Source organism: Capra hircus, chromosome 13 (genome assembly GCF_001704415.2).
Source record: "Capra hircus breed San Clemente chromosome 13, ASM170441v1, whole genome shotgun sequence".
NCBI lineage: Eukaryota > Metazoa > Chordata > Mammalia > Artiodactyla > Bovidae > Capra > Capra hircus.
In genome coordinates this window covers 23022138-23310495 of record NC_030820.1, presented here as the reverse complement: position 1 = coordinate 23310495, position 288358 = coordinate 23022138, and the positions used below count along the sequence as shown (strand labels likewise).

Sequence of the window (288358 nt, the reverse complement as noted above, 5' to 3'; positions counted from 1 at the left end):
AATCTGACTCTTTGTGACCCCATGGACTATAGCCCGGCAGGTTCCCCTGTCCATGGGAATTCTCCAGGCAACAATACTGGAGTGAGATGCCATGCCTCACCCAGGGGACCTTCCCAACCCAGGGATCGAACCCAGGTCTCCCGCATTGTGGGCAGATTCTTTACCATCTGAGCCACCAGAGAAGCCCCAATCCACCTTTGTTAAATATAAAATCTTATTAATCTAGCACATGAGTGTGTTATCTTGTGCCCTAAGCAGAGCACACGCTCAAGCCTTTCCTTTCATCTACGTGTTCAATGATGTGTCAACTTCACTGTCCAGAAACTCTCATTCTGCTTCACAGGAGCAATCTGTATACTGCCCATGCTGTCCCTTTGTCTTTTTCTACAATAAATTCTTCCAGTGAAGCCAAAGAAAGAAAGAAAACCCCTGACCTTTCCCATACACCACTTGAACAAAAGTTCAGGACAAACTATTAGGAGACATATTCAATTCAGTTTAAGGCACACATACAAGCATTGGTTCAACTTCCTTTAAAAAATAATTTATTTATGGGCCTGTACTATCTATTTGCTTTGGGTGTAGACAAAATAAGTGGAATGTGTGTATACAAAAAATAATAAACAGAAAACATTAATAAAACACTACCAAATATACTGTGCAATACATTTTGGGTTTTCATTTAAAGAATCAAAAAGGTCCTGTTTTCACAGAAGACATAGAACCATCAGAATATATTTATCCTGTTTCTAGCATGTCATTTTCCAGACAGCAAACACAAAAATAAGGGTTCTTTCAGCCTAGACTATCACAATTCATCTGCATCCTAAGGCAAGGGGCCTTTTCCAAACAATCGTTACATTGTCCTTCCAGCAATAATACACTGCAACACTTTTCAATTGTTTCCACAGAGTCCAGGGGATTCATCCAACAGTAACAGCCGCGGGCAAAGCAGGCAGCCACACCAGTGTAAACACATCTTTTATAGCTCCTGTATGGGCAAATGCCAAAATAGATAACACAGGCACAAGGCGACAAATTAGTATAGGCTATTCTGACGTTGCTCCAGATGGAGGTGGTACTTTCTGGAAAATTAGGATCAAATAAAATAGGTCGTTTTCTCTCAAGAACCTAACATCTATGCCACTAAAGCAGGTGTTCATTAAGTCTAACTCTAAACTGCCCGTTTATAGTTTGCATTTTAAGACATCCACGAATACCAAGAGTCCTCCATGCCTGAGGAGAGACAGAGTGGCCGGTTCTGGAACCCTCTGTGGCTTGATAGCGGTTCAGATACCACTTAGCTTCACCTTGCTTTCTAATTCTCGTCCGCCTCCTACTCCTTCATTAAGAGGATGGAGGTGGCATTTAACATCCTTTCTCCTTCAGCAATGCACCTGATTAGACCAATGTGGAAAAGAGATGCTCTAAGGGTGGCAGGGGCGGGGGTGGGGTGGGGCGGGAAGACCATTCACAGGGATTTCCCTGGTGGTCCAGAGGTGAAGACTTCACCTTCCAATGCAGGAGGTGCCGGTCTATCCCTGGTCAGGGAGCTAAGATCCCACATGCCTTGAGGCTAAAGAAAGGGAAAAACATAACACAGAAGCAATATTGTAACAAATTCAATAAACAACTTTAAAATGGTCCACATTAAAAAAAAAACACACACACACACACACACAGACTTCGCATCTATCTACAGTCACAGTCATGGAATCAACGCAGTCTGACCTGGCTGACTGAAATGAAATTGTCTCTCAAGTCTTCATTAGGGCATAGAATCCATGTACATCAAATGCTGAGATCATTATCTTTCTATACAGTCAATCATATTTAGGTCTCGGCCCCTGATACCCATCTCCCCTCTTCCTGCCTACCCAAAAATCATGAAAAAGAACCACAGGTTGATTGGGGGCATTCTTTACCTGTGGGGTTCTAAGCTGAGGCGACACCTGCCCTCCTCCCATTCACCCACAGAGTGTGGCCAGCACGATTAGACCCAAGGGCAAGGCCTAGGCCAAGCCAGACATAGATAATGATGTTGTGGCAAAGGTAAGAACAATTGCATTCACTTTGGGTTTTTTTTTTTTTCCCCAGTTATTAAATCATTTTTTTTCCTGATTGTTAGAACAATATATGCTCACTTTAGAAAATCCAGAAAGGATAGACAATTATAAAGGAGACAATCTATTGATTCACCTTCTAGAATGTTTTTTCTTGGTTCAACAGTTTATTGACAATCGGAATAGCCAATAAATCTTCACAAAGCTATGCTGTTATTTCTCTGCCTTCCTGGTGGCTCAGAGGTTAAAGCATCTGCCTGCAATGCGGGAGACCTGGGTTTGATCCCTGGGTCAGGAAGGTCCCCTGGAGAAGGAAATGGCAACCCACTCCAGTATTCTTGCCTGGAGAATCCCGTGGATGGAAGAGCTTGATGGGCTACAGTCCACGGGGTCACAAAGAGTCAGACACAACTGAGCGACTTCACTTCACATCAACAACCCTGGAATTTAGTGGTATTTCTTACATTTCATTGTAGCTATCTATGTACATGGTTGTTCATGCCTTGTCCTTAAGGAAGTGTCTATCACATAGTAATTGGTCAATAAACATTTTTTTAATTGAGGTAACATTGGGTGATAACACTCTTTAAGAGTCATGTTTACCACATTATTTTCTATTTCTGTATACCCTACAGTGCACATCACCCCAAATTTAGTTTCCATTCATTACCATACGAGCTTCCCTGAGAGTTCGGTGGTAAAGAACCTACCTGCAATTAACGAGCTGCAGGAGATGCAGGTTCAATCCCTGGGTCGGGAAGATCCTTGGAGGAGGGTATGGCAACCCATTCCAATATTCTTGCCTGAAGAATCCCGTGGACAGAGAAGCCTGGTGGGCTACAGTCCATAGCGTTTCAAAGAGTTGGATGTGACTGAAGCGACTTAGCACACGCACACACCACCATCCAGTCAATCCCCTTTACCCATTTCTCCCTCCCCCGCCACCACACTCCTAAGGTTCTGTTCTCTGAATCTACATGTTTGTTTCTGTTTGGTTTGTTCATTTATTTGGTTTTCATTGTTGTTGGTTGCTTCTTATATTCAACATACGAGTGAAATCATATGGCATTTGTAACTTACTTCACTTAGCATAACACTCTCAAGGTCCATCCATGTTGCCACAAATGGCAAGATTTCATCTTTTTTATAACTGAGTAGTATTCTATTGCATGTGATATATATCTTACATCTTATTTATCCATTTATCTATTGATGGACACTTAGATTGTTTCCTTATCTTGGCAGTTATAAAAATGCCATGATGAATATAGGGGTGTATGTGTGCTGACTCGCTCAGTTGTGTCCAACTCTTTGCGGCTCCACGTGCCTGCTGGTTCCTCTGCCCATCAAATTTTCCAGGCAAGAATACGGGAGTGGGTGCCATTTCCTACACCGTAGGATCTTCCTGATCCAGGGATTGAACCCATGTCTTCCACACTGACAGGCAAATTCTTTACCACTAGCACCACCTGGGAAGCCCTTATGAGGGCTCCTGCTGCATGGTTTTGTAGCTATGCAAGGCTGCTTTTTGTGGTTAAGCCAACATGCTTTCTTGAGTAGTCATTAAATTATAGGGGTCTCCCATATTTTTTCCACAATCCCCTAGTGGGATTAACTATTTGATCATTTATTTTGTCCCTTCACTCTGTCCCTATCATTAGTATTTTAACTAGGGACCACACCTTAACATAAAAGAGCACTTTTCAGTTATTGGAATTCCAGGCACTGGGCAAGCAGTGAGAGGAGTGAAGAATCAAATCACACCACTTAGTGATATAACATGATGGAGCCAAGTACAAGCTTTCAATTCAGCTCACATCCACACTGAGTCCTGTCTCTGGATCTTTCTAACTCTGTGACCCTGGGCAAGTAAATCGCCTAATCTATTTCAGGTTCCGTTTTCTTACCAATACAATGTAGATAATAGCTTTATGGTCTTCATAAAATTGTCAATGGAAATTAAATGAAATAATCCATAGAAAGTGCCTAATTTAGGGCCGGGCATATGAATTGGTCACATGACACCTGAAGACACATGAAGCTGTTGGTTAAAAGTTATCCATCTATCCTACAATGACAAATGTCTGGTGTTACAAAAAGCTTCCACATTCCTGCCACCCACTTACAGTTAAGAAATATTCCACAAACGTTCTAAGTGTACAAATCTAACACTCTTGCATTTATGGAAGAAGTAGACTGTTATTTATCTTTTGAAGAGCTAGTTAACCCTGTTTACCAACTTGTATGTTTATAGGATCTAGTTTCTATTTATCTAAATGTACTTATGTGCAACCACTGAAGGAAAGATCCCACATGATGCAATGAAGATCCTGCATGCCACAGCTAAGATCTGATGCAGTCAAAGTAAAATGAATGAATTAATTACTTAATTAAATGTACTTATGGAGAGAGCTAGAAACATGTTGAACCCTCAGACTCTCTCCTTTGGCAAAATACAATGCTTGATGTTAACAGGAACTTATAATTCAAAGACTGGGACAAAGGAGAAAATGGAAATCTGAGGACATTAGAAAAAAACATCAGGGAAGCATCTTTTAAGACAAAAGAAATGGTCAGTTTCATAAACTCGATGGGTGGGGGAATCCTTTCACAATGTACATGGATATCAAATCATCAGTTGTGCAGTTTAAATATCTTACAGTTTTATTTGTCAATCATACCTCAGTGGAGAAGGAAATGGCAACCCACTCCAGCGTTCTTGCCTGGAGAATCCCAGGGACAGAGGACCCTGGTGGGCTGCCGTCTGTGGGGTCACACAGAGTCGGACATGACTGAAGCGACTTAGTAGCAGCAGCAGCAAATTATCCTTGGTGTAAGCTCAGTGCTAAGGCTTAGCTCCTGTTTTTTGATTACTGTTAAGTCTCCATTGTTTTATCATTTGTTGAAGTGGGTTGACCCACCAAGGGAAAGCCTGGTGCAAATTAAATAGGAGAATAAAAATTTTTTAAAGAGTCAAACACTTGAGGGATTTGTTTTCATAAGTTTGAAGGCTACTTATTTTGTTTATATCTATGACGCTGTGATGAAGGAAATGGCAACCCACTCCAGTATTCTTGCCTGGAGAATCCCAGGGACGGGGGAGCCTGGTGGGCTGCCTTCTATGAGGTCGCACAGAGTCAGACACGACTGAAGTGACTTAGCAGCATACCTCAGTAAAGCTGAAAACAAATAAGACTGCATCTTCCATCCAAAAAAGGAAGGAAAATAAATAATTAAGACATAGCTGAATTTGTTTTTTATTTTAAATTTTTCTTGGCTTTATCCCAATTTTATAAGTAATAGAATAACTGCAGAAAGAGGAGGGCACTTTATAGGTTACAAGATGTGTGGGGGAAAGCAGGATAGGCAGTGCAAACTGGCCTTGAATGAATTTGCAAAATGAGTTGTTTATTATTATTATTATTAATTCTGGCTGCACTGGGTTTTCGTTGCAATGCAAGGGGGCTTCTCTTGTTGTGGAGCACAGGCTCTGGAGGCCATGGGCTCTTTAGTTGCAGCACAGCATGAGGGCTCTTAGTTCCCCAACCAGGGATCTAACCCAAGTCCCCTGTGTTAGAAGGTTTGATTCTTAACCACTGGACCAAAGGGAAGCCCCTGAAAAATGACTTTCAATCTTCATGAGTCCTGGAGGGCGCCTCCATAGAGTTATAATTGTAGAAGTATATATATGCTCTGCTTTTGTGGTAAAAATCTGATGATCCAAGTTATAAGCATATTATAATCAGAAAGAAGCTGCAAGGAACTTAGGAAAAGGAAGATTCACTTTACCAGGATTTGTAATTGTAATCACCATCAGGGAAGAACTTTTTCCTCTGACTCTCTAGGTTCTCATGGCTGGGCTAAGGATTAAATTGACCTGAGACATATTAACAGGAAAAAAATTCAAACAAAATTTTAATAGCATATATACGTGAAAGAGACCCTGGAAAACTGAGTAACCCCCCAAAATGGCTGAAACCCTCACCTTGAATACCATCTTCAGCTGATAAAAGAGGATGTTGGGGTAATGGTTTGCAACCTGAAAGGGGAGGAGGGCAACTCACATAAGACAGAAAAGCAAATCTTGGTAAACAAATGATTGCTGAACCTGCAGAGACAAGAGGACATACAGAGGAGCTTAGAGCTTGCTAGTTCCTCCCTGTCTTCATGCCTAGTTCATACTATAGCGTCTATGGTAATAATTCCCTTCTGGGAGCAGGTCCTTCATTTGCATTTTAACAGGTAGTTAGGGGGGAAGTCAGAGTTTCTTCCTGAGTCTTCTGGGCCTTTATAATAATAAATATTTTCAGCTCAAAATAATCTATATGCCAAAGAGACATCTTGGGGTGGCAAATTTTGCTCCCTTATACCACCATCTGTGTATTAAACTTCTGATACTTTGTACCAAACAACTAACAAGTTTCCTTTCCCCAAATTTATCTAAGTACTTTCTGTATGTCCAAATCAACTGGGAAATTCAACCTCTCCTTTCAAGTGTTAAACTAAAATTGTCTTCTAAACTAGAAGGAGATTTGGTTCTCTATGGTTAAAAAAAAAAAAAAGTTAAAAATGTCATCATTCAGCTAAAAAGATGAATCGGGCAGTAACCTCCCTAAAAATAAAATTCAATGACAGGATCCTATTTGTCCTCAAACCTAATGAGATTTAACTCTCTGGTAACAAAATATGAGACATATTGTTATACAACAATTATTAGAATTAAATGAAGCAAAAGGCTTCAAGCTATTCCTCACTTTGATCTATTAATTAAAAGGATATGAAGCATCTATAAAGTACTACAATGTGGTCCCTACTGCATTTAAAATAAAGGCTATGACCTTTTCCATTAGACACAAATGTGTATACCTTGAAATACTCTCTGACCCTTATAAAACTATCACCTTCCATCTCACGAACACCAAACATTTTCTGAATTTATTTATCATTTTGAAACTGATGGTGGCTCAGACGGTAAAGAATCTGCTGGCAATGTGGGAGACCTGGGTTTGATCCCTGGGTTGGGAAGATCCCCTGGAGAAGGGCATGGTAACCCACTCCAGTATTCTTGCCTGGAGAATCCCCAAGGATAGAGGCAGGCTACAGTTCATGGGGTCACAAAGAGTCGGACACGACTGAGTGACTAAGCACAGCACAGCAAAGCTAAATGAGTTATAGGTGGTGCTAGTGGTAAAGAACCCACCTGTCAATGCAGGAGACATTAGAGACACAGGGTCGATCCCTGGGTCAGGAAGATCTGCTGGAGGAGGGCATGGCAACCCACTCCAGTATTCTTGCCTAAAGAATCCCATGGACAGAGGAGCCTAGTGGGCTACAGTCCATAGGGTCGCAAAGAGCTGGACACAACTGAAGTGACTTAGCATGCATGCACGAAATGGGAATCCTAGGGAACCTCACCTCAGTGTCTGGAATTCAGAGCTTCGTTGGACAAAAAGGGAGAGATTTCTGAAAGGATCCCCTGCAGCTCCCTTCCTCATGAAGCTTTTGATAAGGGAGGACCACCAATCACTCTGTGTTTGAGATACAAAGATGATAAGAGTCCCTCCTTCAAGAGGTTCCAAGTCAAGGGAGGCAGGTGGACAGGTACTGACATATCTGTCTGTCAAATCTGTACACGGTGCAATGTCTCAGCTGTGTCATGGAAATCAAGTCCCTTGGGTTTCCCCCAAACTTGAACCAGAGTAGGAAAGTGAAACCTTAGGGTGTCATTTTGGGGGCTCCAAAGGGCTCTGGTACTATAGTCCTTTATGTCTCATCACAGAAAGAATCAGTGAGAAGCAAAGTGATAGCTAAGAAGTGATTTACTAGAATAGGATATTTGTGAGGCTTACAAATGGGCAGGCCAGGGGGTTCTGCAATCCAAGAACTTAGTGGGCTACAGTTTTACAATCAAAGGAAACGTGGGGAGGGGGAAAAGAGCTTGTTCTTGAGTAGATGTTGTGCTTCCATCAGCAGCCCCTCCTCCAGGTTGAGCAGGGCCTTTTTTCTTGTCCCTACATAGTCAGAGAGGTTGTCCCGGGGATCATTAACGTACTGAGCTCACTGGGAAAGATGTGGGTCTCATGCCACCATTGTTTATGAGCATATCTAGTGCCTCTGTTGCATGGTTTTGTTGCTAAGCAAGCCTGCTTTATTTATTTATTTAGTGTGTGTGTGGTTAAGCACTTGCTCTCTTGAGTAATCATTAACTTACAGGGGTTTCCCTTATTTCTTCCATTTACAATCCCCACTCACTCACTAGTGGGATTAACTAATCACCTGTTTTGTCCCTTTACTCTGTCCATATCAAAAGAAGCCATATGTCTCTGAGGTCAGCATGGTGGAGCCTGGGGAGGGAAACTCAGGGTCTGGAATTCTGGGTCAGACATTCCTGTTCAGCAGCTATTCCCCTCCAGCATGCGCCTCGGGGATGACAGGGTATTTATTGTCTTTTGAAAAACAGTGACATTTCCCTATAAAGCCTCTGCCTCTTTGCTTCAGGAGTTGCTGCCCTGCCCTGAATGTCTAAGAGCAGATTCTGATGGAAGGAATTTGGAGCCAGATGAGAGAGGAAGAGCTGGGCTTCCTAGGTCTCCTAGTGGTAAAGAATCAGCCAGCCAGTGTCAGAGACATAAGGGACACGGGTTCAATCCCTGGGTGGGGAAGATCCCCTGGAGGAGGAAATGGCAACCCACTCCAGTATTCTTGCCTGGGAAATTCCATGGTCAGAGGAGCCAGGCGGGCTACAGTCCACGGGTTCACAAAAAGTCAGACCAGACTGAGCGCTGAGCATGCATGGGAGAGAGGAAGAAAGTGATCCATCATCTATCTGCAGCCTCCGGATATTTCCACGTCTGAAGGTCTATCCATTGGCTCAGTTCTTGTCAAGCTTGTTTAGGTGTTAATGGTAGGTCCCACACAGTGTGGATTCCACAAGGTAGAGTCCCCCTCCATTTGCCCACTTCCTTCAAAAATCAGTGAGTTAAAAAAAAAAAAAAATTAGTGAGTTTTTAATCACCTATTTTTGGGAGTATCATTGTTGATCTGTTTCTCCCAACAGAAGAGATTTAGGGCAGAAGTGTGATAATAACAAATATTTGATTTTTCTCCCTGGTTCCTGATATCAGGTTCTAAAACCCTTGGAATTTCCTGAGTGATAGGAGCCTCTTTCGTTATTCATTTTTCAACCACACCTGGGCTTTTTCAACCACACCTGGGCTTATGTTAATAAAGTAACACTTGATGGTACCCTAAATAGGGATTGGTTGCCAGAAGAACAAGCCTTGTGATTAGAGAATTGGAACCTTCTCCTCCCAGATGCCTTGGAAGGGGAGAGGGGCTGGAGATTGAGTTAAGTCACCACTGACCAGTGATTTAAACCACCAAGCCTATTCACTAGAACCTCCATAAAAATCCCTAAATAATGAAGAGCTTCGAGGTTGGAGGAATGCCGGAAGGGAGACACACCCAGAGAAGGCATGGAAACTCCAGTTCTCTCCCCCATATCTTGCCGTAGGCATCGTTTCCCTTCGGTTGTTCTTGAGTTATATCCTTTACGATAAGCCAGTAAATGTAGATAAAGTGCTTTCCTGAGTTTTGTGAGTTGTTCTAGCAAATTCGGAGAAGGCAATGGCACCCCACTCCAGTACTCTTGCCTGGAAAATCCCATGGACGGAGGAGCCTGGAAGGCTGCAGTCCATGGGATCGCTGAAGGTCGGACACGACTGAGCAACTTCACTTTCATTTTTCACTTTCATGCATTGGAGAAGGAAATGGCAACCCACTCCAGTGTTCTTGCCTGGAGAATCCCAGGGACGGGGGAGCCTGGTGGGCTGCCGTCTATGGGGTCGCACAGGGTCAGACACGACTGAAGCGACTTAGCAACAACAGCAGCAGCAGCTAGCAAACTATTAAACCAGGGGGTGGGGAGTTTGTGGAATTTCTGGCAGACTGGTCAGCATAAAAGATGATAACCTGGACTTGCAAATGGTGTCTGAAGTTGGGGCAGACTTGTGGGACTGAGCCCCAAGCCTGTGGTCTTTCTAACTCTGGGCAATTTGTATCAGAATTAAATTGCATTGTAATACACCCAATTTGTGTGCAGAAAGATGAAGCATTAACTGGTGTGAGGAAACCCCAAGTATTTGTTGTAAGAGTGTTGTGAGTAAAAATGGTGCAGAAGAAGGAACCATAAAAATTCCTCTTCCCTAACTATCCCGTTTCTCACAAAATCCAACCTTGGAGGAAATAGAGCACAATCATGAACCAGACATGAGCAAAGAAAAAGATAAACTCTTGAACCATCTGACAACAGAAGGGTTACGGTAACTAACTAATTAGGCAGAGGCTAATGCAGAAGAAACTATTTATAATAATGTATATAGTAATATGTATTTTAGAGCAAAGCACCAACTGTTGTAATACTTTTATAATTATAAAATACTTCAATACATATTTGCAGGTTTTCTTCTAGCTATGTCATTGTTATCTAATAATGCTTATTAACAAACTCCTTTTCTTCTTGGGATTTTCTTCTTATTTAACTACTGGTTATGAAATTTCTTTGCTATTCAGTTAATGGATGCCTGTTACAATGTAGATTTCAATTCAGTCCTTTAAGAATGTGTTTTGAATTTCTCCCAGAAAAAGCTACATTCGGTAATATCTTGTCTCCCAGCTCCCTGGAAAGGTAATAGAAAGCCTCCAAATGGGCAGTGCTTTGTATTGGAGGCCTGACTCATGTTCAATGATCCTCAAACATATGCATTAGAATCACCTGGGAAGCTTTTAAAAGTCCATATTTCCAGGCAGCACCCCTGACCAATTAAATCCGAATCTCAGTATGAGATCCAGACAGAGACATTTTTTTTTAAACCAGTCGAATTTAGCAGTAGTGGGGTTGTATACCAACTTTAGTGACACTAATGTTAATAAGTTCTGGTAAACCACTACCATCAGACCAGCCAGGTACAGTCTTTTTAAAAACTCTTCAGGTGATTCTGGAGTGAAGCCAAGGTTATAAACCACTGCTCTAGACAGAGGTCTTACCTGAATTTTACAACCTGGCCTCCATGGAATTCTCTGATATAAAACGTGATTTAATGAGATAATTCTTCCTTGCTCATCTTCCTATTTAATTCAATTTTTAATGTGCTGTGCTCAGCTGTGTCTGACTCTTTGCAACCCCATGAACTGTAGCTCCAGGCCTCTCTGTCCTTGGGATTATCCCAACAAGGATACTGGAATGGGCTGCCATTTCCCACTCCAGGGGGATCTGCCTGACCCAGGAATCGAACCCGAGTCTCTTTTTGTCTCCTCCAATCGCAGGTGGATTCATTACCACTGTGCAAGAAGTCTAAAAAACCTAAATAAATAGAACAAAGCAGCTATTAAGGTGGAGTTCACGTGATTTCCTTCTGCTCATTCCCAACATTTTTCTCTCATGAGCCATCTCTCCAAGCTTAGAATAAAGACCAAAGTAGGTAAAAATAGCAATGAATGGTCCCCACTATCTCATTTCATGACCTTTATTGTTAGTTCCTCTTTTTTTGAATTTATATTTATCTCTTTACTTGCTATAGAATTCTTCTACCTATATGGATACAATACTGAATTTATTTTATGATTTGGGACAGTTCAGTAACAGTTGGTGAAGTCCATGTTAACTCTATAAGCAAAAATAAAAATTAGTCATTTTAGCATAATATGACCATCCTCGGGATTTAAATTTTTGTGTATGTGGTTTACATCCTTTATTCTATAAATGTGGTATATCACATTCATTTAAAAAAAATTTTTATTGGAGTACAGTTGACTTACAATGTTGAGTTAGTTTCCAGTATATAGCAAAGTGATTCAGTTAAATATATGCATGTATCATTCTTTCCCCATACAGGTAATTACTGAATATTGACTAGAGTTCCCCCTGGGCTATACAGCAGGTCCTTGTTGGTTATCTATTTTATATATAGTAGCAGTCCATGGGGTCGCTAAGAGTAGGGCACAACTGAGCGACTTCACTTTCACTTTTCACTTTCCTGCACTGGAGAAAGAAATGGCAACCCACTCCAGTGTTCTTGCCTGGAGAATCCCAGGGACGGTGGAGCCTGGTGGGCTGCTGTCTATGGGGTCGCACAGAGTCGGACACGACTGAAGCGACTTAGCAGCAGCAGCAGCAGCAGCAGTATGTGTATGTTAGTCCCAAGCTCCTAATTTATCACTCCCTATTACTTCCTGATGTTGGCTCTGCATATTTAGTGACCAAGAATGTTTTCAAGGTCCTTGGCAAATTTTTCTAGAGAATTAGTTAATACTATGTATCTGTGGCTCTTTATTCAACTTTGTTCAAACTTAGCTATCAATTCTAAGTATTATCCAAAATCTGAATCAACACTTTTGTTGTCCCTTGATCTGAGTCAGTGTGGACTGTAAAGGTCTCATGAACATGGTGACCTCTCATTCACTCGTGTATCCCAGTGTCAGTAGAGACCTGACCCAGTCATGGCCCTTAAATGAATCAAGTAAGGGTTAAACAATGAATACACAAGTAGACAATGCTTGGATGCAAACAGCTAAGCACTTAGAGAAGTCCAGTCAGAGAGAAGATCACAGATAAGGCCAATGGTGTATGCCTACAACCAGTGCATGGTTTTCAGGGGAAAAAGTCAAAGTTCAGGCAAAATGTCCACAATTTCTAGTCAGTTGTCAATGGAGGTTATTATGCAGACGCAAATGAACATCGCTGAGTAACCATACATGCTGAGAGTTGTAGAAAGTCAAAGTGAGTAGCATGCATAAATCAAATTGGATCATTTCATGGAAGATGGAGATGACTGTGATTTAAGTCACTGAGAAAAGCTCCGTGGACTCAAGACAAGCCTTTAAACACAGGCAGGATTTAGAGATGGTAGGAGAAGGAAGAGCAGTCCAAGCTGGAAGACGGCAGAGGTGAAAGACTGGAGTTGGGGGCGATCTGGGAGAGCATGGAGAGGCAACCAGGAGATGAAGCAAGCTAGATCGGAAGTTTCCTGGCAGGGAAAATAGAGTAACTATGTGTGTGTCTGTGTGTCTATCTGTGTATCCATGTGTGTTTAATGTATTCTGATATTTGAGTTTCACAATAATTTATCTGGTAGAGAATATGGAGGTGAGGAACCAGAAACAGTTTATTTTTCGGTTTATTACTATGATAATAATAAGTTTATCACTATAATAACCTACAGGTGATACGCATCTGTAAATGAGTATAGGTAATAAGAACTAGAAAGAAAAGGTATTAAGATGAGAGTCTAGGGCTTCAGCACTGGTGTTCCATGAAACAAGGAGAGGGAAGAGACCAAGATGATTCTAACGTTAAAAAAATCTAAGTGATACTCACCAAATTAATAAGAAGATGAGAGGAAAACACAAATCTCTCAACATTTTAAGACTGCATCTAAAATCCTCTTGTTAGGAATATGAAGACAATCTCAGGTAAACAAACTGGAAGCAAAGATCTGTACATTTCAGTGATCAGCTCTTGAGAAGATGTATCAATTACTAAGGTAATTTTAAGCAGACGTTTGATATAATTTATTTTCAGAGGCATAGATGTACATTATCATCAATGCAATTAACTTCTAACTGAAAATATTCATCCCAATGTCTGACAAGCTTTCTAATACTATCAGAGAAAAAAAGGTCTTCAGTAGGGCAGTCATGTATATAACATGTTCTGAAGATTTATATGATCCTTGAATTTATAGGCCAAGGTACATCTTTAAGTAATCCAAATAAAACACAACCAGAAGGGGAAAGAATAGTAATACATTTCTGTATCAAACACACATTCTGAATAAATTTTATTTGTTTTAACTCTTTCAGATAGTAAAATAGATGGAAACATCAGTACAGTATTCTTCAATGGGGCAATAATAGATATCCTTTTTAAATACTCCTAGTGTTCTTACCTGGAGAATCCCAGGGATGGAGGAGCCTGGTGGGCTGCTGTCTATGGGGTCACACAGAGTCGGACACGACTGAAGTGATTTAGCAGCAGCAGCAGCAATACTGGAGTGACTTAGTAGCAGCAGCACCAATGTTTCCAGTTACTTATCACAGCAATCATGAATAGCAACTACTTATATTATTCAGTACTTGTGGTAAACAGTGCCAGTGTTTTCTGAATGAAAAGAATGGAGTCATTAGATCAGATTCTTCTATTTTCCCTTATCTGGTTCTTTACTCTTAAGCCATCTCACTAAAATCATCCTCCAAATGTTTAACTATCTATTCTGTACCCATATTCAAAGATCTGGTCAAATATAATTTCCCTTTCTGAAATTCAATTGCATTTGCTGTCTTTTACATCTTGTCTTTGTTCAGCCTGCTAAAACCCAACAGTCATATACAGGGCAGCTTATAAACAACAGAAATTTATTTCTCACAGTTCTGGAGGCTAGGAGTCAGAGATCAGGGTGTCACCGTGATCATCTGAGGGTACCCTCTGGGTTCCAGACTTCTCACTCTCCTCTCATAGCAGAAGGGGGAGAGAGCTTTCCTGGGTCTCTTTCATAAGGGCACTAATTGCTTATGGGGACCTAATTACATCCCAAAGCTTCTGCCACCTAATAACATCATCTTGGGGATTAGGTTTCAATTTATAAATTTTAGAGGATCATATTCATCCTTTGTTGTTGTTGTTTCATCGCTCAGTTGTGTCTGACATTTGTGACCCCATGGACTGTAGCACGCCAGGCTCCCTGTCCATCACCAACTCCTGGAGCTTGCTCCCACTCATGTCCATCGAGTCAGTGATGCCATCTAGCCATCTCATCCTCTGTCATCCCCTTCTCCTCCCACCTTCAATCTTTCCCAGCATCAGGGTCTTTTCTAATGAGTCAGTTCTTCGAATCAGGTGGCCAAAGAATTGGAGTTTCAGCTTCAGCATCAGTCCTTCCAATGAATATTCAGACTAATTTCCTAGGATGGACTGGTTGGATCTCCTTGCAGTCCAAGGGACTCTCAAGAGTCTTCTCCAGCACCACAGTTCAAAAGCATCAATTCTTCAGCACTCAGCTTTCTTTATGGTCCAGTTCTCACATCCCTACATGACTACTGGAAAAACCATAGCTTTGACTATATGGACCTTTGTTGGTAAAGTAATGACTCTGCTTTTTAATATGCCTAGGTTGGTCATAGCTTTTCTTCCAAGGAGCAAGTATCTTTTAATTTCAAGGCTGCAGTCATCATCTGCAGTGATTTTGGAGCCCAAGAAAATAGTCTGTCACTGTTTCCATTGTTTCCCCATCTATTTGCCATGAAGTGATGGTACTGGATGCCATGATCTTAGTTTTCTGAATGTTGAGCTTTAAGCCAACTTTTTCACTCTCCTCTTTCACTTTCCTCTTTGCTTTCTGCTATAAGGGTGATATCATCTGCATATCTGAGGTTATTGCTATTTCTCCCAGCACTCTTGATTTCAGCTTGTGCTTCATCCAGCCTGACATTTCACATGATGTACTCTGCATATAAGTTAAATAAGCAAGGTGACAATATATAGCCCTGACATATTCCTTTCCCAATCTGGAACCAGTCCGTTGTTCCATGTCAAGTTCTAACTATTGCCTCTTGACCTGCATACAGATTTCTTAGGAGACAGGTAAGGTGGTCTGGTATTCCCATCTCTTGAAGAATTTTCCACAGTTTGTTGTGATCCACACAGTGAAAGGCTTTAGTGTAGTCAGTGAAGTGGAAGGAGATGTTTTTCTAGAATGCTCTTGTTTTTACTATGATCCAATGAATGTTGGCAATTTGATCTCTGGTTCCTTTGCCTTTTCTACACACAGCTTGAACATCTGGAAGTTAATGGTTCATGTACTATTGAAGCCTGGCTTGGAGGATTTTGAGCATTACTTTGCTAGCATGTGAGATGAGTGCAATTGTGCTGTAGTTTGAATATTCTTTGGCATTGTCTTTCTTTGGGATTAGAAGGTAGTGATGCTTCCTAAGGCCCACTCAAGGACGTCTGGCTCTAGCTGACATCCTGGCTCCATCATGGTTATCTGGGTCATTTTTTCCCTTGTAAGGAAAATTACAGCCAACCTAGACAGCATATTAAAAAGAAGATACATTACTTTGCCAACAAAGATCCATCTAGTCAAGGCTATGGTTTTTCCAGTAGTCATGTATGGATGTGAGAGTTGGACTGTGAAGAAAGCTGAGCACCGAAGAATTGATGCTTTTGAACTGTAATGTTGGAGAAGTCTCTTGAGAGTCCCTTGGACTGCAAAGAGATCCAACAAGTCCATTCTAAAGGAGATCAGTCCTGGGTGTTCTTTGGAAGAACTGATGTTGAAGCTGAAACTCCAATACTTTGGCCACCTGATGTGAAGAGTTAAAAGACCCTGATGCTGGAAAAGATTGAAGGTGGGAGGAGAATGGTGTGACATAGAATGAGATGGTTGGATAGCATCACCGACTCAATGGACATGAGTTTGGGCAGACTCCGGCAGTTAGTGATGGACAGGGAGGCCTGGCGTGCTGCGGTCCATGGGGTCGCAAAGAGTATGACATGATTGAATGACTGAAATGCACTGAACTGAAGATCTTTTTTGTGTAGTTCTGCATATTCTTGCCACTTCTTCTTTTTATCTTCTGCTTCTGTTTGGTCCATACTGTTTCTGTCCTTTATTGTGCCCATCTTTGCATGAAATGTTTCCTTGGTAACTCTAATTTTCTTGAAGAGATCTCTAGTCTTTCCCATTCTATTGTATTTTTCTATTTCTTTGTACTGATCACTTAGGAAGGCTTTCTTATCTCTCCTTGCTATTCTTTGGGACTCTGCATTCAGATGGGCATATCTTTCTTTTTCTTCTTTGCCTTTAGCTTCTCTTCTTTCTCAGTTCAGTAATACCTCTCACAGCAGTTTCTGGAAATTCTCTCCTTTATGAATACACAGCTAGAAGGGTGAGAGAAGAGCCTCAGAGCTTTCATGCCTTTCCACCCTTCTCCAAGGCTTCCAAGTACCCTTGTTGTGGCTCCTAAAATCCCTAAGTAACATTAGTTCCTCTGAGCCAGTGTTCTCAAGATGTGCATGGGCATAAGGGGCTTTGTTTTTCAAAGAAAATAAAATGTAAAAAAGCTTCCTTAGGTCTCTAGAGAAAATGTGGCTTTGGTTCTCTTCCAGTAGGCGTCCCTGGTGGCTCAGTGGTAAAGAATCTCCCTGCCAAGACAGGCAACACGGGTTTCAATCCCTGGGTTGGGAAGATCCCCTGGAAAAGGAAATGGTAACCCGCTCCAGTATTCTTGCCCGGCAAATCCCATGGACGGAGGGGCCTGGTGGGCTATAATCCATGGAATCTCGAAGAGTCAAACAGGACTTAGCCACTAAACAACAACAGTGTATTCTTAACAAACAATGGAACAATTAATTTTTAGAGTTGCACCTTAGGAGTTACCACAATTAGGAAAGGCTTGTTAAAAGCCTGATTCTTCTCTTCTAAACTCACCCTCATCCTCCTCCTGCCCCTGCCTCCTTTCTTGTTTCTTAAACCAAACACTTGCTGGGTTTTGCACTCCACTCCAGGCCTGACAATGAGATGTTCCCTTGCAGAACAGGGACCATGTTAGAAAGCAGTTTTGTGTTGCCCATAATCTTCAGGGCTGCCTTTCCCTCAGTGACTGTTCAGGACAGTTGTTCAGTTACATTTAATTGGGCTGGAATAACCCTTTGTGAAAAGGGGTGTCGGGTGATGGGGATGCAGAAGCCTCTCAATACACCTTCAAATGTAGGTGGAAAGGGAGAAAAATGAATGTATTAGGGGATCATTCCAGAAAGTGGGAGGGAACAAAGGACTCAAAGAACAAACAGGCTCTGAGAGAGTCCTATGAAAGCAGCATCCGCGGATGACTACAGAAAGGAAGAGACGGTGATTATCCGAACACTCAGAAAGGCTGGCATATTGTCCTGGCCCGGTGCCAGGTGCACATGACACTCTGGCGAGGATTATCAGAGCTTTTCTGCTGAAGCAGGGCTCGCATGTGTGCTGAGAATGTGTTCTTTCTCTGGGCTTGAGGTGACAGACAGCCACATCACACACCATCCCTTTTTCCATCTCGGTTCCAGCCAAGCAATAAACCCAATCATCACCCAGTCTGTCTCAACCGTGTGGTTTCCCCAGCCAGCTGAACAAAATATTTTCAGAATGTGGAATGTAAACAAGGTTCCCACTGTTAGCAATTCTGTGTCATTTACTTGTGGTTATCTTATTTTACTTTAAGTCACATTTAAATTCAAAAGATTGCCAGCCTGCATGATGCATGTAAACAAATCAGAAATATAGATTAGAATGGCAACTGATTAGTTAGCAGTGAAAGTGTCTGTGTAAATGGAAGAAGAGGGGAGAAAATCTATTATGCTCCTGGGATATTGCTTCTCCACAGGAAATTCAATTGTGAAAAGGGCTTTAAAAGCAATGACTTTAGTCATCTGGGTTTTCTACACACTGGTTACAGTAAATGCTAATAGAATACCTAGGCAGAATCTCTGCTGGTACTCACGTGACGCAGCTTCACAAAGGAAAACAGGGAGCTGTTCTGAGATGGGGAAAAAAAAAAAAAAAAGTCCGGGGAATCTGCCTTCCCAGACGGTGATTGCAAAGTGTGTATTTCTCATGCTATCAAAGAGGTTTTTCAAGAAAACACAATTTCCCAGGTCCATTATTTCCTGTTTGAAAGTATATGTCTACCATGTTTGCTGCTAAGTGATAAAGGTGGCGAGAACCTTCTGCTATTTACAGAGAATCCAAGACTTGCCTTCATTTATACATTTGCTCTGAAACATACTCTGTCTTCCGAATCAATAGGGAGCTTAAATGAGGCATAACAATTGTGTTATTTATCCATAACCTATAGGATCAATGTTTTCCTGGTACAATGCCATGAATTATACATTTTCTAAAGGTCAACAGACTTTTAGACCCAACAGACTTTTAGACTGTTGACCCATTACAGTTACCACCTTTCTGATATTATTTGGGAGCTGATAAGTTAACATACAGAGAAGGCAATGGCACCCCACTCTAGTGCTCTTGCCTGGAAAATCCCATGGATGGAGGAGCTTCGTAGGCTGCAGTCCATGGGGTCGCTAAGAGTCGGACACAACTGAGCGACTTCACTTTCACTTTCCACTTTCATGCATTGGAGAAGGAAATGGCAACCCACTCCAGTGTTCTTGCCTGGAGAATCCCAGGGACGGGAGAGCCTGGTAGGCTGCCGTCTATGGGGTCACACAGAGTCGGACACGACTGAAGCGGCTTAGCAGCAGTAGCAGCAGCAATACTGGGGTCACAGAAAAGTTGGGCAGATGTACCCCTGTGAATTCACCACATTCCATCTTCTCTGGCTTCTTCCTCCTTTAACTAAAAGTAATCAGTTTCCAGCTCACCCCATCAGTCACATCACACTTTCTCAAGTGACGTCAGCTGTATCAAGACTCATAGAATAATATTCCTCAGAATACAGAATAAAGCCCCGTGGAATGAGGTTGTATGCCTTACAAGATTAGGCACCTGGAGAATTAGAGGAACAATCACCTTGAACCACAGATTATTTGGATCATTTGGCAAAAGGGAAAGCAACTTCCTCTACCAGGCAAGTTTTGAAGAAGTTTTCATCTGAGAAGACGGGGATAGCTACTTAGGTGTGCTAGGAGATGTAGAGAGAGGATAATCCATGCTTTGGGTTGAATGGCTGTACGGATAGGTTTTGGCCCCACACCTGAGTACTCTGACAAAGAAGTAAGAGTTCATTGTCATCAAATAAAGCCCAGAAAACAAATAGAACCTTCATGAGACAGACGGAAGTTTAATATTCCCACACCTTTCTGATTCCTTTTATTTGATTTTTAAAAGTTTTTTTATTGTTGGCCGTGCTGGTCTTTGCTGCAGCACACACACAGGCTTTCTTTAGTTGCAACATGTAGTGGCTTCTCTTGTTGCAGCACAGGCAGGCTTCAGAAGTTGTGGTGCATGGGCTCTCTAGTTGTGGCATGCTTAGTCCGAACTTAGTTGCCCTGCAGCTGTGGGATCTTAATTTTCCGCCAGGAACAGAACCCACGTCCCCTGAATTGGAAGGTGGATTCTTAACCACTGGACCACCAAGGAAGTCCCTGGTTCCTATTAGAAACTTAGATTCAACTCAATCTCTTGTTCATTTGCTCTGAAAATAAATCATTTATGATCAGTTATGGAATAATGATTGTCAATCTCATGGGAATATTTTGCTACACTGTTCTACGTTCTCTGTGTCTGCAGTCTCCTATTTTTCCTTTGCACGGACCTCTTCTAATTCCTTTTAGTGCATGCGCAGACAATGTGGAAGCCAGACTTTAATTAGGCATCTGCTTTGAAAAGCCACATCTTGAGCATTTTTGTGAGAACTGTTTTCATTGTGAATAATTCTTTCTGAGAGAAGAGTCTTTCTTGATCTAACTTGAATTTCCTTGATCTAAATTAAAACCATGCTTGCCCATTTTACTATGAGGAGAAACATTTATTTCTCCCACTCAAAATTCCATATTGGCCCATGAAGGAAGAGGTATCTACCTACACCCCTAAAGAGATATTGGAGGAAATGTTGAAAGGCTTGACATTCATCAGGCCATGTTGCACTCTTATGAAGGGTCACCATGTTCTGTCTGGCCTCAATTCTACCTTCCTGGATGGAGAAGAAGGGCCAGTGCTCTCCTCTGCTTTCTGTTCTCCAAAGGTCACAACATGCACTAAATCCCACCCCATGCCTCTCTCCCCAAGGGAACTCTGGGGCCTGAAAATCTTCACTGAAAGGAGTGAGGATCTCCACGTCAGGCCCAGATTATAATCACTTTCTTTAACACACTACTCCTGGGTTGGTGGGTGGGAATATATACACAGGAGGAGAGTCTTTCATCATGTTTAAAAAATGTGCCTCTTGGTCCCTGTGTGGTCATGTATGCTAAGTCACTTCAGTCATGTCTGACTCTTTGCAACTCTGGATTGTAGCCTGCCAAGCTCCTCTGTCCATGGGATTCTCCAGGCAAGAATACTGGAGTGAGTTGCCATGCCCTCCTCCAGGGTATCTTCCCCACCCAGGGATCAAACTTGCATCTCTTATGTCTCCTGCATTGGCAGGTGGATTCTTTACCTCTAGGGCCACCTGGGAAGCCCACTGGTCCCCATAAGATAGGTCTTATTCTTAAAGAATATATTTACTTATTGGCTATGTCAGGTCTTGGTTCTGGTGCACAGGCTTCTCTTTCAATGTGGGGTTCAGGTTCCAGAGCATTCAGGCTTAGTAATTGGGGCACCCATGCTAAGTTGCTCTGTAGCATGTGGGATCTTAGTTCCCCTGCCAGGAATTGAACCTACATCCCCTGAATTGGAAGGTGGATTCTTCACCACTGGACTGCCAAGAGAGTCCCTAAGATAGGTCTTAATTGAGTGTGTCTGCCAGAGGCTGGAGGAGGGAGTGGTCTTAGGCCCTGCTGTGGTCTGAATGTTTCTGTCCTTGCCAAAAATTCATATGTTGAAATCCTAATGGCCAATGCAATGATATTAGGAGGTGAGGTCTTTGGAAGGTCTGGAGAGTGAAGCCCGCATCAATGGCCTTAGTACTCTTATTTTTAAAAAGACCCAAGTAGCCCTTTCCGACATGTTCAGACACAACAAGAAATCTGCAGCTTAGAAGAGGACCCTCACCCAACCATCAGTTCAGTTCAGTTCAGTCACTCAGTCATGTCCGACTCTTTGGGACCCCATGAATCGCAGCACGCCAGGCCTCCCTGTCCATCACCAACTCCTGGAGTTTACTCAAACTCATGTCCATCAAGTCAGTGATGCCATCCAGCCATCTCATCCTCTGTCATCCCCTTCTCCTCCTGCCCCCAATCCCTCCCAGCATCAGAGTCTTTTCCAATGAGTCAACTCTTCTCATGAGGTGGCCAAAGTATTGGAGTTTCAGCTTCAGCATCAGTCCTTCCAATGAACACCCAGGACTGATCTCCTTTAGAATGGACTGGTTGGATCTCCTTGCAGTCCAAGGGACTCTCAAGAGCCTTCTCCAACACCACAGTTCAAAAGCATCAATTCTTTGGTGTTCAGCTTTCTTCACAGTCCAACTCTCACATCCATACATGACCACTGGAAAAACCATAGCCTTGGCTAGACGGACCTTAGTTGGCAAAGTAATGTCTCTGCTTTTTAACATGCTGTCTGGGTTGGTCATAACTTTCCTTCCTTACTGGCAGCCTAATCTCACACTGACAGCCTTCAGAACTGTGAGAAATAAATATCTGTTGTTTTTAAGTCACCTAATATGTGGTATTTTTGTTTTGGCATCCTGCATGGACAAAGACAGAACCCAACACCTAATATCTGTGTATTCTCCTTAGAGATTACTGTTCTTATAATTGAATTACATGCAAAATAAGACACTTGGAGTGATCCAAAAAGGAACATGCCCTGATCTCCATCCTGAAGAAGTTTTTAGATTTCTCTCTGTTGGTTGAATGATTCCAGGAACCTTCCTATTTCCTGCAGCGCTTGCTTTATAAGATGGTAATAATTTTATAGCTTCCTTTCTGGACAGCTGAACTGTTTCTAAACTGTGATTCTGAGAGTGCATGGAGTATGCTACTAAGGTTCCATCAAAATGAAATACTATTCTGTGATCTTACAGAGTCAAAGCTGTGCATTTGTGTTAAGCTTTAAAAATAAATATCCTACAAGATACAGGATGCTTGCGGCTGGTGCACGGGGATGATCCAGAGAGATGATATGGGGTGGGAGGTGGGAGGGGGATTCAGGATTGGGAGCTTGTATACACCCATGGCGGATTCATGTCAATGTATGACAAAACCAATACAGTATTGTAAAGTAAAATAAAGTAAAAATAAAATTTAAAAAAATAAATAAATAAATACGTATCCTTGTCTAAACAATGGGTACCACTTTGGCTGTTCCGGGAGCATCTGCAAGTGGGTCACACTCTCTGCCAGGCTCACGCCTCTGGTGTCATTAGCTGGGAGCAGCTCTCCCGGCCTCAAACACACACACACGGCACGAATCTCAGCACTCAGCCATCCCCTCTTGCTGTTCAGTTCAAGGACAGCACAGGCCAGGGAGCCAAATTACCCAAGAAGTTAGATGAAATGTCGTTGTCAGTTCAAAATGTGTTGACCCGTGTTGTGAAACACAGCAGTGGTTCTGACTGAACCAGAGTCCTCCCGCATCCCTTTACTGCCCCGATACTCCCTCACTTCCCCGAAACACAGGGTACATGTTTAATCATTTTAAGTGAACCTTTTGTAAGTGTGGGGCTAAATTCAAGCCCAACAAAATGATGTATGCCTAGGCACTTGGGGTGGGACAAGAAAGATAAGGAGTACCAGAAGCAGAGAGAAAATCTTTGGAAAAGGATGGGAAGAGTTGTTTTTGCTTTTTTTTTTTTAAGGCAACTTTTGATTACTTTAAAAATTTAGCTCAAGTTAACTTTAACATTAACTAAACATTCTGTCAACTGATATAGGTTTTCCTGGGGTATAACTTGAAGCCTGCGGCATTCCCAAGATGCCCTGTGGGTGATACCCTACATGGGAGCTGCCATAAAGCACGCTTTGGTTTTCAAGAGGCTGCAGTTTTATCTAGTTGTGTTCTACAGCATTGCATGGGCATTGTGTTCTGGTCCAGGTGTGTTTTAGAGCATTGCAAGTTCTGGCTTTTATCCAGCTCACAAAAGAAGCACTGAATCAAGCAGCTGCAGTTCTTATTTCTAGGATCACCTCTTTGCAATGACCAGGGCCCTCTTTTCAAAATGAAAATAACAACTTGGGAACTATACTATGTTTTCTTCTTTTTTAAAATCTTGAGATTCTTGAGGTCTCTTCTGGTTTCTCAAAATTTGAAGTTAATGAGCCTGCTTTAGTCAATATTCCAAGTATCTGTCATTTAAACTCTATCACCTCAAACTCCTCTTCCCAGGAGTAGGTCAATATTAACAGTTTTGTATGTACATTAGATGGGGAAACAGTCGAAACAGTGTCAGACTTTATTTTTGGGGGTTCCAAAATCACTGCAGATGGTGATTGCAGCCATGAAATTAAAAGACACTTACTCCTTGGAAGGAAAGTTATGACCAACCTAGATAGCATATTCAAAAGCAGAGACATTACTTTGCCAACTAAGGTCCATCTAGTCAAGGCTATGGTTTTTCCAGTAGTCACGTATGGATGTGAGAGTTGGACTGTGAAGAAAGCTGAGCGCCAAAGAATTGATGCTTTTGAACTGTGGTGTTGGAGAAGACTCTTGAGAGTCCCTTGGACTGCAAGGAGATCCAACCAGTCCATTCTAAAGGAGATCAGTCATGGGAATTCTTTGGAAGGAATGATGCTAAAGCTGAAACTCCAATACTTTGGCCACCTCATGAGAAGAGTTGACTCATTGGAAAAGACTCTGATGCTGGGAGGGATTGGGGGCAGAAGGAGAAGGGGACGACAGAGGATGAGATGGCTGGATGGCATCACTGACTTGATGGACGTGAGTCTGAGTGAACTCCGGGAGTTGGTGATGGACAGGGAGGCCTGGCGTGCTGCGATTCATGGGGTCGCAAAGAGTCAGACACGACTGAGCAACTGAACTGAACTGAACTGATGTATATTTCTAGATCCATTTCTATGCATTTTTTATTGTGATAAAATATACATAACATAAAATTTGCTATGTTAACCACTTTGAAGTATATAGTTCAGTGCATTATGTACAAAAAAGTTGCTTGCTTCTGGATTTCTGTGTCATCCTCGTGCAGCGACCATGCCAATCTTCTCTATGTGGTTCCAATTTTAGTCCATGTGCAGCTGAAGCAAGCACTCTATGCAATTTTAAATGTGCATGTTCCAATGTTATAAATGTAATCATACCATACTAAGGAAGAAAAAAGGAAAAAAGGTGAAAGACAGACATTCCTGGTAAAACAAAAAATTTGTGACCAGCAGAAATGTGAAAAGGACTCTTCAGGAAGGAGGAAAATGATAACAGTTGGAAATTTTAATCCACAAAATGGAGTGAATAATGCCAGAAATGGTAAGTTCAGTTCAGTTCAGTCGCTCAGTCTTGTCTGACTCTTTTCCGACCCCATGAATGTGAAATGACATGCCACACTGAAACTGGGATTTGTTCTTGTTCTGTCACTGCCTCCCCACCTCACACACACACTCACACACACACACTCACACACACACACACACACTCACACACACTCACACACCCCTCTGCCACTACATACCCACTGAGATCAGGAACTGTTTCCTCTTCCTTCTCATTCCCAGTGCCTAGCACAGAGCCTGACCTACAGTGATTGCCCAGAAATTATTTATCTATTGCTTTTCAATGTTCATAATGTTCTTTTTTTAAAAAAAGATATTGGATTTAATGGGCTTTTTCAAACTTATTTATTTGGCTGCATCAAGCCTTAGTTGCGGTTTGTGGGCTCTTCATTCCGTCATGCAGGGTTCTCTCTAGTAGTGACGCAGGGGCTCGGTAGTTGTGGCACACAGGTTTAGCTGCCCCGAGGCATGTGGGATCTTAGTTCCCCAACCAGGGATCAAACCCGGATCCCCTGCATTGGAGGGTGGAGCCTTAGCCACTAGGCCACCAGGGAAGTCCATTAATAATGTTCTTACTAATGCCAAGTCAGCTTGCATATTTCTGAGGGCTTTGGGCTCTTTTCTCGGGAATTCTGTTTGATGAAGCACACACTCCACTTTGACTTCCAGATGCCTGGTCGGCCGAGTTGACAAGGGCAGGAATGGAAGCTGCTGCACTCCTGCTCCAGCCTTGCCTCTTGATCCTCAAAGGGCTAGAGCCAAGCTTTCTTCCATCCCTCCTTTGGGTTCAGGCACAGCGCCAGCCTCAGCCCCAGCATTTGAATCATACGCTCCTTTGGCCAAGTTTTAAGAGCCAACTTGCACTTTGGCTGTAGCAATATGTTCTGATTCCTTCGCATGTGGTTTGGGCTCATTGATATTCATGAACTTGCAAACAGGAGACCTGTCTCACCGGGAGGCTGGGCAGTGGGTGAAGGGCCATTTCCTGGTCTCCCTGCGGTGTTGGCCAGGCTGCTGTGCCCACTAAAAATAGCCCAGATGCTCCCAGAGGAATTCTTTAAGCCCCTGTCCAGATGGAACAGATCTTTCTTCATTGAGCTTTGGGTATTTTGGCCTCCAGAGAGGAGTACCCAGAAGCCCATGTCACCCTGGAAGGTACTAACTGCGTTTTCACTTCTTGGGGCCCCTGATGTGTATTTGATTCAGTTAAAACTGTGTTCCCAGGTCCAGTGTTATACAACAGCTAAGAAGGAACACCAGAGCAGAGAGTAATGTCCACGGTGGCAGAGGTTGCTGCAGTTCCATGGGCCAGCAGCCAAGGAGATTGCTTTTTCTTGGAATAGGTTAATATTTCTGCTTTTTATTTTCCTGGTTAGGTCATAGACTCATAGTACAAGCATGTCTTTGCTTCCCTTAGTTTAGCTAAGCCATTTTCCAGAATAAGCACTCTAGCTCCTCAGTTGTATACTGGTGTGTACACATGTGTGTGTATATGTGTATGTATATGTGTATGTATATGTGTGTGCAAATAATGTAGGGGTCTCACCTAGACCAGCCACACTTTCAGGGAGTTCCAACACGTGAGGGCCTCCTGCTATTTACAGTAAAATAGCAGTACTGAAATTATTATCTTCAGATTTATAGTACATGTTATGTACTAGGCACTTTGTTACATACTTTTCAAGGTTTATCTGCTTAAATCCTTATGAGGACCATGTGAGATAGGCCAGTCTTAGCCCCACTTCACAGATAAGGAAACTAAGGTTAATCAAGGGAAGTAATTTTCCCAAAGTCACACCTGCAGAAGTGATGGAGCTGATTTTCTTTCTTTCTTTTTTTAAAATGTATATTTATCTACTTATTTGGCTGTGTTGGGTCTTAGTTGTGGCACGTGAGATCTTCCTTGCATCATGCAGGATCTTTCGTTATGGTGCACAGACTCTCTAGTTGTGGCCTTTGGGCTTAGTTCCTCTGAAGCACGTGGGATCTTAGTTTCCTGACAAGGGATTGGAAGAACATCCTTTGCAATCCACAGTGGGGTCCTAACCATTAGACCACCAGGGAAGTCCCCTGAGAAGCTGATTTTCAACCTCAGCCATCTGGCTTCAGAACCACGCTTTTTATTGCCACATGCAGAGACTGATGGGTCAGCTCTCGGAATAACACCATCAAATAAAGAGTGTGGACAGCAGCCAACTCTAATTTTATATTGTTGGGCATAGATGAACTCCCTTCTGCTCAAAGCTAAGTGCCCAAATGTCTGGACTCTGACTTACAGCACTGGTTAATTTTTTGCTGATGGAACAGTTTGGTGTTTCTCCAACATCCTCCAACCTAGACGCACAGGAACTTGACCAAGGTTCCCTGATGTGGGAAGGTGGTAATGTTTTTTATAGGAGATTGTGAAGAACTGTAACTCTGGTGGGAAGATAGACCTCCTGACTTCTGAGAAAGCAGTGGTGGCGGCCATTCCTTTATTTGGTCATCAGATATTTTTAAGCACCTCTTTTGCTGGGGAGAGAAAGGCAGCAACAGACCCTGCCTTCATAGAGCTTACCATCTGGCAGAGAAGAGAGCGGTTCAACGAGCAATTACAGTGACATGCCTTAAGAGCAAAGCTATAGACAGGGCTGGGAACTATGGGTGTGTGAGCCTGGAGGACACTGTCTCCCACTGAGAATTCACATCAAAGTCAAGGTCGGGAGACTGGAAAGGTACAAAGGCAAACTCCAGGATCAGCCCAATGACGAAGAGAGGTAGATTAAGAACACAAGGGTGCTGAGAAGTGCCTCATCTGTCCTCCTGCCAGGACATTTTAAGTGACCACCAAAATATGTTGTGAGCTCTTGTGGGCACCAGAGCAAAAGGCCCCGGGGAGTTTCAGGGTTCTGGTGTTCCTGCTGGTAAGCATGAAGAGCCAAGACATTTCTTATTCTCATTGCTAACATCCACCACCCTGCTAATTGGCTTTGATCTATAGAAACTTGATTACGTCAAGCCATTGCTAAAAGAAGTTTCCTTTTTTTCCTAAATATCAAAGTTTGTGTTTTTTTCATATATTGGATCTGCCATCCTCCCAGGGAGAGTAATTCATTTTCCAGAGTTGACTTGTTCTAAGAAGTAAATTTTCATCCATTTTGAAAGCCTACCACAAAGTGACTTGGCAAAACCCAGAGAACAATTGCAGTAATTAAAGACAGCATCTCAGATTTTCTCCCAACTTTTCATCAAGTGCTCCCACAACAGAGGAAGAGTCAAACCCTTGCCCCTGGGAAGTTTGGAACATCCTTACAGCTCTCATAAATTTCTTCGAAGTTTTTTGTTTTATTTTGAAATACCAACATTAATGAATTTTGCAATTAACTCTGTAACATATGCAATTATTTTAATATGAAAACAGAATATTGCAGATGAAATGTTGCCATTTGCAACAACATGAATAGACCTTAAAGGTAATATGCTAAGTAAGTGAAATAAGTCAGACAAAGGAAGACAAATACCATGTGATTTCGCTCACATGGGGAATATTAAAAACTAGTACCTAAGTGAGCAAACCCAAACAAACATAGATACAGAGGACAGAGGAGCAGTGGTGACCAGAAGGAAAGAGGAAAAGGGGAGTGAGAAATAGGTTAAAAGGATTAACTATACGGTGACGGGTAGAAAGGAAAACTTTGGGTGGTGAGCGTGCTGCAGTGTATACAGAAGTGGAAAAATAATGTCAGATACACGAAACTTACATAATGTAATAAATCAACCTTACCTCGATAAAAGATAAGGAAGACAAGCTGTATTTGCCTCCAAATCTTTGAGCAGTTGATGCTCCAGAAAAATGAGCAGGCTGAATGCTCCAGGGCAAAAAAAATCCTCACTTATTTTCATTGCACGGTGCTCTTTTCTATTTATTTATTTTTTTGACCATAAAAACCACCAGTAAGTATAAAAAATTTATAGTGAAATTTGAAAACATTCCACAACACTTAATAATGGTTTCCTCACTACTTTGGGCTGGGGATCACAAATTTAACCCAGAAGCCTGAAATTCATCCTAGATCTCTTTGAATCTGTTTTTATTTATTTATTTGGCTGTGCTGGGTCTTGGTTGTGGCGTGTGAAATCTTCGATCTTCCTTTCGGCATGCTAAATATTAAATTTTGGCATGCAAACTCTTAGTTGTAGCATGTGGGATCTAGTTCCCCAACCAGGGATCAAACCTGGGCCCTGTACATTGGGAGCGTGGAGTCCAGTGTACCCACTGGACTGGTTCAGCATAGCCACAGGACCACCCGGAAAGTCCCCTGTTTTTGTTTTTAATCTTTACCATGGGGGACAAAAGTGTTTGCCCCAAAAGATTTTTATAAGGACTAAATTGAACTAGCATATGTAAAGTATTGGGAGGTCAATCCAAAAGGAAATCAGTCCTGAATATTCATTGGAGGGACTAATGCTGAAGCTGAAGCGCCAATACTTTGGCCACAGGATGTGAAGAACTGACTCATTGGAAAAGACCCTGATGCAGGGAAAGATTGAAGGCCGGAGAAGAAGGGGATGACAGAGGATGAGATGGCTGGATGGCATCACTGACTCAATTTTGAGTTTGAGCAAGCTCCAGGAGTTGGAGATGGACAGGGAGGCCTGGCATGCTGCATTCCATGGGGTCGCAAAGAGTCGGACATGACTGAGCAACTGAGTGGAACCGAACTGAAAGTATCAGGCAATGGACTTCCCTCGTGGCTCAGACAGGAAAGAATTTGCCTGCAATGCAGTAGACCTGGATTCGATCGCTGGGTTGGAAAGATCCCCTGGAGAAGAGAATGGCTACCCACTCCAATATTCTTGCCTAGAGAATTCCATGGACAGAGGAGCCTGGTGGGCTACAGTCCATGGGGTCACAAAGAGTTGGACAGGACTGAGTAACTACCACTTTTAACTTTTTTCCAAAATATTAGGCAATAATGGATACCCCATAGAAATCTGTTTCTTTCTCATAGGTACATCTCAGTGCAATTTAGACAAACTGCAAAGAAAAAAACCAGTCTTGCTAAGTCCAAGAAAGTCAAAATACTTAACATTTAAAACAGATGATCAAGATTTGGGAAATTTCATTTCTGTTTTCAGCTCCTCTGCTGACAATAAAAATTTATTCATTCTTCCTGTGCTGTGGTCTTACCATCCAAAAGTCACAGTAGGAATGCTGACTCCTTATGGAAATAAACGGATGAAAGAAAGACACTTTACACATACATCAGTGACTGCCCTGTGTATCATCCTTGACCATGGTTTTCTAAGTTTGATGGGCTCCATCCTGATAGAATGAGAATTACTCTCCTTCTAGGAACAGAAGAGAAATACAGGGAAAGGGGTTAGCAAACCTGCCCCAGGTAATTAAGTGACCCCTGAGCTGGCCATGATGGGAACGTTAACAGCCCTGACTTCCACATGTCACAGAGACCAGTCCATCTATATAGGCTGATGCCAAGCTGGCAACTTGGAACAGATAGTCAAAGACTCCATGAGCAACTTTTTTTTTTTAAATTATTGAACAAGAAGACTGAAAAAGTGAGGAAAAATGTCGTTAGACCTCCAATCTCTAACTTATAAATTCTGTATCATCAAATGAGATTTAAAAGAAGAATCAATGATCATATACGATTGAAATAAATGTACATGTTCTGTTTTTTAAAAGTGCTATGAGGCCTAAAATGAGTTATGTAATGCAATAAATGAATTCAATAGGACTGTGAATGAGATAAACCTTCCTATTACCATTTTTGCACAGTAACTTGTAATATGTTATTATTTTCTTATAAACAATCAGAGAATTTTTAATTATGTAGGTATAAGTCACTGAGAATTATTTTGAAAACCATATTCCCTTAAAATAAATGTGCTAACTTTAACCATATATAATAAAGGACTGTTGCAAAAGATTCATTAGACAGTACTACAAAAAAAAAAAAATCCTCTTACTAAGGCACATTCCTCTTCTTACCTTGGTAAAGAGAGGAAAATATTGCGTAAATTACTATGATGCCCTGAACAATGATTACATTTCTTTGATAAATATGATAGATGGAAATGGTCTAGAAAACAATAAGCTGAATATACAGAGTGACATTTTATTGTGCACATAGAATTCTCATTAGTTATGGGTTAGATGTATTTAGACCATACAACAGTCGTTGGCATTTTCCTTAATCTATTCTGTTCGCTTACTGCCTTCATAATGACCACAGCGCCCTGCAAGTAGAGTCTCACAAATTTAATCTTTTGCTATTCGATTGCATTTTCATATTTACAAGGCTATTTGGAAAAAAGAAGACCACAGGAAAATGTGGATGCCAGATTGTCACGTGAAATTAAATCTGTGTCCTTAAAAATGAAATGGTGGAGTCAGCGCGGGGCTGTGCTCTTTGCAGAATTAGATCTAGCTTTGTTTCTGGTTGTTCATGTTGCTACAAACTATTTCTTGCTGTCTGGAAACTTCCTTTCTCAAATGATCTGTGCCATATTTCATTTAAATTGCAAGATAGGATAATCGTCTGCAGCGCACTAACATTTCTAGAAGAATTATGTATATAGCTACGTCGGCTTAAAGACAGAACGCTAGCTCATATCAGTAGTAAGAGACATAGATAGAAAATGCACTATATTTCTGCATAGCCATCTAAGGCTGGTGTTAATTATCGAGTACAGTCTTTTGTCTTGAGTTGAGCTGTTAACACTTGAAAATCTATTTCCTGAAATTGGCTTCTTGTTATGAATATCAAGGCAAGTGAATCGCAAATAAACATAGAGGAGACAGAATCATTTTAATTTCCTAAGAGTCACAATCAGATGGCTATTTTTCCCCATTTGGCTGCACCGGCTCTTCATTGCAGCTTGAAGGATCTTCCAGTTGCAGCATTTGAATTCAGTTCTGGCATGTGAGCTCTAGTTCCCTGACGAGGGATTGAACCCAATGCTTCATGCATTGGGAGCATGAAGTCTTAGCCGCTGGACCACCAGGAGAGTCCCCAAATGTTTCATATAATGTTGGGAACGATGTGAATTTGTTGAATGCTCCCTATGTGCCAGGCATTGTGCTCAAGATTTTTCATGATTTCTCTCCTTTAACTGGCAAAATTGTACAAAGTAAACACTCTTCTCCCCATTTCACAGATGAGGAAATGGAGGTTTTGTGTCATTGAACAACTTGCCCAAGGTTATACAGTCAATAAATGTTGAAACAAGGATTCAAAATGAGACATTTTGACTTTAGCTCTCACACTCTTAAACTGCTATTCTACCTCAAAAATGTTTTTTTCTGGGTAACTTTGAAAGATACATCCCATGTATTAAAAGAAGATAAATTTAGAGCACATGAGAAAGAGAACAGCAAATAGAGAACAGGAATGTCAGTGGAGCCAAGAATTAGGCCAATACATGAAGTGGACAGGATTCGTTTAGCTTGAACCACAGTTTTATTCTACACCTTCTAGCCTTCTTTGCAGAGACCAAACCCAGTGATGGGGCCTATATTATCAAACCAAACCAATTGATCAAGAGAAGCACAAGTGTTCTTAATAGTCAGATGATAAGGACAGGCTCTTAAAGATCCTCATAAACAGAACTCCATGTAATGAAATGAAGCCTATTTTCAACAGCGTCCTTATAGTAAATGTGATGGTGCCTTTTGCAGGACTCTCTCTCACTGGTCTGCCAACACGGGCAAATAGCACAATTCGTTTAAAGCAGTTCTCCAGAAGAGCAGCACCACATGGTCCAGATATACCAGGGCCATCAGCAAGACTGATGGGCACTCATGAACCAAGCAATTTGCTTTTGAAATAGAAAGCTAAACCGAAACTCAAATAATAACTTTGCTGCTTAGTTTTCCCTCATTAAGGATAACAGCTTTTTCTCCGCAGTTGTGATATATGTGCAGTATTTTTCAAGAAGTACCAGTGATGAAGCATAGAATTGATATTTTAAGCAAGGGGGAGTTAAAAATAGTGTGTGGTTACTGTGTTGTTCGATCCCTCGGTCAGCAAGGCCTCCTGGAGAAGGAAATGGCAACCCATTCCAGTATTCTTGCCCGGGAAATCTCACGGACAGAGGAGCCTGGCGGGCTACAGTCCATGGGGTCGCAAAAGATTTGGATACAACTTAGTGACCAAACAGCAACAACAACCTTTACAGGTGTTCATGACTTCTGTTGTTGTTCCCTAGTCACTAAGTCATGTCCGACTCTTCGGCAACTCTTTCCTTTTCCAGGGGGTCTTCTAGGACCAGGGATCGAACCCAAGTCTCCTGCACTGGCACGAAGTTTCTTTACTGCTGAGACCCCAGGGAAGCCCTTTACTGCTGCTACTGCTGCTGCTAAGTCGCTTCAGTCGTGTCCGACTCTGTGTGACCGCGTAGACGGCAGCCCACCAGGCTCCCCCGTCCCTGGGATTCTCCAGGCAAGAACACTGGAGTGGGTTGCCATTTCCTTCTCCAATGCATGGAAGTGAAAAGTGAAAGTGAAGTTGCTCAGTCGTGTCCAACTCTTCACAACCCCATGGACTGCAGCCCACCAGGCTCCTCCGTCCATGGGATTTTCCAGGCAAGAGTACTGGAGTGGGGTGCCATTGCCTTCTCTGGGGAAGCTCTTTAGAAACACCTAATTTTTACACCTGCTGCTACACATGCCTCTCTCCGTTTGTCCATCTCTTCCATGTGACCGTGACAGGAAACACTGTGGGAAATCATATGGAGTTTCTAGAAACCTGAAGATACAGAAGGAGACAAGAAAGAAGGTATAAAGATCAGTTGAGGGTACTTCCCTGGTTGCCTAGTGGTTAAGAATTCAACTTTCACTGCAGGGGGTGTGGGTTCCATCCCTGGTTGGGGAGCAAAGAGCCTACGTGCCTCATGGCCAAAAAAACCAAACCCTAAATCAGAACTAATATTAGAACGAATTCAATAAACACTTTGAAAATGGTCCCCATCAAGAAAATCTTTTTAAAACGCAGTCAGTTGAAAAAAACCTACTTAGAAGATTGTATCATAAGGTCAAATTTCAAGACAAAGCTGACCTTTCTAGTAATCTTTGTTCCCAGATTATTTTGCCCCACACTATCTGAATTGTTTCATGTTACCTTGTTAGACTACCAAAAAAAAAAGAAAAAAAAACAGGAGAAATGGCTTGAGGCTAGCAAGAATCCTCTTCTTAAAACTACGGTTTCTTCTAACTGAGTTAATGATTTTTGAGCTGTTCCTATGTAAATATGAATTAGTTTAATCAACACCAGTTCTATCACTTAACAGAGGAGACTTTTCTGGGGGAAATACAAATACACAAGGTATTTCAAGTCCTCCAAAAGGGAAGAAGGCAGACGCCTGATTGTTCTAGGATTTTTCCCAAGGTAAACTTCTCTTTCACCCAAGGAAAAGAGAAACAAATATTTTCTTCTATCATCCTCCTTTTTATCTGCTAAGCAGGAAACACAAAAATAATCTAAGTAAAGGTAACATAAGGCTTCGGTCCCTCACTTTTTGGAACCAGGGACCAGTTTTGTGGAAGACAATTCTTCCAGGGATGGGGGTGAGTGGGTGGTCTCGGGATGGTTCAAGCACATTACATTTATGGTGCACTTTATTTCTATTATTATTACATCAGCTCCACCTCGGACCATCAGGCATTAGATCCCAGAGGTTGGGGACCCCTGCCATAAGCGACAGTTTTGTAGTGACAGAACAAATCTGTATCTTGACTGTGGTGGGTGTTACATGAATATATACATGAGATAAAATGGCATAAAATGAATGCACACACACAAGTGCGTGCAACACTAGTGAAATCTGAATAAGATGGGTGCATTGTGCCAGTGTGAATTCTCTGGTTGTGACACTGTAGTCTCACAAGACTACTACTACTACTACTATCTACTACTATTATCTACTACTACTTCCCTTGAGGAAAGAAGTGGGGTGATGTATAAGAGATCTCGCTGTATTCTTTCTTTTAATTGCATGAATCTACAATTATCTCAAATATAAAGGTTTTTAAGAGAGAAAATAAGATTAAATCTTCGAAAAGGATTTTCTTCTCTTTCTTTTATTTTGTATCTTTACAAGATGATGGATGTTCACTAAACTGTGGTCATCATCTCATGATATAGGTAAGTCAAATCGTTATGCTATCCACCCTAAACTTATACAGTGCTGCGTGTCAATTACATATCAATAAAACTAGAAGAAAATAAATCTTACAAATGGATCTTTTAAAATTCCTGGTGCAGTTGTTGACCAAACTCACCCTGTGATTTCACATTGCCTTTGTTTATCTAGTTTGTCTTCAATTTGTCTTCAATTCTCTTATATACCTTTTTATTTTTTCTCTACCTGAAAAAAAATCTTACCCTTTATGATGCAGCTTTGAAAACTCTTCTACAAAGTTTTCTCTGACTCTGCTCACCTAACAGAATTGAATCAGTCTTCTCTTTGCTTCCTTAGTACCTGGAATAGATTAATAAACGCTGGTAGATATTGAGCCCTTACTCTACACCAGGCACTTTAATCTTGACAACTCAGTGAGCGAGACATCGTACTCTTGCCGTTTGACTGATGGAGGAATTGAGGCATTGAACTTGCCCAGTGTTACACAGAGAGCAGGTGGCAGAGTCAGCTTACGTAGCTAACCAGTCTAACTCCAGAGCCCACAGGGCAACTGGTATACATCTTGCCTCTTCTATGAACTACTGGTTGTCTCTTAGCACATGGTATTGAGGTGTTTATATTCTCACCTCTCTCCCTTCTTCCAAAGGAAGAGTCGCCCACACTAGCTTTCTCCCCTTCTTCATCTCCCACTCATTAGGATCTGGCTTCTGCTCCCACCACTTCCTTGAAACTAGAATTTGGTTCTCTGTATCCACAAGATTCAACCAACCACGGATCAAAAATATTTGAGGGACTTCCCTGGTGGTCCAGTGGTTAAAAATCCACCTTGCAATGCAGGAGACATGGGTTCAATCCCTATCTGGGGAACAAAGATCCCACATGTGGTGGAGAAACTAACTCCGTGCACCGCAACTAGAGAGTCCCTTGCACCGCAAGGAAAGATCCCACATAATGCAAGGAAGAGCTCCTGTGCCACAACTAAGACCCAACACAGCCAAATAAATAAATACTTTAAAAATATCTTTATATTTGAAAAAAAAAAAAAAAAGAAGGTTCCAAAAAGTAAGACTTGAATTTGCCACTCGCCTGTCAACTGTTCCCATAGTATTTACACTGCATTCGTGAAGTCGCTCAGTCGTGTCCGACTCTTTGTGACCCCATGGACCGTAGCCCACCAGGCTCCTCCATCCATGGAATTTTCTAGACAAGAGTACTGGAGTGGGTTGCCATTTCCTTCTCCAGGGGATCTTCCCAACCCAGGGATCAAACCCAGGTCTCCCATTGCAGGCAGACGCTTTACCGTCTGAGCCACCAGGGAATCTTACACTGCATTAGGTATTCTAAATAATCTAAGGGCTTCCCTGATAGCTCAGTTGGTAAAGAATCCACCTGCATTGCAGGAGACCCCGGTTCGATTCCTGGGTCAGGAAGATCCGCTGGAGGAGGGACAGGTACCCACGCAAGTATTCTGGCCTGGAGAATTGCATGGACTGTATAGTCTAATTGAATAGATTAATAAACTAATCTAAATAGTCTAAGGATGATTTAAAGTATATGATAGGGTATGCCTAGGTTGTATACGAGCACAGTACCACTTTATATAAGAGACTTGAGCATCTGTGGACTTTGGTATCCTGGGGGTGGGGAGTGGAGGCAGGGCTGGCCCTGGAGCCAATGGCGCAGGGAGGCTAAGGAACAATTATACACTCACCATGGTCACCAGTGACCTGAAGGTTCTCAACACTTTTCTGCTTTCCCCTGAATTCTCAGTTGTGTCAGGCGCTTCTGAGCCCATCTCTTCCCCTGGTTCCCCGGAGCCCCTGCGTTCTGTTTCTTCCACTGTTGGCTGCTCCCCCATCTCCTTAGCCTCCTTGGCTGCCAACCCTTAAACTTTCCTCCCTTCCTTTCCCCACCCCAGTTCATTCTTAATGTTCATCCCTTTTCCCTCTATATCCTCTTCCTAGGTAGTCTCCTCCACTCCCAATTATTTCTTCCAACCCAGTTATTTCTTTTGACCTTAACATCCATAAAGCCAGGTGTTCCTACCCCCAATTCTATGTTTTCCTATGTAGACCTTTACCACAGCACCTCTTTTTTTAAATTTATTTTTTCTTAGCACCTGGCATAGAGCAGGTGTTCAATAAATATATTTTTTAATAAGAGAACTTAGGTAAAAACAGATTAGAGGGTGTTTTGGTAAATCAGGCCAAAATGATGATGCTATAAACTATAAAACTCTGCTGAGGAAGAAACTGGATTTAAAGACAGAACAGGCTGGCCTTTGGGGACTGATTAAACGCAGAGCTGGAAGCGAGAGACAAACATTAACTCACATGTGTCTGGCTGTGAAGTGTGCAAAAAGAGAAGGCTGGCCCTCTTCTTTGGTCAGCTTTCCAGATAATTGCCAGTATTTCATTTAATTTTGTTTTGTGCTGAATAAGATAAATGCAGAGCTTCCCAGGTGGCGCTAAGTGGTAAAAAACCTGCTTGCCAATGCAAGAAACACAAGAGATATGGGTTCGATCCCTGGATAGGAAAGATCCCCAGGAGAAGGAAATGGCAACCACTCCAGTATCCTTGCCTGAAAAATTCTATGGACAGAGGAGCCTGGCAGGCTACAGTCCATGGAGTTGCAAAAGGAGGAAGATCTTCTCCCTAACCCATTAGTTAACTGTACCAGCTCCACTGGCCTATAAGCTCCATGAGAACAGAGATCCTGCCTGTGTTGTCCTGGGCCTTTCCCGAGGACCAGGATATCCCAGACACGCAACAAATATGTAGCATCTTCTGCTGAGTATCTTCTATGTACCAGGAACTACACTATGTGCTTTACATCTATTTTCTTTTTATTAAATATTTATCTATTTATTTGGTTGTGCCAGGTCTTAACTATGGCACTCAGGATCTTTGATCTTCACTGAGGCATGTGGGGCCTTTAGTTTCATCATTTGGGATCTTGTTCCCCAACCAGGATCAAACCCAGGCTCCCTGCATTGGGATTAGGGAGTCTTAGCCACTGGACCACCAGGGAAGTCCTTATATTTTATTTTCTTCTTTAATACTCACTACAATTCTGACACCAAATTCTGATGTGTGGGGTTTTCATCCCACACCAAGCAATTCCTGGACACCAACTGAATGTCCTGTAATTCAACTCAGTTCTGACACTGTCTCCTTGAAGACAGATAGTGTCAGACCCAATGGGTTAAAGGCTCAGTCTTACAAGACTGCCACTCACTTAAAACGCCCATGTCAAGCCCAAGTTGTCACCTATGCTTCACACTTGGGCTATAGGTCCTACAACCTGCTGCTTGGTCCTATTGATTTGTAGAGCAGCTTCCAGAACTTAGAGAAATATTTCACTCTGAGTTCAGTTTGTTACAAGAGGATGTGACGCAGGAAGAACCCTATGGTACAGACGCTTGGGGCAGGGTACAGGCTAAGGGCGCAGAGCTCCCAAGGCCTCTGGGTAGACTGCTCTCCCTGAATCCCAATGTGTCCACCCACCTGGAAGCTTTCTTAACTCCATCCTTTTAGGTTTTTACTGAAGACTCATTAGCTGCTTTCCTGGTGGCTCAGTGGTAAGGAATCCACCTGTCAAGCAGACCCGGGTTCCATCCCTGTGTTGGGAAGATCCTCTGGAGTAAGAAATGGCAACTTGCTCCAGTATTCTTACCTGGAGAATCCCATGAACAGAGAAACCTGGTGGGCTATAGTCCATGAGGTCACAAAAGAGTTGGACATGACTTAGCAACTAAACAACAACAAGAGGCTTCATTACTCAGCATGATTGATTAAATCATTGGCCACTAGGAATTAATTTGACTTCCAGCCCCACTGCCCCTCCCCAGAGGTCAGGGACTGGGACTGAAAGTTCTAACTCTCCGGTCATGTGGTTGCTTCTCCTGGCAACCCGCCCGCATCCTCAGGTACAATTCAAAAGTCACCTCCTTCACGTTACAGAAAACATTGTGCTTGTTCTCTCATCCTGGGAAATTCCGAGTGTTTTAGGAGTTCTGTGCCAGAAACTGTACACAAATCAAATGTATATTTTTTACTATGCATCACAGAATCACACTCATCAAAAAAAAATAAAAAGACTCATTTCAGGAGTGAAGATGGTTTGGAAAGTTTAGTTGGCTTGTTCCAGTTTGTACTACAAGTAAAGTAGCAAAGGCAGGAGTTAAACCTAAATGGGCCTGTAAATCAACTATACCTCAGTTTTTTTAATTTTTTTCTTAAGTGGGGGGAAAAATAGCTAAATGGGTCTGATTCCAAAGGCTGCCCTTTAATGGAATGCTATATATCCTTCCTGTGTATGTGTTAGTCGCTCAGTCGTGTCCAACTCTTTGCGACCCCCTGAACTATAGCCTGACACTCTCCTCTGTCCATGGGATTCTCCAGGCAAGAATACTGGAGTGGGTTGCCATTCCCTTCTCCAGGGGATCTTCCCGACCCATGGATCGAACCCAGGTCTCCTGCATTGCAGGCAGATTCTTCCAGGGAGATAAATTTGTGTAATAGGGAAGAAACTTTGTCTACTATTACAAGTTAATTACTAAAAGGACGTTGCCTATAAGCTTAAATTGTACATAGAAGCCCATCTCTGGGAACCCTGCCTCCCAGGTCATGATCTTTAAGCCAATTACCTCTGTTTACTTCATAGGAAGATCCTGAGCAGGCCCACCTGTGAACGACTGCGCAGAGGAAGAAACTAACAGATCCCCTTCAGCGCGTGGCTGAACCAGGACTTTATCCCTCCTCTTCTAGTGTAAAAGAAGCCTGAATTCTAACTTGGGCAAGATGCTCCTTTAGAACATGAGTTTGCCATTTTCTGTCTGCTGACTTTCCGAATAAAATCGCTGTTCCTTGCCCAACACCTCGTATCCTGATAGACTGACGCGTCCTGCGGTGAGTGGGATGAGCTTGAACTTAGTAACACATTTTGGTAAAACCAGCCAGGAGTCTTTCTGCTTGTGACCAGCTGGCCTGGCAATGAGGAATTCTCAAGTAAGGCCATAGCAGCTGCTGGTACCACTTATCCTAAGTATCTTCCCTTCAGAATTACCCAAAGCGACCCTGGCTGCCCCAGCACTTGGCAACTGGAGCAAGGAATTGACATCTGGGAGCTGCGGGGCTCCATACAGTAGGGTACGTGCTCTGGTATGTATAGACAGAACTTTAATTTCCTTCTTTTGGGGTGTTTTCCCCTCCGGAATAAGCTGATTTGTTTTATATCAGAGTGAGGTACCCTGTTGGAGAGAGAAAATAATCGCTGGACTTTTACCCAGTTTGTGGACTGGTTTATTTGGATGCTAGCGTTTGTGTGTGCCATTTCTGTTTTGTTTGTCTTGTATTTAGCAATGTTGGCCTTGGTACCTGATGGGATCTCTGCAAGAAGGTTTAGGCAGGCTTATCTTGAGACCTTGTGTGCCAGGTAGCATCATCCTTGCTGTGTTAATTATGTCATTGGTGGTCCGCTGTGTTGCTGGCCCGGTTCCAACAGCTCTCCAAGGAGTCATGTTGCAAGAGGGGTTGAGTTGATGGTTCTTGAGATATATAAAGCCCTCAGACCAAACTTGAGAGTTTATTCAGGATATTCTATTTTGTTCTTTGGGGTTTTTTTTTTTATATCATTTTGTTTTGGTACCATTTCTCCATTTACAGACTGATGTCAAGTGGAGGAAAGGAACAGCAACCAAAAAAACCTGTCTGTTCTTGTCTGAATGTGGGACATTTTCAGGGCGAAGACAAAGGTTCCACCTGGTTCCTAAAATCACCAAAAGGCCCATCCAAGAATTCAGCCTGGTTGGTTGATGCCAAAGCAAAAGGGCTTCCATTTAATAGTTAGAGATGATTGATTGCTCTTTGTGGCTTTATGGTGGCCTTTGGATGGCTCTATAGCTATTCTGTGAAGAATGATGAAATCAGTCCTCTAATGTGCAAGCATTTGAGCTATTGCATTAGTGTAAGAAGAGGTCAGACAGTCGTCACCTCATAGTAAAAGGAACCCAAGGGAAAATCTTCACACAGGAAGGAAGAAAAAGGAGTGCATGTGGGCTAAGTTGCTTTGGTGGTGTCCCACTCTTTGCGCCCGCATGGACTGTAGCCCGCCAGGCTCCTTGGTCTATGGGATTCTCCAGGCAAGAATACTAGAATGGATTGGCATGCCCTCCTCCAAGGGTTCTTCCCAAACCAGGGTTGAACCTGCAGCTCTTACATCTCCTGCATTGGCAGGTGGATTCTTTACCACTAGTGCCCCAAAAAGGAAGCCCAAAAAGGTGGGTGAGGCTATATTGCTGCAACCTCCTGCTGAGCTGGCCGTCCCAGCTGCTCCAGGGGTTATGCCATCCAGCCCCAGTTCCCAGCACTGGGGCTTGGGAAGTGCTTGGACTGGCTCTCTCTCCTTATCGGGATCAGCTGGAAAATCCTTTCTTAGCTCCTGGGGCACAGGGGCCTGGTCTGGAATCCCCGTGTAAGACCCAACAGAGCACACAGTTTGGGCCAGGAGCCATTCCCAGCGCAAGGCAATTTCCCTTATGTTGTATCCCAGATGGCAGCCGTCCCCAGTCTTTTTGGCACCAGGGACTAGTTTCACGGAAGGCAGTTTTTCCATGGACCAGGAAGAGGGCAGTGGTTTGAGGATGATTCAAGCACAGTACATGTATTGTCCACTCTATTTCTGTCGTTATTACATCATCTCCACCTCAGCTCATCGGGCATCAGATCCCAGAGGTTGGTGAGCCCTGCCATAGGGGACCTAAATACACACAACCAGCTGGCTGGGTGTTTATGCAGAGTCCTTTCTCCACCAATGTTTAATTGGACAATCCTTCTTATGGGGAGGAGGCTCTCCAAATGACAGAATTGCTCTCTTCTATTTGTTTAATTGTTCTTTTAAAACTGTATATTTTGTATTGGGGTATCACCAATTAACAATGTCGTGATAGTTTCAGATGGACAGCAGAGTGACTCAGGCATACATGTACATGTATCCATTCTCCCCCAAGTTCCCCTCCCATCCAGGCTGCCACATAACACTGAGCAGAGTTTCCTGTGCTAGGTAGAAGGTCCTTGTTGGTTGTCCATTTTAAAATATAGCAGTGTATATACATCAATCCCAAACTCCCTAATTATCCTTTCCCCTCATCTTTCCCTCCTGGCAATCACAAGTTCATTCTCTAAGTCTGTGCTTATTTATGTTTTTGCTACCCACCACCCTTCATGGACAGACATACACATTCTTCTCAATGTAATGCTTACAGGAGATGAAAAGAGAATGGTCATTGATAAGGCCAGGGAGTCAGCATACCAGCTCCGCCTAACACACCCAAATGGTGCGCCTGAAGCCCACTTGACAGTACCTACTACTGAACCAAACTGGGGCCCCATGAGGGAAGGATGTCCTTATTAGAGCACTACTGTGTCTCACCAGGCTTTGAAAGAGTTTGAACAAGATTCAAGAAATTGAACAGAAACCAAAATGAAGACCCCTCTGAATCTTTGAAAAAGATTTATCAGGCCTACAGATGTTACACTGATGCAGATCCCAAGGTCCCTGAAAATACTGGAATGATAACTTCAGAGAAGCTCAGATGTCAGGAGAAAGCTGCAAAGATTAGACGGCACATTCGGAAGGAACGATTCTCAATCAGAGATGTTGCTTTTAAAGTGTTCCAAAGGGAAGGACAGAAAAAAGAAGATGCAAAATGGAGCACCATTTTTCTGGCAATGGATCCCCAGAAGGTGAGTAAACTCCATAAAGGCAACCAGGAGACCTCACCGAGAAGCATAGTTTCTTGTATTTGCTGAGTGTCCTATCCCGCTTTTGAGCTGAGACTTCCTTTGTAGAAAAAGACAAAGAAAGATCCAAGGAGTGGAGTTTCACTCTTGATCACACCTCGACTGGCTGAAAATGTAGGGCGCAAGGAATTGTTTGGATTCTTGCAACATTCTTGGCACTGTGGTACAGCACATTCACACTAAAACTCACTACAGGAGAGGTGCCACCTTATAGTGGATTCAAAAGTATATAATGGGGTCTAACCTACAGAAGACTATCCAGCAAGGCACTCGGAAGTACATGATTTGTGCTAGAAATAACCCAAAGTCTGCTATCGAACCTCCTAGGTGGGACTTAACACAGAGAAACCCAACCCACCAAGGACTGGCAGGCACACTTTACTCAAATGCCTGGAGTCACAGGGAATCTCAGATACCTGCTAATGTTTGTGGACACTTTTCCAGGATGGATAGAAGCATATCTTGCCTGGACAGAAAAGCCTCTGAAGTTCCTATAATCCTCCTTAAGGAAATTAGCCTCCGATTTGAATGAAAGCATTATAAATTACCCAGTTTTGATGTTTTTTATTGCAAGAGTAATGTCTAAAAATGAGCCCACGAGATAAAAAAGAATCTTTTTCTCCTAAAAGAGTGAAATTGGAGAGCCTACTAGGTCATTTCCTATTTATATGATCTCCCCTTCTTTAAAAAAAAAAAAAAAAAAAGGGAAAAAGAAACCTGTTGTTTAATGTCCCAGAAAGTTTTTAAAAACAAGCAGTTTGTCCCTTCTTTTCTAAGCACTAGGCCAAAAATAGGAATTATTTGGCTTTCTCTTCTGAGGCAGATCTGTGTAAACCTAGCCTGAGAAAATCCTCCTTGCCCATTAACTAAGAGAGCTGTCACAATGGAATTCTGGGAATCATGATATGCATTTATACACAGACCATCTGAACAGGAAACAAAGCTTGACCTGGTTTTCTTCAGAACCAGAACACACTTCTTTTCCTCTGCTTCCTTTGAAGATGAGAGAGGAAACAGCTTCAAACCAACACTGCTATCTTCTCCTAAATGCTGTCAACTTGAGTCACCAAAGGGAAGATGGTCAGCTATCTAGTAAAATCTGATAGTATAGATATTTGGCCTCTTGATTGAATGAAAACATGTTGCTTATCAAAAAAGCGCATTTACTAATAATAGCTCATCTTTGCTGTGGGCTTCCAAGGCTCCTGCCCTCCCCCCATCCTAAGCACTGTATATGCTATTTCATTTAATTTTCACAATCCTATAAGGAAGTGCCATTTTACAGATGGCTAAACTGAGGCTCAGAGAGGTTGAATAAGGTAGTTACAGTTAGTGGCAAAGCCCAGTTTTAAACCCAGGCAATAGAACTAGAGCCATCACTCTTGAGCACTGGGCTCTAAACTTACAACTCAGCTATGAAGCCAGAACAAGGACCTACAAATATTTTAAAAATATCTTTATTGAAGTACAGTTGATAAATAATAGTTTGTAAGTTACAAGTGTACAATAGAGTGATTCACAACTTTTAAAGGTTATACTTCATTTATAATTATTATAAAATATTGGGTTTATACCCCATGTTGTACAATATATCCTTGTAGCTTATTTTATACCTAGTAGTTTGTGCCTCTTAATCCCCTACCCATATACGGCCCCTCCCCACCACTGGTAACCACTGGCTTGTTCTCTATATCTGTGAGCCTGCTTCTTTCTTGCTGTATTCACTAGTTTGTTGTCGGCTTCCCTGGCGGCTCAGCTGGTAGAGAGTCTGCCTGCAATGTGGGAGACCTGGTTTTGTTCCCTGGGTTGGAAGGATCCCCTGCAGAAGGTAAAGGCTACCCACTCCAGTATTCTGGCCTGGAGAATTCCACGCACTGTGTAGTCCATGGCGTTGCAAAGAGTTGGACACAACTGAGCGACTCTCCTTCACTTTAGTTTGTTGAATTTTCTTAGATTCCACATATAAATGGTATCTTACAGTATTTGTCTTTTTCTGTCTGACATAACACCACTTAGCATATCCTTTATGCCAAATCAATGGGATGAACAGAGCTATCTATACAGAGCCCAGAAAGAGGATGCTTTCCCAAAGTCCCTAATTATCCCTTCCCCCTGGCAACTGTAAATTTGTTTTGTAAGTCTGTGAATCTCTTTCTGTTTTGTAAGTAAGTTCTTTTGTATCATTTCTTTTTAGATTTCACATATAAGGAATGTCAAATGATATTTCTTCTCTGGCTTACTTCATTCAGTATGACACTGTCTAGGTCCATCCATGTTGCTGCAAATGGCCTTATTTTATTCTTTTTAAGGCTGAGTAATATAAAGAAAGCTGAGCACAGAAGAACTGATGCTTTTGAACTGTGGTGTTGGAGAAGACTCTTGAATTCCTTGGATTTCAAGGAGATCCAACCAGTCCATCCTAAAGGAGATCAGTCCTGGGTGTTCATTGGTAGGACTGATGTTGAAGCTGAAACTCCAATACTTTGACCATCTGATGCAAAGAGCTGACTCATTTGAAAAGACCCTGATGCTTTGAAAGACTGAGGGCGGAGGAAAAGGGGATAACGGAGGATGAGATAGTTGGATGGCATCACCGACATGATGGACATGGGTTTGGGTGGACTCCAGGAATTGGTAGTGGGAGGGAGGTGGGTGGTGACAGGGAGGCCTGGTGTGCTGTGGTTCATGGGGTCGCAAAGAGTCAGACTGAGTGACTGAACTGAACTGAACTGAATATTCCATTGTATATATGTACCATAGACTTTGGAAATATTATGTACACACTGCTATATTTAAAATGGATAACCAACAAAGACCTAGTATATAGCCACATGGAACTCTGCTCAGTGTTATGAGCCAGCCTTGGTGAGAGAGGAGTTTGTGAGGAAAATAGATGCTTGTATATATATGGCTGAGTCCCTTTGCTGTTCACTTGAAGCTGTTCAGCTGAAACTACCACAACATTGTTAATCAGCTATCTGTTATTGTTCGGTCACCTAGTTGTGTCTATTTGTGACCCCCCATGGACTGCAGCACGCCAGGCCTCCCTGTCCCTCACCATCTCCCGAAGTTTGCCCAAGTTCATGTCCTCGCTTCAGTGATTCCATCCAGCCATCTCATCCTCTGACACTCTCCTTCTGCCCTCAAGAATCAGCTCTACCCCAATACAAAACAAGCTTTAAAGTTAAAGAAAGAAAGAGGATGCTTTCAGTGCAGCCAAGACTGACGACTAGAAAGACTGGTTTCTGACTGACTGGATGTACTGATGCCTCCACCAACGTCCTCCACCCAGGAGCGGTAATAAAAACCTCTTTGGCAGGCTAGGAAGGAAGTCATTTTTTTACAGACACTTTACATTGTTCTCTATGTGTGAAACTAGTGCAGTGAACAGGGGTTCAATCCCAAGAGATGTGTGTAGAGAAACCATCAGTTTGCCATTGCAAATCTCTTTAATTCTCCCCCTTCTCACCCACTGGAGAGGCAGGTTCTTGGACCTCAAGCCCCTTCCGCTGTGGCCATGAGTATTCTGGGCTGTCAGTTTCTGGTGAAGGAATGTTCAAAATAAAATGTGACTGATTATATGCCCTCATCTTGAACAGAAAGAGGAAAGGGTCTTTTTTCTTCTCTCATTAAAAATTGTCATGTCTTCTCTGCAATTTTTGGCAGAACTTTCAGGAAATATTAAGTTAGGCTGAAAATTCAGAGAGTCCAGTAACTTTCTGGGCTATTTTAAAATATCCACTGTATTATGAATGCAGTCTAAAATCATCGAAGCATTGATTCTATATATTTCAGTAAATACAGCAACTACCTAGAATCAGAATGGAGAACAATAATCAACTAAGAGGAAAAGGGAATTTTTATGGGAGGTAAAATGTCTTATGTGATAGAAATATTTTAATAACTGACAAGCACCTTACCCCACACAAATACTGACTTCAAAGAATTCGCAACATTAAAATTTTTTACTTCCTCCTTGCCGTCCTACACAGAATATAGGACTTAACTCTAGTACAGTTAGATTTTTTAAAAGCATTGACCATTTAACACAGCAACTGCAGCAGCCTGAACTGCAAATATGGATTATTGCTGGGAGTGTACATATAGCTTGTCTTCAGAGGACAGATTTGGAATAAAAGAAAAGGAAGTGATGAAGACAGCTTCATCTTCAGATGTAGCAACAACCAGGGTGTAACCAAATGGGAATTTGAGGGAGTCTCATATTTTACACAATGTATCACTTTTGCTTTTTGGGGCCCATTTCATGAAAATACGGTAAGATGTCACAACTACAGACAATAAACAAGTGAGGAAAATTCTCTCCTATCTAAATTCAAGCCTGTGCAAATCGTATGCTTCTCCTTCACCTCACCATTGAACAGACTCTCCCAGCCACTAAACTGTGATGAAACATCTCCTTCACTGAAATAACCTGTTAGCATTTCATGAACAAGCCCCAAATATTCGTGAACTATTTTCAGTCATACTACCTATGAAACTGTTTAAAACCCATTACTCTTGCCATCTCTTTCATAAGCTGAGTAGTAGGCACAGGTTATTTATATCTTGGCCCTAGAGGCACTAGTAATTTTGGTCTGGAGGATATTTGCCTTTAAGATACATCATGCAACTGGCATCAATTTATTTAACATTATGTTTACACTCTTAATCTGTTGGTAGCAATTCTAGTTAGTGCTTGTAAAGGGTTGTATAGAGGGAATATATCATGTCTTTATTTGATGTGTGTAATTGAAGTGCCTTATGCTTTGAAGAATGGAGCAGTCTCTGGAGAAATCTGAGTTGGGCATTTACTGTCAACCATTAAACTGAACCAGGAAGCAAATAGGACTGACCCCAGAACAAAAATTATCCTGAGTTCCTTCCCTTTAAAAAGAGTCTCAAACTTCCCATTCTATGTGGAATAGATGGAAAACATGTTAGAACTGACATATTCACATCATAGAGAGAAAAATAAACATTTGGGGGCATCAAAAGGCCTATTAGCATCTAGTCCAAAGTGTTAAACACACTTTGAATTCTTTCAGTTAACTTCAAATGACACACCCATATGTGTTTCTGTGTGTGTGTGTATGAGAGAGAGAGAGAAAGAGAGCGGTTAAATAATGCCAGCCTAAATGACGCTAGCTTCCTTCTCCATGGGTCTTCTGTCTCATTTTTCAGAAGCTCTTGCCTGAGAGCACGTTTTGGCAGCAGCCTTAGTATGTGGAGAAGTTATAGTGATGAGTGTACAACCACTTGAAAACAGTCCAGGGCGAGTTAGGGTTCGGCAGAATTGGTAGAAGCCCTGGTCTTAGAAGGTGGAGTTCCTGTTCCTGGTGCCCTAGCTGTTCTCCTTGATTCTTCTCTTTCTGAACAAATTGTTAGCCGTGCTGTGTCTTAGTTGCTTTTTTGTTTTTCGCATGAGCTCTCTCTAGTTGCTGTGAGTGGGCGCTACTCCTCGCTGTTGTGCCTGGCCTTCTCGTCGCAGTGGCTTCTCTCGTTGCAGAGTGCAGGCTCCAGGGCACACGGGCGCAGGAGTTGCAGCTCCCAGGCTCCAGAGCACAGGCGCAGGAGTTGCGGCACACGGGCTTAGTTGCTCTGTGGCTTGTGGGATCTTCCTAGACCAAGGACCAAACCTGTGTGCTCTGCGTTGGCAAGCAGATTCTTATCCACTGTGCCACAAGGGAAGTCCATGTTTTCCTTGATTCTTGATCCTCAAAACCCAACCCCTCTCTATCGTGGATCATTACCTGTAGCCATTGCCTTGGACTTCTTATTTTAGGCTTATTTGTCCGTGCTATTATTTTGCTTTGCTTATCAGGTCAAAACTGGCAATAACGGAGTGAATCCTAAATACCAAAACTGAACCATACAAATGACCCTAGACCTCTTTCCCCCCACCCCCACCCCCCACCCAACCCCCCCACCCCCCACCCCCACCCCACCTCCAGCCCCTCCTCCCCGGAATGCCACGTGGGGAGATGCTCCAAAAGAAAACTGCGATTATAACTATGCCTTGGATAGGACATGGAGCCCTTCCTCAGTTCCCATGGCACTGAGAAGGATGTTAATGCAGCTGGCTGTGCCCTTCAGCCTCTTTCCGGTCTCTTGGCCCCTCCTTCCTCTGTCACCCCTAGACCACACACACCAAGCACCTTATACCCTAGGCCCCTGCCTGCCCACCCACACAGGCTCTGAGCTCATTCTTTTCCTCTGGGCACTTGCTTTTTTTTTTTTGAATTGGAGTATAGCCAGTTAACAATGTTGTGATAATTTCAGATGAAGGGCGAAAGGACTCAGCAATACATATACAGATGTCCTTTCTCCCCCAGACTCCCCTCCTGTCCAGGCTGACTCATCACATGGAGCAGAGTTCCCTTGGGCACTTGCTCTTTTGTACATGGCGTTCCCTGGGCCTTGGGATCTTGTTTGTCGGCCTGCAACTATGAGAGCATGCGTCATACTGTAGAGTTATTGAGACACAGTAAAACTGGGATGGGGGCGGGGGACACATAGCTAGTATACCTGTTAGAAATCAGGAAGAAAACTCATGTCTCCATCAAAAAAAACCTCATCCAAAGCGAATGCTGTTATTGTTTAAAGCAAGTAGAAGGATAAAAATAATGTTTTCAAAGAACTGGAACATTTGAATTCTAGCCTTAAGAATAGTTTTTCTGCTCAAAGGAACAGCTACTGGAATATCTCCCCAGCTCTGTCATCTGAAAGTGCCTCTCTAAGCCCCTAATGATTACAAGATAACAATGTGTAAGAATTTTTTTCACCCTGTCCTCAGTCAACCTAGGTTTGGTAGGTACAGCGAGGCCACAGTCACAGCTTTTGTATTCATTTTAAAAATGAATACAGAATGGACAGACCTTCTCCCCCAGATATACAAGCAGTTGATAGCCATACAATCAATGAGCTTAAAGGACATGAGAAAAAAAAAAAAAAAGGGTGATATTAAGAGGCATTTTGAGGAAACATCTAGTTGACAAGTCAGATAGATATCCTGGCATGTTCATCTCTCACCCTGGGAAGGGTTTGGTTTCAATTCCTCCTCTGCCCTCATCCCTGTCTCTCAATTTAGACTGAAACAAAGAAGAGATGGAAAGATTAAACAAATAGATCTTTGTGGAACAACAGAGAAGAAACAAAGAGGAACAGTGGGATCTTGGCATGGGAGGAGAGGGTGGAGACTGTGTCTGTTTGCCTTCCTGGCTTGGGGGTAGGGGAAGAGAGGCAGCTGCTCACAGGAGTTAGAGGAGGAGTGCCCATCTCCCCCATCAGACCCTAACCTCAGCCTGTGGTGGTGGGCTGCTCTTTAAATCCAATAGGGTCCAATTTAGAGAGTCTTCGGCTGACACTGCAGAGTGATCCTGGTGTTAGGCTACCCAGGACAGGTTCCGAATCTCCACCTACCAGTTAAATGACCCTGGACAAATTTTTTAACTTTTCTGAGCCTCAGTCTCCTCATCTCTAACATGGACATGAAATCACACCAACCTCCTGGATTGCTCAGCTAGTAACAGAGTTAAGATAAATAGAAAGCATTCAGATGGTGGCTTCCCAGGTGGCACTAGTCATACAGAATCTACCTGCCAATACAAGAGACTTAGATTCAATCCCTGGGTCAGGAAGATCCCTTGGAGAAGGAAATGGCACTCCAGTATTCCTGCCTAGAAAATCCCCTGTACAAAGGAGACTGGTGGGCTACAGTCCATGAAGTTGCAAGGAGTCAGACACAACTGAATGCCCCCCCCACGCGCACATTGAGAAGATGAGGTCCCAGGAAAAGTTAGCTATTACTATGTTACGCAAGTTAGTTAATTATCCTGGGCCTTGATTTTTCAACCTGTCAACTTAAATTTGTTTTTACGGACTGGTCATTTAAACAATTAGAGTATTATGTAAAAGCTGGGAAAATATGAACTAGTATGTCAACTTGGGAGACGTACTGAGAAAGACTCTTAGTCACCAAAGTGTTTAACAAACAAGGGGGGAACAAAAAAAAAAACCTGTCCACACTTAATCTTAATTCTTTCAAACACTTCACCCTAGAGATAGCATTCATTCTAGCTGCTCAACACATCAGCAGGCAGAGAAGACAGCCATCTGCCTAGAAGAGATGAAAATGGAGTTTCTTCATCAACCCTCCAAGTTCCCATGAAATCCCAGTCCAGATGAGAGGCTGAGTTTGTATTCTTTTGAGCAAACTTTCTGAAAATTTAGAAGTTAACAATGAGCTAGAATTTAAGTACACAGTCCCCAACTTGATGATGGTTTGACTTTGAGACATTTTTGACTTTACAATGGAGTGAAAACAACCCACGTTCAGCAGAAACCATGCTGTGAATTTTGAATTATGACCTTTTTCCTGGACTAACGATATGAGGTCCAATCCTCTGTCTTGATGCTGGACAATGGCCAGGGCTTCTGGCCAGCCACCAGCTCACGAAGATGGACAACAAATACACTTACAACCATTCCAGACCCAGATAGAAAGGTTTTTCACTTTCTTTCTGGTTTTCACTTTCAGTACAGTATTAGTCACATGAGATAGTCAACAACTTATTATAGAATAGACTTTGTGTTAGATGACTTTACACAACTGTTGAGTAATATAAGTGCTCTGAGCATGTTTAAGGTAAGCTAGGTTAAGCCTTGCTGTCCTGGAGAGTAGATGTAAGTGCATTTTCAAATTTCAGTCATGATCAGTTTATTGGGACGTGATTCCATTGTAAGTCGAGGAGGATATGTACATTTTATGTGCCAGATAATGCATTAGCTATATTACATGCCTACTGAGAGGAACCTTATGAGTAGAAATATAGTCTCTCATTTTACAGAGGAAATACTAAGGTGTCAAAAGCCTGAGAATTAATAAATGGTCAGGTCTGTCTGACTCCACACCCTTTGGCTCAACCACTGTTTTATACTGCCTCTTTTGTTCATAAGTATCTGGATAATTATATATATATATATATATATATATATATATATATATATATATATATATATAAACTATGTAAGTATGTTGGGAGGGGGAAATTTCCTTCTCTACCCTTCTTGAGTTTTTGTGGCTGGACTAATGATAAAATTCATATAAGACAGATTAACAGGAGAAAAAAACAAATTTTCATTTGTGCAAACGGAGGTCTCAGGGCAATAAGACTTCTTAGGTGGTCCAGTGGTTACGAATCTGCCTGCCAACACAGGGTACATGGGTTCAATCCCCGGTCCAGAAAGATTCCACATGCCTTGGGGCAACTAAGCCCACATGGTCTAAGGCCTGCGCTCCACAATAAGAGAAGCCCTCACACCACATCTAGAGAGTAGCCCCGGCTTACGACAGCTAGCAAAAGCCTGTACACAGCAACCAAGACCCATACAGTCAAAAATAAGTAAATAGATGTATGTATATATAATGTATATACTTATTATATATATTATATATTAATATATATTAAAGTGGTCAAAACAGTCGGCTTTTATACTTTTTAGACAAAGGAACAATAAATTTGTGAGAAATTAACAAAGATTATGGGTTTTGGGTGCCCAAGGAGTGAAGAATTTAAACAGAGTTCGGGCTTGGGGTCATAAATTAAAGAAGTAATTTAATTTGTTTATATAGGCTTCTTGGTCTGAATTCCTCTCTCTGGAGCTAAGGGTGCCCTTACTCCACAAGATGCTGGGAGAGCACCTTTCTTATGGGAGATCGATTACCTGCTTTCAGGGAGACAGAAAGGAGGGTCAGAGTGTCCTTCTTGCATTAGTCATTTTTAAAGTAATTTAATTCAAAATAATCAATATACTATTGTGGCATATTTTGGAGCAGCCCACCCTGAGCTCCAATAAGTGCAACATTTGATATTACTAATTTTGAAGTATTTTTCTGTTGCCAAACCCATATTCTAAGAAACATTTATAGATTTACTAAATGGGCTTTCCCAAGAAGGCCTGTCCTTCTAAGATGACATCTTTTGTACGCATGTGGACTAAGTGCCTTTCTGAAACATGAAATAGTGGTCTCAGGCTGTGCTATAGTCATGAATGTTCCTGTCCCTTCAAAATTCATACGTTAAAATCCTAGCCCCTAACTTAATGCTCCTAGGAGGTGGGGCCTTTGGGAGGTGGTTAGCTCAAGAAAGTGGAACCCTCACAAATGGGATTTGTACCCTTATTAAAGAGGCCCCACCTCCTAATACCATCACAATGGGGGTTAAGTTTCAACATAGGAATTTTGAAGGGAAATTATCAGTTCATAAAACGGTGTTTTGCACGCTTCATTCTAAGTTGCTTCAGTCGTGTCTGACTCTTTGCAACCCTTTGGACCATAGCCCACCAGGCTCCTCTATCCATGGGATTCTCCAGGCAAGAATAATGGAGTGGGGTTGCCTTGCTCACCTTCAGGGGATCTTCCCGACACAGGGATCAAACCCACATCCCTTATGTCTTGCATTGGCAGGAGGGTTCTTTACCACTAGTGCCACCTGGGAAGCCCCATAACATGGTGTTCAGTTCAGTTCAGTCACTCAGTCATGTCCGACTCTTTGAGACCCCATGAATCACAGCATGCCAGGCCTCCCTGTCCATCACCCACTCCCAGAGTTCACTCAAACTCACGACCATCGAGTTGGTGATGCCATCCAGCCATCTCATCCTCTGTCGTCCCCTTCTCCTCCTGCCCCCAATCCCTCCCAGCATCAGAGTTTTTCCAGTGAGTCAACTCTTCATATGAGGCGGCCAAAGTACTGGAGTTTCAGCTTCAGCATCAGTCCTTCCAATGAACACCCAGGGCTGATCTCCTTTAGAATGGACTGGTTGGATCTTCTTGAAGTCCAAGGGACTCTTTAGAGTCTTCTCCAACACCGCAGTTCAAAAGCATCAATTCTTCGGTGCTCAGCTTTTTTCACAGTCCAACTCTCACATCCATACATGACTACTGGAAAAACCATAGCCTTGACTAGACGGACCTTTGTTGGCAAAGTAATGTCTCTGCTTTTGAATATGCTATCTAGGTTGGTCATAACTTTTCTTCCAAGGAGTAAGCGTCTTTTAATTTCATGGCTGCAATCACCATCTGCAGTGATTTTGGAGCCCCCAAAAATAAAGTCTGACACTGTTTCCCCATCTATCTGCCATAAATTGATCGGACCAGATGCCATGATCTTAGTTTTCTGAATGTTGAGCTTTAAGCCACTTTTTCACTCTCCTCTTTCACTTTCATCAAGAGACTCTTTAGCTCTTCTTCACTTTCTGCCATAAGGGTGGTGTCATCTGCATATCTGAGGTTATTAATATTTCTCCCGGCAACCTTGATTCCAGCTTGTGTTTCTTCCAGTCCAGCGTTTCTCATGATGTACTCTGAATGTAAGTTAAATAAGCAGGGTGACAATATACAGCCTTGACGTACTCCTCTTTCTACCCATGTCTCCTGCATTGCAGGCAGACACTTTAACCTCTGAGCCACCTGGTATAGGGAAGCCTACATGGTGTTAGTAGATGGTAAATTTTCCTTCTTTTTAAAGAGAAAAAAACAAAAATAACTTCTTATGGATCTTGCCAATTATTTATTTTAATTGATAGGCTATAAAACTATTAACATTGGAACATCCTTGGCAAAATCTTCACTAGTATTTAGATTGAAAACCTCATCTCTCTTTCATCGCTTTATTTTCTGAAATCACAAGAACTTGCTCAGGCATTTTATTAAAATGTATGCTCATAATTTGATTTGAACAAACCAAATGAAAAAAGATATTTTTTAAGCAACTGGGGAAGTTAATTATGGACTGATTCACATGATGCCAAAGAATTATTGTTACTTTATAAGGTATGAGAATGGCATTGCTTTTCTTTTCTTTTTTTTTTTTTAAGTCCATAGTTTTCGGAGACAGATACTGATGTGTGTAGGGGTAAAATGACAGATCTGGGTGTTCCTTCAAACTATTTCAGCAAACTAAAAACGTAAAAGCAAAAAGGGAGAGAGGAAGCAAACATGTTGGTCTTGATAATTATTTAATGTGGTTGTAAAGAGATATTTGTGATTATTTGAACTTTTTCATAATAAAGATGAATATCCGTGTGTGTGCGCTGTCCTCCAGGGGATCTTCCTGAGCAGAGATCACACCTGCGCCTTTGACATCTCCTGCAATGGCAGGCAGGTTCTTTACCCCTAGCCCAAAGATGAATATAATCATGTGTAATTATTCAAATCCTGTTGCCAGGTGCTGCTATGTTTTTTCTATTATTATCTTAGTGGACTTGAATGATTTTTTCTTCTACAAAAACAAGGTGAGGGACTTCCCTGGTGGTCCAGTGGCTAAGATTCCAAACTCCTGATGCAGGGGACCCAGGTTCCATCCCTGGTCGAAGAACTAGATCCTGCATACCACAGCTAAGGCCCAGCACAGACAAATAAGTAAATAAATAGAAGTATTTTTAAACAAAAAAATTAAAGTGTTGCTCAGAAATTAATTTTTAAGAAATTCTGAATCATTTAAAAGTTTTATTAAAATTTTTGTCATAAGTATATTTTATTAGTTACTGTTTATACAACTCAAGTTAGCTTATTATGTTACACTGGAAAAGTCCTTTGGCCTGTATCACAATTAAATTGATTAAATTTCTTATTAATTTAATACAATTTTATGAAATTCCTTTGAAATTGTGATACTGAAAATTTAGCAATTTTTCTGTAGCAAAAAAAATAGGTTTCTCTATTACTATAAATTATTAGTAATTTTTACAGGTGTATTCACTCTTTTATTGGTGTACTATGTTGAGATTCTTAATGAAATTATAAAGAATAATGTCTAAATTAGAGAAAAGATTTTTGAAGGATGTGATTAATCAGAGTTGAAAGGGACATGTTAAGGAGAAAACTTATCCAGAAGGCATGTTTTTTTCCTAGCTTATTCTCAGATCATCCTATTGATTATTGAATGTAAACACAGTGTCATAAAAGGTACTCATTTTTTTTTTTTATCCACAGAAGAACCAATATGTTGTCTATACTTTTGCCACAAGGACATTTTTTTAAATATTTCAATTAAGACCTAACATTTATCTTCACTAGCACACTCATGTGCCCAGACCCTTTTAAAGGGCATTGGAACAATTTCATAAGTTAAATCCTGTCAAAAATAACCTATCAAGCAGATGGCAAAAGGAACCCTTGCTTTGAAGCTTGGGGGAAAAAAATTGCCTTTCACTCTGAAAAATCATCTGTCTTTAGGATCTGTTTCATGTTTCTTCAAACGTTTCGTGTCAACCTTTCCTCAGAGCAAAATTTGAGATGAAACTGAGTAATTTATTGTCATGCTTTAAACATGTTACATTTATCCTTCCCTTTGATATCTTTTTTCTCTGAGGCCCTTGGAAACATTGAGATCACAATGAATTGACTTTTCCTGTGGATGTTAGGAAAGGGAGCAGGATTAGCAGTGAGTGAGAAGATGGCAGGAAGAGGAGGTGGTAGACCACGCATGAGGAGAGGGGAAGGTAAATTTTCTGGGCCTAAAAATAGAAGGTCAGCCCAGAAGTGTACAATCACAGATAGCAACAAGTGTGTGGTCTTTGCACCTTCAGGAAACCAAGCCAAGTCCAATAGTCTGTTTCAAACCAGACAAGGGTGGAAAAGGCCTATTTAATGGGTGTCACGAACTGTGGTCAGTTGGTCCTTCCCATGTTTATCTTATGTCAGCTTCATGACAACCCCATGAAATAGCTGCCCCTTTCTCCATACAGAAACTAAAAAAGACTGTGACTCAAGGCTCTTAAGTGACCTTCGTGCCACAGTAGAACTCCGCCTGCTCATTCTAAAGTGTGTGATTCTCTCCCCGCAGAAATCACCTTGCTGCAACGTATTCTGTCCATGACTTGTCATTTTACTCAATTGTCATCCCAGATCAATCAGCAGGGTATGAAAGAATGGATGTAAGAAAACCCTGAAAACTGAAGTCTTTTAAACCAGAAGTTAAAGAAAATCAACGAGGAAATGAATCCAAATGGAGTGGAGACTAAAATCAGTAAATTTAGTGAGATGCTTTAAATGACCCATTTATTACCCAAATTCATGGTTCTTTTTCCTTGCTTGGATCATAGGACCCTTGGAGATTCTGAGGACACCTATGAAAGTTCCTACAAACTTTCATAGGACTTAACGACCACCACTTATTTGGGTTAATAGCCCTATTTTATATTATTCAGAGTGTAAAATGCATTTAAATATGATAATGTTTATGCATACAAATGAAGGACTTTGCAGCTACTTTTATGTGCTCTGCAACCCAAATTGCCTGAAGCTTGATTATTGGTAATTGTATAGCTTTTGAATGGACCAGACGTTCAAGCTGGCTATAGAAAAGGCAGAGGAACCAGAGATCAAATTGCCAACACCTGCTGCATCATCAAAAAAAGCAAGAGAGTTCCAGAAAAACACCTATTTCTGCTTTATTGACTATGCCAAAGCCTTTGACTGTGTGGGTCACAATAAACTGTGGAAAATTCTGAAAGAGATGGGAATACCAGACCACCTGACCTACCTCTTGAGAAATCTGTGTGCAGTTCAGGAAGCAACAGTTAGAACTGGACATGGAATAACAGACTTGTTCCGAATAGGAAAAGGAGTACGCCAAGGCTGTATATTGTCACCTTGCTTATTTAACTTCTATGCAGAGTACATCATGAGAAATGCTGGGCTGGATGAAGCACAAGCTGGAATCAAGATTGCTGGGAGAAATATCAATAACCTCAGATATGCAGATGATACCACCCTTATAGCAGAAAGTGAAGAAGAACTAAAAAGCCTCTTGATGAAAGTGAAAGAGGAGAGTGAAAAAGTTGGCCTAAAGCTCAACATTCAGAAAACGAAGATCATGGCATCCAGTCCCATCACTTCATGGGAAATAGATGGGGAAACAGTGGAAACAGTGGCTGACTTTATTTTTTGGGGCTCCAAAATCACTGCAGATGGTGACTGCAGCCATGAAATTAAAAGATGCTTACTCCTTGGAAGGAAAGTTATGACCAACCTAGACAGCGTATTCAAAAGCAGAGACATTACTTTGGCAACAAAGGTCTGTCTAGTCAAGACTATAGTTTTTCCAGTAGTCATGTATGGATGTGAGAGTTGGAGTATAAAGAAAGCTGAGCACCGATGAATTGATGCTTTTGAACTGCGATGTTGGAGAAGACTCTTAAGAGTCCCTTAGACTGCAAGGAGATCCAACCAGTCCATTCTAAAGGAGATCAGCCCTGGGCGTTCTTTGGAAGGAATGATGCTAAAACTGAAACTCCAGTACTTTGGCTACCTCATGTGAAGAGTTGACTCACTGGAAAAACTCTGATGCTGGGAGGGATTGGGGGCAGGAGGAGAAGGGGACGACAGAGGATGAGATGGCTGGATGGCATCACCAACTTGATGGACATGAGTTTGAGTAAACTCTGGGAGTTGGTGATGGACAGGGAGGCCTGGCGTGCTGTGGTTCATGGGGTCGCAAAGAGTTGGACACAGCTGAGCAACTGAACTGAACTGAACTGAATGGACCCTTGGTGACTGGCCTCATTTTGGACCCATCAATGTCAAGTGTTATTTGAAATTTGAACCATAAATTGGTCCCTCTTAAGGAAACTGCATTAGAAGGGGCCATCTACGAAGGCTGCTGTTGGTATATAAAAACAGTATCACACCCCTCAAAGTCCTAGGGGAATATACCCATAAGCGCATGTGAACTCAGTTGATAGTTTCATTCTCACCTGTTAGATGATTCTCACCCTAATTATTTCATGTAAATTAGTACATGACAGGGCAGGCCTGACCCAAGAGTCTAAAACCAGACCGTGACAGTCCCCGGGCATTGAATGTACTAGTTGGCTTTCTCCCAAAGGAGAAGGAAGCTGTGAGAGGAATAGGAACTTCACCGCCCACTACAACCTCTCTTTCCCAAAAAGGGAGAAGCAGCTAAAACAGCACAGGAGAAAAGTAAGGCAGCAGATTGAGACAACAAGACAGTCTCCACACACAGTTTTTTTTTGAAAGAATGGTGGTGGAACTTCCATGGTGGTCCAGTGGATTAAGAATCCACCTTGAAATGCAGAGGACGCAGGTTTGATTCCTGATTGGGAACTAAGATGCCACATGCATTGGAGCAGCTAAGCTGGCACTCTGCAATCAGAGAGTCCATGCTCCACAACAAAAGATATCACATGATCCTGTGTGCACAACCATGACCTGATGCAGCCAAATAAACAGCTTAATAATTAATTTTTAAAAATAGCTTCTTGCACTGTTGGTGGGAATACAATGACTATGAAGAACAGTGTGGAGATTCGTTAAAAAAAGAAACAAAAACTAGGACTAAAACTACCATGTGACCCAGCAATACCCTGAGAAAAACTATAATTCTAAGAGACATGTGTACCCTGATGTTCATTGCAACACTATCTACAATAGCCAGGACGTGGAATCAACCTAGATTTCCATCAACAGATGAATAAATACAGAAGTTGTGGTACATATATACAATGAAATATTAGTCGGCCATAAAAAGAAACGAATTTGAGTCAGTCGAACTGAGGTGGACAAAGCTAGAGCCTGTTATACAGAGTAAAGGAAGTCAGAAAGAGAAAAACAGATATTGCATATTAATGCATATAAATAGAATCTAGAAAAATGGTACTGATGAACCTATTTCCAGCGCAGGCATAGAGATGCAGACATAAGGAAAGGACTTGTGGACACAGCAGGGAAGGAGAGGATGAGAGAAATATATACACTACCATGTGCAAAATAGATAACTAATGGGAAGTTGCTGCATAACACAGGGAGCTCAGCCTGGTGCTCTGTTTCGACCTAGAGGGGTGGGATGGGAGGGGTGGGAGGGAGGCTCAGGAAGGAGAGGATACGTATATGTATACATATAGCTGATTCACGTTGTTGTACATGAGTTTGAGTAAACTCCGGGAGTTGGTGATGGACAGGGAGGCCTGGTGTGCTGCAGTCCACGGGGTCGCAAAGAGTCAGACATGCCTGAGGGACTGAACTGAACCGACAGCAGAAACTAACACAACATTGTAAAGCAATTATCCTCCAATTTTAAGAACACATAAGAAGAAAAAAAAAAAAAGGATGGTGGTGAATAAGGTGGGGCTTGTCAAACAGCTCTACGGTCATCATACACATTCTTAGGTTAGAAAAACTCCAAAACCTGGTTTACAAACACAGCACTTGAGGAAAATGAAACTAGCAAGTTAAATGAGTTTACCTTCATTCACTGTTATTACTTAGCTTTCCATATTTTTACACAAAGTGTCTAGTATTTAATAGTACTACCAGCAAGGTGGTTTCTAGCTTCTGCTCTGCCACCAGTTTGCTCTGAAAACTCAAGAACTTCTTTTACACATGAAGGGAAATAACAGGACTCTTCCAGTTTCTCTAGTTGTTCTGAGAGTCTGTAGTCTGCTGCAGATACATATGGAAAATTTTCCAGTGGTACAACAAAAACAGGAAATAGGAAACTGCTGGGCCAATTCAGATGAAGATTATTCTCTGCACCCCTCCTGTCTGAACGAAGGGGACAACCAGAAGTTGGTTGGTGCCAGTGGGAGTGGGGTGGGGGTGGGAGGGCGGGAAATGGATGTGTGAATGGGTCATTTTTTCCCATGTAAACTAAAAATTAAAGCCTTGAGACAAATTCTCAAAGTAGGCAGTTTATTCCCAGCACCACTCGACTCTCTGCCTCTCTGCCTCTCTGGCTTTGGAGCCCCTGGCTGCATCTTTTCTCCAATTTTTCCCACCCCCCACCGCTATGAAAAGCACGGGGGCACTTTGCAGACTCAGCAAGCCCAAGCCCTCTGAAGTCTTCCAGAACCCCAGCAAACTTGGTACCCTGTATTTTTTAGATGCTTTTAAGACGAGCAACCTTCTTGAGCCCATTTACATCAAGATATGAATGACTTAGAATCTTGTAACATTCAAATGTATTTGCATTTTTAAATACTATGGTTTAGACAGTAAAGAATCTGTCCACAATGCAAGAGACCCTGGTTCAATCCCTGGGTCGGGAAGATCCCCTGGAGAAGGAAACGGCAACCCACTCCAGTATTCTTGCCTGGGAAATCCCACGGACAGAGGAGCCTGGCAGGCTACCGTCCATAGTGTCATAAAGAGTGGGACACGACTGAGCGATTAACACTTTCACTTTTCACTTTCATCCTAGAGAGAAAGAGATGGACAGGGAGAAGAGCAAGCCAGCTTTTCAACAGGTAGGACGTCAGAGAAAGTAAAATGAGATTTTAAAAGAGAGCGGCAGAGAGAGAAAAGCCTTTAGTTTGAGAGAGATCTGAGCACATGAATGACCAGAGCTGAAGTATTAGATTCCTATACCTGCTTTACAGGGCTCCTTTTCTGAAACTGGAAAAACTAAATGCTCCTTCCTGATCCCCCCTCTGCCCACCCCACCCCGCTGCTTGACAGCTGTGGCTCCATTGGGTAGATAAAGAATAAACATTTGCAATTGTCTGTTATTTATAAGTTAGGAAATGTTTATAAGCATTCTAAAATTCCACTTCCAAAATTGTGACTAATAGTTCCTTTCTCAAACAGCATCTTAACGTTCAAACAGCAGCTCAAGGAGTGGAAAAGCATATCTCTTCGAGCCATTTTGCTGTTACACTGTTTCTGGTCTTCTGAAATAGTCAAAGGTGGAAGAGGGAAAAACAGAAATTAAAAGAGATTCTTGGTGTCTGATTAGTTAAGAATTAACAAGTGCACAGTTTGGGAAATCACCCAATTTGCACTGTTTCTATATCCCCTTGAGATTTATAAAAGTGATTTGGAAGCACATATGTGTGTGCTAAGTCACTTCAGTCATGTTCCGACTCTTTGCGACCCTATGGACTGTAACCCGCCTGGCTCCTCTGTCCATGGGATTCTCCAGCCAAGAATATTGGAGTGGGTTGGCATGTCGTCCTCCAGGAGAGCTTTCCAACCCGGGAATTAGATCTGCGTCTCCTGCATTGCAGGCAGATTCTTTACTGCTGAGCCACCAGGGAAGCCCCATGTATATGTATACATGTTTGTGTGTATATCCAGACACACATCTAAGTCTACGTATTTTATCATCCAAATTATCCCACTCATATTAATGGATAACATAATTTTGTAATTCTTTGCATTAGAATACAAACATTTAAAAACTATTGGTCACAGAAGATGAGAGCAGCAAATATGCTTAACATTGGGCTGAAATGAAAAATTCTAGCTTGCATCCTTACCACACAGTTCTATTAACATCCAGACTTTTGAACTATTATGTAAATAACTGTCAACAGAAATCAAATATGCACTTGCTATTGCTCGTGGCCTATTTTGAGATCTGTGGTCTAGCAAAGGTTATTTCTATTATAGGCCATAGGCACAATAACCAGAATATCAAGCACATACAACTGTGTTTCCAAATATTTGGAATTGTCTTAATCTGAACTTTTAACGGGCCCTTCTCTACTGGATCAGCAAAAAGTCAAGTTGCTAGACAGGAAGACTGTTTAGGTGGTAAAAACTTCATTAAAAACTTAAGAGAAAGCAATATAGTTTTTTCTTTATTTTTTATTTTTTGGTAAGATGTCGTCCTCAGTGATAGAAACTACATTAAAGAGATGTATAAATTATTACTAGTAAGAGAACATTTTTCTTACAAAAGGGCAAAGAAAAGTAGAAAAAGTCCCTAGGCTTCCCTTTGTCTATGATAAGCTTTTTTTTTTTTCTTCTAGTTATGTAACCTTCCCCTTGACATTGGGCTAGGTCACCATCTAGCACAGTGACACCACCCCCAACCTTTTTGGCACCAGGGATCAGTTTCATGGAAGACAATTTTTCCACAGGCTGGGGGTGGGGTGGGGGAAGGTGATGGCTATGGTGCACTTTATTTCTATTAACATTTTTTAATCTTTTAAATTTTTTATTATTTACTTGTTATTTTTTATATCTGGCTGCACTGGGTCTTTGTCGCTTGGCATGGGCTTTCTCTAATTGCAGGGAGCAGGGGCTGCTCCTCACTGTGGTGCTCAGGCATCTCATTGCGGTGGCTTGTCTTGTTACGGAGCTCAGGCTGGAGGCACTTGGGCTTCATTCCTTGCAGCACACAGGCTCAGTAGCTGTGGTGCATGGGCTTAGCTGCCCCATGGCATGTGGAATCTTCCTGGACCAGGGATCTAACCCATGCCCCCTGCATTGCAGGCAGATTCTTATCCACTGAGCCACCAGAGAAGTCCTATTTCTATTAGTATTACATCAGCTCCATCTCAGGTCATCAGGCATTAGATCCCAGAAGCTGGTGACCCCTGATTTAATGAGCACATAGTCCCCTATTCAGCAGTCTTATGTGCTCTGAAGTTCACACTGTCAGCACTAGGAAGACACATTTTCTTTGCACAATCTAGACAAAGGTTGGATCAAGGGTGGCAGCATCAGGTAGGAGTAAGCCTCTGGAGTCAGAGATGGCTGAATTCAGATCCTGCTTTTTCCACTCATGAGCTGTGTGACCAAATGCACTTTCCTGAACCTCAGTTTTCTCATCTGTATAATGGGGATAAGAGCCTATCGCATGGGTTGCGTGTTTGTTAATATGCACGATGCACCTAACGTATAGCAGGAGGGTGGCTGTCGTTCTTCTTAGAATGGCGTGATATGATATAATGACGCAAGAGCTCTAGCCTACCCTAATCTACTCTCTGTAATCTGTGAGAATTTCATGGCCTTTGTGCACAGGGCCATTCTGGGAAACCTGTCACGAGAGAGAATAACTGAAGTGCCCTGCATAGGCTCTTCAAAGAGGCAGCGCAATGAATAGGAATGGGGCGATGTGCTGTTAAGTTTGAACTGTCACCTAATAAGTTACTTTAAAATGCTAGCAAAATGGTGTAACGAAGAGTATGGAATCTGTGCCCTCTTGATTGGCTCCCATTAGAAGTTCTGGATTTAAACCCAATTCCATCCACTATTAGCAGAGTAACATGGAACAAGTTCCTTTACATTTTAAAACTTCAGTTTCCTCATATGCAAAAAAAGCCTGCTATGAGCATTCAAATAAAATAGTATAGATAAAAGAGCTGTGTAAGCATAGAGTTCTAAACACATTTGATTACCTTTGTAACAAAAATTAGCCATTCCACAATGATATTCAAACCTTGCTATAAAATTACTCCCTAATCACAGGAGTAATATAAGCCAGATCTTAATAATATAAGCCAGGCTTTAATATAAGCCAGATCTTTCTCAAAGCTCATCAAAGATAACTGATGTAAAGAAGTATCTCATTGACCCCATTTTAAGGGGTTATGGAATATGGATTAGGATTATTGTATGGGAAGGCTCTTCTTATTTACTGAGCTATGTGACACAAGTCTTTTTCATATTTGAATTTTAAAAGTAATTAGTACAAGCCCAGTAATGAACTCATTGAATATGACTGTTAATTAAAATGATTGCCTTTTTAAAAATGCTTTTTTCTTTATTTCAAAAAGCGTATGTATGTATATATATACATACACACAATTTTGGAAAAACACTTTAGAAGTTACAAATAAGCAAAAATTTTTAAATTATTTGCAATCTCACTACTCAGAGGGTAACCATTATTAATATTTTAAGTTATAGATTTCATATCTTTTAATATATATAAATGTATTTAGAGAGATTAAATATAGATATCAGCTATAGAGATCATTAAAATGTTATCTGAACTTTATCTCCTAATATGACTTTTTTGTTCAATAATTCAACCTAAATATTTCCATACCATTGCATTACCATTTTAGTAGCTTTCTAATATTTCATTGAGGGCACAGCCCACAATTATTCAGCTTAGACTACACTGTGAAATGTTTTGTTTATTTTCATTTCTTTCTGTTTTGAACAGCAATGTCATAAACATTCTTGCAGCTATATTTTTCTTACCTAGTCTTGGTTATTTCTGTAGAAGAAATTGCGAAAAAAAGAAATTACTGATTCAAAGGGTGTGTGAAATATTACAGCTTCTGGCAAGTATTGCTAAATTCCCCTTCTGAAGTAATATGCCAAACTGATGCCGTCATTAGTGTTTAATTAGAGTGCCTATTTCCTCCTATTCTCTCTCTCTTTTTTTTTTTTTTACTATTACTGTATATTTTTATAACATATTCATTGAAGAATGCTTCAGTTCAGTTCAGTCACTCAGTCATGTCTGACTTTTCATGACCCATGGACCACAGCACGCCAGGCCTCCCCGTCCATCACCAACTCCCGGAATTTACTCAAACTCATGTCCGTTGAGTCGGTGATGCCATCCAGCCATCTCATCCTCTGTTGTCCCCTTCTCCTGCCTTCAGTCTTTTCCAACATCAGGGTCTTTTCAAATGAGTCAGCTTAAGCATAAGTAAACAGAAAAGATTAAAATTTTTATAATCTCAAGTACATGTTTAACCACTGTCAACATTTTCATATATCTTTTTAGTCTTTATAAGTATTTATATTTACATTTATATTTCGGTGTGTATATTGAGACTTTTTACTTCTTTGGTGTATTTATTTTTCTTGTGAATTCATAAAAGCCCTCTGATGAAATACAAGTTACAATCTTTCCTGTTTTTTTAATCCTCTGAATTTTGTTCATGGTATATCTTGATGTACATTGAGTTTTTATTTTCATTATCCATGTCTATCCTTTAACCTTTTGTATGATGCTAGAAAGGCCTTCTATATGTGGTAAAAGTTTCTTTTTTGCTAATTCTTTTTTAAGTTAGCTTCTTAATCCACCTGGAATCAATTTGACATCTAGTGTGAGGCTGAGAAACATTAACTGGCAACCCATTCCAGTATTCTGGCCTGGAGCATCTCAAGGACAGAGGAGCCTGGCGGGCTAGAGTCCATGGGGTCTCACACATGAAGGGACACAACTGAAGTGACTTAGCACAGTGAGGCTGAAAATCAATTTTTTTCTTAGATAGCTAGCCAGTTGTTGTGATGCATTGATTTTTTCATTTTAATCATCCTTTTGTGATCAGTGGAAAGGTCTTCATCTTCCTTGGACTTTTATGCTGTGTTACTCTGTTTAACTGAGCTTTCTGGCTAGCATTGTGCCAGTACCACTGGTTTAATTATTTCAGCTTCATCATAAAATTGTCTACAGAAACGTAGCAAATTTTGCCTTGGTATTTCTCCTTGGGCATTTTTCTTAGCTTTGCCAGAATGCTAGTATTACCAATATAATAACTGCCTTTAAAAAATATTTTGACAGCATGTTTAGAGTCTTATGATGTCACACTAATAGAAAAAAACCTTTTTTTCTGACGATAAGTAAGTGTGTAAAGTATGCTCTGCCCTCTCCTCTGCTGTGTCCTGTGTATGATGCTGAGGGACACCGAGGTCTTTTGTGTTACAGTTTCTTCACGTCATCGTCTCCCCTCCAGGACGACCCTCTTGTGGGAAAGAGATTTTGCTTTGTTTCCGGTGATGAGTTTCCCGCCACCTGGCACTTCTCACATTTTAGGCAATCAAAAAAATTTTAAGCTTGCAGAAAAAATAAATATCTAAGTTGAATACATCACTTGAAAATATTTCATTACTCTCTAAGAGAGCTAACTTTGTATCATAAACTCCACTTGTTTCCTTCCTTTAAAAAAATGGATACACACACACACACACACACACACACTCCAAGGACTATACAGAAACAGAATTGAGGCCCTCAGGGAGTCACTCCAACTTCCCAAATGGGGGAAAAAAAAAAAAAATGGCAGAGGGAAACAGAACTTCCAAAATATGTGGAAAACCGATCGCATGTGGAAAACAGCCATTTTTATATTTTCCCAGTTAATTTGCATCATTTATCTTCATGAAGATAGAAAACAAAGCAAGGAAACTCTGATCTCTTTGTTGTAACTCAGTGGCTGATGATGCTTCAGTTGCATCAGCTCTGTCCAGCCGGTGTTCTGACAACCCCAAGACACTCATTGACTCACGTTGGTACATGCAGTGTTGGCACTAATTGGCTCAGAGCTCCCGTACTCTTCTTCAGTGGTTCTTACAATTTCTTTATCAGTAACTCTAATTTTTGAAAATTATTTTTAAAGAAGTGATTCTACCCATTTTCCACCAAAAAATTCTAAGCATTTCTTCTCAATCCTACCCTCCATCCATCAAGTGGAATTCCAAATAGTAGAAGCATAGAATAATTCAGCATTTCATTTTCTTCACTAATTAATCGTTACATACCTATGATTAATACATATTAGACAATTATGCAATTTAAAGCCAGGATCCTGTCCATAGTATGAAATTCACCAAAATAAATGATGGATAGTATCAAACAAAATTTACCTACAAAGTACAAAAGGTTTTTTGCAACTCAGAAACTTTTTAAAGCTTTGATACTTAGATTTTTTTGTTTGAAATACAATATTATACATAAAACCAGCACTTAGATAGTGTTTACCATGTGACAAAATTGTTCTAAGTGCTTTTCTCATCCTAATGACTAATGCTAAAAATGAATCCTAAGATGCCTGTACTGTCATTATCCTAATTTTACAGATGAGAAAATTGAAGTACAGAGAGATTAAATAACCTGCCCAAGGGCACACAGCTAGTAAGCATAGACCTGGGGTTCAAATCTAGATAGCCAGGTCGAGCTTAACCATTACACTATTTACCAGTTCTGGCTTTAAAATACAGAAACATTCAGAGACCATGAAAGCAGGGACTTTTATGTGAAAATACTGCATTGTTGGCCTGAAGGTGGTAATGAAACATGACCAATAAATTTGGAAATTAGAGTACCTGAAACTCAGAGCTAAAACTTTTTCTCTCTTAATCTAGTGTTTTACTGAGAATAAAAGTAATAGGTTGGAAAATTGGAAATAATTGAGAAAGTAAAAATAGATACATATTGAAATGTATGAATTTTTGAGGTAAATATTTGGAATAATAAAGATAGAAATGTCACAGGGCATTGTCCGTGAACTCAATGTTCTTGAGTTTATTCAGAGAAATGTGATGAGAGATGGATGGCAGAATGCAAGAACAGCTGTCAATATGTGTAACACACACCCAGAAAATATCCCGGGCCACATTCAATAAAGCTCAGATTTTAAATGCAACATGATGTGACTGCTCTACAAGGCTTGACCTCATCGACAGCAAAGCAGACTCGATCTGAATTACGACAGATGGCCAGCCTAATGAAGGCAGTGCCAACAGGAGGGAACATTTTAGAATTAAGTGTGGTGAAGAAGAGCCAAGAATGTTAAATGAACATCGTCGATCGATGGGGATAATGATCACAAAGATTTGTGAGACTATTTTAAAACTTAAAAATACTTTCAATGTTACTAATTCTATATACAATAAAATTTGCCCATCTGTAAAGAAATTACCAAATTTTTTAAGCAATTATATGTAGACTATAGGTATAAAAATGTTGTATATTTTATTAAAAATACATTGGACTTATATTTTATTAGCTGTGGCAGAGAAGTTTCTGGAGATTATTAGAACACTGGGAATTGCGTCAAAGACATTTTCACACAGGAGTGCAGTGAATCCAGTGGTTGATGGATAATTGCCTTTCAGATTTGGGTTTATCCTTTGTTTCCAAATTTTTATTATGTGCTAATATTACAGAAATTCATTCTGAAGAATGTCAAAATGAAACCAAAGATATTTTTCTTTGTCTTCTAAACCTGAAGCAATATTCTGTTGTTTATCATCTGAATGAAATGATGAATATTTTTAAAATCATTTAGAAGAGAACTGATGAATAATGCCAAAATAACCTCAAAGAGTTTCAAAGTGAAATAAACCCTTTCAAAGGAAAAGAAAAAGTCTAAGAAAAATAGATAATGGCTATTTGTACACTTCCTAAGAAGAACAGAAAAATTTTTTAGTCATAACTAAGAACTGAGTACTCTAGTATGGAATTTAAATATTTTTAGAAAGTAATTATAGTGACATGAAATAAATTCTAGGTTCACTACTTAAATGGAAATGGAGTGAGCCATGAAATATAGCAATGCCAAACATGTATAACTATTTCACAAGCATGAGGCAAATATGATCCTAGAACTTCAACTTGAATGCAGCTACCAAAAGCTCAATTTCAGCTGCCGTAGTATCGGCCTAAATGACCCTGGCTGGTTATTTAACATAATCTTTGTTATGGTGCTTTTGTGCCTGCTCAGAGTTATTATTTATTGCTTTTATTTGGCCAATCACCAAAGCAGATGCAGCCCATTTTTAAAGCTTTTCTTCCTTAAGACCTATTTTGAAGATTTACAGTACAGTCAAGGAAATGAAGGTATTTCCATAAGGGCAGGGGGTGGGGATGTCAATGGCAAGACTTAAGATTGGGGAAGTACATGGCTACAGGCAGAAAGCTTTTGAAAGTTGTCACTAGGAGCTGGTGCTTTATCCTTAGAGTCCTTGGGGATAGTGATATTGTCAGACAGGCATTTAAACAAAAGCACTCTGACAGCTGTCTAAAAAACGTATTGGTGGGAAAATAAAACTAGAGGCAAAGAGATAAATGAGGAGACTAGAAATAGACCAAGAAAGACATGATGAGGGAATGGAAAACATTCAAGAGAAGTGCAAATGTAAGGCAGCTCCTAACAGTTGGAGACATAAGCCAAAGAGGAAATGACTTCTGAGTATTTAAGTGCATCGTTGTAAGGAAGAGTACAAAAGCCATTGTTTCCGTGTACCCTCAAATGATTTCAAAATCACTGGTTGCCAGGGGTTGGGAGGGGAGAGAGGATGAAGAGGTAGAGAACAGAGGGTTTGTAGGGCAGTGAAAATGCTTCAGGTGATACTATAATGAGGGATACACATCAGTACATATTTGTCCAAGCCCACAGGATATACAGCACCAAGAATGAACCCTAACATAAATTATAGACTTTGGGTGATTATGTTGAGTCAGTGTAGTCTTATCAATTGTGGAAAACATGCTACACTGGCTAGGGGAGTGTTGATAATGGGGGAGGCTACGCATGTATGGGGGTAGAGGGCATAAAGAATCTTGCCTAAAATGACTTTTTAAAACATAGATTCTAAGGACTTCACTGGCAATCCAGTGGTTAAGACTCCACACTTCCAATTCAGTGGGGCATAGTTTGATCCCTGGTCGGGGGACTAGGATCCCACATGCCATGTGGCACAGTCAAAAAACAAAAATAAATAAGTAAATAAATAATAGATCCTAAAGCAAATTAAAACATTTTTAAAATTAATCATGATGCTCTTTAGACTTTCATTTCAGTTCAGTTCGGTTCAGTTGCTCAGTCGTGTCCGACTCTGCGACCCCATGAATCGCAGCACGCCAGGCCTCCCTGTCCATCACCATCTCCCGGAGTTTACTCAGATTCATGTCCATCAAGTCAGTGATGCCATCCAGCCATCTCATCCTCGGTCATCCCCTTCTCCTCCTGCCCCCAATCCCTCCCAGCATCAGAGTCTTTTCCAATGAGTCAGCTCTTCTCATGAGGTGGCCAAAGTACTGGAGTTTCAGCTTTAGCATCAGTCCTTCCAAAGAAATCCCAGGGTTGATCTCCTTCAGAATGGACTAGTTGGATCTCCTTGAGGTCCAAGGGACCCTCAAGAGTCTTCTCCAACACCACAGTTCAAAAGCATCAATTCTTCGGTGCTCAGCCTTCTTCACAGTCCAACTCTCACATCCATATATGACCACAGGAAAAACCATAGCCTTGACTAGACGGACCTTGGTCGGCAGAGTAATGTCTCTGCTTTTTAATATGCTCTCTAAGTTGGTCATAACTTTTCTTCCAAGGAGTAAGCGTCTTTTAATTTCATGGCTGCAATCACCATCTGCAGTAATTTTGGAGCCCCCCAAAATAAAGTCTGACAGTGTTTCCACTGTTTCCCCACCTATTTCCCATGAAGTGATGGGACCAGATGCCATGATCTTCGTTTTCTGAATGTTGAGCTTTAAGCCAACTTTTTCACTCTCCTCTTTCACTTTCATCAAGAGGCTTTTTAGTTCCTCTTTGCTTTCTGCCATGAGGGTGGTGTCATCTGCATATCTGAGGTTATTGATATTTCTCCTGGCAATCTAGATTCCAGCTTGTGTTTCTTCCAGTCCAGCATTTCTCATGATGTAATCTGCATATAAGTTAAATAAGCAGGGTGACAATGTAGATTTTATAGGTATGAAAATACATAATTTGCAAGAAAAAAAAAAACCTAGCCCTCACCTTTGATAAGCCCTTAGAAACCTTTGATTGGCAATATCATATCAATTAGCAACAGGGACTTCCCTTGTGGGCCAGTGGTTAAGAATCTACCTGGGGCAACACTGAGGTTCAGTCACCATCCACCATCCTAGCATGCACTGGTATGATCTCTGGCCTGATTGCTGCAACACTTTCCCTGTTCTATTTTGGCCCCCTTGAATCTGTTCTCCATACTTTAGACGAATTCCAAAACCCACATCTAGCTATGTATCCTTCCTGTTTAAAACCCTCATGTGTCCTCCCATTGCTTGTAGAATCAAGACTTAAGTCCTTAACACGGTCTCCCAGGCTGTGCACAGCCCCACCCCTCCCCACTCAGCCCCAAGCTGTTTCTGATCCATTCCCACCATCTTCTTTCAGTCTCCAGATCTAATGCGCTCCTGCTCACTTGGCTCATCACAGGACAGGTCAATAAATCCTGGAGATGAGGGGTTGAGGCAAGGGATATGGCTTTATTCCAAAAGTCTGCTGACCAAGAAGATGGCAGGCTAACTTCCCAAAATAACTATCTTGTTGGAGTCTGGATGCCAGGTTCTTTTACAGAACAGAGAGAGAGGGGGTGAGGAACTAAAAGGTAGAAGGAATGGAGGGAGAGGCAGTGAACTTTGCAAACCATCTCCAGAAATAGCCAGCCTTTGGAAGAGATGTGTTCAGCTCTTCTTTTCACAGGTGGGCAATGTCCTCTGAGGCAGCCATTATGTATACTTATAATAACAACAGCAGCAAAAAGCAAGTCAAAGAGACAGCTCCAACATGGAGTCAAAATTGGTTCATCTCTGCAACACTCGCTCCACTCCCTGGGATTTGCACATGTGGTCCTCTGTCTATAATATAAAGCTCTTTGCTGGTTAATTCCTATCCATCTGTTATCAGCCAGCCCTAAGAAACTCAGTCTCTTAAAACCACAAATACTTGATCGTGGCTCAGATCGTTGGGTCAGCTGATGGTTCAGTGCTCTGGGCCAGGCTGGACTGATCTCAGCTGGCTCACGTCTGTATGTCTGTGCTTGCTTAACAGGTCAGCCGGGGCCTGGCTGGTCTTGGGTGGCCTCATTCACATGTCTGGCAGTTAGCTGGTTGTTAGTTAAAAGGTCAGAGTTGACTGGGCCAGGTGTCTCTTAATATCCAGGAGCCTAGCTCAGCTTATTCATATAGTGATGTCGGAATTTTCAGAGGGTGCACCATGAACCCCTTTAAGGCCTAAGTTCAGAACTGACTCACCGTCATGTCTTCCTCTTTCTATCAGCTAAGAAGCATCACAGAGTCAGCTCAGATAAAGACAGTTATGGAAAAAATTCTCCTGATGGCAGGAGTTGCAAGTCACCTTGCAAAAGGACAGAAATAATTGGGACAATTTTGCAATCATCTACCACATTATCTTTTAGATATTGGCTCTGGATAAGCTTCCTTGGGGGGAAAGCCCAGATTAAATCACACCATTACAAGCTCGCTCCAGGAACCACTGCTTCATTGCACTTGTCACAGTTGGAATTTCACATGTATTTGTGTGATTTCTTTCTTTCTTTCTTTTTTTTTACTTAAGATCTCTTTCTCCCTGTCTCTACCCTGCTTCTTGCTAGACTTGGAGACCAGTGTCCATTTGTGCTCCCCATGGTGTCCCAGCACCTAGCACACAGAAGGTACTCAATAAGTATTTGATTAATGAATTATTTTATTTCTCATTGTGCTCTTTTTAGAATAGATTCCCTGTCTCCTAATAAAATGTTTTAAAAATGTGGCCTTTTGCTTATTTGGGGGAGAAAGCCAGAGGGTATTGAGTCCTGTCCGCAGCAGACCCCCACCCCCACCCCCGGCAAGTGATAATGTGAGAATTATCACCTTTGGGGGGCATGTGGTCCAAAAAGAAAACTGTGGGAAGCCGCTGGGGGCTATGAAGTAGTTTCAGAACTTAGTATATTAAGACTCTCAGGTCTTCTTGTTTAGGCAACACACATGCATGGACACGTGTGTGTGCACACACACTGGAAAAGCAGCAGGTTACTGAGAAAAGAAAATGAGTTTAACATGCCCAGAGAACATCCAGGAATCTAACACTTGGGAGAGAGCTCAAGATTAAGGAGGAGGTTGGTGGGTTTACAGTGTGGACATTGGTGGTAATTGCAGCTGGCAAAGTAGATGAATTTGGACGGAGAAAGAGAAGAAGGCTAAGGATGGATCCCAAAGGACGATAATATTTAAGAGGCAAGAGGAACAAGCAAGGAGCATGAGGGACACTCAGAGAAATGAAAGCAGAACTAAGAAACAACCAGTCTCAGAAGTTAAAGGAGGAAAGAGCCTCAAGGAGGAAGTAGCCTCTAGCTCCAAATGCAGTTTAGAGGTCACGAAGATAAGATGCAAGAAAGACTGGTTTCCAAACGACAACTGCTTTAAGGTTATGAATTCTTTTCCTTCAAAGGATTATTTCCATTGATGTTTATATTCTAAAAATCTTAAATATTGTATAAGTTGCAAGAAGACAATTTACAATCACTGCAATTCACGTACTGTCATTTTCTGGACAGATTTCTACTTTCGATGATGAGATAAGCCCTGTTCAAATTCCTTTCCCCTTCCCCCCATGCTGTTTGGCCTCTTATTTATATACATAGGTGAGATAAGTTATTTTGGAAATGTTTACAGCCCCCATGGCAATAAAAAATACTTGTATAGCTTAAGGATAATTTATTCCCATATTCCACTTTGGTTAAATATCATTGTGGCAAAATATCTCTAAGAACACATTTTTTTTTGTTTTTAAGAAAAGCAAGACTGTTTAATAAAGCAAATGGGACATGTCCCATTTCTACCACCAAGTGAGAACTCTCCTGCCAAACCTGATTCAAATTCATTCATTTGTCTAATAAATGTTGGCTGTTGCCCTGTCAACTGAAAAATGTATAGAATGTTTCCCTAAATTCTGTCTTTTCAGAGAATTGCAGTGCAATCCATGAAAAGAGAGGAAATAGTAAGCAAGAAATACTGAATATTCCCAATATTAAGGAAGCCCATGTCTTCCTTTGTAGAAAGGTTTCTAATGTTGAGCTAATCGAAAGCACAATTGTTCAGCAACTTGTTTTTAAAAAAGGCTTTTTAGAAGTTTTATCAAAAGGTTTTCAGATGGGACTCCCCTGGTGGTCCAGTGGCTAAGACTCCGTGCTCCCAATGCAGGGGGCCCAGGTTTGATCCCTGGTCAGGGAACTAGATCCCACATGCCACAGCTAAGACCCGGTGCAGCCATATAAATAAATAAATAAAAAGGTTTTCAGAGCTATTATTTCATTTTATTATATTTTTAAGTAGTATTGACCTGTAACAAAATGAGACATGTAGTGAAAGGGAAATAGCCGGACTCCCATCTACAATCAGGTAGCTACCCCAAAATTTTTCCAGTCATTGAGCCTCTAACTAAAGACTTTGATATTACTACTCTTAGAGAGACCTGGGTTTTGGTTTTGGCATAGATTTATTCCTGAAAAAAAATTTTTAATTTCACTGTTGAAATAAAACAGTGATTTTGTTCCCCAGAACATCTATTCTATAAAGAAACTGAGCCTTCACAAAATTAAGTGACTTGTCTAAAATTGCAAAGAGTAGAGACAAAACTAAGATTAGCCCCAAGTCTACCTCCTGGTTTCTGCACTCACCATATAAGGATTTATGCATGCATGCATGCTCAGTCGTGTCTGACTCTTTGCAACCCCATGGACTGTAGCCTGCCAGGCTCCTCTGTCCATGGGATTTTCCAGGCGAGAAACTGGAGTGGGTTGCCATTTCTTCTTCCAGGGGATCTTCCTGACCTAGGGATCCAATTCAGGCCTTCTGCCACTCTTGCATAGCAGACAGGTTCTTTACTGCTGAGCCGCTGGGGGAGCCCCATAAGTGTTTATAGAAATAGGTAAATCTAGTAGGATAACATTATTTAAGAAGAATAACTTTTTAAACAAAGAAGACTTTTACAATGTTGCTATCTTGTTCTTGAGGTTGTTGTTATCTGTTTTTAACAATGTATATCAGTAAGAGATTACACAGTGTTTGCATTTCAAATAATTCATTAGAAAACATTTCAATATTTACACTCAACCAGAGATTCTGATAATATTATCTTACAATGAAAATGTTAATGAGAACTTGGTGCTACACTATGCTAAATAATACTTCCTATCAATGTAATGTGAATCTTTAGAGAATGAATAGATTGTGAAAACAGCCCTGGATTCTTCCCTCCCTGCATGCATGCCCTTGTGAAGTGACTTTATAGATTCTCCAAATGGGGCAATGAAGTCGGTTTCTCCACTCTTTGACGCTGGGCTTGGCCATGTGACTTGCTCCAGGCAATGGAACATCAGCCGACATGATGCAAGAGGAGACTTGAAAAGCACTTGTACCTTAGATTCAGCTCTCTTTCAGTTCCTGGAGGCTCCACAACCATGTGGGAAAGCCTGGGATATTCTACTGGTGAATGAGATACTAGGTGGTGTGACTACCAGCTAAGAGATGAGCCTCCAAGACTACCGAGCTCCCAGCATACGGGGATACTGACCACAGATCCATGGGTGAGTCCAGCCAAGACCAGTAGAACTGAGCTCAGTGCAAATTACTGATCAACAGATATGTGAACTAATTGAAGCCACTAAGTTGTGGGGTGGTTTGTTACCCAGCAAAACCTAACTCATACAGGGAAAGAGAACAGAAATCATCAGAGATAAATTAATGCTTGGTAAACAAAGCTAAATTGGAAAGAAAAGCATTTTCTCCTTTTAATATGAAACAGGAAACTGAAGCACAATGAAGTCCCACAACTTTCTCAAAGGTTTTATTTATTTATTTATTTTCTCACCCTGTACAGCATGTGGAGTCTTAGTTCTCCAACCAGGGGTCACACCTGTGAGCCCTGCACTGGAAGCACAGAGTCCTGGCCAGTGGACCAGCCGAGAAGTCCCCCCATTTTTAATATAATAAAGATTCAGTTCAGTTCAGTCACTCAGTCCTGTCCGACTCTTTGCGACCCCATAGACTGCAGCACGCCAGGCCTCCCTGTCCATTACCAACTCCTGGAGCTTGCTCAAACTCATGTCCATCGAGTTAGTGATGCCATCCAAACATCTCATCCTCTGTCATCCCCTTCTCCTCCTGCCTTCAATCTTTCCCAGCATCAGGGTCTTTTCAAATGACTCAGTTATTCTCATCAGGTGGTCAAAGTATTGGAGTTTCAGCTTCAGCATTAGTACTTCCAGTGAACATTCAGGACTGATTTCCTTTAGGATGGACTGGTTGGATCTCCTTGCAGTCCAAAGGACTCTCAAGAGTCTTCTCCAACACTACAGTTCAAAAGTATCAATTCTTCAGTGCTCAGCTTTCTTTATAGTCCAACTCTCACATCCATACATGATTACTGGAAAAACCATAGCTTTGACTAGATGGACCTTTGTTGACAAAGTAATGTCTCTGCTTTTTAATATGCTATCTAGGTTGGTCATAACTTTTCTTCCAAGGAGCAAGGGTCTTTTAATTCCATGGCTGCAGTCACCATCTGCAGTCATGTGGAGCCCCCCAAAATAAAGTCTCTCACTGTTTCCATTGTTTCCCCATCTATTTGCTATGAAGTGATGGAACCAGATGCCATGAACTTAGTTTTTTGAATATTGAGTTTTAAGCCAACTTTTTCATTCTTCTCTTTCATTTTCATCAAGAGGCTCTTTAGTTCTTCGCTTCCTGTCATGAGGGTGGTGTCATCTGCATATTTGAGATTATTGATATTTCTCCTGGCAATCTTGATTCCAGCATGTGCTTCATCCAGCCTGGCATTTCTCATGATGTACTCTGCATATAAGTTAAATAAGCAGGGTGACAATATATAGCTTGATGTACTCCTTTCCCAATTTGGAACCAGTCTGTTGTACCATGTTGGGTCCTAACTGTTACTTCTTGACTTGCATACAGATTTCTCAGGAGGCAGGTAAGGTGGTCTGGTATTCCCATCTTTTGAAGAATTTTCCACAGTTTGTTGTGATCCACACAGTCAAAGGCTTTGGCATAGTCAATAAAGCAGAAGTAGATGTTTTGCTGGAACTCGCTTGCTTTTTCAATGATCCAGTGGATGTTAGCAATTTGATCTCTGGTTCCTCTGCCATTTCTAAATCCAGCTTGAATATCTGGAAGTTCACAGTTCACATACTGTTGAAGCCTGGCTTGATAAAGTTTATAATAAGGATTATGGAGCAAAAAAAAAACAAAATAGCTTATATACCAGCTGTTTTCCCATTACTATTGTGTGATTGTTTCAGATCACCTCCAGTATCTCTTCTATTAAGTGTATTGATTATGTAAATTTAATTCCCTACATTTCAACTTATTTTCTAATCTATTTACTTCTAAAATGTTTTGTCAAGTTTCCTCTGATATTAAAGCAGTTCTTACTTATGTTTTTGAGAAATAAAATGCTACAAGTACAGCAACTTTTTCTTATCCTATTTATCTCGGTTCCCGTATTACTCAGGGAACCCAAACAGGGGCTTAGTAACAACCATTTATCTGAACAGTCATCCTTACTACAATGGTGAATATCCCTCTTTTTATATTTTTATTTACATATATATGTCTCCATAAATAATATATAGGATTATTTTATATATATATTTAATATATACACTATATATAGGAGAGCAAAAAAAAAAAAAGTTTCCTCTGTCTTCCTAGGTTTTGACTGGGGCTTCCCTGGTGGCTCAGAGGTTAAAGCGTCTGCCTCCAATGCGGGAGACCTGGGTTCTATCCCTGGGTCGGGAAGATCCCCTGGAGAAGGAAATGGCAACCCACTCCAGTATTCTTGCCTGGAGAATCCGATGGACAGAGGAGCCTGGCCTGGTGGGCTACAGCCCACAGGGTCACAAAGAATCTGACACGCTTGAGGCAACTGAGTACAGCAGAGCACAGTGTTTATTTGAAAGTTGCTAAGAGAGTAAATCTTGAAAGTTCTTATACCAGAAAAAATTTATATCTATGTGGAATGACAGATATTAATTACACTTTAGTCATTTGACTGTATATACATATATCAAATCATTATGTTGTACGCTCCTTAAACTAATACAGTGTTATATGTCAATTGCATCTCAATGAAATAAGAAGTTGCTCAGAATGATAAACTAGCAACAAGAGAGTTTTCCTCTTCCTGGTACTGGAAAGAGAGAGCAGCTCCTCTACAAACAGAAGTGAATATCCTGCTTTTAGCAGACATGGGGAGGGCAGGGAGCCTTTCTCCTCCCGTCTATGTTTGCTGTTTCTTTCTTCCTTCTTTTTCTTTTTAAGATTTCTATATTTGTTTTATTTTTGGCTGTGCCGAGTCTTCATTGCTGCGGGGCTTTCTTTCGTTGTGGTGAATGCTGGCTACCCTTGATTGCAACGCACGGGCTTTTTGTTGTGGTGGCTTCTCTTGTTGCAGAGAACCAGTTCTAGGCACGTGGGCTATGGTAGCTGCAGTTTGAGGGGCTCTGGAGTTCAGGCTCCCTAGTTGTGGTACCCGGGTTTGCTTGTTCCAAGGCATGTGGAATCTTCTCCGACCAGGAACTGAACTCATGTCACCGGCATTGACAAGCTGATTCTAAACCACTGGACCACCAGGAAAGCCCAACTGTTTCTTAATTTATTTAAATGTGTATCTTTCTGTGATATTTTCTAAATTCAAAAAGCAGTGAAGCTATATCCCTTTATTTTTTTCCAGCTTTACTGAGCTATATTTTACAAGGGATATATCCATTTAAATACGTAAGACAAGTTCATTCAGTTTAGCTACTATGAAGTCTTCAGTTCAGTGATCCATTCTCTTACTGATAAAATTTAGATTGCTTCTAGTTTCTTGCCATTACAGTACACCTTTGTGTGCACTTCTATGAAAGTCAAAGTCACTCAGAAAGTGTCCAGCTGTTTTCGACCCCATAGACTATACAGTCCATGGATCTCTCCAGGCCAGAATACTGGAGTGGGTAGCTTTTCCCTTCTCTGGGGGATCTTCCCAACCCAGGGATCAAACCCAGGTCTCCTGCATTGCAGGTAGATGCTTTACCAGCTGAGTAACCAAGGAAGGAATACATAATAGCATTTACCAGAGAAGTTCAATTGCTGAGGCACAGGAAATTTAGGACATCAGCTTCCCTAGATATTGTCAAATTGTGCTAAGAAGTCACCCTAATTTACATTCCACCAATTTACATTGACAGCAATGCGGTGGATAAGATTTCCAATTTCCTCACATCGTGACTAATTCTTTGCATAATTAGATTTTTAAAAATCAGTGCCAATCTGATGGATGAGATATAGAACACTTTAGTTCAGAATAGATTTCTAGGTTGATAGTTAACTTTTACTCAGTAGCCGGTTGTCATATGTCAGCTGATGTTGCAACTGAGAAACAGATGTCAGCTTAACTGTCATCCTTTTTAGGTGACATTTCTCATCTTTAATCTTTGTCTTTGTCTTTGACATTAGGCAGTTCACTATAACATGCTTAGGTGCTGATGTTTTAATTCATTCTAGTCTAGACTAGGTGTCCTTCTTACATTAGAGCCTTTATAACTTATCATGATTGAAAATTCTCAATCATTATCTTTTAAAAGATTGTCTCCCGGTTTCTGTTTCCAGCAATTTGGTAAAATTTGGTGGAATCATCCAGGTACAGAACCCTTTTTTAAAAATAATTAATTTCTTTATTTATTTGGTTGCTTTGGGTCTTAGTTGTAGCCCTCAGGATCTTTGCTAAGCAGGTGGGATCTAGTTCCCTGACTAGGAATAGAACCTGGGCCCGCTGCATTGGGAGCACAGAGGCTTAGCCCCTGGACCACCATGGAAGTGCCAGAATCCTTTTTAAAGTGATTGATAAAATACAGGAAAAAATATATTTCAAAAAGATGTATCTCTGCTGTGGAGAAAGTAAGGAAAAACATTTAGGCTGTAAAGCACTTGAAAGCACTATTTCAAATCACTCAAACCAGCATTTAACCTAGGGGCATCTGCAGATCCCTGATGGCCCAGAATCTGAAGGCCAAGCAGAGTAAAGGCCAAGCAGGCGGAGTCGAAGATGCCCATAAAAGTCAGAACCTTCACCAAAAAATGATTTTGTAAGTGGATGAACTAGAAAAGATGTACCTTGAAAAAGAAGAGTATTTGCCTGTGTTGGTCTTGTCTCTAGGTGAGGTATTAAGAGAGGACGGACAAGTCTGTAGCATTATAGCCACAGTGTGTACCCAGCTTGGGGAGCCAGAGTCCCGTTATTTGTATGGCAGAAAAAGGTCCAAGTTGCATCCTCTCTAGAGGAACATATTTTAAATGTAGGTCCCAAGGAATGCCAAAATGTTAATACTAAGTTTCAAACACACAGTTCTGTTAACACTTTGAGTTTAGTCCAGTGAAATCCATTTCAGTCTTCTGACAGCCATAATCATAAGATAATAGATTTTGTTGTTTTAAGCTGCATTTGTTATACGCCTTACATGCTTAATCCTAGCTCTCTTGGAGGGTTCCCTGGTTTGGGGGTGGGATGAATTAGCCCCCTGACATGTCACAGTGTTCTGTCCAATTTACTGTAATTTGCACAGCATCAACAGGAAACTAAAGGCCTGGCAAAAAGCCGTTAAGTTTTCCCATGGACACAGTATTGTAGGTGTGCAGAAAATAGCCTGCCCAGTACTCACTGAGATGCATGGCAAACTTCTTTGCCCCTTCCTTAACCAGGCAGAGGGACCTAGTTCTTTCTAATGTCCTTTCCACAAGTGGGGCTGACTTTTGAGCTCAGGTTTATGCACACAACTCAGTTCTAGTTTTCAGACCTGTGCAGTACCCAGGTCATGAGCCCTCAGATTTGCAAACCTTAGCACAGGGGTCACCAACCCCTGGGCCATGGAATGGTACCTGTCCGCTGCCTGTTAGGAAACTGGCTGAGCAGCAGGAGGTGAGTGGTGGGCTAGGTGACAAAGCTTCATCACTGTCTGAACCATTCTTCCCCTCACCCCCCACCTGCGGGAAAACTGTCATCCACTAAACCAGTCCTTGGTGCCAGAAAGGTTGGGAGCCACTGCCTTAGCTGACCTGATGGGGAAAAGATTTCCCACCAGCCTTAGGAAACAGGGCCAACAGGTCATCATTCTCATTGACTTATAGCACTTCATTCTTTATTTCTGGCATCTTAAGATCTCTTTTATTTCTGCTGAGTTATTTACTAAAAATATTTTTGTTATTTCATTTCTAAATAATATTAAATCAAAAGGACTTTCAAAAACTTTTTAGAAAAGAGCAAAAATGAGGAAACTGTAAACCTGTGAAATGCAGGCAGGGTGGTGATTAGAAAAAATGTTATGTACAATTTTTTTTTTGGCCACACCCTTCAGCTTGTGGGATTTTAGTTCCCCATCCAGGGATTGAACCCAGACCCTTGGCAGTGAGAGCGTGGAGTCCCAACCACTGACCTACCAAGGAACTTCTGAAAAAAATTTATGGACATAAAGGTATATATTAGAAAGGAAGAAAGATTAGAAATCAATAAGACATAGCAATCATTCAATTTAAGAATCTAGAAAAAAGAATAAAATAATCCACAGAAAGTAAGAAATTTAAAAACTAAAATTAAAACTATAAATTTAGCTTAATCAATAAAGCCAATAAAACTTTTTTTTGAAAGGAAGAATAAAAGCACCTGGAATTTTGTCAAATAAGGTAAAAAAAAAAAAAAAGAAAGCAAAAATATAGCTTGAAATTGTCATAACAGATTACTATGTAGAAATTTATAGCAATAAAATATAAAACCTAAGTGGTTAATTTTCTAGAAACATGTATATCATCAAAACTGAGCCCAAAAGATAGAAACCTGAACAAGAAAATAAATAACTACCACAAAACCCTGAAATAGACACTAGGACAAAAGGGTTTTGAGTGGCTTCTGCTATACCGTAAATGAACAGACGACTCATATTTTATTTTTATTTATATAAATATGGTAAGAAAAACAAGTAAAGTTTCAAACGTGTCTGTTACCAAAACTATGTAAGATTTATTAATAGAATATTATCATAAACAATTTCACTTATGAACATAGGTATAATAAATTGCTAGTAATTAAACAAGCAGATTGTTACATGCATAGTATAATACATCACTGAAAAAAAAATGGATTCCATTGACAAAAGGGAGGGAAATAAGCAAAACACTTAGAAGTAAACCTAACAAGAAATGTATAAGTCCTATATGAAGGAAATTATAAAATTTTACTAAAGGTAACTTTTAAAAATGTTTATTTGGTTGTGCCAGAACTTGGGTATAGAATGTGGTATCTAGTTCCCTGATCAGGGGTCAAACTCAGGTCCCCTGCCTTGGGAGCATGAAGTCTTAGTCACTGGATGACCAGGAAAATTCCTAAGTGTAATTGTTTTTAAATCTTAAAAAGAGAGAGAGAGGTGTTCTTTAGTGTAAAGTCTCAATGTTTTAAAGGTGTAATATTTCAGTTTAGTCTATACATTTAATATAATCAATAAGAAAAGTTTATTCTCAAGTTCTGGAGAAGGCAATGGCACCCCACTCCAGTACTCTTGCCTGGAAAGTCCCATGGATGGAGGAGCCTCGTACGCTGCAGTCCCTGGGGTCGCTAAGAGCCGGACACGACTGAGCGACTTTACTTTCACTTTTCACTTTCATGCATTGGAGAAGGAAATGGCAACCCACTCCAGTGTTCTTGCCTGGTGAATCCCAGGGACGGGGGAGCCTGGTGGGCTGCCGTCTATGGCGTTGCAGAGTCTGACACGACTTAAACGACTTAGCAGCAGCAGCAGCATTCTCAAGTTCATGAGAAAGAGAAAATGCTTAAGTACAGATAACAGATTACTGGAATTGCAGAATCAAAAAATATTCCCATTTAAGTGAAAATTTTAATCCTAAGATGTATGTCCATTTATATCAGTCTATAGAGAATAGTCTACTAAATATTATATATGATGTTGAACATCACCTCTTACCATGAACATAAATCCAGAGGAATTAAAGAGCTGTAGACACTTCTTTAAAAAACATAGAACTATTCAAAGAAAATATAAATATTTCTATAGTCATGTATGGATGTGAAAGTTGGACCATAAAGGAGGCTGAGCGTCAAAGAATTGATGCTTTTGAACTGTGGTGCTGGAGAAGACTTGAGAGTCCCTTGGACAACAAGAACATCAAACCAGTCAATCCTAAAGAAAATAAAATCTGAATATTCATTGGAAGGACTGATGCTGAAGCTAAAGCTCCAATAATGTGATCACCTGATAGGAAAACTGACTCACTGGAAAAGACTCTGATGCTGGGAAAGATTGAGGGCAAGTGGAGAAGAAGGCAACTGAGGATAAGATGGTTGGATGGTATCACTGACTCAATGGACATGAATTTGATCAAGTTCAGGGAGATAGTGAAGGACAGAGAAACCTGGAATGCTGCAGTCCATGGGGTCACAAGGAGTCAGACACAACTTATTGACTGAACAATTCAAAGACAATATAAATATTTCTATAATCTTGGAGAAGAGAAATGGACAAATTTGATTATCTAAAAATGTAATAGGTCTTCAAAATAAATGACTCCTTAATGTTGAAAATCAGCAGGGGACTGAGATAAAATATTTACATGTACTGTTTAAAGGATTAACGTCCAGAATAAAGTACCACTACAAATCAATTTAAAAAAAAACACACAGAAAGACTATGAACAGGCAATTCAAAAATTAATAAATATAGTCAGTGTAATGTGTGCCGTGCTATGTTCTAGTCCTGAAGGATTTATTTCCCCAGCTGCCGAGAGGGCTGCTGGCTGACTGCCCTCAGCTGTCAGTATCTATGGGAATGAGCCTCAGTGGAAGAGTGGTCTCATGGAAGGGCATGTGCCTTCCCAGGGCAGCCTCTATTCAAGGACTGGGGGCACAGGGCTGGCCACTGTGCGCTAACTCAGGACAACTCCAAAGGGCCATCCCGGCATCAGAGATCACCAAGAGGTCAGCTGAGTACAGCCCAACTTGTCCCTCTGCCTCATCTCGCCTTCCTCCCTTCCCCCACATACCAGTGCCAAGTCACTCAGTCATGTCCGACTCTTTGTGACCCCATGGACTGTAGCCCACCAGGCTCCTCTGTCCATAGAATTCTCCAGGTAAAAATACTGGAGTGGAGGATATTCCCCCATGGAGGGTAATCAAAAGAGCACTCCCTAATAACTTCCTGCTCCCTGATCTCCATCTCAGCATCAGCTTCCTAGAACTCAACCTGCAACAGTCAATGAACATGGAAAGATGTCTTGCTCCAGTTCTAATTCATTCAAGACATGAAAAAAAAAATTAATCAAAAATCCTATTTCACTCATTAGATTAGCAACATTTGTAAAAACACAGTATCCAGGGTCAATAAGGGTATGGGAGAAAGGGCATTTCATACACTATCAGAAAGTAAATTATCTTTGTAAAGCAATTTGCTATAGCCTGTTAATTCTACCTTGTAGGTACCTATCTTGAAAGGCAACCCACTCCAGCGTTCTTGCCTGGAGAATCCCAGGGATGGGGGAGCCTGGTGGGCTGCCGTCTATGGGGTCACAAAGAGTTGGGCATGACTGAAGTGATTTAGCAGCAGCAGCAGGAGGTACCTATCTTAGAGAAATTCTAGTACATTCATATAAAAAGATATATATATATATATAAATGTTTCTTTGAAACATTGATAGCTTAGGATGAACACATGCCTTTTAGAAAGAGATGGGAAAAAACCCTTTTGGTGCAGCTGGGAGATTTTCTCAGAGTAGGAGAGCAGCAGAATCAGTCCTGCTATGGGCCAGAAGTCCCAGATCAGAGAAGATCTAGGCCTTGATGACTGGGTGTGTCCTGGAAGGCTGAGAGCCTCACAGAGAGCAACCACAAAGGGCCCTGGGCATGGAGGAGTGCTGACCGATCGAGGCTCCAGGGGGAAGGACCAGGAAGCCCAAAGCCCCAGGGATTCTCTTAGGGAGGATGGATGGCTGAGGGGAGAAGGGCAGAAGCGAAGGGAGCAGGAGTCAACCTGGGAAGTTTCCTGAACCCAAAGGCCTGAGTAGAACTGTGGTCTTGTAGAGGTCATCCTGGTGGATACTAGGAGAACGGGCCGCCCACAATCCATCAATGGTCTCTATTGCCAGGCCACAACACATAAGCCCCCTGTCCCCATCCCAGGTCACTCCTAGGCAGAGGGCCATCAACATTCACTGAGGATTTACCTAACAGAGACTGAGAATAACTCAGAGTTGACCAAGTTTATTTAGAAGGGATTCGACCAAGTTCTCTGCTGTTCAGCTAAGAACTGAGCTAAAGCTTAATGAAGTCCGACCCTGGGATTCTCCTGGCAAGAACACTGGAGTGGGTTGCCATTTCCTTCTCTAATTAATGAAGTACACAATGGACTAAAAAAAAAAAAAAAAAGACAGTTTTGTATCCATGAGATTTGTGATAATGAGATGAGCCTGTTACTAAAATAAGGAAAGATCTCCAAGGCATTGTGTCAAGTAGAAAGGAAGCAAGTCATAAAACAATATGTAAGGAATAGTCTCCTTTACCTAGTCTCCCCCACCCTTATCCTCAGTTTTGCTTCTTGCTGTTTCAGTTGCTTATGGTCAACCTGGGTCCAAAAATGTTAAATGGAAAATTCCAGAAATAAACAATTCATATATTTGAAATCGTGCGCTGTTCTGCGTATCGTGATAAAATCTTGCACCATCCCACTCTGTCCAGCCCAGGACGTGAATTGTCCGTTTGTCCAGCATATCTAGCCATCCCGATTATCAGATGGACTGTTGCACATAGCAGGGCTTCTGTTCAAGGACCCATATCTCACTTGATCATGGCCCAAAGAGCAGGATTCGGATTATGCCAAGGAGAAGCTGCTAAGTGCTTCCTGTAAGTGAGGAGGTGATCGTTCTCAACTTAATAGGAAAAGAAAAAATATCATATGACCAGGTTGCTACAACCTACAGTAAGAACAAGTCTACCCGTGAAATTGTGAAGAAGAAAAAGGAAATTCATGCTGGTTTTGCTGTTGCAGCTCAGACTTTAAATAAGGACTCAGTGAGTGGTAAGTACTTAGTTAAGGTGGTAAAGGCATTTTATTTGCACAATAATATTTTTTGAGAGAAAGCACCGCCACATAACTTTTACTACAGTATATGGTTATAATTGTTCTACTTCATTTTTATTTATTTATTTACCTATTTATTTATGTCAAGTTCCTATTGCTCCACATCCTCACCAGCATTGGGTCTGTCAGTGGTCCCAAATTTCAGCCATTCTAATAGGTGTGCAGTGGTATCTTATTAGTTTTAATGTGCATTTCCCTGATGACATTTGCTGCCAGTCATCTTTTTATATGCTTAATTGCCATCTGAATATCTTCTTTGGTAAGGTGTCTGTTAGGGCCTTTGGCCCATTTTCAACTTGGGTGTCTATTTTCTTATTGTTGAGTTTGAAGAGTTCTTTGTGTAATTGGGTAACAGTCTTTTATCAAATGTGCCATTTGCAACTATTTTCTCTCCAGGTTTGTGGAGATATATTGACATACAGCATTGTAAAAGTTTAAGATGTACAGCATTACGATTTGGCTTATATACATCATGAACTGATGACCACAGTAAGTTTAGTGAACATCTATCATCTCATATAGACACAAAATTAAAGAAATAGAAAAAGGCTTTTTCTTTGTGATGAGAACTCTTAGGATTTACTCTCTTAATGGTCCTGTAAAACGCTGCTGTTTAGTTTCTAAGTCATGTGTGACTCTTTGCAACCCCATGGACTGCAGCACACCAGGCTTCTTTGTCACTTACTATCTCCCAGAGTTTGCCCAAGTTCATGCAGCAGCATTAATTATATTTATCATGTTGAGCCTTACATCTCGAGTACTTATAACTGGAAGTTTGTACCTTTTAGCCACTTTCATCCAATTCTCCCTCCTCCTACCACCCACCCCCCTCACCTCTGGTAATCACAAATCTGATTTCTTTTCTCTGTGGGTTTGTTTGTTTGTTGAAGGATAGTTGACTTATGAAACTATGTTACTTCCTGGTACACAATTTCATAATTGTGTTCCAGTGATTTGATAACTTGATAATTATCTATTTGATTTGATAATTCTATACATTCCAAATTGATCACCATAATAAGTCTAGATTCAATCTGTCACTGTACAAAGAAATTACATAGTTACCACATTCCCTACACTGTACATTTCAAATCTGTGACACATTTATTTTGCAACTGAAATTTCTGTTGTACTATTAGTTATTGTTCCTAATCCCTTACTGTGCCTGATTTATAAATCACACTTCATCATTGGGAATGTATGTGTAGGAAAAACCACAGCATATATAGGGTTCAGTACTCTCCGAGAATTTGAGCATCCTCTGGGGGTTTTGGAACACCCCCCCCCAGCATAAGGGCACATCACTGTAAACAGATGAGAGCAGAAGGAAGTGGGAGAGGGAAGGGTATAAGGGAAGGATGGAGAAGGAGAGAGAAGGGGAGATGGGGTAGAGGGGTAGGAGGGGGACTTTCTCCTTTTAGACCATGACTTTCTGTATATACTAAACTTTTTACAGGACTGAACTACTTTTTGTGTAACTACAACAATGAAATGAAAAGATGCAGTGATTATGTTGCATTTTTTTTTTTCTGTTTTACTTAAGTACCATAATTTCAGGACCACCCTTTCTGGCTCTGACCACCCAGTTTCCTCTCCTTCCTCTACCTGCACAGTCTGATCCAATGGTCTTCCTCTGCGTACCTCTTTGGTCTTGCTATAGTGCATGTACAGTGCTGGAGATGATAGGTTCACAGAATTATCTTCTCTACTAAGCTCTGAGCTCCTCAAGACAAGGGTGCATCTTAGATCTGTTTGTTCCCAGAATTTTCTAGGACCTCAACACATATGTGATGTATGAATGAGGAAAAAAATGATCATAGACCTATTTCTGACTTCAGGTTAAGTCCCTGAGTTTTATTTTATCAAGTTTTAAAATGCTGCTCTTATGATCTGCTTAAAATTTGAATGTGAAAGCTAAAGCAGAAAAAACCTAAATGAAGACTGGAAAAGCAGGATTCTTTATTGAAAGTTAGTTCTCTGCCAACTCTCTAAGTGCAAGCCATGTCATATTTAAGATGAAAGCATGAATAAAGGGCATAGATATTATGATTGCTCATCACTCTCCTATCTTTTAAATTCAGGCCTAGAATTTTATAATAATGATTTCATCTATAGCCTTATTTTAGTACAATGTTTAAATGTTAGCTGGCACAGAAATATTTAGGGGAATTAAAAGGAACTACTCTTCTGCATCTAAGCAACCCAGGAAGTCCAACTCCACCTCTTTCAAATTTAGGAGACATGACTAAGGCCCACTGGTGGTGACAGAATGGACACTAGATTATGAGGACCGAAATTAACCTGCACTGTATACTGCTACTGCTAAGTCACTTCAGTCGTGTCCGACTCTGTGCGACCCCATAGTCGGCAGCCCACCAGGCTCCCCTGTCCCTGGGATTCTCCAAGCAAGAACAATGGAGGGGGCTGCCATTTCCTTCTCCAATGTATGAAAGTGAAAAGTGAAAGTGAAGTCGCTCAGTCGTGTCTGACTCTTGGCGACCCCATGGACTGCAGCCTACCAGGCTCCTCCGTCCATGGGATTTTCCAGGCAAGAGTACTGGAGTGGGGTGCCATTGCCTTCTCCAAACCAGCACTGTATAGGCATCCAAAACCGAAACAGTGAGAAAACTCAGGCATAGAATTCTGAATCTTTATACAGGTGACAGAGAAGGTTCAACAGATTTGCAGACTTCTCTATAACTCTCAGGGGCATGGTCGGGTGTGAAAATGGAGGCGCCTGGGTTTGGGAGAAGGGATGTGAGAACGTAGATGTGTCTAAGGGATGCCCATACAGTACACCTCCCAACTCAGTGCTCTGGGCCTGCTTCTGCTTATGCAGGAAGTGGGAACAGCTAAGTTCAGGAACTGAGAGTGGCGAGGAGGAAGTGGAAACAGCCTGGGCAGGACTTGGGAATCTCTTAGGAACCCCTTGTTCCTCTTCCCCACTTCAGTTCTTCCCCACGGGGGCTGGAGGACTAGACCTGCCCGGGGTTAACCAGCTCAGACCCAGGGTAGGAGGGCTTTTGTCCTTTGATGACGCTCAAGGCTACTGTTTTCAATCTTCTGTTCCGTCCTCAAGAGCAGCAAAGATCGTGGGAAGCCTCCCATCTCCGACTATTGGACGCAGCGGCATGAAGGCAGCTGTGATCGTTTCCCTTATGCTGATTTCGGGTCGCATTTCTTTGGCTGAGTTTCAGACATACACATCGACTCTTTCTCTAGGTTTTCTTTAGTGTAGCATCAATACAGCAGATATTAAATGTGAGAATTAAAAATACGTTCATTAAAGCAGACTTTAGGGGAGATTTCTCTTCAGGTGCCTTTTCATGAAGAGCAGCAATCACTCAAACCAGGGTGCCCTATGGTTGTAGGAATGTTAAAAAAAAAAATGAGGCAGTGACTGAGATCTTCCACCAAATTCCCCTTTAAGCAGCGAGGCCAAGTCAGCACCTTCTCCATACTCACTGACGCTAAAACACAACTGCCCCTCTTTGATGATTTGCCCAATTTTATTATATCTTTATTGTCAAGACATTAGTCCAGGGACTTCCCTGGTGGTCCAGTGGAAGACTCCACACTTCCAATGCAGGGACATGGGTTCAGTCCCTGGTTGGGGAAATGAGATCCCACAGGCCACGTGGTATGGACAAAAATATGCATATACATATACTTATATATGTGAGTAGATTGAGTATAAAATAAACATTCAATAGAGAAGATCAACAAGTCAAAAGTTAACTAAATCCAAATCCTAATGAAAGTAGAAACATCAAGGCTGGAAAATGGAACAAGCCGAAAGATGCTGCCAACATTAAAACGATATTGTGAAACTTATCAAGTGAGATATATTAAAGTGTACAACAAATCAATCATACCTCAATAAAGTGTTTTGTTTTCTGTTTTTAAAGATGTTAGTCCAAGCCCCCATCATCTGTTCCCTGGGGTTTCCTATAATAGTTATCTCACTTGTCTCCCTACTTTGACATTTATGATCCTTCAATCTATTGGAGCCTTGGAAGTCTTTTTTATAAACAAATCCTCAGCTTCCCAAGGGCTCCCGTTACACTGAGAATAGCATTCAAATCATTGCCAGGATCTCAGTGTTGGGGAGCCCTGCCAGTCTCGCCAGGCCTCCTTTGCAGCCTAGATCAGGGGTTCTCAGGCTGATGGCCCCTCTGTCCAGGTTGCTCTTCACCCCACTGTTTCCTCATCTTTCAGGCCTAAGTATCTTTTCCTTGGAGAGGATTCCCCTGACACTCTGCCTATGTTCCATAAAGGTCCTGGATTTACTGCCTTCAGACCCCTCACTGCAATCTGTAATTGTCAGGTTCTCTGTTTATTTGCTTCTACTCTATCCTCTTGGACTGTAAACTCTATGAGGGAAGAAGTCATATGTAGGCCCTACAATGGTACCCAGCACTTGGTAGGCACAATCAATAGACAGTAGTTTCATGAATGCATTTTCTCTGAAGTGTCAGTAAAAAAGTACATGAGAATACCAACCGTCTTTAACAATGGTCAGACAACTGGGGCCCCAGCCATAGGGACTGGGACAGACTCACAGGCAGCCTGCAGGGTTTGTTACCTTCCTAGTAGGGTCCTTGCTGGCCTCCCCACAGCTGGGGTCTCCTTGCTTTCTGCCTCTGGACACCGTGGACTTTTCCCTTAGCCAGGACCGAAAACTCAGGCTAAAATCTGATTCTTCTGGTCTTTTCATTCAGCCTTGACTCCTGAAGGTCACACTGATAGTGTGGCCCGGAGTTAATCAACAAAGAATGGAACCTGCCTGCTTCCCTAAATGTTAAGTGTCAGGCATTCTTGTTTTTGGAGGCTCTACTCGCTCACTGTATCAAGCATACTATAATGAACTCATATCTTACATTTAATACAATACTCTTGCTGTAACATATGATGGAAAAATATTTATAATTTTGCTCTTAGAATTTTGGGCTATGACTGACATATTTGACCGGCTATTTAGGATCTTTTGAATCAACCGTTATATATACTTATAACATGAAACCAAACTCACAAGTAGCTTCTGTCATGTCATTTTTATATAAAATCAAATAAACTTGATAGTATTATGTTATGCATGGTACACAGTTAATAAAATCTTTATTAGAATATTAATTTTGCAGTTTCCTTTTGGAGTCCATATTTTTTCCCGGTTTCAAACTTCTTTCTTTAATTAATTTTCAAATTTATTTTGTTTTAGGCTGTGCTGGGTCTTCATTACTGTGTGCAGGCTTTCTCTCGCTGCAGTGTCACGGGCTACTCTTCATTGCGGTGAGCAGGTTTCTCTTTGCAGTGGTTTCTCTTTTGCAGAGCTTGGGTTCTAGGGCACAGAGGCTTAGTACTTGTGGCCCACTGGCTTACTTGACGCATGGCTTGTGGGATCTTTCTAGACGAGGGATCAAACTTGTGTCCTCTGCATTGGCAGGAGGATTCTTAACCACTGGACCACTAGGGAAGTCCAGCTTCTTAAAAAGGATAAAAATTCATTGACCCTACACATTGGGAATTGGATGTCTAATACATAGAAACAACACTATACTATTTTCCTCATATTTGTAGCCTTCTTTCCTCTTAAGGAGTCTTCATGAACTCAAGGAGGAGCTTCCCTTCCCCCTACATGTAGAAAGATGGCCTGTTCCACTAAGACTTTTTTTGACAATAACTGTAATAAATAGCAAGGAGCAACTTACAAAGCTGTTCTCTTACAGAATTTAGGCTACTATGTTAAATGGCATTACTGTGTTATTTACTTAGTGAGGGAAGATGGTTGCATCTTTTAAAGTTATTATAAAGACATGCAAATTTTAGAGAATGCAGACGTATTTTAAAAATCATCCAAATTGCACCATACACACACACACACACACACACACACACACACACACACACACACACCCCAAACCGTATGATGTATTTTCTTCTAATATTTTTAAAAAATATTTATTTATTTGGTTGTGCTGGGTCTTATTTGTGGCATGGAAACTCTCAGCTGCTTCTTCTAGTATTTTACATGTATACATATACAAACTCGTTTTATAATCTTAAATCCATATCTATAAACAATTTCCACTCCACTTTTTCACTTATTTTAATATCATAAGTATTTTATGTTATTACGTTTTCTTTGAAATTATCATTTTGATTGGTTGCACTGTCGTCTGCCGTATGGATCTGCTCTAATTCGTTTCATTGCTCTGTCAGTGTTGGAAATCACTATTTCTGTTATAAATGTGTGCACAGTGAAGATGTGATGCTATCAGAGGTTGATTACTCTCCTCCACTCTGCTTCCTGTTCCTGACTGCAGTCCTCATCTTCTGCTTGGGGAGTGGAGGGGAAGGTGAGGCAGGCTGAGAAGTGGTCACCCTAGTGTGGGCTTCTTTATATCCTGTCTTCTCCCAGTTCAATCTGCCCAAGTCAGGCCAACAGAAGAGCTGGCAACCAAGAGGAAGATTCCTGGAATTGCTGCCCCTGTTCTGGAAGTTCCAGCCAGCTGCAGAAGCCAGAAGAATCACCATTAATATTTTAAATGGGTGGACAACCCCTGCCAGCTGGTGCCAAACCACAGCCAGCCAAGGAGGGGTTTGGATGCCACAGCCAGACCCCCAGAACTCCCAGATGGCAAGCTGTGCTGCATCATGTCAACACCCTCCCCCTGAAAAGTAACTCATATGTTGCAGTTGAATTCTTGGATCTCATTTGCTCGGCTGGCATTTTGGCTGGGTTTGACTGTATATGCACTTTAATAATAGCCTTCCAAAATAACACCATTTTGAATGGCAAGACTCTGGATATCACTACAGAAGATCAAAGGGCATTGTCCCACATTCTGCTCTGATCTCTTCATAGAGCAGTGGAATGCATAACAACTTCCAAATAGCACTAAGGAAGGTAATGAATTCCTTTTCTCAAGGAAGAATTCTAATTGGAATTATTCAACTGAGGAAGTATATTTTGATGAAAAAGGTAATAAAATAAAATAAATCAGAACACCTACACAATTTCAGCTTCCATTTCTGGTGTTGCATACTTTCAGTCGGTTCAGTCGCTCAGTCGTGTCGGACTCTTTGCGACCCCATGGACTGCAGCATGCCAGGCTTCCCTGTCCATCACCAACTCCCAGAGCTCACTCAGACTCATGTCCATCGAGTTGGTGATGCCATCCAACCATCTCATCTTCTGTCATCCCCTTCTCCTCCTGCCTTCATTCTTTCCCAGCATCAGGGTCTTTTCCAATGTCAGTTCTTCGCATCAGGTGGCCAGAATATTGAGCTTCAGCTTCAGCATCAGTCCTTCCAATGAATATTCAGGACTGATTTCCTTTAGGATTGACTGGTTGGATCTCCTGGCAGTCCAAGGGACTCTCAAGAGTCTTCTCCAACAGTATAGTTCAAAACCATCAATTCTTCTACACAAAGCCTTCTTTATGGTCCAACTCTCACATCCATACATGACTACTGGAAAAACCATAGCTTTGACTAGACAGACCTTTGTTGGCAGAGTAATGTCGCTGCTTTTTAATATGCTGTCTAGGTTTGTCATAGCTTTTCTTCCAAGGAGCAAGTGTCTTTTAATTTCCTGGCTGCAGTCACCATCTGCAGTGATTTTGGAGCCCAAGAAAATAAAGTCTATAACTGTTTCTATTGCATACTTTAGTCACCCTAACATTTTCACTATACTCTTCTAGAATAGTAAATAAACTTGGTTACAATAAAAGAAAGTTTTTGTTTTTTTAAAGAACAGCAATCAGAAGCAAGTCAGTATTGAGAAACTTTCCATCTTCCCAATGTTTACTTCCTTCTTCTCCATGAACTTGGCTGCTGGAGCATTTCTGGCACCAACAGCCCAACAGGCCAAATGCAAGGAGATGGAAACAGCCTTCACCTTGACTGACATGGCCACATGCCCATCCAAAATAAAACTTCCTTCCTCTTCTGTCTCTAGCCCCGCCCCTCATCAAGACCATTGTGGAATGCTGATGGTTAGGTGCTGCCCTCCTTGACTATAAAAGCAGACTGAATTAGGTGCTGAACCAAAGACATGTTATTGTTTCATTATCACAGAAACTCCAGAGGAAAACAGTGATCAAACCGCTAGGTTGTTAAGTTCACGTGACTTTACTATTATCAGAGATGAGTGCAATTGTCCAATGGTTAGAACATTCTTTAGTCCTGTCCTTCCTGTGAACTGGGATGATGACTGACCTTTTCCAGTCCTGTGGCCACTGAAGGGTTTTTCCAGATTTTGATAGCATCATCTTTTAGGGCTTTGAATAGCTCTGCTGGAATTCCATCACATCCACTAGCTTTATTGATCACAGTGCTTCCTAAGGCCTACTTGACTTCACACTCCACAATGTCTGGCTCTGGGTGACTGAACACACCATCGTGGTTATCAGTTTTATTAAGATCTTTTTTTTTTTTTTTTTACAGTTATGTGTATTTTTTCCATCTCTTCTTTTTTTTCTTTTCCCATCTCTTCTTGATCTCTTCTACTTCTACTAGGTCTCTACATTTCTGTCATTTATAGTGCCCATCTTTGGGCAAAATGGTCCCTTGATATTTTCAGTTTTCCTGAAGAGGTCTCTAGTCTTTCCCCTTCTGTTGCTTTCCTCTATTTTTATGCATTGCTAATTGAAGAAGTCCTTCTTGTCTCTCCTTGCTAATCTTTGGAACTCTGCATTTAGTTGGGTGTACCTTTCCCTCCAGTATTTTGGTCACCTGATGTAAACAGCTGACTAATTGGAAAAGTCCCTGATTCTGGGAAGATTGAGGGCAGAAGGAGAAGAGGGCATCAGAAGATGAGATGGTTGGATGGCATCACCAATGCCATGGACATGAACTTGGGTGAACTTTGGGAGATGGTAAGGGACAGAGAGGTCTGGTGTGCTGCAGTCCATGGGGTCACAAAGAGCTGGGCACAACTGGGCGACTGAACAACAACTAAGTCCACATACAGTAGTATTTAACCCTCAAGTTTAAATATTATGTCTAACCTAATTTCCTAATAAGTTATTTCTTTCTTTCTTCCTGTAATAAACTGTATTTAGTGCAGATGAGTTTTGTTTCGTTTTTGTTTTGGTTGCACCCTGCGGCCTGTAGGACCCTAGTTCCTCTACCAGGGATGGAGCCAATGCCCCCCACACTGGGAGCAGAGTCTCAACCACAGGATCACCAGGAAAGTCCCCAGTGAAGTATTTCTAAGTAGAACACTCCATACACCCTTTGTGGGTATAGACTCTTGTAACTTTGATGTGAGAGATGAAATTTTCTTTTTCATTGATTCACCAAAACTTAGCCACAGGCCCCATGAAAAAGCAAGTATGTTAGGTTCATTGGGAAGATTCCAGGGTGAGTATAACATGGACCCTGCCTTCAGAGAGTCTGTTGTCTCCCCAACAAGTCAGGACATCACTTAAACCTCTCTAGATCTCCATTATCTAATGTAGATAATTTGAGAACTGGGGTAGGTACTTTTTGAGGTCATTTCCGTGACTTGGGAACTCTGACATCACACACATCCTCGGGGGGGTAAAAAGGTCATGTGAAAGGTCATTGGCAAAAGTCATCTCATGACCTATTTACAAATGACATTACCTTAAATGCCATTCAAGGTGAGTTGTTACCAAAAACTCTGTTTCTTAATGATACTATATTAAAACTTAAAAGTTTCTAAGACAGTAAATCTTAAAGGTTCTCATAACACACACACCCCCATACACAAGTGGTAATTATGTGTGATGTATGTGTTAACTAAATATGTGGTGGTAGTCATTTCACAGTATAGATGGGTATCAAATCATTGAGTTGGTCATCTTAAACTTATGCCATGTTATATGTCAATTATATCTTAATAAAGTTATGGGGAAAATTCTGTCCTTTAAAAACTACAAGCCTCCTCATTGTGCTATATAGAGTGGCTCAGGTGGTAAAGAATTTGCCTGCAAAGCAGAAGACCATGATTCAATCCCTGGATCTGTTAGATCCTTTGGAGAAGGGAATGGCTACCCACTCCAGTATTCTTGCCTGGAGAATTTCATTGACAGAGGAGCCTGGTGGGCTATAGTCCACGGGGTTGCAAAGAGTCGGACTCAATTGAGCGACTAACACTTTCCTCATTAGGCTATCTGAAAATATCACGTGGACCTACATCTCCATACCTATGCCACTGTCTGCCCCTAACAGGGATGACCCCTGTGCACCCATCCAGACCTAGCTGCCCTCCTGAGTGAGACCTCAGCTGACAGTGGTCACAAGTATCCATCTTTCCTTCTTATAGGTTCATTCAACACTTTGTCATCACTAAATTCAGCTTTTAAGCCTTCACAGGGAGCCTATCATCTTGCATTATTAATATACAGTTAAATCCAATAGACCCATCATAGAACAAAGTGCTGTGGAAGCACTGAGGTCGAATGGATTAATTTCAACCGGGAGGACTGGGAGGCACCAGGGAAGAGGTAATATTAGAGTGCAGTTGTTTTCATGAATAGGACTTGGTAAAGGGGTTAATGTGGAGTGGTGATGAGAGGCAATAATTGATGATGATTCTAAGCTTTCATGACTGGGTCGATAATAATTTGTTAAACAAATGAACTTCTAGCTGGAGTAACTCAGTGGCATGAATGCCATTTTCAATACAATAGAAAAATGAACCAATATATGAGATGGAGGACAATGTTTGACTTCGTTTTAGACAATCTTTTAGGTGTCTGTGGGCAACTGATGTAGAGATATTCAACCAGGTGCTTCTCTGAGGCCAGGGGAGAGTTTATGGGTTATTCACAGGAACTCTCTGTTCCCTCTTGGTTGTATACAGTGCTGTATTAACAAAGAGTGCTTTCCACTGTCTCAGCGGCGCAGAGAGATAAAACTGTTTTGCCCAACTGGTGGGAGAACTGGGCAACACTACCTCTTCTCACTGCAAATTTAAGATTTGTTTGTTTGTTTAACCACTAAAAGAGATGAGGGTTGAGGCTGAAGAAGCAGATTACATTTTGGACAGTAGTATGAAACAAGAAAGAAAGAATAGAAGGACTTTAGGGCAACCTTTATGTTGAAGGAACAATCAAAGAAAAAAGGAGCAAATGAAGGCGACCACGTGACCTGTCACTTGCTACCCCATGAGGCTCATCAAGCTCCTTAAGGGATGGGGTCTGTCATCCTTTCTTTCCCTGAAAGCAGGTTACGAGAGTGCATGGTGGAAACCGCTATGCTTGAGAGGAGTAATAATGACAGCAGACATATAATGACTCTCCAAGTGGGCTGAGTAGGGCAAGTGCCTAGAACAGTATGATAACTGGGGAAGATGTAGGGATAGCAGGTTTTTAGACATGCTTGGAATGGCAGCTTCCTGAGGTAGTCACTAAGAAGGGTTAAATTTAGGTATATGTGGATGAAGACAATGAAAAGATTTCTTGGAAGGCGGTGGTGTTCAATCCCTCAGTTGTGTCCAACTCTTTGCGACCCCATGGACTACAGCAAGCCAGTCTTCCCTGTCCTTCACCATCTCCCTGAGCTTGCTCAAACTCATGTCCATTGAGTCAGTGATGCCATCTCATCCTCTGTGGCCCCCTTCTCCTCCTGCCTCCGTCTTTTCCAGCATCAGGGTCTTTTCTAATAGGTCGGCTCTTCACATCAGGTGGCCAAAGTGTTGGAACTACAGCATCAGTCCTTCTAATGAATATTCAGGATTGATTTCCTTTAGGATTGACTGATTTGATCTCCTTATAGTCCAAGGGACTCTCAAGGGTCTTCTCCAATACCACAGTTCAAAAGCATCAATTCTTCCACACAAAGCCTTCTTTATGGTCCAACTCTCCCATCCATACATGACTACTAGAAAAACCATAGCTTTGACTAGACAGACCTTTTTCAGAAAAGTAATGTCTTCGTTTTTTAACATGCTGTCTAGGTTGGTCCTAGCCTTTCTTCCAAGGAGTAAGCATCTTTTAATTTCATGGCTGCAGTCACCAACTGCAGTGATTTTGGAGCCCAAGAAAGTCAAGTCCGTCACTGTTTCCATTGTTTCCCCACCGATTTGCCATGAAGTGGTGGGGCCGGATGCCATGATCTTAGTTTTTTGAATGAGTGGAATGGATAAAAGGAAGGGGTACAGGAAACACTGCAGAGGATTTGAGCTAGAAGGTGAAATTCAGGGTGTGATTCTCTCGGTCAAACCCAAGGCTCTGGATGCGGAATGCTGGGTCCTGTCTAAGGGAGGGTGTTAGCGGTGGTGGTAATGACAGCGCAGCAGCTTAGACGGGAGTCTCACTTCTGCAGGCTTGTGGGAAGGCTCAAGTTCGGGGTCCAAAAGGCCGGATGGGTAAAGGCACAGAAGGATTAATAAGGTCACTGCAGGACCACTTCGGGAGGCGGCCAACGCTGTGCTCTTTCCCTCGGTGCTAGGGAAGCCCTGGTCTCCACAGCGTCCCAAGGTCTCACTAGCTCTCCCCATTCCTGGCACGGGTAAGCGGCGCTGCGCGGAGCCTCCTTTCTTCGCCTGACCGCCGCCTCTGGGGGGCTCCTGTCCTCTGACCTCCCCACCCTCCCACCCTTCCCTCTTTTGTCCAGGACGCCGCGCGGGAGTTCTCACCCTCCCCGCGTCGCACGCCCACCGGCGGCCTCCTCGGCCCGCGGGGAGCTACCTCCCGGAGCTCGCCTGCGCCCCCGGGGCTGCTGGGCCGCTGCTGCCGAGACGGAGCGCGAGGGCGCAGCTTAACGGTCCCGCGGCCGCGCCCCGCCTGGCGGCGCCGCAGCTGCTGCCCGCGCGCCCTCCCGCCCCCTGCGTCATGACGCCGGCGCCCAACGCGGAAGCCGCTCGCGGCGCGCCTGGTCCAGCCGCGGGCTGAGCGCGGAGCCGCGGGCGGGCGGGCGCGGGAGCCGAGCCGGGGCGCGAGCCGAGCGCAGCCTTCTTCGCCAGCCCGGCCAAGCGGGCACCGCGGGCTGCGCGGGACGAGCGCACCGGCGGGCGTACGGGGACACGGCGCGCCGGGGCCGCCGCCGAGGGGGATGCGGCTGCCTCCCCGGGCCGGCGTGTAGAGAGGGCGGGTCCCCGGCCTCGGGAGCGCGGCGGTGGAGGGGACAGAGGCGGCGGCCATGGCGACCCCCAACCTGGGGTCCTCCGTCCTGGCGAGCAAGACCAAGACCAAGAAGAAGCACTTCGTCGCGCAGAAAGTGAAGCTGTTTCGGGCCAGCGATCCGCTGCTCAGCGTCCTGATGTGGGGGGTAAACCACTCGGTAAGGACTCGGGCTGCGGCGCGCAGTCCCTTTCCTCCTCCTCTTCCTCCTCGCTCCCCTCCTCCTCTCGCTGCAGCTGCTGCGGGGCGGGGAGCCCGAGCCGGGCCCCGGCCCTCCGGCTGCTAGCCCTCCGGGGCTGCCCGTTCGCCGCGGCGCTTGGGTGCCCCCAGCCCCGCGCGCTTCGCGTCCGCCGCTCGGGGCCGCCCGGGCGCGCCTCCGGGATCCCCTTGGGACCGTAGGGCCGGATGCGGGACGGGAGGGTCCAATTTGCATTTGAACCCTGCGGCGAGTACCGGTATCAGCCCCAGGCCGTCCGTCCGCTCTCCGGCCGATCTGTCCCCGCAGCTCGGTAACTGGGAAGTTTGTGCGGGGCACGACTCCGCCGGGGCTGTCACCCCTGCTGGCGGGGGCTGTTGGGGCCAGAGTGCCAGCGATCCCTTCCTCTGCGGGGGCGGCCCGGCCCTCCTCCGTCGGGCAGGTGTACCTGTCCGAGGTTGGGAGTGTCTGGAGCCTTCCCGCACGAGGGACAGGGGCGATAATACTGGAGATCGCGGAGCTTTGGGCAGCGGCTTAGTGCTTAGGTCCTTCCCCGCCCCTCCTCCCCTTTAAAGGCTATATTCTTGGACACAAGGAATCTTTCTGGCAAAGAAAAAGGCAATATAAATATGGCACTGGCGTTTAGCATCTTTCCCTACTCCCCTCCCGTCTCGCTCTGCCGCTGAGCCTGCTGAAGAGCTGCTTGGCGGGGCGTCTTGCTCCGCACATCTCCTCCCCCACTTTGGGGAGCCAGGCCGAAGTCGCCGCCTGCGGAAGGGCGGTTTGGGGATGACCGCAGGAGGGAGGGTCTCGGCGGGTGCGGTGGAAGGCGATGTTGAGTTGACTGCACCCGTTTGGGGGATTTATTTCAAAAGCTGGAGGAGACGGCCTGCGAAGGCTGGCTTGGAAAGGTTAGCCTAACACACAAGCCAAGGTGCTGAAGATGCGCGGCTGCGGGCTATGCGGACTGCGGTCTGAGGGTCCGAAATAGCCTCCTGCTGATCTTAACAGCGAGAAACTCTTGCAGTTTTAATCACCTTAGGATCAGGAAACCCGATAGGAGCTGTTGGCTGAGCCGTGAAAGTTTCAATGAGCCTGTGAATTTTGCCCATGACCTACCCACTGCAGTCAATCGGCGTCTGGGGATAAGTGTATGTAAGCTTGTCTTCCGTACTTTAGATTTCGATGGATGTCTATGGACCCTTTACAGCATAATAGAAATGACGCAAAACCATGCTGGTCTTTTAAAAGAACATTCTCAATGTAATGAACTTAGTTGAAATGGTTCAAAAACATCGTATCTGTATTTTTCTTTCCCTAGCTGAGCTGGGGGAAAGGTGAAACTGTTTTAGAATTGATTGTGTTTGTAAGGTGTGACTGTTTTTAAGAAGGTTGAAACATGATTATTTCTATCAAGCCTAATGCCTGATCCACTGAAGTTTAACTTCCTGACAACTTCTTTAGCAGGCTTTTGCAACAGCAGACACTACTACATCATCCTCCACCCCCCCCATTTTATTACAGTAAATAAAATGTTATTTTTTCTTATGTAATATGTGTGCAGTTCAGAGTTATGTTTTAAATTTGTTAAGCTTCTTAAAATTATGTTGTCGTTAGTTGCTTTTTTTAAAATTAATGTTAGTTCTGTATGTATGGATGCTTTTATCTCCTTTGAAATGCTGGTGTTTTGGTCAGGAGAGTGTTTGTGTCTGAGGGTTTAACTTACTAAACTAGTAGTGATAACATGCCACTGAAAGAGCCTGCTCTCTGGGAATTTAGTCCCAACTCCAGTTTACTTTAGAAACCTTGTAATCGTGTGTTACTGTAACCACTTCTGTTGATACTTTGTATTTTTTATTTGCTACATTTGTTTTAGAATTTCTTGCTAATTGGAAATATTTTGAAACTATGTAAAGTTTGTGAAAATAATGTGTGATTTGTAGATAGTGCATTTTCTTTTGCATTCAAGAAAGTTTGCAAGTCTAAGTGTAGTCATCCAGAGAAGTCAAGTTTTCATAGTATGAAATATAACCATGTTATTCATTCAACAAATGTATATCATCAGGCATATTATGGTAGCTTCTGTACAAAAGACTGCTAAAAATGCTCCTCATGTTTTTGTCCAGATATCTTTTTTTTTTTTTTGAGGGCTCTGAGTTGACATAAGAAAGGTCTGTTTCGCAGCCTTCTTTTTAAAAATGTTTATTTTCTTTTTTTTTTTTTTTAAAGAAAGGAAGTGTATATAAAGATGAAATCTAAGCACTCAGATGCCATGTGTTTCTGGTTGATTTCATTTTAGGTAACAAAGTCTTAGATAAATATTTTCATATGACCTTGTGTGTACCAAAGTCTACAGTGTAGTATGAGAATAAATTTGTCAGTTGTATTGTGTATGAATGGAGACTTTTGGGAAAGCCCGGTGGAGCAGGAAGAGATTATTCAAATCAGTCCTTCTCTATATTTCTTCTTCTTCTTTTTATATAATTTTATTCATTTATTTAATTTTATTTTTTGCTGTGCTGAGTCTTCATTGCTTTGTGCGGGCTTTCTCTACTTGCACTCTCTCTCTAGAGTGGGAGTTACTCTTCATTGGGGTGAGTGGGCTTCTCATTGTAGTGGTTTCCCTTCTCATAAGGTGCAGGCTCTAGGCATTCGGGCTCAGTCGTTCCAGCTTGTACACCCTAGAGCGCTGGCTCAGTAGTTGTGGCACATGGGTTTAGTTGCTCCTGGCATCTGGAATCTTCCCAGACTGGTGGTCAAACCCCATGTCCCCTGCATTGGCAGCTGATTTCTTATCCACTGCCCCACCAGGGAAGTCCCTTTCTGTATATTTATAATGTAATCAAAATTAATGGGGAAAGATGTCATGAAGGTTGCAATTTCTTGCTTTTACAATCTGTATTTGGAGCACTAAAGGGGAAACTACCACTCTGTAGTCATTTGCTACATTGAGGATCATGCAGGCATCTTATAACGTTGGGAATCATCTACACACCACAGTAAAATGCTCATTGGACCTGTGTTCCCCTTCTTTTTCTAACTCTGTTGACCTTGGGCCTATTAACTATTTTTGCATCGATATTTGTTCTGTGAAGTAAGGTTAGTGGACTGGATGATTTCCAACTTTTCCCCCTAATTTCAGGATTCAACTACTTTTACAGTCAGTTAGGTTCCTAGCACCGACTTAGGGTCCCCAGACTAGAAAGAGTAATAATACATGACAAAAGAAAGAATAATGATTGCGTTGGACTGTTATAGAAGAAGTAATAATATATAAAAATAGTTACATGACTATTACAACCTTGCAAAGGCAGCCACTCTCAGGGAATTTTCAAGGCCATGGCTAGAGGCTAGGAAATCTGTGGTGATGGCAAGAGATGTGTGAACTAGGAGTTTGTGGGATTGATTGTATGTAGCTGGACTGCATTGCAGTCTGTTATGTCCAGGTCTATTTGATCGAAATGTAGAAACTTGTAATCAAGGTAGAAAATTTCAAGTCCATTGTGGTGGTAATTCTCAGTGACAAGAAAAAGCTTGACTTTATGTGGTTAATTTGATATGTTACTGCTTTCTGACTTAGAATACCCATCAGTGAATGGACCACTGCCAATTTTTATTTTAAGTATTTTAAGTGGAGAATATAATTGAATACATAAAGGAAAAGATGACTTAAGAAGGCAATTTTGTCTTGTTACATTTGGAGTTAAACTAAAAATGATCAGGCAGTTAGCTTCTTACAATATTTTTAATAGTGTGTGGAACATATAGAATGATAGGAGCCAGGGCTGTTTTACATAGGTGTTCTAAGAGATTTTTATGGGAGTGAAATAGCTTTTTAGAAATGAGTATTTAAAAGCCTGTTTAAATATCTATAGGAAGACCTTTTGGACAGAAGAAGTTTAAAGGATGTAAAACTTGCTTAAAACCAATGTGGTGTTTAGAAGTAATCAACATTAATGTTAATGTTTGGAGTTGTTGTTGTTGTTGTTGTTGTTGTTGGTTGAGAGCCATGGAAATGTGGATGAACACAGGCCAAATTCTGAAATATTAGGGGGGTTTTGGAGGTCCCAGTGGCAGGAGGAATTGGTAAGCAAACCAGGAGAGCAGGGCCAGGCTGGGCATCGTGGTAACTGGGGCCAGTGCTTGGGTGCTCTCGGGACTTTTCTGTCTGTTTTGGTTTTGTTCTTGCTCATAGCTGTCAGGTCTCCTCCATGAGCAGAGAACTAATGCTTCTTGGATTTCACTGCTTGCAATCCTTCCCTCCCCACGAAGGGGTTTTCTGTCTCTAATTCTGTTAATAAACATCCCATGGGAGGATTCTGACTGGTCCAGCTTCCATCAGTGGTGGCATTTCTTGGATCAAGCAGTTGTGAAAAGGTGACGGCTCTTGCTCATTGGAGTTGAGGAAGAACAGTTCCCCAAAGAATGGACAGGCACCATCAGGCAGTGTCCATCCTACTACTAGAGCTGAGTGATTGTCTTGGTGCCCAGGCCCCACATTTTGTGTGTTTTGGCAAATACGCCGTTTTCTGAGCTGAGCATTGTAGCCTTTGTTATGTTCTCATCAAGATCCTAAGACTTGTAATGATGCTGTGAAATAGTGATGCCTTTTAGGTTCATGGGTTTCTGTTCGGGCACTGAAAAAGATAAAAGAAGGAAACTAGGGTTTAAAAGTGAAATGAATAACTGTGAAATGTTGACTAAATGGAATGGAATGAGGCAATTAAATGAAAACCGTAATGAGCCAGACAATAGCTGAAACCCAGTGAATGGAACCCAAATAACCGTTCATTGAAGAACTAGTCTCAGACAATTTTTTTTTCTTCCCTTTACTTTATAGAGAAAGGAATAATGCCAGGCACAAACATGCAAAGTGTATTATTAGGGAAATATTTTTATACCTGCTAAAACTTGGGACTATATCGTGAGAACAGAATACATTTTCTTCTCCGTTTATTGACTACCGTAGAGTGAACTTGAATATTCAGAATGATGCCCTTGGCAAGACAGTGATTTCTCTTTCTATGACAGGATTGTCTGCTACGTTTTTGCTACAGCAAGAATTGTAATAAACAAACAAAACCTACCTTATGTTGATTAAAAAATGTGGTCAACCAGAGTAGTTAATTCTGCCAAAATACCTTTGGAAATACAAATTTTGGAATTTAAGGGAATTGGGACAATTTGGCCAAATGTCTTGTGCTCAGACAGATTGGGTTCAAATCCTGCCTCCATCATCGATGGGCTATTTGAGCAGACTGACGTTTCTCCACTTGAGCCTCAGTTTACTCATTCTTACAATGGAGATGATGATGGCTATCTCACAGGATTATTTGGGATCAAGTAAGATAATGTATTTAAAGCCGAGCACTATAATTGGCACATGATAAGAATTCAGTAATTGTACCTTAAAAATGCACAAATTCAGATGCCATTAGGCTGGTAGCATATTAATCAGCATTAGACAAGTGCTTCTCAAAAATTTGTTGTGTGTTTGAATCATCTGAGGACATTTAAAAACTACCTCCTAGCTTATTTCCCCATATATACTTTTATTCACGTTTCCTTGTGTATGTGTGTGTGCGCACACACACGTGTGCGCCATGGACTGCCCTACCCCCCACCCCCCCACCCCCACCATGGCAGTCCAATGAAGGCTATGGATCCCTTCTCAGAATAATGTTTTTGAACAAATGAGTGAAAATGGATAGAGTACATTCTACCCTTCACAGATCTGCTGAATTCTATCCATGGACCACTTTAGGGGTTTGGAGAACCCAGTTAAGAACCATTCCAAGAGTAAGTTGAGGATGGTGTGAGGTGGGAAACCAGGAGAGAATCCTGCAGGTGGGAAGAATCATACACGGTAGGAACAGGCATGTATGAATGAATTCCCTGCTGAGATCATAGTGCTAGGAGGTGGTGGGATTCAGCCCTGTACACTTAACCATGGAGCTGTGCTGCTGGCCCGGGGCCAGAGCTTATAATTTCTTGCCCTCTTTAGTGATCTTTTCTTTCCTTCTTTAGCCTTAAATGCTTTGACTACTGCTGCTAAGTTGCTTCAGTTGTGTCCGACTCTTTGCAGCCCACCAGGCTCCCCCGTCCCTGGGATTCTCCAGGCAAGAACACTGGAGTGGGTCGCCATTTCCTTCTCCAATGCATGGAAGTGAAAAGTGAAGGTGAAGTCACTCAGTCGCGTCCGACTCTTAGCGACCCCATGGACTGCAGGCTACCAGGTTCCTCCATCCGTGGGATTTTCCAGGCAAGAGTACTGGAGTGGGGTGCCATTGCCTTCTCCGAAAGGCTTTGGCTAGGTATTGGCTATTCATAAGGAGGAAAACAATTTTTCTTTTACAGAAAGAAAGTCATTACTTATATTCGAAGCATCTAAGAAGAGAGCATATGTAAAATTTATTCATGAAAAATCTTATAGAAAGTTTTAAAACAGGTTTCCCTATCAAGTGCTCCAGAGCCACCTATGGGTGTTGGCCACTGAGTTGGAGAAAGACTTTTTTTTTGCCATCGTTGTCTCACTTTGTACTGGACAATGCTCCCTACTCTGGGGCGCCCCTTCTTGGGGCCATCTTTTTTTGCTGTTTTTTGTTTTGTTTTGTTTTCCTTCACTCTTTAGGTGCCTGGGGCTCTTCTTCTCCCCCTGCAGTCTCTCCATGTTGAGATGCCCCAGGATCTCAGTGTCTGCTTCTAGAACTTCAGAATGTGTTTCATCTGTGTGACCTTATTTAGCCCTGTGACTTCCCATGCTGATAACTGAGAAATGTGTATCTTCCCTTCTGACCTCCCTGCCAGCTCCTTCTTCAGTGTTTTATTCGATATCTTCACTCGAATGCCCAATGGGCACTTCAGATGCGTCCCCACCAGGACTCTTGGTTTCCTCTCCCGGCCCTGTTCTACCTGCCCTGATCCAGTTTCTTCCTCGTCTCAGTCAACAGACACCATCTGCCCAGGTGCACAAGCCCTAAACCCAGGAACCAACCTCGATCCTTCTCTCTCCCTGACCCCTGCCCTCGCGACTCCCAGCTCCGAGTCCTGACTCTGCATACTTCTCTCTCCCCAGATGAATTCTCTTCCTCTAGAACACACAGGAGGCTCCAGGTCACCTGTGGCCACCCTGCCCTGTCTCTATCAGGCTCTCAACAGTGGTGGCAGGTCGCTCATCTTTCTGAGACGTCAACGATGTCCTGTCACTTCTTCACTGAAAACCTTCCAGAGGCCGTCCTATGCACTTTTAACTGGATCACTTTGCTGTACACCTGAAACTTACAAAACATTATAAAGCAGTTATACTTCAGTAAAAAATAAAAACAAACTTGAAGAGGAAAAGAAAACTGAACACTTTTCAAGTGGCTTGGAGATCTTACCTGCCTTGTCCCAGCTTTCCCCTATGCCTTCTCCCTTCTAGCCACACTGGTCTTTTTCTATTCCTTAAATAAACCAAGCCCACAGCAGCCCACCCCCCAGCTTCCACACTGTGTTTCTTCTTCATCTGGAATGTTCTTCCTTGGGTCTCTGAATGGTGGGTCCCTACTCTTCATCTTACTTTCTCAGCTAAAGGCTTGCCTTCTTCTAGAGCCTCTGTGACCTTATCTAGAGACGGCTCTCTGCTCTCACACGGAAATGGAGTTGTGGGAAATGGAGTTGTTTACCTGTTGATTATTTCTCTCCCCTGACTGGACTGTGAAGCTGTTAACTTCAGTTCGCCAGCAGCTGAGACTTGGTCTCGTCACTGCCGCCTCCCCGCATCCAGAATGGTGCTTGTATGCAGTAGGCGCCCAATAAGTACTGTGGAATGAAGAGTGGAGCCACCGGGTGCTCCACAGGGGTATCAGGAGCCCTTCCACAATGGATTTTCAGCAGCACACAAGCTCCATTTTTGCTAGGACTGAGCAGAGCGTTTAGAGCAGTTTGCCGAGTGGGTTGAGCAATGCCTGGGGGAGTTGGGGAGGCCTGCCTGCAAGCTGGTGATAAGAGATGTGGGGTAACCACAAGCTGATGACAAATCAAGGAGCCTGTGTCCACAGCCGCCGGGGAGAGCTTTGCCTTGTGAGCATGGCAGAGAAGGTTCTGAGTCAACAGCCTCTCTCCCAGAACGTCACCAAGTCAACTGTGCTGAAGACTACAAAAGCACTGCTGAACAGTCTGAGACCCTGTGTAGAAGAGTGCACTGCAGGGTCATGTCTGGTCTAGCCCATGTGGTGGGAGTCTGTTAATGCAGGAGTCCCCAGCCTCCAAGATCGTTAATAATGCCTGATGATCTGAGGGGGGGCTAATATAATAATAATAGAAATAAAGTGCACAATAAGTGTAATATGCTTGAATCATCCTGAAACTACCCCCTTGCCACCCCATCCTGCCCCACCTCATGGAAAAAACTGACTTCGACCAAACCTATCCCTGGTCCCAAGAAGCTTGGGGGCTACTCTGTTAATGTCTTCCGGTATGCCTCTAAAAGGTTCAGAAGCATGCCATACATACGTGAAACTGAAGATTCTACAAACGTTGTGGAATCAGTGATGATCCCAGTGCCTCGGATCTTCCTGGGTATCTTTCTACAGTATTACGTTTCTGCTGGTTCTTAGTCATGGCGCCTCCTTCCCATGTTTGCCTGGTAATTTTCGCCATGAGCTGCTCATTTGGACAATATTTGGGGAGGATTTTTGAGTCTTAGGGTGAAAGGGTATCCCTCTAATGAGGACTGTTCTTGTTGCTGGGTGGCTAGGAGCACTCTGGACCAAGGCCATTTTAAACTAAACTCAGAGCTTGGGATTTTTTGGACTTGCTAGTGATATATGTTTGGGCTGTAGTCCCATGGGGGTAGAATGGGTTTATTTGGGGATCACCTTTCCCCTGAATCTGTAACCCTTTTGGGTCCTGGCCTTATGGAGAGAGGGTTTCCTGTAAGATCCCCATGTTGGGTGGGCCCTAGGCGCCAACCTCTGTTCCTTTTCACCCACGGGACCCTCCCATGGGAGCTGACAGCTCTTGCACCCCATGCTCACTCAGAGTTTGGCAAGGTAACTCCTGCCTCCTCGGTGCTTTGATGCCTTTAAGAAGTTGTTTTAAAAATATTTTTTATTCAGGATATTTAGTTGTTTTCGGTGGCAGATAGTTCCACCTTAGCAGCAGATATGGAAATCAGCATCAAAGTTTCTAAAGAGAGGGAAGGCCAGGGTACAAGCGAGGGTGAAGTCAGAGACCCCAGGGTGCTCGGGTGCTTCTCTGCCCACCCCAGGGATCGGTCAGTGAGGAACTCAGTGTACCAGAGGAGACCCTGAGAAAGTCATCGTGTCCTCCAGATAAGAGGCAACCAGAGTCTAAACCAGGGCAGTTCCCTGGTGGCCGAGAGAGGGTGTCTCCAGAGATGTTTGGGAGGTTGATTTGGCTGGATTTGGTAAGTGCATGAGGGAATGGATAGGAAGGCGTTGAGGGTGACCCCGGGTTTTCTTGTTTGGGTACCTAAATCGTTCTCTTGCATTCATGCTCCGTTTCGTTAATGGTTGCCTTTTGGGCTATTAGCCAAAAAGAATCCATATTATCTGCACTTAGATTGCTCTTTTGTAGAAATGATTATATTTGTACTTTTGATGTTTACATAAACCTTTACAGTTTATAGGTAAATCCAGCATTTGACAGATAATTCAGCATTTGACATCTTCAATCTAAATAAATTCTACCTCCACAACTAGGAGATGTGGTTTCATGGTCTAGTTTTAACTAATATGTACTTCATTTTGTAAAATGTGTCATTTTCATGTCTAAAGTTCTTCTACCAATAACCTGTAATTGGTCTAGGGTACTTTTGGGGGGGGGGCGGGGGAGGTGTTTTCTTTAAGGCCTTAGAGGAAGAAGTATGAAAAAGACAGATTTTTTTGCTTATAAGGAGTTCATAGACCTACTGGGAAGATAGGCAAGTAATTATGTAAACAAGGTGCTAACTTGGTGAATTAATGAAACTGCCTTCAAGGTTTATTTGGTTGTAAATGACAGTCATGAAAATCGGCTTAGCTAGAGGGAAAAACAGGGAGGGGTGGTGGGGTAGCTCCTGGAACTGCAGGGCCCTGAGAGCCGCGTGGTAGACAAGGATCCAAAGTGTCTGCTTCCTCACTTTTCTCTCGAATCTTTGCAAGACTTTTCCTGAATCTTTTCTCCAACAACATTGTCTTTTCTCAGCTGCTTTGTACACGTCTACCCTACACAGCAGCTATGCTTATTTGCCCCTAGGTGCAAGTACATTCAGATGGCATTTAGTCACCCTGCACCTAATTTCAGATTTCTCAACAGTGAAAAAAAGGAGTAACAAAGAAGAGAGTCAGTGGCCATCAGAGCAGCCATCTGGGGCCATGGGGACTCCCACAGTGCAGGTTTGGCACCCAGGTGGAGGGACAGTGACAGTTCTCAAACCTTGGAGTCTTTCCGGGCGAGGTACCCCTCTCCCCTCGTTGTGTGCACAGATCTACCGATGACAAAGGCTTCATAAACTGCCCCGGGAGAGTTAGTGCTACTTGAGCTGGATTTTGAAAACTGCATTGGAGTTCACCTGGTAAAGAGGCTGGAGGGGACGGTTATAGGCAGAGTGACAAGTGTGTTGTTGCTGCTGTTGTTTAGTCTTCAAGTCATGTTTGACTGTTTGTGACCCCATGGACAAGGCTCCTCTGTTCGTGGGATTCTCCAGGCAAGAATACTGAAGTGAGTTGCCATTCCCCTCTCCAGGGGATCTTCCTGACCCAGGGATCGAACCGGGGTTCCCTGTATTGCAGGCAGATTCTTTACTGTCTGAGAAGCCTGTACAAGAGCATAAAGCACCAGTGTCATTTTAGGGACCTGCTGAACCTTTCTTCAGGTGCTGTTATGCTTCCCATCTTCTAGTTTCACAGTTTTGTTTCCATTCTCTCGCATGTATTCATGTTTAAATTCCTTACTGTTTGCATTGATTCTTTTGAGCTATTCAGATCCTGCCTGCAAGTTGCTGGACACCCTAACAATCAGCTTAGTGCTGTTTGTAATTGTAAAAACATACTTTGTTTTTGTTTCCACCTGCACATTGAGAAAAGCATTATGTATTGTACTAATGGACCCAAGGATGAGAAGCCTGGATGGCACTGCCATCACATAACCTGCACCGAGATGCCCACATGGGAGGGGCACTACAGCTGCCCACATGCCCCCCCAGCCAAGGGCTGCAGCAGTCAGAGCCAGGCTCACTTTTTGTAATTTGCCTGCACGGAAAAAGCTCATCTTCTGATGTACACAGAAGTGGCCTGGGTGCCAGCAGCCTCCCTGCTTTTCTCAGGTCAGGCATCCCAATTTTCATGTCAGAATTCCTAAGGAATTCCTGGAGGAAGCCTTCAGGTGGTGATTAGGCTGGACAGAAGAAAAGAAAGCAGGGTTTCCTTTACAGATTTAAATCTACTCCAGAAAACGCATAATTATGCAGGCTTTTCTGCTATGTGCAAGCTTGCATTGTGCAAATTAGTTTGCACAAGTTTGGACGACGGTGAGTGATGGCCTTTGAGGCAGAGATTGGTCCATACCCAGTTGTTCTTTGGGCACATTACTGTTTAATGCCTCCAGGTAACAGGGTGCAAAATTACCTGATATGACCAAAGGCAGCAGGCCAGAGACACTGTCCCCTGGTCCTTGTTCTTTGCTTGACTCAGGCTGCCAGATCCTCGGTGTTGGAAGAAGGAATTTCATGCTTCTGTCCAGTTTTTGTGCATTTGGTTCTAGTCTGTATAGACACAGTGGTTCCTTACATTCTTTCCATCACGTGATCTTCACAATTGAATTTTTAAAGATAAAGTCCTTTCTATATTTCTGAGAAATTAAGCACTTCTGAAGATGGGTATGAAAGGCTCTTAGCAGTTTATTTTTTTACACATTCTACAGGTTTTGAGTGGCTTTCCCAAAATCTATATTTAGTGTGTAAATAGAATATAAAGTTTTTCAGGAACACATCTATTACAGTATAAATAGAGACATTTGTCCTTACAGTTTGTCTTGCATACCTGCATGCCCAGATTGGAATCCCCCTACTCCCAAACACAAACACCATCACTGTCATTGTTTCATTTCTGGGGATAACCAGGTGTGGATGGTATTGGAAGCCTTGCAGACCAAGTTATTCCTAGTCTTAAAAAACTTGAAGACACCGATCCAAATAAGCAGAAACTCAATTTCTTTACTCTTGCATTTTCCTGAGTAATTCTCCTCCAGCCACACCACGTTGCCCCCTCTGTCTGTCACAGTCCCAGGTGTCTGGGGTGTTCATGAATCTTTCACAAATCTACCCTGACTCCTGAAGTTTCCATGCTCCCAAATGACTTGTTCCACTGTGCTGCTAATCAGCTTTACCTTTTAGAGAATAGGCTCTAGCTTTTTTCTGTGCCCCAGAGCCTGAGAAAAAACTTTCTTTCCAACTGACCCCCTCCCTCATAGAACCAAGACCCTAGGCTTTTACTCCATTAGGAATTGAAATATGTTTCCCCATCAAAACAGACAGCCAGCCAGCCACCTTCCAAATGAATGCTTGGAACATTGAAACTCAACCCATTTGTGAAGTATTCTACTTGCACACAGATGAAAAGTTCAAATGCTCTGGCATAGAAAGAACTGTTCAGAACAATTATGATAAATCCAGAAGGCACATTTTTTTAGTTGTTGAGCACTTTGAGCCAAATTAGGAGGACAGGAGAAAATTTAAGGGACATTTTAAATGAAAAATATAGGTTAGGATAAGCTAGTATATGCCTTTGACTTACTCACTTTTCTTTTGTAATTTTGGCATCAGATATTCACAGATTTAAAACATGTCAGTAAAGATTTGATCTAGTAAATAGGCCATGGTGAATATTTTTGTTTTGTGTTATATGGCACTTTTTTTTTCTTATGTCTGTTTAGGTGAACTAGAGTTGTTCATGGTTTCAGTGGAACTTAAATTCTAATAAGAGGTGAGATGTGTGTATATATGTATTTTTGTGTATGTATGGTATATCTTCTGTTTGAAAAATACTGACAGATATGGTGAAGAATTAACATGATCATTCTATTCAAAAGCAATCATTGTATATCTTTTTGAAAAATTTCTTTGAGATTATACTGTATATATTTCCTCATATCACTGTGTTCTTCACGGTGACAATTTTTAATTACTGCCTAATGAAGTTTTAATAGTCTATATATTGGTTGCAGTTCTTCACCATAAATAATGCTGCAATCAACATTTCCTTATATAAAACTTCTTATATTGGGTGATCTCCTTAGATTCCCCTTTGAGGGAGTTGATCAAAGGGTACGAATATATTAAAGCTCTTGGTCCACTTTGCCAGGGTGCATCCTGCGAAGCCTGCCCCAGTTTATAGTCCCAGCAATGTGGGTGAGAGCCCTTTCCCACATCTCTTACTCTGAGTATTTCTAAGTTGAGCAGAAAAAGACTGGAGTAAAATGATACCATTTTCTTTACATGTGTCTTTTTAAGAGCATGCTTTAAACTCATTTCAAGCTCTGTTCAGAGGAGTGTTGTTGTTGTTCAGCCGCTAAGTCGTGTCTTACTCTTTGCAACCCATGGACTGCAGCACACCAGGTTTCCCTGTCCTTCACTATCTCCCAGAGTTTGCTCAGACTCATGTCCATTGAGTCGGTGATGCCAACCACCTCATCCTCTGTCGTCCCCTTCTCCTCCCGCCCTCTATCTTTCCCAGCATCAGGGTCTCTTCAAAAGAGTCAGCTCTTCGCATCAAGTATCCAAAGTATTGGAGCTTCAGCTTCACAATCAGTCCTTTCAATGAATATTTAAGGTTGATTTCCTTTAGTATTTACTAGTTTGATCTCCTTGTTGTCCAAGGGACTCTCAAGAGTCTTCTTCAGCACCACAGTTCAGTTTAGTTCAGTTCAGTCCAGTCGCTCAGTTGTGTCCGACTCTTTGTGACCCTATGGACTGCAGCACACCATGCCCAATCCAATGGCATTTATTGGCACACAAAACGCTTCACCTCCAAGTATCCTAGTCAGGAATTTTTTGTTGTTTAAACTTGCTGCTTCATGTCAGACTTGACCTATGGCTGATTCAGATGCATCTGTTCAGAAGACATCATGGATGTCCACCGGAGTCCCTAATTACTGTGTGTGTGTGTGTGTGTGTGTGTGTGTGTGTGTGTGTATCACCCGTCTGTAGTCCTGTCATTGGCTCGCAGCTTAGGTCTGTGTGCATCCGCTTTGCTCTGACCCACCTTATCTGATGTAAACACATCAGTCACCCGTGCTGACCTCCCAGCCAACCTGCCACCTGGCTAGGCTGGGGAGGGGAGGTTGAAGCTTCACTAGGTTTAAACTGTGAGCATCCAGCTCCCTTCTGTTTAGATAACTGGGATTTAGAAAGGAGAAAGCAATGTAGTTTTTCCTTTCAGCAGAAGTGAGTGAGTATACTGTGTATTTTCATAACATAATAAAATTCCCTGTTTTAATTAACTCTTTTACACAATACAAAAACTAACATTTCCCTTTTACTGAAGGAGAATTCCTGAGAACATTGAAGAAAACTGAAGAAACAAAGGCAGAACTCGTAGAAAGAAAGAAAAGCTTCGAAGCCAGAGCCACCAGATCACCGAGACTTCCACGGCACGTGGATGTGTTTTATTGTGAGAGCAGCAGCCACAGTTGCCAATTTTGGGGCGGCCTGAATTACTATTTCAGATGGATGCAGGCTTTAAATTAGTCCCTGGAGGATACATTTGTTTAAAAATTGAAACTTGATTGAATTTTTTTAAAAGCTTGAATTAAATAGAAAATTAAGGGCTTTTTATAAGAGATGGTACTATATATTTAACTTGAGTGATCAATTACCTAAGAGAACTATTTCTATCCTATTACTATTTTAAAATATTAAATGCTTGACACCAAAAGCAGAAGATATTCTATCTTACTAGAGAAATCTCTTTAATTCCTGTGTTAGGGGGTCACAGACTATTCTGAATAGGCTTTGGGATGTGGGTTGAATGAGAACCTAGTCACTGTGCTGCCAAGTCGCTTCAGTTGTGTCCGACTGTGCTACCCCATAGACGGCAGCCCACCAGGCTCCCCCGTCCCTGGGATTCTCCAGGCAAGAACACTGGAGCAGGCTGCCACTTCCTTCTCCAATGCATGAAAGTGAAAAGTGAAAGGGAAGTTGCTCAGTCGTGTCCGACCCTTAGCATGGACTGCAGACTTCAGTTAAATAAACAATATCAATTTTTCATTAATTCAAAATGAGAACTTTTAGAATTATGAATATAAATCTTTTATACCCCTTCTGTTCTAAAGAAAATACATTGTTTCCTCATGTGAAAAATTTCTGTAAGAGTTCAAAAAAGTTTTAGCGCACAGTAATATTTTGAATGGAATTGTTATCTTCCACTTAGCCAGAGTGGCCAAAAATACTATTGTAGAACAAATTCATTCCCATTTCTGAATCTCCAAAGCAAAAGGACATTTAAGAATTCATTTCAACTTGGTTATTTATAAGAAGAAAAAACTTTTCTTATGATATAAAGAATAGTCCTAAATAACAAGTTATAAGCTAGAAATATTTACTTAGAACTATTGGATACACTAACTGAAAAGAGATCTAGCCTGTGTTTCCTTAAAAAAAAAAAAACAAAAAACCAAGACAAAGATCTTTCATAGTAAGACACAAATTGGAAATAATATGACTAATCATTAGTGTGAAACTTAAATGAAGTAAGATGTATCTGCCTGTTGAAATATGTTGTAATTGTTAAACATGTTTATGGAGATGAATGAAGTGCTATGGAGAAGTGCATACTGAGTAAGAAAGAAGCCAGTGAGTTTTAAAAATATTCAGTTCAGGTCAGTTCAGTTGCTCAGTTGTGTCCGACTCTTTGCAACCCCACGAACCACAGCACACGAGGTCTTCCTGTCCATCACCAACGTCATCCCCTTCTCCTCCTGCCCTCTATCTTTCCCAGCATCAAGGTCTTTTCAAAAGAGTCAGCTCTTTGCATCAGGTGTCCAAAGTATTGGAGTTTCAGCTTCAACATCAGTCCTTCCAATAAACACCCAGGACTGATCTCCTTTAGGATGGACTGGTTGGATCTCCTTGCGCTCCAAGGGACTCTCAAGAGTCTTCTCCAACACCACAGTTCAAAAGCATCAGTTAGGCGCTCAGCTTTCTTTATAGTCCAACTCTCACATCCATACATGACTACTGGAAAAACCATAGCCTTGGCTAGATGGACTTTTGTTGACAAAGTAATGCCTCTGCTTTTTAATATGCTATCTAGGTTGGTCATAACTTTTTCCAAGGAGTAAGCATCTTTTAATTTCATGGCTGCAGTCACCATCTGCACTGATTTTGGAGCCCCAAAAAATAAAGTCTGACACGGTTTCCACTGTTCCCCATCTATTTCCCATGAAGTGAAGGGACCAGATGCCATGATTTTAGTTTTCTGAATGTTGAGCTTTAAGCCAGCTTTTTCACTCTCCTCTTTCACTTTCATCAAGAGGCTTTTTAGTTCCTCTTCACTTTCTGACATAAGGATGGTCTTATCTGCATATCTGAGGTTATTGATATTTCTCCTGGCAATCTTGATTCCAGCTTGTGCTTCATCCAGCCCAGTGTTTCTCATGGTATACTCTGCATATAAATTAAATAAGCAGGGTGACAATACACAGCCTTGATGTACTCCTTTTCCTATTTGGAACCAGTCTGTTGTTTCATGTCCAGTTCTAACTGCTGCTTCCTGACCTGCATATATATAGGTTTCTCAAGAGGCAGGTCAGGTGGTCTGGTATTCCCATCTCTTTCAGAATTTTCCACAGTTTATTGTGATCCACACAGTCACAGATTTTGGCATAGTCAATAAAGCAGAAATTGATGTTTTTCTGGAACTCTCTTGCTTTTTCCATGATCCAGCGGATGTTGGCAATTTGATCTCTGGTTCCTCTGCCTTTTCTAAAACCAGCTTGAACATCTGGAAGTTCACAGTTCATGTATTGCTGAAGCCTGGCTTGGAGAATTTTGAGCATTTCTTTACTAGCATGTGAGGTGAGTGCAATTGTGTGGTAGTTCGAGCAATCTTTGGCATTGCCTTTCTTTGGGTTTGGAAAGAAAACTGACCTTTTCCAGTCCTGTGGCCACTGCTGAGTTTTCCAAATTTGCTGACATATTGAGTGCAGCACTTTCACAGCATCATCTTCCAGGATTTGAAATAGCTCAACTGGAATTCCATCACCTCCACTAGTTTTGTTTGTAGTGATGCTTTCTAAGGCCCACTTGATTTCACATTCCAGGATGTCTGACTCTAGATGAGTGATCACACCATCATGATTATCTGGGTCATGAAGATTTTTTTGTACAGTTCTTCCGTGTATTCTTGCCACCTCTTCTTAATATCTTCTGCTTCTGTTAGGTCCATACCATTTCTGTCCTTTTCTTGTTTTTTACCTTTTTTTAGCCGCACTGTCCAGCGTGTTTGATCTTAGTTCCCCTACCAGGAATTGAACTTAATCTTTTTGTGTCTGTGATTACTTATATCTTTTTATAGCTTGATTTCCCCACCCCCACCACGCATTGCAGTGCTTTCGTGGTTAGGAAAACAAGACATGTACTGAGATGTGATGGGTGGAAAAAAATATTTTACATCTTGAATTTGATAAGGCAGAAATAATTGTAAATTTTTGTTTATGAAATAGATATACTTCCTTGATACTAGAGATTGTTTTCTTTGGGGAGCCATTTCAGGAGATCCTTTGATTAAAGGTGTTACTGACTATATTGAAGAAATGATTAAATAAATAATGATTATAAAAGTTGTTACTTTTTGTGAGCTTAGAATAAACAAAGATAATCTAGCATGGTTACCACATATTTAATAGGTGTCCAAGTTTTTATCCTGGACCACATCAATGAAAAAAATCTGAGCTCATGCCCTCCATATTTGAGTTTTTATTTATACATTTCATATGTGTACTACTACATTATTTCATGTTTTATAATATGCAGATGTTTTAAAAGGCTGCACTAAAGATAAAATAAATTTTAACAGATAAGAACTTGCTCCAGTTAAAAATAACATTAACATGTTGTGTGTGTGTGTTTTTTTTAATGAAGGTACTATGGATGAATTTATATTATGGTTTTTTAAAATCTTGGTGAATACTTTGCAGTAAAGCAATTTGAAAGTCTGTTCCTACATTCAACTTATTTTGCTGTTTGTTTTTAAAACTTAGAATAGCTGAAAAAAGAAAAAAAAAAGGTTACTTTACAAAGGTTTATTGATCCAAACGGATGAAAAACATTATTGAAAATTTTTATTATCTAGTGATTCTCATTTTCAAACCATCTACCAGCTATGCAAGAGTTTTGGTTAAAACCTATCATATAAATTTCTATGTTCATAGGTATTAGAGTTTATATTAATAAAGATGGGGGGTTCAAATTAAAAAACCTTTTTATATTTATTGAAAATGTTAAAAGAGATTAGAAAGTATTTCTAAGTTTTCTGTAGATACAGAAACACATCTCTTTTCAAAATGTTTTCTCCATAGCATGGTTGTTTCTTTCCAAAAGGCAACTATTTTCTTCCACTAGTTAAAAACCTCATCTTTAACTTGAAGGGATTGATTTAGTAACCTCACTAATAAAGAAAAATCTGCTAGCCCACTTGTGATCATAGAATAGGTCAATAAATTTTAGAACAGATTCTTCTATGTATTTTGCCATAAAGTAACTATAGCACCTCTATTTTGTACACAATGTTTTTGTGGTCACTCTTCACCTCATTGCTTAAAGGTTTTTTTTTTTTTTTTTTTTTTTTTTTTTTTTAATAAAACCACAAAGATGACATCCTACCATAAATAAACCAAATGCTTAACATAGGGCCCTCTAACATGCAAACCCAAGTGAGGGTGCTGATGTTGATATAAGATGCATTTCTTTCCTTTTAAGGTAAAAAGAACCATAAACTGATGCTCTGGTCTTTTTTTTCCCTTGCACCAGTAGATTGTCTGCTCACTCCTCCCCTATACACATGTCTTAGGAGAGTCTTAGAGTCCCTTATGTGAACGAAGGAATGGAGGGGGACTCCAGATATACTCCTCTTTCATTAGATTATTTTCATTTCTTAGGTTCCATCTCAAAAATCATAAAATGTTAGAACCAGAGAGAATTTGTGACTTTTTTACCCCTAGTGACAAGGAATGTAGTCTTGACTCCAGTTCTGAAATGCTTTCAGCAGCTCTTCCTTTCCAGTAATTATTAGAAATGTGACAAAGAAAACTCACTCGTTTCTGAGACATTAGAGATGTGCTGCTTCGAAGTGTGTTCTCAAGTCACTTACGAAAGCCCTGTGGGTCCAGTGTTTGCTGAGAACTGGGTTTCCCTTCTGTCAGGAGCTCACAACTGAAAACACAGGAAATAACATCCAACAGTCGAAGTCATGGACAAGCCCCCTCATCCTTCGTAGCACTGAGTGGGGCGCACAGCAATAAGGAACAGCTCTAAGTCCCAGGGGGCGCTAGTGGTAAAGAACCTGCCTGCCAGTGCAGAAGGCATAAGAGGTGTGTGTTCAACCACTGGGTCAGGAAGATCCCCTGGAGAAGGAATGGCAACCCACTCCAGTATTCTTGCCTGGAGAGTTCCATGGACAGAGGGGCCTGGTGCTACCATCCATAGGGCTGCAAAGAGTCAGACATGACTGAAGCAGTGTCGCGTACACTATACTGTATTAGACTACTTGCATTTTGCACAAATGATGGTGTAGGGACTTATATTTGATGATGAAAAGTAAGGAGTAAAGCAATTTTAAAAACTCAGTATCCAAAAATTTCTGTAAGTCCTTCTGGAGGAAATAAAAGCCCAGTACTCTATTTCCCTTGTGACAATGCATCTACACAGAAATACACTGAGACAGAAATCAGTCATCCTGAGGAGGAGAAGAATGTGTGGGAGAATAAGAAGAAACTTGGGGCAGGGAGGACAGGACTTTCCTGCTGGTGCAGTGGTTAAGAATCTGCCTGCCAACACAGGGGAATGGGTTCGATCCCTGGTCTAGGAAGATCCCTCATGCCACGAGGCAGCTAAGCCTGTGCGCCACAACTACTGAGCCCATGTGCCTAAAACCTGAACTTAGATTCAGTGAAAGAATCACTTAAGGGTTTATCCATGTCTGTCTACAACCCCCTCCCCTGCTTCTCCTTTCTGGGCAAGGTTTTCCTTCTAGGAGAGTTCACAAGGCTGGGCTTGCTTGAACCCTTCCCGGGGCTGCTAGGGTGGGGACCCCCTGACCTTAGGTCTCAATGAAGAGTAGCCCCCCCTCCCCAGCTCACCGCAACTGGAGAAAGCCCACGTGCAGCAACAAAGACACAGCATAGCCAAAAATAAATGAATAAAAATATTTTTCAAAATACTATTAAAAAAGAAGAAAAAGAAACCTGGGGTTCTGTCACATATAGATGTGAAGAAAAAAGTGACGGGTCTAGAAAAGCACTCCCGGTTCTGGACCTCTAAGCTCCTGGGAGACAGTGCAGGAGGGAAGATGACAAGGACGCCGGAGGGCACAAGATTCATGTCACCGGGCTGAGGGCAGGTTCGCCAGAGGACCTCTGGGATAAGCTGAGTCATAGCCACCGTCCTGTATGCTGCTAGTGAACAGCGTCATGGGCAGTGTGGACAGCTGCAGTCACCTGGGCACAGACACAGAGCACCTTTCGTGGTATTCATGGAGGAATGCCTGTGTGTGTTCCATCTGGGGGATAGGTGACATTGCAGACCAGTTGGCTTGTTGACATTTCTAGATGGAGAGGCCTGAAGCAAGTTGGGGAGGGGAGGGGAAAGGAAGGACCCAGAGCTCAGGGGGTCCCCATCCCAGCAGTCCCCTGAAAAGTTCCTGCAAGCCCAGCTGTGTGAACTCTCCTAGAAGGAAAACCTTGCCCAGAAAGGAGAAGAGCGTGTAGAGAGATACAGACGGATACAGACAGATATATACATGAATCCTCAAGTGATTCCTTTATTGAATCTAAGTCTTGATTGTAATTGATTATTTGGAGATGTGTGATAAATTATAGCAAGCCCAGATCTTTTGCTCTGGATTCCAGGCATGCACATATGCAAGGAACTGAATGGAAATAGGAATGCCTCAGCTTTTTTGAGTAAAAGCATGTGCCTCATGCTTTTTGAGACTGTGCAGTTTTCCCATCATATGCCAGCCTTACAACAGAAAACATATATATAAGTAAATGCTGTAAGGTGGTTTTTAACTTTGCACATGATATTTGAGACTGTGTATAGGTCGATTTGGTGCAGTCCTTCGTCTTAAGTATGTACAGAATCCTATTCCCTAGTGATAGCATATTTTAACTCTTTTTGTGTTATGTAATCAATTTCAAATTTTTCTATTCAAATTGCTTCCTTAATGTAGTCAGAAAATTTTCTTCTTTAAGAATATTTCATATTATTTTAATTTTTGGGCCCATTTACTCATAAGATGTGAATTGTATTCATTTTCAAATTTAAAATATTAAAATGGTATAAACCTACTCATTACCACACTGACCTTTATTCATGGATTAAAACAGAAAGAAGAGCTGCTTTCTTCAATTATTGATTGGCTCTTTACTCTAGGATAACTGCCAGGAAGGAAATAGTCCTTTTTTACACCTGTTAATATCACTTTTCAAGTCTGAAAGGAACCCAGGAGTTCAGTGTCCTCTCCCTCCATTCATTTGTGGGGTTTGATTAAGATATCAGTTCAGTTCAGTCACTCAGTCGTGTCCAACTCTTTGCGACCCCATGAATCGCAGCACTCCAGGCCTCCCTGTCCATCACCATCTCCTGGAGTTCACTCAAACTCATGTCCATCGAGTTGGTAATGCCATCCAGCCATCTCATCCTCTGTCATCCCCTTCTCCTCCTGCCCCTAATCCCTCCCAGCATCAAAGTCTTTCTAATGAGTCAACTCTTCGCATGAGGTGGCCAAAGTACTGGAGTTTCAGCTTTAGCATCATTCCTTCCAAAGAGCACCCAGGACTGATCTCCTTTAGAATGGACTGGTTGGATCTCCTTGCAGTCTAAGGGACTCTCAAGAGTCTTCTCCAACACCACAGTTCAAAAGCATCAATTCTTCGGTGCTCAGCTTTCTTCATAGTCCAACTCTCACATCCATATATGACCACAGGAAAAACCATAGCCTTGACTAGACAGACCTTTGTTGGTAAAGTAATGTCTCTGCCCTTGAGTATGCTATCTAGGTTGGTCATAACTTTTCTTCCAAGGATCAAGCATCTTTTAATTTCATGGCTGCAGTCACCATCTGCAGTGATTTTGGAGCCCCCCAAAATAAAGTCTGACACTGTTTCCACTGTTTCCCCATCTATTTCCCATGAAGTGATGGGACTGGATGCCATGATCTTAGTTTTCTGAATGTTGAGCTTTAAGCCAACTTTTTCACTCTCCTCTTTCACTTTCATCAAGAGGCTTTTTAGTTCCTCTTCATTAAAATATAAAACTATGTATAAAATAGATAACTAATAAGAACATACTGAGAACTCTACTTAATGCTCTGTGGTGACCTGAATGGGAAGGAAATCCAAAAGGGAGTTACATGCATGTGTGTTTGTATATGTGTATGTATATATATGAAAGTGAAAGTCACTCAGTCTTATTTGACTCTTTGCAACCCCATAGACTGTAGCCCACCAGGCTCCTCTCTCCTTGGAATTCTCCAGGCAAGAATACTGGAGTGGGTAGCCATTCCCTTTTCCAGGGGATCTTTCTGACTCAGGGATCGAACCCACATCTCCCACATTGCAGGCAGATTCTTTACCATCTGAGCTACCAGGGAAGCCCATGTATATGTGTATGTATATGTATGGCTGATTCATTTTGCTGTACAGTAGAAACACAATATTGTAAGGTAACTATATGCCAATAAAAATTAATGTTCAAAAAAAGATATAATACTTGGAGCTGATTAGATTTCCTGCAGTAGATAAGAACAACTGTCTAGGAGTTCAAGTTTTCCAAGGATGATGCAGTCAGCTGCCTGGGAAATAATGAGTTTCTTATTCCTGAAATTCTCTGACTCTCTGCTGTATCAGCTCATTTCAGAGTTGTGTCCATGATGGTAGACAAGACGCGTAAACATTCACACCCAGAGCAACTCCCACAGGCAGACTGGGCTTGGGCAGCCTTCCTGATTCCCTGGCTTTAAGCCTACCCCTTACCCCTCGGTCAAGAATGAGGCAGAGAGATACAATGGTCTTGAGTCTACTTACATTCATGTATAAAAAGTAATTTATTACAAAACCATGTTACAAAATTATTGTTGGTGTCAGATGACCAAGAACACAGCTGCTGACTGAATACTGTCCAGTTACCAACGTTGGAGCTGACAATGGCTACCCCCAAGGTGTGTCTTTATCCAGGAATGCCAGCACCAGGTGGGTGATGGGATTAGGTAGCTTTTAACTTTCTTTCCTTTTTTTTTTTTCATTAATGTATAGTTGATTTACATTATTACATTAGTTTCAGGTGTACAACATAGTGACTCAATGTTTTTCAAGATTATACTCCATTTCAAGTTAATATAAAATTTTGGCTCTATTCCCTGTTTTCTAACAGTCTGTCCTTGTGTCTAATTTTATATATCATTGTTTGTACAACTTTTAGCTTTCTTGACCCTGAGGCTTCCATTCTGTTTCAAGACCAAAAATTCACAAGGAAAATTTTATTTTAATGAAATTTATTACAGTTGACATTATGATTCAGAGAGGTAGACTGAGGTCCTCACCCATCCACCTGTGTACCTGTATAGCAGTAAATACTTGACCCAATATTAAGTATAAAATCACTGGGTAAATAAAAGTCAACTGAAAGATATGCACAGATACTCTGTTAAACCCCTCTTAAAAATTACAGGCATAAAATCTCTTATGCTGTGTAATTATACATTTTTCATTTTCATTCTACATCTTTTAATGCTCTCAAATGAAAGCAGAACCTTAAGAATCAAAACCCTATGGAAAATGTAAACCTTAGTATTCCAGAAAAAATCATACCCATGGCTGATCTGCCATAGTTGACATGAAATGACAGGATTGTCACCAGTAATGAGGGCTTTTTTCTTGGCATCTGTCATACAAGCATGAAAGTAATCCATGCTAACCCAGTGTTTTACTAGGCTGGACACTTGCCGAAACAGCCGACAATACGAGCAGTCAAGCAGCTGTACATGCTGGGCTAAAAAGAAACAGCTTCGAGCAAGACGGGTGTAAGAAATGCTCGAAGGACCCACCAGAGCACAACTTGAAATGATTTGGCCGGGCGGTGAAATGCTAGGAAACAGCAGTAATAGACTGGGCTTTTTCCCAGACATTTTCCAAGAACTTGAGGGTACTTTACCAGTGGTCCCTCTGCCATCCGCCTGAGACATCATAACGGTTTTCAGCAGGTGTCTCTGCTTCCAAGGATGATGCCCCAGGTGGCTCTGGTGTCTGTGGACCAGGGATCTTGTTGATAACAGGGAGCTTGAGCTGGTAGTATATATTAGGAAGGAGCTTCCGGCTTTCTTTTTTTTTTTTTTTTGCCGGTTTTCTGATAGCTGTAAATGGTGTTTCACTAATATAGTTTCCTTTTGTAGTAGGAAATACTTTTAAAGGGATAAGGAGAGCTGGTAGATATATATATAAACATATATATGATTATAATATATATTATTGTAAGCATATGCACACAGAAGAGTATAATGACATAAGCAAGTATCGTTCAAAGAATAATCGTAAACACATTGGATGTAAGCTGGGGCAGGGGGGTAGGCCAGAGAGAGAGACTTTAAAAGTTTTTAAAATAGTCTTTGATTCCACTTATATGAGGTACCTAGAGTAGTCAAATTCGTAGTCAGAAAGTACATCAGTACATGCCAGGAGACGGGTGGGGGTCTGGGGGGAGGGAAAATGGGACATAGTGTTTAATTTAAAAGGGAAAAAAAAAAGTTTTCAACAACTTTCTCTGGCAAAAGATGTGAAGGGTCTGGCTGTGAGAGATGGAACCAGGGGAGGGACAAAGGATACTTAGTGTTGACTTGTTAAGACCGCATATGTTGATGCTGGTTTTTAATAAAAGAAGACCCGGTCTGTGCTCTCTTTGAGGTTTCCTGAATGTATGTTTTGAGATTAAGCATTTACAGATAGGAAAACAGCAGACTAATAGGCAAGATGAAGCAAAAGATGATCTGCCCCAGATCTGAAACTGAAAGTGGGCAAGCCAGTCTGCTACCGCATGCATGTACAGAAAATTGTAAAGTAGTGCGTTTAGAACCACCACAAAGAACAAGTCTGCATTATACAGAGCACGTTACCGGGCTCCACACTTGTAGTTCAGGATTATTCATAGTGTTTCTAGCGCGTGTTTGGCTGATGTGCTGCCTGTTGTAGCTGATGACACCCAGGATATACGGGGTGGTTCTAGGACAGTTATGAATACTTGAAGATCTTATGCTTTGACCCATAAGCACACTTACGTGTGTATGCGTGTGCACTGTTTGGTAGAGAGCTACAGAGAACTGGAAAGGGTTAAGAGGAACGACTGAAAGACAGGAGAAGAAATTAAAGTCAAAAAGTACTCCAGTCTGGAAAGACAAAGCTGTGCATGCAAACCAAAACAAAAACCTAGGCTCAACTGACTTCTTTCCCAGCCCCTGCAGAAATGAACAAAACTTCACTTGTTGATACTTGAGGAAGAAGGTTTATGATAAAAGAAAATAACTTCTGTTTTAACATTTACAAAGCAGCTGTACCTTTGTCACTGGTTTGACCTTTACACAGCCCTGAAAGGTCAGGGCATGGGTCATCATTCATGTTTGATGGTTGAGAAAACAGCCCAGAGAGCAGTTGGCTGAGTGGACCCTGTTGGGGTGAGTCAGGAGCAAACTCAGCTCTGACTCAGGCCCCAGGCACTTGTCCCGCCTCTGTGTTTGAAAAACTCAGTGTCAATATGTCCCCTGTGTGAAGTCTGTCTCTTCAGCGACTTAACATGGGACAGCACACTCTTAAGTAATGAAGTACAAGTGTGAAACATGACTTGCGTTAAGATCCTAAAGGAAAGCCTTGGCTGTGGTGGTATTAGCATCGCTTTGGAAAGTCCAGGGCATAGACAGTAACCTGTCATCTCTTAGCTCCCCGGTGAGAGGCTGGGGACTGAATAGGATAAGGTTACTGACTTGTTCCAATATAAAGTCTCCTTATTTTTATTTGTACTGTACTATCATGTAAAATAAGCTTCCCCTCCTCCCCGCCCACCTTGATATCAGAGATGGCCTTTGCTAGGCCAAAAAAAAAAAAAAAAGCTGAAGGATCCAAAAGATCAGTCTTGTGTGAAAAAAGAACCACAGGTAACAGGGGAGATGATGAGAGGCTGCGTGTTTCCTGGGGCAGGGGTGATGCCAGTGTTTTCAGAGGCAGATCATGCATATTTAAAGATTATTGGACCATCTGTGCCTCTTCAGATGCCTGGTGAGAGGACCAAGTGTTCCGAACAAGGGTTAATGTGGTCCGTTGACCCCAGTGAACATCCAGTTAGAGTCGTCACTTTAGAGTCGTCACTCCCTGAATAAAGACTCAGAGCCAAATTCAAATATGAGGAGTTTGCAAATTAGGCTTAACATCAGAGCAGATACCCTTAGTCTCTTAGAGGCTGTCTTTCTCTCTGTCCTTATCAGCTTGATGCAGCCGCCACCACCACCACCAACAGTGTTGTCTGTTCCTTTTGTATGTTTTTAGCTAAACTGAGAAGTGTCTTGTTGCCTGCACTTTTTTTAAGGTTCCTGGATAGTGTTAATGTGATCATCAACATTTTTTTTCCAATTGAATAAAACACTACACTAGGAATAAAATGACCAGAATATGTAGTTTTCTAATTCTTCGGTACCTGGCATTTTCTAGTATGTGGGCTTACTTGAGTTTGGAAGGCTGGCAGAGGAAACAAACAGCAGTTTCTGTTGTCAGTAACAAAACAAAATTGAAGTAATCAGAAAAGTTGAACAGAAGGTAAAGTGGCACTTCAGTAGAGCTGTCTGAGGGCAGTGAGAAATTTGGTAGCTGCAGGTTGAATGTTCTACACAGGAAACCCATGTGGCTGTGTGTGTGAGGCACTCAGCAGAGTATTTCCTCTTTGGGCATTTTTATTACATCTTTTGAATTAACTCTAGCCCAGGGATTGGCAAAGTATAGCCTGTGGGCCAAATCTGGCCCCATTCCTGTTTTGTATGGCCCTTGAGCCAAGCATGGTTTCTACATAAAACCTAAGAATGGTTTAAAATAAAAAATTAAAAGAATATTTCATGATAGGTGAAAATGGTATGACATTCAAATTCCAGTTGTCCATAGATGAATTTTACTGGAACACAGGTACACTCGTTTCGTTTGTGTGCTCCCTGTAACTGCTGTTGTGTTAGAATTAGGCCGAGTTAACTAGTCAAAACAGAGACCGTTTGACCTAACCAGCCTAGAATACTATATGTCCCCATTCTAGCCAAATATTATTAAGGTCAGAAAGTAGAGCTTTTTCCTCTTTTTTTTCCTGTGATTTTTTTGGAATAGTTAAGTTTCAGCAAGCACTGTGATTTTTATCAGATGAAGGGGCCAACTTTTTTTCAATAGAGTGCATCTCTTATAAGAACAGGAGAAAACAGGAACCAAATAGCAGCCTTTCACCAAACACAGAGTTTGTCTGTTGTGTTTGTCTGTTGTGTTTCTTGCTCAACAGTTGAGGGCTGACTCTTTTGGAAATGGGTTTCCTCTGGGCGTGTCTCCAGGCTGCCTGCAGGCGGGTCCCCCAGTCTCTCCCCTTCTTGCGTCGCTGCTGCTCTCCTTGCAAGCCAGGGTCTGAATCTGGCCCTTCTGACTTGTTGTCACCAGTGGAATACCGGCTTTGTGATGCCGGGCGCCTGCCCAGTTTCGCCCTCTTGACTATCAGCTGCCAGGAAAAGAGGTCGTGGCTGGACTTCTCCTGTGATGAAGAGGGACGTGGTGAAGGAAGACCCTCTAGCTGAGAGCTGTCACCAAGACCCAGAAGTTAGAGTGGGGTCACCTTAGGGTGCTGAGAAGAGCCCTTCTTGAACTGTGAGCTGAGGAAACTGATGCTTTTAGGCCACTGTGCTTTGGAGTGCATTGTTATGCAGTATTAGCCCATGGAAAAAGTCGGGGCATATATGTAGGCTTTTTGCTATGAAAGATGAAAGGAAAAAGATATTCTCTAATATAAGATGCTAATAAAGGCTCTGCAGTTAGCTCCAATTGCATGCTTGAGTTCCTGGTACATGTGGGTTCGTCTGAAAAAGTAAATAACTTTTTATGACTGTAAAAATAATGTATACTTGTTGGAAAAAAATTAGAAAAAGGATAGAAAATCCTAAAGCGTGAAAATTAAATTACTCACCATTCTGCCATCTAGAGAGAAAATCCCTATTCCAGCTTTTTTTTTTTTTTACAATATATTCATATTTTATAAAATTATATGTTGTTTTGTACTCTGCTCCATTTCTGTAATATTATACTACCATTAAAGTACTTCAAAAACATGACTTTTAATGACCACAGCAGCTTGTTTAAATAGATTATGAAAAACTCACATAATTCAAAGGATTTACTATAATATCTTCATTTTCTTTTCTAGATTTGCCAGTTAGAGAATTTTTTTCTTAAACAGCTATACTGAGCTATAATTGCCATACCATACAAATGTACAACCTAAATACCATTTAAAGTATACAATTCAGTGTCTTTTAGTATATTCACAGGATTCTGTAATCATTATCACAATCTTATTTTAGAACTTTTTAATCTCCTCTAAAAGAAACACAACCTCATCACCCTCCCCACCCCTATCCCCAGCCCTTGTTGTTCAGTCACTAAGTCATGTCCGACTCTTTGCAACCCCGTGGCCAGGTTCCGCTGCCCAGCACTGTCTCCCAGAGTTTGCTCAGATTCATGTCCACTGAGTCAGTGATGCTATCTAACCATCTCATCCTCTGTTGTCCCCTCTCCTCCTCTCCTCAGTCTTTCCCAGCATCAGGGTCTTTTCCAGTGAGTTGGCTCTTCACATCAGGTGGCCAAATTATTGGAGCTTCAGCTTCAGCAACAGTCCTTCCAATGAATATTCAGGGTGGATTTCCTTTAGGATTGACTGCTTTGATGACTTTGCAGTCCGAGAGACTATCAAGAGTCTTCTCTAGCACTACAATTCAAAAACATCCATTCTTCGGTGCTTAGTCTTCTTCCCCAGCCCTAGGCAACCAGGAATCTCCTTTCTGTCTATACATTTATGTAGCCTTTTGTGACTGGCTTCTTTCATTTCAGTTCAGTTCAGTTCAGTTCAGTCGCTCAGTCGTGTCCGACTCTTTGCGACCCCATGAATTGCAGCACGCCAGGCCTCCCTGTCCATCACCAACTCCCGGAGTTCACTCAGACTCACGTCCATCGAGTCAGTGATGCCATCCAGCCATCTCATCCTCGGTCATCCCCTTCTCCTCCTGCCCCCAGTCCCTCCCAGAATCAGAGTCTTTTCCAATGAGTCAACTCTTCGCATCAGGTGGCCAAAGTACTGGAGCTTCAGCTTTAGTATCATTCCTTCCAAAGAAATCCCAGGGCTGATCTCCTTTAGAATGGACTGGTTGAATCTCCTTGTAGTCCAAGGGACTCTCAAGAGTCTTCTCCAACACCACAGTTCAAACGCATCAATTCTTCGGCGCTCAGCCTTCTTCACAGTCCAACTCTCACATCCATACATGACCACAGGAAAAACCATAGCCTTGACTAGACGGACCTTAGTTGGCAAAGTAATGCCTCTGCCCTTGAGTATGCTATCTAGGTTGGTCATAACTTTTCTTCCAAGGGGTAAGCGTCTTTTATTTAGCATAATGTTTTCAAGCTTCATCTTTGATGTAGCCTGTTCCTTCTTCTGGTCAAATAATGTAACTTTGTGTAGATACATCACATTTTATTTATCCATTCATCAATTGATGGTATTTGGATTGTTTCCACTTTGGGGCTATTATGAGTAACACTGCTATAAACATTCATATACAAATTGATGTGTGAACATATGTTTCTGTTTTCAGGTATTAATCTAGGAGTGGAATTTTTGGGTCATGATGGTAACTGTCTAAATTTATGAGGAATTGCCAAACTGTTTTCCAAGGCAGTTGCATCATTTTGCATTCTTGCCGCCAACATATGAGGTTTCTAATTTCACTACCTCTTTCCCAACACTTAATACCATATTTTTGATTACAGCCATCCCAGTGGGTATGCAGTGATATCATTGTGATTTTGATTCATACTTCCCTAATGGCTAATGATGTTGAGCATCTTTTAATGATTATTGGCCATCTTTATATCTTTTTCTTTTTTTCAGAAATCTCTTTTCAGACATTTTGCCCATCTTTCAACCAGGTTGTCTTTTTATTACTAAGTTGTAACAATTCTTCTAAATAACTCCCTTATCAGAGATGTACTTTGCAATCTTATCTTGAATTTTGTGGATTTTCTTTCCTTTTCTTGATAGCATTGTTTGCAACATTAATGTTTTCAGTTTTGATGTTAGACTGACTTACCTGGTTTTTGTTGTTGTTGCTTCTGCCTTTGGTGTCGTATCTAAGAAATGATTGCCTTCTAAGAAATGATTGCCTAAACCAAGGTTACACAGATTTTAGAGAATTTTATTCATTTATTTTCAACTTACAGCTAGTACTGCCAAGACTTTTGTTTTTAATGGTTACCCCTTTCAGAGCAATACATATGAAGCACATTCTTTTTAATTCTATGGTGGATGAATAGACTATTTTCCATAAACAAAGAGAGTGAAATTAATGCAGAAAGGTTTGGGAATAGCCACTGTGTGCCCCATCTTCCATTTGGATTTATCTGGGGGGACCACATGAAGATACCTGCACACCAGAGTATGTCCATGAATAAACTGATGGGAGTGCCCTGGGAAAGTGGAGCCCACACAGCTTCTTTGCTGAGGTTCCATAACTGGTATTTAAGTTCTTCTATATTGTCGAAAAGGGGGTTGGCAGAGCTAAGAAGGATGTACCTGATGTTTTTCAGGCACGTGTGACAAAATGAAGATATTTTAAAAATGAAAGTCAAGCAATTAAAGTCAAATATAATTTTTTGGTATCATTTATTACTACCAGTGTAAAAGGAATGAAAAACCTAGAGGAGTCTGAACTGACGTTCTAGCCCTGTAAAATCTATTTTAACATAATTACTGGTCAGCTTTTCATTTTAAAGAACAAGAGTGGCAGGGCATGTTTTAGTGTTTTTAGATTCTTTCAACAGTCCTTAGTGGCCCATCATATTTGATTGTATGATGGAACACACTTGGCCTCCTTTTAATAGATCTTCATATCATTGCTCTTATTTAGACTCCCATGAGAAGGCCACTTTGACACCTTAGTGACTGATTGAAAGTTATATTCTCGCTTCATTAAAATTTTTTTCTGATGGTTTTAGGATCTGTTATTCCCTGTTACATATGAGTTAAATTAAGTAAATAATTTGTAGTCAACTGGCGAATAGAGGTGATTTTGAGGGTATTTTTAAAAAAATCTTTCTATTAACAGAAACTTTAAGACTTTTCCAAAGTAGAGAGAACAGTGTACTGAAGCCCCATGAACCTGTTCCTCATCTTTAGCATTTAGCATCTCAGACCCAGTTCTGTCTTACTGTTCTGTGCAGTTCACCCCATGCAGCAGCCCTGAGGACTGAACACGTGAACTATGGCAAGTCCAGGGTGAGAAGCACTCACGTGCAAAACACCACCTACAGCCCCTTTGGACTTTCTGCCCTCCCTCCTTGCGGTTCCTCAGGGAATCCTTCCCCGCCCCCATATCTGAATCAACATCCCCCCAGCCCTGTTCCCTGTAAACCCCTTGTTTGTTTCCTTTGTAACCAAAACTTTACAACTGGTCATTAGTTAATTATTTGCTTGCCTGGTTAAGTTTCAGTCTGACTTTCCACCAGGAAAGTCAGGAAAGGCGGGCCTGGCGTGGACTCACTTGTGACTCACCAGTGACCACCTGGTGAGTGAGCACACCCACCACGGCAGGAACGTGCAACCCAGGTGGCTCCCACACCTATTTTGCAAAACACAGTCATCATCTCCTTTACTATCTTGATGTGAAATTCACAGATTATAGAAACTGTCGACACACATAATTATTTTTGAAAATGAACAGAATGCCCTAACTAGAATGTCAAAGAGAAATGTGAGTGATTTGTAATAAAATAAGGTACTTTTCTTTTTCTGTTTCTGATATTGGCAGTGTGACTTGTATCAGACTAACCCTCTGCCAGATATAATTCTGAACTCTGATTAATGTCCTTATAATATACATATACATGTGCATGCATACACGCAGTATTGACAGTCCTGAATTGCTTGATCCCTCAGTTACTTGCAGTCACCCTGAAAGAGTTACCGAAGAGGCCCGTCATGTCTGAGTTCCTTATACAAAAGCATAACCCTCATCCCCTCTACCCTCTTCCCCATCACTTAATACCATCTGACATTCTCTTTTTTAATTTTTAAATTTTATTATCTGTCTCTTCAACTGAGAACCTCCATGGAGGCAAGAGATTTTTCTCTTTTGTTCACCGTATACCCCCAGGACCTAGGTAGGACAGTGTCCTGCAATATAGTAGGTGCTCAGGCCGTTTTCACTGAACCGATGAGTCCTGTCCTTCTTGCTCTGTGATCTTTCAGCAAGAAGGGACTGTGAATAGCTGGACTGTGGGCAACTGTCCAGAAACAGTGTGCCCCTTATCAGCCCATTTTTGAGCCCTCTGGCTAACGTCTCCTCTTTGTTCTGGACATTGGGAAGTCTCTTTCAAAGTGAAATGATGTGTCAGATGGAGACTCGCTCGCTATTTTTCCTGCCACATTCCGGTGTTTCTAGAATACCTCTCTTGATCTGGCAGTGTGTGCATTCTGTGCCTTCTGGTTGAGGAAGTGAGCCAGATGGCTGAGAGGTGACCAGTCTGATGGTTGACCTGTAGATTCTGATTCAGGCTGACTGGTTCTTGACATCTAGGAGCCATCACATCGCCTGTTGGGAGCAATGCTTGTTAGTGGAAAGTTCTGTTGGTACTAGTTCCTGAAAGAGGGGGATATGTTTTGATTAATTTAGATGTGAACTTAACTTTTATTTGCTTTTTTTTTGTCTGTACTGCGTCTTTATTTCTCTAGTTGCGGGGAGTGTGGGCTCCTCTCCAGTTGCGGTGTGCAGGCTTCTCGGTGCCCTGGTTTCTCTTGTTACAGAGCGTGGGCTCTGGGGCACACAGGCTTTAGTAATCGTGGTGCATAGGCTCGGTTGCCCTGTGGCTTGTGGAGTCTTCCCAGACCAGAGATCGAACCCATGTCCCCTGCATTGGCAGGTGGATTCTTAGCCACTGGACCACCAGGGAAGTCCCTTTATTTGCTTTTGAATGCCACTTAGTGAAAAATTTTATCAAGTGGAAGAAACCTTGGTGAAATGAAAGCACACTTTGTCTGGACCGTAGTCTTTGAGCCGATACTGTCAGTGAAACAAGACATTGGGCAAGTGCTGTACACGGAACCTCAGGAGGAGAGAGGCAAGGCATGAAGAGAAGGGGCCCAGCTGCACACGAGCGTGTCACAGCGCGTGGGGATGGAGTGGTGGCGTGAGGGGCCACAGTCTGCCCATCTGCTTGTGAATGGTAGTTGGGAATACTGACCAGCATTCTCAGCGTATTTAAGTAAAAGATCATGTAAAATAAACTGTGCTATTTTACCAAAACGGAAATCAGTTTCCTTCTTCCAAGTCTTGAAATAAAGAAAGAGCATTCAAGGATGATGACCAAGACTCTAACACTGCTGGCCTTCTCTCTCTTCTCTGGATAGTATGTAGGATGGACGGGACAGCCCATCTATGAAATTGCAGCTCTCGTGTCATAAGAAATGTACTACAGTGCCCATTTAAGGGAACCCTCCTGCTTGTTACTTACGAGGGCTTGTTTATTGGCCTTCCTTCTTTAACGTTTTTCTTCTAAGAGTTAAAGCAAAGGTGTCGGGTAAATACTTCATCGTCATTGTGGCTCTTATACAAGAAGTCCATCTGCCTGTTACTTTCTCCGCTCTTGTATTAGTACTAATGTTCCCAATAACCAGTGTATTAATCAACATTGTGTGAATAATACAGTGTAAATTTTAAGAATGAAGGACCAGAGAGACATCTCATACCAGTGATGACCATCCTGAGCTGTGTTCTCTTGAGGCAATTAAATAAGTTCTCTTTGATTAATGGTTTCAACCTTGGTTATCTTTGAACAGCCCAAGTAAAGCATAAAACAAAACGTCTTAATAAAACAAAGCTGGTTGGTTGTCCCAATAAAATTTTGTCCTGCTACAAGGAATCTATAATTATAAAATTACATTTTCAGGAAATATTCCCATCTGTCCATTGTCAGCTGAGGCTTAGAGTAAGAGCTGCACCAGCTTAGTGACTGGCCCAAGCAGATGCGCAGTAAGGACCTGTGGAATGCATAGCTGAGTGTTGGAGGAGCAGAGTTTGAGTAGTAAAAGCAACTAACCTCCCCTTCTTTTGCTTCCAAGTCTGTCTACCGGCCTGTCTGTCTCTCTTTGCCGTAACGTGATTCTTAAGAGCAGAGGTGTGTGAGAGACATGGAAACTGCTTTTAATTAATTAATTATCTTTTTTGGCTGCACCTGGATGCGGCATCCTGGATCTCAGTTCCCTAACCAGGGATAGAGCCTGCACCCCTTGCGGTGAAATCACAGAGTCTGTGAAAGCACTTGACTGCCAGCAAAGTCCCAGAAACTACATTTAAAGGGACAGTTCACCAAAAGAAAGCGCTATGAGATGAAAGGGATTACTAGGGAGACTAGTGTTGATACTGATGTCAAGGCTAGTTAACATTTTGTAAATACCCACCATGAGCAAGACAGTATCTCAGTTGCCTGAAGATGTTAGGGAAAGTGAAAGTCCACGTCCCTGTGGTTACATGTTTGGCTGTCAGCATGCACGAAGGAGACACGACACCACGTTAGACACAGGAAGAAGCAGATGTAAAGATTCTGTGTTGAACCAAGAGGGTGGAGTAGAGAAGGCTTGCTTGCACAGCACATTTCTGCAGAAAATAAGCTGGTCTTTTAGTTGGTGAGATGACTTTTCATTTGGCTGTGCTATTCCTCTGGGATGGCTCTGTGAATTCAATAAAACAAAGCTAAAGAAAACCCTATTCTGTTTGAGGGAATGTATAATTAACCCATAGAAATTAGTGCCATCCAGTATATTACTGAGGAAAAAGGATTAAATACTGGTATGAATAAAAATAGTGTCTATTATTGTTCTCCTTGGGATAAAATTACAAAGGCTGTCAATCATCCTGCGTAAGGGTCTGGTTTATTACTGGCTGGCTTGGGAACAGTGCCTTCTGCCTCCCTGTTACATGATAGTCCACAATTGGGTGAATAGTGGGATCCCCCCCTCCCCGCTTTTCTTAAGGGTCTGGTGTGAGATGCTACAGGAACAGAAAAGGCAGTTGTGGTTGTTTTGGGATTGTGTTTGGTATGTTTCTGTGCTGTTAGAATGATTTGTATTCCTTTTAAAATTTCTTTGCGTGTATTGCATGCTAGCTTTGTGTTTAGTATGCCCTCGACTTGAACCGAGACCCCCAGGCCAGAACTGGGACACCTGGTTCTAGATCCAGGTCTGCTTTTGACTTTTGTGGGTCATGTTAGCTAATTCATGAACACTGATTGCGTTTTCCAGCATGACTTTCTGTGAAAACAAAGGAATGGAACCCAGTTCCTGCCCTTAAAAAAATCTGTTTAGTTGAAGGATCATCCGCATAAACATAGTGATGATGTGTATGAACATCATTTGTGACATAGGGAAGGAACCCAAACCACCCTTGATGGGGAGCAGTGAGGAAAACTTCCTGAAGGAGGTCATGTCTAAGTTCATTTGAAGTTTCCACCCTGGGGGATCAAGTGATTTGTAGGGCATTTCGGCTAGGATCTTCCAGTCTTGCTCTGCCCTGGTAGCTACACCTAGAACTTCTCAAGTTGAAAACCATCCATACCGTTGCTATTCTCTGAGCTATGACCTCCTTTCCAGCAGGAGCTTTGCCTCTTTCTACCACTAACCTTGTTCTAACTCGGTGGAGATGGATTATCCAGCCAGAGTTGTCCTTTCTCCTTCTTTCGTAACAATTTCCACTTTATAAAGGTTTCTTTTTTTTATCATTTATGCAAATATACCTCCCCTTCCATCTTTTATTTTGGTCTTCAACCTCTCCTCTTTTCCTTTTTATTCCTTCTCTCTGTGTACCAAAAAGATCTCCCCTAATTATAGCTGAAAAACACTTGTTAACACTTTTGATAACCATCAGAGAATTTCAGAACAATACATTTTGAACTAAAGTGAGACTTAAGCCGAGTCCTCTATCTTCAGAGCTCTTGAAAGCTCCATGAGTACATGTGTGCATGCTAAGTTGCCTCACTCGTGTCCAACTTTTTGTGACCCCATGGACTGTAGCCTGCCAGGCGCCTCTGTCCATGGGATTCTCCAGGCAAGAATACTGGAGTAAGTTGCCATGCCCTCCTCCAGGAGATCTTCCCGACCCAAGGATGGAACCCATGTCTCTTACATCTCCTGCATTGGCTGGCAGGTTCTTTACCACTGAGCCCTGAAAGCTCCCTCAGTTCTGTTCAGTTCAGTCGCTCAGTCGTGTCCGACTCTTTGCAACCCCATGAATCGCAGCACGCCAGGCCTCCCTGTCCATCACCATCTCCCGGAGTTCGCTCAGACTCACGTCCATCGAGTCAGTGATGCCATCCAGCCATCTCATCCTCTGTCGTCCCCTTCTCCTCCTGCCCCCAATCCCTCCCAGCATCAAAGTCTTTTCCAATGAGTCAACTCTTCTCATGAGGTGGCCAAAGTACTGGAGTTTCAGCTTCAGCATCATTCCTTCCAAAGAAATCCCAGGGCTGATCTCCTTCAGAATGGACTGGTTGGATCTCCTTGCAGTCCAAGTCTCAAGAGTCTTCTCCAACACCACAATTCAAAAGCATCAATTCTTCGGTGCTCAGCCTTCTTCACAGTCCAACTCTCACATCCATACATGACTACTGGAAAAACCATAGCCTTGACTAGACAGACCTTTGTTGGCAAAGTAATGTCTCTGCTTTTGAATATGCTATCTACGTTGATCATAACTTTTTTTCCAAGGAGTAAGCGTCTTTTAATTTCATGGCCGCAGTCACCATCTGCAGTGATTTTGGAGCCCAAAAAAATGAAGTCTGACACTGTTTCCACTGTTTCCCCATCTATTTCCCATGAAGTGATGGGACCGGATGCCATGATCTTCGTTTTCTGAATGTTGAGCTTTAAGCCAACTTTTTCACTCTCCTCTTTCGCTTTCATCAAGAGGCTTTTTAGCTCCTCTTCACTTTCTGCCATAAGGGTGGTGTCATCTCCCTAGAAATGTTTAAATCATCTTTCTCTCCAGTTAAACATGTTTTTCCTAAATAAATGTAAACTGATAATTTTCTATATAACACTAGTGTATTATCAACTAGCAAGAAAAGAGTGGGTATTGAAACCAGGAATGCTTCACTAAAAAATGAAATATATAGAACAGATAATAGAGTTAACAGAAGCTAGACTTGAAGATACATCCCCAAAGTCCCAAAGTATGCTATTAAATTTTTGCTATTAAATTATCTCATTCGTTTGTTTTATAAAAACAGCCCAAACTATGTTTTTGCTTCAAACACCAAGAGGAGTAAAAATTTCTTACATAATTTCCATTAGTGTTTTGTTTTTGTTTAATGTTGAGTGTTGATGATAAAATGGATATTGCAAAGGAAATTATTTTCTGATATTTTTCTGCCCTGAAACTGATAACAGTATTTCATTTACAGATGAATTTCATTTGCATAGAATTTTGTGGACTAGTTTAGAATACCGACATCTGTTTGTGACATTAAATTTTAGAGAAAATGTATTCTGAATTGGGAGCTACCTAACTTGTAAAACAACAAAAGGCTTTCACTTTCTAGCATAATGAATGCAATCCAGAAACATCTAGTTCCTCTGGCAGAAGGAAAGCTTTTTTTTTTTGCTAATTAGCCAGGAAAGACTAATTTTCATTGAAATCAACCTATTGTCTTTTAATTAGTGATAGTTGCTGATGAAAAACACCTACTGAGAAACTTTTAGAGAATTTTGAAAAGTTTTAATGCAGAGATTTTAAAAGAACAATTTAAAAATATTACTAATGTAAGTCCACTGACAACTTGAGGATTTTCCATGGCTAAGAGTCATATCAATCATGAAAGCATGACCTACTTTTAAAATAGTTCAGAGGGGTTTTAAAACTGGGGTTCAAAGTTTTCTTTCCCGTGTTCTTTGTACAGGTGAGAAGTGTCTGAAAGACACATATATTTTCTAAATAAGAAATACAAAGTAAAAGAGTCGCTTTTAGAAGAGAGTTTTAATCATATAAACCCACCCATATTAATGTTTTGGTGTGAAAATGTGTGTTCAGCGAAACACATGTAACAAGAGAGTTCATTCCTTTGTTAGGTGTTAATTGTTTTTATGACCATTAGTTTTACAAATGATCCTTTGTTTGTTGAAGAATGATTAAAACCACATCAATGTGACTTTCTCACTTAAAACTTTTGGATGAAAGCCAGCACATTCAAAGCCAAAGAGCTTATAGTGAGATCTTAAGGTATTTGCTACCATAATTGTAATTTCATTTTCTGTGAAATAATCACACAGTATTTCAAGAGTAGTATGCTGTATTTGAATACACACATCAAAATTTTCTTTTTCCTGTATGGGAAATTTAATTTAAGGCCATTTAATGGAATGAAATTGAACTCTATGGTTATTTTATTTTCCTTGCTACTTGATGAAGATCTTGCTCTTTTAAGCATTGTATGAAACCATTAGTACCCACATTCTTACTTGATAAAATAAGGTGTTTTACATGATGTGGAAAATATTATTCTGAATCTGATAAAGCATTTCTGTACTAATCACACGTTGTTATTTTTTTATTCATACGAAGTTACAGTCTGAGGGTTAGAAATATTAGTATTTTGTCTTCTCATTTTATTCAGTATAATTATTAATATTGTCAAAGTCTTTGTTTTTTAATTGTAGGTGATGTTTAATTTTTTTTCCACTTTTTATTTTATATCAGAATATAGCCAATTAATGATGTTGTGATAGTTTCCGGTGAACAGCAAAGGGACTCAACCATACATATACATGTATGCGTTCTCCCCAAACTCCCCTCCCATCCAGGCTGCCACTTAACATTGAGCAGGGTTCCCTGTGCTATTCAGTAGATCCTTGTTGGTTATCCATTTTAAATATAGCAGTGTGTACATGTCCATCCCGAACTCCCTAACTATCCCTTCCCCCCATCCTAACCCTTCCCCTCAACCATAAATTCCTTCTCTAAGTCAAAGTCTTATACTTTTTTTTAAAAAAATAAGTTTTCTTAAAGCAAGTAGTGAATTGTATCCACCTGCCGTTTTTTACAAAAGTTTCTTGGTGGCTCAGGCAGTAAAGAGTCCACTTGCAATGTGGGATCCCTGGGTCAGGGAAGATCCCTGGAGAAGGGAATGGCAACCCACTCCAGCCCCTTTTACATACGGCCCATAGAATGGCATCAGCCAATGATGAACTTTCTTGTAGAGAGGTGAACTCTGGTTATTCTGATGCCGTACTGGCATATCACCCACCCATCAGTATAGAACTTTTAAAACCTTTTTGAAAGTTAATGGGAAAACGTGTATCTGGGGAGCAAAGAAGTGCAAGCGACCACTTAAGAAGTTCTGTTTCAGCTGGGGCTTAAACTTCATGTCAGGGCCTGTAGAAAAGTAAGTGCCTGGAAACAGTGCAGTAAGCACTTAGGTCCTTAAGAAGAACCACAGCTGGGGCTCTGTGGTAGCTGAAGCAAGTGGTTGATGATAAACCAGCTGCAAGATGTTGGCAGAAGGCTGTGTTGGCCTTTGGGTTTGGAGTTGCCTTCTGAGTAGGATTTTAGAGCTGCTCCTTGTCTCTCTCTAAGTATTTGATTATATCTTTTTGGACTGATAGAATTTCAAAAGAGACTTACTCAGTGAGTGCTTCCTGCTGCATAAAAAAGCTACCCTTAGGTAAATTGGGGAAAGAGGCTTTGAAAGGTCCTGGTTTCCTTTATGACTTTGGTATATATGTAGTTTTTTCCCCGTCTGTACTTTAGATAGCCAGCATAAAAAACTGGTTGATAATCAGTAAGTTAGTCAATGTATTTGAAAGTCTTTATAGCACTCCACATTTTTGAGATGTTCATTTTGAAATCAATGGTAGAAAATTTTGTATTATTTTCTGTCTTCCTTAAGTAGTATGAATAATTAGATACAAGTATTAATGGGAAGCAAAGTATTAAAACTAGCACAAATGATATCATTAGGATTTGGGGAGAATGATTACAATGTGGTCAGTGGGAATTTAGTTTTCTTTCTCAGGATATAAATGATAAGTCAATCTTCACACGGTCAGGTTTATTAGAAACCTATCTCAAACATTATAAGAGAATGTTACATGTTTATACTCTTTCTGGAAAATGATCTAGAGATATCTATCAACATTAAAAGTGCATATTGATCAAAGGCACACTCCCAGTCCTGATCATCCCTCCCCTAGAAATAAAAGCACTGGGTGGGAAGGTTTTATAAACCAAATACATTTTGGCAGCACTGTATTTTGTGTCAAAATATTGGAAACAAAAAGTGAATAACCTTCAGTAGTGGAATGGCCAAATAAATCGTAGTACATTCATACTTTGGGATATTAGGCAGCTATTAAAAGTGAGTTAGCCCAGTAGGGTGAACTCTGTGATGTATTTTAGGGAATGGAAGTGTCAGCAAAGTATATGTAATAAGAGTCCGCATTTTAAAAACACAAAGTATTTGTCTGCATTGCTTTTAAAAAAAAGTTCTTTTTTTTTTTTTTCTTCTCTGCTTTGCTTTACTTTGTCATATCTTCCAACCAAGCTGTCAACATTGGCTGTGAGGTTTGGGAGGGGCCAGAAGGTTACAGGGAAAAAGTGAAGTTTTTCTTTTCTTTTCTGATAAGACAGATACATAGTCAGTTGTTTAAGTAAAAGTAGACATGTGTGTTGTTGCTTATTTGCTAAGTTGTGTCCGAGTCTTTATGACCCTGCGACTGTAGCCTACCAGGCTCGGCTGATGGGATTTCCAGGCAAGAATACTGGAGTGGGTTGCCATTTCCTTCTCCAGGGTATTTTCCCGACCCAGGGATCGAACCCTTATCTCCTAACTTGACAGGCAGGTTATTTATATCTCTGAGCCAATATAAACCCAAAACCTTTAATGAAATGTGCAACCGTTCAAAGAAATGCAGAAATACATTTCTTTACAAATTAAAATAATCTGTGGCCCTGGGATAGCAATTTGCGTATATCATAAAGCCATTTTCTCTTGTGTTAGATCTATGACATTATTAGTACTAAAAACTAAAAAGGAAAAATTTCAAAATTGTATAATTTTTGTTTAAAAACACATAGACACCAAACCAAAAACAGAAGGTGAAAGACTTATATAGTGTATACATACACGCGAATATGCATATCTCTGACCCAGTAATTCCACTCCTAGGAATTTATCATTATTTAGCTAATTAGAAACATCTTTCAAAAAACATCATGTCCAGTGATATTTATTAAGCAGCTTTGTTTATAATGGCCAACTATGCAGATTATAAATGCATAGTAAGACTGGTTAAATTATGATATGACTATACAATCAAGTCTTATTAATACTAATGATGTAACTATTTATATGGAAAATTAGTAAAAAATATTGCAAAATAATATATAGTATTATTTCCATTTTTATAATATATATATAGAGAGAGCATTGCCTGGAAAAAAGTCTGGAGGAATATATGTCAAAACATAATGACATTCCTGGGATGATGGAATTTTTTATCTTCTTCTCTTTGTATTTTTTTTAGCATTCTGAGATAACCTCCAACTTTTGATGAAATAATATGTTCACTTTCTACAATGAACATGTATTACTTTTATAGTTAAAATAAAATGACTTTGTTCATTTGATAGATTAAGAAAACGCCAAACAGAAATTCACCCACATGGAAAATAAACAGAGTTCAAAGTTAGAGAAGAGGAAGGTCAAAGTAGTAAACATTTATTAAGCACCAAATGTGTGCTAGTTTTTTATATACATTATTTCAGTTAAGTAGTTCTTTTATTTACTAACTTAGCAAATATATATTAAACACCTACTATTGTGTTACAGTCACAACAAACAGACCTCTTTGCAGAAACTGGCTCCAAAATATATCCTTGTAGATCACACAGCTCGTTCACTGGAAAGCCAAGGACTTACATCCAACTAAAAGTGCCAGGATCCTCTCAATTTACTACTGACCCAAATCTGGGATGGTTAATCTACCAGTGATCCTGGACTTTTGGTAGGACTAACGGAAAATGCATCCTAATTGTAGGCCGATCCCAGAATATTGGAGTTTACCAACTCCTCCCCTCCTCTCCTCATCCTGAACAACGTATTCTGGATGTTGGAGAACCACATGTGGGCTGACTGCTCGTGCCGTACCTTCCTCCATATGTGCGTCCCACCCACGTCCAAGCGTGCAGACTCCTAGCATCGTCAGATGGTCAGGTTTGAATCACTGTCATCAGATGTCCCTGCCACTGGCTTTTAGCCATTAAACCTCCCCCACCTCCCGGCCCGAGTGCAGATATGTGTTGTGTTAGTGGCTCAGTCGTGTCCGTGCTCTTTGCAGCCCCATGGACTGCATCCTGCCAGGCTCCTCTGTCCATGGAATTCTCCAGGCAAGAATACTGTGGGAGTGGGTTGCCATTCCCTTCTCTAGGAGATCTTCCCAATCCAGGAATCAAACCTGGGTCTCCCACAGTGCAGGCAAATCCTTTACAGTCTGAGCCACCAGGGAAGCCCCTACTCTCTTACTATTATTTCTGCATTTCTTGTGGGGGCGCTGTGCGTTTCTAAGCCATTCAAGTGGTCATCAGATCAACCAAAGATTCCTTATGCATCACTTGACTTCACATCTTGTCAAATAAGCTTTTAATCTAGCTCAGGAGTTTATTTTTCCCCTGGATAAACAATGATGTGCCTTGCATATTAAAGGGCAAAGCTAAACACTGGAGGCCAGAATCCTTAATTACATGCAAAATGTTTTAAACTGCATCTCCTGGCATGCTCACAGGTATCAAGTTGAGGTTGCCTTTTGGAAACCTTGTGGTATGACATTTCAGAAATCCTCTTCAGCCTTCGGCACAATCTCACTGAGATGTTGAACCCAAATCAGAGAGAACCCTTCTGATCTTACAAAAGGCTCCTGGTTCTCTGGGTTATATTTAGAGAAGTGGGAAAAGGAAGGGTTTGGAGTGTGGGAAGAGAGGAGATAGAGCTGATGGAACAATGCAGTCTGATAGAAAAACCAGATCAAACAATTTCATCTGTGTATAAAAATGAAAGTGTCAAAGAGGAGATAAGAAGTAGTGCAGACCTGATATTGACCCCGCATTGATCTGATGCCTGGACTAGATCGATTTTCATCTCTGCTCCCTCCGGTATAATACATGGTTACTTACTGGGGTTTTCTTGTTGTCATGCCTCGTGCCCAACTTTTCAGAGTCACATGCTGTTGTTTCTATGAAATAATTTTTTTTAATAGTTTTATTTATGTATTTTTTGGCACTGCTGGGTCTTCTTTGATGTGAGACCTTTGGCAAGTGGAGGCTCCTCTCTAGTCACGGTGCTCGGGCTTCTCATTGCCGTGGCTTCTCTAGTAGCGGAGCACAGGCTCCAGGGCATGTGGGCTCAGAAGTTGCTGCCCCCAGGTTCTCGAGCGCAGGGCTCAGCAGTTGTGGTGCACAGGCTTAGGGGCTCAGCGGCATGTGCAGTCCTCCTGGACCAGGGATCAAACCTGTGTCTCCTGCACTGGCAGGAGCCCACCTGGGGAGCCCAGTTATTAGGAATTTTTATTCTCATACACCATGAGCTCCATTCTGGCCTCTGGCTGAACTGCACAGGAGAGTTCCCACATCCCATCCCCTTTCCTCATCTTCCCCGGTGTTCGTCTGTGCTTTTCCTCTTGTGACTAGTTCTGCCATTTCAGCCTCTTCTCTCTGGTCCTCACTCTAGATTCTGCTTCAAGTATCTGCTCAGAAATACCTATGTATATATATATATATATATACTTGTTTATTGACTGATTCATTCAGACAGCACTTGCTGTGTACATACTGCCAATTACCAGATATTGAGGAAGGGGAAAAATAGCACTAAAATGCACTAAAAGTTCTTTGCCCTCAAGGAACTTACGGTTTAATTTTAAAGCTTATGGTTTAATTTAACTTTAAGGTTTAAATTAAAGGAGGGTGAAGGGAGGGATAGTTATTGAGTTTGGGATGGACACATACACACTGCTGTATTTAACACTGATAACCAACAAGGACCTACTGTGTAGCACAGGCAACTCTGCTCAACATTATGTAGCAACCTAAACGGGAAGCTGAAATTCCAATACTTTGACCACCTGATGTGAAGAACTGACTCATTTGAAAAGATCCTGATGCTGGGGAAGATTGAAGGCAGGAGGAGAAGGGGACGCCAGAGGATGAGATAGTTGGATGGCATCACCTACTTGATGGACATGAGTTTGAGTAAGCTCTGGGAGTTGGTGATGGACAGGGAAGCCTGGCGTGCTGCAGTCCATGGGGTCTCAAAGAGTTGGACACAACTGAGCAACTGAACTGAAATGGGAAGGAATTTGAAAAAGAGTAGATACATGTATATGTATAACTGAATCACTTTGCTGCACACCTGAAACTGTCACGACAGTGTTCATCAATTGTACTCCAATCTGAAATAAAAAGGTAAAAGAATTAAACTTATTTTTTTAATTAAAAAAATTTTTTAAAAAGCACACATCAATTTAGGCCACTGATGTAGATGATTATAATGAGGTGCAAAGGAAAGTGTTCTAGAATACAAAGGGCAGCGGGCTGGCTGCTTGTAAACCAGCAAGGGGGCAGCTGCGGAGAGAGAGAGGGCTGAGTGTCTGACGGAATTCTGTGAGCCTTGAGCTTGTGTCCAGCTGTGATCTCCTCACGCTGTTGGTGGGATTTGAGTGTCTGACGGCATTCTGTGAGCCATGAGCTCGTGTCCAGCTGTGATCTTCTCACCCTGTTGATGGGATTTTTCCCTTTCTGCAAAGGAGCCCTTTACTGTCCTGGCACACTGCTTCTCTGTTTCCTCCTTTGTATCATCAGCCCTGCTCTTCCAGTGTTAGGGCACATCACTGTTACAGTTGCTCCCTCTTTCCTTCCGACTGAAACTTGGATTAAAATGGTCTCTTCCGAAGGCTTCTTGACTGGTTCTACCTCTGGGATGGGGCGTGTCTGGGGAGGAGAAGGCATCCTTGATAGTGGGGTTCCATAGCCCACTTCAGAACAGGAGACATTTTTTTTTTTGAAAACAAGAACTCAGTTTTTTATTTTATCATTTCTTGCATTTGAAGTACTGCTCGATGACATCCTTGGCCTGAGATTCTTTCCTGTAGTCCTTAACCACCACACAACTGCAACCAACCACGTTATGGGGTTTTCCCTCTCTGTCAATTTTACAGAGGCTTACCCATTCCCCTAGTTTCTTGTTGTCCTCAGCCTTAATCAGGTTGATTTGATGCTCAGCACAAAGGGCCTCCACCAACTTGACATACATAGGCTCATCATAGCTGGATGCAAGCACACATAGATGGGCTTGGCGCTTATCTAAAGCTTTCGCAGCTTCGCGAATTCCACTCGCTAAGCCATCGTGGATGAGGGCGGTCTTCAGCACCTCTTGCAGAGCAGTATTAACGTCCATTACACCTCCAGCAGCAATGCCTTCCCCGGCCATGGCAGTGGGTTACGGGTGGAGATGAATCTTGAATGCACCCGAGCCTCCACCTCCGTGCGGCTCCGTGGCGGCAGGGAAAGAGCAGAACAGGTGACATTGCTTGTCTTTGTTCTTGTGTATTAAGAGCATCCATACAGATAGGTATAGCCTAATATACACAAATTGAAATTAAAAACAAGATGAGTTTGGAGAAAAACTAGGTATCTTTCATGGGAAAAGTCCATCTGATTCGTTTTAGGTGCTTGCACATGCCAAATGATTTTGTCATGTTGTGGCTTGTAACTGGAGACATAAACAAAGGGTCTGTGAAGTTGCCCAGTTGTGCCTGACTCTGCAGTTCTGTGGACTGTAGCCCACCAGGCTGCTCCATCCATGAGTTTCTCCAGGCAGGAATACTGGGGTGGGTTGCCATTTCCTTCACCATGGGATCTTCCCAACCCAAGGATCAAACCCGGGTCTCCTGCATTGCAGGCAGATGCTTTACCCTCTGAGCCACCAGGGAAGCTTTTTTCTTTTTTTAACAAAGGGTCTAAGTTGTATAAAATACTCAAGTCGTTAACAGTGTAGATTAACTGACGTTGGTATCCAGATTCCATGGCATTTTTTTTTGTTTTAAAAAAAATCCTGCAAATTTTCTTGAATTATAGAGAGGTTGTCAAGTATATTTAAATATTTATTGTTGTCAGGAGATTGGAGGATGTCCAGATTATTAAAGAAAAATGTAAGGAAATGCTGCCTGAAAGTAAGATTAAAATTCTTGGAAATCATTAGCAAGATGCGTTCAAGGTATAAATCTCCTTACTTTCAGGAATAGGTCTTTTGTACAAAATGAGGCTGGCCTGTATTTGGTGTGGGTTGAATGGGATCCTGTGAGTCATAAAGCATATAGATCACCTAGATTCTTTTCTCTCATCTGCCTTCCTGTCTGCCTTAAAAAAGAAAATGGAATATTCAGGTGAACATTCATTGACCACTGATTATGTGCCCAGCATTGTAGCAAGGATTGGATGTAGGGGTAAGTGTAACTGTGTTCATGCCGCCAAGGAGCTCACGTCTTGCAGGGCAGACAGTCACGGAAATAGCAAAGCTTGTGAGGTATGATAAAGACACAGCACGTGCACTCTGCGGCTGGGAGGAGCTGAGCTCTGCTGTGGGTGCTAAGTGCGTGGGCTGGAAGGGTGAGCTTCAGAAGACACGGGACGATTCAGCTGCATGAGATCACCAGCTCTACCACAGCCCGTCACATGAAAGCAGCTTCTAGAAAGATCCCCAATAGATCTGTCCGTCATGGTTTTCTGTCCAGTTCTGTCCATAATTGAATCATTTTGTGGCTAAAAAGTGTACAGTGACATGTATTATATGTGAGTATGTTGGGTTATGGGCTTCCCCAGTGGCTCAGCAGTAAAGAATCCAATTGCAATGCAGAGGCCACAGGAGACATGGGTTCGATCCCAGGGTCAGGAAGATCCCCTGGAGAAGGGCTGGCAACCCAATCCAGTATTCTTGCCTGGAGAATCCCATGGACAGAGTAGCCTAGCCGGCTATACAGTCCATGGGGTTGCAAAGAGTAGGACATGACTGAAGCAACTTAGAACGCATGCAATATTGGGTGACATATGCTTAAGAAAAGAAAAAGAAATCATGGACACCTGGTTGAAGCTAGATCTCTCAAACTGAATTCCACTATTAGAATGAGAAGGAGCCAAGACTCACCCAGCCCAGCCTTCTTGAGAGCAGAGGCCTGAGGGCTGGTGATCTGGCCCTCTCCAGATCTCTGAGATTCTGGTTGGTGCACATTCCACAGTGCTGAGCTGCCCCAGGCAGCTTCCTGGGAGCCTGGGGAACTGCTCTGGGGCCTTCTGGAGCCCTTATCAAAGGGACCTGAAGAGCTAGGGGTTTTGTTGCAGGATTAAATACGACTTTATGATTTGGGGCGAGTTATTTATCTTTTCTGAACTGGATTTCCTCTTCTTTCAAATGGAGATAAAAATTCATATCTAATGGAATTGTTCCGCAGACATTATGAGATAATATATGTAAAATGCCTAAGATATTACTGGGTTTAGGGTAGCGGCTTAAAGTTAATTAAAAAGGAAGACATTCTCATTTGCATTCCTTTGAGATCTTTTGCTACATAGCAACTCTATAACCCCTGTGGGTTGATGAGATAGAGGAGAGTTGGTAAAAATCCACTGAAAGAAGCTTCTCAGTTTATTTTTTTTGAACAGATAGGTATGGAATTTCTTCTAACTGTGGTTCTTGAATTTGAGTTATTTTATCTGTCTCACTGTATTTTGACCTTTCTGTGGTTTGCACCAACTCTCCTTGTTTTTCTTCCATTCAACATAAATTTTAGAAAGTTCTCAGATTTCTGTTTGTATGCAAAATGTGAATGTATCATGGCTGATTTCTCCACCAGAGCATGGACTTCAAGGGTTAATGATGGTATTTTGTTGCAATTCCTTCTGGGGAAAAAAGAAAATCTTTCCTTGCACTTTATGTCACATTCAATAATTGGAGTCATTTTTCAGAACTTGTTGCATTTTCTAATTGGCAATATTTTTCTAAAAATGATTTATATTGTGGCATGACATTTTGTTGCCATGTGTTCAACTTAGAGCAAACCTTTGCAAGTCTAATTCTGAAAAGATCAACAAACGTTGACAGAAAACAGTTTCCCTCTAGGGTGAGTTAAGTATCGATATTTTTGCATTTCACTCGTAGACGGTTGCTTAGAAAACAATCACAGGTTTCTTTTTCTGTTTGTACTTTTGGTGCCACATATTTCTGTAGTACTGACCTCAGCATGGTTTGTAACCCCCAAAATAGGTTGATCCCTTTTGTAAGTCCATTTGAAAATGATTTCCCAGTAGTACCAGCTTATGGGACTTCCCAGGTGGCACTAGTGGTAAAGAATCCCACCCACCAATGGAGGAGACACAAGAAATGTGGGTTCCAGTCCCTGGGTCGGGACGGTTCCCTAGAGGAGGGCATGGCAATTCACTCCAGGATTCTTGCCTGGAGAATCCCATGGACAGAGGAGCCTGGCAGGCTATGGTCCATAGGGTTGCAAAGATTCAGACATGACTGAAGTGACTTAGCATACACATCAGCTTATATCCATCAAAGAAAAGAAAAAGTACTGGTTCTGAAAGTTAGCATGATTGCAGCCATTTAAAAAGTCATAGTGGGGCTTCCCCGGTGGTCCAGGGTTAAGAGTCCTCCTTGCCATGCAGAGGATGCAGGTTTGATCCCTGGTCAGGGAACTAAGATTCTACATGCTCTGGAACAACTAAGCTCACATTTAGGCCAAAATTGCTGGGCCTAAGGGCCATAACTAGAGAGTCTGAAGATCCTGCATGCTGCGATTAAGACTGGACACAGACCAAAAAGAAAAATAAAAACATAGGAGACTATCTCATGCCTAGGCCTTTAGCTCTGCAGGTTGACAGGCCAGCTATGCTATATACCTTTCAAAGAGTCATAATGCGGTAAAGAACACATTTCCAAAATTCAAGTCTTCTTTTCCTTGGTGGGTATATTCTGTTAGAACACATTTATGTAAAGAACAAAGAACAGGATGACTTAGTTCTAGAGATCTGTTTTACACCACTGTGCCTGTAAATTAATGATACTGTATTGTACACTTAAAAATTGGGTAGATCTCATGTTAGGTGTTCCTTCCACAACAAAAAAAGAAAGGAAGAAGGACACAATGTTTAGCACTGTAGACTCTAAATTAGTTTTAGTTTTTAGCCTTTTTTGGTTTTGTTTCTGTAAAAATAGTCTTTTCAGTGATGTGATGGGCCTTTTTCTTTGCTTTGGAGTGTGGAGATCAAAGTCAATCTTTTGAGGGAGTTTTCTGGTGGTCCAGTGGTTAGGAGTCCATGCTCTCACTGCCAAGGATGTGAGTTCAATCCTTGCTCGGGGAACTAAGATCCTGAAAGTGGAGTGGCCAATAATAATAATAATAATAATAATAATAATGAAGACATCCTTTTGGGATCCTTCAGGTGAAGAGAGAAATCTGAAATTGCTCTTGGAGGAATTGTTATAGCCACACAAAAATAAAAAAGAAAATTAAAAACCTTCCTTGAAAAGGCAAATATTAGTCCATTGAAATTTGGAGATGTAGGTGGAAGACTGCTGCTTTGTTCCTAAAAAATCACTCATCGCCCTAAAGTGATTTTCGGTTATTCTCACCTGTTCTTCCTGGATGTCCAGAGGGATGGGCAGAGGACAGGAAGCCCAGCGTTACCATCAGCATTGTCTCCACCAGCACGCTGTGATGGGAATGATACTTAGGAGAGTGTCTCATTCCATTTGGAATCCTGTGTTCTGAAAAGTAACAAACAGATGTTTGATGCACCCATCGCAGTATTACATGCTGGGACAGAAACAAAGCAAAATAAAACATGATCCTAACGTGTACATTAAGCATCGAACACCATTCTCGATATTGTTGGTAATCAAAGGACACTTATTTGGGCTCAGGGAGTTTAAAATCCAATTGGTAAATCATTTAGGACTCAAATTGGTTTTAATAGCTCAAGTTGGCTTGATCAAGAAGGGAGCTTACTGACCCACATGTACAAAATCCAGGTGTCATTCGGCCTCCAGGCTCCTGGGGTTTACCATTCCCTGCCATTTCCTTTTTGTCTCAATGTCATTCGCTTGGCATTTGCTTTATCTTCACCCTCGTGGTGGCAAGATAGCTTGAATCACTGCAGCTCTACATTGTTCATCATTGAATCCAGCAGGAAAGTGTCTCTTACCTTAATACAAGTTTGAATAAAAGTCTTGGGCCTGACTCTCACTGGTTCAGACTGAGTCCTGTTTCTGACCCTGATGGAGTTCACGTGTTCCGCTTCCCGGGCTGGGCTGGGAATCAGAGAGGGGCTGGCTTCCCCAGGTAAGGACAGGGGACATTGTCACCAGGGGCTGGCGAGAACAGCAGGTGTTCATCACTGGGGGACAGGACTAATCCAAGAGGAAAAGAAGAATAGCATGACACTGAACAGTTAGGGGTGGTCTTGTCATTATTTCATTAAACGTGCTGTGGAAGTTGAGAGTAGCACGCAGTGAGGCTAGCGTGATGAGCGCATGCGAGCTTCTTAGAGCAGATGCACGTGAACTTGGTCCTTAGGATGGGCAGGATTCTTGGTGCGACTCTCCCAAGACCCTGATGAGGCTGATGGCAGGGATGTTCATGTTGCCAGAACTGATGGTGTCCCTGCCAGTCCTTTGCGAGTCTCCAGTGGAACCAGGCAACACTCCATAACAAACCCAGCCCTTAGCCTGATAAACGGACTGAGAAACCAAACCCTCCACCTGAGCAAAGCACGGGTGTGACAAAATACAGGGATCAACAATATTTTTTTGAGAAAGGAAAAAATAATGAGTTATGGTTCAGATGCATGTTAGAATATTTTCTAACCATCTAGTCACCTTTAGCTTGCAACAAATAGTTGCTGAGTACCTATGCACCAAAATATTTTGAAGAATTTTTTTTTTTTTTTTAATTTGGCTACCTTCAGTCTTAGTTGTGGCATGGGGGATCTTTTCCTTGTGGTGCACAGACTCTCTAATTATGTTTCAAGGGCCCAGTAGTTGCTACACACAGGCTTAGTTGCTCCAAGGCGTGTGGGATCTTGGTTCCCTGGACCTGTATCCCCTGCATTACAAGGTGGATTCTTAACCACTGGACCACCAGGGAAGTCCCCTGTTCTGAAGAATCTTTAAAGGAGAAAAACTAGGCTGCAGAACGGTTTACTGTAGGGGCTCAGCCATCTGCAAACGACTGAAACCAAAAAACCTAGAAGAAATCCCTCACAATGGTATGTGGTTGCCTCTGTTCTTGAGAGCCCCTCAAGAGACTTGAGGGTCTCTGTTCTTGAGACTGCACAGCTGTGAACTGATGGGCTAAATCAAGAGACGGTGGTGGCGTCTGAAAATATGGAGCGTCAGGCTTCTGCAGAGATAGAGCAGGAACCACCGTGGTTGTGAAATTCAGGGCAGCGGTCACAGGCAGGCCCTCCACTCTGCGAGGGGCTCCAGCCTGGAGGATGTCGTCCAGGTATGCAGACACAGGTGCGGTGTTAGCGGACAGTGCCTGACCCGCTGGCTTAAGAACTCCTCCTCCCCTACCTAGGGAGCGCTGCTTCCTCTGTGTTGTTGTTCAGTTACCAAGTCGTGTCCGACTCTTTGCGACCCCATGGACTGCAGCACGCCAGGCTTCCCTGTCCTTCACGATCTCCTGGAATTTGCTCGCTTGTGTCCATTGACTCAGCGATGCCATCCAACCATCTCATCCTGTTGTCCCCTTCCGCTGCCCTCAGTCTTTCCCAGCAGCAGGTCTTTTGCTCAGTGTTGGGTCTGATTATTTTTCCACCTGGTAGTTCCCCAAGACCTCCATCACTTACCTTGCATGTACCCCATCTCCTCCTTCTCAGGAGGTACTTTTTTCTTCATCCACTCATTTCTTCCCCCTGCCTTTTCGTCAGTGGAGCTCTAGACCCACTCCTGCCAGATCCTTCCTCTTTGCCTTTAATTTGAAGTGTCACAGGCTTAATCTTTCCTAGTGTTCTCACACAGCACGTCAGATACTTTGTGAAATAGCTGGATGGAGTTCTAACCTCTATTTCAAAGTGTGAGGAGAGGGTCAGGGGGTTTGCACCCTCCTGGAATTACCTAAGCAGGTCATGTGGCTCCAGATCACTTTGCTTTCTGTGACAGTGGGCTGATCCAGACTTTGGGGAATGCCTTCATCTCACCAACAGCAGGACCGGATTCTTTGCTGAAAATGACATGATGCCCACCCTCGCATCTCTTTATAACTTACCTTTCTTTGAAGGCTTTGCTTCTCAGAGACAGCTGAACTAGTTCTGTTCAGTCTAGCTAAACCATCTTCCCTCCCACCATCCTTTTGTTTTTGTTGTTTTTGTTAAATCAAATTTTTTTTATTAAGATGAAATTCACAAAACATAAAATTAGTCATTTCAAAGTATACAATTCAGTGGCATTTAGTGTATTCACAATGTCATACAAACAGCACCTCTATTTAGTTCTAAAATGTTTTCATCACCCCCAAATAAGACTATGTCCAGTAACCCATCATTTCCCTCAGCCCCTGACAACAAACCACTCTTGTTTTCTGTCTCTATGGATTTGACATTCTGGACATTTCATGTTAATAAAATCATATGTGATGATCTCTTGGTGCACATGTAATTTTTATAAATTTCAGAAATGTTGCTTAATTGCCTCCATAGAGGTTGTACCAATTTTTTTTTTTTTATATAATCTATTTAATTTTTAAAAAAAATTTTACTGGAGTACAGTTGCTCTACAGTGTTGTGTTTCTATTGTACAGCAAAGTGACCGCCACCTTTTAAATTCTGAAATCTTAGTCCATGTCAAGAATGCCTTTCACAGGTATAGTTGTTACTTGTTTAGTCGCTAAGTCATATCTGACTGTTTGACGACCCGCCCACTAGGCTCTTCTGTCCATGGGATTTCCCAGGCAAGAATACTGGAGTGGGTTGCCATTTCCTTCTCCAGGGGATCTTCTCCACCCAGGAATTGAACCCAAGTCTCCCGCATTGGGCAGTGGATTCTTTACCACTTAGCCATCAGAGAAGCCCTATGTAGCTGTAATAGAATTCTCTAATTTGTAGGTTTTTATACTTTGTGATTGGAATCATTTGGCCACTCTAAGGCTCTGCATTTCTCCATTTTCCCCCTCACCTTCACACTGTAAATTCTTGGAAAGGGAGGGCTGTGTTTTCCATTTCCTTAATGGTTGATGTTTCTCCTAGGGAAAGTTCAAGAAGTGCTGAGTGACTGACCGGCTGACCTTGAGGAAATAAAATCATTTTCATCCTTCAGAAATGTTTTCATGGCATTTCTGGAAATAATTATGGATTAAATTTTCCTGAAAAATTTACTGAAACATCTGTTTTCCAAAATTAAATTGGAAATGGGATGGCCTTGGGCATCTTTGCCCAGCAGAAAGTCATTTACCATTCCAGAACCCCCTAGCTGGGGGATTTCCTTTCTTCCCAGTTATTAAAATCTATGGCCCTTGGCAAGAAGGGACACTGATGCACTTGCCAAAAACCCTCCCTTTACGGAATGTACAGTCACTTCACAGGCTACAGCTGATTGGTCTCGGCATTAATACTGACCTACATATCATTCTCACCTACAGTTATTCAGATTGCAGACTTTCACCAAAGTCTCCACTAACTTTGGGAGTATCACAGTGATATCTGTTGGAGTAATTGTAGGAATCTCAGAGCACTGCCTCCCTACAGGACTCTCTAAGCTGACCAAGGAGGTGTCCGTGCAGGTTTACCCTCAGCGCATCTCTGACCACTGGATATTAGGAGCTGCTGATGGGCACGCAGTATCTTCCCCTTTTCTCTCTGTCTCAGGGCAGCGTGCAGTTTATCTGCTGAACTGAGCCACTGAGAAACGATGAAGATTAGTGGATGGAAGCTGGAGTGTGTTGATGCTAACAGCTCACCTCCCCAGTGACACTGGCCAGTGCAGAAAAGACAGGAGTTAGAAGTTTGAGAGTCAGTTTTCCCCATCAGCCTGGCTCAGGGTCTCAGGGGACCCCCTCACTGGGACTGGGTGGGGAGAACAAAGAGGAAGTGGCTTGGCTTTGCAGAACATCATCTGCCTGCCTATCCCTCCTTCTCTCCCCCATGTCTGGGCCTAGAGGGAGGATGCCCCTCCTTTTCCATACCTTCTTATCTGTTTTTCCTCCTCAGATTTATCCTGAGTTGCCCTGAGTTTCTTTCACATCCAGTAAGATTCATACCCCCAGGCATGGCCTTTCTCATCAAGGTTTTAAAGCAGCATTGAAGTAAGGCACAGAGCAGCATTTTCCACTGAGAATTATTTGTTCATTGTTCATTGAACCAAAAATCATTTTCCATTTCCCTGTGTTGCACATAATACATATAACCTGAGTTAAGACTGAACTTAGACAGAGTAATTGACTTTTTCTTTTCTAAAACGAAATTTTTATTGGAGTATAGTTAATTTACAATGTTGTGTTAATTTCTGCTGTACAGCCAAGTGGTTCAGTTATAAATATATATATATGTGTGTTCTTGTCCTTTATGGTTTACGGTTTATCCCAGTATATTGAATACAGTTCCCTGTGCTCGGCAGCAGGACCTTGTTGTTTATCCATTCTCTGTGTAATAATTTGCATCTGCTAACCCCAGACTCCCAGTCCATCCCCCCCTAACCCTGCCTTCCCCTTGGCAACCACAAATCTGTTCTCTCTGTCTGTGAGTCTCTTTCTGTTTCACAGATAAGTTTGTTCATCCCATATTTAGATTCCACATATAAATGATATCATATGGTATTTATCTTTCTCTTTTTTATAGCATACCATGAGTCACATACCTAAATGAGAAACTATACTTTTGAGGCCAGAAATCCAGATTATTAACAAAGTCCGGCTCAAATAATGGTCTCACACTGGTAGACACACTGTTAAAGTGTGTCCTGATATGTCACGGTGCCTATTTCCATTTTACAGTTAAGAAAACTGAGGCTGAAAAAAAAAAAGACAGAGTAACCTGACAGCCAAACACTGACGCCCACTAGTAAATTCCTCTGCTGGATCATCAGGGCAGGTGTCTGTCACCTGAGAAGTCCCCAAGGGATAACTTAAAGTGAGACCGGGGGTGCTCTTCTCCACTTCCTGCAGCCAATACTGGGGACCTTTTGTGACCAGGTGAGAGGGGAGGGTGGTGTAAATGACCTTGAGGGAAAGAAAAGAAGAGACTGGTGGTCCTTTGCTGAAGAAGAGATCTACTTAAGCATTTTGTTCTGGCCCAGCCCTCCCTCCTATACTGCATAAGGGGTCATGTTTTGTTCCTCTGATCAAGTTAATCTTGTGTTCCGTTGTATAGCCATGGGCTCCCTGGCCAGACAAGGTACCAGACACAACATGGCACTTGCGTAGAAAAGAAGTGGCAATTTGGCTCGTATTTCAGCTCAGAATATTTTCTCACATTCAACAGTGACCCCTGTCACTGGCCTTTTTATGTGGAGCATGAATCATTTGATAGCCAAGTTAATATTTTCAAAATATGGACCTAACAAACTTTTCTTGAATTGAAAAATTATAGTCAAAGGAGAAAGAAACTTAGAGACATCTTAGATCCATCTGATAGTAGAATACAGGAAGATGTTAAATTATTCATAAGTTGCTTGATAACTGGTGAATAAATGCATGACGGAACATTTAGAGTTTGGCAAAGCCTTCTAGAGAATCCATTAAACAAACGCATGCATGCTCAAGCTTGCATTTGCAAGAATTTCTGGAGAAATTTTCTGAAAAAAAAAAAAAAAAAAAAAAAAACAAAGAATGACATATAAGCTAAACTCCAATTAGCGCTATGAATGAAAATATTCCAGTGCCTATGTTAGTGCTTTCTCTTTTTAAATTCGAGGCTTTCTGACTTGTAAAAATGAGACTTTTGAGGGAAGTCAGATTGAGTGCTTCTTGATGGTAAGGTATTAATATCAAAAATGTGCTTGTTGCCCCCAAGCAAATATCTCTGGGCTACATTCTCATGATCAGAAACATCTCTCTGCTTTCTGATTTCAGGAATGCGTATCTCCAGCTTTTATTGGCTACATTCATCTCTCATAGACATTGTGGTCTGGCAGAAGCACTTCTTGCTAGTTAGTCTTGGAGTAGGTTTTAAATCATTACATTCAATTATATTTGTTGCCTTGAAGCATGGGGAGAAAACACGCCTGTTTCAGACCACAAAGAGCAAGAGATTTTTGTAATGTTTGGTTGTGGTTAATCAGTTTTCTGTTCTTCCTGGAGGTAAACTGCACTGGAAACAAAACAAAACAAAACAAAACAAAAAAAAACAAACAGATAAGTGTTTCATGGTCCCCTCCCATAAACTCTGAGAGATGTAGGAAAGAAAAGAATCAACCCAAATTAATGAGTGTTTTTCAATCTGTGGGGAAAATACTTAGAAAAGGCAGAGAGTTCATTGTCTGGAACAAGTGGTTAAAGATTTTCAAAGATATTCATAAAAATGTGAACGGGAGGAATAATGAAAAGAAGCTGTTCCATGGAAGAAATTTCTGTGGTATTACTTTCCCTCTTCTTTGATACAGTAATAACCTGCCTGTTGCACGCATGCCAGGTTGCTTCAGTCGTGTCTGACTCTGTGACACACAGCCTATGGACTGTAGCCCACCACACTCCTCTGTCCATGGGATTCTCCAGGCAAGAATACTGGAGTGGGTTGCCATGCCCTTCTCTAGGGGATCTTCCTGACCCAGGGATCGATCCCATGTCTCTTACGTCTCCTGCATTGGCAGGCAGGTTCTTAACCACTGGTGCCACCTGGGAAGCCCAGAAATAACCTAAGGGCCGTTTGATGTTGGCTGACAGCATACAGACAGGATGACTGCACTGTGTTGATTTACCCCTTAATTTAAATGAGTGCTAGTTGTTGTGTTGTCTGCGTATTTTCTATACATAGAAAATTTATCACTCATTATTTTTTGCCTAATTTTTTTTTCTTTTTACTTTACTTAGTCTATTTTAAGATACAGCTTTGCAAAGAAAGAGAAAGAAAACTGTATCTATAAACACACAGATGGGTCTGTTAATATCCTGCAGAGGCTCAGTAACTGGCAGAAAGATGTCAGACTGGGACATCCTAGAATGGCACTGAGGGGGAAGAGATCAAATTTGACTACCCTTGGAAGATGGGTAAATGTAGGAAGGGATTCAGGAGGGTTTTTAGATAAAAATGATTCACCATGAATAAAAGATATGGTTGAGATGTTCCTCTTGATATTTTATTTTTACCTTCTAAATGTTTTTCTTGGAACATAAATAATTCTTAATTATTTTTCTCACATTGTTTTTGTTTTGTTGTTCTCAGCCCTCTGTTTCCAGGGCTGACTTTGCCATACTACTCAGTGGAGGATTTATTGCACAAAATCCCAGAGGGTCACTCCACATATACTTGTTGTCAGTGGCGTATTTTCATACGCTTACTCACTGTGGCTTAATTTGCCAGCTGCCTCCAGGGACCCAATGCACAGAAAGTCTTCACAATCCCATCCTCCATGACCTTTCAGGGCAGTTCCCTGGTTACTTGGAACGCAGATGCAATGGCTGATTGTGGGAAGAACCATTCTCACACCAGTCACTTTATTATTATTTTTTTTCCCCTATAGTTGAAGACGCACCGAATACTTGCCATTTTTTGGTTTCTGTTATTATCCTTCACATTGTCTAGATCAGGTGGGTCTCGGGTGAGGCTTGAGAGGGGATATCTCAAACACGAAATCTCAGGAGTGCGTGTTTATCTCTAATGAAAGCCTCCTGATGTTCCTTTCATTTTCTTGTCTGTGTCCCTGCCTCTGTCTCCATCCCAAACCCTTGTACAGTATAATGGCGCCTCTACTTTATGACCAAACAGGAAAACACACAGCGTTTAGACACTGAATTATCTGGAATAGAATAATCATCTAGATAAATTATTTAGAATGTGACTCTCCCTCCCTGTGGGTGCTGCTGAGTGGCAGGCATTTGTGGACACACATACACACTCAGAGTTTGGGAAACAATGAGAAGAATAATGATGGTGGGAGTTATGAAACCTTGTGTTTTGTGTATGTTCGTTTATTTATTTATTTATTTTGGCCATGCCTAGGGGTTTGTGGAGTATTAGTTCCCTGACCAAGGATTGAACCAGAGCCCTCAGCAGTGAAACTTTAGAGTCCTAACCACTGGACCATAAGGGAATTCCCAAATTCTTGTATTTTTGTAATTCTGCTTTTGCCAGAGAGCCATAGAGCCTCTTTTAGAAAGTGGGTTTCGATCCTGGTTTGAAAAAACATTGTAGTGTAAGTCAACAATATTACAATATTGCTTATTTATTTTAAGGAGAGAAAACATCTATGAGGGTCAGCCGAGTGGACAACTTGGTCAAATTCCCCCATGCCTTTTTTTTTTCCTGCTGATTCTTTTCTGTAAGGAGACTCAGTCTATATACGTTGAAGTCAGTAGTTAAAGACTATATCAGCCAATATATCTTGAGAATGATCTTGCTAGATAGTCCTCATCTTTCTTTGATGTCTGCATCTAACCCTGGGTTTGGTCCTCACTCTGCAGGGGGGTTGTAAAAAGTAGCTTCCTGGAGATTCTTCTAGGGAGACTGCTTTGGCTCCCACCCCTCCCCGGGTTCAAAAGGGGAGGAGAACGTGTCCCTCGTAAGTTAGAAACTCAGTGTAGAGAGGGTAGCTTTTACTCTGATAAACAGATGGCATTCCCAACAATTATTCTCAGCAGAAGTTAGGGTGGTCTTGATTTCCTGCCATCCAAACTCCTCTGCTTCCTGTCTCTCAGAGCCCAAGGCTGTTTGTAAGAAAAATGTGTGTACTTAACCCACCACCTATTAAATGAATGAAAGATACCTAGAAGCAAAATGTAAGCAAAATACAGTTCTTAGTTAAGTTCTTTTGTGTGAGGTGGAAGAATAAAAACACAGTGTCAGACCGCCTGAATTATTATTTTTTTTATTTAAAAAAAAATTGTATTGGAGTAGATTTACAAGGTTGTGTTCATTTCCTCTGTACAGTAAAGTGACTCAGTTACACACAGGAGCGCGCACACACACGTATATATATTCTTTATCTTATCCTTTTCCATTATGGTTTATCACAGGATATTGGATATAGTTCCCTGTGCTCTACAGTGGGACCTTGTTGTTTGTCGAATTATTTTAAAAGTAAAAATAGAATTGGAACTTCAAGAAAATCTTAAACCCTCCCTGCTCTGGCTCTTTCTCCAGCTGCATTTGGGAACAGGCCCTGTCTTCACTGAGAGAAATGTCATGACCCCAAGGTGGGGCCCTCGTGACCTAAGAGCCAGCCTGCAGAAGTAGTTTCTTCAGAGTGCCTCTGGACAGCTGGCTTTCAGACATGTCCTGTTTGTTGATCTGCTGTGCTCTGCCAGGGCTATCGATTTCCAAGGGGAGCTGATCATGAAATTAAAAGCGTTTTACCTGGGTCAATGATTTCCCTAAATATTATACCCAGCTTACCCCGTTCTAGCTGAGCAGAAAGAGGGCTCCGTCTCCAGGACACTAGGGTGCTTTCTGGAGGCCTGCAGCATGGTGGGTACCAGTACTGCCCTCGCTGTGAGGACCTGTTTCATTTTCCACTTCAGCCTCCTCCAGGCCGGATTGTGGAGGACAATGATGGCCTCCATCCTTTATATCCTATTTGTCAGCTGTGGGGAGAGGCCAGGGTGAAGGTCCCCAGTCCAACTCAGGAAAGAAGATTCATTGCGCCTGCATGGGGCTGGGGCCAGCCCTGGAGCAGCTTTGGAAGGGAGTAGAGAACTCTGATGACCAGGGAGTCGGGTCCCAGTGTATAGACTCCTGAGCTTCCCAGGTGACTCAGTGGTAAAGAACCTGCCTGCCAATGCAGGGGACACAGGAGATGTGGGTTTGATCCCTGGGTGAGGAAGATCCCCAGGGGGAGGAAATGGCAACCCAGTCCAGTATTCTTGCCTGGAGAATCCCATGGACAGAGAAGCCTGGTGGGCTACAGTCCATGAGGGTCTCAGAGTCGGACACAACTGAGCACAGACAGATGTAGAATCCTTACTCCTGTGATAACCCAGGTGGGTGTGGGGAGGGATGTGAGTGGGGAGCAGGGCATTCTAAAGAGAGGGCTGATGTGCGTTAAATGAGTAAATATGAGATTTCTGCAAGAGAACATCCTCACTTTTAATGCCAATGTCACCACCTTAATGTGATCTCTGAGGATCCATTTCTGAGACAGACTGTGTTTGTTGTGATAGAATGGGCTTGGTAATCTCAGGACCACTTCAAAAGGTTGTAGGCAAAAGCAGAGGCCTCTGGGCAGCAGGAGCCTTTGGGAGAAAGCCTCTTTCTCCCAGGTTTCCCACAGATGCCCTGAGCCTGTTGTTTCATTTATAAAATGAGGTGGAGGGGTGGATAAGGGGGTCTTGCAGGGTACTAGGTACCCTCCGAGTCTAAAACTGCTTTTCTGCCTGCAGCGTCATTTGTCATAGAATACAATACATTTTACGGTAAGATTTGACAATAGATTTTAAAAGCACTGCTGTCCTCCAAGCATATGCTCCACTTGTTTATTGATAAGGTTTGATGATCAAAGACAGAGGCGTTAAAATATTTTTTTCAAAATGGAATGTGAACCATATTATGTATTTTTCCCCCAAATCTTTCTCTTGCTTCTTGGAACTGTGTATTGCCGTTTTGCTGGATCATTTTTCCCTAGATCGCGTCGGGCGCCACATCTTTGCTACATGTTTATATCAAGTATTGAATATCGTTCTCTTTCATCTGTCCTCTATCTCAGCCCCACTTTGTTTCCACTTTGCATTAGGGAATAGGAAACCAAGCCGTGTTTAAGTAACTTAGTTTCAATCACTGGGGTCTAGATTCCATTTTCCCACAGGCTGAATAGAAGGTAAATAAATTGGATCTAGCAAGAAGCCAGAATATTAGGATGTGCCCATAATTGTCTTTTTCAGCAGAACTCCATGAAGAGGGCTGGCAAGTCCCCACGGGGGCGCCCAGGTCACTGGGAGCGCTGCCTTATTACACAGCATCAGCGTAATCCACTCCCGGGGCCCTTTGCGGGGTAGGGGGTCCCTATCTGCCCGCCGCAGCTGCCGTCCTGCCAGCCAATTCTGCTGCCCCTTAAACCCTTTCAGTGTAATTTTTTATTCCCAAGAAAAAGACGTATTGGCCAACAAGCTGACAGATCTACGGCTTGAATCTCATTTTGCCCCACCCCCAGACCAGGATGCTCTTGTGTCTGTAGAAAGAGCTCTTGATTGTTGCCAAGGCTTCTTTTGGTCCTAAAATACCTAGTGCTGCTTCCCCGGGGAGAGACCGGAGTCGGGAATTTCCCAGAGGTAGCACCGTCGTCATTCTTCCATGATTTATGAGTCCCCATTGTGTTAAGCCAAATAAACATTTTCTTTCAGTATTCTAGAACTAATAAAAAAAAATCCAGTGAGCTTCATGTAAAGGATTGTGTTTTAATAAAAGTGGTAATTCAAAACACCTGTTTAACTCGTGACTCTCAATTCTAATCAAAGCTCTGTTAATCCTTTGCATGGGAGATCTTGATTTTTCTTTAAAAAAAAAAAAAGATGACATACCCATTTGATTGAAATTTGATTCCTCTCAGTAAAACTGCCAGTTTTAATTAAGTTAGAGAATTGGAATACGACTGTGAGCTGGATGAAATTCAGCATAATAATTTCCTTCTCGTGTTCTGCTTGAAGAGACTATGGATTTGTAATGAAGACATTACATGTCTAATTGTTTCCTCTTCTATGAATTAGATACAACTTTTTATTTCTTCTAAGCTTGTTTATTTATTTGTGACCGTATGGGTCTTCACTGCTGCGTGCAGGCTTTCTTTAGTTGTGGGACACAGGATTCTCACTGCGACGGCCTCTCTTGCTGTGGAGCATGGGCTCTGGGGTGTGGGCTCAGTAGTTGTGGTACCCGGGCTTAGTTGCACCTTGGTGTGTGGAATCTTCTCAGACCAGGATTGAACCTGTGTCCCCTGCATTGGCAGGCAGATTCTTAACCACTGGACCACCAGGGAAGTCCCGACTTTTTAGTTTTGTTGATAGTCATAAAAGTTCTTTTGTGTGTATTGAAGTAACAGATCACTTAAAAAGATGTTCAGTTTTAGGCTATAGCTACTGCTTTTTGTAGCTATAGCAAATAAGGGTTTTGACTGGGAAAATTAAAGCAGTTTGGGGTTGTGAAAAATGGTGTCCTAATTTTAAAGATATTTTAGACAGGGTATTCATCTGTGATGGTACACACTTTGTTTTTACTAATTTGCACTCTTGAGTGTATTATCTGCTTCCCCCGCTGTTCATTTCCCAGTCTGTTTGGACCTGATAAAAGCTGAGGATATACATACTTCTTTTTAAAAAAAAGTTCTTCATCATGACCCTTGAATGCTTCAAGTAAGAGAAATGCATTTATTTTGTGCCTCTCAATTAATTAAAATCTTAATTCTTTTAAAAACCTCTGTTGATTTCTCTTAAATATAAACAGGGGAGCCCAGGGGGAGGTGTTTTTGGCAAGCTCAGCCGTGATTTCTCTGAACACTTTTTGGTTTGCTTACTTTCATGGTAAAAGCTGACAATGATCTAAATGTGCTTCAAGTGTTATTTCCTCGTCTCAGTGGATTATCTGTATTTGCCTTTTAGTTTACTTTTTTTTTTCCCCTCTGAAATCTTTGATTTGGAGGGTGTCCTTTTACTGAGGCTCCCCTTCCTTCCTGATCACGTGTTTGAGTAAATTGTTTTTCCTATCAGTATAATCAAACTATTTATTTATTTGTTTTTGAAGAATAGTTGATATACAATGTTGTATTAGTTTCTGGTATACAGCAGAGTGATTCAGATATGTATATGTTATTGCAAGGTATTGAATATAGTTCCCTGTGCTATCTAGTCATCACTGTCATTTATCTATTTTATGTATAATAGTATTTATCTCTTAATCCCATGCTTCGAGTTTATCTCTCCCAACACACACTCACACCTTTCTCCTTTGGTAAGTGTAAGTTTATTTTTTTCTGTATATTAATCAAACTAATTTGATTTTCCTCCCTCTGATTGAAGGTATGGGCTAGTACCTCTGGCTCTGGCATCAAGAATATATTAATGCCTTCCAGCTTAACCATCCTGTTAGTCACAGCACACCCTCAGAGTGCTGTTAACAAAAATACTTTATTTATTTGAACCGGGTGCCAGAGAGCAGTCAAGATTTTAAAATGTGAATAGTAACAAGAAAGATTCTCACTTGGGTATACTACTGCTAATCTTTTAGAGAAAAACTGTAATAAATATGCCAAGACACAGTGATTTGTAGACCATCTCCTTTGAACATCAAGGTCCCCCAAATTCCTTTAAAACGAAACCAAAAAAGTGTGTCAGAGAATTTATTGTGATTGAATATAGAATTAAATAATAGAAAAGTGTCTTTTCTATTAATAGAACATAACAGAAAAGTGTCTTGCCTTCCCCTAAAAAAATCCTGTTCACTTAGGGAAATGGTAGAAGACAACTTCTATTTTAAATGTTTACTTTTTAGTACTTATTTACTTACTTGGCTGTGTTGGGTCTTAGGTGCAGCATGTGGAATCTTCTTGCTTTGGAACTTGGGCTCTAGAGTTTGTGGGATGGATAGTTGCATGGTGGGTTTTGTTGCCCCAAGGCATGTGGGATCTTAGGTCCCTGACTGAGTCCCCTGCAATGGAAGGCCCATCCTTAACCTCTGGACCACAGGGAAGTCCTTAAATGTTTATTTTGAAAAATATTTAGATGGATCAGGAGAAAGGAGGGGAAAAAAGAAGAGGGAAAGAGAGACAGGGGGTGTGGTGGACTCTTCCTGCCCTTCCTTTTGATTTCACACTGAAATATGGGATACTTTCAAGACATTCTTCAAGGATAATTGAAAGCAGGAGGTCAGGAAAATTGATTCTTGGGGAAGGGAGGAGAGGAGTTACTGAGAGAGCTTGTAAGTTTAAGTCAAATTAACCAAAGGCCACGGCCACCCATATATTGGTGCTGTTCAGTCTCTCAGTCGTGTCCTACTTTTTGTGACCCCAGGGGTCTCACCCCAGGCTTCCCTGTCCTTCCCTGTCTCCCAGAGTTCACTTAAACTCATGTTCATCGAGTCGGTGATGCCATCCAGCTATCTCATCTTCTGTCGTCCCCTTCTCCTCCTGCCCCCAATCTTTCCCAGCATCAGGGTCTTTTCTAATGAGTCTGCTCTTTGCATCAGGTGGTCAAAGTATTGGAGCTTCAGCTTCAGCATCAGTCCTTCCAATGAATATTCAGGACTGATTTCCTTCAGGATGGACTAGTTGGATCTCCTTGCAGTCCAAGGGACTCTCAAGAGTCTTCTCCAACATCGCAGTTCAAAAAGCATCAATTCTTCGGTTCTCACCCTTTATGGTTCAACTCTCACATCCATACATGACTATTGGGAAAACCGTAGCTTTGACTATAGAGACCTTTGTCAGCAAAGTAATGTCTCTGCTTTTTAATACGCTGTCTAGGTTTGCCATAGCTTTTCTTCCAAGGAGCAAGCACCTTTTAATTTCATGGCTGCAGTCACCATCTGCAGTGATTTTAGAGCCCAAGAAAATAAACACATATATAGAAATTGTATATAAAGCTATATATACCCATAAAGAAACTATAAAGAAATTATTCAAGGAAAGAGACAATGGAGTTCATTTAATATGATGTGCTTTTAATATTCCGCCACTGTAGTTCAGCTGGTAAAGAACCCACCTGCAATGGAGGAGGCCCCAGTTCATTTCCTGGGTCGGAAAGATCCCCTTGAGAAGGGATAGACTACTCACTCTAGTATTCATGGGCTTTCCTAGTGGTTCAGACGGTAAGGAATCTGCCTGCAGTGTGGAAGACCTGGGTTCAATCCTTGGGTTGAGATCTCCCGGAGAAGGGCATGGCAGCCCACTCCAGTATTCTTGCCTGGAGAATCCCCATGGACAGAGGAGCCTGGCGGACTACAGTCCATGGGATCATAAAGAGTTGAACGTGACTGACCAACTAAGCTCAGCACACCAATTTTTTTTTATTATATAATATTTTTAAAATCAAGACCTAATGCTTTTTATTTTAATATTAACTTATTCTTAACAAGCACAGTCAGCCAGGAAAATGAAACCTGATTCAAAACTCAAGTTATTACTCAAAATGAAACCCTCCTGAAGCCCCACTGGGGATCATTAGTGCAAATTCCACTGTAGGTTTTGGTCCCCGGGGACCGTTCAGGAGAGGGGCGAGGAGAGAATAAGGCAGCCAAGTTGCGGAGCACTGGGCCTCCAAAGGGCAGGTTTTCTGGAGGTGATGTTTGTAGATCCATCACCAAACTGCCTTCTTGCTTATTTTCAGATTATCCATTCAAGTCATCCTGTGAATGAGGAATGCCTGTTTCAAAGTGTACTGCAAAGCCCTCTCAGTAAACAAGCACTGCACATCCTGGGACTAGTGCGCATCAAGGCTGACTGTTGCAGCAGCGTGCTTTGCGATCTCTCTGGTGCTGATGGCGGCCGGAGTCCTGGGCTTGTCTCAGCCCCACGGTTACTGCCACCCTCTCGCCTGTGCAGTTCGTGCTCCTTACCTGGATGATTCCATCCAATCACTGCACCTGACTTGACAGAGAGGAAAAGACCATGCACCCCGTGTGCACTGGGGCGTGAGAAAGGCTGACCTTCTCGAGGACAGTGAGTCTATGAATAGAATCCTTATGGGCTGACCTGTACCAAGAGTGTAGCTGGGACCAGGCTGGTTTGTACAGCCCAGAGCACATCAGGCTGAAGGGTGGCAGTTCTGCGTTCTGGTTTTAATGTGAAGAGGAATTAGTTTGCGGTTCTTTAGAGAGGAATCACTTCTTTAGTTTTAATTTCCTTGTGTTTTGGTCTCTCTAGGGCCTTTCTGCTCTTAAATTCTGAAATCTGTATTTGTAGATTATTAGGGGTGGAAACAACAGGTAAGAATATAACCGTTTACAAAGAGCCATCTGAGAATTCCCTGGCGGTTCCTTGGTTAGGACTCGGCATTTTCACTGTCCAGGGCATGGGTTCCATCCCTGGGCAGGGAACAACGGTCCTGCAGGCCCTAATAAAAAGTAAAAAGTGCCACCAGGAAAAGGTGCTCAGAGGGATGAACCCCTATCTCAAATCACGGGGCCATTTTCAATTTTCTGTGGGTAGAGAGTCAACTTTTCACTCTGAACCTCAGACTTCTTCCACTTTTGCTTTCTCGATCCCCCGCATATACATGCTTTGCCCCCATGTTTAAAATGTCTTGCAGCACTTAGTTATTGCTATGCAATAAATCACCCCATAACTTAATGGCTTAAAAACAACAACTCTTTATCTGGTCATGATTCTGCAGTTTAGGGCCAACCTCTGCTGGACAATGCTTCTGGTCTCACGTGGCTGGCCCTGAGGACCCACCAGGGCTGGCTGATCCCTGATGGCTTATCTCAGGGGTCTAACAGTCAGCTAAGGCTGTTACAGTGCCAGCAGCCCAGAAGGAGAAGCCCAGGACCCAGAAACTTGTCTTGTCAGGCTTGCGCCTATGGTCCTGTCTCCTCTGCTGAGGTCCCACTAACTGACACAGGCCTGATGCATGACCAAGACCAGAGTCCACGTCAGGGTGTGGATGCAGGAGCTGGGATTCACTGGGGATACCAGTATGCAGTCTCCCACACATTTATCCCCTTGTTTTGGAAGTCTTTACTTCAGATTTGAAGTACACATCTGTATTCCTTGTTCTAGATATCAGTAAGCTTTCACAAAGTAACAGTGTAGTTTCTGCTTAACAGATTATTGACCAGAGACGTAGCAATCGAGAGAGTGATACGATTAACCCCGCAGTGCGAAGTTGTTAGAGCTTAAAATTGATCTAGGGTCCATTGTACAACAATGATTGTCATTATCATCCACGTTTTGCTCCATTATGTTTTTGTTGCAACCTTGTGTATATTATAAACGTAAAATTTTCAAAAACGATGCACTGCAAAATTTGAGTGAAGAATTTATCAGTGAATTTTATGCAGATACTTTCTGTCATTGTCTGAGCAATGTATATACTAGTATCTCAGGGGGTGATAGTTCTTCAGAATATAGTTCTGATTCAGACAGTGTGAAGATTAGACCAACCGAAAGACAAAAACCTTAGTGATTGACTCTGATATGGAAAATGAAAATGAAACTCACGGTGCTAGAGGATGCTTCTTCGCTTCTACAGACAAGTGGATGGAAGACAACATTTCATGAAAATTAGAAGACGTTACAGGTGTCCGGTGCGACTATTGAATATAATAACCAGCAAAGTGTTAGTTTAGTAACAGAATTTATTTCTGGCCAGCCAAAATAAAAATTGCTGACCATGGGCCTTAGTTTCTGCTGAAGTCTCCCAGTCAATATTAACAATATATATGCTCTGCAGTGACATGGGGAGGGGTGTGATGAATGATCTGTGATGGTAGGGGTGGGTGTCTGTGCCTCTGAGTGGGGCCAGGAGGGAACGTGGGCTGCTCCTTCTGGAACTTTTGTCTCTAAATACTCCTTTTCAGACTCCTTTGCCAAGTCCTCTTCCTGAAGATTCTTTGACCATGTTCTTTTTTCCCTTGGATTGAGTCCCTTTGCAACATTATCAGTTTCTACAATGGCAGCCCTTCCTGAGGCTTTAATGACCCTCTCTCTCTCTGCAGGTTTACTTTGAAATATTTTTGGCCTCAGAACCACATTTGTAGCTGCGTGCTAGACTTCTCCACATGAATAATCTGCACACACCCAAAATAAGACATCTTCTATGTACCCCAAATCTACTTCTCTTTCTGTATTTCCTATTTTTGGTAGCGACTTCACTGTTCTAGTCTCAAAGGCTCGAAACCTCTTAGGCATTCTGAGCTCCCCGCCTTCCCCCTTCTCTTCTGGGTACCCCCCTACCACCACATCCTGTGCCCCAGCCCGTTGTCTCAGGCCCACACTGTGGCCTCCAGGCTTCATCATCCCTCCAAATTCCAGTCCACACAGCAAGGAGCTAAATCCCTAGATGACCCTTGTCTAATAAGCCCCAGCTCAAGACCTTCTATAACACCTCACTGCCCTCAGAACAAACACCAGCCAGGTCCACCTGGCACTCAGTCTTGTCAGTTGATCCCATGAAGTCTTCCATGTGCCTGGTAGTCAGTCCAGTGGTTAAGATTCCACGCTTCTACTGCAAGGGGCAGGGGTTCGATCCCTGGTCAGGGAACCAACATCCCGCATGCCGCCTAACCCCATCCAAGATCCATGCCATTTCCCAGGTTAGTAACCTGTTCTCTTATGCAAACTCAAGTCCCTTCCCTCCTCCAAGGTCTATCTCCAACATCTCCTTAAACTCTGTGGATAACAGTCTCTTCCTGCTAGATGCAGATAGCACTTGAAAAAAAAAAGTCATAGACTATATATTTTAGAGATGTTATAGATTCAGATAAAAATTGAAGGAAAGTTACAGGGAGTTCTCCGCCCACCCCCCACCACCATCAACATCTTGCACCAGGCAGTACGTCTGTTCCAATGATGAACCAACATTGACACCTCATTACCAGGCAGAGTCCATAGTTTACACTAGGGTTCACTCTACGTTGTACATTTTATGGGCTTTGACAAATGTATGATGACACTCACCCACCATTAATTATCATCCAGAGTATTTTTCCTGCCCCCCGAACCTCCTGTGCTCTACTTATTCCTCCCTCTCTCCCCTGAAAGCTGCTGGCAATTTTCACTCATTTTATATAATGTCTGTTTTCATCACTTGGTTTTTTGAAGCCCCCTCATCTTAGTCTTGGGCTTCTCAGATGGCACTAGTGGTAAAGAACCCACACTGCCAAGGCAGGAATCATGAGACACAGGTTTAATCCCTAGATAGGGAATATCCCCTGAAAGAGGGCATGGCAATGCACTCCAGTATTTGTGCCTGGAGAATCCCGGGGACAGAGGAGCCTCACGGGCTATGGTCTATAGGGTCTCAAAGAGACAGACATGACTGAAACAACTTAACACACACACACACACACACACACACACACACACACACACACATGTTAGGTCTTCATTACATAGGTCTCTAAAAAATATGGATACATAGATTACATATTTGAAATCTCACTTCAGAACTTCCCTGGCAGTCCAGTGGTTAACACTTTGCCTTCCAATGCAGGGGGTGTGGGTTTGATCCCTGGTCAGGGAGCTAGGATCCCACATGCCTCACAGCCCAAGAAAAAACCCAAAACAGAAAAAATTTTGTAACAAATTCAATAAAGACTTTTAAAAAATAAAATCTCACTTAAAGAATAAAATCTCAGTAAATATCTCCTATGGAAGGTCTGGAATTTTACTCAAGTTAGAATTTTTTGATGGGGCTGGGGCAGGGAGGACATAGCACCAATTTTAAGAGGTTGTTTTTGGAAGAGAACAATGAACCTTGATAGTTAGGGAGACATTCTTCAGCTTAGTTCAGGTCAACAAGTATTTGGTGAAATCAAAGGTGACTTTGGCTTCATGTACCAGTTGTCTGTGCTCCTTCCTAAATGGTTCCTCCATAGACCGAAAAAAAATCTATACTTCCGGAAAAACTTTGCACTCTGCTGAATGGAGAGACGGCGAGTTGGGTGGTAGGAAAGAACACTTCATTGAATCCTTCTTTAGAGTCATCTCCTTTTCTGATGTAGAATAACTACCTCTTGATTTTCTAAATTCGGACTTTTTAAGGATGCTCTTTCATTTTAATTAAAAAGCAAGTACATGCCAAACAGGTTAGCAGTAAGGGGCCACAGAGCATGATACTGTTGCAAAGAGCTCAACAAAATCGCATACAGTGCTAAAGCTGTATGAGCAGCCCTGTCAGCAAGTGTCTGTATGTTCTGCAGATCTGCAACCACTAAGGAAACGAAGGCGCACGGTACACAAGAGGTGCTGTAGGAAAGGAAGGGGAGACACCAGAGAAAGACATCATCACGGTTTCTCAGCACAGAAGCTGTGATGAGCTGTTATCTTAGGTTTCCTAACGGTCTTGAAGGAAACGGGCAGCGCTGCTTCTGGAATACAGTCCTGTTCTGATCACGCCTGCTCCCCCCACCCCCCATCCTCTGGGGCTGGCTTCTTTGGTCCAGGCTGCAATTTGTGGCCAGGTGTCTTCCAGGCACTCAGGGTTGCCTCGGACTCTCGGCTGCAGTGCATCTGCTCTGTGGAATGTCAGCTGTAGTTTCTCACTTCAGTTGCAGGCTCGTCAAGTCTCTAAGCCAAATAAGCATTTCTTTTTCCCCCTAGTTTTATTGAGAAATAATTGACATACAGCACTGTATAAGTTTCAGACGACTTGACTTACATCATGAAGTGAATATCACAAGTTTTGTGACATTCATCATCTCATATAGATACAAAGTTAAAGAAATAGAGAAAAGTTATTTTCTTGTGATGAGAACTCTTAAGATTTACTCTCTTGACAACTTTCGTATGTAGCATACAGCAGTGTTAATTATATGTATCATGTTGTACATTACATCCCTAGTATGTATTTATATGAATAATCACATTTTGATGTAACCACATTTGTTTTAAATGAAAGTCAGCAAAGATTTACTAAGGGTTTTCTCTGGGACAGCACCCTAGGGATATTGACAGTGACAGCCAGGCTCACTGACCAAGTGCCAGGCAGTGTTGTGGACTCAGTGCACGCTCCCAGCAACCCCAAGCACATAGGCTCTGCTCTAAACACTGCATCCGAGATGCCTTGAAATATACGCTGTCTTCATCTACGTGTGGAACTTTCACTTCTTATGGCCAGTCTCCTCCAGGCTGGGGCAAGGGTTTGAGAAAACAAAGCGACCCTCAAGTGCTTAGGATCCACGTTTGCTGTCTTGCTTCTTCAGTTGTCGCCTGTATGAAGTGCTGTTGGAATGTCAAATTATGAACTTCTGGGTGTGGCCTCATGGAATGGCAGCCCAGCTGAGAAGGATTCAGCACCAGCTGGGAGTGGGAAATAGCCCCCCTCCTCTGTTGAGCTCTTCTGGCTGCACTCAGAATAAAACTGACAGAAGACAGATTGACCAGAGGAACAGCAACATGTTTTAATTCATGGGCACAGAGATGTCATGGAAATGGGACCTTAGGAGTGGGACCAAAGCAGGCAGTTTTTACATGTTGTAGACAAATAGATTTTTGAGGAATTGATGGGACAAAGAGACTTAGGTTTGGAGAACCCAATTAGTGAAGAATTTAGACAGAGTTTGGGCTTGTCAATTAAAGAAATAACCAGGCTTGTTTATATAGGCTTCTGGCGTGAATCCCCTGTCTTTGATGATAAGGGTGACTGCCTGTCTAATTGCAGAGAAGGCACCTATCACTTGAAATCGATTTCTTGCTTTCCGGCAGACAGGACAGTCAGAGCGTCCCTCCTCCTTTTATGATCTATGTATATAATTTTATTTATTTATTTATGGCTGTGCTGGGTCTTCGTTGTTTCGTGGGCTCTTCCCTAGTTGCGAGGAGTGGGGCTGCCATCTAGTTGCGGTGCGTGGGCTTCTCATTGTGGCGGCTTCTCTTACTGCGGAGCGCGGGCTCTCAGACAGGTTGACTTCAGTAGCTGTGGCCTGTGAGCTCAGCAGCTGCAGCTCCCAGGCTGCACAGGCTCGGTGGGTGTGGCACATGGGCTTAGCTGCTCTGTGGCCTGTGGGGTTTCTCAGATCAGGGATCGAACCCGTGACTCCTGCATTGACAGGTGGATTCTTTACCACTGAGCCACCAGGGAAGCCTGGAATGTCCCTCTTGGGCTGGCTATTTCTTAATTAACTTTAGTTCAGAATAATTACTATGCCTCAGAGGCACATTTTGGGATGGGCTACCCAACAGCACCCCTTTCCCCTTGGGCTTCTTGCCCCATGTCCCTCTGTACCCCAGCTCCCCTCTTCTCCCTATATCCTTTCCTGCAGGCTCAGAGCAGCACCCAGAAACCACAGCCTATGCTGAATAATGAAAGTGACATTGTATTTTCCCTCTCAAACCAGACAAAGCTGGGGTTTCTTCCATGAAGAATTTTTACCATGGGTAACTGGGTAAACCAAAAAGAGCAGAAAGCTGTAGAAATTTAAAGTGGACAATTGTACTTTACGTGAGTGTTTGGTTTGCTTTATGTAGTAGTCATCTGCCCCTTAAGCAGTTTTCCTCTGGTTACTTTAAGTAACTGGACAGGTTTTATTTATTTCTTTTTAAAATTTATATCCTTTTTATTTATTTATGAGTATAAGACAATTGGCAGTTGACTGCCATGGCTGAGTGCCCAGATTCTGGAGTTGCTCTGACCAGGTGAACAAAATCAGGCCACACTGTGTAGAGGTCACTATGACCTTGAGCCAGTCACTGAACTGCTTGCAGCCTTGGTTTTCTTATTTGTTTAGGGCTGGGAGTGAAACAGTCCTGTTCATTTCACAGGGTTGTTAAAACAGTTGCCTAAGAAAGAGTGTAAAACAGTTTGCAGATACCAGACTCATTTGTTTGTTATTGTTTAGTCCCTAAGTTGTGTCCAACTCTTTTACGACCCCATGGGCTATAGCCCACCAGGCTCCCCTGTCCATGGGATTTTTCCCAGGCAAGAACACCGTAGTGGGTTGCCATTTCCTTCTCCAGGGAATCTTCCCAGACGAGGGATTGAACCCACATCTGAATTGGCAGGTGGATTCTTTACCACTGAGCCAGCAGGAAAGCCTATAGTAAGTCCTACATAAATGTTAGCCTTGAGGATGTGTTGTTATTGTTAATTTTTAGAAATGATGAATGCCAAAGACAAAAACGTGCTGTGTAGATAGAAAACCAAATAAATAAAAGAAACATAGAAAATAAAACCCAGCTGCTTTCCAAAAGTAAGGCACCCCACCCCCCGCCCCCATTCCTTGACTGGGAATTATTCATAAAACTTGACAATGAAACAGAGTCTAGAATATTTCATGTCCTATTCTCCTTATTTCCCCCCCATAATTTTAATTAAAAAAAATAAGCCTTAAGGATTCATTCATTCATTCAGCACTGAGCCTGGTACCTAGACTATAGGTATATATCCTACCCCTGAGGGATATGCTTCTTGCTCATAGAGTAGAACAGATGGTACTCTTATCCCTATGGGGCATGAGAAAAATATTCCAGTTAATACTATATAAGATGCATACGTGGCATCAGTTCACTTCAGTCACTCAGTCATGTCCACTCTCTGCAACCCCATGAACTGCAGCACGCCAGGCTTCCCTGTCCATCACCAAGTCCCGGAGCTTACTCGAACTCATGTCCATCGAGTCAGCAATGCCATCCAACCATATCATCCTCTGTTATCCCCTTCTCCTCCCACCTTCAGTCTTTCCCAGCATCAAGGTCTTTTCCAGTGAGTCAATTCTTCGCATCAGATGGCCTAAGTATTGGAGCTTCAGCTTCAGCATCAGTCCTTCCAATGAATATTCAGGACTGGTTTCCTTTAGAATGGACTGGTTGGATCTCCTTGCAGTCCAAGTGACTCTCAAAGTCTTCTCCAACACCACAGTTCAAAAGCATCAACTCTTCGGTGCTCAGCTTTCTTTATAGTCCAACTCTCACATCCATACATGACTATTGGAAAAACCGTAGTTATGACTAGGTGGACCTTTGTTGGTAAAGTAATGTCTCTGCTTTTTAATATGCTATCTAGGTTGGTCATAGCTTTTCTTCCAAGGAACAAGCGTCTTTTAATTTCATGGCTGCAATCACCATCTGCAGTGATTTTTGAGCCCCCCAAAATAAAGTCTGTCACTGTTTCCATTGTTTCCCCTTCTGTTTGCCATGAAGTGATGGAACCAGATACCATGATCTTAGTTTTCTGAATGTTGAGTTCTAAGCCAACTTTTCACTTTCCTCTTTCACTTTCATCAAGAGGCTCTTTAGTTCTTCTTCACTTTCTGCCATAAGGGTAGTGTCATCTGCATATCTGAGGTTATTGATATTTCTCCCAGCAATCTTGATTCCAGCTTGTGCTTCATCCAGCCCAGCATTTCGCATGATGTACTCTGCATATAAGTTAAATAAGCAAGAGGACAATATACAGCCTTGACATACTCCTTACCTGATTTGGAACCAGTCTGTTGTTCCATATCTAGTTGTAAATGTTGCTTCTTGACCTGCATACAGATTTCTCAGGAGGCAGATCAGGCAGTCTGGTATTCTCAGCTCTTGAAGAATTTTCCACAGTTTGTTGTGATCCACACAGTCAAAGGCTTTGGTGTAGTAAATAAAGCAGAAATAGATGTTTTTCTGGAACTCTCTTGCTTTTTCGATGATCCAGTGGATGTTGGCAGTTTGATCAGTGATTCCTCTGCCTTTTCTATATCCACCTTGAACATCCAGCTTGAATTTCATGGTTCATGCACTCTTAAAGCCTGGTTTGAAGAATTTTAAGTATTACTTTGCTAGCGTGTGAAATGAGTACAATTGTGTGGAAGTTTGAACATTCTTTGGCCTTGCCCTTCTTTGGGACTGTAGTGAAAACTGACCTTTTCAAGTCTTGTGGCCACTGCTGAGTTTTCCAAATTTGCTGACATATTGAGTGCAGCACTTTCACAGCATCATCTTTCAGGATTTGAAATAGCTCAACTGGAATTCCATCACCTCCACTAGCTTTGTTCGTAGTGGTGCTTCCTAAGGCCCACCTGACTTCGCATTTCAGGATGTCTGGCTCTAGGTGAGTGATCACACCATCGTGGTTATCTGGGTCATGCAGGTCTTTTTTTGTATAGTTTTCTGTGTATTCTTGCCACCTGTTCTTAATATCTTCTGCTTCTGTTAGGTCCATACCATTTCTGTCCTTTATTGTGCCCATCTTTGCATGAAATTTTTGCTTGGTATCTCCAATTTTCTATTGTTTTCTTCTATTTCTTTGCACTGATCACTGAGGAAGGCTTTCATGTCTCTCCTTGCTATTCTTTGGAACTCTGTACTCAAATGGGTATATCTTTCCTTTTCTCCTTTGCCTTTAGCTTCTCTTCTTTTCTCAGCTATTTGTAAGGGCTCCTCAGACAACTATTTTGCCTTTTTACATTTCTTTTTCTTGGAGATGTCTTGATCACTGCCTCCTGTAAAATGTCATGAACCTCCGTCTGTAGTTCTTCAGTCTATCAGATCTAATCCCTTGTATCTATTTCTCACTTCCACTGTATAATCTTAAGGGATTTGATTTAGGTCATACCTAAATGGTCTAGTGGTTTCCCCCCCTTTCTTCAATTTAAGTCTGAATTTGGCAATAAGGAGTTCAAGATCTGAGCCATAGTCAGCTCCTGGTCTTGTTTTTGCTGACTATCCATCTTTGGCTGCAGAGAATATAATCAATCTGATTTTGGTATTGATCATCTAGTGATGTCCATGTGGAGAGGCTTCTCTTGTATTGTTGGAGGAGCATGTTTGCTATGACCAGTGCATTCTCTTGGCAAAACTCTATTAGCTTTTGCCCTGCTTCATTTTGTACTCCAAGCCAAATTTGCCTGTTACTCCGCGTATCTCTTGACTTCCTACTTTTGCATTCTGGTCCCCTAAAATGAAAAAGACATCTTTTTTGGGTGTTAGTTCTAGAAGGTCTGGTAGCAGGTCTTCATAGAACCGTTGAACTTCAGCTTCTTCATCGTTAGTGGTTGGGGCATAGACTTGGATTACTGTGATATTGAATGGTTTGCCTTGGAAACGAACAGAGATCATTCTGTCATTTTTGAGACTGCATCCAAGTACTGCATTTCAGACTCTTCTGTTGACTCTCACGGCTATTCCGTTTCTTCTAAGAGATTCTTGCCCACAGTAGTAGATATAATGGTCATCTGAGTTAAATTCACCTGTTCCAGTCCATTTTAGTTCGCTGATTCCTAAAATGTCAATGTTCACTCTTGCCATCTCCTGTTTGACCACCTCCAATTTGCCTTGATTCATGCACCTAATATTCCAAGTTACTTTGCAATATTGTTCTTTACAGCATCTGTCTTTACTTCCATCATCAGTCACATCCACAACTGGGTGTTGTTTTTGCTGTCGCTCTGTCTCTTCATTCTTTCTGAGTTATTTTTCCGCTGATCTCCAGTAGCATATTGGACATGTACCAACCTGCAGAGTTCATCTTTCAGTGTCCTATCTTTTTGCCTTTTCATACTCTTCATGGGGTTCTCAAGGCAAGAATGCTGAAGTAGTTTGCCATTCCTTTCTCTAGTGGACCACGTTTTGTCAGAACTCTCCACCATGACCCGTCCATCTTGGGGGGCCCTATGTGGCATGGGTCATAGTTTCATTGAGTTAGACAAGGCTGTGGTCCATGTGATCAAATTGGTTAGTTTTCTATGACTGTGCTTTTCATTCTGTCTGCCCTCTGATGGAGAATGATAAGAGGCTTCTGAAAGCTTCCTCATGGGAGAGACTGCCTGAGGGGGAAACTGGATCTTACTCTGATGGGCAGGGCCATGTAAATCTTTAATCCAATTTTCTGTTGATGGGCGGGGCTGTGTTCCCTCCCTGTTTGACTTGAAGCTAAACTATGATGGAGGTAATGAAGATAGTTGCGACCTCCTTCAAAAGGTCACATGCACACACTGCCCCCAACCCTGCAGCAGGCCACCACCGACCCACACCTCCACCAGAGACTTCTGGACACTCACGGACACGTCTGGGTCAGTCTCTTGTGGGGACACTGGTCCTTTCCCTTAGGTCCTGGTTGTGCACAAGGTTTTGCTTGTGCCCTCCAAGAGTCTGTTTCCACAGTGAGTCCTGTGTAAGTTCTGGCGGCTCTGCGGTGGGGTTAATGGCGACCTCCAAGGGAGCTTATGCCATACCCAGGTCTACTGCACCCAGAGCCCCTGCTGACCCATACCACCACAGGAGACACTCAGACACAGTCCTGGCTCAGTGTCTGTGGGGTCTCTGGGTCCTGGTGTGCACAAGGTTTGTTTGAGCCCTCCTAGCATCTCTGGCCAATTTGGGGTTTGATTCTAAACACAATTTCGACCCTCCTACGGTCTTGCTGGGGCTTCTCCTCTGCCCGTGGACATGGGTTATCTTTTTTTGGTGAGATGCAATGTTCTCCTGTTGACAGTTGTTCGGCAGCAAGTTGTAATTTTGCAATTCTTGCAGGAGAAGATGGGCGCACAACCTTCTACTCCGCCATCTTGGATATATCTTGGCTTTGTGGCATAAGGGCTGCAAACTGACATGTAAGACCAAGTTAATTTCAGTGAATAGAGTACAGATGATTGGATAGAGGAACAATGATGGATGCTCTCTACTAAAAGCACAATTTTAATTTGTTTTAAATTTTTATTTTGAAATAATTTTAAACATATAAAAATATTGCAAAAAATAATACAATGAATTCCCATATACCTTTTATCTAGATGTTACCATCATACATAGCCAAGAATACATTAATAAAATCAGAACATTAACACTGATACAATATTATTATGAACTGATAGATCTTATTCACATTCCTGCAGTTGTCACATTTGTTTTGGTTTCCTTTCTGGTTCCGGGATCACATGTTGCATTTGGTTATCTTGTCTCCTTAGCCTCCCTTCATCTGGACCAGTTTCTCTGTCTTTATATATCTCTCTGGATCTTTGCACTTTTGATGAAGAACACTGACTGGTTGTTTTATGGAACGGCTTCAGTTAGGGTTTGTGTCCTAATGATTGGGTTCAGATTGTGTGTTTTTCATCAGAGTGCCAGATTATCAGAGCGGTTTCCATCTCAGTGCATCATATCAGAGGACACATGATGTTGATTTATCTCATTAGTGGTGATGTTGACTTTGATCTCTTGATTATAGTGGTATCAGCTTCCTCCACCCTATGGTTATTTTCCCCTTTGTTCTTAATAAGTGTTTTGTGGGGAGGTACTTGGAGACTATGTAAATATCCTTTTTCTCACCATATTTTTGCTGATTAATTTTAGCATCCGTTGATGATTCTTGCCTGAAATAGTTATTACTGTAAATATTTGCCAATTGGCAATTTTAAAATATCGCCATCATTCCTTCTACATTTATTAGTTGGAATTCTATTGTAAGGAATCACTTCCTTTCCTCTTCTTTCTGTCTTAGCACGAACTCATAGGTTCTTATTCTATGGATTACAATCTATTATTACCATTATCTACAAAAAGGTTATTAAAATCTATCTGGGAGCTGCTGCTGCTAAGTTGCTTCAGTCGTGTCCGACTCTGTGCGACCCCATGGACTGCAGCCTACCAGGCTCCTCCATCCATGGGATTTTCCAGGCAAGAGTACTGGAGTGGGGTGCCATTGCCTTCTCAGCTATTTGGGAGAGGGATTATCAATACCACATGCAAATGCATGTCTGTAGGGCCACACCATGGTCTTACTGTGCTGCTTTCTGGACAGCATACAGGACTTGGCTCCTGACCTGTGAGAAGCTGGCATCTTAGTTACTGCCAACGTTCCTACCATTCACTGGTATTTACTCTTGTAAAAAGAGTGAGAGAGCTGATGTGTTAAACTTGGCCCAAGTCTTCTGGCTTAACTGGGATGGAGGGCAGAGGAAGGTGAGAGGACTCAGAACTCAGGTACGGCCCAGTAACTGGCAGGTGATGAGTCAGACCTCAAATTTGCACATCCCGTTTGAGTTTTGGTGGGTGTTGTGGTTTCTAAAACTAAGACTTGTAGAACATGAGTTTTCTGTTAGTCATTTTGAGTTTTTTACTCTCCTCTCTGGCTCATTCTAAAATTTTGCTGATAATCACACCCTTGCCAGTGTTTTAAAAAAGAATACCCCAGTCATTGGTGTAAAGTGAACAAATACAGCAGTTCTAGAAGCTGCTGACTCGGTGGACTCACATTTACAAGGTAAAGCAGTTTCGCTCTCGGAGCCCTATTCCATGCTATCAAGATCAACCCTATCCTGTTAGACTTTTAATAGTCATTTAGTAACTCTGTGTTTTAATATCTAGTATCAGTGTGTAACATACTCCAAAATGGCTACAAGATAGAGCATTTGAAGCAATCTTTGGAGCGTCACAGTGTACGATACAGTCTGTCAGGACTCTCAGTTTTAGTGTTCTTTGTCATAGGGTTAGAGGAAAGAATATAAGCTGCATAATTAAACCATTATTGCAATCATCAGGGTACTGTAAGTCATTGTTAAAATTGGCAGTTGGAGGAAGTGGTATGGTGTCGTTAACAGCTTCCTATCAAACAAGAAGGCAGTCTGTCCTCTAGACTTGATTCATGCTGTGGCCTCTGGTTGGAAACCTACCCTAGTGGGCAAGCAATTAGTCAGGAGGAACCTGCTTATCAAGTACAGAGCATCATGTACATGGTCCAATCAACTGAAAGGTCAGACTTTTGGGGAGAACATCTGTCTCAGCCCATCTGGGCTTCAAGATCATAACACCATAGACTGCATGGCTTTTAAACAGCAAATGTTTATTTCTCGTGTTCTGGAGGCTGAAGTCCAAGATCAAGGCCCAAGCATGGTCACATTTGGGTGAAGGCCCTCTTTCTGGCTCATAGCTGGCTGCTTTTCTCCATATTCTCACTTGGCAGGAGGATGTGGCCATATCTGTGGGTCTCTTGTAAGGGCAGCAGTCTCATCCCTGACAACTTGTGCACCTCCCAAAGGCTCCCCTCTGCTACCTTATTTAGGAATTAAGATGTCAGCATACATATTCTGGGGCTTCCCTGGTGGCTCAGAGGTTAAAGCGTCTGCCTGGAATGCAGGAGACCCAGGTTCGATCCCTGGGTCAGGAAGATCCCCTGGAGAAGGAAATAGCAACCCACTCCAGTACTTTTGCCTGGAGAATCCCATGGAGGGAGGAGCCTGGTAGGCTACATTCCATGGGGTCGCAAAGAGTCGGACATGACTGAGCGACTTCACTTTTACTTTCTATACGTATTTTGAGGGGACACAAATATTCAGACTATAGCGATACCTAACGCCTGTGTTTTCCATCTTTTAGTGAAAGTAAATATCTTTTTAAAATCCCACTTTGAAACAAATCTTTCAGAAAGGAAGGTTTTCCCCCCACTCTCTAGAACTGAGCGTATTTATCGCTTATCATCAGTGGGCTTCCCGGGTGGCTCAGTGGTAAAGAATCTGCCTGCCAATGTAGGAGACTCAGGAGATGCAGGTTCAATCCCTAGGTCGGAAATATCCCCTGGAGGAGGAAATGGCAACCCACTCCAGTATTCTTGCCTAGAGCATCCCATGGACAGAGGAGCGTGGCAGGCTGCAGTTCAGGGGGTCACAAAGAGTCAAACACCAATGAGTGACTAACACACACACACACACACACACACACACACACACACACACACACTGCTATCAGTAATTACAGGCTCTGTCATCTTTGTTGTGAAGTAATACTGTACATAGGAAGTATATATCCTTCTAGGGTATTTTAAAAAAGATAAGAGGAAATAGTAAGACTGGATTAACAAATCAACAATTCGGAAAATGTCATTTTCTAAAGCTTTGGTGAGGGTAGGCCTATCTTCTCAGTGAAAATTGTAAACCACCTCAAATATCATGTTTGGCTATTTTATTATTTGTATTTATCTGCAGTGCTGTTTACATATTATCTAAATACCTTTTGAAGTAAATCATAGAATGTTTTTCTTTTATTTATTTTTCAAAATGTTTATTTACTTATTTAGCTGTGTTGGTTTCAGTTTGGCGTGTGGGCTCTAATTCCCTGACCAGGGATTGAACCCAGGCCCCCTTGCATTGGGCTGCTTGGGGAGGTCCCTGTCTTTCTTTTAAACTGGCAGCCTATTTTACAGTTAATTTGGTTGGTATTTTGCTTTCCTTGAAATAAGAAGTCATCCGCTTCTAGGTTGCTGAGCCATTTGGAATATCACTGTCTTTGTCTTTGAGTCATTCTGGGTCTCGGCAGCTCTCTATGAATTCACAAGTTTAAAGAACACGGTAGGTAACATTTAACCCCGTGTAAGTAAGTAAGGTCCATAGTGTTTATTTAGAGATGGTGAGATTACAGGTGCTTGTGTATTGAAACAATACATTCTTAAGCTTTATTGAGCTAAGTCTGATTACCGTTCTGTTCTGTTTCATCAGCTGTCAACAAATTATATGGGAGTGGAAGAAAGGCTTTGTTTTGTTAGTATGAGTTATTGTTTCCTTAGTGTAGAGCAGTGCTTTAAAACACTCAGGATATCATTGTTTTTGTGGTTTCTGGGCCTTCGGATGGTGTCAGAGGTTTGATGATTTCAGTAAGGAATATGGACATTCTTTGTAAACTTGAAATGCTATGCAGATGTACAAAAACAAACATCATCTTCTCAAGAATAGCTCAGCTGGTAGAATTAAAGGCCACTCCCTAGGTGTTTTGGGCTTCCCTGGTGGCTCAAAGGTAAATATAGTGTTGGAAAATATTTAACTTACTTTATTTAATACCAGTCAGTTAATCTTCCCATAAGTCATCTTGCATGCTATCAGCCCAAACTTTGGTAACTTGGGAAATAGGAATTTAGTAATTGGCTTTGTAGCTTTTGGTGTTCTGAGCAATTGATACAAATATCAGGATTTATCTTTGCTAGATAAAATAGTCAAGTCCCTTTTAAGTTTATAAGCAAAGGATTTAGCTTACAATTTGTTTCACAATTGTTTCTTGCTGTTGGTCCCTTTGGTGGGCAGGAATATACAAAGATGAATAAAATCTAGTTCCTACTCTTAACATGCGTATAATCTATTAGGGAAAAAAAGATAACTATAGGCCAGTTTTTCTTATCATGAGAAATTTTGTTTTATTCTTTTGTTACAGCAAATGCCTAGAGTCTCCTAGTCTTCTTGGTTTGTCTTTAGATAAGGGGTCATTAGTGCTCTGGAATAATTGCTATCAATGTATATCATGGGGATTCTTTTTGAAAAAATATGTATTTACTTTACTGTATTTTATTTATTTGGCTGCACTGGGTCTTAGTTTCAGCATGCGAGATCTTTCTGTCTTTGTTGCAGAATATGGAATCTTTAGTTGCAGCACATGGGATCCAGTTCCCTGACCAGGGATTGAGCCCAGGCCCCTTGCATTGGGAGTGCAGAGTCTTAGCCACTGGACCACCAGCGAGGTCCCTCACAGGGAGTCTTAAATTCAACAATAAAAGGCCTTGTTTGTAGTTAAAGGGCAGCTGTGGAAGCACAATTTGTCAGGTATCATAGTAGGGCTTTACATGACTTTCCTTCTTTTTGTCCACATGTTTGACTTTAGTTTAAAAAAATGCAGATTTATTTCGAATATTTTTCAGTTCTCACATCCTTGATGGGCAGAAAAAGGCAGTGTGGTAGCTTTTGACTGCCTTCCTGTTCATGATCTACCACAGAGAATCTGATTTTTGTTTTCATTTTTATCTTGAATTGGTAGCAGTGAGCGTAAGTAAAAGCTCTCATTCTTCACTTTCAAAGGTATAACTGGTTCCTGTGTGTCACCACTGAACGTTTCCATCAGATCGAAATGACTTATTCGTGACCAAAGTCTTCTCTCCCCTTCAGTATTTCCCAGAGTTGGCTAGATTCATGTCCATTGAATCAGTGATACTATCTAACCGTCTCATCCTCTGTCACTCCCTCCTTCTTTTGCCCTCAATCTTCCCCAGCATGAAGGTCTTTTCCAGTGAGTCAGTTCTTGACATCAGGAGCCCAAAGTATTGGCGCTTCAGCTTCAGGACCAGTCCTTCCAATAAATATTCAGGATTGATTTCCTTTAGGATTGACTGGTTTGATCTCTATGCTGTCCAAGGAACTCAAGAGTCTTCTGTAGCACCACAGTTTGAAAGAATCAATTCTTCAGTTCTCAGCCTTCTTTATAGTCCAATTTTCACATCTGTACATGCTAGGAAAAACCGTAACTTTGACTATACGGACCATGGTTGGCAAAGTTTGATGTCTCTGCTTTTTAACAGGCTGTCTAGGTTTATCAGTGCTCTCCTTCCAAGGAGCTACCGTCTTTTAATTTCATGTCAGCAGTCACTGTCTGTAGTTATTTTGGAACCCAAGAAAATAAAATCTGTACTGCTTCCACTTTTTCCCCTTCTATTTTCCATGAAGGGATGGGACCAGATGCCATAATCTTAATTTTTTGAATGTTGAGTTTTAAGCCAGTTTTTTCACTCATCCTTTCACGCTCATCAAAAGGCTCTTTAGTTCTCTTCACTTTTTGCCATTGGAGTGTTGTCATCTACATATCTGAGGTTGTTGATATTTCTCCCCACAACCTTGATTCCAGCTTGTGCTTCATCTAGCCTGGCATTTTGCATGATATACTCTGCATAGAAGTTAAATAAGCAGAGTGACAACATAGCCTTGTTGGACTCCTTTCTCAGTTTTGAACCAGTCCATTGCTCCACGTCTGGATCTAATTGTTGCTTCTTGACCCACATACAGTGTTCTCAGGGGACAGGTAAGGTGGTCTGGTATTCCAATCTCTTTAAGAATTTTCCACAGTTTGTTGTTCCACGGTCATAGGCTTTAGCATAATCAATGAAGCAGAAGTAGATGCTTTTCTGGAGTTCTCTTGCTTTCTCTATGATTCAATGAATGTTGGCAATTGGATCTCTGGTTTCTCTGCTTTTTCTAAACCCAGCTTGTGCATCTGCAAGTTCTCAGTTCATATACTGCTGAAGTCTAGCTTGAACAATTTAAGCATAACCTGACTTGCTGTGATTTAAGTATAATCAACTTCCCTGGTGGCTCAGACAGTAAAGCGTCAGCCTCCAATGCCAGAGACCCGGGTTCAATCCCTGGGTTGGGAAGATCTCCTGGAGAAGGAAATGGCAACCCGCTCCAGTATTCTTGCCTGGAAAATCCCATGGACAGAGGAGGCGGGTAGGCTACAGTCCATGGGGTCACAAAGAGTCGGAGCGACTGTGACTGAGCGACTTCACTTTCTTTCTTTCTTGACTTGCATGTGAAATGAGTGCAATTGTATGATAGTTTGAACATTCTTTGGCATTGCCCTTCTTTGGGATTGGAATGGAAACTGCTACTGAGAAACATAGGCAAATTCAAGTCCTTTGGTCTCTCCCAAGATACTGAGATGACAGGTGACAAAAGAGGGGAAAAAAGAGAGCATGAGAAAAATTAATAATTAACAGCAAAACAATAAAACTTTGGTCTTCCTCTACTAGAAATAAAAAATATTCATGATTCTCATCGAGTTTCATGCAAAATCTCCCTGGTTTTACCTTAAACGGGTTCAGAGGTAGAAAACCACAAGTCATCAGAAATGAACGTACTCAGAGCTGACAACACGTCAATCTGGAGTTTGCTATAAGTCACATTTCTCTCTCGTAAGTGTGTCTTCTACCTGAGAGGTGACTGATAAACTTTGTTCAGCTCTTTAAATCATGTTTTCAAAGGCAAGCGTGCTTCAGACACTGAACCTTTAGGCTTCACGATCAAAGAGGAAGATATATCTGAATGCCAAAGTGGACTCCTGAAGTTAAGGTAAAAAAGACATTCCTGAGAAAATATTAAGATATTAACGCACTATTTAAAACCTGCCTTACCACACACCTTACCTTTAGGGGAGCCCTGTGTCCTGTATTGTCCCTGAAAATGTACTTGTAATGCTGGTACAAGGAGAGGGTTAAATGCTCATCCACAGTCTATTCCTTATCATAGTGAATACTAGTAGCTTCAAACGATTGAGAAAAAAAAAAGATGATTGAAATAGAATGATGGAGAATTCTCCCGCATTCCAGTGGTTAGGACTCCATGCTTTCATCTCACTGCTGTGGGCCCAAATTCAATCCCTGGTCATGGAACTAAGATCCCACAAGCTCACCTTCTGGCCAAACGTAAAAAGTCGAAAAAGGAATATAATGAGGAAAGAAACATTTGGATCTTTTGTAACAGCTGAGAGTACAGTTTCCTGTGCAGCCTTTTAGACGTTTCCAGGTTTAAAATCCAGTGAGAAGTGCCTAGATTAAATCTGGTGTGTTGCAACCTTAATTCATGTTTATAGCATATCAACATTATTTGATCCAATTAGGAATTAAGATCCTCTGTCATCTAATTCTCTGGAGGTTTTTGCTAATCTGTTTTTATACCTGGTAGAACACATAGACTGTAGTGGGAGGAGATGGGGAAAGGAGAAATTCGTTTATGCAAAACTTACGTTATGGTGAGTGCTCTTTTTCCTAAAATAATGAAAACAAACAGCATTTTTTTTTCTTTTGATAACTTGTGAATTAGGAGTATTTCTGGATAGGAGATCTATACTCATTGGTGTGACAGCTTTTTCGAAATTAATGAATGATGAAATGGTGACAGTTCTTTTTTAAAACCAGGTTTTTAAAAGTGCTTGTTATTTGCATTGTTTGTAAAATATTTCAGGATGTTTACTTGTGAGTATATATGCATATAAGTAAAGGATTTAAAAGATCCTTTCAGCCATGACAAAGAAATTAGCCTAGCTAAAGACTATTTTTTAAACCACACCCCTGTGCCTAACAGCAAAATAGAAAATACATTTGTATGTGTACAAAAAAGTGATTTTCTGCATTTCAGTGGGATGGAAGTGTAGGAATTTTAACTGAAATCTAAGTTGAGCTTATCCTCAAATTTCAGAAACATTTTCAGGGACGAAAGAAATTTATGTAAGAAATGTAGTTTGGTATGTCTCAGAAACAATCTCCTCTTGTTCTGAATAAAATAGCTTTGGACTATTGTTTGCTAAACAATTATTTCTCTTTTGGACAAAACTTGAGTTGCCTGTTGGCTTTCATTTTTTAGAAAGTGCATTTACACATGCTTGAAATAATCTTTTAGGCTAAAGAATGTAACTCACCAGGAAAACATGACTAATTCAGCATATCAGATAAAAAGGCTCAGAAACAAGTCACTCTGAAGTTTTGGAACAAAATGTGTTTTAGAAGTAGGGGAGGGAAGGAGAAATTAACCTAGAAGATTAGATACTAAAAGTGCAGTTAACCCCTTGCAATCATTTGATATAAATTTATATTCCTAACTTTCAGTGGGCTTCCCTTGTAGCTCAGTCGGTAAAGAGTCAGCCTGCAATGCAGGACACCTGAGTTTGATCCCCAGGTCGGGAAGATCCCCTGGAGAAGGAAATGGCAACCCACCCCAGTATTCTTGCCTGGAGAATCCCATCGACAGAGGAGCCTGGCAAGCTACAGTCCATGGGGTCACAAGGGTCAGGCACAACTTAGCGTCTAAACCACCACCACCAACAGCTTTCACAAGTTGACTCCTGGCATGCCACCTCCCAGCTGTATTAACCTGGCACGTCCTCCTGTAGACCCGCAGAATGCTCAGCCAGACCCCTGCTTCCTTGTAAACTATGGGCCACCGGGGCGCTGAGGTGTCTCTTTCCATAGGGCGCCCCCTGCAGGACTGCAGGGTCCAGTGTCAGAACTGGGTGTGTGATGTGGGTGCAAATGTAGGGCTTCTTAGCATGGAGCAGTCGGTAACTGCCTCTTCTCATGGTGCAAGGGCAGCTGCTTAATGTCTCTGCTGAGTTATTTACCTTTATTTCTCATCTGCCCAGTGAGAATAGTCCTACATCATTGTTATGAGGGAAATAGCAGGTATCTAAGAAAGTACTGGGGGTAGGGACAGTTTTTAAAATCGGCTGTTGCCCTGGCTAAATGAATACTGTATGGTATGCCCACCTCCGGTAGCATGAATATGTGAGGATTAAGTTTCCTCCTCAGTAGTGACCGCTAAGGGCTTCCCAGGTGGCACTAGTGGTAAAGAACCCACCTGCCACTGCAAGAGTCAGAAGAGATATGGGTTTGATCCTGGGTCAGGAAGATTCCCTGGAGGAGGGCATGACAACCCACTCCAGTATTCTTGCCTGGAGAGTTCCCATGGGCAGAGGAGCCTAGCAGGCTACAGTGCATGGGGTCTCAAAGAGTGGACACAACTGAAGGGACTTAGCATGCGCGTGCGCGCGCACACACACACACACACACACACACACACCCACCCACACACACACACACACACACACACACACCCCGCTAAATGCTCTGAGCAGCAGAGGATGCACTGGCTCCTGGGGGCAGGGTTGGGGGAGCAGATGGGGAGAGGATTCATGTTGAGGTTTGACAGGAAACAACAAAATTCTGTAAAGCAATTATCCTTCACTTAAAAAATAAAATGTAAAAAGATCCCTGGGGACTTTTTAATTCTCCAAAATAAAACACACAGCCAAATTCCTGTTTGCCGCCACAGGGCTAATAGGGTATAATCCACTCATTTTGAAAAGTTCCCCATAGAATGATAGACTCCAATTATTTTTGATCACACATCATGTGGGTGAAATTTAGGCATGCTAACATGTATGAAAAATGGTAAGATTGAATATTTTAAAGTAATTTTAATATAAAAGTCTTTTGCCCTCATTACAAATGATGATTACAAATATTTTCTTGGGTTCCAAAATCACTGAAGATGGTGACTGCAGCCATGAAATTAAAGGATGCTTGCTCCTTGGAAGAAAATCTATGACCAACCTAGACAGCTTATTAAAAAGCACAGACATTACTTTGCCAACAAAGATCCATCTAGTCAAAGCTATAGACATAGCATTCCAATAGTCGTGTATGGATATGAGTGTTGGACCATCAAGAAGGCTTTGCATGGAAGAATTAATGCTTTTGAACTGTGGTGTTGGAGAAGACTCTTGAGAGTCCCTTGGACAGCAAGGAGATCCAACCATTCCATCCTAAAGGAAATCAGTCCTGAATATTCATTGGAAGGACTGATGCTGAAGCTGAAGCTCCAATACTTGGGCCACCTGATGTGAAGAATTGACTCATTGGAAAAGACCCTGATGCTGGGAAAGATTGAAGGTAGGAGACGAATGGGACGACAGAGTTGATGATGGACAGGGAAGCCTGGCGTGCTGCAGTCTGTGGGGTCGCAAAGAGTCCAACATGACCAAGCGACTGAACTGAACAAATGATTTATTTTTTAGTGAGAGCAGTATGCTTTGTGTATTTGAAGAAATTTTTGTTTTAATATTGATTTTTTGAAAGCTACTTCCAAGATTCTATATATTTTGATTCTTGGGTTTTTAAAAAAATTTATTTTACACTGGAGTGTATAGTTGATTAGCGCTTCCCTGGTGGCTCCATGGTAAAGAATCCACCTCACAATGAAGAAGACAATGGTTCGATCCCTGGGTCTGAAAGATCCCCTGGAGAAGAAAATGGCAGCCCACTCCAGTATTCTTGCCTGGGAAATCCCGTGGACAGAGGAGCCTGGCAGGCTACAGTCCATGGGGTCGCAAAAGAGTCACCACCAAGGAACTAAACAATGACAACATACAGTTGATTAACAGTGTTATGTTAGTTCCAAGTATACAGCAAGTGAAGTGCTGATTCAGTTATACATATAGGTGTGTCTGTTCTTCTGCAAATTCTTTTCCCACTTAAATTATTGCAGAATATTGAGTGGAATTCCCTGTGCTATATCCGGTAGGTCCTTGTTAGTTATCTGTTTTAAACATAGCAGTGTGTACATGTCAATCCCAAACTCCCAATCTATCCCTCCCCACTGATTCTTGGTTTTAATGGCTTTTGTTTACTGGCTGAAAACTATACTTGCAAAGATTTTAAATGTAAGTAGAAAGAGTGTATCAGTGGCCACTTTTACTAAATCCTCACATGCCTCTTCTCAGCCCATCCTGCCAGTTTCAGCTGACTTAACAACACTTTTAGTTCACTTTCAGATGGTAAATTTTGGTGGTGGTTTAGTTGCTAAGTCGTGTCCAACTGTTACAATCCCATGGTCTATAGCCTCCCAGGCTTCTCTGTCCATGGGATTCTCCAGGCAAGAATACTGAAGTGGGTAGCCTTTTCCTTCTCTAGAGGATCTTCCTGACCCAAGAATTGAACCCACGTCTCCTGCATTGCAGGCAGATTCTTTACCGACTGAGCTATGAGGGAAGCCCTCATAAATTTTAGCTTTCCTGAAAACTGCATTTACCGGAAGCTATTGTTGTTTTTAAAGTTTCCACAACTGGATTCAAAACCCAGTGACATGAGCTTTGAAACTCTTTGGCAAGACTTCTAATAGGTGAGAATATTCTATTTCTGAGTGTTTGAGTGTGCTGATATTGGAGTTTTCAGATGACACAGTTACACTGTTCTTGGCTAAAGATCACAAAACAGTGGATACATTCCCCAACATCTGTTTTCTTAGAATCCTCTCTTTTCAAAGCTTTGGTTTCTCTTAAAAAGTAGTGATTTTCTTACATGATGTTCAGTCTCACCTTTACTTTGAAAGGAAGCTTAACGTGTGTGTGTTTGCTCAGTAGCAAGCTACTGACAGTCACCTCCGACCCTTGCAAAGGCCCAAGAATTTGGAACACGTGTTTTTTGCAAAGGAAAATTACATGCCTCATGTTTTAAATTCCACAACTTTTGAAGTTGTGGAATACACAGTAGTTCTTTGAATATGTGGGATAATTTAGCAAATACATAATTCTAGAAACATGATAGAAACCTCTTCACTTTGATGCAACTATAAAGCCAGTCACCTAGGCTACATAATTTCTTCTCAACCTCAAGTCTTCAGATGTTGACCAATGTTTTCTATGTATCTGCCGGTAGTATTCACTGACAAAGAAGCTCATTAGAATTTGGTGCCATATTGGTTTTTCATGTCCTTTTGGCTATTTTTACTTTAAGTGGGAATAATGAGTGGTATGAGGTTTTTGATAGCTCAGTTGGTAAAGAATGCGCCTGCAATGCAGGAGACCTGAGTTTGATTCCTGGGTGAGGAAGATCCTCTAGGGAAGGGATAGGCTCCCCACTCCAGCATTCTTGGGCTCCCTTGTGGCTCAGCTGGTAAAGAATCCGCCTGCAGTGCGGGAGACCTGGGTTCGACCCCTGGGTTGGGAAGATGCCCTGGAGAAAGGAAGGGCTACCGACTCTGGTATTCTGGCCTGGAGAATTCCATGGACACTGTAGTCCATGGGGTTGCAAAGAGTCGGACACGACTGAGCGATTTTCATTCATTCATTCGTGTGGTTTTTAGTCCTTGGCTGTTGAAGGAACCTAGAAAGAAGTGTCTGTATGTTAATCATTAAATTAGTAACATTGTGTGGAGTACTAAACAGGTAATTAAGTATTACATGATGCTGAACATCACTGAAAAAACTATAGCAGTTTGATTTTGGCTGAGTGCTTAGTTTTTAAATGACGTGCCCATTTTGATAGCTGTCCACCCATCAGCAGCTAATGTCTGAGGGTACAATGTCCTAAGACTCAGGGAAGTGTATTCATATCAGTTAACCAAAATGGATGGGAGTCCATATTTTAAAGTCTTCTCAGTAATTTCAGTTGTTCTTGAACTATTCTTGTCCTATCTGACTAAATCATCCATTCTTTAAGAGAATGTATTAATACTAGAAGCGTAGCTGTTAGTACTGCTGTATTCTTGTTAACTGGTGCTTATGTTTTTAATATTAGCTTCACTTGGTGATTTCTTTTCAGGTATCCTGTTAAGCATGGGTCCATTTTTCGAGGGTTGATTTATTAATAGCTTAGTCAAGTCCAGATGGTACCTTCTGTAAATCTACCCAGATGCGGACGTGTAAAATGCAAGCCATTATACACACCAGGCATAGAAAGAGCTGGGGGTGTTTTCCACTGCCAACCCCTCCAAGACGTGAGTTCCTGCCATTTCTTCAGGTTATCTTCCCTACAGTATAGAGCTCAGGACTGTTTGACATATGAAGTGCTGAGGCCATATGTCAAACTGTATAATAAGTTTTGCAAAGTTTAATTTTCTTAGATATATGATAGATAGAAATGCTCCTACCTCCTTGTACAGGAACGTGTACTCCTTACCGGGAACCATTAACTTGAAGTTATGTGATATGCCTCTGAGGTAGATACTTCTTGAGTGCTTTGGTTTTCACCTCCATCATTATTATGACAATAAATGTATGAAGAACTTTACCTCCACCCCAGGCCCCCAAACCTGCTCCTCCAGCTTTTAGGTACTTCCTGCAAGTTTCATATACAAATATATGTATACGTAACATTAAAAAAGAACTGAAGTGGGAACGTATTAAAGACATCTTGCTCTTTTCACTTCATACTGTTTCTTAAAGAATTATTCATAGCAGCACACACAGATATACATAATAATAATTTCCCCTGGTATTTAACCCTGTATTTCTAGGTAATAGGCTTATGCTGTTGTTTATGAATTTGTCAGTTATTGATATCACCTGTTGAGTTTCTGCCCTGATCTGTGATGCTATATAGCTTTACTACACCTTTCCGTTTCTCCTTTCATCCCTCCTTTTGGCTAAAATAATATACAGCTTTTGGTTGAAGTAATAAATGTTCACCTTACTATGCTGCAGGGGTTTTTGGTTTGCTTTTTGGCCACGCTTTGAGGCTTGTGGGATCCTAGTTCTCCGACCAGGGATTGAACCTGTGCCCCCTACAACGGAAGCATGCAGTCCTAACCCCTGGACTGCCGGGGAAGTCTCTGCCTCAGTTACTTCAACTACTTTGTGAAGTACTGAATTTGGTGATTTAATATTATGTGATGTTGGCTATCACTAAAAATTATAGACTTCATTCAGTCCTTTTCTTCCATATTAGAAACTTTCCTCCCGCATCTGCTGGTTCATTGTCATCCATTCAGATTTCAGAATGAGACGTGGGAAAACAGATCCTGAACTCTGGGCACATGGAGTGCTCAACCTGCCGGGCTTCTACCGAAGGCGGGTGGGGAGGGCCAGCCTGTCTCTGGGGCCTTTCCTCCTGAAAGTCATACTCCAGTGTCCCCGCAGGGAGTGGCCACCAGCTGCCAGTGTGCCTGGGGCAGAGAAGAGGGTAAGGGCTGCGGTCCCAGGGGTGAGAGTGGAGATCTCCACTCCTCCAGTGCCCCAGCCTGGCCGTGCTCTGGGCCTGCTGTTCCCAGCTCTGAAGCCCCATGGCTTTGGTTCTCTAAAGAATCCATCCTGTGTCAGGGGAAGGGAGGGTCAGCGGGGAGAGCAGGGGATTCAGGGAGGAGAGCAGTGATTGGCAATAAGCAATGTGCTTTCTATTACCTGAACCCCAGATACCAGGCCTCTGCAATGGTGAGGGCAAAGTGGCCACAGTGCTGAGTGGCATCTTTCTCTCCTCTTTTATTAGTTAATAATCATCTTTTTTTTTTTTTTTCTCTTGAAGATTCGTTGAAATTTCTCCTCTTCTATTATCTTGGGCTACAGTTTTCATTGTCATGCCTTTATTCCCCCCTTCATCTTCAAGCTTCTTTGATTGTCATCTTAGCAGAGTTTCTGGAAGGGAAGGAGATAAAAATGCATGGTCAATTCATCATTTGACCCAGGAATCTGGGAAAGTTACATAAACTGCATAAGGGTAACCTTCCTCACATTGTTCTTCCTTGTGCACTAAAACTAGCTGCCCCTCTGTTCTGTTGATGGAAAGGAAAACACAGGCTCAACTTTACCTGAATCAGGAATTCAGTGCTTCCCTTCTGGAGTCTTAATATAGGTCCCAACTGCTTTAACAAAAATAAATAAATAAGAGTCCTCTTTAAGAAAACAAAAATGCTGAGCTATATGTGTTCATCCCCTTCTCCGCCATCTGGTAGGCATGGCGATCTCTTGATTTTTCAGCAGATGTGGTCCCCTAGGTGTGCTGGGGAGATAGCCGTCTTCCCTACTGGACTCCTCCCTGTCTTCTCCGTAGCCAGCCAGGCCCCGCTCCTGGAAGGCTGTGGGATTTAGGGCCTCCTGCCAGAATCGCTGCCAGCACTGAGTCCTCCAGTGCCCTGTGGAAGCCTCTCTTTCACAGTCCACTTGGGGGACTCTCTGTTTATGGTGACCTCATTGTAGGATGAATGTAGAGAAAGCCATCAGGAAGTATGCAATTTCTGTGGCCTGTTAGATCTCTGACTGTGAAAAGTCAAGTCTGTTCATTTGTAACTTGGAAGGTCAGTGTTGTGTCCTTGCTGCTAGCTTTCCTGCCCCTCAGAGGAAGGAGGTTTGTATTCATTCTCCACTAAGTGTTGGGGTGCTATAGTTGGATGTCTTCAGCGGTGTCAGAAACCTAACTCCTGCTGGCTTAGAGGGTGGACTGATGCGTGTATCTGAGAAGGACGGCAGGACTGGACTGGCGTTAAGACCCACTGGGTCATCTCCACGTGGCTTTTGTCTCTCTTATCCCAACCCTCCTGTGTGTCCACCTTGATGTCCCCCTGGAGACATAAGCGCTGGCAGCTGCAGGCGTACGTCTCTGTTTAGCATCCCTTCCACATCTCTATGTTGATTTCAGGGAGGGCCCAAGACCCTGCCAGGCCCCTAATTATAACACTGGAGCTGTGGCTTCACTTTCTGTGTTGTCTCCGCCCTCCTACAGCAGTATTTACACCACACTTCACGAGGTCATCTGTTTCTTACAAGAATTAAGAGAAACTCTTCCGACAGTTGTTTCATGATTCATTTCTATTTGGGAGACTGTCTTCTGTATGCCAGGCACTGGAGCTCAGGGGTGTCTGAAACACGGGAATGAGCAAAGACATCAGGCCCAAGACTGCAGGGGACGGTGGGGCCTGTTCCTAACTAGAGGGTACATCCCCACCGCTACTCAGCACCGGTGAGTGGGGCCAGGCAGAATGCCAGGTCTTTCCGTTTTGCAAAGAGGAGCCAGAAATCTAAATCTGTATGTAAATTTTCTCCAGTCTGAAGAAAATTGGTAATTATTTCAGGCATTTTCTAAATCACAGTCTAGGCTAAACAATACATCGTTTGCAATCTCTCTATCTTCTCCAATTCCCTTTTTTTATGTATATATACTATAAAGCGAAATCAAGAGAGCTGGAGCGATTCGCTCAAAGGTAGGCTGTGATGAAGCAGCCCAAGCACCAGGGCTCCGGCTGTCTCCTGACTCCAGTGTCCTTCTAAATGGACCACTTTCACGTTGTGTTCATCACCAAATTTTTCTTGAATTTTCTTTAAAGCCTGTATTACCTCTGTAGCAACCCATAAATCTTTGGTTTATTTCAATCATTTCTTGTCAGATTCTTTGGGAGGTAAAATTTTAATGCGACTTCATTCTTTTGGTTGAAGTTGGCCAGAGGCCAGCCAGTGAGAAACACCCATCAGAAGTGTCTGATTGAGCTTGAAGATACCAGGTTGACAGATGGTCTCCAGTAGAGTATATGTCTGTGTTACAAATTAAAGATTCTATGCAAGAGTTTAAGTACTCCTGATGATGTTTTAATTTTAGTCAAGTAGCCATTAATCAAAAGATTGATTTAATGATCCTTGTTCACAGAAAAATCCCCTTAAGGATATTAACTTGGGCTTTTGAGTGTATCAATGCTGGAACCGCAGATCTTTGTGCTCAGATTCTCATCTCCATCCAGTTTTGCTATCAGAACACTTTTATTTGGCTCATCAAAATAAAACATTCATTTTCTAGACATCTGAAGGTAGCTCACATTTCTAAAGAAGGGTTTAATTAAAATATACTTGTTTTGTCTTAGCTGCACACAGAAAGAGACTGACTTTTAAAATATGGTCTTAGAAAATGAGTATGATGGAGCAGGTGTTGAAAGTTGACCCCTTGCCTTAAGACAGATAAAAATATAATTCGCAAACATTTCAACTGCCTGTTTTTTCCTGCCTCTATAATTGGTTCTAATTTGCCATGCCTGCCCCTTTGAAACCTCAGAACTTTCAAACTGCTCTTCAATTTACAATCTAAGTTGTAGTGAGAGCCACACCATTCCAAGAGCAGGCTTTGTGCTAGAATCATCAAGACATCAGCTTTGAAAATTCTGCATTATTTCAGCCTATATTTGTTACAAGATTACAAAATTGTTTCCAAATAAGAGCCAATATTTGTTAATATAAATATATTTTTTAATATATGGAATAAGAAAATAGATATCAGATAGTAAAAATCAGATACAACTTTTAGGTGATCTTCCCCCACGACCACAAACTTGCTAAGAAAATTAGTAGAGACAGTAAGAGAAAAGGTATAGTGCCTCTATCATATTCTTCGTTATTAGAACATTAGGTTGCTACCACCATCATAAAATATGAACTTAAGTATATAAATTGGGGCAATGTCCCCATTTTATAAATAAATTGATGTAATACAAACAGTTCTTAGAAAGCTTGTTTAGAAGGTACTTGAACGGGGTGGTTATAGGTATTACACCTAATTTGGGCAAATCTGTATACTAGAGGCAGTCTACCTAATTTCTTTCTTTAAAAAAAAAAATCTTTATTTTACTTTTTAACTGGGTGTTTAAAATTTTTATTTATTTATTATTTATTTATTTTGGCCATACCAAGAGGCATGCAGGATCTTAGTTCCCCAACCAGGGATCAAATCCATGCCACCCCACTCCCTTCTCCCCCCACTGCAGAGAGTGTGAAGTCCTAACCACTGGACTACCAGAGAAGTCCCTACCTAATTTCTTAAAGTTTATTATTTTAACCCTCAATGTTATTATCTCTCTCTGCTTCCTGGCTCCCTGCAAGCTCTCGCTCCCCACCCTTTCCAGAAACAGTGAGGTCTGGACAAGAGCATGAAGAGACTTGTGCAATCTCCGTGACCTATTCTGGGTCACATTATGGAAAATATTTTCTTAGAAATGTGCCTGAGGCCATTTTGTACACCTTTGGGGGAGAACCAGGGAAAGTTCCAATTCACATTTAAACGGCCCCCCCGCACTAGACTGTCCAGCTGTGATTTGTCCCAGTCCATCCTGGAATACCCTTAACTCTTATCTCATGGTGGTAGTAATTTTAGTTTTCGACTTATTCACTTTCTAAAGCCAGTGAACTCTAGGGCAGAAATGTGCAGAGTAAATTATTGGTTGGGAGGAATCCTATGCTTATCAACCAGAGAGTCACAAAGGAATTTGTTTTAAAGGATGAGTCCAGTAAGTGGAAAGAATCTATTTTCAGACACTGATATGAGAGGAGGGGGGGAAAGAGGCTTTTTTGTTTTTTTATCATTAATGGTGAATTTGTATCCCTTTTTAAAGTTGTAAAGTCAGGATCCTTTTGTAGAAGCTGAAGCAATCGCAAAACTTGTCAAGTCTAGGGGATCTGGTATGACATAATTATTGTTTGGCTTCCCTAAGAAATCAATTAAAGTTAAAATAGTATCCAGAATTACATTCGTGTCAAGTCATGCACTGCAGTTCTTTTACCCCTTGGGTCTTTACTGATCTTGAATTCTGTGTGCTTATCTGGCCTGTTCTCATTGTTCAGCCTATCGACTTGATTGTTGTTATAGTTGAATTGTGTTTTAAAATATGCACTCATATTTAAGTGGTAGGAAATGTTCGGGAGATAAACTAAGCCCTCTTCAATCTGTGTCTTGAGATTTTGAGGAGGAATAAATAGGCCTTTTAAGATAATTCCCACTCTTGTCACGTCCAACTTGCCCCAGTCTGTGATGTGTTCTGCCCACCAGCACGCATACCTCCATACCCAGCACCATGCCCTGTGGCTTCATGTTCTGGGCACCTCTTTCATCTGAATATGGCCTAATTTGTGGTAAATTGTCTATTATAATCAGATTAAATATCTCAATGTCTGTACTACCTGTGTGAGATTTCCTCATCTGTGTTTTTTCAGTCCTTTTTGTTTAAGCTTGCCTGAATGAAAACCAATAGAATTCTGTATTCATCTGGGGACACAGTATTTAGAGTGAAATACATCTAAATTAATGAAGTGTCATTAATAATGCCTCACAATTTGTAAACATATTCTTGACTCAAAAAAAAAAGCTTTCTGAATTAGTGAAGTTGATGTTTCAGATGTCTCAGTGTGGAAACGCTGTGTGGGGACATGTTTGTATACCTTTACTTTAGAACCATTACCAGCTGGGTCTCACTTATTTATTTCTTGTCCAGTAATTGTTTATTATTCTCATTTTTGCAGCTTACCTGCGTCTTGGTTTTCTTGCCAGTACGAATTCAGTGTTACTTCTGCAGGAATGACACCCATTGCAATCAGCAGATTTAATTCACAAAACAAATAAGAAAACATACTTTACAGTGTCAGGTAACTTGAGTGGGATAGAAATTTGAATGTTTTGCTGAAGAGAGTGATCAAGATACCTTTTCTGAGTTGGGTCATATGGTATGTTACAAAAGGGAAAGTCACATGACTTTTACTGTACCATGTGTTCATCATATTTTTTCATAAGGGAAAACTCAACCATTTGCTTTAATACATAATTGCTTGAGAAATTGATTTTGTATCCTTTAAGGATACACTTTAGGATTCATTAAGGTTATGGAACATTGAGGAATATTTATTTTCCTTTTTTTTTTAAATTGAACTATACTTGATTTACAGTATTTCCCTTTTTTTTGAAATGATAAGGAATGTCAGAGAAGTAAGCTCAGAAATACAGGTCTTTCCAAATTTAGATTGCACTTATTAAAATTACAGCTGAGGTTAATTGTAGATTGTGGTGCATATTCAATTAAACATGCATTTAACCATTTATTCTAAACATCTATGTAATTACTCCTTAGAGGAAAAAAGGAAAAGACTCCTTTAGAAGCTTTTAACACAGTGAAGACTTGAGTTGTGGGTGGACAGCTTTGTCGCTTGCTCAGAGGCTGTCAGAATCTCCAAAGGATCTTAGGGCCTGCCAGCCTCGCTCTCTGACTTGCATATTTGAGGTAACTCATGTGAGTTGCATGACTGAAGAGGGTTTAGGCAGGACTAGTTTACCTAATCTCACTAAGCCTCAATTTCTTATCTGGAAAATGGAGACAATACTAACAGCACCTACTCCATTTGGTTGAAGACTGTTTGAGCTACTGTGTCTAGAGTGCTGAATGTGATGCTTGTCAGATGTCCACGAAGTGTGAGCAGCAAGGTTAATGCCAAATGTCAACAGGAGTCAAGGTCAGAGGGAGCCTAGAACTCACCAGCTCCTCCCATCCTCTTTTATCCACCCCCTCCATGTCAAAGGTATCTTTCCCCTCTACACACTCCTCCCCATACCACCACCCGCCCCCCAACAATCCCCCCTTCACCCCCTGCAGAACTGTAATACAATCAGGAACATTTGGACACTTTGAACTGATCCTTTTACTCACCCTCCCATCCCCGCTTTGCCCCTGTGTCTATTGAGGTTCACAACAAAGCCGCTTTATTTAATGTCTGATGCTGGGCCCCGGCACCGTCCACGCTGATGCCCGATGGCTAAGCAGAAAGTCTGGGCTGGTCCACACCAGCCTGTCTACTACACCGTGCCTGGCACAGTGTAAACATGAGCAAGAGACCCTTCCCGGGGCACCCAGCCTACTGCTCCTCTGTGAGGGTATCTGCAATAAACTTTTACAATCACAAGCATTATAGGACCGTGGACGTGACTGTCATTACAAACAGAAAGGGAAAAGCTATTTGCCTAAGTGGTTTGACAACTATTAACTACTTCACAAGAATAAAGTGATATTACACCTTTGTTGTGAGAGTTTGTTCAATATTTGTTACCCAAAGAAACCATAAATGCGGCCTTAATAATAGAACTTCAGTTTATTATTTAAGTAACCTAGTGAAAGTTTAATAAGTAAACTCCAAAGTACTTTTATCTCCATAAATTAAAAACTATTTAGATTTCATGATGTGTGCCTCTTCCTATGGAGGTGTGTTATTTTTTCCTCCAAAATAGTAATGGTTAAACCAAATATTTTTTATTTCTTTTATAAATACTATATAGCATATATAAATGAAACTATGTGTTTGTGTTTCCAGTATCTATGGAATAGCTATAAAGCAGAAACAAGTATAACTGCTTTGTTAAAATACTGATGCAAGCTAATAACGATAAACCGTTCTCTGCCAGTTCCCAGGTAGGCTATATAGAATGGTTAGACCAGGTAGAATGCCAAACTGAAGATTTTGAAACCCAAGAATATTGTTCTAAAGTCAAGATCACAGTCCCTCACTGCACATGGAATACAGAAGAAATAGAATCAACCCAACCTTATTCGAGTTGATATAGCTCATAGTCATGATCTGCATCAGCTCGTTCATGTGAATCAGAGACAAGAATATAGTTTAGTTTGTGTGATGTCACAGTAATAGGTTACAGGAGAGAATTATCCAGGCCTTTTATCAGGCAGTGCTGTAATGAATATATCTTGTAAAACTGATGAATGACTGGTGAGTCCCATATATAAAAAAATAAAATGTGCTTGTAGAAAAAAGAGGGGGCTCATGGACACACTATCGGAAAGTATCGTCTACTAATTAAGAGCTTCCTTTAAGCGTAGGTCCTGTGATTTGTGAAGTGTTTGTTTACAAGTCATTAAATCTAGCTACTCACCTGACTGAGGGGTATGGGGAGAGGATTTGGGGGGAAAGAGAAACTCAAAAGAAATGTGAAGGCATCGTGAAGGAAAGGCAGTCTGGACAAAACGCCCATGGAGTAGCTGGTAGCTGTCTAATATTATACAAGTCAGTGTCAAATCGTCCTTGATGATGAAGGCCCGGCTGTATCAGGATATGCTCCCATCTGCACAGTGAGGCTTAGACTGGAGGACCACTAAGGGTCTCTCTTAATTTCATCATCTTATTATTTTTTCATATTTATTTATTTGGCTGCACCAAGGCTTATTTGGGGCACAAGGGATCTAGTTCCCTGACCAGGGAACCCCTACATTGGGAACTCAGAGTCGTAGCCACTAGACCACCAGTTCAGTCCAGTTCAGTTCAGTTACTCAGTCGTGTCTGACTCTTTGCGACCCCATGAATTGCACCATGCCAGGCCTCCCCTGTCCATGACCAACTCCTGGAGTTCACTCAAACTCACGTCCATCGAGTCAGTGATGCCATCCAGCCATCTCATCCTCTGTCGTCCCCTTTTCCTTCTGCCCCCAATCCCTCCCAGCATCAGAGTCTTTTCCAATGAGTCAACTCTTCGCATCAGGTGGCCAAAGTACTGGAGTTTCAGCTTTAGCATCATTCCTTCCAAAGAAATCCCAGGGCTGATCTCCTTCAGGATGGACTGGTTTGATCTCCTTGCAGTCCAAGGGACTCTCAAGAGTCTTCTCCAACACCACAGTTCAAAAGCATCAATTCTTCGGTGCTCAGCCTTCTTCACAGTCCAACTCTCACATCCATACATGACCACTGGAAAAACCATAGCCTTGACTAGACGGACATTTGTTGCCAAAGTAATGTCTCTGCTTTTGAATATGCTATCTAGGTTGGTCATAACTTTCCTTCCAAGGAGTAAGCGTCTTTTAATTTCATGGCTGCAATCACCATCTGCAGTGATTTTGGAGCCCCCCAAAAATAAAGTCTGACACTGTTTCCACTGTTGCCCCATCTATTTCCCATGAAGTGATGGACCAGATGCGATGATCTTCATTTTCTGAATGTTGAGCTGTAAGCCAACTTTTTCACTCTGCTCTTTCACTTTCATCAAGAGGCTTTTTAGTTCCTCTTCACTTTCTGCCATAAGGGTGGTGTCATCTGCATATCTGAGGTTATCAATATTTCTCCCAGCAATCTTGATTCCAGCTTGTGCTTCTTCCAGCCCAGCGTTTCTCATGATGTACTCTGCATATAAGTTAAATAAGCAGGGTGACAATATACAGCCTTGACGTACTCCTTTTTCTATTTGGAATCAGTCTGTTGTTCCATGTCCAGTTCTAACTGTTGCTTCCTGACCTGCATACAGGTTTCTCAAGAGGCAGGTCAGGTGGTCTGGTATTCCCATCTCTTTCAGAATTGACCACCAGGGAAGTCCCAGATTTCATCATCTAATGATTCTCCATAAACCAAGCTATAAGCGCAGTCGGCTTTGATTTCTTGTCTCTTTTTTCCTCTAATAATGAGGGCCAAGCGTTCCCTCCTTCGTGGGAGGAACTCCTGGTTTGTGAAGATGGAGCTTGCCAAAATGTATTGAAATGAAACACTAGTCATGCCTTCCATCCCTCAAGAGCCACGCCGGGCTTCACTGCCTCCCAGAAGCCCTTCTGTGCATCTGCCCCAGCCCGCTGCCCCGAGTTCCCGGGACACGTAGTGTCTGGACTCCAGCTTCATCCTTCACTCTGTGTGCTCGTGGCTCCATCAGCTGCAGCTTGAGGCTCTCTGTGGTCAGGGAGGAGGGTTTTGTACTGACTTTCCATTTCCGAGTGATTATCCTAGAATTAACTTCACTGCTCATTCCAACTAGCAAAAACCTCAAACCTGAAGAAGCCTGGTCCTCCCTAATCAGCACCAGCTCCCTGCAGCCCAGCTCTGGGGAATATCACTCCTTGGGTTCCCCTGGCACCCTGTGCACTGACTATCACTGTGCCCAAAGCCCAGCCGCGTTTCTCCCTTCAGACTTGTTCTCCAACGTCTGCAATCACTTTTTCCAGTTGTCTGTGTTCCCTCTAAGCCGCCACATGCCTCCCTCCTCAGCAGAGCCTCAGGGCTCCTCCTTCTCAGGGAAAAAAGGAGCCAGTGGACGGGAACCCCTCTCCGCTCTGGTCAGCTTCCGCCACTTCTTCAGGGCCCCCTTTCCCTCTTCTCCATTTTTTTAGCAAAACGATGGGACGGCCTACTTTATTGTAAAACACTGTTGGCCACAGATCGGTAGAAAGTCAGTGAAAGTAGGAAAAGTGGGAGAGGGATTGAGGAAAGGAATTGAGAGTCGCTGGTTTATTGGCCTTCTCTTTGTTTTATAAAAGAGGTGTGGTTGTGGGGGGAAAGTAAAATCAATGTGGAAGTGCTATCAAAAATCTGTTGATTCCAATAGCAGAATTAGTGAGTCAAAATTATTATTTTGACATTGTTGCTTAGATACACTTTGTATGTACCTGTTGGCTGTTTGGAGGGGCTGCCTCCCCAAAGCCCATTTCCTTCAGGCAGGCTTGGAGCCCAGTGACCCCAGCCTCCCCAGGAAGGAACATCCCTTCTTTGGACTCAGCCCCTCTCTCCATCCTCACCGTCTCTCTCCTTCCAGGCTTCTGAGAAACTAGCCCGGCCCAGGTCGGCCTTCCCCCACCTCCCCTCCTCAGTGTCCCGGGCCTGGCTTCCTTTGCTGTCCTCCACTAATCCCCCCACCTGAGGCCCCCTGACATCTCCCGCTGCCACACTCCAATCTTCGTCCTACTCCACTTCATGCCTTCATCCTCAGGGCCTTGCACCCTCGACCCTGCTTCCTGGAAACCCCCTCCCCCTGCCCCCTCCGCTCCAGGCTGGCCCCTCCTTCACCTCCACCCCCGCCCTGGTCCTGCCTCTGTCCTGCTTGCTCATGGTCTGATGACCTCCTTCCTCCCAACACCTATCACTGTTGGAACTTGACATTGCGCACTTCTTCCATTAATGTGTGGACCTCTCTAGACACAGTGTGAGAATGAACAAAGGTCTCTGCATGGCAGCCAGCAAAGTGGATGCTCACATGAAAAGGATGGATGTGGAATACATATCAGTGAGGGAAATTCACAGATTACACATTCCACTGGGGCTGGAAGGTTGTCATGCTTTTACCACAAAACATTTTTCTGAGCAGGAACCAGATAGAGCAAAAAGGATCCCCAAAGTGTCTCTCTTCCCGCTGGCTTTCCAAAGAGATACTGTTACCAACACAGATGTCAGCAGCACGAGGGAGGGGGGGATGGATTTCTATGTTCCCACTTCTAGACTGGGTTTTGTTTTCTCAGAAATTGCTAGAAGCCGAGATGTGATAGGAATCATTATGTTCTCTCCAACTTCTATTTAGTTTGGTGAATATGAAGTTGGTTGCTCCTTCACTTTTCCTTGTCACCCTATAAATTTCCTCTGCTTTTATTTCTCATCTATTTCCACAAGATATTGAGAAATGGATTTAATTGCTATCCAGCTTTGTTCTAACTGTGCTTGTCACAAGACTTGGTTTTCAGTTCTGATTCTTTTTTTTTCCCTCTGAACTTTGACAGTCCAGTGCTAGCATCAAGATGTATAGATGTTAATTTTTCACAGATATACTCTGAGAATTATTTAATATTGTAAGATACTTGAGTAAACTGAATGGGAGAGATTATATGATTTTAAGTTAGTCTAGTGTCTTGATTAAGTGGAAGTTTCATAAGTTTTTATAGGCCATAACACAAAGGAGATTTTAATAGTCTAGAATGGGCTAAAACTGATGCTTGATAAAGTTATTACCATAATTTCATAGCAACAGATTTTAATTTGGCTTTGCACAAATACAGCTGATACAGCATTATCCCAAGAAAACGATTTACTTGAAGAGGTTATAGAGACCATCAGTTTATATGGGCTAATGATTAAGGTTGTTTGGGGTGAATATAAAGTGGTTGTAGGTTGTAATCCAGTACAATGCATTTAGGGGATTATTTTGATTATCTTGGAACATAAATATTCTCTAATTATATTTTATCATTTGCTGTTTTAAGCATCTGCTGCTGTTTATACATGTGGTCCCCAAAATGCGCCAAAGTGCCCAGGGCGATGCAGCAAATTCCCCAGGAGTGCCCTGGGATATTTTAAAATTTCAAGGGAACCATGATGATCTCAGCATCTGCGAGACACCATGCAAACTACTAATTTGAGGGAGTTCACAATTTCAACTTCATGCTACTTCCTCTAGTACAATGATAATCTTTGGGAAACTGAAATCTTAATGGTTATGTTAAAAAACAAAAAACAAAAACAAATACCACTTGAAAGTCAGCGTGGATCCAGAAATGAGGGTAGTGGTATCCAATCCAAAAATTCATGCAGGGCTCAACATAATATAATTCTATCCATGAGATTTCCCAGGCAAAAATACTGGAGTGGGTTGTCTTTTCCTTCTGCAGGGAATCTTCCTGACTCAGGGATCAAATCGATGTCCCTTGCATTGGCAGGCCAATTCTTTACCACTGAGCCACCAGGGAAGACACATTAAGTATTACATGGATATAATATATATTTTATAACTATTGCTGATAGCTGGCATGTACGTTTCTGTCATAGGGTTGTGGTTTTTTTTTTAAGTATTAAAGTACTTAATTTTTAGAACAAGCAATTCTTCAACATGATTCAAAAATCAAAAAACATAAAAAGAGGACTTCCCTGGTGGTACAGTGGATAAGAATCTGCCTGCCAAGGCGGGGGACATGGGTTTGATCCCTGGTCCAGGAAGATTCCACATGCTGAGGAGCAATGAAACCTGTGAGCCACAGCTTCAGAGCCTTTGCACTCTAGAGCCCTCGAGCCACAACTACTGAGCCTACTTGCTGCAACTGCTGAAACCTAGGCACCTACAGCCCACGCCCTGCAACAAGAGAAGCCACCGCAGTGAGAAACCGGAACCCCACAATGAAGAGTAGCCCCCCCGCTTGCCAAAACTAGAGAAAGTCCAAGTGCAGCAACGAAGACTCAATTCAACCAAAAGTAAATAAAATGAATTTTTTAAAAAGGCATAAAAAGGAACACAGTGAGAAGTCTCCCCATCTTGGCTGATGGCGGCTCCATCTTCTGACTGTTTAGACCAAAGTGCCTTTCTGACACTCCCCCACCCAGAACTGCTGAAAATCACATCATCTCTACTTTCAGTAAATACCCACGATCTGATTCCCTGTCTCTGACTACACTGTTGTCATCATGGCCCAAACAGGCTATTACAGGAATTCTCTGGTGGTCCGGTGGTTAAGACTCTGGGCTTCCACTGGTGGGGGCCTGGGTTCCATTCCTGGTCAGAGAACTAAGATCCTGCGTGCCATGCCAAAACAACAAAAATGGCAACAACAGAAACCAGGCTGTTACTACACTTGCTTGTAACTGGTCTCCCTATTTCCATGCTTGTGCCCCTGCCCCACCCCCATGAGCTTTTTAAACCCTGCGTTAAATGATTTCATTGCTTTATCACCCAGGAGCTGCAAGGGCTCCCATATCTCTCAGAGTAAAAGCCAGAGTCTTTCTAGTGACATGCAAGGCCCTTCGGAAACCATTTCCCCTTACCTGTAACCTCAGCTCTTACTGTCTCTCCCCTCATTAATCTGTTCCAGCCACAGTGGCCTCCTTGTTCCAAGCATTCCAGGCATGTCCCCACCCCAGGGCCTTTGCACTGGCATGTTAAATCTCATCTTCTCCAAACCTTGGCCTACTGGAATCCACGCTATTTTAAATAGTTCAGTGACCCTCACCCTGTACTGATGAGCATTCCCTAGTTTTCCTGTCCTACTCTTTCTCCTTTTTCTATAGCCTTTTAACCTAGTAGATCATTCGTTTCTAACATGGTAGTTTACTAAGTTTATTGTTTTATCTTCTGACTCTTCCCACTAAAACAGAAGCTCCAGAGGGCAGGCATCTTAATCTGTTTTGTTCCACCATGTATCCCCAGCGTCTGGAAGAATAATACTTGGCAATAATAGGTGTGTAACAGATACCAAGTGAATGATATTGAATATGTTGTTTAAACCCCTAACTTTCTTCATTTTGTGTCTGTCTGAACTATATCAATAAAAGCGTATGCAAATGTGCCTCTTTAATAACGGATTGCCCATTTTCCCTGAGGTTCTAACAATTTTTGCTCTGTACTCTCAGATTAATTAGGTCCTTATACCGTTGGAATCTTGCCTTCCTGGCTAATTGAACCTTTTATCACTGTGTCTAGACCTTCTTTGTCCTCAGTAATGCTTTTGTCTTATTCATTTATTTGATATTAATAAAACTAGGCTAGCTTTCCAGCAATTTTTAGTACTATGTAATATATTTTTTCTATTCCTTAAGTTGTGATGTATTTGACAAATTATGTTTTAAGTTGTCTCATGCACATCACTTATAGTTTTTAATTCATTTTGACAACCTTTAGTTTTAACTGCTAGTTTATTTATGCCTATTGTGATTATGTATATATCCAGATTTATTTCTATCAGTAACTTTCTATTTGTCCCACTTTTGCTGTGCAAAAATTTCTTTCTTCCTGCTTGTGTTTCCTTTTTTTTAACTGAGTTTTCTCTTCTTACTCTGTTTTTCTGTTTGGATGTTATACACTGTGTTTCTTATTCTTTTAATGTTTGCCCTTAAACTTATGGCATAATACTTAACATCTACAGTTAATCTCTCACGTCTCCTCCTGAACAGGACATGAGCACTATAACCACTATTCTTTATTTGTTTTTAAATTTTTCACTGTGACACACAGCATGTAGGATCTTAGTTCCCTGTCCAGGGATCGAACCCATGCCCCCAGAATTGGAAGCTTGGAGTCTTATCCACTGGACCACCAGGGAAGTCCCTTCTTCACACATTTTGTACATAGTCTTAATTTCCCATTCTGTATCTGATTGTTCTACTAGCTGAAGTCTTGAACATAATATCAGTTTTCTGTTAACTCTCATTTCTTTGTGCCCCCAAGTTTGATTGCACTTCATCTGTGGGAATCCTGAAGGACTGTGTTAGGAGTGCTTTCTTCCACGCACCATTTGCATTTATTTCCCCTGGCCGTTGGGACCACTTTTGCTTCCTTCGAGAGTTCTAGTTTAGTGCTGCAGTCTTGGGCTGAGCTCCCCAGCTATCCTTCGACCCAAACTGTGAAATTGGCATTTATCTTCACAGAAGCCCCTCCTTTCAGGCTTACTTAATGGTCTCCACATGCCCTATGGATTAAACTCACTTTATGGGAAGGAGCGAGTCTTAACAATTTCCTGTACTTTCTATGAAACCAGCAATGGATTAACAACTCTGATGTATCAAGAAACTCATTTTGCTTTTTGTTTTTGAAACTAAGAACCCCTGCCATGCATCTTCCATTTACTTTGCAAAGATATCACTTTGCTGACAAAGGTCCATAGAGTCAAAGCTATGGTTTTTCTAGTAGTCATGTACAGATGTGAGAGCTGGACCATAAAGAAGACCAAGCGCCGAAGAATTGATACTTTCGAACTGTGGTGCTGGAGAAGACTCTTAAGAGTCCCTTGGATTGCAAGGAGATCAAACCAGTCAATCCTAAAGAACATCAACTCTGAATATTCATTGGGAGGACTGATGCTGAAACTCCAATACTTTGGCCACCTGATGCGAACAGTTAACTCATTGGAAAAGGGCCTAATGCTGGGAAAGATTGAAGCAATGAGAAGAGGGTGGCAGAGGAGGAGATAGTTAGATAGCATCATCAACTCAATGGACATGTATTTGAGCAAACTCCAAGAGACAGTGAAGGACAGGGAAGCCTGCAGTCCGTGGGGTTGCAAACTTAACGACTGAACCCATAAACCTTTAACATGATTTTTATTACTAGTAACCAGGGAGTTATCACTTGGGAGCTAAATACAGAAATAATTAACCAAGAGAAGGTTCAGCTTTTTCAGTCAGGTGTCAAAAGCTGTCCTAGCCATTCATGGGAATGTAAACCAAGATGATTAACCTCTTATTCTCTGTAACCACATAAAGGTGTGCCTTTGTCTTGACCCCTGTCCAACCCACTTCCCTGTCAACTAACCCCATGGCCATATGTTTCTTTTCTTTTCTTCCTGAAGTTTCCTCTTCTGGTAAATTCAGAAGAGGAATTTACCAGGAATTTACCCTAACCCTAATATTTATTTTTAAATTAGGTCCCATAAGAAAGGTAAAGACTGCATGGATGACAGTGTACCTTTTAAGTACCTCCAAAGTATAAAGAAACAGTCATATCCACTAATTCAACAAATTCTTTCTTTATGTGGCTGTGCTGGGTCTTTGTTGCGGCACCCAGGGTCTTCGATGTTCATTGTGGCAGGTGGGTTCTAGTTCCCTGACCAGGGATCAACCCAGGTCCCCTGCATTGGGAACCGGAAGTCTTAGCCACTGGACAACCAACAAAAGAAGTCCCTCCACAAATATTTATATCCGAAATTAAAAGGCCCTCTTTCTCAGGTAGTATTTACAGAGGGAAGTTGCCCTGGACATGTGATCAAAGGAGCTCTGGGTTGAGGCTCTGGAGAGGACGTGGGAAGATGGATAGAGAGGAGCCGGGACAGCTGGCTGTGAGGGTTCACCCCCAGAACCCCTCTCTTGCCCCTGCCATCCTGGAGGCCGGTGCCAGGCAGGGATGAGCAGGGGAAGCCGGAGCTGGGTGTGAGGTGGGAGACCATGGTGGTGGCATAGGAGAGAGCGAGGGAAGCCGCTGCAGGATGGGAGCAGGGAGGAAAGTGGTCTGGGAGGGGTGAGCATCCACCAGGTTTCCTTGGTAAATGAAGTGTTCAAGATAAGTGCTTCCCACCTAGATGCTAACAACCTGTGCCGTTTATTTTGTTTTCCTAGATCAATGAACTGAGCCATGTTCAAATCCCTGTTATGTTGATGCCAGATGACTTCAAAGCCTATTCAAAGATAAAGGTGGACAATCACCTTTTTAACAAGTAAGTACAAGCACGACCTTTTGTAGAACTGACGTGGCTGCCAGGAGTATGGTTTTTGTGAATTTCTATAATCACATTATTTTTCAATGGGTGGGAGTAAAGTTTTGCTGATGAAGTTAATCCTGTGATAAACATAACCATCTGTCATTTTCAGAGAAGCAACAGCAGGCCCTCTTGGGTAATATCTTTTTGCCATATGGCATATTGTTCTGTATGAATATCTTATATGTTAAAAGTGATATTCTCATTACAATTAAAATGTTTGAAGCTGTAAATTGCTTGGAATTTTTTTTTAGCAGCTATAGACCTCAGCTATAGACCTTACACAAAACTCTGCTGATGATTCCTTCATGAACAGAAATGACTGCTTCCTAGAACAATAAGGAATTAAGGTGCATTTTTTAAAAATGTAATTGGAAGCCATGTTGGGCATCGAGACTATTTCTCCCTCTTTTGAATGTCATTTTAGACATCATTAGGGAGCACCTTCTGTGGCACTACACTGAGAGCCGGACATACAGGGATGGATAAGAAATATCCTGCCCTGAGACTTCCCTGGTGGCCCATGGATGGGACTTTGCCTTCCAATGCAAGGGGCACAAGTTCGATCCCTGGTCAGGGAGCTGACAGTCCTACATGCCTCAAAGCCAAAAAATCAAAACCTATAAGAAGAAGCAATATTGTAACAAAATTCGGTAACTTTTTTTTAAAGACTTTAAAAATGGTCCACATCAAAAAAAAAAATCTTAAAAAAATTTTTTTTTTTTTTTTTTTAAAGACTACTCTGCCCTCAGGGTGTTCACAGTCAGGCAAGTGATTGAAAATGGACACATGTACAAATTACCGTCATTTCCTGTCGTATGTACAGAGTACCACGATAGAGGGGTGTGTGTATGTGTGCATGTGTGAACAAAAGGGAGGAAGCAATTCTGAATGAGTGGGATGAACCCCAGAGAAATCTCTCTCACGTGAGGATCAACTGTGAAATTTCTTAATAGGGCCATGTTCTAACGTGAAGCTGCTGTGTTAATTATTCTCATAATGCTCTTTAAAGGTTGACCTTTTGAGGGGAATCTTTCCATGTGAATTTAGAATTCGATATTTACATAAAAGATAAAACAGGTCGAGCCAGGAGTGAGAGAAGGTCTTGTTTCGTAAGCTTTAGTCAGAAGGTAACCCATTAGAGGGCTTCCCTTGTGGCTCAGCTGATAAAGAATCTGCCTGCAATGCGGGAGACATGGGTTCGATCCCTGGATTGGGAAGATCCCCTGGTGAAGGGAAAGGCCACCCACTTCAGTATTCTGGCCTGGAGAATTCCACGGACTGTATAGTGCATGGGGTCACAAAGAGCCGGACACGACCGGGGGACTTCCACTTCACTCCACCCGGTGGGGGGCATGGTTTGTGCTGTGTCTGCTGCCCTTCCCTCACTCTCCAAGCCTTTCGCTTCTCTTTTACTGTCCCCCCTGAACGTCTGTCCCTTCTGCCCCCGCATCTTACTGTGCGTTGCAGCAGCTATAGACCTCAGTTCTCTTACACAAGCGTGTTCAAGCGAGTTCGCTCGAAGCCCATCTGTGCCTTCTGTGGGTGGGGCGCTCCAAGCATGTCATTGGCTGCAGGTGAGCAGGATGGTGGCAGATTCACTGTTTGTCCATCTGAACTTTATTCCACAATCTGACTGTTTCAGAGAAAACATGCCGAGCCACTTCAAGTTTAAGGAATACTGCCCCATGGTTTTCCGTAACCTGCGGGAGAGGTTTGGAATCGATGATCAGGATTTCCAGGTGAGCTGCTTTCATAACATTTATCTCAAATGGGTTTCACTCATGCCTTTTGCTCCGTAAAATAGAATTCATGTTTTTTTCATGTCAAGTAATTAGATAATAGTAACTTTCATTTTCTAGAAGACTTTTTCAGTGTGCTTTCTGAAATAAGAGGTTCTTTCGGTTAGGGCCCGTTATCAGTATGATCTCACTGTAATTTCATTGCATTTTTTCCGAGGCCCCCGTAGGGCCCTGCGGTGCAGAAAGGTTGAGTGACAGCAGCGCCGCTGTCGCCAGCCGGAGCCCGCCAGCCTGCGGGACCCTTCTGTGCTTGCGAGCTCCGGCTCTTGTGCCCCACCACGTGAAGCTGTGCCCTGTTCCTCCCCATGTTTGCCCGGTTGTCAATTTTGACTTCTAAAATCGAGTCGTGGGCTCTTGGACCTGCTGACGCACGGCCATTTCTCCTGAAAGCACACCTGGCGTCAGTTACCTGATTTTCAGAGAGCCGGCCAGATTCATAAAGGCCAAGGATTTTTTTTTTAAGAGCAGAAATCTAAGTCAGGAGATACCAGGGCTGCTTCCTGGTCTTTTATGACAGTCCAGTCATTTTATTGTGTGAATACTGACTTGTTAAATGTAATCAGTTAATTAATTTCTACTTTTTGGCCACACCACGTGGCTTGTGGGATCCTAGTTCCTTGACCAGGGATGGAACCCCACCCTTGGCAGTCAAAGTGTGCAGTCCTAAGGACTGGACTGCTGAGAATTCCTGTACCGATTTATTTTAAATCTAGTAAACACTTTCTCTCATTTGCCCCAAACCAGAAATCTAACTTATCCTGTATCACGCATCCTATTCCCTGGGTGACCTTGCAAGGTGAATATTGACACAGCTTATCCTGTACTTTCTCTTAAAGAATAGGTCCCCAAGGCAAATCAAGCTTAGTTAATAGACTTTGCTATACATCTGTGGCCTTCCTGTCCTGTCCTACTGTTGAAAGTTTTCAAGAATTTCTCATAGGCTCATTCACGCCTGAGAAGCCTTCAAGCCACCATGTTTTGAAAAAGGATCCCTAGGCTGGGAAGGTCCCCTAGAGCAGGATGTGACAACCCACTCCAGTATTCTTGCCATGGACAGAGGAGCCTGGTGGGCTAGAGTCCATAGAGTTGCACAGATTTGGACACAACTGAAGCGACTTAACACACCCACACACACACCCACACACCCACACACAGCCACACCCACCCCCCCCACCTCCCCCCCCACACACACCGCTGGCCAGGCTGCGGGTGACATTCCCTCCTCTGTGGACCAGGCCCAGGTTCCCTAGAGGCCCAGGTTCTGAGCAGAGGCTCCAGTGCGCCCCAGAGAGGGTGGAGGGGAAGCCTGCAGGGAGGATGTGGTCACGAGGTTTGCTTTTAAAAACTGAGGTGGAGCCAGCATTCATGTGTGGGCTTCGTGTGTAAGAGAGCAAGAACTTCAGTCACACGTGGACTTGACATTTACTGCTGCAAAAGCAAGTCACCTTTAAAGGATAAATTTTGGAATAGCAATATATTAGAAGATATATATATATGTATATAGAATATATTTCATATAAAATAAAAAGGAATAAGTCTCCATTATTTAAGAACTGTTAACTACATTTCAAGAGGCCATGTGAAAATAAACTGTGTACTTTAAAAAGAAGACCAACTGATAACTGACTTCCTAAGAAAATCTCCTCTCTCTGATGCTGCGTTCAAGTGTGTTTCTTCCTTTGTTCACCTTCCCCCCTTTAAAAAAAAATTTTTTTTAATAAAATAGCTACACTGGCATTTCATAGAAACTGACTTTCAGGGCCAATGCAACAGGGTCTTGTTAGATTCCTTAACTCATTACCACAGTGAAGTCATATTTCTTCTGAGAACCAGCTCTGTTAAATGAAATCTAAAAGGGACCCATTAGATCCTTAGTTGCTGAAATATTAGGACAGGAGGCTGGTTTCCCTCTCTCTTCTCCCTAAAAACAAAACCGTGTAAGTTGACATTTAAGTAAGGGCAAATAGCTGAGCACAAACTTTGAAGGCAGATTAGGCAACTGGAGGGTGATTCACATGTAACTAATTGGCAAGTCTGTTAAGCTCTTAGCCTGAGAGATCAGTACAAGGGAAAACCAGTGTGAGTGTAATTAATCATTTGAACACCACTCCTTCCCTCAGCCATGTTTGGTGCTTTTGGCATTTAGATTGCTGCTTTCTCTTTGGCAACTGTATGTTTTTTAAGCGGGTGTTTAAAGTAATTTCCGTGAACCGGATATGTGCAGTTCCTCTGCATCCACGGATTCCACCTACTGCGGGTCGAATTGCGGTTGGTGGACTCTGCGGTTTCGGAATCAGCAGGTAGGGAGGGCCGAGGGTTCAGGCCTCCCTCCCCGTTTCTGGGCTCGTTTCTCAATGTCTGTACCTCTTAAAATACTTTCAGCTGGGGCAGGGCCCCTAACTGAAGACAAGATCTTATATGTGAGGCTCAACCCACTGTATTGCCTACTCGGTTTGGAAAAGGGGAGGAACTTGTGCCAACTCTGGCTCTGGGTTGGTGCCTCCGGGCGCCTGCATACACCTAGCCTGGCACGCAGAGGTGCTGCGTGCACTTCGTGGGGTGGCGGTGCCTCATGCACTTGTGTATTTGGGGCCGGGGCGGTGGTGCCGCTTGCACGTGGGTGGGATCGGGGGCGGGGGCGGGGGCGGCAGCGGCAGCACCGTCTGGGGTCCGGACTGGAGGGGAGGTCGTGTCAGCTCCTCTGTTGTGGAGTCACTTCTCCTGAGACACTTCATTCGTTGTGGCCAGAACAGGTAACAGTTATCAATTGTCACCTAGTATCAAATTGAACTCTCTTTTCCCAGTCTGGTTTGGAAAGTGGGGTCAATGATCCGAAGTCTCGTTGTCTTTTGGAGACTCTGGATTGCTCCAGGGGCCCAGGCCCCTCCGTGTTCCCGTTGCCTTGCTGTGTTTATTTTTCTGAAGTGCTTGCTTTTTGGACAGAGGACTTAAATCTATGTGTAGTAAGGCAGCCCACCATCCAGCTCACATTCAAACCTTCATGTTAAATCAAACGCATAAGTGTTCACCACCTGCCTTGCGTTTGTAAATGCCGTATTGCTGCACCTGAAAACAGGTCAGTATGGATCCATCTGATCAAAGCAGAACATCGTGATTAAACAACTGACCTCCTCAGCCAGCTGCTAAAACCGAGAAGCTTCCCTGCTGTCTCCATAAACATTTGTTGTCTTTCCTTTGGTTTTGATTCCTTGAATGTCTTTTAAAAAACAGTTCCTGCTGTTAAAGTCAAGCAACTGTTCTAGAACACTCATTATTAACAAGAGTATCACTTAACATACATATGTAAACCTGTGTGTGTGCGCGTGCGTGTATGTATGCCCAGGGCTTCCAGATTCAGAACTTTCTCCAACTTGTTAGTGCTTGTTAAAATTACTTTGGTTTGTGATATGCTCAGAGTTGATATATATTCTTCCGATCATTGTTGGGACAATGTCTCTCCATGATCATTCTTTTAAGATGTCTTTCAAGATGAATGCTCTCCCGGAAGCCTCCACCATTACTGTTGCTATAGGTTTTGTTTCTTTGACCTCTGCCACTTTAAGCTCTAGTCCCCATAGGTGGGTGTTTTCATGCACAATTATCAACTCAGTGTGTTTATTTGCACCTACTGTGTGTCCGGCTCTGTGATAGACATAGGGAATGCAGAGGAAGAGAAAGGATGAACAAGTTCCTTTTGAAAAAAACATTACATGACAGATTCTGTAATGGATACTGGTGAGATTTACAGAAACCTAGATGTCTTGATTGTTAATGTTCTTCAAGAAAGAAGAACATCATCCCTGTTTGCAGTCTCGGAATACTGGAGCCTGTCAATGACAAGCCTAGCAAGTCAGCTGGAGACTTCAGTTAAAATTTCTGAGCTGCAGAAGAGGATTGCCCAGTGGAAACCAAAAAGTTAGGCAGGGTTACAATGGTGCTGCTGCTGCTAAGTCGCTTCAGTCTTATTCGACTGTGCGACCCCATAGACGGCAGCCCACCAGGTTCCCCCATCCCTGGGATTCTCCAGGCAAGAACACTGGAGTGGGTTGCCATTTCCTTCTCCCATGCATGAAAGTGAAAAGTGAAAGGGAAGTCACCCAGTTGTGTCCAACTCTTCGTGACCCCATGGACTGCAGCCTACCAGGCTCCTCCATCCATGGGATTTTCCAGGCAAGAGTACTGGAGTGGGGTGCCATTGCCTTCTCCGAGCAATGGTGCAGTTAATGTTAAATACACCACATAATAGAAACCCAGCCCTCTGGCTCTTTGTGAAGGATAATACCAGGCTTGCTTTTCCTCTGCTGAGTCTCCTGAATTAGAATCTCTTATTATTCGCATTTGATGTGTTTTCCTCTTTGTATTGGTAACAGAGGATTCTAATTTTAAAAGCTAACATTTTATTAAACTTGTTTCCAGCTCAAAAATTCTCAAGTGTCAAAGACCTGTAATATGTACTAAACTTGGGGAAAAAATTCTACCATTATCTCTAAAGTCTATCATGGTGTTTGTAGTTTTCCCAATAACTGAAACTGTCTGAAGGTGGAAGCTGAGTGTAGCTTGTCTACCAGGTTTGCAGGTACAGGGGTGAGCACCAGCCTGGCTCTGGACAGTTAAGAAACATTTGAGGAAGAAAGGGAGGAAGGGCTGAGGGGAAATTCCTGGGAGAAACGAGCCTCTGTACCAGAATGCGGAGGCCAGAGCCAGATGGTGGTGGGCTAGTGGAGAGGAAAAAGGGAACTCAAACTGGGAACTGGGAAAAAGAGCTCCACTGGATTCTCCAGCCCAAGAGCAGCCCTGAGGATTTTTCTTTTTTAAGATTTACTTATATTTATTTTGTCCGTGGTGGGTCTTCGTCGCTGCACCCAGGCTTTTCTCTAGTTGCGGTGAGTGGGGGCTACTCTCTAGTTCCGATGCAAGGGCTTCTCATTGCAGCGGCTTCTCTTGTTTCGGAGCTGGGGTTCAGCAGTTGCAGTGCATGAGAGCTTAGTTGCTCTGTGGCACGTGGGATCTTAGTTCCCCAATCAGGCACCGAACCCATGTCCCTTTCATTGCCAGGCAGATTCTTAACCACTGGACCACCAGGGAAGCCCCAGCACTGTGGATTTTGCACAGGGGAGTAATATGATGACATCTTGATTTTCTAAAAGCAAATCGAGGTGGTTACGTGTAGAATGCATCAAAGGGAGGTAGAGAAATTAGGAAGCTATGAAATACCCCAACGAGTTAAGAGGCCTGAACGAGGGCACTTGGCACAGACAGGGTTGAGCTGAGAGCAGCTTCACGGGATGGGGAGAAGGGAAAGCCCGGGATCAAAGGACAGGAGCCGAGGTGTCAGACCCTGAGAAAGCAGACGCGTGGGGGTGCCGGTCAACAGGGGAGGGAAGTGTGGGCATGGGGGAGGGAGAGAGGAAGTGAGTTTTTAGCCTGTGAATGTGGAGGTGACCTGGAGGTGCCTGTGTGAGGCTAGTCAGCATGTAGTTGGGCATCCCGGGACTGGGGTCAAGCGCAGAGGCCCAGATCTGGGGGTGAAAGACACAGTGGTTCTCGTCCTGTCTGCACTGCGAGTTTGCTGACTTGAGTCAAGTAAGCTCTTTTATTCCTGTGTAACTGTCTGTCATCTCTTGGGTTTGCCCTGCCCGCTCTTTCACAGTTTCTCCTTGCATGTATTGGCCTCTCAGCTTAGTTACCACGAACCTCACAATGAACATCGGACAGAAATTCTGCCTGGGCTGAAAATCAAAGGGCGCCCATCAGCCCTCAGTTTGGACAGGTCTCTGAATAGACTTTTGGGAAAACTCCCTCCTGGCCCATCAGCACTCTCGGGTGTTTTTCATATGCTTTTTTTGTTGCTTCTTAAGCGTTGAATCAATTCCTGCCCCATCCCAAATTGCCCTACCTGGCAACTCAGGCTGGCTGTGAGCCCTCGTTTTCCATTCCTGAACTCATGTTGGGTGAAGTCTTGCGATTTTCAGCCGAGCGCTGACAGTCACTTCCGCCCAGGGAGCTCCTGTCCAGGTCGGACACTGCCTCGGACATAGGCCTCTCGTATTTTAGTCTCAGTCAGGTACCAACCCGAGCTTTTCAAAGGCAGCCTTACGGCACGCAGACGCTCCTGTAACTGTCTTTCTCTGCCGGTCATTACCGTTCGTTTCTGTGTCCTTCTTTTATGCTCAGTTGTTTCATTATTAATACGTGTTCAATTGCACTGCGTCTCACCCGCCTCTGCAATGAAAGCCATTCCACGCCTGGGATCACTGCTCAGACTTTCTTTGAAATTCCCCAGGAGGGTAATCCAAGGATTTAAACCAGTGGGCTTTTAATCCTTGATGATGATGTTCTTGTTTGAGTGTTGGCCTTGCCCTCCCTGATGGGGTCAGAGGACCATCTGCTCACTCACACCATCAAATGCAAAGCCAGAAGGCACCCCGATCCGGGCTCTTGCTCCTGGCCCCTGGCCCGTGTGATTTGAGGCATGTAATTATAATTCTGAGTTGTCAATGAGGCAGCAACCGGCTTCCAGGTGGCAGGTCCCTGAAACAGGTAGCCCGGCTTGGGAGAAAGAACATTTTCGTGGGAGTTGGGAAGCTGGTTTGCATCTTGGCTCTTCAGTGACGGTTGCTGTGACTTAAGCCATCCACTCAGCCCTGGTAGGTCTCAATTTTCTCATCTGTGAAATGAGGGGGAAGAACCCCGTGCTCTCTGAGGCCAGTAGGTGACTGTCACTCGGGTTCTTGTGCATGGTATTGCCGTGTCTCCCCTGTAAGGTGCTACCTTTACGCGTTTTAACATGGCAGAATTGATTTTGTACGTGGCTTTCCCGTTGACTAAACAGAAAAACTTCTACACATGCTTTTTAGCAGAAATTACAAGCTCATGTCAAAATGGGGAAGAAAAAAAAAAACCAAATGTCTATAAGACTATATGAGTAGTTCAAAAGAATTAAATGTTCAAAATGCTTGGGTATTTAAAAATTGGATAGGGGACCATAATGGTTGGTAAATCATGACATTTTTATGAGATGTCTAGAAAGATTGGTGGTAAAGATGAGCTAATTAAATTGACATTTCCTCCATTCCCTCTGGGGGCCCCAGTGATCCTGGGCCTCCCACTGTGGAAATAAACATCTTCAATGCAGACTTTTAGAGGCTTGGGGAGGAAGGCAAGCATCATTAATCCCTTTCTTTAGGGAAAGGAGAATGAATTTCCAATTATAAATGTAAGCAGTCCATTCAAGAGTGAGTTTTCATCTCTCATCTTCCTTTATTTCCTGTTGAGTCTGACATGGCACTAGAGCTTTGAAGCTGGTCTTGAGAGTTTTGCATTGGGGTTTGCAATGCTACCAGCAAGAGTTCCTGGTCTCCTTAATCTATGGAAGTTGATGAGGCTAAATGCAGGCAAGTCTTTATTGGGATTCCTGTTGCCGCCTGAGAAGGTGAAACAAGTAACAGGTGCCTTCGCTTGCTCCCTGAGAGCACGTGAGCTGGGCCTTGAAATGGGCGGAGGGCACAGGCAGGACCAGGTCCAGGGGTCGGGCTGGAGGGCTGACTGGTGGTTTGCCCACCCCTTGGTGGCACTTTGTGCAGGGCGCATGGGCAGTACCCTGGTTTTGCTCCAGACACCTCAGAACTGGAAGTTGGGTTTGGGGCCCTTTTGTATCTTGTTCATAAATTGTCAGAACTCCTCACAGTTATTTTTCAGTCCCTTATAGTTTCTTTGTATCTGTTGCTGGAGGAGATGTTTGTTCAGGTGCAGACACTGCAGCAAAGGGTCCCAGATCCCAGCCTGTCTCCTCAAGATACATGATGTATTTGGCTACGGAAAACGGGAGTGGTGGAAAGTGAGTTTACTTATCTAGTGGCAGGATCATCCTGACACCCAGACTACGTTATCCTGTTCTTACATGCCCTGCATCTAATAGCTTTACTCTGGAACTTTATTTTTGTCCGTTCATTTTATCCCTGGCTCCCCAGCAAGCCTGGCAGCATCCTAGGAAACAGCATGGACTTGCTGTCACATGTTCGCTGCACTGGACTGAATAGAGAGCACCGACGATGCCACCTTGCTCACCCAAACACAGCCTGGGTCTGCCACCAGGCCCTCGGGGTGATAGGTGTGCTCAGGGGACTTGCAGGGAGAATGTTTGGACCAGTCACAAATGCCTGCGCCCTGGATGATTGGGTTACATGAGATGTCTAGAACAGGCAGGGCTCTAAGAAAGTAGATGAGTGGTTTACTAGTTGGCTGGGGGAGGAGGTCGGCAGGGCAGAGGGCAGGAATGGGACTGACTGCTAATGGATACAGGGTTTCTTTTTGAGGTTGATGAAAATGTCCTAAAATTCATTGTGGTCATGGTTTAACTGTGTAATCATACTAAAAACCATTGATTTGTAGGCTTTAAATAGGTGAATTGTCTGGTACATGAATTATATCTCAGTAAAGCCATTAAGGAAGAAGAATGTTTGGAGTTTAAGATTAGTTTATATTTGGTATGAGACCTTTTTCTCCTCCACCACTGATTTTGGCTGCCTTTTTCTTGATGTATGGGGCTTGTGTTAAAGTATTTTCATTTAGAACAAGTGAATTGGAGGCATTACATACTTTATAATATACAGCTATCAAATGTATAGAAGAAAAGGGTAGCCAGTGAATAAAAGCAATTTGTGTGCATTTATCATTGAAAGTGAAAGTCTTAGCTGCTCAGTCATATCCAACTCTTTGCAACCCCATGGTCTATCCATGGAATTCATTCTCAGGCAAGAATACTGGAGTGGGTAGCAGTTCCCTTCTCCAGGGGATCTTCCCTACCCAGGGATCGAACCCAGGTCTCCTGCATTGCAGGTGGATTCTTTACCATCTGAGCTACCAGGGAAATCTTATCATTAGGTCCCCCCAAACTGAAAGCAAATCACTGTCCATTTCCTGGTTTCTGCAAACTGAAAGCAGAAGCATATTAATGAATCCTCGTAGTAGAGCAAGAAGGAAACCTAGAGACAATCAAGTCCGACTGTCTGTCTTAGCAGATAATCAGAGTAAGGAGCAGGAGGGGCACTGGAGGGGGGCCGAATGGCCCTTAACTTCTCACTGCTTCTCTTTCTACCACACATGCTGAGACCTGAAAACCTGAAGAGGAAAGAAAGGTAATCAAGAAAGGCTGGGAGCCACTACTTGGGCAGACCTTTGCAGATTTCTATTACGTGTGTATTTTCAATGTTGAATTAAGCCTTTTAAGGCTCTGCATCGAACTGGATTTTGTGGTGGCCCAGCACGTTCCGTAAATGACTTCCCAGATCGGCACCCCAAGATTGCTCTTCCAGACCTCCTCCTCTCCCCTCAAGCTCTCATCTAGCCTGCCCCTGGTCACCCTTCTTGCCCTGGCTGCCACCTCAAGGTCACCCAAGGCCAGTCTGTCTGGCTCCCTGACATTCCCTGTCCTGTACCTTCCAGTTGGCTGGCATCTTCAGCCAGCCTGCTTTGCCCCTCTCCTCCTCAGGCAGGGGTCTCCCCAGCTCCTGCGCTTGCTCCGTCCTGTAGAGGATCAGCTCACTCCTCCGCTGTCCTTCCTGCCCTTTGGCTGGAGAGGATGCCAGAAGCGGAGCAGGAGCCATGTATAACCGTGCAGGGTAGGAATTTTCAACTTGAAAATTCTCTGTGTAAAATGCTTTAAATTCTCTTTTTCAAACTGCAACTGGTTCTTACAGAGGGCTGTAGAAAGTAAGCCATGAAATGGACAGTATGAGAGTGGCAGGGATGTGGTTCTTGATTTTTGCTGGGTACACAACCAAAGGCTTGGCCAGGGTGGAATCAAGAGTTAACTGGAGCGACTTTCCTTGCAGGCCAGTGGTTAAGGCTCCATTGCTGGGGGCATGGGTTCAATCCCTGGGTGGGGAACTAAGATCCCATAAACCGTGCAGCCAAAAGAAAAAGGAAAAGCCAACTAGAAGAGCCCATTCTATAAGTCCTTCAGTTTTGACTTACCAGATTACAGAGTAATTTGTTATTATTGAGCTGTATCTCTAAATGTCTTCCAAGTTGAAATTTGCCATTTATAATAATAGCTACCATTAAGAAGTACTACTATTCCAGGCACTGTTATCAAAATTTTTGCCTTAACCTCATTTAACCCCCAGGAAAACTTTTAATGGTGATGATTCTGTCATGACTACCTTTCTACAATGGAAACTGAGGCAAGAAGAGCTTAAATAACTTGTCCAAAATCACTCAGTCTTAACTGAAAGCTCCAGCGTCTAACACCATGTTATGCTGTCTTCTAGCTTCAGTATCCGTGCTGAAAGGTCATCAGACCTCTCCTCATGACAACATGAATCTGAGAAAATAAAGATAAACTAAATGAGAGTATGAATAAAGTAAATGTAACACAGACAGTTTTGATGTTTGGAACCTTCTGCTGAGTGTGTACAGCAGGGGTTTCGAATGTCTGTTCTTCTGATGGCTTCTAGATTTGCAGAGGATGTTTCAGAAGACCCCTGGAAGGTTTCACTTCCACATGCGTTGTCTTCGTATTGTGACTTTGGCCTCGAATCCTCACTTTGCTTTGTACTTGACACTTTTGAACTGAGAGGTTCAGAATCTCAATTTTGAGTTTGTAAAATGTCACTTTATTCCAAGAAAACAGAACTCCCCAAGGTCTGTCCATGACGAGGAATTTGTTTTCTAAAGAGAGTGGACATCTCCAAACCTTAGGTAGATTTCACTGGGTAATTTTCTCATAAAGACAGATAGGGAGGTAAGGGTGAAGGTTTCCAAGAATAAATATTTAAGTTGGAAATGGGAATTATCTTGACGAAGATTAAACCAACCGCAGCCTTCATGCTTTGGAGGCTTTTGGACTGATGAGATCTTCATCTCAGACTTGGCTTTTTAAACTAGGGGGTTAAATGGTACTTTCAGCTAGAACTTCGCTCTTCCACATAAATCATGTCCTGACTTGCAAATTTTTTCCTTTTATTTTGTTTCCTATTTGCTTGTTTTAGTATAGTAGAGAGTGACCCAGAGCATCCCCAGTGTTAAAGACTATTCCTATTCCATTCAGCCTTGGCATTCTTGGCATTGTGGTTGTAAGCAGGGAAAGGAGGAGAATGGGACAGTTTTCTAGAGATTAAGCCACTGATTCAGAGAGAAAGCAGACCTCCAGCAATTCTTAGAACACGTGAATTAATTAAAAGAGACATGATGAACTGTGCCACGTGGTTGGAAATGTAAAGAGTTCATAGGACTGACGTTGTCACCACCGTCTACAGGACCGTAGGACATGTTACTGAGCACCAGCCCTGTCTCTCTGCAGCACAGATTGACTCTCAGCCCGGGGCTCAGCGCGCATACTTCTCCTGGCCTTAAGCCTTGCTTCAAAACACATCTGTCTCAGCTCTTGCTGAGAGAGAAGACAGCCCCGTTTCCTATCCATCTCAGAAAAAGCCAAGTAATGATTTTCCTAGGAGAAGTCAGGAGAGGTTTGTACACATGTTAATAAAAGCCTAAATTGAGGATTCTGGGCTGTATTAGCATTGAGGCTGTTACTGATGGTATTTTTACACATTTTACTTGGCAAATGTGAAGAACAAAGACAGATTTGGCCTTGTGCCAGCTGGCTCAGGCGTTATATTATGGTGAGAAGGTGTTTGTCACAGCAGAAAAATCTATGGTAATAGTCCGTCCTAATGCCCTCCAGACACGTGTTCAAACAGGAGGCAGAGGCCTCTGCAAGGCCCTCCACGGACCCTGACCCACTCAGGTCTCAAGCAAGTGGTTTCTGCTCCCTGGGCCTCTGTTTTCTGCTCTGTAAATTGGGTGGTTTGAAACAGACTCCAAGGTTGCCCCCAGCTGTCATGCTCTGTGACTATGAGGTTTATTTAAGCATAAGGAGACCCTTTGGGGTCTGGAGGTCACTCCCTGGCTGTGACCTCTTTCTCCTCTTGGCTTCCCAGACTTGTCCAAGTGTGTGGACAAGTATGATGCTGTGGTTCGCTCTTCCTTTGTGACAAAATAGAGGACACTGAGGAATTTCGGTTTCTAGATAGCAGGCTGTTCGCTCTATGTACCATGCCCATCCACTCGTTCTCGCAGAACTCCCGAGAACAGCTGCCGCCTCTGACGCCTTGTTTCCGTGTCTTGAGCCATTATCGTGCCCCTGCTGAGAGGGTGGTCGGACTCTCCTCTCACTGGACTTTTGTTGGGAGACATCAAGTCACCTTGAGGCCTATGCTCCCCTCCACGGCCTAGAACCATGTGCCCTGTCTTCCTGGAAGTGCATTTTAGAGTTGTTGGAGGTCCAAGGAGAGACCACCACCCCGGCTTACCCTCCATCACTTTACAGTCCCGGGAACTGATGCTCAAAGGGGCTTACAGCCTTTGGGTGTCAAGGGTTGATGATGGAGAGAATGTTCTAGGCCCCAGACCAGCACTTGCCTTAGTACTGCCCTCCCCAACACAGGTACTTCTCCCTTATGCTAGAGGTTACAGAAAATCGACGATCATAGTATTAATTAATGGCAAAGCTTAGCCTTGTCTTTGTAAATTGCCCCAAAAGGTTGCCTCAGAGGTTTTAGGCAGGAGCCTTAGGTATGTCACTTGGCTCCATTGTATCCCAGTATCATTATGTTCACGTGGGAAAAGGCACCTGACTCTTTCTATCCCATAGTAATGTTGTGGAAATAAATATGGATTTTTCCAGGCCTTAAGAGTCATTCTAAGAGCCACACATTTTGTGTAAAATTGCACTTACTCTTCTGATTGCTTGTCTAAAGCTTCCAATAAATCCGACTTACACATTTTTATATTCATAGCGATTATTAAAAGTACATCCCAGTTGTTGATAAAGTGTGCTTGTCCCTAATTTCACTGTTTGTTAGAAAACTAAGAGCCTTAAAAAAAAATCTTCCAGACATTGGAAGCAGATATTGTGGGTTGGGACTACTTATGTGATTATTAAAAATTAAGACAGAATCAAGATTAGAATTTGTGAAGTTTTATATCCCAGGCCATTATGAGAGGGCCAATATCCTTATACAAAGTCTATAATAAATAATCATCAGTGTCTTTGAGGCTGAAAGGAAAGGCAAAGAATTTGGAAGGAGGTAGCATCTGTGCTAAGGAGTTAATACATTTTAAAAAATATTTTTTATTTTTATTGGCATACAGTTGCTTTATAGTGTTGTGTTTCTGCTGTGCAATGAGGAGAATCAGCTATGTGTATACATGTACCCCTTTCTTCTTGGACCTCCCTCCAACTCTATCCGCCCACCTCTCCCCTCTAGGTCATAACGCAACACCAGGCTGAGTTCCGTGGTTGCAGGCTCTCACTAGCTGTCTGTCTTACACTCGGCAGTGTGTATATATCAGTGGTACTCTCCCAATCCATCCCACCCTGCCCTTCCCCCACTGCGTCCACGTGTCTGTTTCTGTTCCTGCCTTGGAAATAGGTTCATCTGTACCATTTTTCTAGATTCTACATATATGCATAAATCAGAAAAATATCAGTAGTGCATATGTGAGGAGTCAGTACATTTTTGATTCTGCCTTTTCTAGCCCTTTACTTTGTAAATCTGTACACTGAACATAGTTTTATTAGACATTTCTTTAGTGAATTAATACACTGAATGCAATGAATTATTATTCACTGTAACGTTTTGCATTTTAACCAAACCAGAAGTGGACGGACTATAGTGGGACTGGCATTCAGGCAGGCATGTTTGTGACTACGACACACTTACTACACTAGAGCCATCATGCTGTGCTCCAGACAAACCCCATCGAGCCACGATTCAGGAGACTCTTGGTTCTCACGTGTGGCCTGCAGACCCGCCGTATCAGCACCATCTGTGCTTTAGACGCCCCACCCCACACCTGCTGGGTCAGAATCCGCACTGTCACATGATGCCCAGGTGACTCCATTGCCCATTAAAGTTTAAGAAGCACTGACTCGGCAGCTTTCGATTCTGTTTTCTCCCACTAGTCCATGATAGAACGTTAGCACTTTCATATTCCGTTACACCTAAGAAAACAGTCTGTGAAACCGATGCTGCTGTTAATTCTGTCCTTTGCTGAATATGATTATCCTTTGCTAGCCTCTCTTCCCCCTCAAAAGTTATTCTACATGTATTGTCAGTCTCATAGTTTATAATCTGGTCTGCCTGTCTTTCATTAAGTTGATTATTCCTGCTTTGATTTTTATGCCTGAAAGTAATTTGTAATCTTAAAATTCCTAGTGTTCTTGTTTTATTTGGAATAACCTTTTACAAATGAATGTTCAGAAAGAAAAAGACCACTAGCCAAGAGCAGTGATTGCTTTTTTTTGGCCAATGTTTAAAACCTCCAAACAGGACATTCACCTTGATTTCCTTCCCTTTTATTCTCAGTAGGAAGTGGTAAAAAGGAGGATTTTTATTTTCCAGGGGAAAAAAAAGAAAAACAATATAAGTAAGAATCAAACTCTTGTTAATATAGCCGTTTTTGTCCCCCAAATCCTTTTCCTACTTCTCAGTCCATCTGATGAATTTCAGCTGTCTTCCTTATTTAATAGAGCCAGATCCTTCTATTTAAAGGCATCGGGAGTTGCTTTTCACGAGTTTTCTAATATGCCAAGGAAAGCAATTTTGGTTAATTGGCCAGGGAGGCTCTGCCCTTGCCAGGTGTGCCTGGTGGCATTCAGATCAGGCTGTGCGGTCTTGGGGCCAGGGCAGGTGCTGGGAGTGAGAACGCGCTCACCTCCGTCAGCCCGAGACCGGGCAGCCCCTCCACGAGCTGCTGCAGCTCCGCGGTGTTGTTAAACCTCTTAAGGCTCAGTCCTGGATTTCATCTAGAAAAGGAAAGGTTAAGGAAGCTTATATTCTAGAGAGCCGGGGAGCTCTCCCTGACAGTCATGATGCAGTGATCCCACCTGCCTCTCTGAAGACATCTGCATCCCCCTAACCAGACAGACTTTGGATCACTGGGGCTTTGGAATGCCCACTTGGGAAGAGGAAGGTGGAGTGACTCTCTTTCCCTGTGAGTCCCTCACATGCCATCCAGTGGGTCCGGGCAGGGAGTGGAAGTCAGTTCTCAAGGGCACAGTGAGCAGAGGTGAAGACCAGACTTCCTCAGATGCTGGGGGTTTGCTGATCCCAGTAAGCAATGTAATATGCTTGGGGAAAAGGAGGAGAGTTCCCCGAGGCTCTGAGAAAAGAGATTTAAACGGGAGTCACCCGAGAGAGCAGCAGGGACTTAGCTAGTGGGAGTGTGGAGCTAGTGGAGAGCCTGAATCTGGAATGAAATTCTAGACACTGGAGTGAGATGAAGCCAGGAGAGCCCCACCTCATCCCCTCCAGAGATGAACTGTCCTCGCCAATGACTGAAGTGGGGTTAGGGGGTGGACCAGGTCAGAATCTTCTAGAGCTGTGTTAGAGCACACCTGCCCAGGCCAGCCCAGAGCAGCCACAGACCCCAGGGTTCACTAATTGACTCATTTCCTACTTGAGTAGTTGACTAGTTGAGAACTTGGGTTCGGAGCCAGCCACACTGCAGATGGAATTCTGGATCTTCCGCTTGCTAAAGCTGTGTGACCTTGCTTCGGTTATTTCACATCTCTGATCCCCATCTCCTCATCTGTAAAACAACAGTGATATAAATAGTAATTGCTCCATAGGAATGTTATCAGAGTTGGGAGAAGTGCTCTGTGCCTAACTCTTGGCAGAATACCTGTTGCATAAGCAAACACTCAGCGAAGGTAAAATGTCCTTCCATGGCTGGAACCTAACTGTATTCAAAAGGAAATCTGAGCTCTTGTTCAACTCAAAAGAACAAGGTAAACAGGGCAACTTTGATTATAATTCTAGGCGTTAGAGTCACTATTTTCATTTCATTTGAAGGACTTGGCATTTGAGTTACAATGAACAGAAAATGTCCTCCTCCTTATCAGCTTCTTCCAAACACAGATTTTGTTCTTTTTTAACACTTTTTATTTTGTCGTGGGGGTATAGCCGATTAACAATGTTATGACAGTTTCGGGTGAACAGGGAAGGAGCTCAGCCATACATATACGTGTCCCCAAGTTCCCCTCCGATCTAGGCTGTCACATAATCCTGAGCAGAGTTCCCTGTGCTATACAAGTGGGTCCTTGTTAGTTACTGAATTTCAATATAGCAGTGCAAACACATATGTTTTTGAAAACTTGTTGTGACAGCAAATGACCTGGAAACTGGTCTTTACCTGGTTCTCTTCCTTCCTCCCCCTTCACCCATGGGAAGAATTCCCTGACCCGGAGTGCACCTCTTCCCAACGACTCCCAGGCTCGCAGTGGAGCGCGATTCCACACGTCCTACGACAAGAGGTATATCATCAAGACCATCACGAGTGAAGATGTGGCCGAAATGCATAACATCCTGAAGAAATACCACCAGGTAATGTTTCTTTATTTTTATTTGAAACTCTTGAGGTGGTCAACATTCGTAATGAATTATCATCAAAGTCCAAGATTTAAATATATAGGTAGGTCATGATGAGAATACATTTGACACAAAAATTCCCTCTAGCTGTGTTTGTAAAATTTATTGTATCCAGATTACAGACAGTTAACATTTAGGAATGGTAGATTGTTAGTTATATATGTAACGCTTCTAATCTAAACACCCTTCTGTACAGTAGTTTCGATGATTACCATTCTGATTTTAAAATCACTGAGCTTAAGGGTTGGCAGCATTTTGGAAGTTATTTCGCACATGCCTGTTGGCAGTGAGATGTTGACCCCTGAGTATTTGACCAGTTAACGCCTTTTGAGAAAAGGCTCTGATTTTAGGACATGGGTGTCTGTCTACTCGCTACCTGCTTTTCCGAGCCCTCAGCATTGTCCCTTCATAATCTCCTGGGGGTAGAATGAAACTCCCCTGGGGAACATCCATCTCTTTCTACCGTGTGCCCCCCACTGCTCTCTTTCTTGATGAATCCCAGCACAAGAGCCTGCAGGGCACACTCGCTGCTGTACTCTGAGCCCTCCTTAAGTGGCAGTGGTCACAGCATCGTCAAGTTCTGCAGCCATAACCAGTGACCAACTATGTCACCTCGAGGAAGTGTAGCCTTAGGGCGTGAATATGGCACTGTTGATGGCATTTTCAAAGCAGTCACCTTGAGAACTGGTGTTTAAACCACACACTGCAGCACAGACCCACACAGGCGCCCACACATACTGTTGCTGTTAACCAAAGGCTCCTCAAAAGTGTTTATATCATCACATCAAGGACCAGTCTCACAGAGTGACTTCTTCAAAGGCACTGCTTGGTTGGATCTGTGGGGCTGAGTGTCTGTGAAAGTCAGCTTCCTTCCTCCATGGTCCTGCTTTCTGCTCTAACATCAGAAGTTGGTTCCTGCCAGTTGCTTACTCTTCTCAAATGTGATCAACTGCATTTTGCTCCGAGTGAGGTCAGTGAAACTCTTGAAGCTCCCTACTTCCTGTTTCGTAAACTTGGAGCTCCCCTGATTTGTATTTTTAAAAACAGTCAGCCTGTAAATTCATTTAACATCTATTCAATCTTTATAACACTGATTCCTTTTGAAATCCATTCTACAATGCTTGCGCCGTTGCCAATTATGAAGGAAATTTTAAAGTGCTGGGTTAGTACCTATCAGGGTAGACACTCAGGCATTGGCTTCTGAATGGATGGAATTCTAGGATGCAGCTCTTAACCAGTCACCCCCGCTGGAACTTACTGTCATGCTGGTGCATCTTTCTCTCCTTTCTTTAAATTGTCTCAGAACTTTCAGAGCAATGTGGTACCTCAGTGACCAATGAAAACCTATTATTCTGATAAGTGAGACTGTTCAAATGCAGTGTGAGATACAATGCAGATACGAACCTCTCGATGACATCTCTGAGTTCAGAATTTTTTTACTTTTACAAAAGTCACAGTTTGAAGGGTTTCCTCTGGGGTGGTTACTGTAACGAATGTGCAAGATTTGACATATCAGCAGTATTGCATAAAATGCATTGGGGACCAAAATATAAGTCTGTTAACATGCTCCGGGGGCTGTCACATCGCTAAATATTTCCTTTCACTTCACTGCTACAAATGGCTATTTTTGTAGTATGTTCGTTATCCAGAAAAAGCCCATTTCTCACTTCATCATCATCTATGTTTTTCCTCTTGTAAAAAGTCCTTTTATTTTACTTTTGGCTGCGCTGGGTCTTCATTGCTGCACACTTCTCTTTTTTTGCTGCGGCGCTCTAGGCATGCAGGCTTCAGCAGTTGTGGTGCACAGGCTTATTTGCCCCATGGTATCTTCCTAGACCAGGGATTGAACTGTTGTCCCTGGTGGATTCTTAACCAGTGGCCCACCAGAGAAGCACAAAGAGTATTCAAAATATAATGAAAAGGTCTTAGAGCTAACCTTAAAACAGAGTGTTGTGGGTCAATTATTCTTTAAAAACAAAGACACTTATAGAAAAAGGGATCAGATATGAGGCTACCAGAGGTGGGGGAACTGGATGAAGGCAGTCAAAAAAGTACAGACTTCCAGTTACAAGATAAATACTAGGGCTGTAATGTATAATATGATTCATATAATTAACCACTGCTGTATGTTATATATGAAAGTTGTTAGGAAGTGAATCCTAACAGTTCTGAGCACAAGGAAAAAATTTTTCTTTTGTAATTGTATGAATGATGGATGTTCACTAAACTTAACTGTAATAATCATTTCTTGATGTATGTGAGTCAAATCATTATGCTGTACACCTTGAACTTGTACAGTGCCATATGTTAATTACATCTCAGTAAAACTGGAAGAAAACAATCTTTAAATAAATAGAGGTAAAGGGTCTTCGTGACTGAGAATCACCATTGCTAATACAGTTTGCTTAAAGGACACTAGGTGGAAGGTCAGGAGACCTAGGTCATAGCTGGTCACAAACTGGCTAATTCAGGGATCTTTGAGCCTCAGTTTCTCCATCTGCATTTCATTCATTCATTACTTTGTGCATGCATTCACTCTCTTTCTGTTGGAGTATGGCTGACTTGCAATATTGGATTAGTTTCAGATGTGTGGCATAGTGCTGTGATATTTTTATAAATTATGTACAACACATAGTTTTTATAATATTATTGACTATATCCCCTGTGCTATGTATTTACTCTTGATGTAACTCCATAAAGGAGGTAAGGTGGCCTAGACTACTTTTAGGATTTACCACTAGTCAGAATTTTTTTCTTACTTCGGTGGAGACTGTCATTTCTTCTTTTCTTGCTTTTTATTGCTTTTACCTTGTAATGTGCTTCTGAACCAGCAGTCTGGTCTGGACGAGTCATTAGGCTTGTTCAAATCCTGTTATCAATAGACAGGACAGGCTCTCAGAGAGGGCCACTCCTATGGAGTGCATTGGATGGGCTTTCTGACAGCGTTGGTTACTCTGTGGCTCTGCTTTTTTACTTTTCTTTCATTGTTCCTTTTTGTGTTTAAGTAAAATATATCCAGAGGTGCAGCTGTATTCTGGAAGGTTAAAATTGCCCTAAGGCCAACCTCTGAAGGAGCAGCACAGTGCTAGATGTTGAAAGAAATTCCTCCTGACTTTCTGATGAGCCAGCCTCACCAGCAGTGCCCATGTGGCAGGTGATTCAGAACATGAACTCTGGAGCTGACTGCTTTGCCCCCGACCTGCTGTATGACCTTAGGCAAGTTACCTAACCTCTCTGTACCCGCTTCTCTGTCCATACGATTTGGATGGTAGTGTCTCCTCCCTCCCGTGTTGTATGGGCGTCCCAGGTGGCGCTAGTCGTGAAGAACCTGTCTGCAGTGCAGGAAGACTCAGAGACTCAGGTTCGATCCCTAGGTCAGGAAGATCGCTGCACAAGGGCGTGGCAACCCACTCCAGTATTCTTGCCTGGAGAATTCTGTGGACAGAGGAGCCTGGCGGGCAACAGCCTCCACAGGCTCACAAAGAATTGGATACAACTCAAATGACCTAGCAGCAGCAGCACCCTCCTTCATCTGGTGTTGTGCTAATTAGGGGAACTGATATTTCTAACCTGCTCAGGACAGTGTCTGGTAAATAACAAGTGCTATGTAAATGATCGAATAAGATCTTTAAATACTTCTCTTGCACATAGTTGCCAGTGTCCCCATGTTGAAATCATTAGCTCTTTCAATCCACTAGGGGGCCTGGTTTCTGGTAGAGTGTGGCACAGATGCAGAAAAATTTGAAGATTCAAACTGTAAGAAGTTAGATTTCTTCCAGGCTCCAGCATGCTGCCATAGTTTTTACCTGCTGCCCAGATCCCACCCTGATTTTCACTGTGTGCTAAGAAAGCACAACAGCATCTTTCAGAACAGTGGAAAATTTATATTAAGCAGAGCAAACATTTATGTTCCTTTTGTTTTTCTCTTTTTTATAGTTAGGAAAATAACTTCAGTGTTTTGGTGTAAATACCCTTTTCTTCTGTAGATTTCTGTCAGGTCAGGACAAACTTGGGTCTTATAAATGATGATTATTGACTGATTAGCTAAGCAATGCTGGAGCATTCAAAAAGGAAAATTGGTCAAGAACCTTTCTTGGATACCTTATTTCTCCTACATTGACTGATTTTTTTTTTTAACTGACCTAAATTCATTGGAAGTTTTGGAATCATGTACCTTCTTCAGCTTTAATTAAAATGGAGTCAGTGTCAGTAAAATTTTAAAAATTTTAGGGGAGGGAACAAGTTCCAATATAGATAATCAAGAAATGCTTATGAAAATAGCATTAAGAATATGTTTTATGTTTTTGAAATGTAGGGTTTAAATTTTTTTTTATTTCAAAGTGGCTGAACTGACAAATTGACCAAGTAACCCAAAAATCCTTTCTTAACTTTTGTTATCCAGGAGACTGTTAGTAACTTGAGTCGAATCTAGAAGTTATGCCTTAAAACTCTGGAATCATTGTTGAAAAAGCTATCTAGTATGTCAAGTTTCAGTGTAGGATGAGGGGGTGACTGCTTGACTTTTTTGGATCTTCCTTGGAATACATCTTTCTATCCTCCCACGAAGGACAGTGGTGTTGGCCGCAAACAGAGAGAAACTGAGAAAACAGGCCCCATGAAAGCCAAAAGTTAAAACTAAAAAAATTGAGGGTGTGATGCCAAAAGAGAAGTTAGACACTCCATCAGCATTTCCCAAATTACTGATTGGAGACAGAACCCCCGCACTGCTTGTAAGAATTGATGTTCTGATTTAGTAGGTCGGGGTGGACCTGAGACGCTGCATGTCACGGGCGATGCTGATGGAGACCCTGTAAATGGCAGCGCGGGCCCCACCTCCTGGAGCAGGAGAAACATTCCAAGTCTGCTCGCTGGCTCTTTTTGTTCTCTGTGAAAGAGAGGCCGATGGAAATGTGAAAAGCACAGTCAAGTTTTACATGTAAGCAGCTGGAACTGTGAGATTCACAGCAAGTAGCAGCAGGGCCTGTGTCTTCAGGAGCTGCACACACTCTCAGGAACGCCAGGAGGGATCCCTGTGGCTCAGGGAGCGCTGCTCCAGCTCCGCTCTGCAGACAGGGCATCGCTGTCTGCCCCCAGGTTCCGGCAGCCGTACAGCCCACTTGCTGGCACGCGTTTCCTGCAGCACGTGATCTCCAGTTTCTGGAAATCCCGTTCCTCTCTTGTGTTGGGATACGGCCTGTCTCCCCGCCTCTCTCCAACATCTGTGGACTGGACATTCTCATTCTGGCCTCCACGGCTCTCACTTTTCTTTTCCCCTTTTCTGTCTCCAAGCATCTCTGCTCAATTTGGGGTTAATTCCTCAGCTGTTTCGCCCACTCCTCATTCTCTCATCAGCTGTTTTAATCCGTGGTCTCCCCTATCCAGTGATTTTTTTCATTTCAAAGATTGTATTTTTTCTTCTAGAAGTTCCATATTAAAAAATCCACCTGTGCACTCTTGATCGTTTTTCATTATATACTCATTTTTGAAATTGTAACCTTTTATTTCTTCAAATGCTTTTATACATAACTCTTCCAGTTCTATTTCCAGTAGTCCTAACCTCTGCCATTCCTGGGGTCCTGAGTTTGCTGTCTCTTGTGACTGCTGACTCTCAGGAGTGACTGACCGGAGCAGAAGGCCTGGCAGAGTGTGAGGTCAGGATGCTGATGAGAGAGAGACTCCGGTACGGGGAGAGGAACGGAGGAGGACTGGGCAGAGTAGGAGGGCCTGCTGCCAGGCAGGCCCTACAGGCCACAGCCAGCCGGTGGGGCCCTTCCGGGTCCTCCGCGTAGCACTGCCGTGTTGGGCCCAAGAAACAGGAAGGCAGACTCAGGAGGAGCTGCCAACTGAAGCCCACTGACCGCACTCCACAGCCAGACAGCATGGCCTCCCAGAGTGCATCGCACCGTGACGCTTGGGACGGCCCTTCTCCGTTTCAGCTGTAGTCACTGAGTAACACCAGCTCCACTTATGGTAGGGCGTTTATTTTTAGTTGTTTTGGTTTTCTGGACACACCGACCAGCTTGTATCTTAGGTCCCCCGCCTGAGCCCTCAGCAGTGAAGCTCAGAGTTCTAACTGTTGGCCCACCAGGGAATTCCCTGATAAGGTGTTTGCTTGTTTGTTTATTTTTCACAAAGTCATGTCACCTCTCACGGTGATGTTGTGTATGGGTCTTTATAGTAGCATAATAAACTGAATTTGGAGCACTGGTGTTGGCATATAGATATATTCTGCAATATATCAGTACTAAGAATGCTTGTGAATACTACGGAGAAATGTTTCTTATCTTTAAGCCTGATTTTTATTAAGTTTAAGAAAAGCAGTAAAATTTTGTACTTACATTAGATTAAATGGAGTCATCCTTACATTCTTTTATGACTCTTGAAACCAAAATATAGTAACTGACATAGACCATTCTCCCAGAATGTCAACTCAAGAAATGTTTGGATTATTTATTTGTTTGGTTCTTCTGAAACAAACCAATCCTTAGTTTCAGGCTGTTTTTTACTTTCTTCCTTCCCTCCCTTTCTTTCTTTCTGTCTCTCTCCTTCCCTCCCACCTTGCCCCCCACTCCCCTGCCCCGGCCTCATGTAAAGAACATTGTTGAAGTGATCTGTAAACACAGGCAGAGGCACAATAAGAATTGCAGATAATTTAACCTTTCAAAAACATTAACTGAAGCAAGACTTTACATTGAAGTATTAATTTGATGCTATATTAAATTGTCACTTCAAGCCCCTTAAAAAAAAAAAAAAGAGTGAAACATGGTAATAACAGCAATTTTCAAGAGCTGGAGCCCAGGTTCACACTCTCATGCAGAGATATAAATATTTATCCATTCCAGTACATCACTTAGAATCCTCTCTGCTGAAACCTTCAGTCAGCTGTGAATCTTTTAATGGCATTTCATTTTGCATAAGAAAAAGCAACAGACCGGGGGATTCATAAGACTTGTTATTCTTGTTGAGTACCCAAGAGCAAAGGAAACCGAGATCCTGTGGCTGTTGCGTTTTATATGTTTTTAAAATTCCAATTTCACCATGTCAGTTTATCATTATAGTTCTGACAAGCTGCTGTACAGGAAAAAAGTTCTAGGGGAGACTAATAAAGAGGTAAAATTTGCCTCTATTAGTGACACCAAGGAGTCATATAAAAGAAGACTGTTTTAAGAGAAGACAGAAAAAAGTAAAATCTGTATGGGTTACAGATGAACACTGCCAGCAAATACAAGTGTCTGAGAAGCGCTCGTAAGAAAAACCAAAGTCACAGCATAAAATTACAGCCCGAGGTGACAAGAGGCATCCAGCTATGAAAATGCTAAAGTGAAAAATATTTAATAAAAACAGTATTTTTAAAATGCAAACATAGGTAATGCAGCAAGTTTAACACTGAGATTATGGACACTGACTCCAAGAATACTTGGTGATGGTTTTAGTTCTGTACAGTAAGCATAAGAAGAATTAATGATGATCAGGGTCAGCTTTTTAAAAATTTGGGAATGTTCCATACCTTATTTAGGTAGAAGATCAGTGTCCTGGCTGAACTGCGAACATTATCAGTTCAGGTGCCAGACAAGACCTTCCCTGTTTGATAGGAGAGAATATGCCCCAGGGTCTGAGTGGTGGAAATAACTGGCCAGCTTTGGGCTACAGATAGGAAAGCCTCTGGGAAAGGGTGGGATCTGAGGAGCCACGGAAAGGAAGGCTCTGCAGGCTTGTGTGTTCACGGCTGGTACTCCCCTAAAAGGCGTCATCCCTCTGTCTGTGTGTGCCCTCAATTCCTGGTCCGCACTGGATAACCAGTGCTGCTGTGTTTGGCCATTTGTGTCCTCTTACCTCCCTCGGGACCTCAGAGTGGCAGAGGACAGATGTCCATAGACTCACCTGAACTCGAGAGAAGTCTCCTGGGAAGTACTAGGGCACAGCACCGGTCAGAAGTGAATTGAGATATTAAAGCGGCAGATAGGGAACACTATCCTCTGCCAGTGAGAAGGGCTGCCTTGTAGCCACATCAGGACGCTGATGGATAGTGAAAGAAACATCCTCCCCTTTCTATTATTTTTTGGTTTTGGCTGTGCTGTGAGGCTTGTGGGATCTTAGTTCCCTGACCAAGGATCCAAACCGGACCCCGGCAGTGGGAGCACCAAGTCCTAACCACTGACCCAGCAGAGAATTCCTCTACACCTTTTTAAAGAATGACCCTCGGGATTAAGTCACTATTTCTCCATGCTTGTAGTCCCTATTTCTCCATTCTTCCAACAAAAATTGGAAACTAAGCATGTAAAAGGGAGGAAGCAAAGATTCATCGTTAAGATTGTCTTGTGATCGAATCAACAGTGTTAAAAAGAAATTAATAAGGGCTGAGGCTGTTTTTAACTATTAAAATAAGGGGCTCATGCCCCCGCCAAAAAAAAATCATGAGACTGTAGTGCCCCAGTTCACATTTTTAAAATAATTTTTGAAGCATTTAATTACAGGTTCTTTTGTTAATTTGTCAGTGATTAAGCTTTTGAAGGGGAAGTGCACAGAGTTCTGATCCTAAAAGCAACATAAGTGAGAATTATAATTTTTAGTGTCTTCTGTATTTACAAAAGTATTATCATACTTTATTTAGAAAAACGCACACACATAAACATTATTCACTTTTGGAAGGTATATTCTATGGAGATGTGCTTTAAATTGGGAGTTCCTAGCCCACATTTAAATAGAACCTACTTCTCAGGGAGCATTTGAGGAGCACGTCAGGTGAAGCCCGCCTCTCCCACCCCTCGCCTCTCCCACCCCTCGCCTCTCCCACCCCTCGCCCCAGGGTCTTGATTTCATTTGGCTCCTGCTTGAGTCATTGCAGTCCCCCCAGCGCCGTTTCCCTGATCTTCACACCCTTCACAAAGCCCCTGTGCTCTAAGTACTGTTATTGTGCCTCTTCTCCAAATGCAGAGACACAGAGAGGTTGAATAATTCCCAAAGGTCACACAGCTAGTGCTCATGGTGCTGGCCTAGGAAGGCTCAAGTAGCGTGATTGTGGCCCTGTGTTTACAGTCTCCCTAGGTGTGGGATGACCTCCAGGAGTTTGTGGGGTGGGGGAGCTGTCTGAGACATGCCCACTGGTGTTAGGGTATGTGCACAGCATTTAGTGGGTCAGCAGGTGAAGAACCCAAGGGGATTACTATCTGGGCCTCTCTGTGTCAACCCCCACATGCAGTGACCCTCATGCTCCAGTTCGGTGGTCTGCCAGCCCAGGTGCTCACAGACCCAGTGGGACGTTCCTCCACTGAAATGAAACAGGGTCTTCTTTTCCCAGTGCTCCCACCCAGAAACTCAATTCATGGGGGAGGTTTTCACTCCCCTTTCTAAACCTCTGGGACCAGCTGCTGCTTGTCAATACTGGAATCTAACATGATAGGCTTTTTGGGGTTGTGTTTTGTACATGATTATAAACTCAGGAGTTTTAAGTTTTTTAAATCTTTGTGTTGCACGGTGTTCAACAAAGCCTCATAGGTGAGCCTTGCTTTTGAGTATAAGAACATGTAGAAACTTGCTGATAAGGTGAATCAAATTTGATCTATGTTTTAAATATGTATTATTTTATTTAATCCTAAAGATAGAGGAGTTGCAGCATATAATGTGTACGCGTGTTTCTCCCTGGGGTGGGGGTGGTGGGGAAGCGCATCAGTGATTTCCTGTGTTGTAGTCAGGTGTCTTTCACAGATTCGTCAGTACGGATAGTGGTATCTATGCTGATCCGGGCATCCTGTGGCTCTGTACAGAGATTTGGATCAAAGAGATGTGTTCTGGCAGCAGGATTTTTAAAAGCTAGGCCATGATGAGACTAAACTGAGCAGAACAGCACAAGAGGTGGGGTGCAGGAGGAGGGAGCTGAGTGGCCAACCTGAAACCTGTGTGCCCCCCAGGGCAGGGGGCATGTCGCGTGGGCCCTCAGATCACCTCTGAGTAGACTTAGATCACGTCTGTGAGTCAGTCTGGAGCACAGAGCAGACAGGCTGACATTGAGATCCCTTACCAGAGCTCTGACTGTCCAGCGTGAGCCTGGTCACCGTCCTCTGCGGCAGGAGAGCGAGCAGCACAGAGCACAGGCCTTGTGGAGGTGTGCTCACTCTGCCGCCTGTAACCCTCCCCCTAACCTTCCTGGTAGGAGTTACGGCGCTTGTTTTCTAGAAAATGACATGGAAACATAGGATGGTTTAGTAAGCTGCCCGAGACCCCACAGCTGGTAAATGGAGGCACAGGGACGCCCCTGCGTATCATCTCTCTGGCTCCAGAACCTACATCCTTCCTGCCGAACTTACTCGGCCTCCATGCGGCCAAGGCCCAGCCAGCCAGCCCTCTTCAGAGGCACCAGACAACCGCTCCTTTTATTTCTTTACATCGGACGTAAGAAATCTTTTCAGCCAAGAGCTCTTTACCACCTGTTTTGTATTAGCAAAACTCAAGTTTATTGTTTTTTGAAAGGCGAGAAATAGAAAAGTTTCCTCTGATCTGACTTCAGATTAAGAACAAGTTGGGGATGAAACTCAACTCAGAAAAAGCCATCGTATTGAAATATGTAGCTCAATTTTGGTAAGATTTTTTTTTTTTAAGGGCAGAAGCATCTTTAAAATCTCCCGAACTTTGGGTGGCAAAAATCAAACTCCTACACTGATGCTGTACTTCTTTTCTTTAATGATAAAAATTAAAGGCTTCAAAAAAAAGTCTTAAGATGGCTTATTATTGTCAGAGTTGGTTATTGCAGTATCTACCACTAAAGTGTATGACAGAGCAATCTGATTACTTTCTTACTTTTATAAAAGTGCATTGTACAACTGAGAAATCTGAGGATTGTTTTTTTTAAATGAAGGAGTTACCTTAAATGTCACCAATACCATGGTGACTGTTCTTCCAGCCATCTGCCTGTAAACAGGCAGAGTAAGTACAATTTTTACAACAGTAAGTACAGTTCATGCTAAGTTATCCTAGCGATTTCACACACGTCAAAGGCATAAAGAACCTTTTTAAAATCTTTCCCCCTCGTTTTAAAGAAAGGAAAACCTAACTTTGGAAAGTACCGTGGGACCCAGTCTGTAAGGATGGTCTTTTGAAAAGTGTCTCCATCTGGTGGCCATGTAGAATGTGGCCACTGAAGAGTGATAGACATACGTTGTGTTTTTGCAACTCTCTTGGAACTGGTGTCAGTGCCGGGACTGACCTGTCCAGTGATGAATCCAGTGTGGGGCCAGAGAGTGTCCATCTGTCTGTAGAGCTTCACACCACTGCTCTGGTGGGCAATTTTTTATTTCTTTCACTGACATGAATTTTTTATTCAATGTCACTTGTAAATCTACAAAGTAATCATTTTAACATATCCAAAAAGTATTACTTTTTTTCATAAATTATTTTTTAAATTTTACTGAAGTAAGGGGACGACAGAGGATGAGATGGCTGGATGGCATCACGGACTCGATGAACGTGAGTCTAAGCGAACTCCGGGAGTTGGTGATGGACAGGGAGGCCTGGCGTGCTGCAATTCATGGGGTCGCAAAGAGTCGGACATGACTGAGCGACTGAACTGAACTGAAAGTTAATTTATAGTGTATTAACTTTTTATGTACAGCAAAGTGATTCACTGATACATACATACATGTAAAATCTTGAAACCGAGCCTCCTGTGTCTCCTGATCGGCAGGTGGAGTCTTTACCACTGAGCCACCAGGGAAGCCCACATGTATTTTTCCACATTCTTTTCCATTATGGTTTGTCACAGAATATCAAATATAGTTCCCTGTGCTATACAGAGGACCTTGTTGTTTATCCATCTTATACAGTTTGCATTTAGTAACCCCAGACTACCATTCTTTCCTTCCTCTGTCCATCCCCCCCTCTCAGCAGCCACAGGTCAGCTGCTTTGTATCTGATGTGTGTTGTATTTCACATTCCACATAGAAGCGATATCATCTGGAATTTGTCTTTCTCCTTCTGACTCACTTTGCTTAGTGTGATAATCTCCAGGTCCATTCACGTTGCTGCAGGTGGCATTATTTCATTCTTTTTCATGACTGAGTCAATATTCCATTGCATGTTCGTGCCACATGATCTTCGTCTGTTTATCTGTTGAGAGACACCTGGGTGGCTCCCATGCCCTGGCTGCTGTGGACATAGGGGTGTGTGCGCCTTAATGAATTACATAGTTTTGTCTTTGTCTGGATACACATATAGTACGTAGTGGGACTGCTGGATCACGTGCTAATTCTTGGTTTCCTGAGGAACTTCCATACTGTTTTCCACAGTAACTTCACCAACTCACATTCCCACCAACAGTGTAGGTGGGTTCCCTTTTCTCCACAGCCTCTCTACCATTTGTTATGTGTAGATTTTTTAATGTGATGGCCATTCTGACCAGCATGAGGTGGCACCTCAGTGTAGTTTTTTGATTTGCATTTCTCTCACAATTAATGTTTAGTAGCAAAAATGGCAGTGAATCTAACTAGGCTGATGTCAGATTAGTACTATACTGAAAACCAATTTAAAAAAACTGTGAAGTCAGTTATATTCTAGTTGATCTTCACTTATGAAAGACCCGTTTGCAGAGCTGAACCTGGATGTATTATTTCTGAAAGGTCAGAGTTCTAAATTCGTCCTTCTACTTTTCCATATATTTAAAGTACTTAGTAGTGTGTCTTTTAAAAATAATATTACATCTTTAATGAGAATGACTACAGGTAAAATGTTGTAAGTTACACACAGAAACCAGTGTTGATATTACATAAAACATAAAGATCTAAGTAGAAAACTCTCTACTTCAGGAGAAGTTATTTAAGTAGTGGAAATGATTTGTTGTTGTTCAGTCGCTCAGTCATGTCCGATGCTTTGAGACCCCATGGACTGCAACACACCAGGCTTCCCTGTCCTTCACCATCTCCTGAAGCTTGCTCAAACCTCATGTCCATCGAGTCGGTGATGCCATCCAACTAACTCATCCTCTGTCATCCCCTTCTACTCCTGCCTTCAGTCTTTCTCAGCATCAGAGTCTTACTTTAAAATGTTTTCCCAAAATAAAGTGCAGTTATGTTAACAAAAATGTGATCAAGGATTTTCATGATAAGGCCTTGAGAGGTTGAAATAACATGTCTAAGAAAGGAAAAGAAGAAATGTTCAAAAGTTTACATCATATTTGTTATGCAGCGTTGTGAGTAAAAATTTTTAAAGTTTATGCCCTTTACTGTTTTTCATTTTTTAAGGAAACACCCTTATGGCAGAACCTGATGGGCTGCAGTCCATGGGGTCGCTAAGAGTCAGACACGACTGAGCGACTTCACTTAGACTTTTTACTTTCATGCCTTGGAGAAGGAAATGGCAACTCACTCCAGTGTTTTTGCCTGGAGAATCCCAGGGACGGGGGAGCCTGGTGGGCTGCCGTCTATGGGGTCGCACAGAGTCGGACATGACTGAAGCGACTTAGCAGCAGCAGCAGCTGCAGACTGGATGTTTTGGGTTGTTTTTTTAATGCTCTTTATACTTTAGGATGAAGGGCCTCTTGGGGGGGAGTCAGTGGTAAAAAATCAGTGGGATTCTTAAGAATACGTGGGATCAGTTCCTGGGTCGGGAAGATCCCCTGGAGGAGGAAATGGCAACCTACTTCAGTATTCTTGCCTGGATGAAATCCCATGGACAGAGGAGCCTGGTGGGCTACAATCCATGGGGTTGCAGAGTCAGAAATTACTGGGCACATACATACATACAATAATTTGTGATCTGAGCATCTTTTCATGTGCCCGGTGGCCATCTGTGTTTTCTTTGGAGAAATGTCTACTTATGTGTTCTGTTTTTTTCGATTGGGTTTATTTTGTTGAGTTGTACGTGCTATTTGTATATTTTAGAAATTAAGCTCTTGTTGATCGCATCGTTTGCAAATATTTTCTCCCATTCCATAGGTTGTGTTTTCATTTTGTTTATGGTTTCCTTGGCTGTGCAAAAAGCATGTAAGTTTAATTAACTCCCATTTTTTTTTATTTCTATTGCTCTGGGCGACTATCTGGTAACAATTTAAACATTAGAGTCTCAATAAGAAACAGAAAACCGAGAGCCTGACTCTCCCAGCTTCTAACACTGTAATCTCGACTTTAACACTATCAAAGGCGTTGATCATAGTGGCCAGGTGATGCTGCCTGAACCTCGTAAAGTTGTCATCAAGGCTTCTAGGAAGGCAGATGGAGACCCCAGGTCATGATTTCACTTTAAAGGAGTTATAGAAAAGACTAGTCACTTGTCCTCTTGCCTCGTGGCATTATATACAAATTAGTTGGGAACGTTAAGAAAAAAGTATCTCTGGAGATACAGTTTCTTATCTGTCTGCATGGTGCACTCAGACGTGGTCTCCAGGTGTGTAAACATGGTCATTTTCCATAAATAAGACACTAATGATTGTATAAATCATTTTTACTTTGTAAAACACCACAGGCAGAGGGGTATTTTATATCTGAACAAACAGCTTTTGACTGGATCATTTCCCCCCCTTTTTCCTTTCTTTCCTATGCAGTATATAGTGGAATGTCACGGGATCACCCTTCTTCCCCAGTTCCTGGGCATGTACCGGCTTAATGTGGATGGAGTTGAAATATATGTGATTGTTACAAGAAATGTGTTCAGCCACCGTTTATCTGTATATAGGAAATACGACTTAAAGGTAAGATTTTTACTTTTTTGTCCATCAAGCTTGTTCATCCATGTTGCGTGTAACTGATCAGGCTGAGCACTTAAGAGTCACCCAGAGCTGAAAGCACTAGGCAGCCAGCAGTGCACTTCGTGTTATGTGAGGGTCTGGTGGCTCAGACGCTAAAGCATCTACCTGTGATGTAGGAGACCTGGGTTTGATCCCTGAGTAGGGAAGATCCCCTGGAGAAGGAAATGGCAATCCACTCCAGTGCTCTTGCCTGGAAAAATCCCCTGGACGGAGGAAACTGGTAGGCTATAGTCGATGGGATTGCAAAGAATTGGACACAATTGAACAACTTCATTTTCTTTCTTTCTTATTGTACCTATGAGAGATCCCACATCTAATTTATTGAGCTAGTATGTATTGAACACCAGCTATGTGCCAGGGCTCTGCTTTTAAGTGCTAGAACAGTGTGATGAACAAAACAGACCAAATCTGCCCTCAATGAGCTGACATTCTGGTGGGCAAAGACAGATAAGTAAGTCACATGGTGTGCTAGGAACTGATGAGTGCCAGGGACAGAAGAAAAGACAGGAAGGATGGGGAAAGGATGCAGTTTGGAATCAGGAGGTGAGGGACAGGCTGTTTCAAAGATTTGGAGTGGGAGGTAGCCCACTGGAGATTCTGACTGTGGAGTGGGGGGCTCTGACTTCTGAGGTCACTGATGTAGACAATGTCCGGGTCAGAGGCTGGCATATTACAACCTGCCCGCATGGCAAGTTCAACTTGGCCATTTTTGTAAATAGCTTCTCTGGAGTCCCACTATGCCTGTGGTTTCTCTGTCATGTGTGGTTGCACTATAATAGCAGGGTTGAGTAGTTACCATAGAGACCATTTTGGACCGCAAAGCGCAAAACACTTACCCTCTGACCCTTTCCAGAAAAAGTCTGCCAACCTCTGGTCTTCATCAGTCTCAAATTTTTTGATCTCAGACTCCTTCACACTCTTAAAAGAGGACCCCCAAAAGCTGCATATGTAGGTTACTACTAATACTTACAATGTTAGAAATGAGAAAAATTTTTAACTTAGTTTTTTTCAAGTAGTAAAACTATTAATGTTAGCATATCTTTATGAAAAGTATCTTTCAAATCAAAACGTTTAGTGGGACAGGTGGCATTGTTTTACATCTTTGCAAATCTCTGTGATATCTGCTTGGTGAGAGAGCTGAAATGTCCTGCCTGCTGCTGCTGCTGTCCATCTGCGGTCATGTTACCTGATGTGTATGAAAAAAATCAGACCTTACACAAATATGTAGTTGGAAAAAGGGAGGTGTTTTTAAATAGCTTTTTCAGAAATTTGTGAGTGTTTTTCTTTGATGGCACACCTAGACCTGATTGGAGAAGGAAGTGGCAACCCACTCCAGTACCCTTGCCTGGAAAATCCCTGGACGGAGGAGTGTGGTAGACTGCAGTCCATGGGGTCGCAAAGAGTCGGACACGACTGAGCGACTTCACTAGACCCGACAAGTGGTAATTTCTCAAAGCTGAGTTACAGTGTGGAATCTGAAATCTCGTCAGTGAACTTTTTAAAATCCATCAGTCTGTTTGCATGCATTGATCTGAGTACATCATGCTTTCGTCATTTTGAACAATGGGTTTACCGACTTATGAGCTCTTCCAAATACTCACACGTTTCATTAAACAGTATCAAGAAGCCACATTAATATCACCACCTGCCTCATTAGAAATGCCTTTATATATTGAGAAGCTGTCACGCTCAGGGTGGTGGATACAAGTTTTTTAAAGTTTTCATTTTCACTTGAAAGCTTAAATTTTATCAGTGGGTTTCCTGTGAAATGACAGCACAAAGCTGAGCCAGCAGCTTCACTCCTGTTTGAACAAGTGCCTGTCAGATGCCCAGAATGGAATAAACAGGTTCCAGTTGTCCTTTCATGTAAACGATTTCTGGAAAAAAGTAGCTAGTTCAGCTCATAACTCAAAACCATCACCAAGATAACTGTCCTTAAACGTACCTGCTTTATCAACAAAAGACCTTTGGGCATACTCCCTACACAGAATATTCAGAAGGTACGTCATCCAGGGTCAAGATTTAACAAAACAGATGCCACTGCTTCCTCAAGGATATGTCATATGACGGACTCTACTAATACCATTCGGTGCCACTGCTGGATGTGTGCTAAGCTGCCAGCAGTTTTCCCCAGCATTGTTTTTGCAGTATCCATGTAAATGTCAAGGCAGAGACTGTCTCTGCATTATTATACAGCTACTTTAGACTTTGCAGCACCCCTGGGTGCTGACCTATGCTTTGCGAAATGTTGGTCTAAGGGAGGGGAGATGTTCCAGGCTTATCTCTTACCTCTGGAGTCTGCTCTTACCTCCAAGTCATAGCTGTTTTGTTCCCTGGAAATCCCAGCAACCCTGCAGGGCTCTTTGGAACCATCTCTCTCACAAGGCCCTTTGAAGTGTTAATAACTCGTCCTGTTGAGTACTAGAGGTCTATCGTCTGACTCTCCCACGTCAGGAGCCCCATGTCCCAGTCTTACTACGCGTTAGCTGTGTGCGAGATGCTGAGCCTGTAGGAGCCACAGTTCCTTCATCTGTAGAACAGAGATGGTTTTGCCATCTCTGTAGATGGATTACATTACATTAATCCTCTGTAGAACAGAGGATTAATGTGACATGTTTGTGTCATGTCCAGCATAATGCATACAAGAAGAGGTGGGTGAATTTTCGTTCCCATCCATTCTACTAGTAAGTTTCTTAAAGACAACTGTTTTTGGTCCCACTTTATCCCCCTGAAGTACTTCAAATAGTGCCTCATTCAAGCAGACATCTAGTAAGCATATCTTGATGTAAACTGCAGATTGGATATTATGGTTTTAATTTAACGTTGGATATCCTGATTTCATCTCCCTTTTTAGCTTATAGAATAAACTGTTCTCACCAGTACTTGCCATTGTGAGTGGTGAGGGAACCTGGGCACCTGGCATCATTTCATGGCTCAAACTCGTGGCTTTGACTGACTGCTCTAATTTTGCTTTTTGAAATTCTGAATGAATTTAAATCTGGATGAGTTTTTCCAGGCTAATGATCTGCATTTACATAGAGATGAAGCATCACTGAGAATCAGAAGCAGAGTAAATTATATTGTAAGGAGGGGGAAAATACACGGAGACTAAAAACTTGGTTAAAGACACAAAAATAATTTCCTCCCTTTGCCCACTAGCATAGGAACTGCTCAAGTATTACAAATGCAGCAGCCAGGTATTATAAGTATTTAATACTCGAGTATTCACCCCTCCCTTCTTTTAAAATAAAGGAACATTCTTTATTAGCAGTCAGTGTGTAAAGGAAGATATTGTGGCCTGAAATCAAGACCCTATAACGGAAGGAAAACAAACCATTGCAAGTGACAGCTGCTGGGCTTGGCTGGCCAGAGGGCTCTCCTTCACGGACAACTCCCAGGGTTCATCCTCACTTGCTGGGTCAGCTTTGTGCTTCTCCAGCGTGTCCCCAGAAGCTTCGAGCATCGTCCTGGGCTGGCCCAGCAGGGTCTCTTAGATCCACCAGACCTGGGAACACTGAGCGTAGGGGATGATGAACTGGCACCAGGGAGCCCCTGGCTCAGGCCTGGCCCCTTTGCCCCGTATGAGGAGTGTCTCCATCTGTGAACGGCAGGCGACACACACCCTAACTAACGCCTGAGCTGCTTGAAGGCAAGATGGTCATAGAGTAAAAATGTTAAGCGTGGCCAAGCTAGAAGCTACTTTAACATTTCCTGAGTCACATACACATTCTCTTAATGACTGGCTAATGCAAGTATTCCAGGCCAGTAAACGTGTATTTAACAGACAAGTAGGCAGTTTGCGCCACTGACCTCTGGTCGTAGTCTGGGTGTCTGGTGCTGGGCTGTGATCCTTCCCCAGCCGTTTACCCAGCAAACGTGGGCGCCGCTGCGTGAGACACTGTGACGGCCACCAAGGAACACAGAGGCGGGGTGCTCATTGTTGTTTCATATTATCAAAGTTAGGGACTTACTGGCCACTCATTTCCTAATCTTTCTTTTGCATTAAGATCTTTCACAGACAGAGGACAGTCTCCGTTCTTGAACTCCACCCTAAAGCCCTACCGCTCCATCAGCATCTAAGACAGACTTGGTCGTGTTGGACAACACAGAACCAAGGGCATTATTTGAAAACCAGTGCAGCAGAGTAGGAGCTGCTGCAACCAAAGCTGTGTTTTCTTCCACTTATACCTTTGGTGCTCACCCTAGAGGCACAGAAGGGGTGCGAGTAGGTATGTGTGAAGCGACCTCCAACGTGAGAGGGGCCAGAAGGTCCCCACTGGCTCTTAGGGTGAGTGAGGAAGTAAGGTCATCAGGAACCCTGAGCCAGTGAGATGGGCTGTCAGGGGCCAGGGTCCCCACCTATAGGACGCAGTGTGGGAGATAGGCCGTCGGTGCCCAGTGGTCACTGCAGCCAAGTGATGGCCCACTGTACTTTGAAGACCCTCAAACCAACCATTTCTGGTGACGTACGGAAGAGAATATGGTCTGACCCTGAGTTTCAAAAGGCATCGCTCACATGACTGTCGGGTTTTTTGATTTCCAGGAGGACAGGAACCAGGGGAAAGACGGCACAGGTGATACCAAGAAGGAAAGGGCTGGAGACAGAAACCCCCACAGAGGGCGCAGTGCACGCTCGCTCAGGGAGGGGGCGGAGCACAGTCCCTGCTCAGCTGTTTCGGAGCTCTGCCCTGGGGTGTTTGCAGGCTTCACGTGAAGCCGATGCCTCGCGTGTTCTTACTCTCATCGTCTCTGTTTTAGGGCTCCACAGTGGCCAGGGAAGCAAGTGACAAAGAAAAGGTAAGTGCCTGGTGTCTCTCACCTTGGTCCTCGGCATGGGGCCCAGCACCTGTTAGTTCTGTCTTCTCCTCCTCCTTCTGGTTCTTGTTTCCCCTCAGCTATGGTGGGAAGCTCTTCGTCGATCTGAGGAACACGCTCCTCCAGTTCTCTCCCTCAGGTTAGCTGCCCCGTTGAACAATGAAGTAGTTATTAGTTTGAAGTGTGGGTGAAACATTTCCCACAGCATGACCTTGAAAACACAGCCATCATCGTGATCCAAACAGGTATAACTCAGCACCTGGGTCGTAACCCCACTTTATGACTGACAGGCCAGGTGTGACCCTGAGTCAGTTTCCTTGCCTCCCTGAGCCCCAGTTTTCTCACCTATAAAATGACGGTGTTGAGCTTCATATTCACCTGTAAAATGTTGGCTTAATGAGCTTCAAACTCCTTTCGAACTATAAAATGTTAAGACCCATTAGAACATTTTTTGTGTATAACGACTTAGGGACAGAGGAGGAGACGCCTTACCTTTCTCTGAGACACTGGACTTATAGGTAATACTTGAACCACATTTTGTTGATTGTGCAGGACTCTAGACAGATTCAGTGGTAATCAGCTTAAGAATTTGGGAAGCGGCTTTCTCTGCATAAACCTAAGCAGCCTGAAATCTGGGCGTGTGTACATGAACGGTCTAGTCTCAGCTATTCCTCATCATGCTGAGGTGCCTTTGCTTGACGAAACCTTTTAGAGGCTGGGCTCAAGGTTTTTGTTTCTAAATTAAATTCTTTCAGGCTTTGGGTTTGGGTTTGAATTTTATAGATTTAAAAATCTTTTGCTTATTCATCCAGAAGTTTGTGAACATCTATGTTCTAGCTTCTAACATCTACTGTCCTAGCTTCAGGGACTAAAATAATGAACCACATAGACATGCCCAACCAAGCGACACACACATTAAATAGGAACTGACCGTATCAAGTGATAAATGCTTTGATAGGAAACACGTAGCAAGGAGACCTAAATCTGGCTTGGTGGTCTTCTGGGAAGAGCTGATTGGAAACCTGAAGGATGGGTAGGAGTTACCTAGAGGAAGAGGCAAGAAAGAGCAGTATGAGCAAGGGTACACAGATGGGCAGCACTTGGTGCTCTTGCTGGAGGATGAGGTGAGACAACCTTGCAGGACCATCTGGAGAGGCTGCTGAAATAACCCAGAATAGATGGTGGCCTGACCTGGGGTGGGAGAAGATAAAGATTTAGGAAGAAGAATCCACAGACCTCAGAGAGTGAACGAGGGAGGTGAATGGTGCCAGAGAGTGTATGTGGAGGGAGAGCGGGGTTAAGGTGACTCCCAGGTTTCTGGTTTGGACAGTGGCGTGGGTGGGAAAAGGGAGCAGATGGAGTAGTTGGAATTGTCATCTCAGCATCAGAACAGACGTCCAGTTGGCATGAGAGGCTGCAGAGAGGGCTTCAGCTGGGAAAGGGGGCTTGGCAGCCTCCTGGGAAGGATGGCCAGAGGCAGGGCAGCATTGATGACGTCATGCAGGACTAGCCTAACATGAGAAGGGAGACACTCACTCAAGCCCAGGAAGTACAGGGAGTCCTGGACAAGATAAACCCAAGGAGGAACGTGCCAAGACACATGGTAACCAAACCGACAGAAATTGCAAAGAGAAAATATTAAAAGTATCAAGGGAAAAGCAACAATTAACACCTAAGGGAACCCCCATAAGGTTATCAGCTGATTTTTCAGCAGAAACTGCAGACCAGAAGGGATCCAGCAATGTTCTCATTCAGATTTGATAGAGAAATCAGAAACTTCAGACAAGCAAAAACGAAGAGAATTCGGCACCACCAAATGAGCTTTACAGCAAATCTTAAAGGAATCTCTAGGCAGCAAAGAAAAGGCAACTAGAAAAGAAAACTATGAATGGGAAACCTCACTAGTAAAGGCAAACATATGGTAAAGGTAGGAAATCACCCCCACACAAACATGACGTCCAAATCAGCAACTATGGAAGAGAGGAGTACAGTGCAGGGTATTGGACACACACTAGGAATTAAGGGACAAGCAAGTTAAAACAATCTTGTATTTATATATAGCTATATCAAAACTTCATGGAGACTGCAAACCAAAACTCTACACTAGATACACAAAAAAAGAAAAAGCAATCCAAACACAACACTAAAGATAGTCATCAAATCATAAGAGAAGCGAACAAAAGGGGAAGGGAAGAAAAAAGACCTGCAAAAACAAATCCAAAACTATTAACAAATTGAAAATAAGAACATACATATTACCTTAGGGACTTCCCCAGCAGTCCAGCGGTTAAGACTCCACCTTCCAAGGCAGGGGACATGGGTTTGATCCCCAGTTGGGGAACTAAGGTCCACACACTTTAGGGTGCAGCCAAAAATTAAAAATAGTAATAATTACCTTAAATGTAAATGGATTAAATGCTTCCACCAAAGGACACAGACTGGCTGAATGGATCCAAAAACAATATCCATATATATTCTGTCTATAAGAGATGCACTTCAGATCTAGGAACACACAGAGACTGGAAGTGAGAATCGACAAAGGTATTTCATGCAAATGGAAATCAGAAAGAAAGGTAAAATAGTAATACTCATATCACATAAAATAGACTTTAAAATAAAGGCTATCATCACAAGAGACAAGGAAAGATGCTATATAATGATCAAGGGGTCAATCCAAGAAGAAGATATAACAATTGTAAATACATGTGTACCCAACATAAGAGCACCTCAATATACATAATAGCCATATAAGAGGAAACTGACAGGAACACAATAATACTAGAGGACTTTAACACCCTATTCTCATCAATGGACAGACAGATCATCCAGACAGAAAATCAGTAAGGAAACACAGGCCTTAAATAACACATTAGACTTAATTGATATTTATAGGACATGCCATCTGAAAGCAGCAGAATATACTTTTCAAGTATACGTGGAATATTCTCCAGGATAGATCACATCTTGAGCCACAAGTCAAGCCTTGGTAAAGCTAAAAAAATTGAAATCAGGTATCTTCTCCGATCACAATGTTATGAGACAAGAAATCAAACACAGGCAAATAACTGTTAAAAAAACAAACAAACAAACATGAACACATGGAAGCTAAACGATATATTACTAAACAACCAGTGGATCACTGAAGAAATCAAAGAGGAAATAAAAAAATACCTCTAGATAAATGACAACAAAAACACCACAATCCAAAGCCTACAGGATGAAAGCAGTTCTAACAGGGAAGTTTATAGTAATTCAGTCTTGCGTCAGGAAACAAAAGGGGAAGGGAAGAAAAAAGACCTGCAAAAACAAATCCATCCAAATCTCAAACAACCCAACCTCTTACCTAAAACAATGAGAGAAAAAGGAACAAATGAAACCCAAAGTTAGTAGAAGGAAAGAAATCATAAAGATCAGAGCAGAAATAACAATAGAAAAGATCAGTGAAACTAAAAGCTGGTTCTTTGAAAAGATAAACAAAATTGATAAACTTTAAGAAGAGAAGGGGAAAGGGCTCAAATCAATAAAACTAAAACTGAATAAGCAGAAGTTACAACTGATACCAGAGAAATACAAAGAATCATAAGAAATACAAAGAATCATAGACAACTTATATGCCAATAAAATGGACAGCCTAAAGGTAATGGACAAATTCTTAGAAAGGTACAACTTTCAAGACTGAACCAGGGAAAAATAGAATGAGCAGACCAGTCACAAGTACAGAAATTGAAACAGATTTTAAAACTTCCAACAAACTAAAATCCAGAGCCAAATAGCTTCACATACATATAGAGAAGAGTTAACACTTATCTTTCTAAAACTCTTCCAGAAAATTCCAGAAGAAAGAACACTCCAAGTCCATTCTCTGAGGCCATCACTCTGATACCAAAACCAAATATGCCACAAAAAAAAGAAAATTACAGGCCAGTATCACTGATGAACATAGATGCAGAAATACTCAACAGAATACTAGCAAACCAAATCTAACCATACATTAAAAGGATCATACACCATGATCAAGTGGGATTTGTCCCAAGGATGAAAGGATTCTTCAATATCTACAAATCAATCAGTGTGATACACCACATTAAGAGACTGAAGAATAAAACCATATGATCATCTCAATAGATGTAGAAAAAGCTGTTGATAAAATTCAGCAGCCATTTATGATTTAAAAATGGGCATTGAGGGAAATTAACATAATAAAGGCCATATATGACAAATTCTAATTTCTTCAAGATAATTAGTACACCAAGGGAACATTTCATGCAAAGATGGACACAATAAAGGACAGAAATGGTATGGACCTAACAGAAGTAGAATATATTAAGACAAGGTGGCAAGAATACACAGAAGAACTGTACAAAAAAGATCTTAATGACCCAGATAACCATGATGGTGTGATCACTCACTTAGACCCAGATATCCTGAATTGTGAAGTCAAGTGGGCCTTAGGAAGCATCACTACAAACAAGCTAGTGGAGGTGATGGAATTCCAGCTGAGCTGTTTCAAATCCTGAAAGATGATGCTGTGAAAGTGCTGCACTCAATATGCCAGCAAATTTGGAAAACTCAGCAGTGGCCACAGGACTGGAAAAGGTCAGTTTTCATTCCAGTCCCAAAGAAAGGCAATGCCAAAGAATGCTCAAACTACTGCACAATTGCACGCATCTCACACGCTAGTAAAGTAGTGCTCAAAATTCTCCAAGCCAGGCTTCAGCAGTATGTGAACCATGAAATTCCAGATGTTCAAGCTGGTTTTAGAAAAGGCAGAGGAACCAGAGATCAAATTGCCGACATCCGTTGGATCATAGAAAAAGCAAGAGAGTTCCAGAAAAACATCTATTTCTGCTTTATTGACTATGCCAAAGCCTTTGACTGTGTGGATCACAACAAACGGTGGAAAATTATTAAAGAGATGGGAATACCAGACCACCTGACCTGCCTCCTGAGAAATCTGTATGCACATCAAGAAGCAACCATTAGAACCAGACATGGAACAACAGACTGGTTCCAAATTGGGAAAGGAGTACGTCAAGGCTGTATATTGTCCCCCTGCTTATTTAACTTATATGCAGAGTATATCATGTAAAATGCCAGACTGGATGATGCAAAAGCTGCAATCAGGACTATAGGAAGAAATACCAATAATCCCAGATATGCAGATGACCACCCTTATGGCAGAAAGTGAAGAACTAAAGAGCCTCTTGATGAAAGTTAAAGAGGAGAGTGAAAAAGCTGGCTTAAAACTCAACATTCAAAAAACTGAGATCATGGCATCTGGTCCCATCACTTCATGGCAAATAGATGGGGAAATAATGGGAACATTGACAGACTTTATTTTCTTGAGCTCCAAAATCACTGCAGATGGTGACTGCAGTCATGAAATTAAAAGGTGCTTGCTCCTTGAAAGAAAAGCTATGGCCGACCTAGGCAGCATATTAAAAAGCAAAGACATCACTTTACTGACAGATGTCTGTAGAATCAAAGCTATGGTTTTTCCAGTAGTCATGTATGGATGTGAGAGTTGGACCATAAAGAAACCTAAGCACCAAAGAATTGATGCTTTTGAACTGTGGTGTTGGAGAAGACTCTTGAGAGTCCCTTGGACAGCAGAGATCCAACCAGTCCATCCTAAAGGAAATCAGTCCTGAATATTCTTTGGAAGGACTGCTGCTGAAGCTGAAACTCCAATACTTTGGTCACCTGATGTGAAGAACTGACTCATTTGAAAAGACCCTGATGCTGGGAAAGATTGAAGGCAGGAGGAGAAGGGGATGACTGAGGATGAGATGGTTGGATGGCATCACCAACTGGATGGACATGAGTTTGAGCAAGCTCTGGGAGTTGGTGATGGACAGCCCAGCATGCTGCAGTCCATGGGGTCGCAAAGAGTCGGACATGACCAAGCAACTCAACTGATGACAAACTCTCAGCTAATACTGTTCTCAACAGTGAAAAGCTGAAAGCATTCCCTCTAAGATCAAGAACAAGACAAGGGTGTCCACTATTGCCACTTTTATTCAACATAGTTTTGGAAGTCCTAGCCATAGCAATCAGAAGAAAAAAAATATTAAAAGTAATCCAAATTGGAAATAAAACTGTCACTGTTTGCAGATGACATATTACAGAAAATCCTAAGGATGCTAACAGAAAACTACTAGAGCTCATCAGTGAATTCAGTCAGGTTGCAGGATACAAAAGTAATAACAGAAATCTCTTGCAATCCTATATACTGTCAACAAAAGAACAGAATTTAAGGAATTTAAGGAAGCAATCCATTTACCATAACATCAAAAAGAATAAAACACCCAGGAGTAAGCCTACCTAAGGAGGCAAAAGACCTGTAATTTGAAAACTATAAGACTGATGAAAGAAACATAAGATGATACAAACAGGTATACCATATTCTTGGATTGGAATTCTTCCAGGAAAACACAGGTAGAACACTCTGACATAAATTGTAGCAATATCTTTTTTGATCCACCTCCTAGAGTAATGATAATAATAACAAAAATGAAAATGGGACCTAATTAAACTTGAAAGCTTTTGCACAGTAAAGGAAATCATAAACAAAACAAAAAGACAACCCTCAGAATGGGAGGAAATACTTGCAAACAAAGCAACCGACAAGGATTAATTGCCAGTGTATACAAACAGCTCATGCAGCTCTATTAAAAAGAAAAAAAAAATCATAAAATGGGCAGAAGATATAAATAGACATTTCTCCAAAGAAGATATACACAGATGACCAAAAAGAACATGATGAGATGCTCAACATTACTAATTATCAGAGAAATGCAAATCAAAACTACAATGAAACATTACCTCACACCAGTCAGAATGGCCATCATCAAAAAGTCTATAAACAATAAATGGTGGAGAGGGTGTGTAGAGGAGGGAATCCTCCTGCACTGTTGCTGTGAATGTAAATTGGTTTAGCCACTATGAACAAGGGACTTTATGCAGGTTCCTTAAAAAACTGAAAACAGAACTACCATATGATCCAGCAATCCCATTCCTGGGTGTATATTCAGAGAAAACCATAATTCAAAAAAATACATGCACCCCAGTGTTCATTGTAGTGCTAGTTACAATAACGAAGATAAAATCAACCTAAATGTCTATCCACAGATGAATGGATAAAGCAGATGTGGTACATATATACAGTGGAATGTTACTCAGCCATAAAAAAGGCCAAAATAATGCCATTTACAGCAATGTGGATGGACCTAGAGATTATGGTAAGTGAAGTGAGTCAGAAAGAAAAAGACAAATACCATATGTTATCACTCATGTGGAATCTAATATTTTTAAGTGATATAAATGAACTTATTTACAAAACAGAAACAGGCTTATAGATTTCAGAAGCAAACTTAACAGTTACCAAAGGGGAAATGTGGGGAGGGATTTATTAGAAGTTTGGAATTAACATACACATACTACAGTATATAAAATAGATAACTGTTAGTAACAAGGACCTACAATATAGCACAGAGAACTAGTCAATATTCTATGCGGGGAAAGAATCTGAAAAAGGATCAATATGTTTATAACTGAATCACTGTGCCATAGTCCTGAAACCAACACAACATTGTAAACCAACTGTACTCCACTGAAGTTTTTTTAAATAAATAAAAATAAAGAAGTGAGGCAGAGAAAGGAAACGGTGGCTCCTTTGACAGTTTATATTTTTATTGTGCACCGGTGACTATTTTCACACTTCTAACCTCTGTGTAAATCACCCTGAAGGCACCAGCTTTGACCCAAAACAGCAGAAATGACGGACTGTTGGCTTCCATGTTGCTATATAAACGTTTCTTCCAGGTGCCGAAGACTCAAGTGGGTGTTTAAGTTTTAGTCCATGAGAAACTCAGAGACTCACTAATAACCTGGGCTGTTTAAAGGACCACACACTAGCATTGAAAGAAGGCTTTCTCAGCATCATCAAAAGCTGGCCCCCAAGTAAGCTATGGATAGGATGCCATGAGCTACACCACAGGGACTGCTCTGCTTTGTTCCAAAGTCTCTTGTGACTACAGCCAGCAGTCTCCGCACCACCACCCCAATTTTGATCTCTTCAGGTTCTAGCTCCAAGGGCTTGCTTGGTCTGCTCTGACAATAACCAGTGCCAAGAAAGACAGTTACAGCCAATGGGGTGATTGCCTCAGAATCCCAAATCCTAAAGCAAGAACGCATGTGGAGGAAAGCCACAGTGTTTGACATGGCCGTGACGGTTCATCGTCATCTGTCTGCCCCTCTGCATCTCTGCCTCTAGGACCACACGCTTCCCAGGCACCCCGGCACTCACCACAGCCCCACTCCCTGCCTCACCAGAAACGTTCAGCCTTTTATTGGTATAGGTTTCTGTGACAAGACAGGAAATTACAGAATGTGTTTAACAGAAACCCAGTTTTCTGAGGATGCTTCTTATCATACATTGAATGTATGCAAACTATTCCTCAAAACATCTCCCGGGAGGTGGACGTCAGAGACAAGAGGGACCTTGAGAGTCACAGTCCGTTTCCCTCACCTCACGTGTGACAGATCCGAGACTCGGGAGCCTCTCTTCTCACACTGCATCACACAGCTGTTGGCAGAGGCAAAACCTTACCTGGGCGGGGGGGTCGGGAGGGGTGTATTTTTTTCTATTAATCTCAATATACTGGGATTTAGAAAGGTATGTAATAGTAACCAATGTTTGTTGAGCGTATACTATATGCCAGACCTGTTTTCAATTTTACACAAATTTGGCCATGTCATCCTGACCACTACCTTTGAGATGGGGGCTATTGCTACTTCCTTTGTGTAAATGAAGTTACTTGACAGACAAGCTCTAGCCTGTCCCACAGTTCTGACATGACAAAGCCAAGTTTCCAGTCTACAGTGCACATTTCTAACCTTCTAAATGTTTAGGACTTCCTTTAAAATAAAAAAAAGAAGAAGGGATTTATTCTCAAAAATTCATATTAATCCCATGAAGATGAACAAGGAAACATTCCACCACATTTCACTGACAAAATCATGTAACACAAAACAGTGTGGTGCTATGACAATTCATTGAGTCTTGATTTAAAAGTTTAAAAAGTAATGAAATGACTTCAAACCATGTTGGCAAAAACAACCAATTCATATTTCCTCCGTTTGAGATGTATAGTTACTTCTGTAAATATAGTCTGTATTACTGTATCTTACACTATATAAACATTAAGACTGTTTATACAACAGCCCCAAGGAAGACGTCAATGCTTTCTGCTCCTTTCTGGGCTTGGGGCCTGATAGCTCTTCCCTCCAGGAGCAGCAGCTTCAAAATGCCATCCACCGCTCCCCCACCACTTCTAACTTATAGGTGCTCACTGGGAAAGGCTTAAAGACATGGGATGTGAAAGTAATTAAAACTGGTAATTGATGGAGACTCTGTGTGCTTTGACAAGAGAACATCATGCCTCTCTGATAAGGCAGGTTGTTTATAAAAGCTAGCAACAACCAAAGTAATATTTACTAAACTGTAATACATAAAGATAAATGAAATGAATCAATGGAGCTGAAGTCTTAAAAACTTTGGATTTTTAAACTCGAAAAAATTACCTTGCTTTCTTTTTTCTGTCAATTTTCAGGTTTTCTTTCCATGATCAGTAAATATTTTTGACTCTTCAGAACAGCATGCTCTTGTCTTTATAAATAAAACCATAAATTATCAAAATAATCACTTATCTCTGGTCAGAAATAATTGGAAAAGGCTGAAAATATTTTCTACATTCTAGCCTTTTATAAACGAAATCAGATGGTTTGCAAGAATATTTTCAATGCAGTCGTATAATCATTTTCTGCAAAATTGCAAAGAACAATTTTCATGGAGAATCTCCACTGACGTGGCTTAATTAGTAATCTGGATCCCTAATTTTTCTTTCATTTGCGTCATTGTAGTTGTTTTAATTTCCCATACTTTTCACTTGTTGATGACAAGTTTTCAAACTGTCATTTCAAATATTTCATGATATAGGTGCAGACAAGTCTCATCCCTACGATTTGAACTTGACATGTAATTAGTGTGATCTGCATTAGCATAATAATGAATATGGAACTGAGGAAATAAAGAAGCTATTTTCCAACAATAATGGAATCACTTTCATGGCAACAAGTATCAGAACATGCATGTACAGATGTCTTGAATTAAAAAAAAAAAAAGGCAGAATGGTGCTTTAAAAAAAAAAAGTTGTCAGATTCTGACAGCTGCTGTGACTTGTTTTATTCTTTAATTCTTTCCTTTATTAATGGAAGGGCATCTTCCATTCATGGCTCCAGCAGTTTTGCCCCCTCTAAATGAGACAGAAATGCGAATCTCCCTGGTGGTCCATCTTTTCACAGCTGCGCTGCAATTCCAGTGTGACATCAAATTAGTAATTATAGCTGAGCAGACCGCTTTTTACAAATGACAGTCTTAGCATGCTGCCAGCAAGCAAGCTACCCAGCAGGGAATCTGGACAAGTAAAAGAAAACATAACTGGACTCACTTGATTTCTAGGGGATTTGACCTGACTCTTTAAAACGCCCATGTTCTTGAGAGAGTGAGTGAGGCCTGGGGATTTACACAAATATGCATTTTGTTCATCGTTCTGCACAGTTCTCAAAACTCCTGTCTGGTTTTATTAAGTAAAGCCAAGCCTGTGTAATGGAGTCATTGGGTCACAATAAGAAGATTCCTTTTAACGTCTAACCTTCTGCCTGGAACCTATTTGAAAGAAAACAGCTGCCCTGCAATTGGCATTTGTATGACTATATTGGCAATAATCACTGTTGACACCTTGATAATGGGCCACAAAAAGCCGCCTGGTCGATTCTTAGGAATCATGCATTGGGCTAGCAATTAAGTGACTGTCACCATCTCTGACATTGTACCTATTATTGACTGAAGGTTCAGGAAAATTCATTATTAATACCCTCACACCAAAAAAAAAAAAGCTTTCCTAAACCAGTTTCCAGCATTTCTTTTGTGATCTTTAACTTGTAACAAATTATAATTAATTACCACCTCCAGCTGGTTCTGAGCTGAGGGAAAGGCAAGGTAACAAAGACAGTGAGCCCAGAGCGGAAGGAACAGGGACAGCAGTGCATTCTTCTGGGAATCTTCCTTTGCTATCAGTGAAAAGGCGCTTCCTTTTCCAGGTCAGTGAATGACCAGTTAAAGCGAGGTTGTCAAGGTTTTCAGGTCCTCCTAATGCTTTAACCTTCTGTAAAATTTCTTCTCTCTCCAGATGGAAGTGAATTATTTCCTTTGCCAGCCAGGGCTAGATACGCCTATCCCAGCACCCAAAAAGTGCAGGAGAAATTTTCCCATCGGGCAGAAGCAGGGCCATCTGCCTGTCTCCTGGCCCTGAAATGCTGTATTAATGTAAAAGGGGGCTTTGAGGGGAAAGGCACCAAACCAGAGCCTTAGCCAATCTGAGTCGCACCCCCTGCTCTGGCATTAATGGAAGTTTGGGGATAAATCGTTTGACTTTGTCTTCATTTGTAAAATTAAAGGATCTCATTGGTCCTCATGCTTTATTGTTTGCAACAATCTCCTGTTTCAGGTGACTCTTTACCTCCTGCAAATGTGCACTGCAGCCAACTTGACAATCACCAAAGTCCTGTCTGCTCTGGCCATGGGTTATGGTGATTGCTATTACTAATGGAAAAAATGTTCTGAATTGTTACATAAGTCTGCAGATGTCTGAGCAAAGGCTTAAGAACCCTATAATGTAAACCATGGGGGTTATTCTGGGACGTGGAGTTTTAAAGTCTGATTCCTTTGGAATTTGGTAAGAGTGGCATGTGAAGAGGAAAGATAACATGCGCTATAATTCCTGGGAGCTTCTTCCAGATGACAGCATTAGAGTGCTCAGGCCAGTCTGGGCTTATGGCAGTGTATAAACACAGCTTCACTGAATGCACTCAACTCAGATTATCCCAAGCACACAGAAGCAGTGCTGTTAGATGTGGGAATTTCTGATAACTTATGCAGTTGATTCTAGAAAGAGTTGGAGCGGAAACACAACTTCCAAAATGTAATATGGCTTGAATTTAAGCCAACCTGCTGCAGATATATAATAAAACAATGAAGTTCTAATAATGTTCACTAGACTGGTATTAAACCAAAAACTATACAATTTAGCAAACTTCATGCATTTTCAGACTTTGACATTTTTTAGACTATCACCGGAGAAGGCAATGGCACCCCACTCCAGTACTCTTGCCTGGAAGATCCCATGGACAGAGGAGCCTGGTGGGCTGCAGTCCATGGGGTCGCTAAGTGTTGGACACGACTGAAGCGACTTAGCAGCAGCAGACTATCACCATCAACATCCAGGCCACGGAATCTCCCAATCAGATGGAAATACATCAGTTCTGTGGGGCTGGCACATGTTCCATCTGTCATATCAGAGCTCACAGAGGAAAGCCAAACCATCACCATGCCACTTAGATGGCCCTTCTGAGAAGTCTGGTAGTATTAGGAAAGGAGTAAGTTTCCCTTTCTTAATATCAGCTTTTAGGGAAAATAAATAACCAACAGCTGGGTCCTGCCAGCCTTAACAATTCTAAATTGTAGAATTATGACAGGGCTTATCTGGTTTTGTGCTTCTTAGTTGCAGTGCTATTTCTCCAAGTATGTTGAGGTATATTCTCCTTCTACATTTACACAAAGAGGTTCAAAACAAAAATTATGTGAGACTTTCATATCCAGATGCTGGTCACAAATATATACATTCTCAACATGGAAATAACTAGTTATTAATGACATGTTGGATCATTTCCCAAGCTATGAACTTATGTAGACGTTCCGCTTATGTTTTTAAGGGTTATATGTACTTTTTTGTGAGAAAGCACCTGTTATCTTTACTACTTCTGTTTGAACTTTACGCATATTCACTAATTTGCCTTTTCATGTATCAAATTTGTGACTTGGATGTTTTGAGAAGCAGAACTGATTTTATTATAAAATCTTTAACCTCTCTTACTTACCCCCAAATTGATACCACATATGTGATGTTATTAAGGCAAATTATCTTTATCCCAGCTTTAATGTAAGGATTATCTAAAAAGTCTCTCCCTTACAGAAATATTTCTGGAGTATATCTTCAGCCCGACAGACTCTGATTCTTATGACGTTACTTCGGCAAGCCTGATGAAAGGGGGTTTATTCTTTCTTTGCAAGTTTATTTTCATTTAGATGAGCTTGGACTAACAAGCAGTCCCTAACTTGAGACAATAACTAGTACATATTTTTTATGCTGTGCATTCAGTTCCAAGTGTAACATGGCCCATCAAAGGGATACCGGACAGCAATTCTGGACACCAAGGCTTACAATTAGACTTTTAAAAAACAGGTTGCCAAATGAGCACGTTGAACAAAAATTCATTTCTTTCTGAAATACAAGTCCTTTAATCACAGAGTGCTATGCTATGCATCATCCTTTTCATTGAAAGCTTCTGATGCCAGAATCCTGTCTGCAGTAAACACTCGAGTGTGATTGAAGTACATTCCATCTTCCTGTTAAGGTTTCCATCCTTAAATGTGACTGTATTATATAAATTTTGGCTCTGAGCATTTTAAGTACATGTATTTTTTTAATTTTTCTGTTAGTAGCAATTTAATAGACTCTTTGTAAAACTTAATTGTAGAATGATGTTAAAAGCCAGTATATTTTAATTTGAATTCTGTATTTGAAGTTTTTGTCTGTAAATACAGATTTTAAATATTTGATTTTAAAAATGTTTGAGTCATCCAAAAGATATTTTAGTGACATTAAAAAACTAATGAAAATTTCCATGTAATTTCTGGCTTTACTAATAACTCTTAACACATCCAATATTATTAAACTCCACTCGAATGACAGCAATCATGCACCAAGTTACAGAATCCAATGAAATATAACATATTACTAACAGGTTAACTTCTATTTGAAACAAATAGAAAATTTAAATCCTTTGAAAAAGTAAGCATATTTTTGTTTTTGGAGAATGTGCAAAATTCAGTAATTTATAATTTTAAAGTTTATTAAAAGTGCTAAATACTTTTATATTAGAAGCGAATGCAAAGTGCAAATACCTTGCACTTTCTAAAATTCTTTCTGCCATCCCAGTGGAAGGAAGCAGAGCCCTCTGCTCCCAGGATCCATCATTTCTTTCCGGCCACCGCCTTCTGCTGAGCTGGCTACAGAGGCACAGTTCTGAAAACAATGCTCTGGGCTTTGTAGCTCTTAGTTATGAATACTTCTCCCTTTTTTACCTCAAACTGCTGGCCAAGTGTGTCCTAAGAGGTCATTTACATCTTTTATTGGATCCTAGGGAATACTTACATATTCAGAAGTGTTTATACATTCAGAATGCTGTCCACACAGCGATTCTCTTTAAGCCCTGATGCACATGAAGCATCTTTGACAATGACCAATATTGTTAACAGTGTGTTTCTTACTATTTAAGAATGTGGACTTGCTGAGTGACAACCTATAATACTGTGCTTTGAAAGAAACCAAAACCTGGCGCTCTCCTTGTGGCCCAGTGGTTAAGACTCAGGGCTTTCACTGCCGAGGGTCTGGATTTGATCCCTGGTCAGAGAACTACAATCCCACAAGCCGCCTAGCATGGCCAAAAATAAATAAATAAGAGACTTTTCACCCAATAGTGTAGTTACAGAAAGCAAACGAGGGAATGTTTATCATGAAACAGTTTTCTTTTTACAGCTCACAGCAAAAAAAAAAAAAAAAAAACTTTAGAAAGTGTTCCTAAGGAGCTTGCTACTCTCTAGTTTTTTGGGGTGTTTTCTGGCTACTGAGATTTCAATTAGTGAATTTTTGCTTTAAGTCAGCAAAATCGCATTCACTAAGTTACCCAATATTATCATTTACTCTCTGAGAAAAATGAAACCCATGAAAAATTAAGACAAACTTCTGTCTTTGGCCATATATATAACTATTTTATTCCATATTAATAAATGCCATAAAATATACTTTATTACTCTAAAATTTTAACTTACCCAGTTACTGTAAAGCAACATTTTATTCTCACTTGGATTTCAGTGAAGCTTTCTGGCTAGGGAGAGCTTTTGCAATGACGGGAGATCTTTCTGGCCAACAGAATTCAGTCAAGGTTTGGCGAGCAGCCAAGGCAGAGGCGTGCACAGCCTCTAGTGTACCTTGTGTGACACACTGAAGTGAAACAGCCTTGAGACCGTCACGGGAGGTGTTTGTACCTAATGAGAAAACCTGAAAACACAGGCAGTTTTAAACATGGCTTAGATTACTGATATTCCAAATTTAAAGAGCCTGTTTCTTCTAGAAAATCAGGGAGGATAGAAGTCTATATTCATTAGTAGGAAACACTTCGTAACAACTTTGGTCATGGTCAAAACTGATGGTTAACTAAGATGCAAACTAACACCTAGTGAGTTCTCACTGCCAAGCACTGTGTGTTTCCTGTCTTTTCATTCAGTCGCTAACCCTACTGCTGCTGCTGCTGCTGCTAAATCACATCAGTTGTGTCCGACTCTGTGCGACCCCATAGACGGCAGCCCACCAGGCTCCGCCATCCCTGGGATTCTCCAAGCAAGAACACTGGAGTGGGTTGCCATTTCCTTCTCCAATGCATGAAAGTGAAGTTGCTCAGTCATGTCTGACTCTTCACGTCCCCAGGGGCTGCAGCCCACCAGGCTCCTCTGTCCATGGGATTTTCCAGGCAAGAGTACTGGAGTGGGTTGCCATTGCCTTTTCCAAACCCTACTGGATAAGTGTTATTAATATTCCATTATATAGATGAGGAAACTGAAGCTTGGACGGATTGAGCAGCTGGGGCTAAACACCCCAGCAGTTATAAAAGTGTTAAATATGCCAACTTTTTATTTTAAATTTTGCTCTGGATTTATCAGTAATGAACTTTTCTCTAGATTCACACACCATACTTGAGAATATGACCAGCAAATAACAAGAACATTTATATGTAACTCTCCATGTGGCAAGCAGAGCCCTAAGCTTTTTAACTGTACAAATGAATGTAATACTCACAACAGTGTTGTCTGCTAATCCCTATTTAAAGATGAGGAAGCCAAGCCACAGAGAAGGTTAAGTAACTCGCTCAAGTCACACAGCTAATAACTGGAGGAGCTGAGATACAACCCAGGTGGTGTGGTTCCAGCCTGTGCTCAAAAGTGCATGCTTCAATCTGTGTCCCAAGTAGAAACCTGGGCCCTACTGACCAGCTGCGGGAGATCACCTGGCAGGAAAGTACCAGGAATAGTCACTGTGCCAATTTCACCCACACAACGAAAGCAGGATAGCTTGCTTACCAGGAGACCAGTGTCGCTCTGCTTCTGCCTATAGCTGTGTTTGAACATCTACACATCACTTCAGTAGAGATGAATGCTGTTTTGAGTCCAGCCCACCCCAGTACAGTCACTACCTGTTAAAGGGATGTAGATGTGAGCTGTGCTGGCCTGGGTTTTACACGCCTCACTCCCCTGGCCAGGCCGGGCAGACCAGGGAGGGCAGTGTAGGAAGGGCAGGACACCTCGTCCTCCTTGGCATCGCCGCTTTTAAGCACCATGTAAGGTACTGGAGGCTCCCAGTCTACACAACACTAGCTGGGAGAACTTTAACACAGAGCTAATAAATGAAGACTTAACCTACAACCACTTCAAAAAAGGTGACTGACCGCTAGCTGGGAGCCAGCCTCCGAGTCCACAGTTCACAACTGTTTCTGAGCTGATGTCTTTAGCTCTAGTGGTTTCCTCCGCCCTCTAGCTAGTTGTGCATTGAGTTAGAAAGGCTATGAAAGATGCCCATTAAAGAACCAGACCCAGAGACTTCAACGCTTTCAAAGCTCCCCTAAGTGCAAATAATCTGCTGCTGCAAAGCAAGGGGTGGGATCGCTTGCTGCCCACAGTTATTTCTGTGCTGCTCTGTAGACATCACCTTTGTGGACAGTGTTAACACCAGGAGTTTATGATATTCATTAATTCACAGCAAAATAGTTTCCCTCACATTTAAAAAAAAAAGGTGCATCTTTAATATAAATGCTGCTCATTGTTAGAGGGACATATTGAAATTTATAAGAAGTCAAGCACCAGGGTTTTCTTGAGGGTGTCTTCTTGTCAGGTGGTTTCAGTTTTGTCATTCAGCTCTTAGTAGAAAACAGTGAAGCTCTATTTTAAAGAAAATATTTTCTCTAAACCTATAATACAGTTTTAAATCCACACCAGTTACTGAATGCTCCCAGCAACGATGACGACAGTAAGTGCCACTCGCCTCCCTATTTAAATGTCACACAAGTTTTGGCCAAAGTCTGTCATTCTGCTACAGGTAGAGTTGTGCTGAGGAGTACATGGCAACCCACTCTGGTATTCTTGCCTGGAGAATCCCATGGGCAGAGGGGCCTGCTAGGTTACAGTCCATGGGGCCACACAGAGTTGGACACGACTGAAATGACTTAGCCTGCACACACAGAATTGTGCTAAGAGTCAGGCCGCCCAGGTTCCCATCTTAGCTCGGAAACTAGCTTACCAGCTCCACTTACCAAGCTGGGAGACCTTAGCCGTGTTATCTGACTTAACCCAGTTGCTCTGTCTGTAAAATGAGGACGGTGAGAATTAGGGTGGTTTTGAAGAGTAAATGAGATGATGCACTTTAATAAATGGATGCATGTCAAGGGCTTAGCAGGGTCTCCCCTTCAGCATGCAGCCGGACAGCCTGCAGAGGTCCAGGAACTGGCCCCTGGCTAGTAAGGGGAGGATTAAGGCTAGGAGCCTCAGAATTCATGTTTCTAAACCCTGGTGCTCCTAAGCAGTCTGCCATCCTGCTGACACCGGGGGGTGGGCATCTGTGGATCAGCGTTGGGTTCCTCTAACCACTGCCCTAAGGATCCACCTACACCTCTTGAGCCTTTCAGTAAGCCCTTAAGTCTCTTAACCAATCTGGTTGCCCTCTTTTGAACTTCATCCAATCTAAATACATCCCTAGTGCCTGGAAATTTCACAAGTAAGCCTCATACTATAGTACAGTGTGTCCAGAGTTTTACGAGGTAGGATTATATTCTCCCTGTCACATGAGGTCATTCTGCTGGGGTGACCCTAAAATGGCATTCATTCATCTCCATGAATGTGACTGGTGCCCCCAACACAGATTGTGTCATTTACTGCCTTGTCCGTAGCCTGTCAGCCCTGCCTTCAGGTTTCTTGCTCACAAACAAGAATACTTCTCCTGTTCTTTGCTTACACTCATAAAATGAGTTGTGGAGTTTAGGCAGATCTGAATCCTTAATGCTGCCCCCACCCCTACCCCACCTCCCCGCAACACACACACACAGCCATCCCCTAAATGTAGACAAATGCCCATGTTGTCTACTTAGGGAATCCTGATCCTTCTGCGTCTCCTATGTTTGTATATAGATCTGGCTTCAGCGCTTTCTGAAGCATTCCAGTTTTTTACCTTTCCTGATGCTTAGCTTCTCACAGGCCTCTGAGTTTGTTAAAACTTCAGATCTTCACGTTTCATTCACTGTGAAATTTCATTGTTTCAGTTCCAAGAAAATAACTTAGGGTCTATGTAATTGACTCAAACATTTAATAATCTTCACATTGAGAGTTTTCTTTCACATTTTACATTTTTAAATGATGAATGACCAACTTAGGCAGTTAATCCATCTGGACCCTGGTAAGTTTTTATGATGAAGGGTATTTCATTTCTTTAGACTGACTCAGCATAAAAGTATTTGAAAGTAGATCAGTCCTCATGAACCGTATTATGTATCTGTATGCCTTACGCACTGCCTTGTTTTCTTGCTTTCAGTGTCTCTCATACAAAATTACAAACAGGATAGAAATGTTCACCTATTCATTTTTACACTCCACGTGACAGTCATTCAGCAGCCACTTATTGAAAGGAATCTTTGGATTTCCGAGCTTTGCAAAGATAATCAGTTTGGCAGGAGTTATACCAAAATCAGAACTCACAAAACTGCAGATTTTCTCAAAGTTAAAATGAGTAGCAAAGCTACTGATTTAGAACTGCTTAATACACATGCATGTGTGTCTACCGACAGACAGGAGTAGTTTACACACATGTGTATACCTTACAAAACAGGAAGAAAAAGTTGAGCTGTTCAGAGATTTGGAAGGTGGTTCAGCTTCCCTGGTGGCTCAGATGGTGAAGAATCTGCCTGCAATGCAGGAGACCCTGGTTTGATCCCTGGGTTGGGAAGATCCCCTGGAGAAGGGAAAGGCAACCCACTCCAGTATTCTTGCCTGGAGAATTATTCCATGGACAGAGAAGCCTGGAGAGTGTGACTGAGCAACTAACACTTTCACTTTTTTTTTCAGTAAACACATGTACCAAGTGAGTTTTTTGTACCTCTGAATGAGGGGAGGCAGTATGGAGACCAGGATGGAGAATATTTTCTTTCCTTGGGTTTTTTCCCCCATTTGGTTCACACTTAGGGAAAGGAGGCATTCATTAGTATACTAGAAAGGCAAGGTATTGTGTTGAATTCCTTTCAACTGGAAGAAGAGGAATGGTTGTTCTTTACAAGGTCAGTCAAAAGGAGGGAGGAGGGGTTTTGAACTCTCCCAGAATGCAGGTTGCACAAAGGTGAGGAATACACACTTTAAAGCTAGGTTGTTTTTGGTTTTTTGCTTGCGAACCATATTTTGACAATCACCCATTACTTTGTGTTGGTCAGCATAAGTATAGTTTAGTTGCCAGCTCACTACCATCCTGTTTATTTTTAAAAAGTAGACATCTCATCTTAATATGCTTTATGCCAGAAGACATTTTTCTTCAATATTATCCAAAAGAAAAGAGGATTTCCTTCTTGGAGTGGTGTGCCGGAAGGTTTAGAAGGGCAGATGGCTAACCTCTGGCTGCATATTCTCCCCAACTTAGATTTATACATGATTATGGATGGTGCTTTTCTGAGCAAGATACATTTTATCTTGAACCCAGATGAACATGAACCCAGCAAAGGCTACCCCAAAAGTGTGTGTGTTGGGGGAGGGGGTGGGTGAGGAGTTGGGTTGAACCAGTAAGAAAATTGAAGGTTCCTGACAAAGAATTTCAAGAATACTGATTCTATACTTAGACGACTTCTTGTGAATCTAAGAAAACCGTCAGGTTCATTCTTAGGAAACCATGAAATCTGTCACAAAAGCCTCATAATATGGAGGATGCTGGACCCTCCATTCCTAGTGGGAATGCTTCCAGTAGTCGTAGCTCACTGGCGCCCCCTTGCGGCACGCAAGCCACCTCACATGTTGTTGCCTTGGGTAAGACCCCTCAGGGAGCAGGGCAACTCAGCCTCCGGGGTGGAAACTTAACCTCCAGGACTGGAGAGCGTAGGAGTCCTTTAGATTTTTGTCAAGCTCCTTCCTTATTCTTTTTCTCAATTTCTCAATTTTTTTTTTAGGCCAAAGAACTGCCAACTCTAAAGGATAATGATTTCATTAATGAGGGTCAGAAGATTTATATTGATGACAACAACAAAAAGGTATTCCTGGAAAAGCTGAAGAAGGATGTAGAGGTAAGGAAGAAAGAAAAAAATCAATGTAAGAGATGGCCCCTTGTATGAATGTCAACACTACTGGGTTTTTAGAAGCTTTTAAAACCATCTATTTGTATCTGAAACCAAGGCAAAAATATATGTTGTACATTAGCCAAAGCAGCTATAAACAGGTGTAGCTCATATGTGATCTGATTTAAAAGAGAAGTGTGCTGATTCAGCAGCTCCCTCCTTCAGAGGACAAACGAAAGCAGGCATATGGTGTCTTCTGCTGGTGTCCCCTCCCCCAGGGTCCCATCTTCTTGGTTGTGGGGGTAGCCTGTGCGAGGTTACAGCCCCTTCAGACCCACCGCCTTTCCCCACCCCCCCAGCAACGAGGGCCAGGGTGGAGGGGACTGACTGCATCCTGTCAAAGACCAGAGCATGTTGACAAGTGTATGGTAACTGTTTGAATTTGGGGTTTTCTCCATCTGAACCACAGCTGGGTGTCAGAAAACACCAGCCTCAATAATATTGCCACCAGTCTCTATGAAGTCAGCATCTTTGGGCCCATCAAGTCAGCCTTGCACAGCATGGGAACAGCACAGAGGCCATTTAGGACACCAGGGTCAAGGGGGATGCTGTGAGAAATAAAATACTATGTGGAAATGGCCTTTTAGTCTGTAAAGGAGTTCTCTTTGTAAATATTGTTTTAAGTATTAAAAATACACCTTTCCCTATCTTTTATTTATTGTAAAGGCAGTGCAGTTCTCCCAATGAACTTCTTTATATAAATCTACTAGAAATAAATTCAGGAAAAAAGTTCTTTTTTTGAAGTGTGTTAGGTTACCGAACAGTGCAGAGAGAGTTCTAATAACTAAGCTACAGTATTCTTAGCTGTTACTTTTGTTCATGTGTGCATTTTTTGTTTTTGTTAACTTGGAAATACAGTTCCCCACATACCGGTACAGATCTGCTACTTAGAAAGGCTTTGTGAAAAGATTCTTTCTTGTGTCATTAAAGACAAAATGACTTGGGAATTCCCTGGCTGTCCAGTGGTTAGGCCTCAGCGCCTTCACCACCAGGGCCCAGGTTCGATCACTGGTCAGGAAACTAAGACCTGGCAAGCAGTGCAGCATGGCCAAAAAAAATTGAAACAAAACAAAAAAATGACTTAAGCCAAGAACAAACAAATGTCATGGATTAGATTATATCCCCCATGAGGGCAGAAGCAGTATTATAATTTTCTCTTTAATCTCCTAACATCTTTCATTTAAAGACACATAGACTGACCAAATTAGTTCATGATTATTTTTAGGTTATAAGTTACTTTAAGAAATTTTTTTACATTTTAACCTATATCATATATATGCTTTGATTAGAACCTAGATATTGGTTATTTGTAAAGAGGACCACCAAGTGTCTTGTTAAAAAGTGGTTTTTCTCCAGTTTCTCATTATTCAGCATTTATTTTTCCTCAGTTATCAGCAGTTTTTATTAAAATGCATATTAGTTAAGTATTTCCCTTTTACTTTGGGGTCAACTTGATCTGATAACTAAGTGCCATAGGTAGACATATTATTTGGGGGTTTTATTCATTATCCTGAAAGGCTTTGATCCTGAGAAGTAATACTGCTTTAGCAGTTATAGTAAATAGCCCTTAGGGATATCTCATCTGCTTGCAAAAATGTTTTTTATCTGTTTTTCCTCTCAGCTGTATATCACTCTGATTTTTAGACTCCAGAAATTATGTAACTGAAGCCATTCAAATTTACCATTGAACTACACAAGGATTCTCTTTGCCTTTTCATTGTCTCTAATAGTGTTGTTGATTAGAAGATTTGGTTAATTTTAATCCCATCCATGGCTCTCCCACTTAGCTGTTTTGTTTAAATGGAGGCAGGGCATAAAGCATTCTTTCCTTTTAATAAAATGCTCAATGGTTGGTAAGTGTCTAGTTTTGAAAATCATGCAGAAGCATTATTAATTTTTTAAGCAGGTAATTATAGTAAAGTAGCTTGACAGCTGATAGAATGTAATCTAGTTTCATTTTCCATCAGTTCCATGCTTGCTAATTTAGCTGGCTGGCCTGTTTAAGTACAGGATGGGGTGGGGGTGGGGGGGTGACTTAATGTTTTAAGTAAAAAATGAATTCATTACAGCTCAAATATTTCTGTAGGAAAATAAGAACCTAGCCAGCTTTTCTCTCCATTTGAAATTCTGTTCTATTTATATGCTGGGCAAAGTAGCAAAGTACGTTAGTTCTGATAGCTTTACATGTGAGCATATGTGAGCCCCTTTTCCCAAAGAAAGCACTTGATGGAGAATGGAAGGTCACTTTTGCCCTCTGACTCTCTTCCTGTCAGCTTTGACCGTGACCATGGAGGGCTGGTCCTCATCTCTCATTGGTTCACACTGGGATCCAAATTTCACACAAGAGACTACGCTCTGTGTCCCATGGCATCCACCCCATCACAGGCCATCTCATGCCTCACATTTTTTGGGGGGGTTGGCGTGGAGGGGAGGGCTGCTGCTGCTAAGTCGCTTCAGTCGTGTCCGACTCTGTGTGACCCCAGAGACGGCAGCCCATCAGGCTCCCCCATCCCTGGGGTTCTCCAGGCAAGAACACTGGAGTAGGTTGCCATTTCCTTCTCCAATGCATGAAAGTGAAGACTGAAAGTGAAGTCGCTCGGTCGTGTCCGACTCTTAGCGACCCCATGGACTGCAGCCTACCAGGCTCCTCCATCCATGGGATTTTCCAGGCAAGAGTACTGGAGGGAGGGAGCAGCTATCAAATCACCCATGACATTTTCCACAGAACTAGACTAAATAACCCTCTAAAATCTATATGGAACCTTTAAAGACTCAGAATTGCCCAAGTAATCCTGAGGAAAAAGCACAACACTACAAAGCTTGTTGTTCAGTCACCAAGTCGTGTTCTACTCGTCATGACCCCATGGACAGCAGAACGTCAGGCTTCCCTATCCCTCATCATCTCCTGGAGTTTGCCCAAGTTCATGTCTGCTGAATGCAAAGCTACAGTAATCCAAACAGTGTGGTACTGGCACAAAAACAGACATACAAACCAATGGAATAGAACAGAGAGCCCAGGGAAAAAACCAACACACCTACAGTCAAAGCAGACAAGAATATAAAATGGGAAAAAGGTCATGTGTTCAGCAAGCGGTGCTGGGAAAGTCGGACAGCCGCATATAAATCACTGACGTTAGAACACACCATCACACCATGCCTAAAAATGAAATGGCTTAACAACATAAAGATATGACCATAAAACTCCTAGAAGAGATCATAGGCAAAACATTCTCTGACATAAATAGTACCAATGTTTTCTTAGTCAGCCTCCCAAGGCAATAGAAATAAAACAACAAATGAGACCTAATCAAACTTAACAAGCTTTTGCACAACCAAGGAAACCATAAGCAAAATGAAAAGACAGCCTACAGAATGAAAGACAATATTTGCAAATGATGCGAACAACAAGGGCTTAATTTCCCAAATATATAATCAGTTCATACAACAACAAAAACACAAGCAACCCAATCGAAAAATGGCAGAAGATCTAAATAGACACTTCTCCAAAGATGACATACAGAGTTTATTAACAGCTCTTTGCTGCTGCTGCTGCCAAGTCACTTCAGTCATGTCCGACTCTGTGTGACCCCATAGACGGCAGCCCACCAGGCTCCCCCATCCCTGAGATTCTCCAGGCAAGAACACTGGAGTGGGTTGCCATTTCCTTCTCCAATGCGTGAAAGTGAGGTCGCTCAGTCATGCCCGACTCTTAGCAATCCCACGGACTGCAGCCCACCAGGCTGCTCCTTCCATGGGATTTTCCAGGCAAGAGTACTGGAGTGGGGTGCCATTGCTTACTCCAACAGCTCTTTAGCCATACAGTTTTCAATAAGTGTTTGTAACAGGGCTCGTAAAGGGAATACTAGCTCAGATTTGGCATAATGAGGAATGAATTATGAGGGCAGTGGGTTAGGTGGGATATTCTGAGCGACAAATAAGCTGATCAAGGTCTGGCGGACAGTTATTAAGAAGCTGGAAAGCAGGGGAACCTAAAGATTTTTAAATCTTCATGGTTTGAAATTTTATATATTTAAAAATCACTAATTTGAGTTGGAAGTTTAAAGGAATGAGCAGAAGACAGTAAATGTGTTTAAGTTCCATATACTAGCGGGAGACACACCTCCGGGCAGCCCTGAATCCCTCTTCTTGGGGCCTGTCACCTTCAGCCCACAGTAGTTTTGAGAGGCCCTGCAGCGACTTTCCCCAGCAAGAATCTCAGGTCTACTGCCTATTGTGTTTCCCTCTATTTTAGAAGAGATTTTAAACGACGTTTTGTGATAAGAGCTGGAGCATCAATACAGGCTGTTCAACACGTCTCGCCTCTTGGCGTGTCACCTGAACCTGTATGTTTAAGTTACATACTTGATGGAAAAAAGGCTTTTCCCACAGTAACAACAGGGAAAGTTATACAAACCACTTCCACTGCTACATGCAAGGCACTTTTCATTGCCCCCACTACATCTCTCTAATCCCTTCTCCACCACTGCGAGTTTAGTGGTGCGGTCCCATTTTATAATTAGAATAACTGAGGTTCAGAGTAGTGAGTTCATCATCAAGACACGGAGCGAATAGGCTCATCAATACCATTTTTCATGGAACAGAGGCGAGGATGTAGAGATCAGACTTGTGGACACAGATGGGAACAGACAGGGTGGGAGGAACTGAGAGCGCCGCACTGACACATATACAGTACCGTGTGTAAGACAGACAGCTAGTGGGCAGCAGCTGTAGAGCACAGGGCGCTCAGGTTGGTGGGAGGGGGGTGAGAGGGAGGGAGGAGATGCATGGATGCCTGTGGCTGATTCAATGCTCTGCAGCAGAAACTTACACAGCATTGTAAAGCAACGATCTCCATTAAAAAAAAAAATTCCATAAAAGATAGAGCAAGTAACCTAAGATTTAATTGCCCATCTGACTCCAAAACTTAACTTTTATTTAAAATGATCTGATACGTCAGTGGGTCACGTGATCAGCAAAAGCTATACGTTTAACTCCTGTGCTGTCCTTGGTCTTCTTCATTTGTCTCAGTCACACAGATTTGAAGACTTACATAATCCCCATTTCTTATATAGTCCCCACTTGGGGCTGCAACTCACCTCCTTAGTCTTGGGTATGTCAGAACAACTTCTTACCAGGAGATGCATTTTTCATCTCACTGATACTTTACTGGGTGATGCCGGGAGCTAACTTCGCTTTTATTTTTGAATACAAATGTTTCCTTTCTGGGTAAGGAGTCCAAACAATGGTCAGACCACAGATCAGAGACGCAGGAAAGGAGCTCTGGGCCGGGCTGACCTTGTGAGTAGCACAGGTGCCGGAGAAGATGTGGGCGTGAAGACTCACTCTACTTTGTGGGGCAGTACAGCCCAGGCTGTTACCCTTTCCCTGCCTGACCTTTGGCACGTTAATTACAGGCAGCCCCTTTCGTACTCTTGGAAACACTGGAAAGTGGATTTGTACCTCATCCATCTGAAAGTCAAACGGACCTATATGTACAGAGAGACTCTGCTCTGCAGAGCAAAGATATGTTGTAAATGACCTCATTTTGCTTCCAGTGGGTGCTGCCTCTTGCAGTCTCATAGGAAGATTTTTTGTTGTTGCTTTATTCTTTTTATTTGGTTTACGGGGTTGTTTTTCTTAGAGGAAGGGATCAGGGGAAGTAGCAGCAGGCAGCCCATTCACTTGTTCGGTAAATATCGAGTAGCTACATCACTTACCTGGGAGTCAGGAGGGCAGCGATGGTGTCACCGAACCAGGTTCGTTTGTGCCCAACCTGGAGCCCGCCAAACGCCGAGATGCCGAGGTCTGCAGCGGAGGGTTTATTCTCAGGGCAGCCAAGCAGGAAGAGCAAATCTCCAGTCCGCCTCCCCAGGCCAGGGGCTCGCTCGAGGAGGTGTTTACCAAGCGGCAGGGCGGTCTGAGGCGTGGAGCGTAGGGAAAGAAGATTGGGAAAAGGTGCCGGAATCCTCGTTCGGCGCAGGCGTAAACCAGGCTACTGACCTCTGCACGATCCAAAGGTGGGGCTGGCCATCCTCGCACATGTGAAAGGACCCTCACGCATGCCCAGTTGAAGGGTCGGTGGGTCTATCCAGCCTTAACCCGCTCAGCTGGAACTCAACAGAGCTGATTCCAAGTTCCTAGGAAAAAACCAGGCAGACAAAAGTGTTCGGGCGACATACCCCTTGGGGGACTCGCGAGTCTTAAACTACCTTGATTAGTGAAGGCAGGGGAGATGATCTGACTAGTCATAATGCAGTTTCAGGGGCAAAACCTGCCAGAGCCCCTGTCCTCGGGGGCCTGCAGTGTTTGGGGAATATAGAGAAGTTTCTCAAATAATTTAATAAAATGAAAAAAAAAGTGAAAGTGTTAGTCACTCAGTGTTGTCCAATTCTGGATTCCATGGACAGTAGCCCTCCAGACTCCTCTGTTCATGGAATTTACATGTGCAGCTAAGCCAGGTGTCCGCAGGGCACACATGTCCGCAGGGCACACATGCCCAGGCAGGAGTTGCAACAGACTTCCGAGAACAAGGGCCCTGCAGCCGAGACCTCACGATCTCGTGGGAGGCAAAGGGCCAGAGGCCAGAACAGAATGCAAGATGGCCTGAGGGGTGATCAGACCAAACTATCTAGGTCCCATGGACCACGTGAGATTTTGTTTCTACCCTCTGAGAAATGAGACCCCATCGAAAGGCATGACAAGATGAAATGCTTCCCTCGCCAGAGGACCAGAAGGGGAAGTCCGACAACATGCAGTCCTTGCCACTTCCCAGGGACCTTCCAAGGGCCAGAGGAAGCAGGGAGGGGGAGAAGGGGGCTTGTGCCTTGTCACCCGACAAGCTGAGCAGGACCAGGCCTGGCCAAGCCCCACCCACCCTGCACCCACTACACACTCATGGATAGGAGATGTTGCCATCTGGCAATCTACATCTCCAGCTGTGCCCACACCTCTGGAGGGCATCCAGGGTGGGCACTGGGGGCGAGGGGAACAGGCCAGAGAGAGCTTCTGGATAAAAGGGCATGGGAGGGGCCCAGGGAGGAGCCTCCCCGGCTCCCGCTTCCATCAGGACACCCCCGAGCAGGACTGAAGGAGGGTGTTGTTGACAAGAGCAGTGACAGAGGCATTTGCTGGTTGATTGGGACATTGATGCTTTTACTTATTTGTGATGGACAGCATAATACTCAGCTTCACTGAGTGTGCCGTTTCAAAGTGCTTTCACAAGCCAGATCTTGAGAGGCTCCCCTGGCAGCGCCGTGGGAGGTCCCTGGGTTCCCCTTAGCCAGTCTTAATCGTTGGGAGAAATCTTTTCTTCCTGAGTGTCCTCCTTGCCAGTCGTGCTCTCTGCACTTTGGTGCAGTCCTCATCGATGTGATGCACACATCCCTCTCAGCTTCCAGCCTTGCAGTTCAGGGAAGCGGTCCTGGCTCTGAGCCAGCCTCTAGTGGGAGGCTGCAGCTCCGCCCAAGAAGCGGCCTGGGAGGAGACTGCCCTGTACGAGAGGCTCCTGGCTGCTCTGCAGGAAGTCCTCTTCCCGCCTCTGCTGCCCCAGGGCTCACTGCCTTCTACGTGTGCTTCTGTGAGCTTGCTGTCTTTAAATCTGGGGCTGTATTTAAGGCATAAACGATCGTGTCGCTTCCTCCCCTCCAGTTTCTTGCCCAGTTGAAGCTCATGGACTACAGCCTGCTGGTGGGAATCCACGACGTGGAGAGAGCCGAGCAGGAGGAGGTGGAGTGTGAGGAGGACGGGGAGGAGGAGGGGGAGAGCGACGGCGCCCACCCTGTGGGGACCCCTCCCGACAGCCCTGGGAACACGCTCAACAGCTCGCCACCCTTGGCTCCGGGCGAGTTTGATCCAAACATTGACGTCTATGGAATTAAATGCCATGAAAGTAAGTGGAGATACCATCCACTTTTTTTTTTTTTTACCATTGGTTTTTTTTTTTTTTTTTTTTTTTTTGCACTGTTAATCTACTGGTGATCATCAACCCAGTTAAAAGTATGCTGTCCTGTACGACTCCTTCTCAAGAGTCCTAATCAGTTGATTTCAGGACAGAGTATATTAAAGGTAACTGTAATCCCTGGTTTTGCAATGTAATGTGAGGAAATCCTTGAATGGTGGGATGTTGAGGGAACAGGTGAAACCACACAGCGGTGTGCTGTGTACATACAGCACCCATAGGCACATGCTGTGTAAATGTCCATACCACAGATAAGAAATATTTTTAAATATTTTTTTTCTTAGCCATCTCTCTTTTATGTGGATCTCAAATCACAAGTCTGTCCTGAGCTAGCCACACACATGGTCCACACCAGACCTCCTGTGGACATTGTGTAGGGCAGGTATCCTTCCTTCTCGGGAAAGGAAGCTGGGGCTAGCCCAGGTGTGGGAAGAGCATCTCCGATTTGCTGCTACGTATCTGTGCTCTGCTCTTCCCCCATTAAGGGGTCTGTGGCTCCTTAATCAATCAAAGTGAGATTGATTTTAATCCTCAATATCTGGGTGATTAGATATTTATAGGAATATTACATGCTATGTTAGCTACTTATACATGAAAAAATCTGAGATAAACGCAGGCCTCTGGGTTTTTTTTTTCAGTAATAAAAATTAGTGGTTCATCATTGTTTAAAAAAAAAATCTCATGGCATAGCAGCCAGGTTGAGTTTGAGTTCTGCTTTTTATTTTGCTCACCAAAATGGTTTCTTCAACACAGAAAATTAGAGTCAAGTATACTTGAACAATAGTTCATAATTGAAACAGCAGCTTATTTGTGGAAATATGTAGAAGACGGGTATTGTAGATGATGTATGCCTTTATCCAGTTCTGATACTAGAGCCAACGAGCATTAGAACAGTTACAGGTAACAGTACAGAGTGTAAGCATAATTACTTCTATTGGGTTGGCCAAAAAGTTAATTGAGATTTTTCCATAGCATCTCATGGAAAAACCGGAATGAACTTTTTGGCCAACCCAATTCTTGTTTTAAACAGTATTTCTTTAAAAAACACTTTTCTTTATACCAAAGTAATATACAATCACTAAAGAAAATGCAGATTAATAAAAAACATACAGCCTCACCCTTGGACCTCTGCTGGTAATATCCTGGGGTTATATTCTTTTTTACTTTTTAAATTGAGAGAGAATTGGGAACAGAAAGTTAAGCTGTTTCCTGGGGATGCACAAGACTTTCTAACAGCCCCTACTGCCTTTGCTTTCAGACCTTGAACCCCTCCCCCCTCCCCCCTCGGCAGTTCACACTGTCCCAGGTGTTGTCACCATCTGTCCCACAATCATGTCTCTCATCCCTTACAGATTCGCCTCGGAAGGAGGTGTACTTTATGGCAATTATTGACATTCTGACTCATTATGATGCGAAAAAGAAAGCTGCCCACGCTGCAAAAACTGTTAAACACGGCGTAAGTATCTCCGTTTGGTTTCCCTCTCTGCTCCCTGCTTCCTCTCATGCAGGGGCCCGCGCAGGTCCACTCCTTTCCTGGGAGCTGCCCAGTCCCTTCCATGGCTCGGGTTCTCTGTGGGGCTGCACTCCAACGCAGAGTCAGAGCTCCCAAGGCCTCTGGCAAGTCACTTGGACCCTGCGCGGCTCCTCTCTTACCCACTGGGGTTGTTAACAGACACATGCATCATGAGAATATTACACAAGTTCTTTTTTTGTTTGAAAAATGCTTCAAAGACAAAAGCGCTGAATGACGACAGTTGTTTTAATAAAAAGTGCTTAGAACTGAAGCACTTAGTCTCTACTTAAGATGCTTCTAAGAAACACAGTATCTCTTTCCACACAGTGGACTGTAGTTTTTTTCTATTACAGAAGGTTTTTGAGTGCAAGATCAAAGTTTAGTGATACGAGTCCCTCGCTTTTATTGTCCTTGTCTGGAATGCTCACTGTTCCCAGCATATGTTAACTTGTGGAATCCCGTGACAAGCCTTGATAAGGATAACTAGTGTGCTCCTTATCAGGTGAAGGAGCTGAGGATGAGCATTTACGGAGTAACTTGCCAGGATCAGGTCACTAGGCAGGGTAGAGAGGACTGCTCCCCAGGACCCAGCCCCACCCCCCAGTAAACCAGTGAGGCCCACTTGCTGGTTGGACTTCGCCAGTTGTGAGTCCCCACTGTGCCTGCCTTGTAGGAACACATGTTGGCTTTCCAGGTGTGCTGAAAAGGCCACACAGCCCACCACGTGCGGCTGAACTTGTGCTCTGGCTCGTTCACACTTCCCCAGTGTGGAGTCAACCAAGATCCACCAGAACGTCGACATCTATTAAAGGCTCTTTTTCTTTATTTTAAAATCAAACAGGCTGTCATTCCAGCAATGGAACCAGGCCAACACCATATCCCATTTGCCACAGAAATATTTCAGTCACATTGCCAACTAGTTACAGTGTTCCAGCTTTGTGCAGTGCCCAAACCAGGACCTCACCTCACCCACTGAACACATTGGAAATCCTCTGTCAGAGAGGAGGGTACACAGCAGTTCTCACAAGGGTGGGCACTGCAGCCTTCTGAGAACCACTTTAAAGTCTGTGCCAGCCAGATGCACCCCCCCTTCCCCAGATTCTGAGTCCAGTTCAGGAGGCTAGTGGGGGAGGTTGTCTCTGAAAGGCTCCGGTAACTCCGATGCTCATCTCTGGTTGAAAAGCCTGGCTGTACTGCAGGGACGGAACTGGGCCCGAGTCCCTACCTCACCTCTCCAGTTGTGTGACCTGGAGGAAATGCCCTGGCACCCCGGGTCCCCCAGCTGCTGACAGGGCCCTAACGCCTTGCTGATGAGGCTTTGTGGTGAGTGGGGAGAGGCTCTGTTTGTTCCCACCCTTCCTCAAACCTGTATGATATTCTAGACCAGGTGAAACTGGAAATGTGCCAGGGCAAACACGGCACCCAGCCTAAAATCGGGTGCAGTTTGCAAGAGCAAGACATTACTCTCTGCAAAGGAACGTTGTGTCGACCTGCTGCTGGGAACCGTTTTCTGCCTTCAAAACCGGGGCTCCTCTGTGGAGATCCCAGCGGCCCAGGCCAGGCATGGAAATTACAGTTTCCCCTGTGAGCTGCTGGTATCAAAATAGCACCTGGTGACTTGGTAAAAACTCTGGTCCTGCCCTTTGCAGCTCTGAAAGCTAGCCAGTAACTACCGAGGGTCTTCTGGTCTGCTCTGTGCTTGTCACAGGAAACCCCGCTGAGCCTCTTCAAGGGGCTGGCTGCCCAGCCTCAGGCAGGCCTCTGTGAAGGGGGAAGGCGGCACCCCTGTGCCTGCGCTGCGAGGACCAGCCCTGGCCCCTCGGGGGAAGTGCAGTCACAGCTGACGCCACCCCTGCCACTGCCGCTCCTTACTTCTGAGCACCCAGCAGCTTACTTTGGTCCTGAAAAATGAACACGGCCCTTGTGTCCTTGTCATCGGAGTTTCCCTTTGGCCAGACATTGCTGTTGGTGTCCTTCTCAAGGCATCTCCCATCTGCTCTCCTGAGAAACAGAAGTGTTGTCCCTGTGGCTGCTGGAGGCCACAGATGCCACATTTGATGGGAACATCTCAAACGTGGTTGGGTTTGTTTTTTTTTTTGGTGGCAGCAGTCACAGTGTATATGACACCAGCCTCTGTTTTTCCTGAGACTCTGCCTCATTTTCACACCCAGATTCTTAAGAGCTTGGTTATCCAGACCCATATCCAAGATACTCTGAGTTACGAGTGGAGGCTGCACAGGTTTGAAAGTTTCATATTCAGCCGCAGTGGAAGCTGCTGTAGGTGCTGATCAGGTAGTTCTAACAGTACCACTCTTCCTCTTCTCCCACCCTGCCCAGGCTGGTGCGGAGATCTCCACCGTGAACCCCGAACAGTATTCCAAGCGCTTTTTGGACTTTATTGGCCACATCTTGACGTAACGTCCTGCGCAACTGTGGATGGATGTGAGCATGGGAAGGACAGAGGTGGCTTCAGTGCAGGAAAAATGAACACCAAACTCAGTGAAGCACACCTCCTCGTTTACATCTTCAGGCCAAGATGACTGACTTGGGGGCTACTCGCTTTAATAGCTACCTGATATTTCCCAGCATCATTCTAGCTATTTCTGACGTGTGTGTGTCTGCACGTGTGTGCATCTTAAAAATCGATTGATTAATGGAAACTGACCAGCTTTGGTCAGTGTGTGTTTGGGGCAACAAACCTCTGATTCCAGCTGTGGACAAATGAATGAATAAATGAATGAATGAGTGAGCGAACACAAGAGGGGGGAGGGGGAGAAGGCAATGCATGTCAGACCAACCAGGTTGGCATCACACGATAAACTGTGGATCAGTTTATTTTCTGGAATTGAAAGATGTGAGACAGTATTCGTAATAATAATGAAGATAATAATAATGATGATAATAATAATGATGGTGATTAAGAGGGAAAAAAAAAAAACTTACTGCAGATGTTACACTTCTACCACGCACGCTGACACTCCTTAATAGTTGTACCTGGGCGCTGGACGAAGGAGGCTGGCATCTCCCGTGCCTCCTGGTTTGGGTGTTGGGATTCCCTGTGTCCGGGGACAAACACCCCTCCTCCAGCAGGAAGCTGATGCCCCTAGTGACTCTTCTCTGTACATTTTCACCTCAGTAAATATGTCCAGGAAAACTGCTTACTTCTCTTTTCTTGCCTGGAGCTTCTTCACTGATAACACTCTTTCGTTGCAATACAGGAATTAATGCTACAAAATAAAAACAAAAGCTTATCTGAAAAGTGCATAGTTTTGGGCAATGGTATCTACATCTCCCATGGTGGGAAGGTGAGCAAAGCATTTAGAACTCTCAATTCTCCTGTTGAACAGTGGTATTTTGTTATAAATTTGCCCTTTAACTGAAATCCTCAATATTACTGTTTACATTATTAGGAAAACAGGGATATTTTTGAATCTAAAAATTTAATGTACAGCACGTGATTTTCGAAGTTTACATGTAAAGTCATTTTACAGTGTAGGTGAAATAATGTTTGTCATATTTTGAAATGTATCCTGCAGTTACGTTTTGGAGTGAATGTTTTATTCAAAGTACCAGGTAGACAGTCTTTTATAGTAAAAAGAAAAGGGTTGTTTTCCTCCAGATGTACATTATCAGTCTAATGATTTTTTTATTTTTAAAGAAAATGTTTAACCCAGATCTGGTTATGTAAGTTCATTGCCCTAAACTGTGCTGACTGTGTCTAATCAAGTTATAAATTTCCAACATCGATCATGTATTTACCAACTTCCTGGCATTTTCTGAAAGGCGTCAAGCTAAAATATTAGACTTGCTTAGGAGTACGTTATCAACTTATACACTGTGCTAAAGCTGTGCCTTTGAAATTCTTTGTTTAAAATGTGAGATGATTTTTGTAGGCAGGTTCAGGAAAGAAAAAAAAAATCCACCCTTTAATAATTACTTGCAACTCAACAAATAGTCCCGCCATACTGCCTCTTCCAGTAACTTTGCTTCAGGGCTTATCAAGTCTGCAACTGTGCCCACAGTATATAGTTTTACTTCAGAAAATACGAGGTGACAGCAGCTGGAATCTGGGGGGCAAGGCCATTCTACCCCATATACTGACTTCACTCGGAATCGTTATCCTCAGCAGACGACGTTGACAGCACTGTGATCTGGTTGTCCAAATTTGTATTTCATGTGTCTAAATTAATTGAAATGGTGATTTAATATGCCCCCACCCCCACCCCACCATTCATTCTGGCATCGAGTTCCTTTCAGTGCTCTGAAGTTAGGCTGCAGTTTCTTTAATCCAGGATTACAAATGTGAGACCCTGAAGTAAAGAGAAGGTACCCACACATTATTTGAGTAACTGTTTCCTGTGTGGCCCATCTGTGTATGCTTTTAGAAGTTTACAAAATGCTTTATTTTTGTCTGTAACAGTCTCTCTCATCCATCCTGTTGATCAAATCTTTGGACAGAGTGAGGAAGTTTGCCTTGTATCTTCTAGTGCTAACAGTACACTCCAGTTATGAGCCGGGCTTTACAAAATAAAGCACTTTGATGACTCACAAGGTGGAGTCTTTGTGCATCTCTCTCAACTGTGTGTCTCTTTATTGCAAACGAAATTTAAATACTCAGTACTAAGAGTGTCTTTAGCTGATCCTGAAGAAGTAAAGCTAAAATTGAATCTTTTCACAAACAGGAGCTTTGCCTTCAACCTGTGAACTATTTCACTAGTAAATAGCAGAAGCGTGCCGTGACACACACGACAAAATTGACTTGTTGAAAGACGGACAGAGAAAGAAACCTCTTCAGTGAATACACTTTAAAGTTACGCAGTTTTATTTTTTTAAATCTACCAACCATAGTTCTGTGGGTCACTCAGCATTTTTTGAAACTTCACTAGAATGCCATTGGTGGCTTCTAAAAAGCTAGAAGACTTTTTAAAGCATTCCCTTGTCATTGTGCCAGGTGAGCAAACACAGTTAAGCTAGAGTAGCACTTGTTTTGAAAATGTGTAATGGTTCTAATGGGAGAGATGTCAGGGGATCATTTGAGCATCATACACTCTTCACATCTGCTGTGTGCACGCTGGTTCTCATGGAACATCAGCTGAAAACAGAAGACTGCACCCCAATTAACTGCACTGGTAGGAACACGCCAGGCACACCCTCACACGATGAGGGTGAGCTCAACATGCTGGGGGGCACACTGGCCAGGGCCTGCTGACCTCACATCACTCTCCTTCCCTTACTTTCAACAGCCCGGCAGCTGCAGCCCTTCTGATGCCCACCACCCATGACCACAGGCATCCTCCACGCATTTTTCAGGATAATGTGCCACAGTCACTGTAGTATTTATGCATTTCCTGACCGTTTAGTAGGTGAAACTGTGCTACTGTCTGTATTGATGGGCTCCTTTTTCACCAGTGTATCAGTAATGACACTTTTGGGTGTTGTGCCCCCAATCTCATTATTCCCATGAGCTCTGTGGTTTTTACTGTATGATTTTGCACAGAGCAGGGATTTTTAGGAACATATATGCTACGTTATAGCAGAGCTGGCTGTGGTCAGCAGGGAGCTTAAATTCCATTTTCTTTGTGGAACAGAGACATTCATTTTCATTTTGGTTATTTAATTTCATGGGCAGAATTCACATTAGTCCCAGAAAATTGGTTATTGCTAATTCACAGAAAGACCAGAGTTGGCCTGAAGCATTAATCCTTCATGCAGCACTTTTGGAAATAGTGGTTAAGGTTAAATGCAAGAGATTAGGAACTGTATGTAATAATAATGAAGTGGTAATGCATATAATATATATATGTATAAAATGAAGTAGGGGAGTGGGAAGAAGGCAAGGCTGAGAGGTTTTATGTCCAGAGTTCTTAGCATCTGTGGACTTGAGGCCCCAGGACCACTGCACACAGCCTCTCCAGAAATTCTGTAATCAACACAAAAACAATGGTTATAGTGTGTGTGGTGCATGTGGACAGCCTTCTTCCAGCTCTCAGAATCACGCCCCGTCTCTTCCTCTCTCCCTATCTCAAGCAGCACTTTATTCAGCTCCAGTCATGTGACTGCTACGTTAAAAACAGAAAAGTTACCCTCTGAAGGGCAGAAACCTGCTGCTCCTTCTGGAGTCCCGCACACAAGCATTACCCGACTCCCCTGCTCACCCCGGCCCAGTCTGCAGCCCCGCCTCACACACCACTGGCATGGCCCTGTAACCAGCCGGGCACAGTGAAGCGGCCCAGACCGGCAGAGTGTCTGGAAAAATCGAGTCGACAAGTTCTCCTGAGTGATTATTGAAAGTTCCTTCGTAAACGGAAACCCGATCATCTAAACCAAATGTCCTTCAGAAGTTCAGTCCTGTTTTTGTGATTCTATGAAAAATCCTGCCAAAGGGCTGTTAACATGCCATAGTCAGTGATTTTCCCACTCTTAAACACTTGTATTTAGTTTAATTTCATAAGAGAGGGGCAAAGGTTAGAATTTCTCCAAAGCCACTGTGAGATGTCTGTGTTTTGTGGAATCCTACCGGTGCTGCTGGGGGAGAGGTCCCAGAAGAGGAAACCTTGGCCCAGAGAAACAAAGGGGCTTCTGCAAGGTCACATGACAGTTCGTGGCAAAGCCAGGGCTGGGGCCCGGCTCTGTGGCAACTCAAGGCTGAAAACATGAGTGAGGGACCTGGTACCCCTGGGGCTCAATGTCACAGCCACTCCTCCATCAAACTTCTTGACCCATCCCTTCTGCTGCTTCTGGAGAGGCCTGCTGGGTATGCACCCTCCAGAATTTTAGAGCCAAATGGTCTACATATTTCATTTTATGAGAGTCAACCTATATTATTCCATTTTCCTATCATTTTCTCCTAGTCCTACAGCATTTTATATTGTCAACAGACTTTTTAAATCAAAGGATCTCACTAGAGAATATAAAAATATCCCTAGGCCTACTGAATGGCAGTCTCTGGAGGGAGAAAATCTATAACTTAATTGCTTCCCAGGTGCTTCTGATGAACAGCCCCCATTTAAAATGAGCACGAATTTTAAATATTTTTTGTAACATGCTTCCCTTCCCCTCCTTCCTACCTCTCCTTTTCCCCCTTTTTCTGTTCCTGTAATATAGGAACAAGGCAGCTTCTTACTGAGCAGAGCAGCAGTCCACCAACCATAGCCTAAGGGTCAAATCCAGGCCACCACATGAGTTTTATAAATAAAATTTTATTGAAACACAGCCATGCCCATTCATTCACATATTTTCCATGGCTGCTTTCAAATCACAGTGGCAGTCTGTAGAGTTGTCACTAAGACTGATGACCTACTAGGCCTAAAATTTTACTACATAGCCCTTTTCAGAGAAAGTTCACCGACCCCTGAAAGAGAGCCTCATTTCAGTATCACAAAGTAGTTTATGCAATGGACTTCAGAATTACTGTTATATCTACAGAGATCTTTCACCTCCCATCTGGAGACAATGAGATTTCTTTCATTCTTTTACTAAAAGCTGTTGTGATCACTGCCCTTGGTTTTTACTAAAGGCACACAAATTGAAGAAAGTAGGGAAAACTACTAGATCATTCAGTTCAGTTCAGTTCAATCGCTCAGTCGGGTCCAATCTTTGCGACCCCATGAATGGAGGCCCAGCACTCCAGGCATCCCTGTCCATCACCAACTCCGAGTTTACCCAAACTCATGTCCATCGAGTCGGTGATGCCATCCAGCCATCTCATCTTCTGTTGTCCCCTTCTCCTCCTGCCCCCAATCCCTCCAGAATCAGAGTCTTTTCCAATGAGTCAACTCTTCGCATGAGGTGGCCAAAGTACTGCAGTTTCAGCTTCAACATCAGTCCTTCCAATGAAAATCCAGGACTGATCTCCTTTAGGATTGTCAAAGCATCAATACTTCACCACTCGGCTTTCTTCACAGTCCAACTCTCACATCCATACATGACCACTGGAAAAACCACAGCCTTGACTAGACAGACCTTTGTTGGCAAAGTAATGTCTCTGCTTTTGAATATGCTATCTAGGTTGGTCATAAATTTCCTTCCAAGGAGTAAGCGTCTTTTAATTTCATGGCTGCAATCACCATCTGAAGAGATTTTGGAGCCCCAAAAAATAAAGTTTGACACTGTTTCTACTGTTTCCCCATCTATTTCCCATGAAGTGATGGGACCAGATGCCATGATCTTCGTTTTCTGAATGTTGAGCTTTAAGCCAACTTTTCACTCTCCTCTTTCACTTTCATCAAGAGGCTCTTTAGTTCTTCTTTACTTTCTGCCACAAGGGTGGTGTCATCTGCATATCTGAGGTTATTGATATTTCTCCCGGCAATCTTGATTCCAGCTTGTGCTTCTTCCAGCCCCGTGTTTCTCATGGTGTACTCTGCATTTAAGTTAAATAAGCAGGGTGACAATATACAGCCTTGACCTGCTCCTTTCCCAATTTGGAACCAGTCTGTTGTTCCATGTCCAGTGCTAACTAACAGTTGCTTCCTGACCTGCATACAGATTTCTCAAGAAGCAGGTCAGGTGGTCTGGTATTCCCATCTCTTTCAGAATTTTCCACAGTTTATTCTGATCCACACAAAGGCTTTGGCATAGTCAGTAAAGCAGAAATAGATGCTTTTCTGGAACTCTCTTGCTTTTTTGATGATCCAGCGGATGTTGGCCATTTGATCTCTGGTTCCTCTGCCTTTTCTAAAACCAGCTTGAACATCTGGAAGTTCATGGTTCACGTATTGCTGAAGCCTGGCTTGGAGAAGTTTGAGCATTACTTTACTAGCGTGTGAGATGAGTGCAATCGTGTGGTAGTTTGAGCACTCTTTGGCATTGCCTTTCTTTGGGATTGGAATGAAAACTGACCTTTTCCAGTCCTGTGGCCACTGCTGAGTTTTCCAAATTTGCTGGCATATTGAGTGCAGCACTTTCACAGCGTCATCTTTCAGGATTTGAAATAGCTCAACTGGAATTCCATCACCTCCACTAGCTTTGTTTGTAATGATGCTTTCTAAGGCCCACTTGACTTCAAATTCCAGGATGTCTGGCTCTAGGTGAGTGATCACACCATCGTGATTATCTGGGTCTTGAAGATCTTTTTTATACAGTTCTTCTGTGTATTCTTGCCACCTCTTCTTAATATCTTCTGCTTCTGTTAGGTCCATACCATTTCTGTCCTTTATCAAGCCCATCTTTGCATGAAATGTTCCCTTGGTATCTCTGATTTTCTCGAAGAGATCTCTAGTCTTTCCCATTCTATTGTTTTCCTCTATTTCTTTGCATTGATCGCTGAGGAAGGCTTTCTTATCTCTCCTTGCTATTCTTTGGAACTCTGCATTCAGATGCTTATATCTTTCCTTTTCTCCTTTGTTTTTCGCTTCCCTTCTTTTCACAACTATTTATAAGGCATCCTCAGCCAGCCATTTTGCTTTTTTGCGTTTCTTTTCCATGGGGATGGTCTTGATCCCTGTCTCCTGTGCAATGTCATGAACCTCCGTCCATAGTTCATCAAGAACACTGTCTATTCGATCTACTCCCTTAAATCTATTTCTCACTTCCACTGTATAATCATAAGGGATTTGATTTAGATCATACCTGAATACTCTAGTGGTTCTCCCTACTTTCTTCACATTAAGTCTGAATTTGACAATAAGGAGTTCATGATCTGAGCCACAGTCAGCTCCCGGTGTTGTTTTCGCTGATTGTATAGACCTTCTCCATCTTTGGCTGGAAAGATAATAATCAATCTGATTTCGGTGTTGACCATCTGGTGATGTCCATGTGTAAAGTCTTCTCTTGTGTTGTTGGAAGAGGGTGTTTGCTATGACCAGTGCGTTCTCTTGGCAAAACTCTATTAGCCTTTGCCCTGCTTCATTCTGTACTCCAAGGTCAAATTTGCCTGTTACTCCAGGTGTTTCTTGATTTCTCACTTTTGGATTCTAGTCCCCTATAATGAAAAGGACATCTTTTGGGGGTGTTAGTTCTAAAAGGTCTTGTAGGTCTTCATAGAACCGTTCAACTTCAGCTTCTTCAGTATTACTGGTTGGGGCATAGGCCTGGATTACCATGATATTAAATGGTTTGCCTTGGAAATGAACAGAGATCATTCTGTCGTTTTTGAGACTGCATCCAAGTACTACATTTCAGACTCTTTTGTTGACCATGACGGCTACCCCATTTCTTCTAAGGGAGTCCTGCCCACAGTAACTCAATGAAACTAAGCCATGCCGTGTGGGGCCACCCAAGACGGATAGGACATGGTGGAGAGGTCTGACAGAATGTAGTCCACTGGAGAAGGGAATGGCAAACCACTTCAGTATTCTTGCCTTGAGAACCCCATGAACAGTATGAAAAGGCAAAATGATAGGATACTGAAAGAGGAACTCCCCAGGTCGGTAAGCGCCCAATATGCTACTGGAGGTCAGTGGAGAAATAACTCCAGAAAGAATGAAGGGATGGAGCCAAAGCAAAAACAATACCTAGTTGTGGATGTGACTGGTGATAGAAGCAAGGTCCGATGCATAGGAACCTGGAATGTTATGTCCATGAATGAGGGAAAATTGGAAGTGGTCAAACAGGAGATGGCAAGAGAGAACGTTGACATTCTAGGAATCAGAGAACTAAAATGGGCTGGAATGGGTGAATTTAACTCAGATGACCATTATATCTACTACTGTGGCCAGGAATCCCTTAGAAGAAATGGAGTAGCCATCATGGTCAACAAAAGAGTCTGAAATGCAGACCATTCAGGTTATGACCTAAATCAAATCCCTTACAGTTATACTGTGGAAGTGAGAAATAGATTTAAGGGACTAGATCTGATAGAGTGCCTGATGAACTATGGACAAAGGTTCATGACATTGTACAGGAGACAGAGATCAAGACCATCCCCAAGAAAAAGAAATGCAAAAAGGCAAAACGGCTGTCTGAGAAGGCCTTACAAATAGCTGTGAAAAGAAGAGAAGCGAAAAGCAAAGGAGAAAAGGAAAGATATACCCATCTGAATGCAGAGAATAGCAAGGAGAGATAAGAACACCTTCCTCAGTAATCTGGAGAAGGCAATGGCAAGCCACTCCAGTACTTTTGACTGGAAAATCCCATGGGTGGGGCGGGGGGTTGGGGGTGGTGTCTGGTATGCTGCAGTCCATGGGGTCGCTATGAGTTGGACATGACTGAGCAACTTCACTTTCACTTTTCACTTTCATGCCTTGGAGAAGGAAATGGCAACCCACTCCAGTGTTCTTGCCTAGAGAATCCCAGGGGCGGGGGAGCCTGGTGGGCTGCCATCTCTGGGGTTGCACAGAGTCGGACATGACTGAAGCGACTTAGTAGTAGCAGCAGCCTCAGTGATCAGTGCAAAGAAATAGAGGAAAACAACAGAATGGGAAAGACTAGAGATCTCTTCAAGAAAATCAGAGATACCAAGGGAACATTTCATGCAAAGATGGGCTCAATAAAGGACAGAAATGCTATGGACCTAACAGAAGGAGAAGATATTAAGAAGAGGTGGCAAGAATACACAGAAGAACTGTACAAAAAAGATCTTCATGACCCAGATAATCACAATGGTGTGAT

The 288358-nt window shown here is 42.4% G+C and overlaps 1 protein-coding gene, 1 non-coding gene and 1 pseudogene across 2 annotated transcripts; 2 read left to right on the top strand and 1 right to left on the bottom strand.

The window, feature by feature from the left end:
* PIP4K2A (phosphatidylinositol-5-phosphate 4-kinase type 2 alpha) lies at positions 99451-281386 on the top strand. Its single transcript, XM_005687933.3, has 10 exons — positions 99451-99820; positions 208823-208920; positions 210608-210704; positions 227003-227155; positions 241728-241874; positions 246690-246728; positions 267174-267287; positions 274986-275226; positions 276648-276751; positions 279146-281386. The coding sequence occupies exons 1-10, from the start codon at positions 99680-99682 to the stop codon at positions 279224-279226; spliced, it is 1215 nt and encodes a 404-aa protein (XP_005687990.1). The 5' UTR covers positions 99451-99679; the 3' UTR covers positions 279227-281386.
* LOC102168919 lies at positions 145493-145930 on the bottom strand (annotated as a pseudogene).
* On the top strand, positions 180273-180345 carry TRNAS-GGA. The gene has a single exon. It is a non-coding gene; the product is annotated as a tRNA-Ser (tRNA).

Coding starts and splice junctions, on each gene's coding strand:
- PIP4K2A (XM_005687933.3), top strand. CDS start 99,680: ATGGCGACCCCCAACCTGGGGTCCTCCGTCCTGGCGAGCAAGACCAAG. Junction 241,875..246,689: donor ATAGGAAATACGACTTAAAG/GTAAGATTTTTA, acceptor TCTCTGTTTTAG/GGCTCCACAGTGGCCAGGGA. Junction 276,752..279,145: donor CAAAAACTGTTAAACACGGC/GTAAGTATCTCC, acceptor CACCCTGCCCAG/GCTGGTGCGGAGATCTCCAC.